Source organism: Gobius niger (genome assembly GCF_951799975.1).
Source record: "Gobius niger genome assembly, chromosome: 4".
NCBI lineage: Eukaryota > Metazoa > Chordata > Actinopteri > Gobiiformes > Gobiidae > Gobius > Gobius niger.
The window spans coordinates 23603765-23882318 of NC_136855.1; the positions used below are offsets into that span (position 1 = coordinate 23603765).

Consider the following 278554-nt stretch of genomic DNA (forward strand, 5'->3'; position numbering starts at 1 on the left):
TGTCTCTGAGCGTCTCCTTTGTTGCAGACCACACAGAGGGATGACATGTTGGAGGCACATCCCGGCTGGGTGGCCCGGCTGCAGGGCCCATGCACTGACAAGATCAGGCCTCAGCGCACTGTGGAGGTAATGCGTGTAGACAGTGTAGAACCAGTTTTAAGAAACCTGCACCGCACTGGCATTTCTGAATAAACGCATTCAGGAAGAAAAAATATAGAGCGATCTATGTTTCAGTTGAAGGTGCTGCTTTGAACAACAAAAATCTGAACCTCGAGGGACGGATGATCACTTTCTTGTACCTGATACTAAGAGTTGTTTTTATGTATAATGTAGGTTTATAATTTGGCTTGGTTGAATCATGAATGACCCCCAGATGAAATACATTACTGCCCTTTGAGTCACAAGACATTTGATGGCTCAAGAAATAAACCAACGTACTACAATGTTACTTTGAGTGTAGTCTTTCTTTTCATGCAATCCATTCAATACAATGACAAAAGTTTAAAAAAAATCCTCTGCACTGTCCTTATCAAAACAAGCTTTCATTTTTAGAACTTCTCTTAAATGTTTTTAGTTGTAGCGCTGTTTCGGGACAGTCATTGAAGTGGCACTTGTGTGGGTGTGAAGTTCAAGGACTTCTTGACAGTGAGGACTCCTGCAGAAAATGGAGATCACTTCTTTCCTGATAATCACCTTGTAGCATTTAGCACATACTTAACAAAACAAATGGCCTGAGGATGTGACCGAGTGTTTGAATGAGAGGTGGGGGTGATAGAGAGACTGCTGCTGCTGCTGCTGCTGCTGGAATTTGTCAGAGGTTGGAGACACAGAAAAATAGATCAAAAGTGTCATCAAGCTGGCCCCAAATCAGAGCAGCTCAACAGCTTCTACATTCTTCTTGTGGATAAAGGATGGCATGCAAATGTTTATTTTGTTTCTTTATCTCCTCTTAGCAACCACTTTTAATGACAATATCGAGTTACCTCTTCCCTTGTTAAGTTTTACTAACATAGACAAACTCGACTTTGCTACATAATTTTGAATGTTAAATTTGGTACAAAGCAAGAGTGTTTTTTGTCAAAGCTGTTGAGATAAGGTGAGTCATTGCTGTCCCGAGTGTAACAGAATCAACATGAAACTCCTACACCCTTCAAACTGTCAAAGAATATGGGCAGACAAAACATTTAACACGAGAGTGAAATATGAGGGGGATAGGCTTACACTTGATAATGGCACTCAAATAAAAGGCAGTCTATAATGTATAACAGCTTTATTGTTGACGTGCAACAAAGAGGGAGGTCTTTGGAGCTTGGACCAGGGAGTTTGGACATGTAGCAGCCTCATACACCGCGCTGCACCATACGAGGTTTAGTATGTCAGAGTGGAATAAAGCTTGTTAGTCGGCTCTATAGGAGAGGGGTGGCCATTAAACAGCATTCAAATGAATCTGCTGTCAACAGGCTGATAGAGACACAATCATGGACTGTTGGAGCGGCTGGGTCCCTGGGCACCAGTAGGCGGTCAGGTGGTCCCCCGCTAGCCACTGCAATGCCATTGTGGGATAGAGAAGCTGCATGACTGATGCAACAAAAGAGGAGACATTGATCTCCTAAGACAAGTTTTTCTCAAGGCACTGAGTGCATAACTGAAATGAGCAGACCGCAACTAAGCTCTGCCTTTAAAAAATAGTACCTCTTAATCCAAAGCTGCTGCAGCAGAGTGCTGGAGAACAACATACTTGTACTGTTAGATAAATGATAACACAAGTGCTTAATTGATACAAACCAAATATCCGAAAGTGGAGCTAAAAAGAAAGAAGTAGTATCGATTCTTTAAACTGCATTCATAAAGTGTCAGTGAGCCGAGCTCTGACAGATGTGGCATTTCTACTGGACCCTGGAGCTTGAGCTGCAGCTCACTTATCACAGCACAATACAAATGCACCAATAAAACAACCCAGCTGCATAAACATGTTACTGAATGTGTGAAATCTAAAACAGAGTGCATCTTTAATGCTCTCCGGATAACATGCTCCACAAAAGGGGCCAATAAATCATTTGAGAGGGGTGTAATGATTTAGGACCTCACTGTGTACCATTCTCATGTGGCACCAAGCTGGGCGGAGGTGTCGCGTTCTTACATGTTCATTACTGTAAAGCTCACTCTTCCAAATGGCAGAATGGGGGGCCCATTTGGGGTTGGGGCAAACGGTGACAGGGAAACCCGGCTCTGAGGCCTGGGCCTTACACCTGTGTATGACACTGGGAAGGACTGTGCTCCAAGTGGGAGAGTGACCAGCTGTGCTCCCTTGTGGTCGCTCCAGGGATAGCCTGGAACATGTCAAGCCCAAAAACTGGAGGCCACGAAAGCCACTCAGTAATTCTCTGAACTGATATAAAAACTCTTTACAACTTCCGGAACACAAATGTTGTGCTCTGATGACATCACTATGAAACATATTTGAGTTTGCCCCGGTGTGGACATTGGGAGCGTGGGATCCATGCAGGCTCACAGCAGTGGGAAGTAATTGCTGTCTAAATGAGAGTCTCTCAGGGGTGGCCGAGCTGCCAGTCAGTGCAGGTCTGCTCAGTGTCCCACTCGTACAGTGGCTGTGTCTCTCAGGACAACACTCATCAGCACTGATTACTGTGGACACCACAGTCATCACCTGACATTAGGCAGACAAGGCTGTCCACTCACAGAAACATGTCCCCACTGACCAGTCCTATAAACGTCCTTTTTCTGTTAGTAAAGCCCCCCTGACACTCGGGGCAGAGCACTCTCTCTCCTTACCTTTGTGTGTGGAGGTAGTTTAAATTCATATGAAAATTACATAATCATTTAAATATTATTTGTTTATGGTCTTACCAACGACACTTGAAAAGCTCCAAGCCCTGATCCATCTGTTTGCCATCGCAGCATAATGCTATCATCACCTGTTCCCATGGTCCCACTCACATCTGGGCCACATTATCTGGGAAAAACACTCACAAGGTGCATTTTCTCTCTTCTCTGTGGGAGGAAAAAGTAAGTACACCCTTTGGAATTTCTTACATTTCTGCCTAAATTGGTCATGAAATGTGATCTGATCTTTTTCTTTTTTACAAAGAATGAGTAAACATTGTGTGCTTTAACTAATACCACCTAAACAATACGAGCGATCTCTGTTATTGTTCACTTCTGCAATTTTTGCCGGATGTTTTGGTGAATGGTCGGCAACAGCTGATGCATCCAGGTCTCTAACTCGGTTTTATAAAATGATAGATCTGTTACAGCGCAAGAGAAGCAATGCCCTGTTCATGGACATTGTTTTTGCCGATCATAGGATTTTAATAAAATGTTTATCAAATATGAAAACGTAAAATGCAATGTGGATCTGACGACATCACGATCGCTCGTATTACATTTTATCAAATTTTCATTGGCCATAACATGTAAACATTCACAGAACAGGGAGGAATAAGTGAGTGAACCTCCTGGCTCCTCCAAGTGCTAATTAAACAAGTTAATTCAGACATTTAGAGTCAGTTGTGAGCTAACCTGAAGTCCAATCTCTGAGGGGATTGGTGAAATGGACAGACGAGTTAAGAATTGTCTCTTGTTGAGAAGCATTGTCTAATGTGCACCGTGCTTCGCTCAAAAGAGCTCTCTTAAGACCTACGATCAAGAATTAGCTGGAAGAGGTTACAAAACCATCTCTAAAAGTCTTGATGTTCATAAATTCCCGGTTAGAAAAATTATCTATAAATGGAGGAGGAGTGGGACGGCCACTCAAAGATGGCTCCAAGGCCACAGTGCAGAATACTTATTGAGATAAAAAATAACTCTACAGTGTCAGCTAAAGACAGAAATCACTGGTACAGGCCAACATCTCTGTTGACACATCTATGATACGTAAAACATTGGAAACAAAAAGGGTTCATGGGAGAGCGCCACGGCTCCACAGCGCTACTAGCAAAATATTCTGTGGACTGATGAACCCAAAGTTGAATAGTTTGAGAGGAAAACACAATGTCATGTGTGGAGGAAAAATGGAGGCACACCAACATCAAAACCTTATCCCCTTTGTGAAGTATGGTACAGGAGCATCATGGTGTGGGGCTGCTTTGTTTCCTCAGGGCCTGGACAACTTGCTATCATCAATGGTAAAATGAATTCACAAGTTCATCCAAAATATCTTGCAGAAAAACCTAAGGCCATCTGTCCAACAGTTGAAGCTCAAAAGAAGGTGGGCGCCATAAGAAGACGATGAACCAAAGCATAGAAGCAAATCAACTTAAGAATGGTTTTCAGAAGTATAAACTATGCGTTCTGGAACAGCCCAGTCAAAGTCCTGACCTAAACCTGATTGAGATGCAGCGACATAACCTCAAGAAAACCATTCACACCAAGACTCTCACTGAACTGCAACAGTTTTGTGAAGAGCAATGGTCCGAGATTCATCCTGATTGCTGTGAGCGTCTAATCTGCAACTACAGGAAACGTCTGGATGAAGTTATCGCTGCCAAAGGAGGGTCAACCAGCTATTGAATCTAAGGGTGTACTTACTTATTCCACGCTGTCCTGTGAATGTTTACATGCTATGGCCAATAAAAATATGATAGAATGTCATTGTTTGGGTGGTATTAGTTTATTTTTTACTCATTCTTGTGATTTTAATAATGATCAAACCACATTTTATAACTTTGTAACGGTGGACTATAAATATAAAGCCTATATTTCTGATTTAAAACATGGCTTGAAAGTGCCTTAACAAAACTTTTACAAAACAAATACAAAGATCATTGAACATTACAAATTAAATCATCCCATATGGAAAAGAAATAGAAAAAAGTTGATAAGAAAGTAGCATAAATAGGCGGTTTCTGATGTGTTTTTTTACACTGTGGCATAAGTTTTTCTCATTTGTTTGTTGTTTTTTAACCTTGTAATATTTAAGCTCATAAAAACGTGCCTAAATGTGCACTAGTGGTCCAGCCCATCCTCATTCATACGTACAATATGTGTCTCTGTGCAGCTGGTGGCCGCTGCAGACCAAAGCTTACAGTCAATATAGAATTTTAACACTGTTCTCCAAAGTGCATCAAAGGGTGCACTGTATTAATGCCATACAACTAGATCTGTGTTATCACTGTGTGAATCTGAGGGAGAAGGAAACCCAAAAGCGAAAAGACAAGGGTCAGCCGGACACACCAGTCTTTGATCTGCTAATTCAGGAATATTTCATGTCCTTGAAAGCAGTCTGTCCAAATTAAGTTTTTCTCGGCATATTCAGTTATTATTGGATTTATTTTAATGGAGCCATACTTATCATTTTGGGGTTAAATGTGGAGCCTTGGCTTTCACAGATGGCACTCCTTTGATAATATATGGAGGTGTAAAAAGGGTGGAATTGAGACCAAGAGGCAGATGGACAAACCAATAGGTCCAACGCATTAACATGTAATGAAAATTCAACACAGCAGAACATTATAGTGAAGGATCGCTGTGTGAGTCTCAAGAGTGTGGAGGCTTTAACATGTGAATTAGGAGATACTCTTTGATCACTGGAACATTTGTTTATCACTTATCTGAGAAAGGCAAGGTATGAATAACTGGTTAAATAGGTACTTTTACTTGGAAACAGTTATAAATATTGACTGATGTAGTTCTGAGTTTATATACAGTAGTTTAACACTTATTATTAATCTAATTTCTGCCAAATCTTGGATGCTGTTCTTTCACTCTGAAGTTGTTGTGATTTTGCAGCGTTGTTTAAATTGATCTGATCTATCTTTGGAGCAATGTATGCTGACGCACACACATATTTACATCCTACTTTGACAAATAGCGTGTCGTATGGACAGATGGAAACAATTTCAACATCTTTAGTGACTGTTATCACCATTACATGCTGACTTCATTCTGGGCACTGAGCTGTGGTTATTTTTGGATATCCTTTGTGAAGAAAGCATTCATCCAGTGTTCAGAAACTGCTGAGGTTTGATAGTAAAAACAAATATAACCAAAGAAATGTGTTGAACAAAAGTGTCACATCTCTAAAGCTTCAAAGTCAGCACATCTTTTAGGAAGATTGCTACAAATGAGCCACATTAGTTGCAGAATTGATTGAAACCTATAGATCATTTTGGTAATTTTGTGTTCAATCCCACTCTGTGAGCAACATAGGCAGCGCGTTAAAGTTGAATGGTTTGAAGCTATCGAGTGGATGTAGAGATAGCATGCAAATGGCTGCCATGAATCACTTTTCTGAGCATAGGGTAATAGCCGGTGAATAATACTTATCAAGCTCCATAAGTGCACCTTCCAATAAATACAGGGTGCGGGTCATTTGTATGGGACTGGACGGTTGATTGATACAGGATAACCACTTAACCTTGGAGTCATTCCAAGACACCTCCTCAATCATCTCAAACATAATGTCTCCCATAACGGCTTGACCAGGCTTTAAGGATAGCGCTTCTTAATGTATAATATGTTTTATGTGAAGGATCTAACTCAAGGTGTGAGTGGCATATCCGTCACATAGATGAACTCTTGACAACACATTCCTGCTCTTTATTTTCAAGGCTTCTTTCAATGTCTTGTTTTATGTACACACCTTACATATAATTGCCTCTATTTATAGTTTTTTATGGTGGAATGTATGCTGTATCCCTCTTTAACAAGCTGGTCACCGACATAAAACCAAATCAAATCTCATTGCAGAAAATGTAGCTCTTTGGGCCTAGAAACTACAGGCAAAGCATTATATATAATAATTTAGACTTAACTCTGCCCAGACACTGTTTTCATCCCTGGCCACCCAGTACAGTCCCGTCAGTAAAGAGAGGACATTCAGCAGAAATAGTCAACTGTTCGGTATCTGATTAGAAACCTCTGCTCTTAAAATGATAGTCTGGAAGTCTACATGTATGACACATTTCACTAAGTGTTAAAAATCTACAACCTGGTCTTGCATTTTGATGTAAAGTAAGTAATAATATATATGCATTATTTCATGTAAAGTCCCTCCTTCCCGGATCTCTGCTCCCATTTTGCAAACTAAGAAGAGCTTTATGGTTAAAGAGGGGAGTAACTTTCAAATTTCACGCTATCTCTCCCCACTTTGCAAACTTACAGAGTCCTTTTATTATGACATATATACATTATATTGAGAAACTTGCAACACCTTTCATGGTTGTACATTTAGAAAAGTCGTTCTTTGATTCTGATCATTCTTGTTGAAGTCTGACTCACATTTTACCAGACCCTGACCCTGCCGCGCACAATTACCCCTGAAAACATGCACTCCAAAACCTTTAGAGGTTCTCACATGAGATCTTTAGAGGGGGAGTGTTTTATTTATCAAATTTATGATTGATCTTTTCTGTGATGCCGTTTGTGTCAAAAACGAAAAATCTGCTGAAAAATCAAAGCAGACACTAAATGCTCTCTGGAGACTTAAAATCCTAGAGTTTATGTTCGTGTCAAGTGCATCTTTCAGCAGCAGTGCTTTATGGAGGAGTTCTTCTCTCACAAGCGCTCACTCACTTAATCTTTAAGTGGAATGAGAGGCATGTTCAGCGAGGCTTGCACAACATTTGTCTGAGAAATATCTGAGGGTTCTGGCCAGAGCTGCTTCCAGCCCGCCACTACTGTACCAGGCAACCAGCACCAACGAATGTGACGTAATCCTCAAACAGGAGCCATCTTTATTTGGCCAGATGAAAAACTCCATTGTAGTGATATTACAGAAATGTGTATACTGTAGGTTACTAGCACCACTGACCATAACACGCATAGTAGATAAAGAGCGCCGAGGAGTGGGCCTCTAAACTACCAACCCCATACTGTGTACCACTGAATATTGATCAAATAAAACATCTTATGACTAAAAAAATATATAACACAAAATCTCAAAGTTTAATTTTTATTTGTTTGAATCGACAGATAACTTAAGCTGGTTACCACATCTGCTTTCTTTCATTAGTGTAAGCCTCAGATCTGCGGTGGGAGTGTGTTAACTAAGATTTTTTTAGACCTCTTAACCCCCGAAACAAGTGCCTCTAGGCCAGAGTAATGCCTCATTTGAAAGCTAAGACCTACAAAACCGGAATCTAGGAAGATACTTTTTTTGTTTTTCATACATTTTGTTACATACATTTTGCATAACTTTTTTTGGTCACTTTTTCATAGTTATTGTTGCTTTTCTGTTTTTGTTTTTTGTTCAATCTTCAATGCTTTTTGTTTGGTTAAAGTCGACCTCGGTTCAGGTGGGGGTTAAGAGGTTCATGAGAACATTTATATTGTAAGTGTATAGTAGCTGTGCTGACTAAGACGACTCTGGAGTTTCTGGGGTTTAGGTCACAGCTCCTACAAATGGTCTGAGCACAGTTGTATGACAAAAGGGTATTTCAGACGTGTCCGAGATGTGCAGTGTATGCATTTAGAAATAGCACTTGAAACACACTCAACAGCACGGTGGCTCCGCGGTTAAGGTCATAGTTCTTCCTGTGCTTGAGAGGGTAGTGATCCGGGGCAGGGTGAATGAGTGTGGATGGAAAGTAGTGTCTTGTGTTCATGGACACGCATAATATCCACCAGATAAACATTAAAATAAATAAATGACGTATTAAAACTAAAAAGAAAGGACAACAGTGGTCATTTTGAAAACCTATAATTTTATGGCATATAATCATATAAACATAAACATAGTTGAATGTCAATGACAAATCAGTTACATAAAGATACTTCTACTCTTCTTTTAGCTTAGAGTAAAATGTCTTAAACAGAGGTTAAAAATCTTAACGAGTCAACATACAGTGTTAAGTCATACAAGCTAAAATATAAACAATAGACAATTAGGACTCAAAATTAATGCTTCACTCATATCTTTGACAGTGGTCTTGAATGAGCTGAGACAATTACATTTCTTACTATATTTTTAAAACTATCACAAACCGCACACTACAAGAACGTGGCTCCATGACAAGTTGCTAGTAAAGGGCTGATTGCAAGTGCGGCGACTGAGTCTTTGAGCTTCCAGCGTCGGTGGGGGTGGGCTGTGGCTGTATGCAGAGGGACCAGAGGTTTTTGAACTTCCCCCGGGATATCACAGTGAGTGCTTTAGCGTAGCAGTAGTTAGTGGTGGATTTATGTTGGCTGGCTCTCTGGATGTCAGTCTAAAAGGATTCAAGACAGGAAGTGGTCGGGTTTAGATGGAGAGTTGGTTTGAGAGGGCAGCATCGGGGTGGTTACAGCTACAGGTTGATAATGCAGCACCAGGTGATCACCAGTGACTTGGGTTGCATTGTGGATGCTACTTCTCACGAAACAAACGTTGACTTAAGAGTTCTTGGCCACCAGTTTCATTGTGATGGTCTTCACTTCTGAATACTCCTTTAGACCACACTCTCCTCTGCAATAAGGAAATATACACAGTGCATTATACAATATGAGTGCTATTGAATTGTATGTTGCTGTGTATCTTTGAAGAAAGTATTATACTCACAATTCACGTCCATTGCCAGACATTTTATAACCTCCAAATGGACACTGTGTGCTCAAAGCATTAAAGCAGTTTATCCTGAAAAGCAAACACAACATGGATGGTAATTCTCTTGACTCATCTGGTTTGTTGTACATACATGTACATGTACATGTACATGTTGGTCATCAGAGATTAGCATAAAGTTACAGTTGCAGCAAAACAGTGTTATGGTGCGTTTATAAGTACAAGGTGGTCACACGGTCATGAAACTCCAAAAACAAGAGTTTGTTGCTATTTGGTTTGGAGGTAAACAGTAAAATAAAGAAATACTGTCAAGGAGATTTGATAAGAAAGAATTTCTTGAGATGCAAAGCACTGACAGAAATGCAGTCAAGACTGAGTGCTAAAAATCTCTAGCAGATGCTGATTTTAAGCAGTAACTCTAACCATCTGCAGCTAATTACAAAAGAAACAAAACATTGTGGGTTAAACCTCAGTGTGCTGTTTTAGGGTCATTTTATTTACACAAATAACAGAATTATGGTGTTTGGTTACAGTTACTGTGTTTGTTCTGGATTGTTCTCTTTCATTGACCTCACAGTGTCATTAATATCGGTAATAAGGAAGTGTGTTATATAATGAAAGTCTATGGCATGTTGCCAGTTTATGCGTATTATGTTAGATAGTGGATATGACGAATATGATTGCTGTGCCTTAGACTCACCAGACAGTGCCAGCCTGTATGGCAGTAGATATGGTCATAGCTTTGTTGATGTTTGTGGTGAAGACAGCACCAACTAAACCGTAGTCTGTGTTGTTGGCTCGCTCTATGACCTCCTCGATGGTCTTGAACTTCATGATCTGCTGCACTGGTCCAAAAATCTACAAAAACGAGAACCATTACAATCTGCTACAACTCTCTGGTGTGAACATGTGCTCCATCTTTTACCTCTTCTTTTGCAATGCGCATGTCGTCCCTGACGTTAGAGAAAATGGTTGGTTCAATGAAGAATCCATTTCGACCCAGAGCTTTTCCTCCACACTCTAGTGTAGCACCTTCACTGATCCCGCTCTGAATGTACTCCAACACACGGTTCTGCTGTTCTCGACTGACCTATAACAATAACGCACAAAGTCAGTCTTGCAGGTATCCTTCTAAAGGTGCACCATGGCACATGCCCTGTACCTGAGGTCCTTGCTCAGTGGTCGGGTCAAATGGACTTCCTACTATCCTCCTCTTGGCCCTCTCCACGCTTCTGCGCACAAACTCTTCATATATGGGCTCTTCCACAAAGATGCGAGAGCCAGCCGTGCAGCACTGTCCTGCGTTGAAGAAGACTCCCTGGTGGGCTTGTTCTACAGCCAAATCCACTAAAACAGACATTTTCTGATCAATGACCATGTTATAGCAGCTTTTATTAAACAGCCTGGTGGGAATCATTACTTTTACTTATTAAAAAGCTCAGAGTATTTTGTTGTTGATTTGTTATTATAGTGAAGCAGAGCAAATATGATAGCTGACACATGGGAGACAGGACCCAGGGTTAACAGACCCATGTGATTTATAGGTCTCGAATGAAGCACCCGACTGGGACAGGGTCCATTCTGTTGATTTACAGGCCGTAGAGAGCCCCTCTCACGGCTGCTGAAAGCATTTGAAAGCCCCAGTTTGAGACACTCATACATCTACGGCCTACATAGGATTATAACACTTTTAACACTAATGTTTTGCCGTAATTTTCACAGTAACAGTAAAAAGACACATAAGTAAAGCAAACTGTTTGTGGCAGACCACCCAGTAATGCTGACTGAATGTGGTGCAAATGAATGGTAGGTGATTTTACTCACAATCAGCATCTGCAAATATGATGTTGGGATTCTTCCCTCCCAGCTCCAGCGTCACTCTCTTCAGGTTACTTTTCCCAGCTGCTTCTTGGATCAACTTGCCGACCTGGTGAAAAACAAAGCAGGGCTTTACTTAGAGCGATGCAGGCCTGTGGCCAGATCACTAAATCACTGCGGCCATTAAACAGTTTTAAGAGCTGGTTAGCTCCAAACATCTGAAACACGAGTTCTGCAAATACACGCACACCAATATCTGTTACCGCTGTGTGCAGATAGAACTGAAAAACACAATGGGCGTTTGAGTCTGAGGAGAGGGCAGGAAGAGCTGACCACAAGGTGTGTGGGCGCTGGGTTGTGATCTAACTCACAGATAATGACAAGAGTGTTCAGGAAAAAATGTTTGTCCTATTTCCACTTTATTATCTTATCAAGACTGACTTTACAGTGTAAACCAAGAACTAATGAATAAAGCATCTGAGACATTTGATCAGGTTTTACAAAAAACGTTTCATAGATAAGATGCCAATAGTTTCCAGCTTTTGCTCGACTCAGTCCCAAAACACCATAAGAAATGGTTTGCTTTTTTTTAACATGAAAAATGAAGCTCAGTAGATAACTGTAGTGTGGAAAATCCATGTGCCTCCCTTCATAACCCTACACCCAGTAAGTATCCATCTTCCTGTTACTCATACAGTCTGTTTTACTTTCCAAAGAGCAGACAAGATAAATGGAAAAGTCCCTCTCTTTGTACAAGCAGCTGAAACGGAAAGAGCTCATGTTGTGTCACTTTTCATTCTTAAGATAAAGAATGAAAAAGTATCCGAAAGTAGTATCTGAAGACAGTGACTAATACAACACGTACAAGATCAAATATTTCTAATTCCAAGGGCTACATCTGACCCTTTGTCCCTTTTATCTGAAACTCTGCATCACTTTAGGGTAACACAGCCGTTACAACACTTTCCGTTGATTATTAGTATAGTAGTATTATTAGTATATTCAACATTCACACCACAGTGACTTGTATAGTCTAATCTAGTCTTAAGGCAGGAGAGTGTTTGTGTCTTTGATCCGGCTCTCAATGTTATAGCGTGTGTAGAAGAAACTCAAGTCACGAGAGGTGGATGAGCAGTTGTCCCACAATGCACCTGTGTACTTGCCTGCACCACCTCCGCATCATACAGAGGGGCTTCAGCTACTACAGCCTCATTGTGACTCACTGTCTGGCCAGCAGCAGCCACACTAATTGACTCCAGATAACAGGAAACAACAGCTAAACTAGTAAAAGAAATGGGCCACTCACAAAAGGAAGCGTTCAATCAGAATGAGATGATAAAAGGAGGAAGAGGACTTTGTTAAAAAGAGCCAGGGAGTAGTTAACACTGGTGCAAAAAGTGCGAAAAGCTGCGGTATTTTAGTATTTTAGGGGAGTTAAAACACTTGAAATAAACTGCTGTCCAGTTCTTGTTGTGTTTGTTGGGCCTCGTGAATTAATTAAAGAAATAAAAATAGTTGTACAACAGGCAAAAACAATGTTCACAAACAGAGTAATTCTTCCCTTGCGCTGCAACAGATCGATCAAAACTTTCAAAAAAACTCTATGGTTTAGATAGCTAAACTGTTTGCCTACCGAACATCCGGTGAAAATCGCGGAAGTAACAACAGCGATCATTCCTATAGTGTGACATCTGTGTGTAACTTGTGTAATATCTAAAGGTTTGTATTTACAACGAGAGCAAAACTCAACACAGGAACAAATACTAACCCAATATCTTGAATTTGTTTGATAGAAATGTTTCAGAGAGTTCAATCATCACATTTCAACATCTCAAGTGAAAGGTGTTTCATTTGATCGTATGTTGCCCACATATAGGTCACTGTACCATGAATAACCTGGATGTCATCGGCAGTAACACAGCTGCAATGATATGGAAGAGTACCTCGGTCGATCCTGTGAAAGCCACTTTGTCTATGCCCATGTGTGAAGCGATCGCAGCTCCAGCGGTTGGCCCAAATCCTGGCAAAATATTGACGACTCCCGGAGGAAACCCAGCCTGTCAAAACAATATTAGAGGAAACAAGCTTTAGCGCAGATGACAACAGAGCCAAGTAAAACCAAAGGCAGACCCTTCCCAACCTCCCCACCAGCACAGAAGTAGGGGAACTTCAGAAAGTCGCATGCGGCAGACAGATAGTCTCCAACACACACACACACACAAAAAAAAGGTCAGAGAGGGCATTGTTGAGACCGGCCCAATGTGGACAATGGGATTTATAATGTGTTTAGGTTCGTAGACATGCAGTGCCACGGGACACAGCAGTGTTCCTATCGTGCTCAACTTACTCATGATATTAACTTGCAACAACAACAGGAACGCCGTGCCCAACAGCTATGTACCATTGTATTTGATGTCATCTGATCTGCGCTGGATCTGAAACTCGGCTGTTCACATTGTGCTGTTGGACTGAGCCAGTATAGTTTCATATGCGTTGTATTTGTGATCACATTTTCAGGTGAAAAATCTAACGTGAAACTGTCTTTTAACCCATGCATCTCGAAAAACACGCAAGACTTGTGTTTTCAGAGTGTTCAAAGACGTTTCAAGTTCCAGGTTTCCTCTACCGCGGGTTGAATGTAGAGAACAAATCAATCAAGTATTCCTTAAGTACTACTATTACTTCTAAGAAAATGTTCAAAGCAATAAAGACAGTGAATGATCTAATCTGAAATGGTGCATGAGTGCTTGATGGAAAGAGTCGCACCTCTTTGACCAGGGCTGCGATGTAGAGGCAGGTGAGTGGGGTTTGTTCAGCAGGTTTCAGGACCACAGTGTTCCCACAGGCCAGAGCTGGGCCCAGCTTCCAGGCCGTCATCATCAGAGGAAAGTTCCACTGAAAAAAAAAAGAGCAGAAAGTCAGGATGCAATTGAGGCACATTGGGTGGTCACAAGTTATTTTCTCTAAACAGACTGAAGAGAGAAAATGCAGTATTCTGGGCACTTCTGTATTTTTCTTCCCACAACATTGTTTTAAAATAGGAAAATTGCAACACTTGTGCAGTATGCTTGTATCAGTGAACATCACACAGCCCTGTGTTATTCTTGCCGTGCACAGAAGCCCATGGGGCTCTGAAACCAACCACACACTTTCTGCTCGTTTTGCACAATATCACCCTAAACTCCCTCTTCTTTCTGCACTCACTCACCAGTCTTTTTTTTTTTTTTGGTTGCTCCCTGTTAAATTCCTTTTTGTCTTCTGCTTCTCGCTTTTGGTTCTGTATGCTGCTAACCTTTGGCAGTGACATGTTCAGGGCTTACCAGGAGGATTTACTTCAATACACAAGGCATAAAATTACAGGAAAACGAGGTGTGTTTCTTCAGCAGACAGGCCACTCAAAATGTAACATCTCTATTTTGTTCTGACATCTGTATATGGGCCTTTGTGTAACTCGTATGATTTATACTCACTGGAATAATTTGTCCGCACACTCCAATGGGCTCATATCTGGTGAATGTAAGATATTCTCCATCTGCACACACAATAGAAAACATTTGTTTCAAATAGCAAAGTGTTGTTGAATGGACATGTTAATTTGCAAATGAAACTCGGTGCATTCCTGGTTTGTTTTTTTCTCTGGAGTGAGATTAGATTTCGATGGGAGCCTCCATGTGTGTAGCTGTTTTAGGTCAGAGATGGGTGTTATGCTGGAAAGGTTTGCTCATTCCTCTTACATTACTTGAGAAAGGATGTACTTACTAAGGGTGTGCCAGGCTTGTTCATTGTCCACAAAAATCATTGACATTGTGAAATGTGTGTTCATTTTCTATGGTCCTCTGTGGATTAAACATTACAGTATCGTGTTGAAGTGGATTAATCAGTGATGACAAAGAATACAATGACATTCACTGGATCATAGTAAATTAGTAACAGCTGAGATGCACTCATGTAATTTGGTGTTTTCTTTCGTTACCTTCAATTAAAACAGATAACAGGTGGGCACACAAGCTAACAAATGTGCAGCCGTGATTAGTTTTCATAAAAGGTCTACTAGAGAAACCAAGCTGAAAGCAAAGGCCTTGGGAAAAAGGCGAGCTGTGGTCCAGTTGGCAGCAGCTCACAAGAGAAGCTTTGAGATAGACAATACGCTGATATCAAAGGGGCTCCCCTGTGCACTCTCACTTTCATGTTCCTGTTTCCTTATTTGTACTTTCTACAAATAGACAGCCTACGTCTCCCTCTTATGTTATTTTATAAAAATAAAAAAAACAGTGATGACTGACACATGCATGGATTGGCAAGAAAAAGAAAGTATGTTTGTGTTTGGAGCTAGCTGTAATTTTGCTTGTAGATACAGTATCTTCTTACCCATTGGAATAGATGTTCCATGAATCTTGTCCGCGTAGCCTGCAAAGTACCGCAGTGTCTTTATCGTTCCTTGGAGATCAACAAACAGAGTGGGCAAGAAGGGCTTCCCACCGTTTAGAGACTCAATTGTCTGTGGAGGAAGACAATATGTTTTGTAAACAATTATTCAAACACCTCTTAATCATAAGTGTGAGGGTCTCGTGAACTTACGGCAAGATAGACGCTGTCTCTCTCCACCAGGTCGGCCAATTTGGCCAGAAGTCTGCCTCTCTCAGATGCGTCCATTTTCCTCCAAACTGAGCCCAAGGAGAATGCGAGACGTGCAGCCTGGACAGCTTTGTCAACATCCGCCTGAACAAAACAATCACAGTCAATTAAAATGGTTCCAATACCGTGCATTCAATCATCCAAACGCGCTGTCTAGAAGGTTCTATCACAACAACCATAGGAAGATTAGATTTTGTTTGCATAATATTATCAATGACAAAAAAGTTGCTTACCTTATCTGCTTCCTGGACCTCACAGACCTGCTCTCCTGTCGCTGGGTTGTATGTGGGAAACATTTTACCACTGACAGAGTCATGCCACTCGTTGTTTATGAATATCTGTCAGACAAATGGAAAAAAAATATGAGTAATCTGTGACATGTTAAATTAATTTATATTTCCGAAGTCCCTGACACATGAACCGTTATGATAAGCCAAGCCCGATTGTAAAGTATGCATCTAGTAAAAACAACATGATTTGGAAATTTTTAAATATTTACACGGAGTTAAGTAATCATGTTGGCTGCAGTAACTGGATTGTAGGATGTGAAAGACAAACAGCCCTGAGGCAGCTGTCCCGAACGTTTTTGTGTAAGGGATATGGGACAATCTCTGGAAATGTGCAGATTCCTGGCTGTCCAGCACAGCTCTCTGGGGAGTGCTCTGCTGTCCAGACAAAAGGGGTGCAGGGTTTGTGTGTGTGGCAGATAAATCCCTATCAGACACCAGCCCCCCACACCCCCCGCGCCCCCTCCTCAGAGAAAGACAGACACACGTTTCACAACATCGCTGCTCGTTTACGAGATCATAAAACACGTGCCGTGCTTGGTCTCTGTGATGCGTTAAAGCAAGTCTTCCGTTAAACAACCGCCTGGGATTCCAAACAGGACATATCTCACACTGTCCACATTTTCTTCTGCAGGAAAATAAATGTTTACAGAGCTGCAAAACCATGAAAGATGTTACCAAAGTATCCCTTGGCAGATGAGATGAAAAAGAAAACAGGCAAGGTGTGATTTGAAATAGTAAAAATATCTTTGGGAATGGTCTTTCCATGCTGACATGTTTAGGTCTCTCAGGCGGACTGCTCTCACTGTGTTTTTAATGGCTGTCAGTCTGCCTGATAGATAGAGTGCAAGTACAACATCTGTGGCGCATATTTAGTATATATAATAAGTAGACTTCAGAGCATGGGTTCATATGTCACAGGTGTTCACCTATAAAAAACTATTCTTTAAGTGCTTTTTAATTAGACAAACTGTTGGCTGTTTACATTTGAGATTTTAAAATGAAACTGTGGCGCTTTCTCTCGGGTCAGACCTCATCCTCCTCATTCCCACAGTCCAGATATAAAGACAGCTCTGTCTATGAAAAATCGCGGAGGAACTATTGAGGTGTTCAGCACTGGAATGCACTATAGCAGTGTTTCTGTCACAGGCTTTGCCAAAAGTGACTGTTGATAAATCATTTTGATTGTTTTTGATTGGCAGCCTTATGATCATCATCATTTGATTGGCAGCCTTATGATACTATAAACTGCAGAATGTTGTCATTGTAAGATTTCTTGGAGGGTGGGGGGTCGCGACTTGTCTTGATAGCTTGAAGGTGGATCCTGAAGCCAAACCAATTCAGAACCACAGCATTAAATTGTGCAAAATGTTGAGTAGAATCTGGCTCTTCTTACCCTTGCTTCAGACAGGCACATCTCAGGGTTTGTATTCTTACGCGGCTCCATCAGACAGCACCTTTAATCTGCTGCTCATTAAGAGCACTTCATAAAATTGTCAGTAACGATAAGAGCCGAGGGCAAGCTACAAAAACAGAAAGTCCCGTAGAGCACAGAATTAGTTTTTAAATTTATGGGGGCCACTGATGTGGGGCACCCTAAATCAGAGCAGCCCCTGACAGCCGCAACAGTCTGGGCAAGAATGTGGGCCGTGGGTAGCTTTATGTTTGGTGTAACCCCTCTCACGGGCTGCTGCGGAGGGAGAACAGTGGAGCAGGCGTCCACCTAAATCACAGCCAGAAAAGGACAAGTGTCAGCTGCCGTTTGGATCACCCTCTCTCTGCGCCAGGACCGGTATTACACTTTTGTTTTGTCCCATTGAGAGGCTTGATTAAGATGACAGGGCGAAGGCGTAAATCAATTCTTGAGGTTACTTAAAATTGCTTTTAGGATCATTTGGAAGAGTAGAGAAAAAAACAAGCGCAGGGAAAGATATTTTCAAATGACTATTAGTGTTCTTTTTCTCCATTCCCTGCGGAGTTTGACCAACACTTTATGGCGCTTTTATGTTAAATTCTCCACCGCTAAGAGGCCGGTGCCACGGGCTCCATAACATGTTTTTATCAGCCGCTTCCCTCACTTTCACTTACCATCCTGCTGTATGGCAAAGTGATTGTATTAGGTCATCAAATCTTGTTTGAATGAATTTTGGAACAAAAAATCTTATGACTGCACAAATAAAAAGTTCAAGTGACAAAAGTGTTGTGGTGAGGATGCCTGAGGAGGTCTGACGTGTGCGAGTTACACACTGCACTGAGTCTAGGTCAAAACTTTGCGCATTGCCAGAGCAGCTGAAAACATTTAGTGACTCCCATGGTTTTTACAAAACCTGTCAGTCTAAGATATTAAAAACACGATGTGCACATAATGCAATTTTACATCCGACCACATGATAACAGTCTGACGGCACTGTTCATAACAAAACAGTTCCCCTTATTAAAACTGATTAGTATATGTAAGTTAATTCCGTTTTGTCTTAAGAAATAAACTGTTAGTGTAGAAAGTCCCAAAAATACAAACATCTGCTTGGCTCAGAACTTTTCACAGCTCACAGGGCCCAGCTGAAGAATATGTAATGCATGTAGCCTCCTTTTTAAAGTGTGGGAATAGGCAGGAGGTGGAGTGGGGGAGGGGAAATTGGGGTGTGTGAATGTCACTCCTACATATTAAAAAAAAATGTAAATACTGTAGAGATAGAGATGATTCATTTAGACAACAAGACACCTGCAACTCTAGCCAGTGCAGGAAGTTTCACAACCCTCGAGCTATTGTAGGACCTTTCTTTGTTGATCTGGACATCATTCAACAGGCTCTCATAATTACTACAGTTAGCAGCTATTGGGGAGCATGTGAAAGTGGGGAGCCGCTCCACATGTCGCACACCACAAACTAACTATGTTTTTCACACACACTGTTCGAGACAATGCCACCCCGCGCTCGCAGCTTTGGCAGGGATGACCTCACTGTCACTGCCTGGCAAACATCTCTCTCCCAGCGGTGTGTGTGGCCCGCTGCCGAGATAGCATGACGGCAAAGTAATACGAGAGTAGAAATGCCACATAAGACTGATTAGAAAGGAGTTCTTATAAAACTCAGAAACATATGGTGAATACATCTTTTTTGGTAAGTTTTAACTGCTGGTGTCAAAACAGATTAAAAAAACCATGTCATAATGGTGCAGACACTGGTCGAGTGGTTTCCGCTGCTGCCATGTACATGCGACACTGTTCCAACCTCAGCGTCGTGGGATCAAGTCCAGACAATTTGCTGAATGTCTCTCCCTGCTCTTCAACCCCTTTCACCCAGAGCTCCCCTGTCTGAAAAAGTTTATGGGCTAAAGCAACTATTTTAATCAAACTTTTGTGAGTTTTACCAACAACAAAAAAAAGTCTCTCAGTATATTCACAGTACAATTTTAGAAAGTATGTTAGCTGAAAATGTGTATTTTTGTATGTTGTGTTGTAATGATTAATGTCTGTGTCATGCCTTGGATGCGGGGGTAATATTTGAGATATGATGCTTAAGTTACGAGGGTCTTATGTCTAAAAACGGAAAGAAAAAGAGTTTTTATCCCTGAACTACAAACTCATGGGTAAAAAGAATATTGCCCTTAAAACTTTTAATTAATGTAAACTAATGTGTTATTGTTTATTGACTTTTCCTTGAACATTCGATTAAAATTTGCACATGAATCTGTAAAATGTTTCTGATATGCTGAGATACAGTTAACAACGACAGCAAAGAATTTAAAAGACTGACAAATTGTCCAAAAGGTTAAAGACTGGGCTTTAGCCAAAGCCTTCTGTCATGAATCAACAAGACAACTGATGTCACCTCTCGTTTCCCCCCTTCTTTTAAACATTTAACGAGTTCCCTTTGTTCTTACCTATTCTTTAACTTTCAAAGAAAAGCTTAAGGAACATTTCCAAGTCGTTTTACTCCCGGGGTCAGCGCACAAAGAGGAAGAAGAGGTGCTTTAACAGAAATGCGATGCTTCAACACTTACAAATAAACATTAAAGGGGCCCAGCTAGTTTGGCTCCTCTGCTGCATTACATGCTCGACTGAGGAAGGAGCCTATTCTCCCAGATTTATGAAGCTGAGTGTTTTTCATAATGACACCATAAGGATTTACACGTTGCTTGTCAAGAGGGCTGCAGACGCTCGGTATGAGGAGTTAACTGGGTAACCTTCCTGTCACTTTCCTTCCTTACACAGTGATTAAGAGACAGGGGACACGATGTTGACATAGGGGCTAAGTCGATAATTTACATTCGCTGCACAAGAAGGCATTTCACACTGACGGACATATTAATGGCGCCGCACACTTACCCTGTCACATTCAAAGAGTTTTAGAGTCTATGCGCCCATCCAAGTGTGTGAACAGGGAAACTGTATAAGCAAAAGGGCACGGGGCGAGAAGGGGGGGGGGGCGGAGAGGAGAGTGGGGAGCTCTCGCGGCGCTTGTTGTGATAAATCATTTAGTTGCACAGTATCCCCTAACTTAAGCTCTGTTTGATCTCGATCGCAGAAAAATGGTGGTTTTGAAGTGAAGAAGTCCAGAACTGCAGGTCAGACTCTGGCGTCCCACACAGTGAGACAGGGCAATAATTTACACCCCGCTGGACAGCACCAAGCATCGGGGAGCCCCAAGCCTCCATCTGTACTATCTCAATCAGTGACAGATTGATGGAGCCCCTTTTTCATCCCAAACTGAGAAGATGTCTGTGTGAAGAGCATCTTAAGAATACACTACGCTCCAGTGGACAGGTCTAAGCACTCAGTCCTATGGTGAAAAGTGCATCTTACCCCAGGATCACAGCAGTATTTAAAATTTATTATCTAAACTTTAGATAATAACAGGTTAGATGTGTTCTTGGAAGTTGGTGGATGAAGTAAATATTATAACCTAATTCATATAGATGACACTCTAATCCTAATGATTTAGACTGAGTTTATTAAACAGTGTCAGTGAGGTGAGTTACAACCTACAAAGTCCTGCCTTTCTTTTACTTTCTTGTAAAATCTGTCCCACTAAGCGTCTGCTTTTACAACTCATTATCACTGCCCTGTGTGAAAACCCACAAATGCTGAAACTATTGCCACTTAAACAGTCTATAAAATCTTTGCAGACTGTTTTTATACATTTTCTCTAAAAGTTCAAAACTAAACTAATTACAATAATAATGATCAGTATGTGTTTTGCAAATCACAACTTCCTCTGAGATTCTTTTGTGTTGTAAGCCAGCCAGATGGGGATAGTTGGTGCAGCGACCCAGACAAAGGCTTGGAGATGGATTTGCATTGCATTCAAATGGTTGGTTCTTTATTAACAGAACTTTGGTACTTAACTTCTCTATCGACATGTGTCTGGTGGGGCAAGTTACTATGCAGAAAGTACAAGGGGCAAAGACTGATAGCGGCCTAATCATAATTTCACATGCTTCCAAGCTGCAATAGTGTATAGGGCTGCTTAAGGGAAAAAGAATAACTACTATAGTTTTAATGAGAATTTAAATTTGTCAAAGTAAGATAAAACAATGAAAAATGTACACAATTTTGACAAATACAACTGTGCAAATTATATCAAGTAGGTTAACTTTTGTAAGAATGCAGTGCCCCGAGATTGAACTACCATAGACACTAATGTCATAGAATCTGAACGCACGCTTTAAGAGGGGGTGGACCCTGTGAGGATGCACGTTAAACACATCGCAAAGTTAATTATCAACCTCTTTTTATCAGTTATGTCATTTTTAAAATGACGAAATATAAGAATTTTAAGTGTAATTGAATTTCGATTGCTCGCGCAGCCCTAATGGTGTTTTTGTTTTTGTTTTTTTAAAGCGACAATCCTAAACTATGTAGAAAATACAATTACAGTGCCGCCTGATTGTGCACACCCTGCAGGCAAGCGAGTGCACAGGCCTGCGCCCCTCGTAGCAGGGTGGAGAACAGGAACAGGGTGTGAGGAGAGCCCACGCTAGGGGTGCCCATAAATCAGGGCCCTTCTGCCCCCTATGTCCACAAAACCAACAGGAACTGGATGATCCAAATTCCTTGGGGTTAATTCACCAAGTCGCTTCCTAAATTTCCTTCTTTACCCCACAACAGATCTCGTCTTTAACTGCTGCATTACGCCTGAATGGGAAGCTTATACAATACAATGCAACACATCGTCGGCTCAATGACCTTTGCACCTAAAACACCGGTGTGTAGGTTATAGGCAATAGGAGCGATAGGATCGAATGAACTTAACACCATTATCACTATCATCTGTGCCCTATGACATGTGCACTTTCATCTCGTAATTGTAAAACACCTCTTGCCTAATACAACGTGGTTTAGTAACAACACGATATAGTCACTCGCTGGAGGTGTAAAGACTGAGATTATAAAAAGCTTGCTTTACATCAAAATGGGTCCAGTGTGAAACAAAACTACAATACGGACATTCCTGAGATGTTATCAAACAGGCCACAAAACTGTTAATCTCCAGATTATTTTCAGGGTGTGTGTGAGGACTTGCAGCGGGATGAGACCAATAAGGAAAAACTTCATCGTCTTTCAAGAGTTATGTTAGTGGAGTTCATTAGCTTGACCTTACATTGACAAAATGTTGGAGCAGTGTAAAATATAAAGCACGTATAACTAAGCCACATGGGAGCCCAGTCTGAACCAGAATAATAAGATTTGAGCAATGATTTGACTAAAGCTTTCTATTACAATCGAACCTTCTGCAGCTGTTTATGCAACCCCTGTCTCCCACCCACACGCACAAAACTGAAGAGGAGTCCGCAGCTAGGGGACATGAATACTCAAGTGACTCCAAAAAACGCATTCAAGCCATTAAATAACAATCACAATAGGAGAAATGACAAAATTATCTAACTTATCTGCTATGTGCAGACTTTCACTTCGATTAATTGGCGACACACACTGGATTTAGATTTTTGACGTGTGTTAGTTCAAAAAGAGCCTTTAAATTTAGTGAGCAATATTATGAATACAGCAAAACATACACTAAAAGTTTCATTTGTGTATGTGTGGATCTTAATAATTGCAATATGGCTTTAGTAGTTATCCATGAACTTAGAAAACCCAAACAAAAATTAATTGGCTATTTGAAAAAAATATGTAGGCCCTAAGCAAATATGGTTTACAGTTGTATGAGGATTATAACAACACATAATCAAAACGAGGACACTAATGAGTTACTAATTATGGGGAGATTGTAGTTTGTTTTATTGTTTTGTTTTTTAATCATCAATCCATGCGTAAAACAGGTAGCAATTAATCAGGTTTAACAATTATAATCTCGCCGCACACCGTTTCTAATTGACGATTAAAGAAAGTAATCCAACCATTACGCAAAGACATGTGCACACAACGGTGAAACAAATTTGAACGGCAATAATTGAATTTCACATCGATATGACTAACTTAAACTGTTTAGCGGGTAACCATGAAAATCATACATTCTCCGCTTTGAGCCCTGGCTAAACTTTGTTTCGGGGAGGAAACTTTATCGGCCCTGGCTCAGTATCACAGTACAGTAGAGCACACTGCCTTGCACTGTTCTAGAGTGGAGCCCTTGTGCTCAGACAATAACGCATTGTTCGCTCATTTTACCCTAATTTTAGAGGGGGAAAAAATAAGTAAAGTTCAAGTAATATGCGTAAAGTTAGCGTAAGCGAGTGCGCGTTGAGTGTGTGTGCAGACACAGACCTTGGTGTACTTGATCTCGGGGTTGAGCACCGGGGAGGGCATCAGCTGGAGGGATGCCATGAGAGCAGCGGGGTCGCTCTTCACCTCTCCGGGGATCTCGATCTTGCTGGAAGTCATTGCGCTGTGTGCCGTTGGTGCGCTTCTCGCGGGGCTTCTGTTTTTGACGAAGGGAAACAGATTCTGATAAAGGACTTGTTGGGCTCCTTCCTGGGTTTATAGCCAGGTGTCAGCCGCGGTTCATTTTCATTGGATAGAGGGAAAGGGCCGTCCTTTTGAAAATGAAATTCACGCATTTACATAAAACGACATCAGCAGCCATGCCTGTTAAGGAGGAGAAACACATCCACCCACCCACCTCTTCACAGCACTTTCCTGCATCAATGGCTAAAGTTTTGCAATAAATAAATTACAGCTTTACGTTCGTAGGCAGCCCCCAACTTAATTAGAAACAGAGTGTTGTTGCAAAACATCAACCTGAAATAGTAAAGTTGGCTTTTGGACTCAAACACAAAATAAATAAGTCAAATTTATTCTTTTCATTCTTACATCAAACCTGGATTCAGTCACGAGGTGTTATCAGGCCACTATAGCTTATTTGGCGAGAGACTAAGCACAAACACATGGAAATAAACAAGTGGGTTTCACTTGCAATACAATAGTGTTTTAAGATATATTTTACAACTCATCGCAAAACATAGCAAATATATCCTACTTACTTCCCAAACATATATCCTTTACATGTCAGCAGTGACGTGAAGGCGCTAAAGACTTATCTCACTTCAGTCTATTTGCCTAACAAGGTTCGCAATGGGCTATGATGTTATGGAAATGAAGGGGCTCAAATCGCGGAGTGGTTTTGTTGGCACAAATTTGTCCTGCAGGTGATAATTGCAAATAAATATAGGTTGCCAAATAAGCATCCACCGATTAACAATCACACCCAAAAGAAAGAAATGGAGAGCAAAGATAGTATTGCAACTTGCAAAATAAACCTGTGCGTAATACATCCCCTATTACGCATGGTCACGTCACATTTAATTTACTTTAGACATTTAACGATTCGGTTCTGACAGCACAAAGGAGTCAACAGACGGATCTATAGCCTACAGGTCCGTCATTTGCAAATCCCCAGAGAGGATGCTTTTCCTCCATCAGCACATAGGGGTCTTTTTCACAGCATGGGCGACACTCTCCCAAGTGTCTGGTGCACTTCAAAGAGACAGTGACAATGATGAATGCAGAAAAAACATCCAGCACCTTCTCACTAAACACTGAACGGCAGATAAGACCAACCTGGTGAGAAGACACGCTAACTTTAACTTCAAGTGATCTAAGTAAAATAATGCATTCATGTAGCGCCTCCTGTTGGAAGAAGCTAAAAGAGGAGCGTCACGGGCGTGCCAAATACTCTATTAAATAAAGGGTGATAAGCAAAACGACATGTTCACGTGTGCATTTTTGCAATTTGGCTCTTATTTATTTCAACATACAGAAACTAGGCAATAGGGTAAAGTTGATTGCGTCTATTTTTTATATCTATTATTACTTTGTCATAGCTATTAGTAGATTAGAACCAACTCCATATTTTGGATAAAATAGGCTAACTATCAAAAGTAGACGTGATATTTAATTTTGCAACGTCCATGTCAAAAGGCCATAGGCCGAGCTTTTGAATGTGCTGGTGTGGACTGACGTTTAGGCCTATATTATGTTTAGACCCAAGTAGATCATGTCCGCGCGGCTACTGAGCCACTGTAGACCTATGTTTAACCACTTATTCATTTTTGGGCTGGGAGTAGGCCTAAACGCGAATTAGAATTAAACAATACATCAAAATTGACGCTAGTTTGGTTTAATTTTGTATGACAGATCACGGTGATCTGTCATTAAAAAAAAGCCTATTTTCTAATTGCTGTAGATGTGTGTAGCACTCTGATATGTGCCACTCCGAGTCAAGAAGAACCTGGAGGCTCAGTGTCCTATTGTAATACAGTGGACACCTAGTGGGCGTTGGGGAGAACGCGCACTCTAACGTGGCGCACAGATCCACGGCCAAACGGAGGGGGCGGCAACCTGCGATCAGTCCCCAGCTACGCGCACCACTCCAGACACTGCTGTTCGGGACACGCACCAAACGTAAGCCCGCAGTGAAAAATAAATCATGGAAGAAGAGAACAAGAGAAGGATGAAGGAGAAATTTGGCCTGAGGCGGGATATCTTTAAAGAGTTCCTGGCGGAGTTTCTGGGAATATTTGTCTTGATAGTAAGTACCCCCATCTGCACCTGTCATAGCCAACTCAAAGACGCTCAAAAGCTGAAGCGGCGCACTATGCTAATAAGGTGTCACACAAGTCTCTCGGGGGAACAAAACTGCTGTCCTTCGCACCTCACGGTCCTATTTGGAAGTAGAATATTTCATTATATCTTTGATGTGACAGGCTGCCAACATAGACAATAACAAGGTGTGACTAATGTGACATGGGATGAAGTGCTGCAGCATCCCTTGATGTTTTCTGTGGGTTCCTGAAAATACTTTTTAAAACAATTGTACAAAATATTTTCTATGCTAATATGTGCCATGATCTTAACCTCTCCTTCTCTAGCTCCAGTGAGTCTTCTTTCAAAGCTACATGTCACTTCAGGGCGGATGCATGCAGCATCACCTAACCAAGGTTTAGTATTGGATGACTGCTCTGATCTCCCAAACTTTTAGTTTTAATTGCCTCTGCTTTTTACCTAATGAGCAAAGGATTAATTATTTTCCCATTCTTGGACAAATTGTCTATGGCAGTCCGAGGCTGTTGCTGGACAAGAGGGGTAGTGTTAATGGTGGGTATAATTGGAATATATAAAAACAATGAGTTGTTGTTGTCCTTGTCTATCTGTCCCCCAGCTCTTTGGATGTGGTTCAGTGGCCCAGACAGTGCTGAGTAAAGGGGCTCTGGGGGAGCCATTGACCATCCACATCGGCTTCACTCTGGGAGTCATGATGGCAGTGTACATAGCTGGAGGAGTGTCAGGTACAACCACCACCCTATTATGTGAGGAGAGGCACTTACTAACATACAGTACATGAGTGAGTTTACAATATTAAGCTGCGGTACACAAGATGTAAATAATAAAAATCCTCAAACGGCTCCACCAAAATTGTCTTCCACAGTAACGGTACATTACTTAAGTATCCTCCCCATCTCAAAGGTCACTTTTTGTTAGGCACCTGAGGAAGTCAAAGAGTGTAATATAGTGTGTGGATTTTGCCCAAATTTCAATGATGGGGTTTATCAAATGCATTCCTTGAGGATTAGAGGAAGAGGAGCCCACTGTGCTTTACCAGCAACGACAGGAAAAGAAGAACCCTAGTAAATGCCACAGGAGGCTACTTAGAACGAAAATGGGGTTGTTGAATTTTAAGCAGCATAGAATAGAGTCATTATGCCGAGGATCGCAATGTGTCCTAACGTTTGGGCAGGCTCCCAGGTGTCCAGGAATTTTCTATCATTGTAAAAATGTTCAAATATTGGAGACTGGACTGGATGGATTAAGTCCTTCAACCCAGTTCAATATGGACATTACGTCAATTTGTAGTAGCACCGAAACAAATATTGTTTAAATACATAAAGTGATGCAAATGCAAAGCCCTGCACTTTGCACACACTTTTTATGTGTTAGTTCCTCAGTGGGGATAGTTGTTCCTCAGACTTATCTATAGTGCACTTGTGCTACATGTTCAATGACCGAGGAAGGCTGTAGAGGAATGGTAGGGAAGCCCGGGGACACGGAGGTTAATATATGGAGAGCCTTTGCTGCATGAATGGGCCATTCAGCCCCAGGGTCCACAGCGCAGTGGGAAGCTTCTGTCCAACGACATCTCTGAAGATGATCATAGGTATTGGACTAATGAGCTTTACTGGGGCATGGATCTGTGCAGAGGAGGGGTCAGGTGTGACAAGCCTGGCCCTCCAAAGCGGCCTCTGAACAGATGAAAACACAATTGTTTTCACTTTGTTGTCAGAGACTTTGGATGACAGTGTACCATAAGTGTGACACAACATGGTCACTCTAATGACGTGCCGTTTACATGGGTCTTAAGCAGATTCAGCCAGATTATGTCAGATGCAATTCAGCCTGGCTGGCTGTCATGGACAATGTTTGTGAACTGGACGGGAGATTAACAATAGGCGCATGGCTGATACCCCCAATGGTGTTATCACAGCAAGGTCAAAGCCAAGATCCCCCAGTGTTAATTAAATGACCCCACACCCTGGTAACATTTAGCTGGAATGTGTTTAATCATGCTTTTTTTGGACATTGCGGGACATGGGAAAACAAGACGTCCTCTGAAGCACTGCTTTCCAAACATACTGTTGGAAAGAACAGCAGAGGCAGAATCTGTAGAATCGCAGCAGCCTTTAAATAAAACCAAAGGAAATGTGACAGATGTGCTGAATATTAATTTAATGTTTCTTAATCATTACCTTTTTAATGTTTCTTAATCATTACCTTTAGGAGGTCATGTAAACCCTGCTGTCTCTTTGGCCATGGTGATCCTGGGAAAGCTTCCTATCAAGAAGTTCCCGGTTTATGTCACCGCCCAGTTCCTTGGAGCATTTGCTGGATCCTGTGCTGTCTTTGGACTCTACTATGGCAAGTGCTTAAAACGAATTACCTTACAAATACATTTCCATATTATGCTTGTTATTGACAGATATATTCTCTAGATGCTCTGATGGAGTATACCAATGGAGAATTTCTGGTCACTGGTCCCAATGCCACAGCTAACATATTTGCGTCATACCCAGCAAAACATCTGTCAGTGCTCAATGGATTTGTTGATCAGGTATTAAGTCATTCACATTTTATTTACTCTTACTGAATTTATATTGTTATAATTGTATAATATTATATTTGCTTTTACAATGGGTTTTTTTTCAATAAAAGAAAAAGTATTTGAAATTCAATTATAAAGCAGATGTAGAAAAAAGCTTCATCAGTGCCTGTAACGATGCTCTGAAGTACGGCGCAATGTCAAAGCAGAGGAGTGAAGTGAGATTAAGATGAGCTTATGTTGGAGTGCATTTAATGCAGTCATGAATGAACAAACGGAGCAAGCGGAGCATAAATGGACGAGTGTTGTTGGTGAACTATAAATAATTCTGATCCGATGAGAATAACATCCATCTGCTCCAGATACTCTTTGCCATAAATGTCTCCATAAGTAGACACACTATAGCCAATAGAGCTGCCTCTATGAATGCATATTTTTACTGTTTTTTATTGTTTGTATTTTGTTGTTGTCCACTGTAAAGCACATTGAGACCTCTGAAAAGCGCTATATAAATACAGATTACTTACTTATTTACATATAGACTACACTATATTGTACACATAACCTGCAGCAGTTTAAATTGGCAGTTCTCTTTTAATGTTTTGACTACATTTTTATTGAACTAAATACACTAAATACTGCTGGAATTTTTTTAACTTTTGCTTCTCACCATATGATGTTGTATCTTGAAAGTGTCTTAAACAATAGAACCAGGGGAAAGGGGAAGCACTCATAATAAGCTTAGATAAAGTGGCATGGGTTAAAGGTCAGCCTGCAGTGATGACACCGAACAGATTATTAACATATGACATAGTTTTTCTCTAATTATGTTTATTCACGCAGGCCACCACAGCACTGACTACATCAGAAAATGGTGCTATTTCTGATGCTTGGGTTTTTGTAGGTGATTGGAACTGGAGCACTGATTCTCTGTATCCTGGCCATCACAGACAAGAGGAACATAGGAGCTCCTAAAGGCATGGAGCCACTGTGCATCGGGTTGGCCATTACAGCTATTGCAGTGTCTATGGGTCTGAACTGTGGGTATCCCATCAACCCAGCACGAGACCTAGGCCCACGCTTCTTCACTGCCGTGGCTGGATGGGGTCTAGATGTGTTCAGGTAAAATCAGACACTGGAGAGATTCATGAAAAGTTAAAGAGTGAACTTTAAGCAGAAAGCTGGTGTTCACACTGGCAGAGTGTGAGGGGGCTTTATCAAAGTGCTCTGTGGCCGTTTCCATGGAGCTCTATTTCTATTCCCTTCATAATATGAATGAATATTTCAGAGAGCATGCTTGTGTGCCTCTGCATTTTGAAAAATGGCTGTGAGATTGGAGTGAACAGTAAGATGTTCTACGCGCATAAATATCTAATATTTCTCTCAGACAGCTTGAATGCACACTTAACTATATTTATTCTTATCATTCATAGTATTTCTTAGTTACTTTAGTTTTGTATTGTTTTGGTGTAATGTACTGTGTCTATGTTAATCTACAACAATATTTTACACTAAATCCCTTACTTTAATATCCAACCACAAGGGGTCAGAAGTAGGTGCTCTTTCTTTCTGTCTTTGACGTCACGTCTGTCACGTTTTGGGAATATGCTCATGGGTTCACTTGGAGCCGTTATACCTTGTTGGCTCATGCCTAAAATTCATATTTATGTATTTCTATAACTACAGAGTAAATACTGTCTGCACGTTTCAAACACCAGAGGGAACAAGGTGCATTTGTGTCTGACCTTGCAGTGGACTTTGTCTAGTGTAAATACAGCCGTATACTAGCAACCACATTTAGGGACAGAGAATATAACATTAAAACAAACTTGAAACAATGCACGGTATTCATATCATCATAGAGCAGTGTGGCAGTTTATCACATTTTATCAAATTAAATGAGCTTTGTTCTTATTAGAATACTCTTCTTCACATATTTTTGGAGCTGGTTCACCTCATCGCTATTTTCACATATAATGTTTTCGGTCTGGTCAATGCTGGCACTGAAGCACAGGGTAATTACCAAAAAAAAAGATTTATATAACACACAAATTATCTTGAATACAAAATATCTGTTATGTACATGATCAACATAAGCGCACCTGTGTTGACTCATTTGGCTATACTCACTCACTAGGTCACACAGTGTGTGTTGTCTGTCTCCTGATTATCTTAGCCTTAGATTATGGCCCCTATAATCCCTGTGCCTACCTATTTGGCTGGTCTACTTCTTGAATGCCACCAAGAGGGAGACCTTGACAGACACTTGTTTGTGCTCAGGATGTCAAGGGCTTAGTTAAGCGAGACCTTTCACCTAAAGCCAACCATCTTTAGAGGATGCAGGCCAGACAGACTGGGGTCAGCCCCAGTGAGGATGAGCACAACAAACACAGCTACTTAGACAGCTATAATCTAGTAGAGTGACTCACTTCAGGAAGCCACATGCGACAGGCAGGTTCATACCATTTATTATTATGGCGAATGCTTGAAATAACTAAATAAACCTTTCGTAGATTTAAGTCAAAATGTTGGAACAACATATATTTTATTATTGTTATAGAAATTAAAACAATATTTTATATATAAATTATGATAAATACAATATTAGTTTATTTTTAGTCAGTATTCAGTCTTACTTCGTAATTAGCAATAGAAATATTGTATTTCTCAGAAATCCAAATAGCATATTCTAAAATGTTAACTGTATGTAAGTCGTGGGAAGATTAACACAGTATGGAGACTAATTTTGAATTCTGTGTATAATTGATGGTGCATGTTGTTACCACAGTGCGGGGGGGTGCTGGTGGTGGATCCCTGTGGCGGGGCCACTGGTGGGCGGAGCTGTAGGAGCTGGAGTTTACTTCCTGTGTGTGGAGCTGCACCATCCCGAGCCTGAGAAACAGGAGGAGAAAAACATCGCCGACAAGTATGAGATGGTCACCATGAGTTAGAGCTCCTGAGGCACAAAGGCACAAGTTCAGATGCAAACACAATGGGCTTACTTACAGCACAAGAGGCTAAGCCTGGGACAAAATACTACTTGAACCATGTTTTACAGTTGTTGCTAAATAATAATGAAGTTTTTATAAAGTAGTTTACAGATACAGTTATGTTATGGTTTTGAATATACATTTGAAAGGACTTCACTGCATCTCCATTTTCTATGTTTTTGTCTGGCTACATATTAACACATGGGTCAACATCTTAAACTATAATGTCCACATAAATAGTTTTTGTGTACGTTAGTCCCAAGTATATGTATACAGTATCTAGTAAAATACTGTAGTATATTTATTTTTTTATATATTGTTTTTGTATTCATTAAGTGAACACATTGTGGATGTGTCGCTCTTCCTCCAAAAGCAATAATTCAGCCTTAAATAATAGCCTCATTTAATATTTGTACTGAACACATTCATGTGCATGATTCTTTCAAGTATGATGCCCATTTACCCTGATACTATATGTTTACGATGACACTGATGACTATTGCACTATTCCACACTGTGATTTTGTTCAGTCCTTGTATTAACACAATCTTTGAAACACTTTGCATGTCTAAAATGTCAAATCCAATTGCGTCTTTGGGCAAAACATTTCCCCTGCCCTGCCTGTATGAATGAAGAGTGTGAGTGACTGGTTGGCGGGTGAGGGGCCGATGGCGCAAATAGTCAGCCTCTGTCTACCTCAGAGCACTTGTGGCTACAATTGTAGCTTACCACCAAGTATAGACTGAACAAATAATGACAATGGTGTAACACACTTGTCAGGACAGGCTTGTAAAGCACAATACAAGTGACCAAAGTATTTGGCATCAAGACAATCACCTTTTCTATCATGAAGAAGTAAACTCATTGCGGTTTGATCTAAATCTACCCATTGCATGACCCACACACCGTGTAACTGTATGATCCGCAAGATCTGAGTTGTATTCTGATGATATGTCCTCATTTCTCTACCCATGATTAATTTTTCTCCTAAAATCAGCAGTTTACATCATGTTTTAAGGAATAAAAAAGAGGTTCTACCTTACGGCTGCATTTTATTTCTGGGTGACAAGTATGCTTACTAAAGTAGTATGATATATTTCAATGTTTTCAATTATAATAAAAACAAGTACAAATCTGTGGTCTTGTTTAGAGAAAGTGTTTTGTTTTTAATTGAAATTTGAAAAATGTGAGCAATAACACAATTAAAGGATGACAATGTAACTCCTGTCAACAGTCTCCAATGCAGAGAGAAATCGCAGTGAAAAATGAGAGCAAGCTTACGTAATCTCCAGGAGACTACAACACTTGATTTCACTTCAGTGAGTTTTACGTCTCCTCTGTGCATCCTCTGTACAGCAAGTTACACAGTACAAGGTTCATGTGAAAAACTACATTCAAACCCCAACAGGGTTTCACAAAAAATATTAGAAGCTATTGATGCACACAGTGACCCTCACAGCAGGTACATTTTGTTAGCTTAACCACACACCAATGTTCACTCCACCTTTATGAGTTGGAGCAGTACAAACAGATAAGAGCAGTCGTCTCTGTCTGGCTGGTGATCAATAACATGAAAAAGCACAATGACTATGAATCACGTGTACAACTGAGACATGACATGAGCCGTGCAGATGAGCTCAGGGAGGACTTCATGTAGCTTTGCTCGGACAGTACAGTCCATACTGGCCAACGAGCTGCCAGGAAAGCAGATATACATTCACACTAATGTTATGTAACTGTGGGAATAAAGAAGATAAAAAAGACAAATGGACCCTCACATGAGTTTCTATGTGATATAACACTTGTACTCCAGAGAAAAGCAACACATTTCTCTAAAAGGTTTCTGTTTCCATAACTAAAGAAAAATAAATATGTAATATTTTAGTTTGACTACCATATACACAATAACAAACCAGTCTTCTGACATTAATGGTGGGAAACTTATAAAAAGTGTCAAATGTGAAGTCCTCCCCATTCATAGCTTTGCTCTTTCCCAATCTATAAACACACAGTACATTCCCAACCAATCAGGACAGGAGTCTGGATATCACTTTGCTCTCCTGCCTTTTCTGTTCATTTAACCACTGTTATTTTCAGCCCGAAGACAGTGGTGAAAAACTCAATTCACTATTGGAGGATCACTCTGTATACAACTTTGGACTTTATAGTTGTGTGTTGCTCTGCAGTCTCTGTGAAGGAAGAGTGTGTTAAAATGTCTATCTTCACAATCCTGGTCTGTCTGCTGCTCACTCTGCACTGTCTTGATGGTAAAATACCCAAAGAACACAGAGCAGGTGAGTCTCTTATTGTGATTTAAATGGACTAAAAATACAACTATTCTATTTCCGTATATCAAAAATTGGCTATAATGGTATAAATTTGAGTGTATTCTGACCATCTGATGACTCATCTTGCAGTTCAAACAAAGTACTTACGTAATTATTACTAGGGCCTCGTTTAACGTCTGCTCTAAAAACGTTTCTCAATTCCTTCCTAATTGAAACAGCAAAGAAAAAAACACTTTACAAGAAAAGAGTTTACAACTTACATTATCTATAATATTTAACCCATTGTTTGTAAAGTCAGCTGCCATCCACTCTGAGCAAAAAAATGAAAATGAAAAAATAGAATTAAAAGCATTTTAAGTATATATTCAGGGTTGAGACAGAGAAACAGCACTTATAGTTTGTAATAAGGCAGTACTTAGAAGAAGATCACTGTGGAGCACAGATTCTTACAAATGTGGCAGATCATTTATCGTGCGGCAGGCCAAAGGCTGACTTTGAAATGTACTTTAATTGCGGGTTTTAAAATCAACTAAAAGAGAAAAGTTGGAAAGGGCCTTAATATTTGTGTATCCAGAAAGTATTGTTTTGGGGTTTCTGGTACAAACCTATAAAAACAGCTGATCCTGGAGTGTCATAAAGGCCACTATAAGGGAAAGCAAAAGTGCCGTGCTGCATCCATGAAGCCACTGAGTCACTAAAAGGTCAAATATACACAAATATTAAGATTTTTTTGTTTTTTATTTCAAAAGTTACATAGTGCACCTTTAAGGAAGCAATGTTTTATGTAAAAGTGGGAGATTGCAATAATTTTAAACCCAGTATACTCTTTCAAATAATAAACATCTTTTCATCTGGATGCAAATAACCTCTCCTCTCACAGTAGAATTCTTACCCTCTGTCTGTCCAGTGAGCGCTGTAACCCGGAGTTTGGTGCCGAGCTTCAGAGAGCCGTACGTCCCCAGAGCTGTGTTCAGGCTCTTTCTCCAAGGTGAGGACACCTGCACCCTGGAGCCCGCGCAGCTGCACACTCTGACCTCCTGTGGCTTCAACAGCAGTAATCCCCTCATCATCATCACTCACGGGTGGTCGGTAGGTCACCCCTCAACTCTTCCACTTCACCGCGTCTGACCAGGGCATACAAAACACAGGCCTTAGCCAAAATGTACCACAACTGCAGCTGGCTCACATTCATGGGCAAATCATGCAATGTCGTCTAAAGATCAGAGGTTCCCAAACTTTTCTGGTCACACCCCCAAAATACAATGGGAACACCCGAGGACCCCTATCTTAAAAAGGAAATGCAATTTATAATCAATCACACCAAAAGCTTCATATTTATTTCAATACTTTAAATAGATATTTGACCCTAAATCAGTTACACATTGTTTTAAACTAAACAATTACATTAAAGACACTATACCTGATATTTTTTTTATTATAAACAATGACAGAGGAAGCCACTAAATTAAAAGAAATGTTAGAAAGTTCATGAAATTGATACAAATACTTTATAATTATGCACAGTTTTCCCTCTTATGTCTTGAGTTTGCAATATACTAAACAAGGACAAATCAAATTTAGTTCCAATACCGGAAAAATATCAGGCATAGGGCCTTTAAATACAATGTAAAATTGGAACCCTCAGCTCAGCGCTCTCGACTTTCTAAAAATATATTTCTACACAAACATAAAAAAAAACACATTGTGCCTTTAATGAATTGCATCTTTTTTTTTTGCATTTAGGTTGATGGCATGATGGAGAGTTGGGTTCTGAGGTTGGCCACAACAATGAAAAATAATGTGAAAGATGTGAATGTGGTGATCACAGACTGGCTGATACAGGCCCATCAGCACTACCCCATAGCAGTTCAGAGCACGCGCACCATCGGGAAGGATATTGCTTATTTTCTTACATCTCTTAAGGTTAGACGGCAAATTCATGGCACTTTGTTTGTGGCTGAACCCCAAACCCTCGTGGATTAACAATACAAACATTCCCAACAGAACTTTTTCCAGTTTTCAGCCAAAAAGACTCATCTGATTGGCTACAGCCTTGGAGCGCACATCTCAGGATTCGCTGGGAGTTATATGGATCCTACAGAAAAGATTGGGAGAATAACTGGTAACTACTGACACTTATACTGACACTTAATAAATAGATTTTGCCCAAATCTAAAAGCTTCTGGACTGGAGCTGACAGAGTAATGCCTGATTTGAAAGACCTACAAAACTGATCCTTTTTTGTTGCTTTTTGGTCATGTTTTGACTTTTTTTTATTTTATTGTTTGGTAATTTTTTTGTTGCTTTTTTCTAACATTTTTTTGTCGTTTTTTCTTTTGTCGAGCTTTCATTCTTGCTTACGTCTAGTTTTTGTCGCTATTTTGACACTTTTTTCCACCAAGCTTTCAGATTTGGGTAAAGCCGAACGAGAGGAAATGTGCTTGGTTCAGATGGGGGTTAAGAGGTTAACAATACAAACTGAATTAGTACATGGTATTGAATCTGCCCAGGGTTGGATCCAGCTGGACCTCTGTTCGAAGGCATGTCCCCCACAGACAGACTGTCTCCTGATGATGCCGAGTTTGTGGATGCTATTCACACTTTCACCCAAGAGCGAATGGGTCTCAGTGTGGGCATCAAACAAGCAGTGGCACATTTTGACTTTTATCCAAATGGAGGAGACTTCCAGCCTGGATGTGACCTGCACAACATCTACGACCACATCTCTGAATACGGCTTGCATGGTAGGACAAGGCTTATCTCAAACCTTTTGTTAAATAATGGGATGCAGTACCTTTAAACATGAAACGCATTTGTGTGGCATCACCAGAGCAAAATAGTCTACAAAGAAACAGCTATTTCTATAGGCATAGAGTAAAACCAATAGAATACCTATAGAAATGTGACAAAAAACTCATATATAGTAACCTTTAACCTCTGTAACAATGGAAAATTCCTGGGCAAAATTAGAGCTGACGCAAACATCTAATTTCTCAGGTTTTCAGCAGACAGTGAAGTGTGCCCATGAGAGGTCGGTCCATCTCTTCATAGACTCTGTGCTGAATAAGGAAAAGCAGAGCATGGCATACAGGTGCAGCGACAACAGAGCTTTTGATAAAGGGGTGTGTCTGGATTGTCGGAAGAACCGCTGCAACAAACTGGGCTATGACATCAAGAAGGTCCGTACCGGCTCCAGCAAGAAGCTCTACCTCAAGACACGCTCCAGGATGCCTTATAAACGTATGGCATTTACACAAACGACAACTTAATCATACTGTATCTTGAGTATCTCTACGATCAAACCAAAGAGAACATGTGCCCTAAATTGAACATGACAATCACTTTTCTGTTTGATATTCCTGTGATCTCTCCTTCTGTGCAGTCTTTCACTATCAGTTCAGGGTCCAGTTCATAAACCAAATGGACAAAATGGAGCCTTCTCTTATCATTTCTCTCACTGGAACCATAGAGGAGAGTGGAGACATCCCTATTACATTGTAAGTATTGTCTCAGAAAGCCTGGTTTATGCAGCATGTCAAACAAAACACAGCTGCGTTCTCATCTGTGTAATCACAGAGCGGGAAAACAACTGACCCATGTGGAACACGCAGAGCTGGAATAAACCCATAAATATCAAAGACTGCAGAATTAATAATTTAGGCATGTGCGTAGCATAAAGAGAGTTGTCCCCATTAAGAATAAAAATAGAAATTGTACAAGAGAGAATTTGAATGAGGACCATAACAGATAACGAGTCTTGTGTTTTTGTCTTACAAATTATACTTTTGTTATAAACATATAAAGGTAGCCCAATAGTTAAAAAGAGAGTGCTTTAAGAAGATTTAAAAGAAAAAATTACATTGCCTCTAAAAATGGAAACGATTATTCAATTCAAATAAGTATTGTCTGTGCCACTATAGACTCAGCTGCACTACTTTAATATTATGTATGTTTTTGTTCTCTTTTGGGAAGGGGCTGGTACGACCTCATTTAAAACTGATACGGCTCAGGTTTGACCTGATATAGTCATGATATAGACTTGGTTTGAATCTGTTGGTCTGGTGTGTTGCAGCCCTGAAGACATATCAGGAAACAAGACATTTACCTTTCTCATCACCCTGGACAAAGACTTGGGTGATCTGATGCTGCTGAGGATTCACTGGGAGGGCCCCGCGCTCTGGAAGAACATGTGGAATCGAATGAAGACTATCATGCCCTGGGGCGGCCAGGGAAACCAACCCAGACTCACACCGGGGAGGATTAGTGTCAAAGCAGGAGAAACACAAGACAGGTACATGTCTTATATGAGCATAAGTAAAAGGAAGCTAAAATGGCAACACAATAAATCTAGTCTATAAATGGATAAATCAGGCAAATTGTTTTCATCAGGGTTTAGCGTCATAGTTGTTGCATGCGAGCAGGGCTGAACAATAACCTTTTGCTGACTGGCCACAGGGGCATAGTTTCTTTCATTGTTATTATTTTACCAATATAGTTATAGTTTTGTAGGCAGCAATTTAAGTGTTTGCCTACTTTTATTAAAATTATTATGTAAACTGGATTAATCTATGAAATACAACAAAAACATATTGAGTCTTGTTTGCTATAAGTGAATACGACACAATTATATTTAATATTATGCTAAATATTGTACCCAGGTTTCTTTAGTTTGTCATTTTTTGTGATATTTATAGTTTCTCTTCCTTATTAGACACCGACAGGAAGTGACATGGATGAAGGAAAACAATTTTAAACTGTTGCCGTGCCAACCATGTTAAGTTAATGGGAAATGAGGAAAATACCTTTAAATTAAGTTTGGGAAATACCACAGTTACCATGGAGCTCCGCCATCTTTGCAGCTGTTAGCATACACTTCCATTGCCTAACATTTGCTAAAAACAGTATAAAAAGCGAAGAATAAAAGCCGTGGAACAACTCCGTTAGCTGCTGAGTTACTGCTGGTAAATACATCCAACGCACTGTGGTGTCCAAGTGTTTTAAGGTGAACAACAGTATTTTATCTTTTAAATTCTCCATTAGTTTACAATTGCTGCTAATCCCATAATGCTTAGCGACATGACATCACATTCCCGAACTCTTTAGTCACTTCCTGCCAGTGGCTTAAAAATTCAAATAAAAATAACTTTCTGCCCAACATTTCTTTGCTGCTTTACTGAAATAAAATGATGCAACTGATGAACTTGCAACTGATACTATCCCTCTAATAAACCTGTCATATGCAATTTAAATTTCCTGTTCTAGCAAATATATTGGAAAAAGTTAAAGAAATCATATCTGGACTATGTTGATTATGTTGCTAGTTGCTACACGTTGCTAGCCAAACGGAAATCTACAACCGTTTGGCCGAAACCATGGACAAAACATAAAACAAGTCCATGATAACGTCTTACATAATGAACAATGACCGCCCTCTAGTGGATCGTCGATTTTAGTCACTTGAACTCATACACACAATAAAAAAAAAAACCTTCTACCTTTCTTTTCTTCCAGGACTACTTTTTGTGCCTTGAACGACGACGGGCAGCACGTGGAAGTGTCTCAGGTCAAGGTGTTTGTGCGATGCAAAGAGGAAAGCGTCAAAATGCGCAGGAAAAAGCACAACGTGATGTGATTGGACGGGTCTGGCTGTTTCAGTGAAGGTGCAATGTGTAAAAAGAAAACTATGCTATTGTTTTGCATGTAATGTGTTAAAATGTATTATTTTTTACTCTTGTAAATTTAGAGGAACTGTTTGATTGTATGTTTCATAATTGTTTAAAAATAATGCTTGCTTAAAGCTGAGGTACCTGATTTTTCCTGTTCAAACAGTGACATTGTTTGTTTTGGCCCAAACTTGTTTCTAGCTCTCACAGTCCCTCCTGTGTATTCAAATTGTTCAAATAATTTAATTATATGCACATTTCACACCCATATACAGCATTGAGTGGTGACAAAGTGAAGCAGGGGCGGCCACCCCAAGATAAATTCCACTAATTTAAATTCAACTTATCATCCATTGCTCAATAGAACTATAGGACTAAGACAATACAACAAGGTCTGTGTTTTGTTCTGTGTTTACATCATACTTTGAGGTGGCAAAAATAAATGTATTCTACAACAAAAAAAAATCAGGTACCACAGCTTAGATTGGTCTGAACTGACAATATATTGAGCATTTCTTAAATTAACGTCAGTCAAAAACATTCAATGTCCTCAAGGTTATGGTTACTAATATACCTGGTGGGTGTGTTCATACAGTCTGCTTTCATGTATTTCCTGGGTGTTACACAGCAACAGTAACGATAACACCTGTGTACTTTAGATGAATTTTGGTTTATTAAGTCATTCAAGTAGTTCAAAATACATTTTTGTCTTGCAATTTGAGGGAATTTTAATAAAAGCAATCAATTATAATAAATGTACATAAAACCAACATGAACATTAAACAATGCAATAAGACAGCAGTGATAAAAAGACCCAAGCCGTTTTGGATTTGTGTATTACTATCATTAAACTTCAGTGCAATTTTGTAACACATAGAACCAACTCTAAAAAGCTAGAATGACCAATGTAACGCAACATCAGAAGAAACAGAAAACAATTTAAGAAAACGTCTCATACATTGAAAACCTTGCAATAAACTATTATCAATTTATTTTTTAAGCCCGCCCTTGATTAATATAACAAGTAGCACCAGGAGAACAAACTGAAGATAGGTAGAAACCGTTGCACGCAAAGATAGCTTAAATACAAAGGGAAAAGAAAAGAGTACAATTTCTCTCTGAGGCTCAAATACACACTGCTTCACTGTCTGCATAGAATACAATAGAATACAAATGTGCACAGAAAAAGCTGCACACGCCCACTGGCTTTGATTCCTTCAACCCAAATGCTCTTTCAGTGAAAACAAATCCAGTCTACGTGGGCACCTGTAACTAAAACTCTTCTGACAGACCTCAACAATTGTAGGTCGTCACATTCAGTGGTTCAAAAACAGTGTAAATTTCCAGTCACACTGCTTTTTATAGGCACGTTTAAAACAATAACAGTGTAGCATGGAGCATTCAGACAGTCCAGCACAAAAATCCAGTGTTTGATGGCTACTAGCTCATTGTGAACATAATCATAGTAAAAGATTAGAATGAAGCAGAAAGATCAAGAACTGCAAATAAAGCAATAAGACCCACTCAAATCAACAAGCTACACAACTTAAAAGGTATTTCCTACTTTTACTGTCAGTGGTCTGAAAGAGTTTTGTGATGAAAACTAATTTAGTTCCACTTCCAATAATTCTCATCCAACAAAAATAAAGAACGCCGTAAAATTTCATTTGTTAAAAGCCAAACTCTTCACTGTAAACAGAGCTGTTTTCTCTCATAAGTCAACATGCCCGCGTAATATACCCGTTGTCCAGTTCGACAAGTAATATGTCTGAACGGAGAAGCTGAATTATACATGCAGGTCTGTTTCTGTTTGCACACTCAATCGCAGGTGATTTGTTTATCCTGAGAAAGAGAAAATGCTACATAGAAAAGTTATTTTAGAATTGAAAGAAAAAAAAAAAATAGGTTGGCAGGAAGTCATCTTCCAGTATGGGTTTTAATGGGGTTTCTAAACTGCAGGACATCTAACCCACATTGGTTCTGATGATGGCAGCACAAAACTTACCATAAGTGCAAGATAGAAAGAAGGCAAATGTGAATAAAAAAAAAATCCCCCCTCATTCTCCTTCAATTGATAAACTAATTCATGGAAGAACGTTAAGACCACAAAGCAAAGATCGGCATACGCGTCTCCGTACTCCTATAAAAGTGTCTTTTCTGTAGCGGAGTGAACCGCTGTTCTGACTCAAGGAGCAAGCATGCTTATTTGACCCAAAAACAGTCTTGTCCATAAAAGGTCTTTGAATTTTAACAAAACTCTTTGGAGAGAGGTGCTCTCATTGTAGGCACATAGAAGATTCAAGGCAATGAGCAGAGCAGCCCCTCAGTGTCTCATCTGTCCCATCTGATAGTTCTCTCTGTATTGGCGATGACGCTGGCCTTGTGCAGCCTGCTGTTGTTGTCGCTTTCTCCTAAGTGTACCTACAACAACAGCAACAGCATGAGCAAGTACATACATACAGCATGCACACAGAGACGGTAGAGTGGTCTGACCAACATACTTACCCGGCAATGGCTTTGGTGGCGGCAGCTTGGGGTTACTGCTGGGCGTGTGCACACTGCATATTTTGATGAAGCCAGCCATAAGCATTATGAGAGCAATGCCCATTAACAGCACAGCCCACCAGTGATCCTACAGAACACAGCATAGAAGGTTTCTTTGAAATATTCAGCAAAGATGTAGAGCTGACTTAAACTCTTTGGTAAAGTATGTAACTCACCACAATCCACTCTGCAATACCCTCATAGAGTTCAGCATTGAAGATTGCTTTCTTAAGCCTTGCCAAAGGTCCGTCTGCATCAACTAGACGGCATCTCATGAACACATCACAATATCCTTTATAGTCATTGCAGGGTGAGCCAGGTTGCAGATTTCTGACGGTTTTGTTGAAAGACTTGGACCATCTGTCTGAGCCTGTACTTGCACAGGTGCTGGGGGTCGCTGGGCACAAGGCAAGAAAGGGAATCCAATATAAAACATAATTTTCACTAAATTCCAAGTGTTGAAATATAGCAGAACTATTTTCTTAATGTTACGCTCCTTTGTGGTCTCTTACCTTTCTCCATGCAGCAAACATGGCACAGTTCAGCAGCTTCATCCTTGCCATCCTGGATGGCACAAGTGCACATCTCCAGATGAAACTTTTCACAAATGGAGCCTGAACAAACCTGGTTCAAGAAAAGAAAAGCTGTATTGGTACCGTTTAGCCCACAAGCTGTAACCTCTGCATGAAAATGTGGAATAACCAGTTCTCACTCCTTTGATGCAGACTTGTGAACCTTTATTGCACAAAGTAAAGTTGGCCTTAGGCTCTGATGCAGGACACAGAGCTGTGGCTCCATTGCACATTCCCTCTCGGGCACACTCAGAATCCTTTCGACATCTGGCACTGGAATCCTTGAATGAACATTGCTCTGTGCAACAAGGGCCTTGACTGGGACTGAAAAATATGATAATTAGCCAGATTATAAAATGATAATAATAATCTCTCAAATTTAGTTTATAAAATAAAAAAGCCATTTACTACCTGCAGAGCATTCCTGTTCGCAATTTGCAGCGTTTGTCCGCCTCCTCATTTGCACTATGGCAGCAAGTGTCTTTACACTGATCACTGTAACCACAATCGCATTCTTCTCCAGCCTCCACAAGTCCGTTGCCACAGATTGGCTGACCAGAAACTGTAAGAAACAAAATAATCAAGATATTTTATATTAAAACCACTTATCAATGAACATTTGCCTTCTGAACAGTGTTAATTTCGTCGACTAAAATATTTAGTCTTAATTTTAGTCAAAGTGATATTTTTGACGACTAAAATTGGACTAAAACTAAATTAAAAGTTTTTCATGAGACTAAAACTATGACTAAAATGTCCAGATATTTCAGTCGACTAAAATAAGACTAAATAAAAATGAAAAGGAGAGACTAAAATCATCCAAGCTTCTATTGACCGTCTGAAAGAGCCTCAGATCATGTAAATTCTCTGCCAAAGGATCAGCTCTGAGCTTTGTTCATGTGGAGCAGCTCCATGAAGCAGAGGAACAAGATTAATTTATGATTATAATGAATATTATCAATGCAAAGTCGATTAAAATTCGTCTTAAATTTAGTCGACTAAATTTACTTTCAATTTTAGTCGACTAAAACTAGACTAAAATTGAATTACATTTTCGTCAAAAGACTAAGACTAAAACTAAATTAAAATATGTTGTCAAAATTAACACTGCTTCTGAACATTGATTATGTGCATTTACCAACAAAACAGGAGTCCTTCTTTTTCATCAGAACAGCACTGATATTGCGGATGCTGCAGATGGAGAACTTGTTGTTATTGAGCTTGTCCCCAGATGTGGCTCTGGCGTACATGATGTAGTTGCCTTTCTCCTTTAGTGTCGGCTCTTTAGATTCTCCAGGAGTGCATTCAGTTCCCGAGTCGTGCTGGAAAATATTTACATACGGACTACAGTGTTATAAGACAAAACAAAAAGCAGGTACAGAGTACTTACGGGTGAGCCAAAGTTGTGGCCGACTTCATGAGCAAATGTGATGTGTGACACTTTGGGAGGGACATGGGAAGCGTAGTTCTGCACAGTGATGATACCAGTGTTCAGAGATTTCCTTTTTCCATCAGAGTACAGCTTGCTTTTTTCACAAATTCCCCCTGAACTTCCTAGGAAAAAAACACAACTGAGTGTTACTTTATGGTATTCAATACAAAGAATGCAAAGGATAGCAAACATACATTAAGGTGAATACTGGCCTGTAATGATGTATATAAAAAAACAGTCTGCTTTTTGACCAAAGCATATGGCTGTATCCTACAAACTAAACAGGGTCATTCCAAAGACAACGCCCAGATCCAGAAACTTGAGACACATTGCCAGCAGCGGCAGCTCCCTACGTTGTATTTGCATTGACTAAACATCAAAGGAGTAAACCAAAAGAAATCTGGACCAAATCATAACTAATGTAGGTGTAACAACCAGGACATGCGCTATAAAAAGAGACTATAAACTAAAGGTTAACAAAACTGAACAAATTTGTTCCCTCTGATGTTTTTAGTGGAACATTAATGATATGCTACAGACATGCTCTATACAGAAATATATCATTATGCATTTAGATAATACATTGCAAGGTGATATTAAGACAATTCCTTTAAATTGCATGCAATATCACAATATGCAGTACTATATATTGATAATCAGATGTTCTATGTGAAAACAAAACTGCAGTCAAGATTGTTTTGGACTATATCACAGATAGTGACATAGTCCAAAACAAAACTATGTGTGACACAGTCTCCCCCCCCATAAAAAAAAAAGAAAAAAGAAATCGGTTGAAAAACTCCCCAAACTGGACTAACCTGAAGGGGCTCCAACCCAAGCCAGACCAAGCACTCCATCATCAAAGTCCCTGTCAGTGAAGACGTATGCCAAACAGTAGTCATCATGGTTCTGCTCAGAGTTAAGCTCCAAAAACTTCTCCACGCCAATGTTGGCGAAGCGGAAGGGATTGGTTTTGTCTCTTTCATCATCAGTTGTATTTATCTGAAATACGCAGTGAAAAAAACATGTAATATTACATAGTATAGGTGCATACCGTGCAGGGGTTTAGGTTTGATGGCTGGTCGAATTGTATCCTTTTCCAGAGTGGGTGAGTTGCCCAAAGTCAAACACCACAACGGCATATAAACCTAATGGGATTTGGAGGTCAGAACATTGGAATATTTTCCAATGTATTTGGAGAACTTTAATAGCAGCGTTGTTTTCTGTTGGCTGCAATCATATTTCTTACAATCATCTGAGGGGCCAGAGGAAATGTAAAAGGGCCAGATTTGTCCCCAGGCCCTACCGTTGCTTACCCCTGCCATACAGCATGCAGTTAGTTTATACACCATGGTTTAGAAACAGTCAGTGACTATCTAAACATTTTAATCGCTGTGAGATTACCATACCCCACACAGTTTTTATAGCAAGTGTTGACATTATACTAACCCTAATCCTTTTAACCATGAAGGCGATGTTTCTAATTCCCATGAAGTCTGTGACCTGGTAAATCGAATCAATAGCTTTGACATGGCTGGAGATCTGTAGACAAAACAAAAACAAACAATAGTGATGAATATTTGTTGCCTGTATCTATAGCAGTTAGTACAGTTACATTTATCCAATTTTTGAAGTAATTTTACATATAGTTTTTTTTTTAACCACATTGCACTTTTTACTTCTACTTGGGTAATATTATAATGAATTATCCTTACTCTTACTTGAGTAAAAAAAAGTTACTCATTCCACAGTGAGTACATCTTTAAGTGGCAAAAGCTTCAAGTAGACACAAAATAAATGTACTTTGTACATATTTTTTTGTATATTTTTCTGCATTTTCTTTGGAAATACACAGATTTTTACATAATTTCAGGTTTTGTTTCTCACAATCTGTCACTAATGAAATGTAAATCAGACTTTTATGGTCAGTTACTCAATTATTTTAGTCACTTTTTACTTCTTCAGAAGTAATTTCAAAGTTAAGTTGCTCTTACTTGAGTAAATGTTTCTCTACCCACCTCTGATCTATTGTAATGATCTACACAGTAGTATACAAGTATATGTGTAACCTGAGCAATGACAGCTTCTCTTGTGCCGTAGTATTTGTAGAATAAGTGGTCAGTTTGGATGAAGAGCTGGCAGGTGTTCTTGTCTTGACCCGTTGCCCTCTTTGTCCTTAAAACAACAGGGCCATAGCCGCTCTCTGCTTCCGAGTTCTCGTGAGTTCTTGGCGAGTTCTCGTTCTGTCAAAAAAATAAGAGAAAAGTCAGTAAAGTAAAATAAAGTTATTAAGAAGTTGTTGACATCGACTCTCTTATAACTTATGTCTCCTTTTGCATGGACTCTAATACCACAAAGAATGGTGAAAAGATACTAAACTATGACGAAAAGGAAGAATATGTCTAATTTTCTTCTTAAACATTTGGTGAAGAACTTGCACCAGCCTGGCAAATGACACACATACAGTCCCAAGAATTTGGAAGAAATTGGTCATTGTGCCAATCCCCATAAAACTATGCCCACAAAAGGTTAAGTCACTTGAGAGGCTTTTAAAAGACAAGCTTCACAGACGGGTAGAGCCTTTTTTGGATCAAATCTCATTTGCATATAGGAGCTAAGCAACAATGCACTTACCAAGCCACAGCCACACCTGGTTCATCTGTACCCAGACTCAGCCCTACACCCATTATCTTATCTCCGACAGTCTTTGAGACATTGCAGGGACGTCACAGAAACAGCTCTCAGGTTGACGTCAACGAATAGCGTTCGCAATGTTGCCACAACTGCTTCAGATCGCGTAGACCTCATGGAGACCTCTCGGTGACCATGTGGAGTTAAAATCAAACCTTTTGGTTTTCACCGAGACTACTTGCAGACTCGCTTTATCTCCAGGTGACATCTCCATAACCACCGGCAACTCGAGTCGCCAACTAGTCTCCTGGCAGGTGAGATAGGCCCTTTGTATGTGCGCAATCAATCGAGTTTCAGAGACATTGCACAGACTACGCAAGAACTCCACAACTCTCCTCCTGTGAGATTCAAGATTCATTTTATAGATTCTATAGATAGGCTCTAAAGACTCAATATGAACCCTTTGTGTGAGTTTGGGTTATGTTTAGTTGTATGACGTGCTGTTTGGCTAACACAGAAGCATTGTGAACAGATTCACAAAATGCTTTTTGTGGCATTTAATAAAAAGGTGGGTTTGAGCTACATACACAGTGGGTGGAAAATGCTTTTGCATATTATTATAACAATAATAATGGCTTACACTTGCATTGCGCCTTACAAGCCTGTATTACCAAGTTTCACAAAGCGCTACACTGTAGTCATTATTCTTAGCACGCCAATCTCGGTGGTGGCAAGCTACAGTTGTAGCCACAGCTGCCCTTTTGTCCACCAACCACTCACTCACTCGCTGCATTCACCCAGGCTTTCTGGTGATCCCAAATGGTCTCCCATCCAAGTACCAGCCAGGCCCTTCCCTCCTTAGCTTCCATGATCTGACGGGATTGGGCATAGCAAAGGCAGTATGGCCTCAAAAAAAGCTCCGTCTCTCTCCCGTGGGCCATCCGTAGATCATTAGTGAGGGGACTTCCGCGCCCGTGAGTGACACGATTTGCATATATGTAACTATATATTCTACCTCTGTCAAACAGTTTGGACTTGGAGAGTAGCTGGAGGACATGCTTAGGTGTTGTTGTTTTTTCTTTTTCATTCTTTTAATGCACTTAGGACGACGGTATTGTATAGTGATTGTGTTTGTGTAACTTTGAGCAGCTGCCCTGTTCCAAAACACATTTCTCCACCTTGAGACTAATAAATGAAACTAACAGGAAAACTATGATATATGATATGATATGGAGAGATAGAGAGATGAAGCAATCAATCACTAAACATCCGCAGAGTGGCTAAAGGTGAAAATGGCAGATAAATGGAAGGTTCTTAAGTGCACAAATATGGTTTCATGAAGGCTGTGTCTGATTAGTAAACCCCATCCTCTGTGTTTTGTTTTGTCATGTTAGGGGAAGGTGTTTGTTGTACATACTTTGAGAGGCTTCTCCATGGCAGATGCCTGATACTTCCTCATCCTCTCGAACACAGAGTGGTCTGCACAACCGCCCCCTGAGCCATACTTGTGCGGATAATCTGTCAGAAAGGCCAATCGATTAAATAGGTTGTATAAAAGCACAAGTAGAGTTTCTAAAACTTTTTAACCACATATTATTAATTCTGACAAACACAATATGACATAAAAAGCCCTTTTAGATACATGTTATTTGTTTCATAGTGTTTGTGTTCAAACCAAGAGCAGTTGGAGTGGAGCCTACATTAAGTATTGTTATCTGTGAAAAATCTTTATTGAATCATGGACAAGCCAACGGTTCATAACATGATTCATTTTATTTTCACTCCTAGCTACAGTATAGCCTTCACAATTATCAATTCAAAGTTAATGCAAGTCTTAGAAGAGCACCTCGCACTTCTGTTTGGAGTGAAAAAACACGTCATTTTTATTTGTTAAATTTTTAGAGAACTGGACAGATTTTAAACAAATTCAATGAATCCTCCTTTTGAGATTATATATATATATATATATATATATATATATATATATATATATATTTGTTCAAAATTACATAAAATGTTTGGTTGTCAACTCAGAATTACTTGTAAAATTGGTCAAGGGCACAGTCCTAAGCAGGTGTCGGTACATACAGAAGATTTTTGTGGATAGCCCTGCACATCAGTAATCTCACATTTACATCAACTGAAGCAACATTGAAGTTGGTTCTCAAACTGTGATAGTACCACAGTGGTAGTATTCACCTGCTAATTTTAAACCCCTGGTTTACCCCCATTTTACACAACACACATTGGCTCTCATTTATCAACATCGTGCACAGAATGGTGTATATTTTTGGAGTACTTTGATTATACGCTGGAGGGCGTGTGGCAGTTACCAACCTGTGTGTACTGCTCCCATGCTGCTGTACGCACGAGGAGCTGGTGATAAATGCGGCAGGGCGGAGGTTAGCTTGGCTAAGTCCCTCCCATCTATTAACCGCTACACTACGCCTGTGGATAAACAACCTTTGTTGTTCTAAGTCTCTACAACCCAACTCTCACTCAAAGAGACGAAAGTGGTGATTTTTTGTACAACTGGCATTGATAAATGAGAGCCATTAGGTCTATTTCAGACCGTTCTCAGACCAGGTTTAACCCTGATGTGATCTGGATGGTACTTGCCATGGTTTAAAAAAACAAACAAAAACAAAACACTGCTCTGATCCATTTTCTAAAACTCAAAACCGTTACAATAACAATTACTCATGTACTATCTGGTGATTTGTACAGGTAATGGTGATGCCAATCAGTATCATTTCACTGTTGAGGGTGATAATTACACTCACCGACGTCATCCTCGTGATAGATGATGGAGTGGAAGTTTACATTGGCATTCTTTAGGTAGCGCTCCGATGGTTCAACATAATATGTTCCTTGGTGAGTTTTAATAAAGCCTTCAAATCGTCCATTTACCAAAGATCCGTGGGTTAATGTATCTTTTTCACCTACAACACATAACCAAAAAGTAAGCAGAAGCACATAGATATCCTTCTCTCACAGAAACTTACAATTTAGTGATGGAGCTGTCAACAGCCATTCGTGGTGAAGCAGAGAAACTTACCATGTATATGTCCACTGTAGATATGGGAGGTATCGACTGGCACCTCAACTCCAGATATCTCCACTTTAAGGTCTGGAGAAAATACAGTCGTATCCCTTTTCATCCTCAGGTTAAATTGCCTAACAAACAAACAAACAAACAAAAAAAAACAAACACAAAACACAATATTCAGTAACTTAAAATGTTACTAACTATTCAAAATCTTGATTAAAGGGAGAGGAATATTTGTGTTGGATCGTTATCATGAACTTTCCTTCAGTTATGACATAATGCACCTTATTGCAATTCTCTGCAGTACGTTACAGTCAGCCTCTGTGACGCTCGCATCACATGAGGACGCTTTTGTGAAAGAAAAAGAATCTGAGGCATCACATGGTCTGGTATTTGAAGTGAGACCTCCCACATGACTCTTTACCAACGACACAAACACATGAGAGTTAAACCACTACAATGTGCCATTTGCAGAAAATTTGTCTAAAGAGCATGGAAAACACTTTAAGTCCTCTCTCGATTTACTTTTACACAAAAATGATGAGGTGTCAATAAGACCCATGTGGAACAAGAAAACTGCAGTGCACGCCTTTGTAGGGCAAATGGCGCGATGCCTTGACAAGACAGAAGTTAGTTAGCCCTGTTTCAACTTCCTGAAACCTTTTGGATGTTGTGGAGGGAACTCTGCCATTGCAGCAATACCACCCCCTAGTGGCCACATTTAACTCCAGAAAGAAGTCTATAATAAGGAATCTGATGCAGACTTTACATCTCCCAAAAACAACTTCAAAGCCTGGTTCCAAAGGAGGTCATTGGTTCTGTGACAACTAGGAGCCAGGATCATATTTTTCATCATCATGGACTCATCACTCGGATCTCGTATTTAAAGTTAATGAGGAGGAGTGAGTAATAGAGGTCTATTATATAAGATAAGATAATCCTTTATTGATCTCACATCGGAGAAATTCACTTGTTACAATCAGCATTGAATAAGATCACTCAGGTTGTGCAAAAACAGACAGGAAATATGCAACAGTTAAATAGAAGATTGTGACTGTATGGATGTGACTGTACTTGGACTTAGACTTGCCTAAGACTTAAACTTACCGTTTTTTGTGTTCGAAAAAGCAAACTTCAGGGCAGCGCCGAAACATTGCGTTGAAAATCGATCACAAGTTTGTACACCGATTTTACATATTTTACGTTTCATTTCTGAACCAAGAGAGATGTAGAGCCAGATCTTGTGGTTCATAGCGCAGGCTGTAGAGAAGACGAGTACACAGACGGGTGGCGCTCCTTGCAATCTTTGGTGTCATACCTGGCGCAAAAAGTGGGCAGGTCAGGAGGAGGGGACAGACTCTCATTGCAATGTTGTGGTGCTGCCCCCTCCCCATGCTTTCCCCAGACCTGCGGAAGGCGGTGGGTTGCGAGGGAGGCTTCTCCTGTAAACGCGTAACATGCGCGATGCAGCGCGCAATGTTTAATTAAGAAAATAAAGAAATAAAACTGTCCCTCCGCTGCTGCAGCCACTCGCTGCAGATCCAAGACGAGCGGGCGGGGACAGAGGCAGTAGCCTCGCGGAGGAGTTGCAGAGTTATGCAGCAGTTGCAAGAAAACTGTAGCGTATTGGAACATTTGGGCTACAGCTGCAGGATTCTTGGAGCGGCTGAATTGGGAAAAAAAAGTTGCTATGCGCCCTGTAAAATGCGCTACACAAGGAGCATCATCAGGAGGTAAACACTGACACACAATGGTAGCGATGTCACCTTAAAACACAGAATAGACGTGGTGTTGAGCCCTTGAAGGCATGTGTGGTTTATTTATGGAAAACTGTTGTTGTTTTGGTGTTAGGGGTGTGCGTGTTGATCTACTGTATCAAAGTAAGCCTGCGTGTAACTTACGCTCAAACAGACTTATCAAGGCAATTTCACTTTTGTTTTCAATTGGACGTCGATTCTAAGGACGAAGATAAGGCAGCGCGATTTAAAGAGGAAAATAATGTGAAGGTTGCCACAGAAGAGTAGCACGAGTACTGCTTTTAATGAACCACGCCTCAGTCGGCCTCTTTCTCCCTAGTGGCGCAGCCTTAAACGCAAAACCTGCGCCAGATGCAAGATCGCGCGTGTACCACTTTGCGTTTAGAGTTGCGCACGGACTGCGCCAGTCACAAGATCTGGCCCGTAGACTTACTTACTTGTTTTGGAAACAACGGATTTTTGTCTTTCAAACCAGCTCCATTCTATACATTTTTAGGATTAAAACCTTCACCACCTTTATAAGAAATGATTACCTATAGAGTATTTGAGAGATACAAAAAATAATACATCAAATTAAATTACTTACACTAATCGGCCTATATATATTGGCTAATTGTTTGTTCGAACTACATATCATCTCTTGTTGTAAACTGTTGCAAAACTCATCATGCGGTCAGTCACTAAGCACAAACACAGCCTACTGTGTTTGATACAGTTTCTATGTTTACATTGAGGTCTAGAATATTTAATTGGTGATACAGGTGCTCGTCATATAATTAGAATATCATGAAAAAGTGCATTTACTTCTGTTATTCAACTGTGAAATTACATGCAAAGTGACATATGTAGCCTTTATTTGTTATCATGGCTCAGCTTGTAAAATCTCAGAAAACTAGAATATTTTAAAAATTGCCTGTAAGCTATAATCATCAAAATGATAACAAAGGCTTGGCATGTGGCACTTTGTATTTAATTAGTCCATCATATATTAGTTTCACATTTTAAGTGGAATTACAAAAATGCACTTTTTTATGATATTCTAAATATATGATGAGCACCTGTATACTCCAAATACAACACTTCTTATTTGACCTCAATTCTTACTCTCAGTAATTGAAGATATATATTAGCTATAATATATATTGTAGCCAGTTACCATAATAATAATAATAATAATAATAATAATAATAATAATAATAGTAATAGACTACTAAGCACCTAAATTCTAAACTACAGGCTCTTTAGAATGTTGCGACATCACATTAACACAACCTAATGACTAAGCAACACAATCCGGAAAGTATTCGCCCTCCTTCACTTATTCCACACTTAGTCACAGCATAATTCCAAGATACAAAAAGTAGGGGTGGGTGGCCGAGTCAGGACCTCAGACTGGGGCGATGGTTCACCTTCCGGAGCACAAAGCCAATGTAATGAGGGAGTGGCTTCAGGAAATGTCTGTGAATGTCCTTGAGTGGCCAGACTTGAACCCGATTGAACATCTCTGGAAAGACCTGAAAAAAGCTGTGCAGTGACGCTCTTACCATTGACAGAGATCGAGAGGATCTGCTGAAAAGAAAGGGAAATACCCCAGATGCTGATGTGCCAAGCATCACGCCTAAGAAGACTTGAGGCTGTTTTAATTATGTTTTTCACTATGTCCTTATGGAGTATCGTGGAAGGATAGAAAAAAAAAAATTGATCCAAGGCTGTAACAAAACAAAATGTGGAGGAAGTAAAGGAGTGTGAGTACCTTACGGAGGCACTGTAACTGCCCAGATTACTTAATGTCTAAAACTACAACTTTATCCCCCTTTTTATACTATTTAACTGTTTGCACATTTCCTGTCTGTTTTGCACAACCCGAGTGACTTTGAATGCCGATGGTAACAAGTGAATTTCTCCATTGTGAGATCAATAAAGGATTATCTTATCTTATCTTACAGTGTTTTTAAAAATTCACAGGTCGGACTCAATGTATTTCTAGCAGCATCTAGTAAATTGTCTTTTGATATGTATGAACACTGGGAGAAGAAAAGACTAATAGTTTAATTCTAACAATTAACATAGCGACTGAGCATTGGCACAGGAAGTCAAACACAGGAAGCTGGCTTTGCATCACAGCTTCTTGAGGTTAGGGTATGAAACACAATCTCTGCCACGCACATAAAAAGGTACTGCTTCTCAAAATAAATAAAAATTCCTATACAAATTTGTCTACTGCATTTATGTCAGCCACCATATGCCACTTGGGCAACCATTAGGTCCAGGGTCCGGGACCTATTTCCAGATCAGGCCAAAAAGCACAACAACTAATTCCAATGCTGGTTTCATTTATTTATTTTCATTAAAGGAATAGGCCACCGTTTTTACATACTAAGATATGTTCCTAGCTCACTTTAGTCGAGTTAATATATCCCCGTCTGGTCTTTGTCCGTGCGCTCTGTCACGCAAACGGAGCACATACGCAGCCTCTCCCACATGTCATATAGCTCCGAAAAAGCTCACGATAGAAGCTACCAAGCTCTTCCACGTGTTCCCTATTTAAATAAAGTTACGTGAAGTGTTTTCATGCAAAGTATATTTACCCAGAAATGTAGCATGTCGATTTTATAAGCAAATAAAAAGGGGGACTATATTGTGAGGCGTAATGATACGAGGAGCACAGCGTCCGCGTAGTAACTCCTAAAGACTTCCCCCGCTCACTTCCGTCAATAACCTTTAGGAGTTACTGCGCGGACGTTTTACTCCTCGTATCATTACGCCTCACAATATAGTCCCCCTTTTTATTTGCTTATAAACTCGACATGCTACATTTCTGGGTAAATATACTTCGCATGAAAACACTTCACGTAACTTTATTTAAATAGGGAACACGTGGAAGAGCTTGGTAGCTTCTATCGTGAGCTTTTTTGGAGCTATGTGATATGTGGGAGAGGCTGCGTATGTGCTCCGTTTGCCTGGCAGAGCGCACGGACAAAGACCAGACGGGGATATATTAACTCGACTAAAGTGAGCTAGGAACATATCTTAGTATGTAAAAACGGTGGCCTATTCCTTTAAGTAGGAACCATTTCTATATTTCCTGAAATAGCGCTCCTGGATAAAACACACATGTAATTAACTCATGTTGAAAGGAACAGGACACCGTTTTTACTGAGATATGTTCTTACCTGAGCTTAGATGAGTTGATGCATAACTGTCTGGTCTTTGTGCGTGCGCTCAGTCAAGCAAAAAGACCAAAGACAAAATTAAACATGTGGATTTTCTAAGGGAATAAAAAGGGGCACTACATTGTAAGGCTTAATAATACCTTAGGGGCACTTCGACTTTACTGTGGGGACATCAAAGTGCTCCTTATTATGCCTAACTAGTCACTTCTCACCTAACTGTATTGAAATGGGGAAAACGTGGAAGAGCTTGGTAGCTTCAAACTTCACCCCAGTTTGGAGCTATACATGCCTTTCAGTCATGTGACTTTTGTTTTTATGGCGGCCATTTTGAAAACCGAAGTAGAATTATGCAGTACTACAACATGTAACGATATCTCTACAGGATATAAATGAAAGACAACTGACAGTGGCATTTTTATGTACTCATAATTGCTCAAGAAGATAATAAGATAAGATAAGATAAGATAAACCTTTATTGATCTCACAAAGGAGAAATTCACTTGTTACAGTACTTGTATACAGTAATAGTTAAACACGGCCCCAGAGACGCACGTTTATGTGAAGAAGCCAGTGAGTCTGTGTTTAAGCTGCTCAAGACGTTAGCATTTAGCCTGAACAGCTCAGCTCCGACCTCTCCAAGAGAAAGCCCTGAACCACACTGGATACAAGATGTGACAGAGGTCAGAGCTGAGCTGTCACTGTAGGAAAAACCTCAGTGTTCACAGATGTGAGCCGCACATGTGTTTATCGTGTTGAAGCCATTGACAGTTGGTTGACAGTTGCTAACCGGTAGCATGCTAACCGGTAGCATGCTAACGTCTTGAGCAGCTTAAACACTGACTCAGACTAAATTAACACATTAAAGAGGAAACTGAAAACCTTTTTCTGTAATTTTTATAGTTTGTCATGTCAGCATTCTCAGTCTGAGGAGTGAAGCAGATCTTTAGTAAATCCCGCTGTAGCTCGATAGACAGAGCTGCTACGTCTGTACATTTGTTGCTAATATCACATAAACATGCATCTCTGGGGCAGTGTTTTCATCCTGAGTAGAGATATTGTTACATGTTGTTCTGTAGTACTGCATAATTGGACTTCGGTGTTCAAAATGGCCTCCAGAACTGTGCGTGATGTCATTGGAAATGCATGTATAGGAATATGCTGAGAGAGGCTAAATGCTAACAATGTCTTTGCGTGACTGAGCGCATGCACAAAGACCAGACAGGTACAAATGAACTCGTCTAAGCTCAGGTAAGAACATACCTCAATATTTAAAAACAGTGGCCTGTTCCTTTAACAATCGGGAACATAGTATGATAATATAGTAAAGACACACATTTCCCAAATTTACAGCACAGGAAACACATTGACATGATCCTAGGAACTCAAAATGTTTGACACTGACCGTCCGTGAGCGTGGAAGTCCAGCTGGAGGATACGATCTTGCATTGACACTGCCCGTTTGGCTCTTTGGTGATTGCTATGAAGAGACTCTGTGTCATATGATAAGCCCTCATAATGGCGAATGTAACTGTTCAAGGGGTTGCGAAAATGCCCTAAAAAGACAGTGAAAACATTGAATCAAACACAAACACTGAGATAAAAAGACAACACAGTTCTAAAAAGGGGTCTTTGAGATATTTTCTACCTGCGTAATACCATAATGCATTGCGCCTGTTGCGAGCTGTCATCGAAGAGACTAATCTTCCAAATAGTTTAAAAAGTATATCAATTTTCACAAAGCCAAAACTTAAAAATATCTATACTTTTTCATCTAATGATTTTGAAAAGTCGATCGGGAAAAAAGCTCTCGTTAACCTTGTGGCAGTGCTTTGTAGTTCTGGATTACGTTTTCGATTGTTGGAGCAATTACGAGCACAGCAGAAGTTGTTTTTCATCATTGTTTGGCTGTAGCTTCACTCGCACTCAAAGGCCTCCAGCCTCCAGTCTACCCCCCAAGGCGCAAAGCATTATGGGTCATGTGCAAGTAGAGAATTGTAATACATTGTTTTTGGTAAAACTGGTTAAGATGAATCAATATTTTATGAAGAGTCATTTAACAGTACAAGTAATTATTTCAAATATATTATGACATATTTTATTCACATCTTTATCATCCTGCAATCCTAGTTCTTAAAAACAATTTATAGAGACACTGTTGGTGAACAGATGCTTTGAGCAGAAATGACTCCAGAGTAAATCCCACTGCATTGTGCCAGCCCTATTCTCTTTTGTTCACTGAACAAAGAAAAATATGTGTCTGAATTAAAACACAAGTTTGGGGCACATGATCCAAATCAGGTGACTGGAGCTCACTCCAACAGAACAGCCCAGTTTATGAACTGCCTGAGCTTCAGGGCAGGGGTGTAGCACAAAATTCTAGGCCATGGGTCAAACCATCTGGTGGGCCCATGATGCACCTTTTGTAACATGATTTTTAGGCAACGAGAAGGCTTTTTGAGGGCCCTTCCTGCTCTGGCTGGAGCACACACAAACATCCCTGCCTCAGGTTAAAACACAAATGTAGTGTTTGTTTGCTTGAGTATTAACATAAATGCAATAAACACCTCAAGGTATTTGGTTACATTTGAGTCATACATTTAAGTGAAGCTCCCCTATAGAGGGTATGCATATGGCAGATACAAAATGTTGAGGGTTCTGTTTAGAATGACAAGAACACATGTGCATAACCACTATTGCTAAACTGCTTTAGGTGGGGGTTAAAATCCCAGTGGGAGGCTGTACCAGGCAAGTAGCAACCTGTCCATGAATGCAGCGAGAAATATTTAAAAAGTGTCTTTGCTCTGTATACCGCTGGAATGAAAGAAAACAACATAGCAAAGAAATCATCACTCCAGACAGATAACCAGCTTTCCAAATGCCAGACTCCTCACAACAAGCAGGATACAATAGATTAATCACCATTATGTTAGTGGCTACAGTGTATTGTTGGACAAACCAATCACCACAAGGAGGTGACATTTTAGTAATACGATATTCAAGAATGAGTGAACGCCAATAAAAGGCTACCAAGTTTCTCGTAAACCACAATGTTAGTACAGCAAGCTGTCAACAGACAAAATAATAGGTTGTCACTAAAACTTCATTTTTTAAAACGCTTTTCAAACAAAAAATGCAACACAAAGTGCTTTAAAGATTAAAATATATCCTTTTATCCACCCAGCCATCAGAATGCCATGCATGGTGGTTATATAGTAAATAGGATGTTGATATTAAAGTTGGATCATCATTCATTTCAGCACTTGTTTAAGTTGAAATTAAAGTCTTATGTGTATGTGATCATTGTTCTTCCAGGTCAGTGTACTAGTGGGTATTTGGATTTCCTTTATGAAAATGAATGTTGAAAATCATTATGTAATTTTGGTTTGAAAATACAAAAAACACACACAAAAAAACACTTTAATTCTACATCTACTACCTGGTATGCCTAATAACTTATAATTTAGTAGTAGCAGCTTCTCTCACCAAGTAAACCCAGAGGCATTTTCTGGTTGGAGCACTGCAGGAGTCACCAGTTTCTACGTCCGGAGCCCCATTTGTCACCATTCACGTAAGAAGCATCATCTCCCTACAAGGTTCAGTTGAATAAGTGCCCATAGTGCACCACATGGGGGTGAATCCTGACTCACACAGGTGCAGACCATTGTGTCTTTGGGCAAGACACTTCACCCACAACATTTGTGTAGCAGTGCCATGTCGTGCCCACGGGTTCTTTACTCAAGCTGAATGACTTTCCTAGAGCTCTTAATAAAGTTTAAAACTGAATGCATCCATTGTCGAAATGTAGGATGCGACAACTGTTGCCAGGGCATGTTGAAAGGAACAGGCGTTAGCTAAGAGGCCCATTCACTTCTATACGTAGCTTTAATAGCTGCTCCCATTTGTTTACATACATGTATCAGTTACCATATTAGGCCATTAACACAATGAAATGTTATCAACGCCAAACGTAAAGTTAACTTACATATTCACAGTTTGTACTTGACTCATATTTGGTTTAGAGACATTTTAAAGGTAAATTCTGAACATTGGGGCTTTGAATGAATGCACTGTTATGCACCTAAATGCGACAGTGACCGTTTTCTGCTCATGAAGTGGTTTAACATGATTCAGTCAGTGCTGTTAAAAGTTTATATTGTAGGTTATATGTAGTAGTAGTTTATTCGGTCATTCCATTCCAAAAAGGTTTAGCTTGAAGTTAATTCTTATTATGCCTAACCCTGTTTACAGGCTTCCACAAGAAAAAAATACAAAGATTTACAATAAACAATTTCTAGTCTCCAACAGAAGAGAACTATGCATGCATTTAGAATTGTTATTTTAGCATTATTTATGTATTATTTCAATATTCCAATTACAAATTAAGAGTTTAAAAGCACAACGCCAGATAATCAGCAATGTGCAAACTAAGGAGTGGATATTTTACAAGATAGAAAACTCTTGATACTTGAAAATACGGCAAAATTATAGTTCATAACATTTTAGAAATCTTCAATTTAACCTGCTTTATGTCCATAAGTTAGCACATAGCTGATTAACCGGCGGCGTGCTTTTACTTATTATTTGATTTTTTTCAAAAGCTATATTTAATTTTTCTTTTTCTTTTCTCGATATCGAAATCAAGTTTGCAAGTTTAGTATCTAGACACCACTAGTCCAGGAGCGTTGTAGAGGACGTAGGGATGGAAAGTAAAAGGGCTATGCAACAACTACCCATATAGGGTCACTGAAAGGTCATATATGCAGAAAAAGTTGCATAATGCACCTTAAAATAGAAAATCTTAATCTTAATGGGACTTTCCTAGATAGATAAAAATAAATACATAATTTTCGAAATTCCTTTCCATAAAGAACACCCAAATACCCATTACATAGAGCCTTCATCTAGCAAATTTCATGTCTATTATTAATCCATTTTCTAGAGCAACGCCTTTTTAGGATTAAAGCAAAAGGTGATGGCCAAAAATAACACGCCACTACTTTAACAAACCCCTCTGTGAATCCTTTTCATTTGCATAAACATTGCCTTGTCTCAAAAGGTGTACTGTTGTTTGTATGGCAGGAGATACTGTTATCCCGGGTTAAATAAGGATAATGTTGCAACGTTTAAGTAAACAAATGCTGAAAAGGAAAGCAGGAAATGCCTTTATAGCGTCTTTCACAGACACAAAGCGCTTTACATGGGAAAATTCAATAAGGTGACAAGTGTATTCGGATTCCTGTTTACTTTTAATTCCACAATAATCTTATTTGTCCCATTAAAAAATAAAACTTATCTAACAATTTGATTCAATTTTGGTTAACGTTATCCTCTGTCATCCTTCGTCGTGTTTTCATCAAAGTCCAAAATATAAAGTCACAGAAGGATTGACATGTCCAGGCTCTAGCTAGTCAATGGCGTTTGGAAAACAGTTCACCGGGCGGGATTATCATATAACATACATACAAATAACTTTTGAAATGACAACTATATGTCATGTAAACCGTCCTGTAGCGGTCTTTAGAGCGGACGTAAATATTAGCAAGCTAGCTTGCAAGTTTGATCACCGGACTCGGAGAACAACTGCTGATCCGATTAGCGACGACCCTGTGGTGATCACTTGCTTCAGATGATCATTGACGAACATACCTGTAATGTCGTGTAGGAAGCAAATCAGCAAAAAGAGCCGAACAACTTTCATATCGGAACGCTGTGTGTCAATTAAGAATATCCAGGCGACACGACCAAGTGCTTCTTGTTTCGCTTTTTTCTTTCACTTAAAGGTATAGTCGCCCTTCCTCGTTAGCTTGACTCCGATAGACTCATCACAAACACCGGGCTGCCTGACGTCAGGCCTTCCGCCTTTTGCCAGGAGCTCGCTCAGACTGCTCAGACACACCCATGTAGGCCTGCACGCTGTGAGCCCAAAATAAGTTTACTACGAGGCTATTTTACATGTGGACTATGGGGGTTACTTGTATATTTCATAACATTACAACTTCCAGTACAAAATAATAAAAATAAATATGGGGCGAAAACATTTTCCACCCTCAAAAAAATATTGTTGAGTAAAGCCATACATATTTACGTATGTTTGAAATGTACATTTCTTTCACAAATGTCGTGGTGTTGTTTTTAGTCACGTTACGTCCGAAGACAGTGTGTGTTGTACAGGTAGTGTAAGCGAATATTTGCTGCCACACAGTGGCTGAGACGCACATTTCAATCCAGAACACAATCCCAGCACCAGCGGGTCTGCAGCTTTCCATTATTGGCACCGGCACGACGTTTGACTGAATCTGATTCTAACATTTATTTGGCCTCCCTTGAGAAAATGAATGTAAATAATAAAAAACTAATTAAATCCATTTTGTCTTATAGATTGTTTATTTGAACATGAACATGTTACATCTATGTGTAAGATGATTTTGATTGAAAATGAGCATATTGTAGTAAATTGTATACATTTTGAAAAAAAAAAAAAAAGCACGACGTTTGACGTACCCTGGCGGCTCCTACTCGCGCTCTGCGCGCAATGGAGCAGCGCACGTGGTGACGTCACTCATATAGAGTTGTCATGGCGTCTTCAGGACCGAAGCTTCTGCTGCAATTTAGCTAAAATCTGTCGACAGTCTTTTAGCAAAATGGAGAAAAATGTAAACCTGCACCGAGAGACCCAAGGTGGCGTTTTGCGTTCTTCTATTACAGGGGAAATGGGTGACGCTCCAGGTATCGGTGGATTGAAAAGATCAGATGAGAAATACAAGAATAGTGAGGCTCCTCTGACTAGTTTAGTGAACGATAGTTGCAACAACAGATCCACTAATGCATCTGCTCTTAGCATCGATGCTGTCGTCTCTGGTACAGGGAAAAGTGACGTACCAGATACGATTGTGATCACACCGGTGCTAGAGGATACAAAGACGGGGAGCGAGATGAGCGGACCGTTCTCTGGGTCTGGGGATCAAATCAGTAACGGGACAGGACACGACCTGGTGCTGGCTGCAGAAGATACGGAGGGTGGTGCCTCGAAGTTGGTAAATAACAAAACCGGCGAGCAGTTCTTACCTCCTTCTACTGAAGGTACGGAGTGTCAGGCTGAACTTGGTGTGACTGTTTCTAAAGATGGTGCAGGGACAAAACTTGCCAAACCAACCCATTTGTGTCCGAACAATGCAACTACAGTAAAGTCTGCAGATCACATTTCATCAGAAGCATTACCTAGTGGGAGTGATCCAGACCCTAGTCTCGGTGGGGAGTCCCGGAGCATTGATTCCTTGGAGTCTTTCTCTAATCTAAACTCATGTCCAAGTTCTGACCTGAACAGTGAAGGGCTGGAGGATAGGGGTCTGGCCCTGGCCCTCCAGAGCGAGTTGGGAGCTGAGGGAACTAAGCCTACGTGCACCAAGGATCGGACCGCCGGACAGTCCATATACCACATAAAATGGATCAAGTGGAGGGAAGAGAATACGCCGATCATCACACAGAATGAGAATGGACCCTGCCCATTACTCGCAATTATGAATGTCCTTCTGCTGGCGTGGAAGGTAGACGCCCAAATCAATTCTCTAATAAGTTTTATATCTGACATACAACAGTTTGAACACCATATTATTGAGTTTATTTCTTGTGTGAAATGTTTTCAATAAAAAATGAATATGTTTTGACTGTTGTGTTGCTTTGTATGCTTTTAAACACCTTGCTTTATATTTTCAGGTTAAGATGCCACCAATGATGGAAATTATAACAGCAGAGCAGTTGATGGAGTACTTAGGTGAGCACCCTAACTACAATCTATTTATCTATTGTCTAAATCCTGAAGTGCTGTCAATAATGTACAGTTGTGTTGTTTAACTTCACAAGGCTGATGAAATACTAGTATAGAACAAGTAACTAGCAAATAATGTGTCACAGGAAAGGAAGCAAGAGTCATCATCTTTGCCTTCCTCCTAGATGTCCTAACCTTTACTCTTTAAAAAAAAAATCGGTAACACTTTAGATTATAGCCCGCGAGTTCCATGTTTAGGTACAGGTAACAGGAAAGTAATTACACATGTAAGTACTGATGATTAAAAATGAAAGTACAAGGTTTGATAAAGATGTACAAAGTGTAATATAACAAAAGGTGTAATAAAGGTGTACTAAGTGTTCCACCTTTTTACTCTTTATTCTTCTTTGTTCCCTGTTGTTTCTTGTAGTTAAAGGCAATAGCGTCTCAGTTAAGATTGCAGCCTGCTCTTACGTGTAGTTTACACATTAGGTTCAGACTTGTGTATTTGCACTGTAGTTGTGCGGTAATTTCCCCTTATTCCACCTTGTTACTCTTTATTCTGCCCTGTTCCCTGTTGTTTACTTTAAATGTTGTCACTCTGCAATGTAATGTACACCTGTGGGTTATAGACAGGTATGAATATTAAGCCTTCCAATTTAATTTGTATTTACGTGCACTTGTTTCATCACTTTCTTCTCTGCACACATGGAACTCACCGGCTGTAATCTAATTTTAAGTCATAAGGGAATTTTTTTTTTTTACCACTTCACCCCCCTTGTCTTCAGAGTCTGTGTTTGCTCTTGGCTTTAGGGTAATAATTTTGCTTGGTTTTCAAACCCAAACTCAATATAAATTAAGTTTTAACTCAGATTGTTGTCTTGATTACTATGATGGTGTTCATACTGAGGTAATGGGAATCTGTCAAACAATAAAGTCTATGGTGTACAACCCCTACAGAAGGGTTTCAAGCTTGACTAAAGAGAGACAGTTGATGCACATCTATTGACCTTTCAGCTGTTCTATAGTTTAATACAGCGAGTAAACCTTTCTAAAAACCCGTGTCTTTTTGTGTGTTTTCCATATTTACAGGAGACTACATACTCGAAACAAAACCAAAGGAGATCTCTGAAGCTCAGCGACTAAACTATGAACAGGTAAAGCTTACTTATAATTATTATTGTATGCACACAATGAAGTCTCACAGTATACGGGTGAAGGTCACAGATCGGTGGTTAGTGCACGGAACCTTTAACTAGGCGTATTTTGCATTATTTGTTTACCAAAACACATACAAAAATATCCAGGATGAATGAGAGTGTGTTTGAGAGTGCGAGTGTGGGACAACGGATGCAAATTAGCCCATGGTTACAGTCTGGTGTGGTGTGTTCATTAACATGCACTGTCCCTACCAAATAAACCAATAAATACGTTTATACTGTGAACCTTAATGCAAGCTCTGTCTCATAACAAAATGTTACTTCATGAGGTTATGATTGTTCAGAGTCATGAAACTTGCAGTAAAAAGGACCATCTTTGGCGATGTGTGCCAATTTGGAAAGAGGCAAGCATGGCCCACCAAAAATTGGTCTCAGGGCCGCACTTTGGACATCGTGTTCTATTATAATATTCCTATGTATATATATCAGATTCCTGGGATATTGGAAAAAAATGCTGTGAGCGCCACCAGTGCAGCTTAGTGATGCCTTTTCCCTGTACTCTGTTGTTGCATAAAATAAAACTTGTGAAGCTCAAGGAACAACAAGGGTCAGGAATGTCAGATTATGATGTTCCACGTGGCTATAAATGCTTAGCGACGCATGGGTGGGTTCCGCTCCAGGCCCTGTATAAGTATATGGCTCACCACGAGAGGCACTGGAAGATAAGCTCCAGCTCTACCTCTCTGCATTCTCCCATCTTTGACTACAGTGTCCGTTGAGTCTTGATTAGCTGCTTGTTGGCAGCAAAAAAGAAAAAAAATTGGTTCCTTGTTTTTTGCGAAAACAAAAAAATATAATATGTGGTTTTCACAATGAAGAATACAGTGTCTGTTGAACTGTCACACTTTGTAGCGTGGCCTCATAAATGCAGTCAAAAAGGAGGAAGCTTTGTCCAGGCCAAAATAACTATGCAAGGAATTGGCCTTCTAGTTGTGGTTGTCAGACAGCAGCGATTGCTCCTTTACAGTTATAAGGAACACATCAGATGTTGGAATCAGTTCAGTGCATCTTGTAAGAGAGTGGTGTTATCTTCGTGTTTGAGTTAAAACATCATCTTAATGTTCTTCACAAAAGAAATCAAATATTGATATAATATAAGACGAGAAACTTAATAAGATCGTATATTGGGTTTGAGATCATTTGGATCTATCATACTATATTTAAATTGACAAACCATGTTGTTTAGACCTTTATAAATATGCTCTAAATCGCAGTTCAGATACAGTAGTATTAATCTCCACACAAGTGTTAATGCTTCTGATTGATTGTATCTGCTGTCATTTTCCATTCAAAAAGTGTTTTTTTCTTCATACTCTGTAGTGTGTACAATAAAAGAACATATAAAAGAAATAGTGTATTATAAATCATCTGATCTAGTAGTGATCATCTACTGCTGCAGCCCTCTGTCCTAAAATGAAGTGATATGATCCATTACATGGGGCTACTAATCCTTTCATGAGTGCTGCCCGTAAGCACTGTAATCCACAGTCTCATACATATGTGCTATCTGAGGGCTTTTCCTCTTGGCTAAGAAGAGGCTGCTGCTGCTGCTGCTGCTGCTGCTGCTGCTGCTGCTCATTGTATTGACAATATTTAGAATATTGGTACATAAAAGGTCAAATTCATTCCAACTTTGTAATACAGTTGACCAAAGTATTAAGGAAATGCATGTATAAGTAAAAATATTGCTTAATGCTAAAATCAATGGAAAAATGTGGAAATAGGTCTGAATGAGGAAAATAGCAAAGTGACAGCTTGCCTAAGGTGCAGGGGCTGCTGTACATTTCATAGTTTATTCCATCCACTCAAAAAAAGGAACTGTTTCTTTTCAGTTTGTTCTGTTTTGGTATGACTAAAGTGCAATCTTTAACCATTGAACAAGTGTGGCTGACGCAGCTTGGTCTGTTACAGTGTCTAGATTTAGTTTAAGACAAGGCTGTGTATATGTGGCATACACAGCCTTGTTCTCATCATCCTATTGTAGAACTGAAGCCTAAAATGGAGAAAAGGCAAGTGAATAGCAGCTAACACAGAAGTTTTTTGCTGATGCTTTTTTCCCCTAGAACATGAGTGATGCAATGGCAGTGTTGCACAAGCTGCAGACCGGCCTCGATGTGAATGTGAAGTTTACAGGAGTGCGGGTTTTTGAGTACACCCCAGAATGCATTGTGTTCGATCTGCTAGACATCCCTCTGTATCATGGCTGGCTGGTCGACCCCCAGGTAAGATAAAGTCCATAAAAATAATCCCTTCTCTCTATATACAAATGTGCTGTTGCTTTCCTCTGCTGTGATTCAAAAACACTATGATATATTATAAACCAATATTTTTTGCTGCTGCAATAATGAGTATTAAGACCACTTCTAATGAACGTTTTTATACTGCTTGTTTCTTCAGATGCAAGACATTGTCAAGGCAGTGGGCAACTGCAGCTATAACCAACTAGTTGAAAAGATTATTTCATGCAAACAGTCGGATAGTAGTGAACTAGCAGGGGAAGGTGAGACTTGCTTGTATGTCTTCAATGCTTGTTTTTGTTTTGTTTTTAACCTCTATTTCATCACGCTAGTTTCATGACACATGCACCCAAATCATAAAATGCTGTCCAGGTTGAACACATTCAGCAAAACCACATTAAGATCAGTACCTGCTTTCTGACCCGACATCTGTAGCTCATACATTTCTTACCAGCTGTCCATAACTATAATTTCCCTGCTAAATGTGTAATACTTCCAGAGGTGGTGCAAAAGCCTAGCACTATGTGATTTTTTTTTTCACTCTTGAGTGTAAAATTTCAGTGTAAATTATGCTAATAATTTCAATATATGGAATATTTTGATGCATTCTGATCTTGATTTCTGTCTTCAGGCATTGTAGCTGAGCAGTTCCTAAGCAGCACTGCCACACAGCTAACATACCATGGTTTATGTGAGCTCACATCTACTGTGCAAGAAGGGGAACTGTGTGTGTTCTTTAGAAATAATCATTTCAGCACTATGATCAAGTACAAGGTAAGTAACATCTGCTATTTAACTTCGATAGATTGGTTTCATTTTACAGTTAGATTTGTTAAGTTACAGGCACATAGTATATCACATAAACAGCTTCCTATGAACTCGTTTTAGTTTTTGCGTTTGTACCACCAGATAGCAACGGGCTTTTCTATCTCTGCCCCTGGGACAACAGACCTTTCCTGTTATCCGTGGGAGGAAGTGGAGGCTGCATATTTTAGTTCAGCGTACAGTAGTTTCAGTGCAAAGGTGCTGTTGCCAATGTAAACAATGCTGCCAATGTCACCTATAGCTTTCACAGGACTCTGTTAGAAGCACTCTTTACACTATAAGCATCTTCAGATAATGCACATCTCCAGGAGAAATAACTCCCAACAAAACATGTGATACGTGTTTTTTTTTCCCCAGGGCCAGCTTTACCTCCTTGTGACAGATCAAGGTTTCCTGACTGAAGAGAAAGTTGTTTGGGAGAGTTTGCACAATGTTGATGGAGATGGCAACTTCTGTGATTCAGAGTTTCGACTGAGGCCTCCTTCTGATCCAGAGACAGTATATCGTGGACAACAAGATCAGATTGACCAGGTCTGACCAACAGTGCTAGTCAAGATGACATTGGGTATCTATGAAATATTAGAAGAATTAGATTTTATGAAATCTGAATGTGTAAAAATCACAACTACTCACATTTTCTGTGTTCTGTTATGGGGTTTTTTGTTTAGTTCCTTCTAACTAAACATAGATAAAACATAGATGTAGAAGTGTGAACACAGTGTATGTTCACACTACCATAATAAGGATAGAAAAATCCTGATAATGTGTACTACTGCAATTGCATAGCCTGACGGCCAGCCTACGCTATTTTCCTTTTCTTTACAAAAACGTGTCCTGCTTTTGAACAGAAAGAAAAATCATGAGTGGCTGGCTGGAGAGACTAGCAACTGCATGTAATGGCACCATCAGCAAACATAGATCTGGGTTGTTATCACGTTATTTTACTATTATTGGTAATATCAGCCATGGTTTATGCCATAAACTACATCAAAAGATTGACAAATCTATCTAAAAAATGATGGCGGTCAGCTTGTTGAAACTAATAAAAACTAACTTTCTGAGTTTAACACACATAGTGTCTAAATATGTATGTAACAGTATTTTCATGATATTACCATACTTTTTAAATTCTCCACTGGTGTATTATTTTTTAAATGTGTGATTAATCCCAGAAAACCTGGCATGTTTCAGAACTCAAGTTTTTATTTGTGCTTTTTCATTTGTTAGGATTATTTGATGGCTCTGTCGCTGCAACAAGAACAACAAAGTCAAGATCTTCAATGGGAACAGCTGCCTGAAGGGATCAGTGATTTGGAGCTGGCTAAAAAGCTCCAGGAAGAAGAGGACAGACGGGCCTCCCAGTACTACCAGGAGCAAGAGCAGGAGCAGGCAGCAGCACAAGCACAGGTGATAAGCAGTTAAACACATTGTAGACTGTGGCGCTGATAGGTGGCGCTCTGAAATCTTCAGCTTCACATTGGATGCATTAAGTTTGTAGCTGTCTAGTCAGAGCTTAAAAGCCAAAATGCTGAATGAAGTAGGTTACAGCACACCACGCCTCAGTTGTTTTTCAGATATGCCCTCAGGCCACTGGTCGCAAGCACTGACGCAGCAGGTATGTGCGCGCAAGATACCGGGCTCGTCCTCACCAATGCTGTTGTTGCGCCAGACGGAAGATGGGGCCCAATGTTTTTCTTAAACAAAGGCTTACATTGGTGACCGTACCAATAAGAAATACATGAGTTACCCTTCTTTTACCATTCTCTAGTTTTACAAAATAAATAAAGCTCATAGAAGTGGTTTTGCAATGGATTAAACGTGCACCCAAGCGCTTCACAAAAACACTTTATAAATAAAGTTTGATTTATTTATTTTTGTCGAGATCCAATACGTATCACGATACTGACAATACGTAATTGCGATACAATATATACGATACAACATATTCCAATGCACACACTGCGATATTTTACCCCGAATTGAAAGCAGAAGATGCAAATTCAAAAAATCAGTCAAATGTTAGTCAGTCTGATATTGATTAAAACATTTTGAAAAGTGCAAATGGTAGAGGCATTTTAAAAGTCTGGCAGTTTTGTTTCAACCAATCAGCACTAAATCTGGTTTTAACAAAACTATGTTAAAAGCGTTCTATTATTCTAGTTATGATAGGATACACGTATCATTCACAGCAAAATAGTCTTGCTATTTATTGCAAAATGATATTTTGTCCCAGCCCTACATATGATAAATATTGTACACAGTAGCCCGGGAACAATAATGTTTAATAATTAAAAACAGATCTTTCCTACAGCACCTACAAATACTGCAGACACCAGAAATATGTATATGAACAAATGGCTTTTTTTCTCGTGGTCTTTTGCAGCAAGGCCAGCAGATGCCTGCAGAAGGAGATGAAGCAGACAGAGGTGCAGGGGCAACTGGTGCTGCAGCTAATGCTGGCACTGCGGCCACACCTGGGGCTACAGCAAGCCCTGGAAAACACTCCTCTTCTGGGGACCGCAAATCAAAGAAGGAAGCAAAAGATAAGGACAAATGTGTAATTTTGTAACATAAGACAGTCTCTGTGAGTGTGCAGTTCATTTGCGATTTTTGTTTTCCTGAAGGGGAATGTTTGTATTCCCCCACTGTCTGGACGCAAAAAAACAACCAACTTCCTAATAGAAATGGAAGAGGACAAATGAGGGGAAAGTGACAAGACTAAGAGGATTTGCTGTTTCCCAACCACTGGTGCCTGCAGTCCTCTATCCTGATGAAAACTGGACATCAGAGGAAAAGACACTACTACAACAACTACCCCTTAATTTTGTATAGTTGGCCAAAATTGACAGTGCACTACAACTTACAAAGTATTTATGATGACTCGATTTCTTGGGGTCATACTTTTCTTTTCTTTTTTTAATATAATCATAAAGAACTTACATTTTCCTTTTTTTGCCCAAATATTACATTTTTATTTCATCTTGTTCATCAAGCAGTTTATAAGCTAATTTATATTTATCCTCTTTAAACCTCACCAAACCATTTTTAAATTAAAGCAAACATTAGCTCTTGAAAAAGAAGAGTTTTATTCTAAGTTAAAAAGGGATATTTTGAATGACATGACAATACCCTCCAAAACGCAATATTTTATCATTTTATGGATTATTTGAAGGAGTTTTTATGTCACAGACCTGCCATGTACTGTAGGTGTTAAACAATGGTCATTGCAGCTTAGGTTCATATTTGCCTTACCAGGGTAGTCTGCTCCTTTTTAATGAGAAAGTATGTTTACTTTGTATATTTGTGTGCAGTAACTACAAAACTAGTTCATCTTTGATCTGTCCGCCATTAGGTTTGTCATTACTGATTTAAAAGGCTAAATACTGTAGTTGAAACAGCCAAATGCAACACATTCAGCATTGCAACTTTAGTGGACAATGCCACAGAGATGGTGTATCCATTGGAAATGGAAGATGAGACAAAAGAAGACAAGCTTCTTTCAGTTGTTGACATGAGGGAGAAATCTGCACACTGTCCCTTAATATCCTATCCTTTAAATAATTACTTCAACTGGCGCTTTTTCAACCATCTGCAAATCATGGCCTCCGTTAAGTGAGCCAGCAAGGCAGTGTGAGAAGTAGTACATTTTTGCATTTTTACAGCAAATAGCTTGTGAGAATAATTTTTATTTGGACCATTGGTCTACAATGGGATTGCCTCTTTTGAATAATTTATGTACATTCCATCTGGACGCCTTGACTGAAACCTTCAAATAGACTTTAATCCATTACAGTAGTATGGAGATAGCAGCTTGCTCCATTTTTATGGCAGAATCTTCATTTTGATCTGAGGCTTTCTTATGTGCTGTGTAAGGCCACAGTTCAAGACATTTTAAAAAACAAGCATACATTCTCAAAGTTAGACAATCCATTAACACCCAGACACATCAATGAATACTCAGGCCTTTTCTGTGCTGACGTTTTACAGACTTTTTTTTTTATTTACAAAGTTAGTGTTAATACTAGACTATTGGCCTATAGTCACTTTCAGAGCTGGGTATGCACATAAATCATTAGTATTTGAACATACTTCCAACCTCATAACTGAACTGAAAGGTGTCCATGTTGTTGGACAGGAACACTGTCAATATTCATTATTCCTCCAGATAACACCCCAGTGGATCTGCAGTTTTAAAACTTGTAAATTAATATATGTATAGAAAAGCAGTTGTTTATTTTCCTCACATTTCAGGGTTGTTTGAGCAACATGCAAATATTAAGAGCAATTTAATTTGTGTGAAGTGAAGAATGTGCCACTATTTATTACTTTATCAGGAGCTGATCACTTTTTTGGAGTTTCCCCCACCCCCCTCCATCTATCATATTATTGATCTGAAGGATATTTTATCCGTTTGTCATTGTGGAGTAATATGCTGTTAAGTGAGGTGGACAAGACGATTGTTGAAGATCGTGATCTTTTGGTTTATATTTCAGGTATGCAGTAAAATATTATTCAGAACCTTATGAGCTACAATAGAAGTTGGTACCTTTATAAAAGCATTAAAGCTGCCAAAATATTCATCAAAAGATTTGTAGAAGTTGTCACCGTCTGTTTAATATAAAAGGGAAAAGGGCTGTTGTGTGACTTATTTTGGTTAGACATTTGTAAACTTGCAACTTGAGCAGTTAAGTATTTTTTAACGGGCAGCAAACATGAGGAAACATGCATTGGACAAGATAAATTTCTGTCAGCCCTTTTCACTTAACCTGGTGCTTCTCAAACATTTTCTGGCACACTCCCCTTGAGCAATATCATAGGTTATAGCATTATATGGCATTTCAATAGGATACAGAAACATGTGTTTATTTCTACCCCCATGGGCAGGCTCCACACTTAGAAAAACACCGACATAACCCAAGACAGACCGGCATGATCGTCTTTCTAGACGCTGTAACATCTTTTTATGGTGCATGTACAACACTGACTGATTTAGAATAAACTTTCTATCAATATCCCAATATTTTAAATGCACAACCCATTGTTACATTTTTGCCAATTATTGGTTGTTCTTTTAGATAACTGACCAAATAATGTATGTAGCTTTTCACATGTTACAAAATATACATGCTGATCTATAACAAAATGCCTTATACACGAGGGTCATTCAACCTGATTGGATAATAAAAGTCTCAAATCTTATTTGTTCTTGTTTTCCCTTGACACCACCAAAAGCAAGACTATGTAAATTAAAAACCGACACAGGTGTGTATTTAGAACATAATAATTTATGTACATATATTTAGGCGAGGAGGGGGAAAAAAATGCCCAATGGTGCAATGACAGGTTGTGTTTCACTTAGCTTGTCCATGTCAGTTAAAACTAAACAAATACAGGTTTTTATCGGGCAGATTCAGTTTGTTGTGTTCCAATATTTTATACATGCAACTGATCTAACAAGCTTAACTACAGGCTGCCATGCTCATTTACCAGGTGAACATGAAATACAAAAATGTATCTACACATTTCTGAGAAAAGCAAGGAAGAACTTTAGCTCGTCAAAGCATCAAACTGAAGTTAGGTTGAATAAATGCAATCAACTCATTAACTTGCAAACGGTCCAGATACAAACTAAAGCAAAACAAACAGGTGACAGTCTGAAAAGATCCGAGTTGAAATGACCTACTAAAAATATACATACACAGAGTTGACAATACTCAAAAATCTTAACATTCACAGCTGTACAACATCACAAAAGTTAAAGTTATGTTGAGAGTTGGTTAACATTAACACTGCCCGAAAAACCCTACCACGAGGTAATCAAATTAGCAATGCCAACCAGCCAATGGCAAGAGGAATGCCCCTTAGAACAGTTGATAGAAAAATGACAACAGTCTTCCAAATATCAGTCTGGCATTAGTATCGTTGTGTTGTTTTAAATGGTTTAAATCCACCCAGGTTGACTCCACTTGAAAGGGAGTTGTTGGTGATCTGTACAATTCGATTCATTCCAGAAGAGTGACTAAAACAGAAAAAAAAGTTCTAAATTCTGGACAGGACAAAAAAAAAAGGTTTTGTCATAACTTAATACCTAGATGGGGGAGCCATCATGCTGCTACGGGTCTCTCCCATTCTCCGGTTGTCGGCAAACCCTGCACCTTGGGAACTTGCTCCGCCATGCCATTCTTTTCTCAGTCCCTGATCTCTGTTTTGACGTTCCACAACTACCTGACGGCCGGAGCTGAAAGGCTGACAGATAAACAACATTTTTATTATTGTAGTTAAAACCATGAGATATTAATATTGGGGAATAAATGTACTGACTGGCTTTGACAGAAATGTTGAATTGAGGCGAATTACCTGCTCACTCATCACCATTGGTCGCCCACGATCACTGAAGCTTCTCCCATGGGTGCCTGAAGAGCTCCCTCTTATTGCAGGTCCAGGACCATCTCTGACAGGACGATCGTCCCGCATACGCATAGCTCCACTAGGATTACAAAATAAACATTTAAATGTTTCGCCAAGGACAGTCAAACATACTTAAAAAATGTTTTTTACCGCAACTCTCCCTTGTTAGCACTTAAGCCACCATCATTCTTCCATCCGTGCACGCTATCCCTGGGTGAACGATTGTGTGACATGCCAGGCATTGGGGCTCTAGCTCCCATTGGACGATCATTCATGGGAACTGGCCGTCTTTCATCTCTATCTCTTCGGTCTTTGTCCCCGACGCGTGAGGGTTCACCTCTACCGACTGAACCAAAGTCCTTCGGATAACGATCAAACCCAGGGCGATTTTTCTTAACAGGTGGTTCACCATCAAATCGATTTCTCCTTTTTCAAACAAAGTTGATGAAAAAATATTTTAGTTGTTTAAAAGGACAATGATATTTACAACCATATACAAAAATAAGAAAAATAGGAAAAAAAATAGACCTTTCAAATGAATGTTGCTGCTCTGAAGCTTCTGGGAAGCGCCCCCTTTCTCTGGGATGGAAGTTGTTAAATCTGTTCTGCTGACGGTTGTAATTAGAAGCTTGGTTTAAACGTCCATCCTCTGATTGGATCTTCTTGTTTCCATTCCAGTACTGATCTTCTCTGCGACTGAAATGCAGTTTTCATTCAGAAGACAGGTATACACCTAACCTCTTACAAAATGGTACAACATTTACCCATGTTCCACCTCCCGTCCTCTTTTAAGGTTATTTCTCTTTTCTTGTTCATAGCGAAGTTGCTCCTGCTGCCTGCGTAGTTCTTCGCGTTCACGAGCCAAACGCTCTGCTTCTTTTCGACGTTCCTATGAACGAGTTTAAGAATTATATGACGAACAACAAAATACTGTACATTTCTCATGACTTACCTGCTCAATGCGGATTCTCTCCCTTTCAAGTCTCTCCCTTTCAAGACGTTCCCTTTCCAGTTTTTGCCTTTCCATCTCAAGTCGCTCCCGCTCCCGGAGCAGATTCTCTCGTTCCTGCCGCTCCCGTTCTCGATCTCTTCTTACTTGCTCCGCCATTTGACGCCGCCTAGATTTGTATTATTACCATTTTAGTAAACATTAACAACTCCCCATAACTGTTGCACATTTACCGTCTCAGCTCTTCGGCTCTACGGACACGCTCCATGCGTTCACGCATCCTTTGTTCCTTCATCTTTTCAAATGGGACAATTTCTTGATCATCTCTATCTGCAAAATCTGTTGGCTTGTTTTTCATCATTTCAAGCTGAAGTAAAAAGATTGGGAAAAATTACAGCACAGTACGGTAACACAAATTCATTAAATTAACATAAGATCTGCATTACCTCTTCAGGAGGAATCAACCACTTTGGCCAGCGTTGTATATTCATATTGTTAAAAGGCTGAAGAGAAACGATATAACAAAAAGAATAAATAAAGAGTAAAATACAATCAAATGTAAACTAGGACAGGCAATAGTATGAGCTCAGACCTTATCAAAATATCTTCCTTGTCGCATTGGCCTCATTTTGTTGTAATTAAAATCTTTGTGTGCAACACCAGTCATCTTTCCTGGACTTCTACCTCCTTAAAAAAAAAAAAAAGTATGATCAGGCAATTTGAAAGTAAGTTAATTAAAAAGTATATTCTGTAAAATGAATTACTGCTGTGTTTTCGATCGTCCTTCTTTGGAGATTGTTGATTAGAACTCAAGGCTTCTCCGTCTCCAGATTCTGGTTTCTTGGAAGCATCTTTGTCCTTGTCTTCTTTTTTGTATGACACTTGTGTTCTGGAAGAAAATGAACAGATTTGCTTTAATGCAACTTCCCATTAACTATTTATGTTTTGCAAGCCCAGAACCTACTTGTTAGCAGCTTTGGCACCAGTCGAGCTACGCTTATCAGCCGACTTGTTGGAACTGGTTTTGTCCTCTTCTTTTTTTGGCGGGTCTTTTTTAAAAGGATCATTTTGTGCCTAGGCCAGAAAAATCATGTTACAGTGCATTGTTCAACAGTACTGTTGAGAAGTCAATACTGCAATTCCATCTCACCCGCTCAACATAAATCTGCTGTCCATGGAGCTCTGTGCAATCAAGATGAGAGATGCATCGTGTCACTTCGGTGCTTGATGACATTGTTACCAAGCCATAGCATTTTGATCCTGGACTCCGAGCATTTGTAACCACTTTGGCACTTAAAACCTATGGAGGCAAATATCTGTCATGACTTCTGTAATTTAATGCAAAATGTATATACTATTAATTTATCAAATATTACCTTGCCATATTTTCCGAACAAATTTTTAAGATCTGCCGCTTTGGTGTTGGATGACAGACCACTGACCCACAGATTACGTGTAGAACTGCTGACCACACCTAAATGGCATTGGAATTATTTAACGTCACGCTGTATCAATTTTCTAAAAATATTTAACATTAAAAAGGTTCTTACCCTTCTCATCCTTTGAATTTTTTCCATCGCCATCTCTTGAAGAGCTACAAAATGATAGGTTGGGACAATACCGACAAATTAATAGGAGTACATGAAAATAATTTTTGCAGACAACTTAAACAGTACAACAAAAACGCTTCAAAGTTGATGGCAGATAAGAACAAATGTCTTGATTTTCCAGTGTTGAGATGAGTCATGTCAGCCAATTGACCAATGATATCTTCAGAAGTTACTTCAACTCCTCAGTAAAAAACGTTTGATAAAGGCACAAAACAAAAATCATCTCATGGTCTAGAGTTGTCAGCTCCTGGCCACAATTTAACCATGTTCAGTAAAATACACAATGCTGCAAATGGCAGGACTAGGTAGATCAGTGAACATTCCCCTTAAGGAACAAAAAATCTTGAGGCTAACCCACAAAGTTGTGTTCTTAGTGAGGTGGACTTGGTAGTAGAATCAAAGAACTGACATAGAAAGACAAACCTCTTTGCTTGACCTGCCCCAGTAGAAGAGAGGCCTTTCTTCCCAGAATCCTTTTCTTTGTCTCCGGTTTCAGCTTTCTTCGCAGCTTCACCCTTGGATGCGTCATCTTTCTTACCATCTTTCTGGCCTTCCATCTTTTCTTCATTGGCATCATCATCTGGGCCCATCTCAGCCGAAGGCCCAGGCTCATCAGTGCTCTTCTCTGCCTCAGAATCTGGAAGTTTCACATGTTTACCTGTGTCCAGGAGATCATCCCCATCAACATCTAAGGTAATGGCATCTTCATTCTGCATTGAGACGGACAAGTGATCATCCTCTGCTTCATTGGAGGATGGCACAGTGTCCGCTTCCATCTCAGCCAGATTCGTCTCATCTGGCTCTACTTCTCCCTCTGGGTCAGCGTCCTCATCTAGATCTGGCTCGTCTGCGTCTGCATCCGCATCTGCATCCAGCTCAGGTACTGGCTCGATCTCAGGCATCGTCTCATCTGGGTCTGCCTGGAGTTCAGCCAAGGCATCACTCTCAGACGTATGGTCATCCTCATGGTTGTCCTCAAGCTCTTCCTCATGGTCATCATCGGGAACAGTCACCCCCATGGAGTCAGGCTCTCGTTCAGGATTGGATTCACCCTCCGAATCTGCTATGGACTCTGGCTGGGCCTCACCGTGGACCTCAGCTTCAGGTTGAGTGAAGGCGTCCTCAGAAGGTGCAGGCTTAGAATTGTCACGAGTACCATCATCTGTATCAGTTACATCTGAGGGATTTAATAAGGATAAACATGGCAAAAACAACTTTTAGCATACATGCCATCATTTTACCTAAAAGTAGAATAAAAAGCACATTTAGAATTAAAGGTCATCGAGGGCGTGGACATCACGGACACAAACACACAGTCTTCACTGAATAAGATGCCTTCGTCAGTCCAAAACACATTTAGAGAATCTTGTCACATTTTACACAAAATGTGCCATTACAGGTGCTTCTTCAAGGGCTTTTCATACAGTCATCAAAGTCTACTCAGGACATCTTGTGGTGAGCAATCCATGAACGTTTATATTTGCGAGTTTTTAGAAAAGACACAAGCAATCTTCTTTAGTGCAGTGTGCAAATATATGGCCATGTGTTGCAGTTTTCTTGAGGTTCATCTGAAAAGGATCATCAAGCAACTTGAAGCTTCTTAAAGGGTATTTGCGAGCGTCCAAGGAGGTCCATTGGGTGCACAGTCTCATTAGACTAACCCTGATTTAGAATTCAAAACTTGTGTGTCCATAGGAACTTGTCCTGCCCTATGCAGTATTCTCTCCATCTTGACCACGTCAACCTTACCATAGCAGAAAAAACATGCTGGAGTTGATTCAAATCTTCAAAAATAATAAAAAATAAAAAAAGGTTTAAAAGGTTGACATGTTGCAGTTGAATCTTTTCCTTAAGAATCACTCAATGAAGCGGTGGCTGTTGTGGTTACCGACAAAATCTGATAATGTCATCCAGGTTGAAGAAAACTACTTTTTTGTCAATGGTTAAGAGATTTCAGTTCACAAAATATAGTCTATAAATAATAAAAGATAGCTTTAAGGTATACTCAAAGCTATCTGGAAGATAGGAAACTGTTCAGGGATTATTGTATGTGTGGTGCAAGCATGCCATTAGCATACCAATATACATACCTTTTTCTGACCCACACTCCTCTAGTTCCTGAAAGAACAATGAAGGTCACCAAAATTATGTCTACAATACCAAAACACAAAAAACATCGCCATTGTGGAGGCAAATCAGGTGATATCAGCCCATCAGCAAAGGCTATTGATACCACGCTGTATCAATCGTGTGTATTGACAGGCTGATGTCGGAGTCACATGACTTGTCTCCGCAATGGCGACGTGTTTCCTTTTTGATCAATTATTCATTTATTTATATTTTTTAAACGCAGTTTGCATCCTTTCACCTTAAAAGAAGCATCATCTTCATTTGTAACATCAGCATCGGATTCAATCTTTTTGCCTATAAAAATAAAACAGTCCAATTAGAACAAGATTGGGTACATTTTAATACTAACCACTAAGACAACTTACCTTTAGCCTTTCCACCTTTACGAGTCGGTGTGTCTGCAGCCAGCTGGATTTCAATGTTGTCTGGGTCGCCCCCTTCATCTTCAATAGCCTTAAAAATACCTTACATTATAAACGGTGCATCCAACATGATGGCATTAAAGCAGATTGCAAATCTCTGGGTGGGCATCATAGATCATGCATGTAAAGATGTTGTTAGCTGACCTGACAACGTGCGACTCATTTAACCAAAATGTCCAACGGCGCACAGTATTAAAGTAGGACAAAGGTCTGCGTTAAACATAAATAGTCTATATACTAATGCTACAAACGCGTATCGAATCAATTACTTCATGTTGGTTTAATAGATGGATAGTTAGTCAGCTAGCTAGCTTACTGGTTAGATAGCGAGCTGCATCGCTAGCTAGCACAGCTATTGTGTGCTAGCGTGATTTACAAGCTTACCTCTTTAAGTCGGACAAGGAGCACGCTCTTAATGCCCGATGTGTCTAAATTCCTTCGCTTCAACTCAGACTTCAGATCAACAACTCTTAATTCAGATATTTTCTTCAATTCCGTGGAAATGGCTCCCGACGCCATTTTACTCACATTTGCGAGCTCAAATATGAACATGCGCACGGCGTTCAGAGGCTTTCTTCGTCGTATTTATTTACTGAGTGTGTTGCTCCTGCGCCACCCACTGATTGCTGGCACTGACAAGACTGTAGCATGTAGCCAACGGTCGGTGCCACAGTATTGCAACAATGTATGTATAATATTAACTGCAAATAACATAGCTTCTCCAAATGACTGCGCATGTAACGTTATATATTGCTCTGTCTGCTCCAGGTAGAGGAAGAAAGTGCGTGCTCACTAGCGCCCCGTGTGGCTGTCGTAGGTACCGTCAGTGTTGAGCAGTGCTCGGGCTTCTGCTCTGGGTAAACAACAGCGGATACCTCCAGCAGGAATGGGAACTTCGTCGAGGGATAATGGTGAGGCAGTTCTTTTTATTCGAGAAAATGCAGCAATGATCTAGTTTCACATTCGCAATTGGTTAAAGCCACAAAAAGGCTAAATGATTTGCTGTAATCGAGTGTTTGTCTTGTGAAGTGAGCTAGCCCAGCATTAGCCTAGCCCATAGCCCGTACAGGGCCCAGCCACTGCTTAGCTATGCTCTACTCGGGACTGTGTTGTCAGTTTCACAATTTGTCAGTTTCACAAGCCCGAGCAGTCAGCTCTGGCGTCGGATCGTAGCCTCTCTTTGGGCCTTTCCTGTGTAATTATTTGTTAGCACGCTTGCATTTTCGTGTTTAAAGCACTTAATGCGGGTTCAACGTTGTTTGTTACAGAGAGGACGGTGACATACATTACAAAAAGGACTTAAAGTCAGGTACGTGCATTCTTTGTTGTCCTCGGCTCGGCTAGTGGGTTTGTCGGGTTAAGCTGTCTGTTTAGTTTGTGCTCGTCAGTAAAGCTTAAAGTCCTGAGTCTGACATTGTAAATGGGTGTGAGTTTGTTCTCTGCGATTTTGATTTCAAAGGCCCGAGCCGCTTCATTGGTCATGGGAAATATTCAAGCAATCGTGAAAGAAGCGAGAGCTCCCGTTTCCTCTGAATGTGCTGCGTATTGTCTGTCATTTCTATGTGTTTTATGGTCTATTTAAAAACACACACACATTTGTAACTATCGCACTATCTTTAGTGATTTAGTATTTTAAATACTGCTTTGCGATTCGATCTTTCTCATAATGTTCAGATTTATGTAGATATCAATAATACTAGTAATAATAATACTACTAATAATAATACTACTAATAATAAAAGTATATTATGTAGCCTACATTAGGGTTTAGGGTGGTGTCACTAAGCAGGTTTCTGGTAAAAAGCGTAGGCCTATCAATTAGTTAAACACAAGCTAAGGATACTTGTGCATGAGCAATATAACCAGAAGGCAAGCTCTTTTTGAAATGGCTCTTCTTACTTCAACTGACTCTCATATAAAGCACACAAGAATGATGGAAACAGAGAAAAACATTGCAATATCTTTAACTTCCTGTTTACAGTCTACATTTTTTTTTCTAACCATTAATGTTTTTTCCCCGCCTTCTAGCTGAAGTAATGCAGTGAACGGACACTGGGATTTAACGTTAGGTGTTTGGCCCCAACGGACATACGTGTCACCATGAAGAGTGAGGTGCCATCAGATGCTCACAGTAGGCAAGAGCAGCTGAAGGAGCCCCTGACGAACCCAGAACCTATAGAGGCTGCTAAGAACTTTCCTAATAACTTGGAAATGATTGGAAAGACAGCCAGTGAGTACGCAACTCTGTGCTCAGATTCCAAACATAGACCCTTGAGAGAAAGTGGGGCCCACAGGGACTCGGAGCGCCTTCTTGGGCGTAGGAAAAGAAAAGGACAACAACCAGGGCCTTCAGACGGTTCACTCAAGGAGTCTAATATTAGTGAGAACTCACTGGCTCCACAGCGGGCCAGGGTTGAACTTTTACCACAGCCCAGTGAAGATGACCATGATCATGAGTCATCTTTCAGTGACTGTGCCTCTTCGCCCTCCTCCAGCCTGAGATTTGGAGACTCAGACACACTCAGCTCTGAAGATGAGGCAGAAGCTAGGGCGACAGGAAGCCAGCAAAAGCCCTTGACATCTGGTGGAACGTCTGAAGTTGGTCTGCGCCCGATACTTGGTCGAACTCGAGCTAGTCGCTCACATAAATGGATGCGTCCAGAACCAGAGCCTGTGCTGTTGAAGCGGCAGTGTCTTGGCAACCGGCGGCCTGTACATAAAAAACGTTATGTCAAAACTATTCCCGGAGGTGCCCCACGAACTCAAAAACAAAAGGAGAGATTGCTACTGCAGAGAAAAAAGCGTGAAGTTATTGCACGCAGGAAGTATGCTCTCCTCCACAGCACTAGCAGCTCCAGCGAAGAGCTAAGCAGTGACTCCTCTTCCCCGTCTTCAACTGAAGTAGATGACGAACTATACGTAGATGTGAGCAGCACAAGTAGCCAGCCCAACAATTCTTCTGTAGCTGCAGGTGAGACATGAGATTAAATGTAATAGTATTACAGTGACTGCAATGATACCTGAAACCAATCAATCAACCTGTTACCTTTGTGTAAGAGCACTGTTGTTGATGGTGTTGCTGGTTGTAAGACACACTGAAGTGAACTGAAGAGCAGTTTGTTTGATGTATATTCATTGTCAGTGTTTTCCAGCTGAAATTTAAAAGTGTCTGTAGCTGTGAAAAGCTAAAATGGGTTGATGCAGGTTGAACAGTATCTTCTGCTTTGAAACCGATGGTAACATCATTTTAGAAGTTTGTTTACATTTCAGACAATTTTACAGATGTAAGAAAAGTCCATGTGATTTTTATTATATTATTTACCATCTCACCAGTCACCATAGTGCCTAAACACAAATGTGCCGTGGGTGCTAGGCAGCAGTTCTCAAGAGAAACATTGAAATAGAAATCACTCTGGGAAATTTAGATTCGCAGCGTTGAGCACACAGCAGCCGTAGTCCTACCTGTAAAACACAGGTTATCAGTTATCCAACACATCATAGCAGTCTCTAACAGAACCTGGTTTCAGTGTTTTTAGAAAGATGAACCGTAAAGATATAGTTCTCAGGATCTTGCTTTTATGATGATGTTTATTGATATTATTATTATTATTTTAAGGAAGCACTTCTTGCTTTGCTTGTTTTGCGTTGATACGTGGGGTGATGACTTGCTTTTGTGTTGAGGTGTCCTTGATGAAGATGTGGTGGTTATCGAGGCTACTCCTGCTCCCACTCCTGCTGTTCCTGCCAGTGAGGAGATCAACGTCACTTCTACAGACAGCGAGGTTGAGATAGTCACGGTTGGAGATGGCTTCAGGTTTGTCTAAGAAGGATCATTATCCGTTTATAAGATATGAAAATGTTTTGTCTGCCATATATATGTATGGTGTACATACTGGAGCAATCTGAATCTGAATTATATTTAAGTTGGTGTTGATAATTGGTTACTTTTATTCACACTGAGGTGGGAAACGTATTCCTTTTGCAGGTGTTAGTTTTTTCTCCACAATGATGGACATGCACAATTTTTCAGTAAAATCATATTTAGAATTTGAGATTTAGTTTAGAATGTAAGTGTGATACAAATAAAATTAATTCTTGTTATGAATATTATTAAACCGCACGTGTTTGAGCTCAGGGTGGGGTGCTTTGAGTGCAACAGTGAATTTGCTTTGCTCATGAATTCCACAGCTCTGGTTGCATTGCATAGAGAAAACGTGCTTGCTTCACTGGCATACCTAAATGTGAAACCACCGATTACAAACACTGTCCAAACACCTGCTTTTCATGAGAAAAGTTGTCCTCCATAATTAGCTTTATTTTTATTATTATTATTATTATTTTTATTTTTATTTTTTATTTTGTTATTTTTAAAAAACAATTTTTTTTTATTTATTTTATTTTATTTTATTTTATTTTATTTTATTTTATTTTATTTTATTTTATTTTATTTTATTTTATTTTATTTTATTTTATTTTATTTTATTTTATTTTATTTTATTTTATTTTATTTTATTTTATTTTATTTTATTTTATTTTATTTTATTTTTTACAGTTCACCACTTTGCTTTGCCCACAATCCCCATTATCTCAGGGGTAAAGATTCACTTGACATTGCATAAGCTGAGGTGGATTTTGTCAATCCACCCACCCATTTCGTCAGGTGCATGTTTACAGTGTACTCTTTCACTTCTTATTCTCACAACCACAGGGGATTATGATGATAAACAGATATTTACAAAATAATACCAGGTCTGTTTAATTAGGACCCCTCCCCTGGTGTATAGCCTTTCTCCAGGGCTCATCCCAGAGCGAGGGAGGCTGGCCCATTAGATCTCAAAACAACCGCAAATTGTGTACTCTGTTTATCAGCCATCTGTTTGTAATCCCTTTGAAAGCTTTGAAAATATGTATTTGAAGTACATTATGTGTTTACTCTAGGATACGTTGCTTCTATCTCACAACATTTATCTATTATATAGTAATACTGGTTCTAATTCTTTTGAGCTGCAGACATACAATTATATTTTGTTCCCTTAATTCCTTTTAAAGCAGAAACATACATTAAATCCCAAATCAAATACACACTGCTCAAAACAATGCAAGAGACAAACAAACCACATCAGCAAAAAAAGGAACGTTAGAAGCCAAAGAAATATTCAGAATTTCACACCAAAAACCCTGTAAATCATTCCATAAAGGTTTTGCTGTAACTCATTCTTTGTTGTGTCTCTGTGGATACAACGGTGAACCCGCTCCCCTGCTCTGCAAAGCTCCATGGTATTCTTGTAGTCATTGGTCCCGTGGGCAGCTTCTTGCTTGCCCTGATCACTTACTTTAGCACTGTTGAGGGAAAAGCAACTATTCCCCAACCTCTCACTCCAGAGCAAAGCACGGCGCAAATGCAACCTGAAGGGGAAAATTAAAAGGAAAAAAAAATGCCCACAAACAGGCAAAATGCTGTTGTGGTGTAATCGTGCTTCGTTGTGTGGATTTTTGCAGGTCGCGTTCAGTGGGGGGTTTGAGCAGGATCTGGAGCAGCAGTTGTTCTCAGAGCCGTCTTCAGGAGCCGCGTGGACGACACAGACTTTCCACAGTCATACAACCTCTGCGTCAGAGTCCTGGAGAGGTGGTTGACCTAACTGTTGATGAAGATGGTAAGAGTTGGATTGAAGTTGGTTAATTTTAGTGCCAGACACATCATGAGTGGCACCATCAGTCGGCTCTGGAACAAATGCTGGCCCCCCAGCACTCATTATGTGGCCCCCTACAGGAAATATTGTCAATTCCTTAAATTTTGTTCTGGGAGGAGCCTCGCAGACCACTCAGATCTATATCAGTGGTTCTCAACTGGTGGGTCAGGACCCAGAGGTGGGTCGTGGAACCACTTTCAGTGGGACGCAAGCCTTTCTCAGAAAGCATTGCTTTTGATATTTATAATGTACAGAAAAAGTATAAAATCACTACTTCAGTCTGTTCAAATGACAGTTATTGGGTTGTTTTAATCATAATTACATCTTGTTTTGGCTTATTTAATGCTTATTCAACAACAATTTCTGAGGAAAATATTTTGCATTATATGTTACAAGTCTAAGTTGTATTTGGGTCGCTGCTTGTCATCCAAGGATGATTGTCTGTCCCGGTGCCATTCCAGTTGAGAACCACAGTTGTATATGATGTATAACAGTACTATTCACTAGGGGTGGGCCATATCGTATTGCTTATTGTTATTGCGATATAATCTTTTGATATTGTTGTGGACACGATATAATTAATGTTATGCTCAGCTCCATCAGAGCAGCATAAACAATGTGTAGGACCCAGGGGCTGGTGCTTTTAAAGATCATATTTGTGAGGAAATTAGTATGGCGCTAAAAAAAGGATGAAATATCTTTGCATTAATCTTCCCAATAGGTGTATGGCTGGAATTTATATTCTATCGATTATATCATGAAATATATTGTTGTGGTGATATTTCTTTTTTATATTGTGATAGAGATTTTAGGCCATATCGCCCTGCCCTACTATTCACAATTGAGTGGTGCTTGAGTTCGAGTCATCTTTTGACTGTGACCAAATGACACATCTGTTCAAATCTATTAGAATGAGAGAGGTAGTAGGTGTGTCCTCAAACACTGAATCATGGAATGTTTTTGAGCTTCTGAGCTTTTAATGAAAATATATAATTTATCAAGACGGCTGAAAAATATATTGTGATTTGTGGGCACATTGCTATTACCATTTGAAGTTGCTTGTATTACAGGTTTAGGGCCCCAAATCTGATATGTAAATGAGAGAATGTTCACTGCGTGATTAAACCGTGTATAAATGACTGATCCACTTTGGCACGTGCGACTCGTTTTGCACATGTGCAATGTAAATGACCCCCTGGACTGCCCTTGGTTTTGTATACTACTTTGTATAAAGTAACTTGGTCATTTTTCATGCATTTGCAGACCTATCTGTTGTGCCTGCAACCTCTGGCAGTGCTCAGCGGTCGTCCTCCTCTTCATCATCAAATCTTGCGTCTACCTCGGAGCTCAATGAAGCCCCAGGCACTTCCACCAGCTGTCCCGGATCAATACTGGACACACAAAGTTCCAGTGGTCCCGCACACTTGGCTGCAGAGGGTAAGAGCTCTAAGCAGATGCTGATGGTGCGCCCCCAAACTATTTGCATCTGAGATTTATTGTACTCTCATCCTTATTTATTATGAGTTTCTATGATAAAATTCTGACATTATCTGTGTGTTTTACTTAGATGAAAGCAGACCAGGTTTGTCTGGAACAGCCGGACAAAGTGGAGCCACAGCCCTGCCCAGACTACCCTCCTGCTGTCAGCAGCATTCACCCTGTGCAGGGCCCTCTCCTGGTCACCTGTCCCTAAATCACTCCCACTCCAGCTGCTTACAGGCGGCGTCACAGCAGACAAGCAGTAGTCAACATGGGCATGGCAATGCTCACCATTTTCTCCATCATTTGCATCACCCAGCACCTCAACACCCCGGCACACTACCCTTTCAAGAGCCCAGCTGTCCTATAGAGCGACCCACTGCCCTGCCTGGCCAATGCGCTGGAGTCAACAGCAGCAACAATGCGAATAGCAGCAGCACATCTCACTACCATGACCAGGTACTGAATTCAAAGTATTTTTGTGTGTTATCATTGTTGTCTACAAGTCTATCAAGTCTTGAATCTTCACTCATTTTCAAATTGTGCTTTTCCTCCACAGCAAACCCTTCCAGTTGATCTGAGCAACAGTGGTGTTCGAAGCAGTGGTAACGGTGGTAGTTTCCATGGCAGTACATCGGCCTTTGACCCATGTTGCCCAGGCTCCACTTCTCGGCCCCCTGCTTTCGTGTCCCAGGCAACTGCTGGCCCCAGTCAGCCTGCTGTGGTAGATTCTTTCAGTTCCCAAATGGTGTCTCAAAGTGGACCCCAGACTCAACCACAGCAGCCATGCAGACATTACATGCACGCACCCTGTGAGTCCATTACTGTATGTTTATGATGAAATGCAGTTCTGTTCCAGTTACTTGATACAGTACTTTAAAGATGGAAAAAAAAAACTGATGAGACAGCTCTATAAAGTTTTGTGAAAAAATAAAGCAAATCTTTTCTTTTTGCCTTGTTTAGATGGCTCCCTGGCCCGCTCACTGCACCATCAGTCTTCCTCTACCTGCCCTCATTCCCATGGTAACCCCCAGCTGACACAGGCCCCTCCTCAAGGAGATTATGTCATCCCCCACACAGTCCACACCTTTCACGCACCACTGCCATCCCACCCCTCCAGCCACACTGTGCCCCCTGCCCCTCCTCCTCCACTGCCCGGTCATCACCTCCCCTCTTCAAATGCCCCACTGGCTCAACACTTGCCTTCAGAACATCAGCCCCTGCCTCACCACATTCCCCCCCTCGGAGCATCTGTACAGAGGCTGCATGCCCATGAAATGCTACTAGAAGTTCAGAGGCGGCGTATGATGCAGCACCCCACGTAAGTATTAGCCTTCATTATAACTGACCCTGTGAACCTGTTTTGGACATGTGCTTTTGTTTAGGCGTGCGCATGAGCGTCCACCGCCACACCCCCACAGAATGCACCCAAACTACGGCCATGGACATCATATCCATGTCCCACAAACTATGTCTTCCCATCCTCGCCAGCCCGAGCAGAGAACAGCATGGTGAGTGTCCAGAGACATACATCCGCATGCTTGTGAAAGTCCTCAGGGGGTTTCTCTTTAATGTTGACTTGTTTTTTATGTTTCTGTCACCAGGGAGCTCGGCATTGAGGCCGGCGTGACTATGGCACCGTATCCTTCAGGGCACCTGCACTCCCACCTGCCCCACTACCACCATCCCCCCAGACTCCACCACTTCCCTATCCCCTTCATGGTGAGAGAAGGCATACTATTATACAATACACAGGAAAATGAAGCTAATATGGCGTTTCTGGCTTAGAGGAATGGTGTCAGTCCATTATTTAGATCTTAAGTTAAAAAAAAAAAAAACGGGATGACTGGTTGACTTGGCAAAAAGCTAAACGTTTAATGCATTTGTCTGTCTACATTATAGCACACTGAAGTGACCTACCCACACATTCGGTACATCTCGTCGAGAATGACTGGTTTTGGAAGAACGTATGAGGTAAAGCCTGTACTCCAACAAATCAAATGCATGACTGCACCAGAATAAAACCTGCATGCAAAGTGTGTTATCGCGGTTTATTCAACTGCACTTGATGTTTACCTCTTAAAAGGACTTGCTGCATTTAGAGGAAAGACTGGGGACTGTGAACAGAGGGGCCTCTCAGGGGACTATAGAGAGGTGCACATACCCACACAAGTATAAAAAGGTAAGTCGATCACACAGAGATCCTTGTGTTTAATGTGCCTGTATTTATTGTGTATAATTGTGCATGTCTGTTACAGTTTTTCTGGGACAGAGTGCATAGTGGTCTTTTGGTGTTTGCTTTTTAAACTGTTTAATGCTATTTAGTTTGAATCACTGTAGTGTCTTTCACCAGAGATTGCAGACATTCTTGGGAAACATCTTAGAAATTTCAATATGTATTCAATTAAGAAATCTAATGCCCTGCCACCCAATACAGAAGGTGTTGGAGAGAGACAGTGACCAACAGTTAACCTCTGAAGCTTGGGCCTCTATTGGGAATAAAAAGCACGCAACCCCAGAATCGGTGAGAAATAAATGAACAAATCAATTTGGCACATGTCTCTGCTCATATTGTACAGTAGATGTTAGTCCTAGTGCTGGGGGTCAGGGAATTTGGCTTTTGAAGTTGTGTTGTAAATCACCACATGGATACATTAAGAACTTTTTGTATTCAAGACAAAATGACCATTCTCTCTGTCCCCAAATTAAAGCATAGCTGCCTATCACAGTAGAATAAATACTTTATCACATTTTTACACCTGTGATAATTAAGATTGTAGTAGCTGTAGTTTTGGTATATTTAAAATATCACCAAGTGCCTTTACTGTATTTTTGTTAAGCCATTCTGCAATCAAGGTTAAATATTGTTCCCAAACGCTTATTTTTCTAAACAGAGAAAGCTGCTTGGTAAGCAAGAAGAGGATGAGGGCGCAGACGAAGACACAGAAGAAAAGTGCACCATCTGCCTGTCAATTCTGGAGGAGGGGGAGGATGTCAGGTAAATGCAACCCCAAGTGTTTCCCCAAAGTGCTCAATTATAGTGTGTGGTTACGCCCCTGAGCCCACAACGGCATACAGGTGGGATGCCACCTGCAGTTGTTATATTTTATATCCCTCCCCAGAGATGTATTTTCTTGGAAAGCCCAGAGGCATTGTAATAGGTTTCAAAGTGGCCTGAAATTACAGGTCACGTGGAGTTGGTTTTGGCACTTCCTGATGTGTCCTTAACCTGTTAACCCCCGCCTGAACCGAGTGCGTTTTCTCCTGTTCAGCTTTATTCAAATCTAAAAGCGTCTCGACTGGAGAGTAATACCTCATTTGAGATCGTAATTTTTTTGTCACATTTTTGAAGCGTTTTTGTCATGTTTTCTTCTCTTTTTTGTCATGTTTTCACCATGTTTTTGTCACTTTTTGTTGCATTTATTTTTTGTATTTATTTTTTTGGTCATGGTTTTGTGCTCCTTTTTTGCGTTTTCATCCTCGTTTTTATCGTTTTAGCTTTTAGATTTGGGCAAAGCCATACTGGAGAAAATGTGCTCGGTTCTCGTGGGGGTTAAGACTCTGCCATCTATTGGTATATCTGGGAAGCGTATTCTAAAACTGTTTTTGATGTTATTTGTAGTATTTTAAATATTGTCGACTGGTCTGGGTGGTTTGAGTTGAGGACATTTCGCGTCTGTCTTCAGAAGCTTCTTCTTGCTCTTGTAGTCTCTTCTGTTTAGTGAAGGTGTAGCTTCGTCATGTTAAAATCACACTCAGCACTACTGCTTCCGAAGCAAGATGGCTCCTGTGCCTGGCCGTGCTTCTACTACCATATTCAGGATTTTTCTTTTGGTTTATATATATTTAGCCATGTCAGCCTTGTGGTATGTCTCTCAGTATATCCAGAACTTCATCCAGAATTTTTGCATTGATTTTAGAATTTTAGGTGTTCTTTCTGGGTGTTGCATGGCCAGCATATTATGAACTTGTTGTGCCCCTACTCCTAAACACTCAATCAAACTGTGCCCCCCAAACTCAAGGCACCACTTAGGAAAGCTTTTTAAATTTTGTTTAGCGTAATTTCCAGACTATAAGTCGCACTTTTTTTCATAGCTTGCCTGGGGTTGCGACTTATACTCAGGTGCGAACTATATATATCCAATTTTATGATCCCACTATGTTTGTTATTTTCACACTGACAGCCGCTAGAGGGCGCTCTCGGCTTGTGCACCAGTATCTGCTACTCCTGCACCACAGAAGCTTTAAAAAGAACGGTCTTACTGCAATGAAGAACAAAAAAAAAGCTAATCACGGGCTAAAAGCTAGATGGCCACAGCTAGAGGAACGAGTTTGTAAATGAGTAATATATGATAAAATACGGTCATTGTTTTAACATTTTATCTGCATTCAAAGTTTACTTGCTTTAAGAGCTTCCGAAAAACATCCTCAGCTCAAACAACCTGGTCCAGTCAACAACATTTAAAAGAGAATGGTTCATTTCTGGATGACTGAGATAAATATACTTAATAACTTCATGTCTGTTTGTCGTCTGCAGGCGTCTACCCTGTATGCACCTGTTCCATCAGCTGTGTGTGGATCAATGGCTCCTCACTAATAAGAAGTGCCCCATCTGCAGAGTGGACATTGAGGCGCAACTGTCAGCTGAAAGTTGATGTTGTTTTTTCTACCAACCCCTTTTGTTGAATTCTATTTTGACATCATGTTAATTTTCTCCTCAGTACTGCAGTCAACCAAAGATGGCATGAGTTACCTGCGCAGCTCTGAGAAAATAAAAAACAAAAACACCCGTTAAAAACATTGAGCCTAGAGTGCCAGCTATAACATATATATTATGGCTAGACTTCTCCACAAGATTTTATTGTATTTATAAAGCTTTTATGTAGCTTTGATTTTACTCAAGTGTCATTTTTGTTGTTGTTTCTGCATGTCTCCTTGCAATGCATTTCTTTGCACATTTAACATGGGCTGAACTTGGCCTAACAACTTGCAGGCGAGGATAGCTGCTCTAGTAAAGATGCATTTCTCTCAAACTAATGCCACGCTTTACTTGAATAGAATGTCAGCCTACGGTCTAAAATATAAAATTGCAGGAATCCTTTTCTACCAATCATTGTATTGATTAGTTTATGTTTAGAAGGTGTGGATTGTTAGTGATAACGTTTTTAATTCTATCAAGACATTCCTATCACGGGAAATATGTTTAAAACAGTTCAGCTGCTGTATTAGTGCACATTAAACCAGTATTTCTAGAGTGGACATAGACTCCGAGACTCACCTTTCACCCCGCCTTTGCACCACTGTCACATCCCTCTAGTTCTTCTTCATCTCATGTATTTTAGCAAACAAGAAAAGGAATGTTGCAAACCTCTCTTGACTGTTCTTTATGAAATGAGCAATTATTAGCTTCTGCTGTGAATATTTTCTTCACACGTGTCAGGGTTTTGTTCCTATAGACAGGGCTTTTTAAGATGGATTAGTGCCGAGATCTCAGGCCAATGTTCAGAGTTGTCACATGATGAGCCTGCAAAATCCTGGGTTTCTTTTGATGCTGGCGGCGGCTTCATTTCCGGTTGTTGTATACAGACTGAAACACCCTGCCTTCTGTCTCTGTAGTTGAACAGCAGCTTATGTCGATGCTGCCAAAAGAAAAACACTAATAACTGTTGGACTAACTCATTTGCATAGACTTGCACAACAGAGAAAAGGGTTGGAGAATTGTAGTCACTCAGTGTGCTGAGACCAGGTATTTCCACTCGAATGATGAATATTGAAACAAAAAAACTAATGCTATGAATGAGTGTTGAAATGCATTACTTAAAGCAGGTATCCATGCATTCATTGATTTAAAGGAACCAGGAGCATATTCTGTGGGATTTATATTAGTTTTAAAATAATAAACTTGGCTAACTCGTAAACGAGTCAGTGTCCTTTGTTTTTAATTTATTCAATTATTTACGAAATTATAATTTACAAGTTCATACATTTAAATTTGTTTTAAAGCGCTGCTTCATGACTGATGTATCTTAGCTTTAATCATATTTTATTCTTTTTGTATGTTTTACAAGGGCATATGAACGATACACCCTGGACAATGAATTTGAGATGCTTGTCATTTATAAGATTCACCACTATCACCTTAACTGTTTTATGAAGTAGATGCTTTTGCAGGATCATTTCCAGACAACTCCAGCTTCTGTCTTCCAAAGATCTGCATGTTAGTTGGTGAGAGTGACATGCATGTCCTTAGACTCTGGTCACTCTCCAGTGTGTATCTTGCCCGAGGCCCCAGTCATTCAAACAGAAAAGCTCAAAAAGCAGAAAGTTTGGACACACTATTTTATGGAAATGTGTAAAGACTGGGTCACTCAAATGTGAAACAATCCATGATTTATTAAACAGACCGTTCTGATGTTTATTATTGCACAATTGGGTTAATTCATCCAAGATCAATGTATGTGGAAAAATCCCAGTATCTAATGATGGGCATTAAAGTGGATAATAAATTATAGAGCTCTTGTAAGAAATTGCATGATTAAAGATCCAAGCAAAATGTCCTAGGTTGCAGTCCTTACAAGAGAGAATCTTGCTTCCAACAGTTGATTAGAACAAGCATTTGTTTATCCTTGATGTAACGGATGAACAAACACAAGGTACAAAAACAAATGGAGAATCCTTCAGAGAACAAGCAAAGTTGCATTATCACATATACAAAATATAACTTTTAAAATGTCTGTTCACAACTCCATGTAAACAAAGTTCCAAGACCAAATGTTATCTTGGCCATCTTTATAGACCGGCGTGATAAAAACACAGACCTGTACCAGTAAAGTGCTAATGATGCCACAGAATGTAGGCCCAGATAACAGGTGACATGACCTTTAGATTTTATTAAAAAACAAACAAACCTTGGACTAAATTGCTTAACTATTTGTTGGACAAACATTACAAAACAATACCTCCTACAGTACTTAAAAACACAGCACAACAGCAGTCGACTGTGTGACCGAGATAGATTTAACCTTCCTTTAAAATGATTGCTTCAAAACAGCTCCAAACGTCAGCAAGAAGAAAACAGCAGTAAGAAAAAGACAGATAAGCTATAAATATAATAAATTAATACAAGTTTTGTTCAAAACCTTATCAGAAACTGTCCCAGAGTCAAACAGTCTATGAGAGAGCTTCAAGTCTGCTGGTCTTTGGTCTGACACATGGCAGTAGTTGGAGAACTTGTTTCTGAATGAAACCAAGCAGTATAATCTTATCCCTGTTGGACCAAGCGAAAGCCCCATTTTTACTCAGGAGCTTCTAGATCTTTGTCACATAGTTATTAGGAAAAAGTCCCTGCTTCCCACGAAGTTTTCCAGTCCACCACCCAGAGGCATCTGCAGAACCAGAGCAGCATAATTACAAAGCAAGATAGTGTCCAACTTAAACTCAAAAATGCTTAAAAAATGAATCAATACATGAGATGTTTGAGGTGGCTCACCTTCTTTTATGATTTCAATGATGTCATTGGCGTTGAAGCTCAGCTCGTCTGTGTCCTGAGCATCATAGGCGTACAGGGCTTTACACTGGGGCACCTGAGGTTTGGGTTTGGGTGCAGGCTTCGGTCGTCCTGCTCCTGGTGGGGGTCTGTTTGCAGATGGCCTGTGTGCTCTGAGGGAGACAAAATAACATGGCTTTTATTTCTGTAAGTTCAAACATATGCCACAAGATGGCACTGTAACAGCACCTTTCAAAACATGGAATGCGTTACAAAATGTTTTGACTGAATATTGAAGTATTTCTGGTGTAGTAAAGGTTCCTACATAAAAAAAAAGAACAGCTAAACTTTGTGATAACCAGTGAAGCAGAGAGAAGTGAATTGAGGTCGTGACATCAGTATTTTATTATAATAGTGTAAAATATTAAACAGTATAAATGTATTACCCCGCAGCTCCTTTCTCAGGCACTCCTAGAAAGCGGTTGTCTGGTGGTTGGCTGTGGCCGCTCGTCTCTCTGCGGGGGTTGTGGTTGGTTGGGAGATGCGGTCGCTCTGTGTTGCTTGAATTTCGCCGCTGGCGACTACTGTGGTGCTCCCCGTTCCTCTGATTGGCCTCATAGTTAGTATTTTTCAGTCTACCGTTCTGCTGACCCACTGCAACACACATTATTACAGGTCAAGTATATTTTCAATTTGAATAATGTGTTGTAGTTGTGACATACAGTATGTTGTACCTGGAGGTCCTGGTGCAGTTCTGGAGGGCTGTGTTCGGCTGCCATTAGAGCGACTCTGAGCAAAGGTTTTCTTAGAGGGACCTAAGATGAAACCAAGAAGAAATCAGCAACAAGTTCATCTACAACATCACTGTATTCAATTATCTTATATTACTGATTCTGTAATTTTCATTTTGAAGATCTCAGACTTACGTGTGTTTTTGGGAAGTCCAGGTCCAATGCTGACCTGTAGAGATTTACTTGTAGGTTTTAAAACAAGCACATCTCCTTGACCCTGTACAAAAACGACTTGTCTGGAACCGCCTCCGCTCAAAAAGCCCCAGTTTTCCTTTTTTAGCTTCATTTCCAGTCTAAGCAGGAAATACAAATGCGATTGCAGTTCAGTATTTAAATCCCAAGTCTTTGTGATATTTTCTTTGTTTACTCACGTGTTGCTAAATTTGAGTGGTAGCTTGCGCTGTGTCTTTTCCTCAAAGCGACGAGCCAGTAAGCTAATAAACTCAGTCTTAAACACACAATCGAGTAGACTGTCGTATTCCTGCTCGTGCAGAATAATAAAATCATCCTGCAGTGTACTGAAAAACAAACAAAACAGGGAGAGCCTCACATTAGATTAAACATACTCAGTCTTTCTCCTTTTATTTTCTAGGTCTGTGTTAGACTTAAGGTGAAGCACTGGTGTCCCATTTCACATTTACATAGAGACACAGAGCAACATAAAGAAGCTTTCATCTAAAAAGAGAAGGTAGCATTTGTCTGTTGTAAGACAAACAAGGATACTTTGTCATCACACAATCCCCACTTCTTTGGGAAAAAACAGTCACCACCTGTTCCATAGTGTCCCACAAACTCATGAGCTCCATTCTACCATTAAGAGCAAGCTTTATCAAAAGAAAGTGTTTCAAAGTATCGGAGTTGTGTGCCCTGCCCTCTGACCTATACTGTATAGGTTTAAACAGAAACTCTTCATGCAATGTTGGCCCTTATGTGTCATTACAAAACATAGCAACAAATCCAGATAGCAGTTTTAAAGAGAGGTCATGACTTTCTTTAGTGCCTGTAGTTAACCACATATTAGAAGGGCTTGTGCTGGACAAACATAATTATTGTTTTGACAACAGCTGAATTCTGGTGTGACCAACCACTGAGCAAATTATGTTTTCCCATTAACAACAATATACATAACAAACCGGTATTTAATATGCTTGTAAAATGGCATACCTTAGAGAAACTGCTAAAATCTTCTCTACTTCGATCCGTCTTTTGAGCACTTCTGTCACCTGTCCTTTTTCCGGCCCCTGTTTCACCTTTTCTCTCCCAATCAGGTACACAGACTTTGGGGTTAGGATCAAATCTCTCTTGATTCCCTTCACAAAAAAAAAAAAAAACATTACCATGAATGTGTTAAATATGAGACCACTGAAGAATAGTAGCGGCCGACTCACTTTGAATCGACGGTCGTATTTGGTCACTTTATCCGCAAAGTCTATCTTTTCCCTCTTGCCCAGGAATTGCCGCAGCTCGGGCCTGTCGTCCATGCCCAAGTAGTCGCCAATGAAGTTCCTGTTGAGGCTGTGTCTCCGCCTCTCTTTTCGATTCAACAACAGGTCAGACGCTTTGAAAATAAAAAACAATGAGATTAGTAGTAGACGCAGAATAAAACGACCCAAAAGACTCACTTTCCACAACTCACCTTCCTCTCTCATTTGGACATACTTCTTACGAGCCACATACTTCCTCCAGGCTTTCTGAATAGTTCTTGCATAGCCGTCAAACTTTCGTTCCCTTGTCTCTTCCAGTAAAAAGAGCTGTGAACGCAAACAAAGGCCTGAGCATACCTTGGCAGCGCTTAACCTTAAACATAGGCACGCCTAAATGCAACAAAATGAAGGAATGGTGCGCAGCCTGTTTGATCCCGACTACAAATGCATTCTCTGCGCTTCCACCATTGTTTCCACTCAGTGCCACCCTGTCAGCAACAGCGAGCAACCACTGATCCGATCTGTAGCGTGAAATATGCAAGGACTGTAGGATAATGCATGTTTTAAGTTGATGTGGTTTTTTTTTGCAGTTTCCGTGCGCAGTTCTTGACACAGACTTGCGCAGACTAAACATCCTGGCCACTACTTCAAGCCATTCACCAACACAGTGTGACCGCAGGCTGTAGTACGGCGAAACACAACAAAGCCATGAGTAAAACAACCGTCTTAACTAGGAAGAGGACAAATGAGTCATCAATTAACAAAGTGGAGCTGCAAAATCAGCCAGGCCTGTTTGTACTGGTTTGAACATTACATTTACTGGGTAAAGGATTCTGACACAGACGGCAGCTGGTGTAATTAATCTTCGTCTGCTCTGAAAATGCACAACTTCAGCATATTTTAATAAACGTGCGAATGATGACAGAGCCGGAGCCGAAATAAAGAGCCCCCTTTTTACAATTACGGTCTCATCTTTCACCATGTTTGGGTCTCGAAACATCTGGTGGTGTCAGAACAACTTACTTCAACAGGTCCATAAAACTAATTAACTCTTGTCAGTTTAGAAGGCTGGCAGTTCATTTTAGTGCAGCGCCCTGTGTGATATGTGCGTCTCAGTCTCATAAACATTTATTGTGGAAGATGGGGGTGGGGGGTGGGGGGGGGGGTAGTTGGCACTTGTTCGCTTTGGTGAATAAGGAAAGTCTTTCAGGGTCAGCTGTAAAGACTGCATTTAGACTGGGTGCCTGTGCTGTGGGGGAGACAGGAGTGTGAGTGTGAGTGTGTGTGTGCCGGGACTCTTGTGTACGAATGTTAGGGGGAGTACACTCGCACAAACACTTCTTTTATTAAAAACATGACGAGAAAAAAAAAAGTTATGTGGAAAAAGACAACCCTTCAGTCTGCGTCCACAGCCTCTGCCTGTGCTTTAGTGCGAGCGTAATGTTGACTCTGCTGACGTGGTGCATGGGTCGGGTTGAGTCTCCACCCATGCAACAAGGACTCAGGCGTAATTTAGTACCCTGATGCCCTTATATGGAGCTCGGGGTGAGCATGGCAACGTCTCCATGGAAATGCGACTAATGCGAGCAAGCAAAAGGCAACACATACCGATTCTGGGGCCTTGACGAAGATCTTGGTGCGACCCAGTTGAAACTGATCCTGGTCCATGTTGACGGACCGGAGGAGATGAAGGACTCCCTGTTTCTCGTCCCCTCGCCACGTTGGCCAGGACTCCTTGGTCAGGATAGCATATCTAAAGATCAAAGCATCGTCAATAAACAGAATAAAAGCTTCTGTTAAAAACGTGTAGAATATGTAAGGTTTAAACGAGGAGTGGTGTTCCTCTGCGAAGTGCATTAAAACTGTATAATGCACGGCTCCGAATTGTTTAATCCGCTTATACCATGGTCCCACAACTGAAACTGTTCACTGTGGCCTGTTTGCTTTTTTTAAGTCCGGGGCAGGAGTTATTTTATGTTTTAAGCTGTTTTACCTGAAACTAGTTCCAGCTCAAATGTTTGCCGTTACTATGGAATCAGCTGTGGTGCGTTCATGGGGTCCTCAGAAACTCGGATGAACAACTTCCTCAGTTGGGGAATGCACGTGAACGCTCCTTCAACTGGGGAAAACAACTGGGGAACTCGGGTCCCGACTTCCGCACCTGACGCGGAAATCAGCTGATTTGTTCTTTTATCGTCTAACGTGAGCGTTTTAGTTCAACGCTGCTACTTTTTTGAGTTTAGTGTTAGCTGTCGTCATCCTCGTAGTAACACAATTGCGAGTGAAATGCCCGACATCAATGCCAGGAAAACGTGAATTTACTAACGTTAAGCTTAAGAGACACTAACTACACATTTTAATGATTAGCTCAGCTAAGCGCTAATCAATGATTTATTTGATGACATCAAAATCCCCACTTTCCCATTAAAAAACCACATGAACACAAACCAAGTGGGGACAATGACGTCACATCTCGGGAAAACAAGCACCCCAGTCCACATGAACGCACCACAACGGTTCGTAATATAGCTTTAACGCACACCAGTAAGCCAATCAGAATTGAATATTCACTCTAGTTACATTGTGTTATTACTAATTAATTTACTTATATGCGCTGTAGAAAGCCTGATTACACTCAGCTTGTTGGGTGTTTTTGTCATTACACTATTAGGAGTTTAAATATGTGAAAACAAACACAATAAAAAGAGAGAGCGATTCTTTTAGAATAAACTGCATCACATGTAATAATAATAACCCTCGTAATAACTGAGCACATTTTCTCCAGTTCAGCTTTACCCAAACCTGAAAGCTTCTTGACTGGAGTTGGCAGCCTATAGGCCAGTGTAGCACCTCATTTGAAGAGCCACAAAACTCATCTAAATAGATCTTTTTTTCTACATTGTCATCACTTTTTGCCACCTTTATGTTGCTCTTTTGTCGCGTTTTCATCCTTGTTTTTGTCTCATTTTTGTCACTGTTTTGACACTTTTTTCAAGAAGCTTTTAGCTTTTGGGTAAAGCCAAACTGGAGAAAAAGTGCTCAGTTCAGGTTGAAAAGGTTAAAAAAAGAAAAAAAACATATTGGCTTCCCTGTTACTTTGCAATTAATAAAGCTATGATTGGTGTGTCGTCTTCAAAAAGGATTTGGTGTGTATTACCTGTTGAGGAACTTCTTGAAGATTCTACGGTAGGCGTAGCCAGCGCGCCTAACCCGGATATTTTCTTTAAGACCAAGGTACTCTACTTGATGTTTCACCCTGAAATTATATAACAAAATAAAAATATTCATTATTCTGTTCAATGCATTGATGCTGTATGACCAAAATCTGTGTTTTGGTCATTATAACCCATATAGCTTTCCCAATTGAAGCAGCAGCACACATAAAACTCACAGCTGACTTTTGTTGTCCTGAGTGTGGCTGAACATCTGCCTCCACGAGTGGGAGTTATAACTGCAGGTTATTGTATGCAAAGTAACTAAATTTTGTTGCTGTTCTGTTAAACAAAGGCCTAATGGAGCACTTAGCAGACACGACTTCCTTTGTGAACAGTTATTCCGTTGCTCATTAAAGACACCGCTCACAACAGGATGGTGGTCACAGCTCGGAACAATATTCTCTATCTGAAACACAGGGGTGCGACTCACCGGCTCTCCTCCCAGTCCCGCGGCTTCTTAGTCTCATTTGGTTTGATGCAGCGGATGTAATGGGGAGTACACTTCATTAATGTGCTCACCAAATCATTGGCTTGTTTCTATAAAGACACAAGAACCACAGACTGTGATGAGCGGTTTCTCCAAATGGATTAACCAGTCCAATGAATAAAAAAAGATGTTCATCCATACCTTAATTTTGCTTCCTGCTGTGGATGGTCGACCTTTTTTATCGGCGTTGAGGTTTTCCGGAAACAGCTTTCGGATGAATCCACTGGTAAATGACAAATCAAGGTAGAAATATTATTCAAGTGTGCTTTACCTTGGCCACTACAAATATTTGTGGTAGTGACGACATGTTTACTTTCCCTGCTAGTTAGAGTTAAGGATTAAAGGCAATAGATAAACACAAGGTCTGCTCATTCATTGACACCAGTGGGAAAACTGTCCAGCAATCAGCAGATATCTCGGTTGGTCTTATATTTTGCGCAGTGTTGGCTGTTTTTGCTTTGTTTGCTCATTTTAAACAACCTCCCTGTAGACAGTGGACACACACAAGTTCAATGCGAGCTGAATAAAACTGTTTGAACTGTTTGTTAATGTCAACTTCCCTTTCTACCCTGTTTGAACTTCTGGTTGTAGACCATGGACACAGAACAAAGAGGGATCAGCAGGCTGTATGAGAAAAGTATGTTCCTGCTGCTCAAATATAATGCTGTGATTCTTTCTTCTCTGTTTAGATCTAGCTCAAAGGAATAAGGCTCTTCCTTCCTCCTTGCGCTTCCTCCAAGTGTTTTTGTGCCAAACGGTCTTTATGATCTAAAATTACATCATTATGCCTGAATTCAACCAAAAACAAAACATTAAGCGTTCTGAAAGATTACGAAGTGCTCTGATGTCCCATACAACATGTGACACAATGCGACACAATGCAGTCTTTGCACAGATGGCCACTTTGACACAAAGAAAAGCTCAAAAGGCTAAACACAGGCGCCACAGAAAGCAGCTCTGCGGGGGGAAACTACACTTGTACGATCCGACCAGGGAGACCCCAAAGCCCCACATTTGGACGGCAGCCAGACGTGCTTCAAGGGCAAAGGGCACGATGAGGCCCGAGCTCCACACTTCTGTTACATCCCACTCATTTCCAGATGTTCGATTAAAACCACATGCGTCACAATAGAAGTTTTAGCCTGATAGAGATATTTACTACCGGTTACTCACATTTCACTGCTTTGCATCAGCTCTATGAGGTCAGTAAAAAGCACGTCCCGGTTCCTCTCGCAAAATCCCTCGGCGTCATAGGACACCTGCAGCAACACAAGCAACAATGATTGAGAGATGAACCAGTGATTTGCTACAAAAATGGGTCTTAAATGTCCATAAGGTCAGTGATCTAAACTTTATGGGGAGAGAAAATGACCGGTTACAGACGGCAATTTTACACGTGCTAGGATTAGCTAACCAATAAAGCTACAGTGTTATAGAGCAGGCAAATAAAATGACTTTTCCCCTGCAGCACTATATAGCCTTAAAGGGTAATTTTATTCACAGCTGGTCATGGGAGCCCCAGAAAAGTTCTATGGCATCATGGCTAATTTAGTTTGTGGCATTCAGTACCCAGGTTGACGACATCCTGTAAAACGACCAGTCCTAATGTCTGCTTAAAAGTTATGGACATTTGTGACATCATTACACACTGTTATTTAAGTAAAGTAAGGTTAGCCACAGACCTGCCTGGGAGGAGAGAAGTTGTGAAATGAGACATAAGAATAACAGATTAACTGGCTGCTTTGACCAATAACAGGATAAACAAAATCATAAAGCCATTTTCACAGTCAGTATTCAGAGTTCTACCTTTCCAGCGTAGTGATGAATAATAAATCCTTGGTTCCAGCTGTTGAAATGTTCATGAGTGTTGATCTGCATTCGGAGCTTCTGCAGCATTGTCTGGTCGGCCCCTTCCCCCACAGCGTGCATCGTGGCACAGACATCATCCACGATGCTCATGATGCCAGGTGGATTCTGGGAAAGACCAACAGGGATTGGATTATGAAAAATAGTGCTGTTTTCTCGCCTTCACCAAGTGCGTTTTCTTCAGTTCAGCTTTACCCAAATCCGTAAGGTAAATAACGCCTCTTTCGAAAGCCGACCTATAAAACTCATCTAAACTTTTACCTGGTGTTGTTTTAACTTTTTTGACATTTTTTCCCCCACATTCTCATTGGTTTTTCGTCACTTTTCTGTGACTCTTTTGATGCTTTTTTGTTGCGTTTTCTGTCACTTTTCTGATACTCTTTTGAGGCATTTTTGTCACTTTTTAATCACATTTTTGTCACTTTTCCGTTATTCTTTTGTGGCTTTTTTAACGCATTTTTGGTCACGTTTTTGTTGCTCTTTGGTTGCATTTTCATCCTCGTTTTTGTCTCCTTTTTGTCTTTATTTTGACACTTTTTTTCAAGAAGCTTAAATTTGGGTAAAGCCAAACTGGAGAAAATGTGCTCAGTTCAGGCGGGGGTTAAGAGGTTAAAGAAGTCATGTGAAAATACTGTAACTATTGTGAAAATTAAGAATTGCTGAAAGATTTTCTAGACTTTTTGTTAAGTTTATAATTTTACTCCATCATCGGAAATAGTCTCAAGATGTGACATGAGAAGAGGGAAACGTTTCAAAACAGTCACCCTGCAACCATACTGTACTTAAAGTGCATATGACAGGTTTTAATGCTTTTGAAAATATGACTAATTTAGAAGAATAATATTAGTTGCATGATTATCTTTTTTTTTTACAATGAAGCAGCAATTTTAATGAAGAAATGTTGGGCAGAAAAGTGATCTTTATTTGAATTTTTAAGCTGCTGACAGGAAGTGACATAGATAGAGGTAAAGTTCCACAGCAGTTCGACTCATTTCACATTGACATAACATGGTTGTCACGGCAACAACTGCTTGCCTTCATCTATGTCACTTCCTGTCAGTGTCCAATAAGGAAGTGAAACTATAAACATCACAAAAATGGCCAAACTAAAGAAAGCTGGGTACAATCTTTAGCAAAATCTTAAATATAACTGTGTTAACTATGTTTGGAATTTGGTATCCACCTTTTCCTGTAACAAATATTTTAGGAGATAAAAAATGTAAACTTCTTCTTCATAAAACCGGCACTTTGCTGGTGTAAAACTATGATTGATGGTTGGACATTATCCCATCAAATTATGTACAGAACTAATTAGGAAAACAAGAAAAGCTGGTCTTCAAAGTTAAAGCCCCAGAAATCTTATAAACATAAACATTATTATTTATCATTTTGACCCACAGGCTGCGGGTCCCAGTGGCTTATCAAAGTGAGACAAAAGCCACTGAACACTTTTGTAAATACGAATGAATGAATTTTAAGGCTATTTTATGGAGTGTACATTTTTTGACATTAGGGTCTTGAAAGGGTGCAAAATTGAAGGATCACACACACCATTGTTACAAAGTTGAAGCATATCCGCAGAATCATTCTTGCGCTTGCTGAATTAGAGCGCGGTAGAAACAACAAGCCTTTATAGTGTGCACACATGTTGACTTGTTTGTGGATTAACTAAAGGAAGTCTGGTGCAAAGAGCGGGCTTGAGCCTGGTACAGATCCCCCGGTCCCCTCAGAGGAAAACTTGTCCTGAAGCCCTTGTTATGGATTTGATGGATTAGCTTTCTCAGTGGGGAACGTGAATCAAATGGACATGAGGCACCTTGCAGCCCCCCTTGGAGAACATTTGACACATAACGGCTATGACATATTGTTAATTTATGAAGAGGACCCTGCCTTTATCACTGTTTTAATATTCAGTATGGAAAAGTTTACCTTGCTCTCAATGAGGTCACAGACGATCTTGTTATTGAAGTACTCAATTGGTGACCACTTGATGCCCTCTTGCACATACTCTTCCTACAACAGAGGTCAGTCAGGGTCCACATAAAACTCATAATCAGTGCCAGAATACAGCGTTATTACCTGTTCTGCCTTCAAGGTGAGCTCAATGAATATCTGCTGGAGCTTCTCATTCACAAAGTTGATGCAGAACTGTTCAAATCCATTTTTCTGGAGGAAATAGAGCATGTTAGCTTGAGTCAGTGGGGGCATGTTTCCTCTGAGGTCATAACGCTTTGTTTTAAGTGTTGGCTCCTCATTATATTGAAGGAAGAACAACATTGTGCAATTTGTTACACATACAATAGACCTCTGGCCTGAACCTTGCGTCAGGGTGGTCTGCAACTTCCTGTCTAATGAGCTCTGGTTTGTACAAGGCAGCAGCTCCATTTATGAGAAACTAGTTTTAATTTACTTTAAATTAGCCACTTATCATTCATTATTTTTATAAATAAAAGCACATTGGACTGGGAAGTTGCTCCATTAGGGAATGTCCCCAAATGAGTCTTATTGTCTGGGGCCAATCTGTTTAAATGCTCACTGTTTATCCCTTAATCTCATTTATTAGTTAAATCTAAGTACATTTCTACAGACCATATGTCGCAATAGGCTTACCGGGAAGATTTCAAATCCATAAATGTCTAAGACGCCAACGTTTATCTCCTGGTGATCTTTAACCATGGCCTTGTTGATAGACTGAAATAACAATTCGTATTACAGCAAATGTGCATAAAAAGTCGCATGTTTACAGATAAATTGAAAATACTAAGTAAAAAGTATACCTCAACCAAGTAGTCGAACACTCGTGAATGCAGGGCTTTGGAAAGGGCATCGCGGGTGTAACATGCCTGCTCCACGTTCAGCGTCACGTCAATGGTTTCTACTTTACTTCCCCATTTGCTGTCCATCTTTCTGCTGGTGAGTTTCTCCTTCAGCCGTTCCTGGTCAATTCCGAGAAGGAACGCTGGGAAAGCCAAGACTACAGAACAATGAGAATACAGTATTAGAGGTCAAATTGAAATACATTTGTGTTTGCAGATATTCAGGCATTTGAACCAATCTGTTATTACTATACTACTCAGGAATAGATATGGGCTATGTTATACATCAGAATAACACGTATATACAATATAAATACTGTGTGGGTTGTGATGATGATGATTTTATAATAACAGTAATACTAACATGCTGATATACTGGATGTAGGAATGAATAATTATACACTTGTTATAAAGTGTAGCATTTTGTGAATGTTGTTGTTGTTGCATCTCATAGTTTAGCATGTAACTAACTTCATTGTTTCATTACTACAAGCTACCAAGGGATAAACTAAGTTAGTTTAGCAACCACATTATTTAAATTACTTAGAATATATGAATGGGGGTGGGAGTAAATAAGCTGGTCTTCTTCACACTCCTTTTCGAGCTAAAATGTTTTTTATTTTATTCTGTTGGCCAATTATAGGGGCAAAGGAAGTGTGTTGTATGCAAAGGTAAAGATCTTGGACAGATTAGGCATGTACCCTTGTCTCTGTATTTGTTCTTTTTATTTATTTATTTTTTTATCAAATACTTTTTGCATTATTCCTGTTACCATTGGTCTCAATTAAATTGGAAACTTAAAACCAAATAGTCTTTCTGTCCACTGTCGACCACAGAAACCAGGAAAGAAAGGAAACAAGAAAGACTAACACACAACACGAGAAACTCATCTTAAAAAACAGCATAAGATAAAATAAATGTATTTGTTCTTGAACACTGTATAGTTTTGCTTATGGCTCGAAATAAAATGTTCAATGCAATTCAATATTGAACTATTACAAGTAATTTATCGTTACTTGAGCCCCCTTGATTAAAGGTAGGATGTTTTTAGTGGTTTAAAAAACTACAACTCTACTACAAGAAACACGTTTGACGAGATGCAAACATGCTATTCCTCATTTGAAAGCTAAGAACCTCCAGAGTTCAGTCTCTGAGCTCTAACTCCTGGAGGCCAGAACCAGAACTAGTTGGGACTCGATTTGGGACAAGTGCTGGGATTGTTGACGAAGGAGAGAGTTCCTTCATGTTAATTTAAAATTTAAAAGTTTTAGTCAATAGGACCTGGCAGCACTAAGCAGATTTAATCACATTTTTTTGTAACTGTCAAAAGTCTGACATACCCAACCTATAATATAAAAAGAACATAACTTCGATACATATTGATTGAACAGTCTTATTTAAACAAACTTGACAAAGAATCGGTATGACTAAACATCATTGTTAAATAATTTAATTAAAGGTCCACTATGCAACTTTCTATATTAAAGTGTATATTCGTGTATACAGGTGAAACTCGGAAAATTAGAATATCGTTCAAAAGTCAAAATGTGAAAATAATATATGATATAAACTCATTACATGCAAACTTCATATATGGATGTATCATATGTATAGTTTTTTTTTAAATTTTGATGATTATGGCTTATCAGTCAATTTTCAAAGTATTCTATTCGATAATGTGGGGGTTTCACAAGCCGAGCCATAATAATCAAAATTATAACTAATAAAGGCTATACATAACATATCTCACTTTGCATGTGAGTCCATCATATATTAGTTTCACAGTTTAAGTTGAATACTTTTTAATTATATTCTAATTTCAACTGTATTTGACCTTTCAGTGAGCTCGAGGCTGCTTAGGTTACCTTAGCCCCGTTACTTAACATCCCGGTGGCCCCAAGACGCACCGTGATCAATTGTTTTTAGGATTTTGTGGTAGGTTTTCACTGCTGATTGAACCATATCCATGGTTACGCATACATTTCATTCCGAAAACCGACCAGAAATCCTAAAAAATTGATCCTGAAACATCATAGGAGCCACCAGGATGAAAAGTCAAGGCGCTATCCTAAGGTTTTTTAACATAAAATTGCACCTGTAAGAATTGAATTACATTATTTAACCAGGAAATTTGTGAAACCAACTATTTGTCAATGAACAACTCACATCTTACTAAACAAGTGCTAGTGATCAAATCAAGAAATCCAATGCGTCACGTATCCTGTTACTCTCCAGGTACTATACGGTGAGCAACAGCCTTCATGCACTGAAGTGAAGAAGTGAATGAATCTGAATGAATGGCTGCACGGCGCAGACCTGGACCTGCAGTTGATATTATCCCTTGAGAGCCCCTCCCAGCCTTATTACAGTGAGTCACTTCCCCTAAAAGGAAATGGTTCTCGGGGCACTGCCGACTTGCTATGTCTGGAGCTGCCTCTGAGAGCTGCAGTAGCCCTCATCTGGGACTCCTGGGTGTAACGGGCCATGACCCCGTTTAGATCATGACTCATTCTTTTTACGCAAGGAAGGTAAAGACTAGTAACAGCTAAAGACGGTGTGCTTCACTCTTCCTACAGGTTAATTTGTTAGTCAAAAGAGAACATGGCCTCTAACTGGAAGAGTCTCTCCATATTTCTGTAAATCTATCCAGGTTGGGACTGGCACAAGCTGTCCCCTATGACATTGTTCATACCATGCAAAAATGAGAGCTATAAATAGATTATTGCAAAAATGAGCCATGGGTCAGTAAAGCTCAGGCTGCAGTTGGAGAGCACAGGAAGTGGGGCTGGAAAGGGGACAGAGAAAGCAGAGGCTATGACGACCTGCTATTGCCTTGTCGCAGAAAAGAGTAGAGCTTTGTGCACTGGCCCCTCGTCTCATTCATGTGAACCACATTATTTTGGGACAACATAAAAGGGTAAGAAGAAACAGACCTTTAGTGCGGTAGAACCCACTAAAGGGGGTCCCCACAGCTTTGTCAGGTCATAAAAATACAATCTGCAAAATTATATAGTAAGACGTCAACACATGTGATTGGAAAATGATGTGCAAAAAATGCATCAAAAATGTATGTTTGATGTGAAATCATGTTTTGATGAATCTAGGGGCACATGGGGGTCAACAACCACAGCCATAGAGGGAAGAATGAATGAGAATGGGAAGAATTCTCTAAAATATGGATCGCATTATAGCACTGTACCGCCATTGTGCTGCACTTAATAGAGGCACTTACACTCCTCGCTCTCCACAGCAGCGTAGTTCCCAGACTCCCTGAAGTTGATGTTTCCCAGGTGCAGGACTCCAGCCACTATCTGCAGCACCATGGAGCGGTCCTCCGCGCCAATGCCGATCACATCCATGGCATGCTGAGAAAAAGGCAAAGCAAAAAGGAGGGATGTGGTTTGTTGCCAATGAAGGTCTAATTAGTCCTGTTGCGGTTCAATGAGTAAACAAAACAAGAGAACAGTGCAAGGGAAAACAATAGGAGGCTCGGCTGAGAGACGCAGAAATGTCATGAAGAGACACTTTTACATAAACAACACAAAGGACAAAACAGACCAAATGTAGTAGTGAATGTCTTTGGGGATTTTACCATTGTCTCCTTAAACTCAGCCTTGTCATCAATGTCGTCGACTTTGTAGGAACCAGACTGATTGAGGTAACTATAGTAGTCCAGGCTGGTGATTCCCAAGCTGCTCTTCTGTTCCCCACTGGCTCCTTCTATCAGCTGTGAACGACAGTGCATTTATTGCATTGTGGCTAGACTTTTCAAAGATGAATCAATTTCCTTTGTTTGACCTCATAAAAGGTAATTTCATAGGTCCTAAATCATATCACATATGCCTTTGAAAGTCAAATATATCCAGTTTACTCTTCATCTCTGGAACAAAAACATCAGTGAAGCCTCACCTGGTAGAATATGTGGAAACTTCTCTCTCCAGGATTTCGCATCACGACGCGTGACTTCTCCAAAAGGAAGTTGGAGATTTTTCCTCCGTCTGGTTCTCCGCCGGAGCTGAACTGGATCTCAAAGTACTTTCCCTGATGGATTAAAGCATGGATTTTATTATTTAATGGGATATACTGGGAAGCCTGACACATAAGATCTTAAAGGCTGGCACCTGCTCACACTGCAGTGTGTCTAATAACAGTAAAACCTGACCCATGTCTTTGTTTGACTTTCTCTTCTAGACAAAGCTGTAATGTAATATGTGTCACAGCCCAAGTCCAACACATAACTGAACCTTATACTAAAACTGGGGTGGTTTGGACCCAGAGAGCAGAAGCCTGGATTTTTGTTTTATTATAACCATTTAAAGGTTAAAGAGCAAATGTGTTCTGTGCTGATTTTCCTCGTTTTTCATGAAGGGAACACTCTACAATAATATTTGACGCCATACTTTTTAAAGCTGCAAATGTCTCCACATTGAAATTGAAAACTTACAAATCTGCTGGAGTTGTTGTTCCTCAGAGTTTTGGCATTTCCAAATGCTTCAAGCAGTGGGTTGGATTGCAGGATGATGTCTTTGACGTGCTGCAGAGAGAAACAATGAGCTGTGAGCAGCGTCACACATGGACCATATGAACAGTAGCTTCAGTGCCAGCTTACAGCGTCTGTGGAACTTTCCACTCAGACACAAATACACTGTCTGGAGGACATTATCTGCCCTGTGAGCCATCTGAAAGTCAGCCACACATGATTTCTGAAATATTTTCCCTTCCACTATAAACAGAAGTCCTTTATGGAAAGTGGGAACTTGCCTCCAATATACAGAATAATTATACTTCAATAATAATACTTTTTGACAGAACAAAATACAGCTTGTTCTTGATGCTTGAGCTAAACAACAAACACGAAGACACGTTAAATACCAGACAATTACATAATACATTACACAACAGTTATTTAGAACAATTCATCACCACCTGTCATGCACACTCACCTGCACTTTGCCTCCACCTCCGGACACTCTGGAGATGTAGCTCATGATGTACTTGGCTGCCACAGTCTTCCCAGCCCCACTCTCTCCACTGAGGAAAACAAAAACATGTAATCTGTACTCTTCAAAGCCATGGATAAAGCAGGAGTTTCTGCTACAAAGAGGTCAATTTCTGTGACAAACATGTATTGTTTTTATCATTACTTTAAAAGACCTTTTCACTTTTTACTTTAATCAGGCTTCTTTCTGCTCTGTGCTGTTCACTTCACCAGGGCCGTACTTATTTTGACACATGTGGTTTGGCAGTGGGTAACAGTGAGGCAAGTTTTTTTTCTTCAGAAGCTTCGAGTAGAGTCAGGTTGGTAATGCCTTTGTGAGAAATACAGCTGCACACTGTTAAAGCTGCCAGTACAGTCATGGGAGCTGCTTGAAAACACATTCATTTTTATATGCTGCTGCCTTTTAAACATTTACTCTTTGCTACATGACAGTTTCTCGGAATTGTTTTGGACACTCAGTTTCATTTGAAAGAAAATGAAACAAGTTTTTAATTTAAATTCACAGGGCTACGGTGTTTGGGTTCGGTGTTCAGGACATTAGTGGCACAATGTGCTATTTTCAGTTACACTCCCACTTTAGGCGGGCCTTGTTCCTTTTGTTTGAATGACTAAGAAATGCCCAAATAAGGATCTTAGTTCAAGAATACATTGCAGAGAACACTCAATATAAAAAGAACATTAACCTCTGTTAAGACATCTTTGATCAAAACTTTTTTTTTTTTGGTAGAAATCATTTTGAGAAACAAATAAAGCTTTACATTGTTGGAACCACAATCTAACAGGCCACATAAATCACATTCAAGTAATTTATCTACATATGTCTCTTTGAAGAGCATTGAAAACAAAAACATTACTTTTAAAGAAACTGTGCTCATTCATGTCACTGCGCAATCACTGCCTTTCACCCACGCCCATAAAACCGACGACTGCAATGAAAGGATAAGACGTAAACTCCTAAATCCTAATTAAAGTTTCTTCTAAGAAACTGCAAATCCGTTGATGACGATGAGTATAATATCAAGGCCGACATGTTGAAACTAAGACAAGAGGTTGCTACACTTGGGACTAATGTGGTCTGTATTTCCAAAATTCAACATTATTTGACAGCTTGGCCAAAAGCATGAATGTAAGTGCATGTGCCGTTCATGAGTGATGATCTGTAAAACCTTTTTTTCATCATTGAAGAAAAATCTACATATTATAATATACTGTTAAAACTGTAATTCTGTTAAGCGTCTGATAGGACGGGGAAATAAAGACAAGATCTGGAAAATGTTCAGCATAAATATAAGCTTTAGTCAGATGCTCAGCAGATGAACCATAAAACACAGCTTTACTGAGGTCATAGGGAAAATCCAAAGTCAAGGTTTGGGAATAGTCTTTCAAACTACATGTTGCTGAATACACTAAATTTCTCTGCTTGATCATGGAAACCACTTCCACCTGTTGGTTTGCTGATGAAGTTGATGATTCAAATCCAAGTCAGCACCTTTACCGTTAAACAAACTGTTGGACGCCTCTTGGACAAACAGCTGTCTGAAGCGCTGAGTTGCTTCATCATGACATAAGCACTAAAACCACCACAATGTTCAGGCTACTGCAACACAAACTATGACTTAGCACTTCCTCGCTTGTCATTTTCACCTGCAGAAACTCTAGACAGACATTTTACCGGTTCAAACAGCCATTCAGCCATTGTCTAAAACCAGGAAGTAGCAACATCATGAGCTGCTAATATTTTATCAAGAATTCGGTTTGTTCTTTTACTTTGTCAACACATGTCAGTCGTCATTTTACTTTGATGATTGACTCAGCTTCCCCGGAGTATGCTGTTGAACAGGTTAGGCGTGTCTCCGTGTTTGACTTTCTGTTATATCACCAGCGACTCTTAACCTGCGTCTGTCTGCGCTCGAAATGTGGCCTGGAACAAGGACGACTTGATCACAACGTACCTAATGATGACACACTGGTTTTCTCGTTCGATCATCATATTCCGGTACATGTTATCAGCCAACGCGTAGATGTGAGGTGGGTTTTCATATTGAGCCTGAAAGATAATAGAAAGACAGTTCATTTGTGTCATTTTTTCAGTTTAAAAGTAATATGTAAGGATTAAACAACGAGGAGCCGTGCATTAGTGAACAATTAATCACCACTTTTAAAATATATCACAGACTGCAATTATTTCTTGGCAGAAGGTGATTAGGCCACACAGTAGTAGGCAAGTTACGGTAGGAGGCAAAGTCCAAGCAACACAACCACATGGAAAATGACTGTACTTACTGCTCCCTGATACATTTCCACTTCCTTGTCACCGAAATATGGCATCTGTTTGAACGGGTTGACTGAGATTAGCACAGGACCAATATAGGTCTGGGGGGATGGTTAAGGCAATAAGTGAACTTTTGAATTAAAGAGGAAGTCATGGTCGGTCAATACCATTAATGACAGAACAGTGTTGAGTGAAAAGCTATATTCTAAGGGATCATATCGAACTTATTGCTTGGAAGGTTTGCAAACGTGATAGTCAAGTAATATTTCTGCATCGCAAGTTAAAAGGGATATTTCAGGATTTTTGACATAGGACCTCATTTCCTAGTTATCCAGAGTTCATATGTTTTTTTTCATTCATGCAGTCCTTTAGTGGTGCTAAGCTAGTGCTATTCTAGCGCATGTCTGTGGTAACTAGTAGCCTGCATTAAAAACAGTCCGACACAAGCACAGAGCACCTGAGGCAAATCACTTACAACACCAGACCACCCATATAAATGTCTGTGTCGATAGAATGTTTTTGACTGACCTTGCATCAAATGAATTACCGCATTTTGAGGGACTATTTTCTAGCAGATCACTCCGCCGCTGCGTAGCTTACAACCACGAAGCTGATGCTGATCAAATATAAGTTCTTTAAAATGCTAAATGGTTATAATTATTCTATCAACACAGACATAGTATAGTAGTAGTTATAGTTTTTGTTTTTGTTTTCTCTCGTGGAAGTCTGTAAACTGGGTTAGGCGTTATAAGTTTTCACTTCAGCCTAAACCCTTTCGGTCGTGTTGTCCACAAAGAATTGGAAATGTATTTACGTTTAAAGGAATGAACAGACCGAATAAACTACTACTACTACTACTATAAGTGATTTGCCTCAGGTGCACTGTGGAGCAAGTGGACTGTTTTTAATGCAGGCTACTAGTTACCATAGACATGCACTAGCCTAGCACTAGCCTAGCACTAGCCTAGCACCTCTAAACTCTTCAAATATAAGGACTGCATGAAATTAAGAAATATATATATCTCCAGAAATCAACAAAACTCCAAAACTGGGAAATGAGGCCCTATGTCAAAAACCTTGAAATATCGCTTTAATTTAAAGCACTTTTTTTTGGAGCAACACATTAACCTGTTTACATAGACATTTTAGGATATTTCTGACAGTTTGCATAAAATAGTTTGATAGCAGTATGTTCTATGGTTCTGCTGTATAGTGAGGAATTATGGCATGAGTCCAAAACACAGCTCAAGGCAAATAAAGCAGCTATTGTGGGTGGCCTACAGTGACCTACACAGTGCTGACCGGGCCACCTCACAGCAGCAGCTCTGTACTAACTAAAATCAAAGGCCTCGCTCCAGAGATGTCAAACCCAGTTAGATGAAACTTAAACACCCTGTGCAGTGACCACAGATGAAGTAAGTTACAACAGCTATAAGAATGGTAAATTTGTCACAGCTAAATCAATCTTTCTTTTATCGCGGTTTGTTTAATACATACAATACTTACAGTGCCTCAAATAACTTGTTCCCTTGCACAACTTTGGGCTTTTGACACTACTGTGTGAGTAAATATGAGTCATGTCGTTGCCAAGTTTGGAGTGTTGGCCGTGTGAGGAGGCTTAGTCCACAGTTTGGGGGACAGGCGGTACCTGGTTTTCATGTGACCTATTACTCACTCCTCCATAGAGACTGTGTGAAAGAGATTCTGGGAAAAGTGCACTCTGACATTCCCCTTATTTCCCCATCCACAGAAAATGTACCATTCATGCACAAAAAACCCACAATGTTGAGGCAGGAAGCTAAACGATAATATTGCAGGACATTATTTGACACTGAAACTGTAAATCTCATGAAAATCACAGTACCACTACGCCTTGTTCTAAATGTACTGAACCAACTCATATTTTAAATTAACATTTGAGCTGAAATAAATATGAAGCACTATTTATGTTAAAACATGTATCACCTTATTATGTTTTAAATATTAAGATAAGATAATCCTTTATTATTATTATTATTGAGACACAAACAACTGTTGATCCATCAATTAATGAATGAAGAGGTGATATAGTAATTATTGTGTGATGGACTTTATAAGTTTTGTTAAGGAGTCCACAAATTTACCACATTAATGTTCTTCTGGTTTTGAAATTGATTAATACAGTTTAATAGTTAAACCTCTTACCACCCGCCTTCACCAAGCGCATTTTTCAGCTTTACCCAAATCTAAAAGCTTCTTGACTGGGGCTTTTTTTTTTTCATTCAAACCTTTATTTAACACGGGAAAAAATCTCATTAAGATCAAATAGAGTGGCCAAGCTCACAGACTATAGGCCAGTGTGACGTCCCATTTGAAAGCTAAGACCTACAAAACTGATTGCAACTTTTTTGACACGTTGTCGCCCCTGTGTTGTCACATTTTTGAAGCAGCATTTTTTTCCCGTCGTTCTTTTGTTGCATTTTTGTCATTTTTTTGTTGTGTTTTTGTCGCTCTTTTGTCGCTTTTATGTTGCATTTTTGTCACTCTCTTGTCGTTTTTTGTCAAGTTGCGTTTTTGACACTACATTGTGGCTTTTTTGTGTTTTTTCCCGGCACTTTTTGTCATGTGTTTTTGTCACGCATTTAAATGTGTTATTGTTGCACATTTTTGTCTCTCCTTTGTCGCTCTTTTGTTGGGCTTTCATTCTTATTTTTGTCGCTATTTTGACACTTTTTCCAAGAAGCTTTTAGATTTGGGTAATGCCAAACTCGGGGGTTAAGAGGTTAATAGTGTATGTAATAATATTAATCGATGCTCGCTTTTATTTCATGTGGTAAGGCCCAGTTACTACAGAGATTTTAACCTTTAACCAGGTAGACCCATCTGCAGTTTGACTAGTAAAACACTAATTCACTCAAACAATTCTGGCGTATCCTCCACCTCAATATTGAACTCGTGGCTCGGCCCAGAATGTTGCACTGTCGCTCGGATGCAACTTATTGGGGTGTGACTTTGCCTGGAAAGGATACAAAGATGTAGTCGTCCATGTATCTTTTCTTGAGGTTGTCCACGATGGCGTCTTCATTGATTTTACTGAGCAGCACCATGTCATCCACTCCGCTGTGCTTGACATTGTGGCTCTGCCAGTGGTACCGGTAGTGGCCCCGGCTCCCCTGCAACAATAAGTACCATTGTAAATTCACTGCATCACACACTCTATCGCACAATGGAAATAATCGAGAATCGCACATCTACAGTTACATGGACTGCATGTTTCGTGGGTGACTAAGCACAATGAGGTCATGTGGGTTTGTCATAGTGCTGAGATAATAACCCAAAATAAAAAAGACAAGCAGAAACGTCTGCCAAAACCCCATCCATTTTACAGTCACATCATTTACTTTGGAACAAAAAAAAAACCCCTCTTGTGCTTTTGTGTTAGCAAATGTCTGAGCTCCTCATCCTGACATAGGCTTCCTGCTCCTTGTCTGTTTTTGTTGCGGCACTAGTGTGTCTCAGAGGAGTGTAGGTCATTCATCATGCGCTGTGAGTCAGTGCAGTCTGGCTACTGTGGATCAGGGTCACACCGTGCTGTTAGAAGAAACTGTCCTTAAGCCTGATTCACTAGAGACTAGAAACATTAGAACAATTACTAGTTAGAAGAGAAGATTTCATATTTTTCTAATCATTCCTTATTGCTGGAATAATGCACATGGAAAGTAATAAGTTTCACACCCAGGAAGTGGCAATTTTAAGGAGGTTGACATTTTTATGTTCTGAAACATAAGTGACACAGGAACTGGGAGAATTCCATATTCCAGGATAGAATTGAGACTTGCTCGTGGCCCATTGGAACAGTATGACTGCACGGTAATAGTTATGGAATATTTACCTCTTTGTATGTCCATTCCACTGAGGAAGCAACATAATATATGGGTTTCCCAAAGACATCACACATACCTCCGGCGGCCATGTTGAATACCGAAGTAGCATTATGCAGTACTACAACCAGGGATGGGACAATAATGAAATTTGGGGTCACGATTATCTTGGCCAAAATAATTGCGACGATATCATCACAATGTTTGCCTATCACTGAAACTGGAGAAATTATGGGGATTGGGCAATTATTAAGTATTCCTCTTCATTGTCTGTCACATTGAGTGAGATAAAGTAAGTATTTAAAGGTACACTGTGTAACATTTTGGACTAAACTGTTACAAAACATGCAGCTCATGAGCAGCTTGACACAGAAGATGCTATTGAGTGAGTAATCAAAGACTGGATTTGGATAGTCACATCATATTTAGTCATATCTCCATGGAGACGTACCCACTCCCGGTAAAGTTACCGGCATTGGTTGTCTGATGGATTTAGCGATTATCTTCTAGCGCGATAATCACGATAATTAAAAAATGTGGCGATTAAAGCAGTACTAAGTAACTCTTCCCCTAGAGGCCATAAGCGCAACTGCAGGTGTAGTAGCAAGTTACGATTTTTTTATGTATTAATTGTCTTGGAGAGTAAATACTACGCTGACAGGAAAGGCGAAGGGACAGAGGGTTACTGTGCAACCAATTATACAATTGAAATTTTTTTTTCACTCAAACTGTTTAAAGTGACGTTAGCCCGCAGTTAGCTTTGCCCGTTAGCATGTTAGCTTCTTCTTCGTGATTACATTAGTGTGTATTGCTTTCTCCGCACCGGGGGCAGTCAAGTTGCAAACATGGTTTTCTGGCCAGAGACACCAGGGGGAGATGAAAGACCCTCCAATCATCCCATAAACACTTGTATCACCCCCACAGGGACTACGAAAAGGATTTATTAAGGTAAATAAGTTACTTAGTACTGCTTTAATTGCTGCATTTTTTATCAAGATTAACAATATTATTGTTTATCGTTCCATCCCTAACTACAACATGTAACAATATCTCTACTCAGGATGAAAATGAAAGACAACTGACAGTGGCATTTTTATGTACTAGTAATCATTGCTCAAGAAGATAACAGTTAAAACACGGCCCCAGAGACACACGTTTATGTGATAAAACCAGCAAATGTGGCACAGACAGTATCTGTATCTGTATCAGCTCTGTCTGTCAAGCTACAGCAGGATTTACTAAAGATCTGCTTCACTCCTCAAACTAAATTAACACATCAAAGAGGAAACAGAAAACCTTTCTCTGTGATTTTTACAGTTTGTCATGTCAACAGAGTCTCAGACTGAGTCAGTGTTTAAGCTGCTCAAAACGTTAGCATGCTACCGGTTAACACGTGTGTGGCTCACATCTATGAACACTGAGGAAAGACCACAGTAACAGCTCACCCCTGACCTCTGTCACATGTTGTATCCAAGGTTTGGAGTGTGGTTCAGGTAGCATGCTAACATCTTAAACACTGACTCACTGTTTTTTTTTCACATAAACGTGGGCTCTCCGCCGTGTTTTTACTGTTATCTTCTTGAGCAGTGATTACGAGTACATAAAAATGTTGCTGTCAGTTGTCTCTCTTTTATATCCTGAGAAGAGATATATGTTTGACATCACACACAATAACCAGCTGCCTCTGGGTCCAAACTGCTAAGAACTCCTTAAACACAGCAAAAACCGCAACTTCATCTGAATCTCCTGCTGAAATGACCAACAACTGTTTTACACCTAATTCGAACAATATAGCTCACCATTTCTCCAGGCAAAATTAAGATATTTTTGTATTTGAAATAAGCCTTCCTTGTGTGTGGGAAAAAATAATTTGATAATTAATGCCAGAAAAGCATTGCTAATGAAAATCCAGAGTAGATGTAATATTTCTGTTAAAAAGATCCTTGTAGTCGGCTCTACAGCAGGTTTAAGTCAGCTAAATCCCATCATAGTGAATAGGGCTAAAGTTCCGTTGGACCCGGAAGCAGAGCAATTACATCATTACTTAACAAACGTATCGTTACATGGTGTAGTACTGCATGATGCTACTTCAGAATTCAAAATGACTGCCATAACAACAAAAGTCACATGACTGAAAGGCATGTAGATTCACACAAAAGGTAAAACCAAGGAAACACTTTTAGCTAAATGTACTCTTTTGCAATGGTATCGATACTCTGCTGTCCTTTATAAATGAGTTCTTACATGAATAGATTAAGCAGAAGTACTATGAGAAGGCATTCATTTAAAAATTGCATTATACTGTAAAATAATCTTTACTAATATATATTATATTTCTTCATGTTTAAACTGAGTATGACATTTTAGAATTATTTGAGACAACTTTAAATTATAGATTAATATAGCATAATCCAATACATCAAGAAGATAAATATAAACGAAATATAAACCAGGAGTGTGGTCGTATGCATCGCTTCATAAACTCCAAATTACTACTAAACTTAAAGAGCCAGTGGGTTTTTAGTATCCGCCTGGTGACTGTGGTCGTTAAAGCTACAAAATAAAAACAGTTTAAAGACTTGTAGTGTGAAGTGAGTGAAGAGAGCTACGTGAAGTCGGGTAAGGCAGAAACAGGAGGTGTCACTGAGAATGTTTGTTTGTTTTTACACAAAGTTGTATCTCTGCCATAAGTCATCATGGCATAGATACTATATTAATTCACATTACCTCCAGTGCCCGTTGAGAAAAGGTCAATGAGCATTCCTTAAGATTTCCAGTTTGCCTCAACCATGGAGAAAACCATTTAACAAGCTATATTTAACCTTAGTGCGTGCTATGTGTGGAATGAAGAGTGTAGCCAAATGGAAAGACAAACATTTGGATCCTTCATGTGTTTTGTCTAGAGCCAAGTTAATGAGGCAAATCTCATGTATTCTTGTTGGAAAGAGGGAGGCCTTAAAAGAGTTTGACAGCAGCTACACTGAATCATTACTGCACATCTAAAAAGGTCCACGGCGGAGTGGTTAGTACTCCCGCGCCACAACAAGAAGGTCCTGTGTTCAATCCCCAGACTAAGTGGGGCCTAGAGGGGTGTATAGTTTATGTTTTCTCTGTGTCTTCAGCCTCCTACAACATGTTTATCCATTTCTCTAGCAACGTACTCATGGCTAAACCTAGCACAAGATCTGGAGATGGGTTCTTGTGCACAGCAGTTACTGCTCCTGATAAGTTGCCAAAGCACTGTTGAATAATAGGCCTATTGGATAAATCTGCCAGTGACAGGTACAATAAAGTCTTGATTTTAGACAACCAGTGTGTCATGGCACTCTAATGTTGTGATTGTCTGATGAGCCTTGGAAAAAAATACAAATAAATAACTTGGCAGTGGCACAGACACAGGATATTTTTTCTACATGGTGTCATTCAGTGGTGTTTCACAACATTTATTTTATTTATTTATTTTATTTATTTATTGGTTTATTTGGTTGGGACAGTGCATGTTAATGAACATACATAGGTCTCATGCATGTAAACATGCCACACTGGATTGTATCCTTGGGCTAATTTCCATCCATCCCACTCGCACTCTCAGACACACTGTCATTCATCCTGACCTATTGTACACGTTTTTAGTGGTAGGGGAAACCGGAGTACCTGGAGGAAACCTACACAGCTACAGGGAGAACATGCAAACTCCACACAGAAAGGCCCAGGTGGGAATCGAACACAGGACCTTCTAGCTGTGAAGCACGAGCACTAACCGCTGCACTACTGTGCCGCCCAACATCTTTTCATCTTAATCAGAAGAGGTGGCAAATGTAAACCTTTAGCTTCGAAGTAAACTGCTTATACCTGTATTACTCTGTTGGTAGCAATCAGACTTAACACAGACTCCAGGGGCTTTGCAAACAACTTGACTCTACCACAGTGGCCATGACAACACCATCACCACAGGCACAAGCTGAGCACAGCTAAGCCCCATTCCTTAAACAAGTTAGATTTTAACATGGTCGCTCTCATGGTGACCTCAATGGCTTATATCTTAGAACAAAAAGCAGTGCCACCAAATCTTTTTCTAGACTTTAATCTTCAACAAGAGTCTGAATCCCGTAGCCCATGCTTATGGACTTATGTAAATACCATTACCATATATAGAGCGCTGAGTGCAGGAAATGGCTGGATTCAGGATCATAAGCAGCACTTTCCTACTTTTATTCAGTTTCCCCCTTTCCCTTCTTGAGCTACAAACAGTGCTCCAAGGAAATATTTTCAATTCAGTGGAGGACAGATACGAACTCACAACAGATTAACAAAATGGATGATTACTACTAAAGGGCTTTGGGGGCACATACTTTGCTTTAATACAGGATGTAAGTAGTCAAATGCAAATAAATATGCCAAAACAGGCTATGGGGTAAATAGATCAAACTTTTTCCATGACACACAGATAATTTCCATTTTATAGCACCTAGGTGATTGTATAACTAGAAATTTTACTATACCATAAATAGATTACGGGACATAATAATATTAAGTAAACAACGAGCATTAAGAGTGGTAGTACACCAACATGCCAATATACTTATAGCTCAGTGTAGAACTCATACATTTCTCTCTTCTATTTTCATGGCGGTGGTGGTGGTGTACTATATTTGCTTTATTGCCCCCTTAGGGAAATCTGTCCTCTACATTTGACCCATCCTTCGATGCTGCTGGGGCAACCCGTGGAGCAGTGGGCGACTGCAGTGCATCTCCAGATGTGCAGCCAGGCTAATGGCCAGAATCACCTGGCTGGAAGATTCACATTTTGAGCAATGGGCATGTTTTTGAGGTGATGGGGGAAACCAAAGCAACCAGTGGAAACCCATCCAGACACAGGGAGACAGAAAGGCCCGCGCAGTCCGGGAATCAAACCTTCTTACTACGAGGCAAGAGCGCTAAACACTCAGTCACCGTGGCTAACTATGTGACATGTTGTGGTGGTTTTACTTTCCAGGCAGCATGTCCACCCACAGTTTCTTTGCTTAGATGTGCAGTTTGCCGATGCTCGCTCACTGTGCTCTAAGTGCTGACTGAGACATTTATCCCATCCAGGCAAAGAGGGAAAAACAAACAATGATGTGATACAACTCATCAAATAACAGAGGCATCAGTCTTAAAACTTACACACAGTCTTTACCTCAGTGAAATGGGTGCGAGGACTTACTGTAAGTTATCAGTAATTCTAACACCGCATTTCAACGTTATCTTCTGAAGCAAAAGGTTAAGACTGAACAAAATAAAATATCCCACAGACAATGGAATATCTAGCTTGACTAGGTTAATTGCAAAACTGACTGTCATGGTTCCATGCAATCAGTCCTAACCTTTCCAGCTGCTGCTCCAAGAACTACTTGGTTGTTGTAGGTTATACTGAACACACAACGTCACATGTGGAGGAAAAAGGGAACAGCACATCAACATCAAAACCCTATCCCCACTGTGAAGGCTGGAGCAGGAGAATCATGAAGTGGGGGTGTTTTGTTGCCTCAGGGCCTGGACAACCTGCTATCATCAATGGACGAATGAATTCACAAGTTTAACTAGATATTTTGCAGAAAGACCTGAAACATTCACAACAGTGTGGAATAAGTAAGTGAACCCTTGTATTTAATAGCTGGCTGATCCTTCTTTTGTAGCAATAACTGCTTTTCTGTAGTTGCAGATTAGACGTGCACAACGATCAGGATGAATCTTAGACCTCTTGGTGTACTTACTTATTCCTCCCTCTCCTGTGAATGTTTACATGTTATGGCCGATAAAATGTAATTGTTTGGGTGGTATTAGTTTAAGAAGACACTGTTTACTCATTCTTATGATTTTAATAAAGATCCGACCACCTTCAATGACCAATTTAGGCAGAAATGTGAGAAATTCCAAACGGTTTAATAATTTTTCCTCCCACTGTTTATTGGTATTGTTGAGGTGTAAGTGTAATCTCCTATTCAAAAAGTGCCTTATACACCTCTGGCAAACTGTTGCGCCTTAGGGCCTGCTGTACAGATTGAGCTGGCCCTGTGTTATCAGGCCTCACACATGATTGACAGCCAGCATGATTGACAGGATTATGAGCCAATCAAAATTCTATGTACAATGACAGTGCCCAGGCCCTGCTGTGTCTTAGCAGATAACCCTTGGTCTTCATAGCCTGGGAAAAATGCTAATCTAACTGCGCATGAACAAGATGTTCCAATCAGAAGTGCAGGCTCGCCTAAATCGGATAAACAAATATTCCTCTTGGCACCAGCCAAGTTGGCACCAGCCCACTATCCTTAAGGTTTGTGGCTTGGGCAGGGTCAGGGTAAAGCTGATTGGTTGATATATGTATGATGTTTCACTCTCATGATTTGTGACTAGTTGATCTACCAACTATCCAAGGAAAAATATTTTCGTGTTCACGTGTTCAGCCGCTAACGGGGGCCGGGGTTCCTGACAGATCCGCCCCTGTATAAAAAAATAGAAAGGGGAATCATTCTGGTCACGCCAGGACAGACTGAAACCCCACGGCACGCCACTTGGTAGTAGCCTAGTAGTAATAGTAGCCGTAGCAGTAGTATCAGTAGCAGTATCAGCAGTAGTAGTAGTCATAGTAGTACTAGAAGCAGTAGCAGTAGTAATAGTAGCTGCAGCAGTAGTATCAGTATCAGTATCAGCAGTAGTAGTAGTAGTCGTAGTAGTAGTAGTAGAAGTAGTAGCAGTAGTAATAGTAGCAGTAGCAGTAGTATCAGTAGCAGTATCAGCAGTAGTAGTAGTCGTAGTAGTACTAGAAGTAGTAGCAGTAGTAATAGTAGCAGTAGCAGTAGTATCAGTAGCAGTATCAGCAGTAGTAGTAGTCGTAGTAGCAGTCGAAGTAGTAGCAGTAGTAATAGTAGCCGTAGCAGTAGTATCAGTAGCAGTATCAGCAGTAGTAGTAGTAGTCGTAGTAGTAGTAGAAGTAGTAGCAGTAGTAATAGTAGCAGTAGCAGTAGTATCAGTAGCAGTAGCAGTATCAGCAGTAGTAGTAGTCGTAGTAGTAGTAGAAGTAGTAGCAGTAGTAATAGTAGCAGTAGCAGTAGTATCAGTAGCAGTATCAGCAGTAGTAGTAGTCATAGTAGTAGTAGAAGTAGTAGCAGTAGTAATAGTAGCAGTAGCAGTAGTATCAGTAGCAGTATCAGCAGTAGTAATAGTCATAGTAGTAGTAGAAGCAGTAGCAGTAGTAATAGTAGCAGTAGTATCAGTATATCAGCAGCAGTGCTACTTAGTGTTTTGTGCCACTGTTTTGTTTCATGTTAAAAGCAGCAGAAGTTGATCTTCCCGGGCTCTGTGCTCCAATTGGTCCATTCGTTACCACAGCAACAGTGTCCCACTTCAGCCCCTCCCCCTGCTCTGGAGCAAGGAATGTCTCAAAAGTGTTGAATGTGTAATTTATAGAGTTGTACCTGTAAATTACAGATTTTAAATAGATATAAAAGTTGTACTTGTAAAATAGTATTTGAACGTGAACAGCTTTGAAACTTTTTACCTTCATATAGGTCAAGGTCACCCTGACACTAAACATCCAGGAATCTTCCATTCCTTTGGTACTACCTAAAACACATTTCAATTTCACCCCTGGGTCCCAATATTCAACTGTAAGAATCAAATAGACTGAAGAGACTGACAATATCCAGCAGCAACTAGAGGCAACAAACCAAATGTTACTGACGTATGATGGAAAACTGTATGAACAATATTTTGTGAATGATTCACCAACGCCAGATTAGACAAAGTCAACAGTAAAACTCCAAAAGGGGAAACCTCCTAACATGGGAAAAAGAAAGATATTTTGCATTAACAATAGAATTTTTTCATTAGTTATTTTAATTTTATGTTCGTTTAATCCTTTGTAAAAAGTTAAAAAGTTTCATAAAAAAAAACAAAAAAAACAAACAAAGCCAAAAAAACAGAAATATTCATTGCACTTCTCTTCTTGATCATGTTACACCAAATCAGTGACATTCTTGTGTGACACTCTGGTTATATGAGAACGTGACCGTGATCATATTGTTGCCATAAGGCAGGGCTGAGCACCATCCCTCCCATTTAAAAAGCACATAATAATCTCATGAAAACAAAAGGTGTTCAACCATCGGGTCACCACAACTACCCACTCCTAATGACAAAAACTATGGTGCATCACATCCTCCCATAGTGCTAATTTAAGAAACACAGCAAAATCTACAAAACTTCAGCAGTCTCAGTTTCAGTGTAAAGTGTAGGTGAAATAACAAAGAGATGCCAGACAATGTAACAGCAAGCCTCAGGGCTGGAGTCTTGTGTCTTGGATTTCACCTAGCGTAATATAAACCAGCAGCTGGTACAGATATATTTTGGAATCTTGTTTTTAAAGGATTGACCATATCAATGTGCTGGAATCATAGTTTTCAGGCATTTTCTTCAATAAAGATTGCCAACAAATACACAACATGTTGTTGGATTATTGCTGAAGTTAATTTACAAAGTATTTGTTTTTAATCCATCCTGGGAGCTGTGTTTCTACAGAATAAAATGGCAAATGGATAAATCAAAGTTTAGCCACTAGGAATAGGAACATAGGAGAATAATTTTTTGGGTCTCTAGAGCTGTGTTTCCCAACCAGAGTACAGAGTAGTATTTCATTTATTTTCAAAGGAAAGACCATTTTAGCTTCATTGCGAATACAACCCTAAATACTGGATAATGTAGGTTTAGATCCACTAAACTCACACGATCCAAGTAAATATTAGCTTAATATTCAAGGTAGGGAGGACTTGAAGAGTAAATGAACAACTCAAGGGTACTTGAGACAAATGGGGTTGGGAACCACTATTCTAGAGCATTTGTGGGTAAGCTATTCAAAGCCTAACTCTAGTCTCCACAATAGACAAGCTTATCGATAGCTTGTCAATATGTGTTAGATCATTTCAATCTCATATAATCAATTCAAACAAATAATCCCCAAATCTACTCCTGTCAGTATAATGTGACACTTTTTGTGCAAATATCTCCGGAGAAAGATTAAATTATGCACTCTATAAACATAGGTCTTTATTAATGACAAAACAATGTACAGGAATGAAAGGTGTTTTTTCTTTTCTATTTGCTAAATGCCAGAAGAATGAGAGAGAAGAGATTGTTTGTTACAAAGTCAGAAATTTACATACACTAAGATTTAGACCTTTAGACAATTTGGGAAAGCTAAAATGACGATGTCATGTCCTTGGACACAAGTCTTGTTCATCCTTGGGTGTAATTTCAAAACACCTGAAGGTTCAGGTTCATTGGTTCAAACAATGATGGAAATGACCAGCCGTCATACAGATCAGAAAGAAGGCGGGTTCTGTGTCTGAAATATGAATAATCCAAGAACAAATGCAAAAGACCTGGTGAAGATGCTGAACCTGGTAAGAGTTTGTCATTATCCAGAGTGACACAAGTCCTGTCCCGACATGGGCTCAGAGGGAACTCTGCCAGGAAGAAGCTCTTACTCCAAAAGAAACATAAAAAGGCCAGATTTGAGTTTGCAAATGCGCTCAAGGAAGTATATTTTAATTGTTTGGCCGTAATGACCATCGTCACGTTTGGAGGAAAAGGGGGAATCTTGAGAACACCTATCCAACTTATTCAAATATGGGGGTGGCAGCATCATGCTGTGGGGTTGTTTTGCTGGTGCACTTCACAAAATAGATGACATCATGAAGAAAGAACAAGATGTGGAAATATTGGAGCAAGATCTCAAGACATCACCAGAAAGTTAAAGCTCGGGTGCAGATGGGTCTTCCAAATGGACAATGACCCAAAAGCAAACGGCCAAACTGGTTACAAAGTGGCTTAAGGATAGCAAAGTCAATGCTTTGAAAAGGTCATCACAAAGTCCTGATCTAAATCTAGTTGAAAATGTATGGGCAGAGCTGAAAAGGCATGTGGAAGCAAGGTGGCTACACATGTGGCTCAGTTACACCAGTTCTGTTTGGACGAATGGACCAAAATTCCTGCTAAATATTGTGAGAAGCTTGTGGAAGGAAATCCAAAAGTTTGACCCAAGTTATACAGTTTAAAGACAATGCTACCAAATATTAATGAAACCAATGTAAACTTTTGGCTTTGTAAAAATTAAAATAAAACTGTAGAAAATTCTGTCTCTCATTCTTCTGGCATTTAGCAAATAGAAATAATCTTGAAAATTCTAATTGACCAATAAAGTTAATTCTGGTTTCATGTCAGACAGTGAGACAAAAATGCAAATGCGTCTTTTTATATAGTGTTGGGGTAACGTATTACAAAAGTAAAGAGTTACAAAAATATATTGCTATTTCAGTAACTACAGAATATATTACTTACACAATGTAAGTAATACATTGAATATGTATAATATGAATATGTTCGTCATTACAATTCAAGTAAGTAGAGTTACAAGAGCATTTGATAGTATGAATGAAAAAAAGCCAAACTCCCTCCAAATAATGAATACTGGTGTATAAAATGTGCAGTTGTGCGTAGCAAACGTCGCCAAAACAAAACAGAGAGAATGGGGGAAAGAGAAGGAAAAGGAAATCTTTTGCTGCAGTTTTGCTCGGTGGCATTACTGCTATTTTCGGTTTATATTTTACCAGAAAGTAACTCAAAGTAACTCAAAGTAGTGTAACTCAGCTACATTCTTGAAACAGTATTGTGTAATACATACATGCTACATTTTTATAACTCTAACTACTAATACAGAATATATTAGTTTTGAAGTATTCACAAACACGAAGCATCACACAGGCATCAAACTGTGCCACTTCCTGATATAGAGCCTCAAGTTTCACCTTTACCAACATCCCAGAGGCTGAACAAGCAATTAATGCCATGCCTTTTATTTAAAAAATATATTAAAAAATCTGCTTGTTTCACAATCTTTATACTGTGCTACGAAACAACAGTAATCTACCTTCTGTTGCCTCGGACAAAATCATAATTTACAAAACTGCTGACCTCCATAATGGCTTCATATTGGCTTTGTAATAATTTGGAATGATTGTTTCTGTACTGCAATATCTTTGTGTCAGTGGATTCTTTGTATTACTTCTAAATACTAGACTAAAAACACTAGTATCTGAATTCAAAACTCATGACATATTCCCAACAACAGCAAAAGAAAATGGAGTGGACAACACTGTGCGCAGAGTGAACCAGTGACAAGCCTAACGAGTTCCCCAGGTCTCCTGTTAAAAGAGACGACTTGAATTCCTGAGCACAAATCTGCAGCAGTGATAGGTCTGAAGTGAGGGAGAGAAGGGGGTTACTCAGTACGCACCTCCCAAACAGGAGAAGCCCTAATGCAAACCATCTGCTGTCATACACAGCATCTGGCAGAGAGGAAACCACTCTCTGGTGCCGGCGTCTGGTCTAACACTCCAGACAATGACAATATCAGAAGTTTCGATCTAATGGCAATAATAACTGAGACTTCATCAACTGTGAATGTAGTACAACTTCTTTTGTTCTCTTTACCTTTTTATGGCATTCCCTTTACAAATGTTGTGTTATAATAAAGTCATTTTAGGGCATTAACTTGCCTGTGTGCCTATCACAACTCATTTTTTTATAGTGCAACCTTTGACCATCAAATTCAGCACATGCAGCTGGTCAACAATAGGCCAGTAGAGATAAGCTCCAAACTAATACTCCTAAACAGTGGGACAGACAGTGAGTGATTCAGTGACCTGTTGCTGCCAAAAAACTATTTTGAATAAGTTAATACTTTGTGACATAGGTCTAGGTGTGTCTGCTCCTGCTGGAGGGTGGCATTCTGCGCGTGACCAGGAAAAACCTGTCTCTGAAACACAAATAAACACTACTGACACATGTTCTCTGCCATGTCCCAAGACAAACCGGTTTTAACACAGGCCTTTGAAATAACAGAGCATCTAATTTTACAGTAGGCTACAGCTGGGAGGTAGGCATTTAAATACAAGACTTGGTGCCACGGCTGCTTTTATGATGTAGATTTGAATGAAATGGATTCGTGATATGAATGTCATCACAGCCTCGTACTGTTCTGATGATAGACTATCTGAACACTATAAGAGGCTAATGATGAAACATTTATCTGTTGGCAATGGTTCTCACATCAAAATGACCAAACAACACTGAAAAGTCCCAAACTATAAAGGCGCATACGCAGGAGAGTAGTGGGCCGGGTGATACTTACCATCCTCTCCCTTGTTCCCTGTGTTTACCGTAGTCCAGTATTAACCCAAACTTCAATTAAAGCTCGGCGGTGGAAGCTCTTCTCGTACAACAAGCCCAGTGGTTTTAATCCGCGTGTCCGAAGTATATCCACACAGTCTCAGAGTAGTCCTGCGTCCATCCCGCAGACACAACTCCACTGACAGCCCCACGGCGGTAAGTGGCGTGCAGACTGGTTACTGTCGCTGCTCCGTCCGCGGCTCAAAAACATTACACAGGAAACTGCGCCAGAGAGTCCAATCAAAATCCTGCAAGCCCATAGGAGATTTAAATATTCATTAGTTTGCCTACAGTGCGGGGACTGCATGAGCATGCGCAGTTACTGACCCTCCAACCTTTCACTTGGCCCGAGTTTACCTTATCATATACATTTATAAACCTGAAAAAAACTTAAAAGAGTATTGAGGGAGGCCTATATTTAATTCACTCCTGCCCTAGCCGATGCAGATACAGGGGTAACCTTGCCCTCTAATGAATGATGCATGCAGGTGTGGAGCATGAAGTGGAGCCTGTTTAACAGGTTGCCCTCTAATCTCTGGTGTAGGCTATGTTATGGCTTAATTGGTTATATTTTAAAGTGATTAATCAAAGCATATATACATTGAAAAAGTACCAATTCTACCAGTTGGAATCTTGAGGTTTAGGTTAGTAATTAGTTATTCATTATCATTACACCTTATTGGTTAAAATCCGGTCTGATTACAGGAAGAAAAGTCTATCCCAGGCCTTTACCGCACCGTTAGTTGTATTTTGTCGCCATCTAGTGGACATCCTTGGCCATAGTTCTATTTTGTTCTTTTTTTTTTTTTTTTTTTGCGGTTTCACGTTCACAAACCGGATTCAAAGTTTGTTCCTTACCCAAAGCCATTCACTAAGTAATTGTTTGTGTGTCTGAATACTTGGTATGTTTATCAAATAGCTTTAATAAGAGGTAGTCCATCACCGTTTAATCAATTGTGTGAGGATGTTTTGGAGATAATAATAGTAACAACACATTTTATTTGCAACGCACTTTTCATTCAGTGACTCAGAGTGCTACAAGAAAACACACACATTTATATAGATATTTAAAAAAAACAAAAAAACAACTACAAGCTTTCTTTAAAAGGAATGTTTTCATTATAGCTTTTAAAGAGTCCAGGTTCTGTATTTCTGTATTTCTCTCAGCTCCAGAGGGAGGCTGTTCCAGAGTCTTAGCATAAAAAATACACATCTTATTAAAATTGGTTGTTTAGTGTACGCCAGGGTCCGTCTGGTACGAGGGGGACAGGGCAGGGACCTATGGCAGGGACACAGGACAGGGACATGGGGTGTAAGAGCAACAGTTGAGCCCGGAAGAAGGGCGGGACCTCGGTTCTGTATAAACATGGCGTTAAATCCTTTACTGCGTCAAGTACTGCGTTTGGCTGAAGAAGAGGAACTATAAGGAAGTAACTTTACAGAACTTCTCAGTTACCCAACAGGTGGAATTAAAATGACGACCAGACACAGATCGACTCCAAAAGTGAATAGTTTTTTTGTGTAACTGAGTGGCAGGCTTTCATTAATCCCTAGCTTGTTAGCTAACAGGCTAACGCTGACGTCTTGTCGTTAACTTTTGACAACTTTCCTGCCCAGTTTACCAGTTGATCACTCAATGAAATGAAGGACTACCGACACCCAATCAACCTGTCCAGATGAGGATTACTGAGGACATACTGCAGTGTCAAAGCTGAGGACTGGCAAACTTTACTGGAGCTATTTTAATGTTTTCCTCTGGCAGCAGCGAAGCACCCGTTTAGGATCAACACCAAGAGGGCGGAAATAAACAATGTTTTCTGCAAAACCCACAAAACCTACTTTCAAGTCCTATCTCCCTCCGGCGCAGGTATGCTCTGCTGAATGTTCATTTATTATGCAATGTAAACAGATTCATGTCAACTACACTTTGCATCCAGCTGAGTGTGTTATTGAAGAGCTGAGGATTATGATGATTCTCTTATTAGATAATTTGTTACTGATGTCACGAGTCTGAGGTTTATCAGCAAAGTTGTGTGATTCATTAACAAGTTGACCCACGTTGAGCTCTACACGCTGGTAAATTAATAACTTGTTTTGTTTTTTAATAAAGAGAGTCCTTTGTTTTTCAATTTCTTTCCAGACAGAGAAGCCCATTGACCCGCCCATTAAAAAGGTAGAGGCCAAGTTGCTTTTGGGTAAGTGTCCTGCATTTGCGCTGTGTTTGTGTGCAAACAGGTCAAACAAGCTTTACCAGAGCTTTCCTGACAGCTCGTCTTAGATTTTTTTTATTTTCCTCCAGTGAATGTTGCATCAATTTTTAATAGGCAAACATTTCGATGTACATATTTCCAGTTCAGTTCTGGATTTGTAAATGTTCTTGTTCTAATAAGAGTTAATGACTAATTCATTTTGGTAAGCGCCAAAAATACTATACCTGTGCTGATGTCAATTTATCAGAATAGAAGAGCATTTTAGAAAATACATTAAAGTGCTCATTGAATTGGTCAGCTTTATCCCATCACATTTAAACATTTCAGGACAATAAAAGCTTTGAAGAAGTTTTGACTGAGCACAGATTTTTCCTTACTAGAGCAGATGTACAAATGTTTTTCATCCACATTTAGAAGTGCAGTGTGGACTAGGTCTAAACCGTGCCCCACACCTTTATCTACGCTTTGAACCGTAGTGAGACTTTAATTGTGTGGAATAATGAAACTTGACGTACAGAATACTATCTCTGGAGATGTGTGCCCATTCAACAAGAAGCCCGAGGGCCGCATTTGACCCCCGGGCCGCACTTCGGGCACCCATAGAGAGTCTGTCATTGGCTGTGCTGTGTGACTTTGAAGTGAGGGCATGAGGGACTCCACCCAAGCCACCCCACCAGCTCTCTGGGAAAGCTTTTACAGCTGTGCCTTTACTGTCTTGTTAGGAGCAAAGATCGCTGAAGTTGACTAACGCTAAATCCTTGCCATCAGTGCAGCTGTCGTCGTGTCGAACCATTATTATTTACCCAGTACTTTTTATCTTGAACAGAAATATTATTATACATTTGTGATTGCCAATAAATTATGTGAAGTGATATTATATGCAACATGTTGTGTTTCCAGGGGAGATAGTTGTTAATGAAGTGAACTTTGTGAGAAAGTGCATCAACAATGAAAATGGGCACGATGATCTGTGGGGGAAGTTGATATGCACCAACTTTAAGGTGTCATTTATTCCTCAAGAAGACCCACCAAAACAGGTATTTTCTCAAAGATTTCTGTGAACTTTGTAGGACGTGATTTTTGTCAGATGGAGTACGGTTACAGTACTTGCCAACCTTTTGTATGGGACTTTTGAATAAATCTACTCATTAGGAACAAAAGCAACAGTGCTGTGAGGCCCTGAAAGTGTGTAGAGCATCGGCTGCAGAGGAAGGAAATATTGCACTTCCGTGTGCTGCATCGTCAGAGATACCACACAAGACGTTTTAGTTTTTATTTCGGTATCACTTTATGTTGCACTACCTTGATACATTGTACCTAACTAAATTTAGTACAATGTAATGTGCTCTGTAACAATCTGTAATAACTTGCACCTATGTAATACGTACACAATGGAAAAACTTGTATTACTACTTTGTACATAGAACATACAAGTACATAATGTAGAAGGGTTAGGACTTAAGTTTAGGGTTAGAGTTAGAATTATGTCTTATTACATTATGTACCTACAAACTACAAACACATGTTATTACATTGTGTATCTAACCCATAGGTACAACTTATTACACATTGTAACAAAGCCCATTACATTGTACTAAATAAAGGTACAATGTATCAAGGGTAGTGTAAAGTAAAGTGTTACCTTTAGTTTTTTTGAGCAGTTGAAATTCTGCTCAAAAGGAGTGGGCCAAAGCAAAAGCTTATAAACGCACACCCCCGAAATCATGACAGTAAGAAATTATATCACAAAAATAGTACAAAAGAACATATTACAAAGTACAGGAGCATAGGAACACAGCACACATACACACGCGCGTACCCGTTTGTGATTTAACTTTACACATTAGCGATGAGACATTTAGCAACATCATATTTTGCCTCGTTAGCAAAAGAGAACCTGTTACACTTCAAAGCAGCTGTTTTAACACAGACCACACTTACAAAGCACTGTTTGAAATGTTCATATAATTAACAGAAACAAACAGAAACAGAAGTGAAGCACAAACTACAACAACAGTCTCGTTACATGTACGATGTCTGGTACAAAGCAAAATTATGTGTTATGTAAGCCCTGCATAGTGTAGTGCATTAAAAAGCCAGGGTTTAAAGCAAGGCCAGTTGGGTGAGAAAATCCGTCATTTCCCACCATGCAGGACAGGTGCCAGGAGAATAAAGAGCATTTGATCATCATTATGAGTTCAGGAATAAGATTCAAGCTACTAATCACACCATTATAAGAAATGTTATACTGAAGTGAAGTTGAACATGGCCATTCAGAAACCTTGTTCTGCTTTTCTGATTACAGAACGCTCATCTCTCTCACCTATTGCTTGCGGAACATGACGTCCCACTGACTTGTTTGGATCAAGTTGTAACAGGTACATTTTAGATTATTGTTGTTCATCTTCATTTTTAACATATGCTGCTGTGCAAGGAAGTGCTCTTGAACAGAATTTAGTTGTGATTAATTTTGCAATGACAATAAAGACCATTCATATCTATATTCTCATGCAACACAGTATAATATACATTCATTGTTATGATCTATTTTGCTCATGCTCTGCTTTCAAGGCTGTTTAATCAGTCATAGCGTCACACTTTTGTTAAGATGGATTACTCGATTCAAGTGTTCTGTCTTATGAGAAAAAGTGAGCGATATTGCAGGTAGACCGCAATGAGCTACACGCAGGGGCAGGCAACGTCAGCCCAGCATAGAACTCTGGCCCCAAGATTATTTTGAGAAATATTCAAACAATGCGGGAAATGCTCAGTATTTTTTACATTTCCTGGCAGGAAATCCACTTGGTCTGGCCTAAAACAGCCTAAAACATTGGCATTTGCAGAAAATGGTTTACTTTGGGCTACAATGGTGAGCTTTGGTCCATGGTGATTTGGAAATGATGAAAACCATGCCTACCCCAGTATGTAGTACATTAGGAAACAAGTACAGCTCCTTTTAAATAGAGAGAATATGACAAAGACACAACAAATGGACAATCTGTATTAGTGCCGCCTTATTACTACTACTTACTAAGGCTGTGATTACAATAATAACAACACATCTGTCATTCCAGTTTCTGTCTTTGCACTGTTCAGTGTTATTCCATAGTTTCTAAGGCCGCTATCCTTTACCAGTTGAGAATATAGCATGAGCTCCATGTTTGGTGGTTTTTCTGGTCTGTCTTGGATTTGTCACAGATTTTGATACGTAATCTGTTGAATTCTTGCAGTGAATGACGCCAAGGGGAAAAAGAAAGTGTTGGGGTCAAACCAAAAGCTGAAGTTTAATCCTGCTGAGCTCATCTTGTATTGCAAAGACCTGAGGATAATTAGGTTTTGTTTTGACGAGGCTGGTCCAGAAAGTGCGAGAAAGGTGCGTGCATTTGTACATGTTCTATGGTTTTATTTGTTAACCAACTTATGCTCCCTCTTCTCTCTAGACTAAAGAGCTGTTCACTTTATTATTAATCTAAAACAATTGGTTTCTTTAGCAGTTCTCACTTCGCCCTTTTCCAACAAGCTGGTGCTGGTTCTGGGCTTCAGAACCGGTTCTTTCGTTTTCCACTGGGAAAATGCTGGCTCTTGATTCTAAAAACTGGTGCCAAATGGGAACATAGGCGACCCTGTGCTGTGCTCACATTAGCTTGTGCACGAAAACGATGACCGTTCACTGCACCAATAGGCCATTTCAGCGCCACAATAGATCTGTTCAGCCCTGGCCCGCTCTGACTGCACCTCCTGAGCCGCTCCGACACCCCCCTGCACCGCGAGGGAACAGTACTGGGCCATTGAAGTTCATTGTTTTGTTTTTCGGATCAACGCACGGGTCAGCGTTGTAGTGCTGTGTTTTGCGCCGTATATTCCAATATGCCACTGCAAAAAGTATTTAACTAGATCAGTATAAGCATCTCAATTTGAGCATAATAATCCAAATTTTAGTTGTTTTGACTAGTTAAGAAGTTCTTGGGCATTTGTCCTAGATTATTTCACTTGTTCTGAGATGTTTCTGACTCGTTTCGATACATTTCGTCCTTATTTCAGGTAATTTTCTTTGCCAATGGGGTAAGAAAATTGGTCTTATCTCATTGGCAATTTTACTTTCTTATTTCAAGAGAGATTTACCCTAGAACTGGTCTGAAATGTCATCAAACAAGCAAAGTAAACTTGGTCCGATCAGGAAGTGTCTAAATGAGTGAAAACCGCTCAAAATAAGATACATTTCCTCAATTCAAGTCATTTAAGCCAATGCTTGATATTTACTTTTTGTAGTGTGCTCGCTCTGTTTCGATTTTATTCAGACTGTTAGCGCCTAAAGCAAAACAACTTTCGACTAGGGTTCGTAATGTAAGGATGAGATACAGCTAAAACTAGAGGGAGCAGCAAAGACGGGCATCTGTAAAACGCCAAATTGGCCAGGGCCGGCCCTGAGCAAGGACCAGGCAAGTCTTTAAAGAAATCCAACGAGAAATGTTAAGAGCTGGCTATGAAAGGAGCGTAGACCAACTGATTAACCAAAAAACAACCTATTTTTGTGTATAAAACCATAAGCAGTAGCAGTAAGATTACTATCCATTTTTTAAATGTGCCAACTGACTTCCCAATGCATTTCTATGGAAAAAGGGGTGTGTGTGTAAACATGTAGCAAGGCGCTAGGTCTTACTTCAGTGGAAAACCAAGTCAGCGCGGCACCAAACCAGCACCAGCTCTGAACCAGCACCTTGTTGGAAAAGCCATAACTGTGCTCTAATTAAACTGCCACTGAGAGTTGTTTTTATATCTCTTTGAATGTTTTATTTCCATTTAAAAAGCATAGACCTTTTGACTGAATATATTTGTACAACCTTATTTTCCTTCTAACAAAGATGCCCTAAAAATAGAACTGTGGTTGGGATTGCAAAGGCACATTGCTCGTAATTACAAACTCAACTCAACTTAACAACTCAAACCTTTCCTTTAGTAACATATAGAATGAGACTGCCCAGAGTAAAATTACAGAGTAGGGAGCAGTCTTTCCTCAACACACTCATTGACCCACTGTTTGTCTGCTCTCAGTCAGTTTTACTGAATGGACACTGGCTACGTTTACATGGTCAGAAAAATCAGATAACCCAGTATGATACGTTTATATTCACTTCAGAAATCTGACCTCTTACATTCATCTCTTAAAGGGACTATACGGAGTTAAAACATGTTGAATTATGTATTTTCCTCCCCCTTCATGTTCCAGCAATGTCCTAAGGTGTAGAATGAGCCTAGACCAATTCTGCACTGTCACTCAAAGTTGTTACTTAGGTCCGATTTGCAGTCATGCACGAGCTTATTATAGAAGATGCAGTTACACGTATTACCTGAGGTGGCAGTAGTGAGTATAACAAATGGCCAACTTGCATCTAGGTCCTTTAATGTCCCAGACGTATGGTAGTCTACTGGACACAGCACAGATGTAGAATATGAAATGTCCTGGGTTCTCACACAGCTAAATATAGAGGAAGAAGAACAACAACTTTATTTATATAGCGTCTTTCCCTGAGATGGTCACAAAGCGCAGTTGTACATTAACTCCATACTCGGTGGTGTTCAGTGTCTCCAGGAGTAGACTGACAGAAACGCTGTCGCAACTGCACACATCTACGCCAACCACCATCATGCAATCACACACATCATTCATCCTGGCCTAATGTACATGTTTTTAGTGGTAGGGGAAACCGGAGGACTCGGAGGAAACCTCATATAATGGAGTTTTATTCGTACTGTGCTAATGTTCATATTAATCATGAAACAAAACAAAAATATGTGGTTCTCACCGCTCAACAGACGGTGTCTTTATGAAAAGCTTGAGACTGAAATGTAAACACAATTACATTATATAAATTCTTGTTTTACCAGGTTTGCCTTGCCATTGCCCACTATGCACACCCGGCCGATCTTCACCTGCTGTTTGGCTTTGAATATCAAGGCAGACGATATCATGAACGTAAAGGTTTGGCTGAAATTTTGATCTTTTTTGAGAGAAACCATAGTAAAATACAAATGAATAAAATGGTTAGAACTGCACAGCTTGAGAACTCCCAAAATGTTTTATATTGCTGGCGCCACAAAATACGGTTTTGGGCGTGTTAGCCTTTCATCACACGAGTGGCTGCACACCATATGCCATACCATGATTAATTTAAGTCTCAACAAAGGTCTCAAATCTCACAATCTTTGTGAGTGTGACCAAGGTGGGCACTTCTACTCCAGTGCTTGTGGTGTCCTCTCGTACATCACTGCCGTGTTGTGGTTCAATATGGTTCTATTCCTCGTTTTGTACATATCCTGATCTTCAATGAAGGTTTTTGAGTCATCTTCTGTAGTTAAAGTGTTGAACGTTTCGCCTCTAATCCATCGTCAGTGACACTTTAGTTTCAGCTCAGCCCACAGACCAGATAAAGACCACAGGGAGGAGTTCGGCTCAGTAACTCCCCTCTGTTTACAGCTACTCTCACCATATTTGTAGTTCTTAGTCCTAACAACCCAACTCACACCTGTGTTTCAGTCTGAACGGGCCTACTCTCAGCTGATCACTGCTAATTACCTGCTTATTGATCTGTCCTGGGCTGAGTCTCAGCCTCATTAGCATGACAGAGCCCTCCATGCCTGGGCCGGAGGACGTTACTGTACAGCGGAGACGGGTGAAATCTAAGTCCGCCATTCCTGTTCACAGAGGGGAGGAACTGAGCCAAGCTAAACTCCTCCCTGCGGGCTGAGCTGAAACTAAAGTGTCGCTGACAAAGCCTTTTGGATGAGAGGCAAAACTACAGAGTACAGAAGATGACTCAAGAGCCTTCATTGAAGATTTACTAATATGGGTTTGTTATTCTGTATCATAGAATTACATGGAGGACTACACCTGAGGCATTTTGTGTATTCTCATTGTGTAGACATTTATTGTGTCAAAAAATAAAATTTGTCACCTAATCAATCATGGTACATTCAGGTGTGTAGCCACTTGTGTAGAGTTACTATAACTGTTTCATTTGTAACTTCTAACTCTTGCACGCTACTTAGTGATTTTGGATGGGCTCATACTCATAGAAAGATACAGTAATATAATTTCTATTGACAACAGCTGCAACTGAAATCAATGGATCGATGCCACGAATGAGTCCACAGACTCCTGTTTATGACCGTCCCTCTGACTGGGACCGAGAGATCAAAAGAACAGGAGCGACTGAATGGAGAGTGTGCTCAATCAACGTACGATACGGTGTCTGTCAAAGGTTGGTTCCAGGAATGTGGCCTGACAAATAGTACTATGAATTCATTATACATTGTGGTTAAAAAAAAAAAACTTTTAGGAATTACCCATTTATAAATGGGTAATTCCCTAAAATGTTTTTTCTTGAATGTTTGGGTTGACTGTACTGTATTTCTGGTGTTTTTTTCATATAGTCTTCCGGAGTATGTTGTGGTACCAGCTTCTCTTGCTGATCAGGATCTCAGACAGTTTGCAATGTTTTACTCTGACAACCGAATCCCAGTAAGTAGAAAAGTCTTAAATCGTCAACATTTTAAACCCAGATAACTTTGATTACTGCCTTAACTTTTTAGCTCTGGTGTTGGAATCATCCCAATGGTAGTGCTCTTGTCCGCATGTCTAATGTTGCTGATCCAATACAACAGAAAAAGTCAGAGCAACGGTGAGTGAAATGAGAGCTAGACTGTAATGAAAAATTGCTTGTAAATATCTATCTTGCTGCTACAGTCGACATGGCCTGTTTTGTGTCTTTCATGATAGGATCTTTAATGCCATCACAAAAAGCCACCCCCAGTGCGGTGAGGTCATAAGATTAGATCTGGACAAGAGCCTGCCAAACATCCAGGATATTCAGAGTGCCTTCTGTAAACTCCGGCAGTCCTGTGTTATTGGTAAGCGGGATGTCAACTTTCATTAACATTTGCTATAATTATAATACTAGAGAAAGTGTGGTTTCTGAGATATACTGTACATGTGAATTACAAAAAGTAACTACTTGCAGATCCTTTTGAAGAGTCAGAGGAGAGATGGCTTTCATGCATTGAGAATTCTCGATGGCTTGAATATGTGAGGTAGGTCCATAACTTCTTCACAAATGTTCCTAGTATATAAATGTGTAATGTGATTTACATTTGAATTCTAAACAAGGGCCTTTCTGAAGCAGTCTGCTGAGATTGTGTTTCTCATGGAAGGAAAGAGTGCATCAGTCGTGATCACAGGTACATTTTACTTTGTTGTCCACTTTTACTTTACTCTATCCTCACTGATCATTTCAAAGTGAACCATGACAAAGTTTTTGTTATTTGTTTATTTTCTATTTTATTTTTAAAGAGGAAGAAGACAGAGACTTGAATTGTGCTGTGTCCTCTCTGGTGCAGCTAATGCTGGACCCTCATTATCGCAGCCTTTCAGGCTTTCAAAGCTTGGTGCAAAAAGAATGGGTGATGGCTGGCCATCGGTTTTTGGACCGATGCAACCACTTGAAGAGGAATGACAAGGAAGAGGTATGCTTTAAATATAAATATTTTGGCCAATGTTGGTTTTGTTCATGCGTGTTTTTTAGGCTTAGTTTTTGTCTAATATGTCATTACTGGGACAATCCACATAAAACAAGGATGGTCTCAAAGTAAAGTATCTTCTTTGTCAGCACACATAATGTGAGGTCCATTATGTTCTTTGGAATATGTCCAAGAGCGATGGCAGAATTCAAAAACATGTGCTTGATGTTGGTCAGTAGAAAGGACTTTTTTGCCATAAAAATAATAAGTTTGTGAATCCAGTCACTACCAAATAATGATCATGAGCAACATGTTCTTTCAAAAACTGTATTGGTTCCTGCCCTCCAGCTGAGATTATGATATCAAATTCTAGAACATGAACGAACCTATTCAATGTAAAATGTAATCTTATGTTCTCTGTTCTCTTTCCAGTGCCCACTGTTCCTGCTTTTCTTGGACTGCGTATGGCAAATGCTTAACCAATATCCAGCTGCATTTGAGTTTACAGAGACTTACCTGACTGTGTTAAGTGATAGCATGTGGATTCCAGTCCACAGTACGTTCCTCTTTAACTCATGTCTGCAGCGTACTCAGCACTTAACGGTAAGGATCATATTAAGTGGATTCAACATTAAGTGCTACAATTGTCAATTTTGTCAATTTTCTTCTAGGAATTTGCCAAGACAAAAGCCATCCCTGCAGGGGAAGAGCAGAGTGTTTTTTTCCCACCAGTTTGGGAATGGTCACAACAATTCTCTGCCAAAGAACAAACCCTTTTTAACAACCCCATGTATGTAGGCAAAAGCGTTGCTCGTGTTCAGAATGGGGAAGTCAAAACTTTCAGGCGCACAAAGGTTTGTAAAGTCTTGTTGGGTTTCTTTCATTTTAGAAAGTGATGCTTCAAAATTAACAGATTTTTTTTATATTATTATGACAATACTGTATGCAGATAATTATGAGAATAATTTCTGTCTTTCTTTCTGTCTTATTTTTTTCTTTATTTTTGCAGAAAGCCTACAGTGCCTCTGTAAAAGGAAGTCCAGCTTCAGTGGTCAATGGACTCAGAGAAGGGGAGGGAACACTGGCTCGCCGTGTGTCTTTTATGGCTGAACTGAAGCCTGAGTTCTCATCAGTGAAAGATGTCGTTGAAACACCGTCAGAGCGATTTTTCAGAGACTGGTTTTCTCGACCTTTTGACCAACAGGGTCTGTTACTTCCCTTGTTTTTGCCTTCACACATTGCCCTCTGGAAGCTCTTTTTTTTACGATGGGTTCCTGAAGCCTGCATTCCAAAAGGGGGCACTGTAGCAACATACCACAACCTCTGTCAATTGGTTGATGAGATTGAAATGCTACAGTGTCAGCTTAAGCACTATAAGGGACCAGAGCCGAGTCCCTATAAGCCACATTCAGTGCAAAGGCGCATGTATTTTAATGCACGTTCTGCAGATGAGTCCACTTCGCTCCCAGATTTCCTCACCTCATCTTTTCCCTTTACCCCAATGGGAAACTTGTGCCGCCGCAGCACTCTCGGGACTCCCATTACAAAGTTTCTGAACGGAGCAAAGATATGGCTCTCCACAGAAACACTTAATGATACAGTCTAATAAAACAGTTGCTTTTACGTAATCATACATAACCTATATAATCTTGTGAGGAAATGTATTGACAAAAGGTTCATTATTGGTGCCGTATTCATATAATTAATTGCAAGAATTGTATGTGATCTACAAAATCCTAAATTGCAATTGGCGGATTGCAATGGGTTAAATGTTTTGCTGTGTCTATTTTTCACCCATAGAATTTTCATAAAACAAAACAAAAAAAGAATTTGTTAGATATTTCCTCTCTTCTTCTGAGAGGGTTCAGTAAAGGCCTTCTGAGAAGGCACTAAGGGAATTCTAAAAAACGTCCTCAAAAACACTTTGACAGATCATGTCAGCAGGGCTTGACATTAACTCTTCTGCTCACTGGCCACTGGGGCTCGTGCGTTTTTTACTTGTATCCATAATTTAATTATGCTTTTGAATGTGTGGTATGTTGTTATCTTAATAATGTTTACTGTGTTTTATTACAGTTTTCATAACATTTTTAACATCCGATAAAGATCCACTCAAAAATGACATAATTTGGAATAATTTTAGGCTAAAGTAAATATTTGTTGACAAAAATGAAACATAATTTAGGTAGAGTAAATATCAAGCCCTGTCTGTAAGCAGTTATGTATGTGTTTTAGTTTTTAAATAATTTTAAAATATTTTAATTTCATAGACATTTAGAATGGAGTTGGAGTGTTGTATTCAATGAATATTAAGGGACTAGAAAGTGATTTTGATTTGGCGGTTAGTAGGATACTACTTACTAATTTAAGATTATTTTTATGTACCTTAAATGTCAGTTATTACAAATGAATAAATATGAACATTTTATGCAATTATTACAACATCAAGTCTTGAAATGCTCCAATTCCTGTCGTTCATTCGTTATTGATAACTTAAAATTTAATTTGACCAAATGTTTGCCTACAAGGTACTAATCACTGCTCTTCCTCTCTATTTGTGGCGCTGTCGTCAACGGTGATTGTTTGTTCACATGATTTGTATTTATTCCGTTTTATGTGATGTTTCAGTTTCAACTGTACAGTTCAAGTGCCTTTTGGGAAGATATACCTTTTTTCTCTATTTTTTCATACTAGAGTTTTTGAACTAATGAATTTAAGGTAGTGCACTGATTATGCTTACTGCTGAAAACAGATTGACAATAAATGTTCTAATAACCAGGCTCATTTATTATTTATTATTTTGTGTTTTTGAATCTATGTTTGCACAGTTGCACAACCGAGACGAGGCCTTTAAAGTACTTATGACTCATTAGACACATTTTTTGCTAAAACACAGGTAACACAATTACATTTAAGATTTTGATGAAAAAAATTACCACGCTTTTTTTAGTTTTGCCCATAGATGTAAAGTAGAAGAGATAACAGGTTCCATTCAGCCCCATTCAAGATCCCGACTGGTCTTTGAATAAACATGGCTGCTTAATCTCCTCCTACAAAGTCTGTTCCAGGATAGAAAGGTGGGGGCGGACCGGCTACGAGCCTCCTTACTGCTCCAGAGCCTGTCAATCATGGATTTAGGCTTCAGCTTTTTATTTCTAATTTACAAAAAGCAGATATGCTCCCAAACTTTAAAATAGGCTGGTTTTATTCCCTAACACCGAGTGAGTGAGTGGTTGGTGGTGGTCGGAGGGGCCGATGGCACAGACTGGTTGCCTTGCTTCTGTCAGTCTACCCCAGGGCAGCTGTGACTACAACAGTAGCTTACCACCGAGTATGGCATGAATGAATGATGACGACAGTGTAGGGCTTTGAGAAACTTGGTAACACAGGCTTGTAAATCACAATGCAAGTGTAAGGCATTATTATTTCTATCAAACGCGAGACGATGCGTGATCTGAGGCTCCTGTCTGGTCTCGTGGCCCCTGCGGTGCCTTTCTCCGCCTTCGGCCGCCACCAACTTAATCTTAAACGCACCTATTTCAAACGGTTTCTGTGCAACCATGTTATGTCAATAGGAAATTAGTGAGTCAAACCATAGTCAGGCTGCTGTGGAAATTTACCTCTACCTATGTCACTTCCGGTCAGTTAAAATTCTGGCCAACATTTATTTGCTGCATCACGGAAATAAATGGATATTTATTACTTACACAGATGTTATCCGTCTAAATAAGTTTCAAAAGCATTTTAAACCATCTTTGATATTTGACATAGAGATTCCAATACCGTTCACTATGTAGTTCTGTTCATTTAAAAAAAAAAATATATATAGCCTATATATATATATATTATTATTATTATTTATTGACCTATTTAGAATGTCGTTCACACATGGATAAAGAAGGAGGAGAAGGAGGAGAAGCGATACAGTGAATGGATGAAGTGCGTTGGTTGTTGTTGGTTGATGTATGGAGTGAAAACAGGAAATTGAATAAGGGTGATGACGTCATTGAAGGGCGCCTCTCTTGGCCTCCCAAATGGGCTCGACTTCTTAGCCTTGATTTGTTCATTTGTTCTGCAGTAGATTGAGAAATATTTACTCCAAAGCCATTCGCGATGACATTTAGAGGTAAGTTTCCGGAGAAAATTACTTAAGCGGATATTGTGCTCCCTGTGATTACATTTTAGCCTGAAGATCCTATGCCGAGAGGGAGTTGCAGCTACTCTAGCTAAAGTAGCTAACTAGCACTGGGCTCTGGTAGCTGGTATAACATTTATATAAAACGGTAGAGGAAACTGTGTGTAATTCTACTCCTATGAAAAGAGTTTATTCTTCTGCTTTATTGTGCGCACGTGTCACGCTGTGGTCCCTCTGATCTAATTTAATCAGAAGTGCACCAAGTTGGCCAACAGCTAAGGACAGACACGCTGAAGTTAATTCTGCAATAAATAATTGTCGTTTGCCTATTACAAAGGATATATTTTTTGTTTACGTGTAAGAGAGTAAAAGTGCGACCTTTTTGTGTGTTCTTAGGTAATTTGGCAGCCGACAACCAGGAGATATTGCAGCACATCTCTGTGCAAGCTTGGCTTGCAAGTGTCTGCTATTCAGCTGCACAATAACTCAGTTTCTACTCGCAACTCGTTTGTGGAGGAGCGCAATGAAACCAGCTCAGGAGCGCAACCAGGAGAGCCTGCCTCCAAAGAAGAGGGATCTGCTCGTTACCAACAGCGGGGCAGGAGTGACTGGTGGAGGGGCAAGTGGGAGTGCTGTTGGAGAGGATGAAGTTGTTTCATTTCAGAATTCAGCTGCAAACACTGAAGCTCAGGGAGGAGCCAAATCTGGAGAATGGTTGCGAGCTCAGCCAGCTTTACATTTCAGTGCAGAGAGCTCTGATAGTTTACCAGCAGTGCCCATTGACCAGTACAGTATGCTCTACAAAGTAGCGCTTCCATCTGTCACATACTCGCAGTCCAGTCTTCATCCAGTGTTAAGCCACATTTCTCCAGCTTATACTGTACACTCACCTCTCCTGCAACATCCTGGTCTCCCCTATCCCCATCCCCTTGGCTATGCCCAAATTCCTCATTCCTCACTTCAGTTTGTTAGTTCCCCATATGCTTTACCATATGCGTTGCCTCCTGGTTTTGTTCCAGGCTCATTAGTGTCTCCCACAGGCTCTCTTCCTCAGCCTCATGCTGTGTCCCATTTGGTACCATACCCTTCAGTTGTGCAGGAAGGTGTTGTTTCTCCCCCTCCTCAGCCACAGGTAGCTGCTCATACTTTTGCTAAAGTTCCAGCATCTGGTGTTTCGCTTATGCTGCAGTCAGAGCAAGGTCCTCAGCAACATCTTGGCTCCATTCTGCCTGGAGCAGAGCTTGGATCTCGGGGAGCTCCTGTCTTTTATCATCCTCAGGATGTGCGGGCTTCTACTGTCTCCGGTGTCCATCAGACGATCGAACGAGAAATTAATGGAGGGGATAAAGGTCACAGATCCAGGGAAGTACATCTCCAACAATTAACATCCAGCTCCTCGGCACAAGAGCACAGCCAGACAAAACCACTCCAGGCGTGTCGGCCTGGAGACTGGGGATCACAGAGCCAGCGGAGCACGCCAGACAGTGACTTGGAGGTTAGAATATTTTTTTCTGCAACTTATACTTCTGCTTTAACCATAAATATTGAAATATTTTACACATGATCCTAATGTAAACAACATATTTGTAAACTGTTTTAACTTTATTTGTGAATAATCAAATCCATTTGTATCAACTTTTCAGGTGCAACAAGTGGTCAGCCGTTTTGTGTCTAACGTTAGTCGGAAGGAGGTCTCATTTGCTCCTTTGAATCTCTCTCAGAGCACACCAAGAAGTAAAGATGTCCATGTTGAGAGCACTGAAGGTGTTTGTGGACGTGGACTCCATCCAGCTCAAGCTGTGAGTGACTCAAGAATGTGCAGTGTCCAACAGCAGCCTGTGCCATCGGGACATGCTGTTGTGATAGCCAATGGTCAGCCAGTGCTCATTCCTCTTGAGTACACTGCTCAGCATCTATCGAACACACCTCAACAGCATTACCCAGCACAAGTGAATAATGACATGCCCAACCACTGCTTTAAAGCCTCAGATTCTTCTGCCAAAGTGTGCCTCCCTGAAAGATCTGCAGGGGAATCTAACACAACCCATAAGCCCCCCCATGTGAATAAAGCCTTGGCTCCCGCCACACCCTCCACTCCATCACACTTTATGAAGGGGGCTATTATACAGCTAGCTACAGGGGAACTTAAACGAGTAGAGGACCTGCAGACACAGGATTTTGTACGAAGTGCAGAGCTGAGCGGAGGCTTGAAGATCGACTCCAGCATGGTGGTGAACATCCATGCAAGTCAGCAGAGACCAGGTCTTGTTTCACTTCACTTTACAGTCGGAGAACAGCAGAGCAAAGTGACCATAGATGTCCCTCCTGAGCACCCTTTCTTTGTTTTCGGCCAGGGCTGGTCTTCATGTAGCCCTGAACGCACAGCTCAGCTGTATGGTTTACCCTGCCATCATCTACAAGTAGGAGATGTCTGTGTGTCCATCACTCTTCAGCAGCAGGAACAGCAGAAAAAACTGCAACAACTTCACCCGCAACAACAACAGGTCACTACTCTGAGTAAAAGTCAAGATAAACCTGGACCTGCTCATCAGCTCATGGGACCTCCAGCTGTTCAACAAGCCCGACCCCATTCTCATTTTAGGATGGATCGTATCCACAGAGATAGTCCGAAAGAGGGAGATAAAGATGCGCTTGATAGAGAGGATGGTGTACAGTTTGTTGGACACATTGAACCATCCGTTAGAGCATGCAAAGTTTCTGCTGAGCATTCAAGGAGCCACAGCAGCTATTACTTGCACACAGAGGGGACAGCAGCGGGCCAGACAGGAGCAAGTCTGAGACGCTGGTCCTCTCCCAGTCTCCAAAGATTCAGTGTGAAGGGAGATGATAACCCACAACCTCCAATGAACACTGCACGGCCCTCTTTCATCCCTCAGGAGGTCAAACTGTCTATTGAGGGGCGCTCTAATGCAGGGAAGTAGCATCTATCACCACAAAGGTGTATGTGACACGGAGCAAAAGGAAAAAGAGAGCAGATGTAGCCTCAGAATGTTTGATGTTTTGCACGACTATAAAACAAAATGTTTTATGTTTCCCTGGTGGTAGGATTTGATGGAAACCTGTGGATGTCCATCCACCTAAGGTTTCACACATTAGTATGTAGCCATTATAGTGCTTGACATGGCATTAATCTTCTGTCCTCTTTCTTGACACCACTGCTTTACATATTACAATATTGCATTAACTGTAAGGTGAATCTGTTTTTGGAAAACCGTTATGGACCAAACAGCGATTTCTATTTTTTTTAATGCTGAAATTTCATTTGGATATCATCACCAATATTTCTTCCTCTGCAGCAATGTTGCCGATTTTGAGTCTTTGTGTTTGACATTCTGGTGTCAGCAGAAATGCTATAATACTGTTTATCCATTTTAAATAGTAATTATTGTCTTCTCTTTGTTCTACAATCAATATTGATTTTAGTTTGAAAAAGCCACTCAGTACTTATTGATAAAGTCCTATACACGGTCTACATTCCATTGAATGTTTTGATTTTGGCACTTACGGTTGAGTGTTTGTCAATTGGGTTTGAGTAAGTCAATGTGTGATTAGTTATAAAACAGTGGCTTCTTTACCAAATGCTCCATGTATAAACTGGCCATAGAAGTGTCAAAGCAGGGACGTTGCGTTCACTCTGGGATTGAGGCTGGTGTTACTGTTGCCAAAAGGTTTCAGAGCAAAGAAATGCCCGGGAGGGACACTTATAGCAATAGACCACAGTAGTCCTTGTCTTAGTTTGTTGCTTTACATATTACCTTCTGGGACCGGGCAGATTAGGATCATTCAGCAACCATTATGTTGAATCTAGTTGATCATTTTTTAACATCTTTCCTAATTATGTTGTTGAATAACATCTACTTTTTAAATGTGATCCTTGCTCCTACAACATAATAATGGTGAACTGGAGGCACTAATGATTGTCTTATGTTGCACATAGATAATGTTGCTCATTGATTTCACACTGACCTTGTAAATCACACTTGAGATGTTTTTCATTTAAATGAAGGGAAATGTGTGGTAAGAGAAACTTTACTTGCTTAAAAGCTGTTTACAATTTGCAAAGCAGAATGCTGCATTTTCTGCAGCTTGACAGTCATGTCATAAAAATCCAAAAAAGATAAGTGCAATTAGATCATTCAAATCAGACTGCATTCCACATGCAAACATTCCCATTTCATTCATTTTCGCAATATTAATGTGCTGTGGTCGCATGTGTAATGGTGCCAGATACGCTCTATGCTTGTGTGATGACTGCCTGTTTGAACTCAGGTCACTCTCACTGCTACATGTGTACTCGTGTAAAGTGTTGGCCATTTTCACCACAATATCATAAAGGTTCTACTTCCATAATTCACTCAAACTGCCCATTTTACAAAATACGAATTTCACTCTTTCAGGAAACACACTTGGAAGTTTGCCATAAGTCGTAATGCTGTAAGCAATGCACAGATGAAAAAAAACAGAACTGTCTGCTATTTCTATGCAGTAAACTCAGTATTGATATCTTCAATATCTGAAGAAAAGACAGAAAGACTGCTATATGCAGTCTTCCTAACACTGATGTCTGGTAATAGGATTCTTAGCTTTTTTTTATTGAAATGCAAATGTTTTTGTTTTGCTGTTTTGAAGGTGGTCTAATATTCATAATGGCTTGGTATTTACTGGTAAAGCAGTAAGCTGTTGGAACCAAATGTAATTCAATTTGCTCGTTTGGCTTTGAGCCGCTTCACTGGTGTGTTGTTGGTCAATATGCATTTTTAGGGATAGAATTGGTGCAGGAAGTGCCACTAGTGACTATACCTCTTAATACGTCTGAAACGAACACATTTGCTAAGACTAGCCTTTTCAATTGCTCAGTTGTCACAGCTCTTAAAATGGGTTCTATTTTAAACACTGACAGTATCCTACTGTAATAATTGCACTAATGGCCCCTTTTTAGTGTCGGTAAATTGAAGTCTCAATGTAAAGCACACGAAGAAAATCACAAGTGTGTGTGTGTGTGTAGATACATGTATTTTTTGTATAGTTGTAGTTGGCTTTGCTAATGCTGTTGATAATGCCTTAAATTTCTGCTTTGTACAACGTGTGATGGTGGAAAAATGTGTTCCCTTTTTCAGAAGAGCCAGATTGTTCACTGCGTTTTTCTTAGCACTTTCAGGTGCACCAACAGAAGCCAGTGCCCAAATGCAGACTCAGTAGTTTTCTTGCACAATATGCAGTTTGCCATACATAAACCTAATGCTTTCATGTCCATTATACGTTTTTTAAACAGATGGGGCTTAAGTAGAAAGTTCTCTGTTGGTGGTTATGTAGTTGTGATGTTAGTTTGGGAATTATTCTGTCCTGCAAAGGTAAATCTAATACACTCATTTTCAGCTAAATCAGGCAATTGGTAATGCCTGAAGTTTTAATGAAATCTGTCATTTCAGATTGAACAGTTTTTGGCACAAGGTGACACTGCTTTTGGGTGATGTGACTATCAATAAAGAATAATAAAGAAAGAAAAAAAAGCCTAAAATATTTATGCAAGGAAATACATGTAACAGTCAATCCTCAAGTATAACCCAGGTTGTATGAATTTTGTATGTGACTTTATTGTACTGTTGTACCAATAGGTATTGATCTTAATCTCAAGCCTTAGAGTTGTCTACCCAAAGTGCTCCCTTAGCAAATCCCACACCTTTTAACAAAGCATTAATATCTCTATTTTGTTGCTTTTTTATTTGTACCCTTTTAAATAGATTTGTACTGTATATTTGTACCTCTGTGAACTACTTAGGGTGGTTTTGTTTTGCTGTTTTAATTCTATGTACTTTAAGGACACAAAGATATTGTATTTTTATTGTTACTGCTAACTTGGAGACATTACATTTATCATGTTTGTTAAGTAAACACAACATAATATATATATATATACATATAAATATATACAAAATAAATATAAACAATTTCATGTGAGTTGTCATTCATCTAATGTGTGGCGTAAGTGAGAACAGTGACTTTTAGGGAAATGAATCAATGTTTATTTCCACATTCACCTCTACGTCTATGTAATCGAGCTTTAATCTTGTAGGTTTAAAACAATACAACTGGACTTAGTTTGAAGTTTTATTGAACTTCAAATTAACACGTTCATTTGGCCTTAGGATCTTTCTGTAAACATTTAAAAACTCCTGAATTTTTAAGGCCAGTGTTGAAACATGTTTTATTATAAAAGTAGACAGGCATATAAACAGTAAAACATACCCATACTGAGCCTTTGAGAAATGTAGTTTTACATCATGCAGCGTTTACATATAGTTTGTTACAGCTTTAAACAAAAAAGCTAGAACCTTTTATTTTTTTTAGACCCCAAAGCTTCATGTTCTCTAATTGTCATAGAGAAGAGCAAAAAGGTAATTCTCTCATGTGTCGGGCAAATAATCAAAACGTTAAGGACCCAAAATTGTAGAACAAAAAGTGTCACTGCAACCATGAAATAAAATCAAGCTCAAAGAATACCCAGTATTCGTAGTGTGGACAAATGCCATGCTGTTGAATGCTGCCTTGATTTTAGTATGTTATGAAGAGATTGGCAGTGAGACCCTGTGTATTTGTGTGAAATAAGGAGTAAATATACACCCTACTGCCCTCAACTGTCCATAGCACGAGGAAAATGATTTGGTTCTATGGACCAAAATGTCAAAAGTTCATAGCCTTCTTAATTGAGGTACATTGCCTGAGAATTTCAACTTTTGACAGTATTTTACAAATTTGTATCCTGCATAGTTCTCTGGTGGTACTATTTGATAATAAATAATTTATATCTTGTATGTTGCATAGTGGTTGACGCTCTGACGAAAAGCATGCGTGTGGATTTGCAAACAACTGGATCATCAACACAGGAGTGACTTAAAAACCAGTGCTTGGCTGTCGAGTTCTAGAAGAACAGGTGAGGTAACGAGAACCACAATGGTAATTTGAAGAGTGATATGATGAGAAGAGAGAAATATCAGTAACAAAACAACGTCTTCACATAAACATGTGCTGCAATAAGACAAATGAGACCGACTAAAATGCCCTCATGTTCATGTGCAGCTTCTTACACAACTATGGTCCCAGAGGTAAACAATGTACGTACATGAGTAAATGTAAGGCCCTCATACAACAAACTTCTCCTGGTTGAATACAGCAGATCTGCAGGACATGAGATGCTACAAAATTGCATACAATAACATGTTAACAATATGATATTTCCACGTGGAGGAAAAAACGTTTTTCACAACTACACCTGTTTTCAAATACTTGTGCCCCGTGACCACACTGTTCCAAAGACATGAGGTAATAGACAGATTGTTCAGTAAAACAACAGTTAAAGCAGCACATATTGAGTTTTCATGAATGCTCCAATGAAAGCTCTGTAAAACAAATTAAATAGAATATTGGCAAATGCTCAGATAAGAGTGTAACTAAAAATAACTCAGGTTTTAATCAATTTTAACAATGACAGTGCATGTGATAGACCATAAATAAACCTGGATAGTGGATTTTTGAGAAAAGAACACCTTTGTACAAAAAAGTGCCTTGTAACAAGTGTAACAACCTGCATCATTGTACAATTGTACAGTACTGAGAGAAGCCTGGAGTTGTAACAGTAAGCCACAGGACTGGGGGCACTCTCATGGTGCCAGCTGAGGTAGGTAGTCTTTCATGTTGAATCCAAGTTGGCAGCTTAAAAAGAGGTATAGTAAGCTACCAGTAAACCCAAACCATTGGGCAAACCGAGCTCACCAGAGTAATGAGACCAGTCCCATCACAGATGTGCAAAATATTTGTTTCCCCAAAAGACCAATAGTTGTTCAACAAGTACCTGTCTTCTTTTTCTTGCTCAGCGGAAAAATCTCTTTACAACATGCTAATATGCCATTCAACATAAAACATTCAACCTAGTGCCCTAGGTTTTAACTGTAATAAATAATTAGAAAGTCATTTGCTCTGAAGAACAAAGCAGTTTGTGCATCCAGCTGGGAATGGTTTAGTGATCAGGATGACGTGCTGGAGGGCAGACTTTAGTCATGATGAAATGGCCTGATCAGGGCAACTTCATGAACAGACCATTATCCATGGATGGAACGGGCATGGCGCAGGGAAACTGGAAGAGACTCATGTCTGCTGTGAGCGCAGCCATCGCCGCTGGATCATGCTCTATCTGTGTTCTCAGAGCTGGGTCAATCTTCTCCAGTCGCCGTTTCACCCTCTTCGCCTCTCGCTCACGGATCAATCGAGCCTGTCTTTTTTCAGGGGTCTCATTTGCTCTCTTGTTCCTCATGGCCTCCCTGTCTCTCTGCAGTCTCCGTGCACGCTGCTCTTCTGTCTCTTGCATTCGTTGCATGCGTTTAGCTTCACGATCCCTAAGCCTCCGTATCTCCCTCTCCTCCTCTGACTCACACGCCCGTTTGTTCTTCTTGGCTGTCCTTTCTCGCTCCAGGCGCTGCATTCGAGCTTCCACAGGTTCGTTCTTTCTTCGTAACGCCCACTTTCTCATTGGCGACTGAGATTCTACCAACTGTTGATAGGCCACGCAGCTGTTGCACACCAGCAGCACTCCCGCCGGATAAACGGGCATTGGACTGAGAATATCTGGGATAGGGGGGAGGCCAGAGGAAGAGGAGTTTAGAACTTCAGGGATCGATGCCAGCGATGGCCCTTCAGAGAGCAGACTGTCGGACAGTGAGGGGTAGGGCTGGTCCGAGCCTGCACATGACCTGGGATCTTGGCACTGGCTGGAGATGTGGCCTGCACCCTGACACAGACTGGGGTCCTGATCCCGGGAAGCCTGAGGAAGTGGACACGAAGCAGGACTCAGGCCATGACAGGATCGTCCCACCGGGCTGGGGCTGGCCAGGGGACTGCCGCAGAGAGACAGAGAGCACACTCCACTCACTTCCAGCCTGCTTGTGTCAAGAACATCTCTCAGCTTCTCCCTGTAAAAGTAGGATTGTAAAATGATGTTACGCGATGAGATGAGTTATACAGGTGAAACTTGGAAAATTAGAATATCGTTAAAAAGTGCATTCATTTCTGTTATTCAACTTAAACTGTGAAACTAATATATGATAGACTCACTACATGCAAATTGAGATATGTATAGCCTTTATTGGTTAGCATTTTGATTATTATGGCTCAGCTTGTAAAAACCCCAAATTAAAAATCTCATAAAATTTGAATATTTTGGACTGCCATAATCATCAAAGTTATAACAAAGGCTTGACATATGTCACTTTGCATGTAATGAGTCTATATCTTATATTGTGTCACATTTTAAGTTGAATTACAGAAATAAATGAACTGATGAACGATATTTCTAATTTTCCAAGTTTCACCTATATATCCACATGCATGTACTGTACATCTAACATGTTTTCAGTGTGTCTTTGAATGTTTGCAGATTGCACTAGGCCTTTTTATTTCTGTATTTAAGTAAATAATTCATTCAGTTAATTCCAATAATTGTGTTTTTGTTACAATGCTCCACAACTTTTCTAATCCCTGACTAAGAGCACACCATATTTGTCAACATCAAAAACAACAAATGCAATACATCTGTCTTGCTATACTTGTGTTTACAGGTTTTTTGGGGGGGGGGAAATGTGCCACACCTGTTGAAGTTGTTGGTGTCAGTGAAGCGTGCGCCGCAGACGGCACAGTTGGACAGCCGATCCTCTGAGTGGATGAGAAGGTGCCTCCCCAAAGAACCAGGCGAACTCAGGGCCCGCCCACACACGGGACAAACATAACTCTTATTGTTGCTCATCATGCTTGTATGCTGTTTGAGATAAACCAGATGAAAAGATTACCAGTTTGAACTACGGCATAACAAAAGCACACCTGCACATGAAGCTTTAGAGGCTTTCGATGACTGCATTCACTCCGTTAAGGCCGTGCTCGGACCCCGCTGATCTCACCTGGTAGACATGAGAGATGAGTTTCTCGGGACTGTTGAAGTCCAGTGAGCAGAGTGGACAGTTGAAGTTGCTTTGGTCTCCCCCTTCCTCGTTCTCCTAAAAAAAACAAAAAGCACATTATACTTTTACATTATATAAACACCCACCTTCTACAGCGGGACAAACAGGACCACCACAACTGATTTACAAAGTAGTTCGCCCCCTTTGTTGAATGGATATTGCTCATGATTTACACCCACAGCTGATTAACTTTTGTCGGCTCAATTTTGCCCCAAGATAAATGTGTACAGTGTAGGCAGTCTGACCTCTTTGACTCCTGCTCCTTGCAGGCGACACTGGGTTCTCTGGGTGCTCATAGAGTCGTCAGCCGAGGTGTTGGAGGACAAATCTTCCCCGTGGTTGTCTGGCTCACTATCACTGTCTTCTATGGAGGCAAACACAGACCTATCAATACAGACACACAACAGAGCACAGAGCAGGGCTTACTCTCACCAACGCCCCTCAGTCCCAGGATGCCCCGTGAGTGTGTCCCGCGGATGGGTTCAGTACCTGAGAGGCTGTCCTGACCCTGGAGCTCCTGGGAGTTGGTGCTGCAGCTTTCACTCTCTTCAGTGAAGTCCTCCCTGCTGTCCATACTGATGCTGTGGTGGAGACCCGTCATGCCTGTTGGGTGAAATGGCCCTAGAGTCAAGCACACAGAGCATTAATGAAGCATTTTGAAATACTTTTGGGCACTTAACATTGTTTAATAACTTAATATAAGACAATATATATAAGACAAATCTATTGTCAGTATCAATCAGTGACATTGTGCTTTGTAATCGACAGTCCTGTGTCAGCAACAGTTTATTTATTTTTTTGTTTGTTTGTGTAGTTTATTTGAGCAATTAACATTTTCTCTTTCTCCAGAGTTTCAGGATCATACAGCTAATGGAAGCTCAAAGGGAGTAGACTGAGGCAAAAGCTTATAAGTGCCGACCCCTTGTTCATGTACATTACATTTGCAATTCATGATGCTACAGTTATACATTACTTTTACATTTACATTAAATAAACACAATACAATCCTTTTTGAGTAAACTATATCAGTTTCAGAACACAAATATATACCTATATGTATTTGTGAGTTAAGTTTTATCCTACTGTTGTTACAATTGTCAACATACAATCAACAGACTTTTGCAGCACTGGCAAACAAGCAGTGTTAATTTTGACAACATATTTTAGTTTAGTTTTAGTCTTAGTCTTTTGACGAAAATGTAATTCGATTTTAGTCTAGTTTTAGTCAAAAAAATATCTTCAATTTTAGTCTAGTTTTAGTCGACTAAAATTTCAAGTAAATTTAGTCGACTAAATTTAAGACGAATTTAGTCGACTTTGCATTTATAATATTCATTATAATCATGTTTAATCTTGTTCCTCTGCTTCATGGAGCTGCTCCACATGAACAAAGCTCAGAGCTGATCCTTTGGCAGAGAATTTACATGATCTGAGGCTCTTTCAGACGGTCAATAGAACTTTGGATGATTTTAGTCTCTCCTTTTCATTTTTATTTAGTCTTATTTTAGTCGACTAAAATATCTGGACATTTTAGTCATAGTTTTATTCTCATGAAAATCTTTTAGTTTAGTTTTAGTCGTCAAAAATATAACTTTGACTAAAATTAAGACTAAATATTTTAGTCGATGAAATTAACACTGCAAACAAGGAGGTTTTACCATTTCATATCATTAACACAGCATGCCAATCTAAAATAGTAATAAATGTAATTAGTAGTTATTGTTATTTATCATAACAATTGTCATTCTTGTCATTATCAGTGGATGAATGTCCGATTTCATATTATAGTCATATTATAATATTCTGCCATCTTGCCACTTCCTTGTTGTCATTACTATCCACTATTTGTTATCAATATTAGATCAATGACATGTCCAATTTGTATACCCTATCTAGTGAGGTGGTGTTAAAAAGCCAGAGTGTATAGTGGCCCGTTGAGAGTGGGTGGAAGCCCCCAATCAACAAGTCCCCACCCAGCTGCCCTGACTAGTTGACTTGGTAGAGTTTGAACTTTAAATTGTACTAAAGAGGAAAGAAATATTTTGAAACACCCGCTCCATGAAATACAGTAGTAAAAGAAATTATTATTTTAAATTGTATAAAAAAACTCATCACATCTCTATGAGTAATAAAATTGCTCTTTGCCATATTGCCCAGCCATACAACGACTCAAGGGAAACGCTGAAATGATAAGGTTTATGTGTTTGGCCACAATATGGAGGTTAGGCTGTCACGATAATTACTATATCAACTTATAGTTCAATAAATAACAGATAAACAATATATTTTTGGGCTCGATATTTATCATCTATACATTAATTAGCATTTCACCCTATTTTTTCTTTGTAAAACTTTGATTTCTAACTGATGCAAATTGAGTTACATTATATTTCATGTTTATCGCAGCTTGTGTGTATTTAAGGATATGATGATGCACTTTTAGAACAAACGTTTACAGTCATTGATACGCCTGAGAATTTGTCATCGTGACAAGCCTATATAGAGGTGCACCACCTCATGACCTCAGCTGGTGAAACAGCGTTGAGAGCTCTTCAGGAGACGAAGTGAATGGGCAAATTTCTCAAACATGCACAAAACAAAACACAACCTTATAACATGCTTAAAATATCACGCGTTGATTCAGCATTATAGATGCCAATCTCTTTCCCATATATGTCCTTTTTGGTCTTAGTCGAACTTTCTCTTTAATTTGCAAAGTATAAACACTATCCCTCCCCCTCTAACATGTCCAAACCAAAACAGCTTCTCTGATTTAATCTCAAAAACAGCCAACACATGCTGTCCTGTCCTTCACCGATCCATCCTTGTCACTACACAAAGAGACACCTCATCTCTGCTGCTACTAATGCACAACATTTTCTGCATTAAGAGAAAAGTGGATGGTAAGCTTCATCATCCCAGCCCCCTCTGCTCCCAGATACTACATGTGTTTGACAGCCATACTGCAGTCCCACAGGAGAAGCCTGCACTTTCTTTGCACAAGCAAACTGCCTCTCTCCTCACTCTCTCAGAACCACCCACACAGAGAAACAGCCTGGCTCACCCTCTGTCCTCCCTGCTCAAGCACAGAACTGATACTGCCATATCATACCCCCATCTCTGGGGAGGATAAAGCTTCACACAGTGACAGCCCATATGTGGCTCATTTACCTCTGTACGATTATTATAACATTTAATCCAGTCTAAGAAGGACATTCAACGGCTTTCAAAAAACACATTGCTGTATGAATGTGTTCATACTTTATGTTAAGTTATAAGGACCAGTATAAGTTACTTCATATACAAATGCACATAAAATAATCATGAGAAATTACTCAAATACAGAATTCATAGTCAATCATACATGTGTTCATGACTGTTTAATGACTGAAATAGACACCTTTCTAAACAATGTAGTAGCTGTACAACTGTTTATTTTATTCATAAAACAAATATTCACTTTAATCCTGTAGAAGCCGAAACAGAATTTACAGAGTGACTTTTCTTGTGGAAAATTCAAGACAAAAATATATAATATATATATATATAATATATAATAGACTTGCTACCTGTGTAGCTACCCAGAATTAAATTATAAACAATGAATCATGAGGAGAGACATAAAGTAATGCTGGCAAGGACAACTAAACCAGTTTAATAGTAAGCTCACTGGTTCAGTACTTTCAATTTCAACTACATAATAGCATATCTGAACAGCTGCACTGCCATGATTATTTTTTCTTTGCTCTATTTCACCAGGAAAGTCTGTTTTTCATTGGACTCCAGAAAACTGTAATTTGTCAATGCACAGGAGTTTGTGTGTGAATCCAGTGTGTTTCTCACTCACTTGCTCACATTGGGAGAGCAACAATTGAACTATGAACTACCCCAACATGGCTTCACGACGCCCGGCCAATGATTGATGTGAGCGCTCCCCATCCCCCCAGTAAGTGTCTGTACATCTGTCCCTCCTCGCTCCTCCCCAGTCTCTGCCACTGTGATGTTATCTGTCTGTGGTCTGAGTGAGAGTCTGTAGGCAGGAGGTGACGCAGTGTCTGACTGGATCTAGACAAAGAAAGAAACTCATCAGCCACAAGAAGGAGTGGGGAGGGAACGTATATGGGGGGCACAATACAAAACACACAAAAGATAGACTGCACAAACTCGGCTCAAACACCACGCAATGGGGTTCCCTCCTCCTGCTCACAGCCACCATCCCTTTCAAAAACACACACGCAGCAGACAGACAGACAGACAACAGTGTCTGAATCTGCAGGAAGCACTGGGGCCCCTCCATCAACACACAGCGACAGGCCAGACACCAGATCAATCTCACTCGGATTAACTGGGCACCCAACAATGCTAAATGAGCTGGAGCAGCGGTTCACTAACATATGGCACAGATAGCACTCGGGCGTCTTCAGGTGGTACTCAAGGTTACCTGCACTTCTTGAATGTTTATGCGTTTAGCCTTTATTCTTGTTAAGACCAGATATAATTTAGTCCAATTTAATCTTGATCAGGGCCTGGTGGTACTTCGAATGTCAAGTATTTTAAGTGATGGTACTTGGTATGAAAAGTTTGAGAATTTCACCTGTCTCTCCTACTTTGTAAAGTGCTTCATTTGCATATTTGACATGTTTATCATTTCTACTAGAAATTAAAAAATGTTGATGTTTTGGGGAATATAAGATTTTGTTCGTGACAGAACTTGAATACTGACGATTAACATGAAAAGTGGCTAAAGAAGAAATGACAAATGTTTATTTAAAGGAATAGCTCACTGTTTTTCTGATCTTAGACGAGTTGGTGCTTACCTGTCTGGTCATTGTGCGTGTCCTCAGTCCCGCAAAAAGAGCAAAGATGTTGTTAGCATTGGGCTCCTCCCAATGTATTCCTATAGCTCCAAACGGGGTGAAGTTAGAAGCTACCACGCTCTTCCACGGGCACCCACAAAGACCAGACAGGTACGTATCAACTCTTCTAAGCTCAGGTAAGAACATATCACAGTATGGAAGAACTGTGTGCCCTCAGTCACGCAAAAAAACAAAGATGTTGTTAGCATTGGCCTCTCCTAGTATATTCCTATAGCTCCAAACGGGGTGAAGTTGGAAGCTACCACGCTCTTCCACGGGCACCCACAAAGACCAGACAGGTACGTATCAACTCTTCTAAGCTCAGGTAAGAACATATCACAGTATGGAAGAACTGTGTGCCCTCAGTCACGCAAAAAAACAAAGATGTTGTTAGCATTGGCCTCTCCTAGTATATTCCTATAGCTCCAAACGGGGTGAAGTTAGAAGCTACCACGCTCTTCCACGGGCACCCCAAAGACCAGACAGGTACGTATCAACTCTTCTAAGCTCAGGTAAGAACATATCACAGTATGGAAGCACGGTGAACTATTTCTTTAAATCAATAAAAGTATGGATTAATATTTTGCAGGTATGAATGAATAGAGTGTACTGCTGGTACAGATCCCTGCACTGTGTTTGCAATAGAGGTTATGCGTGTGATGTCATAACATACCGACAGCATAGCAGTTAGAATTCCATCATGGCAACAGCAGTGGATTGAGTGGAAAGTCCACATAATTTGCTGCTGTTCTGTGTAGATTTAACATGAGCATACCCTCTATGAGTGAACTTTAGGACCTAAATACATTTCAGCACAAATTACTACTGAAAAAACGCCCCTCAAGTTGTAATAAAGTACTGTATGTAAATGTATTGTGCAGACCAACTCGTCAGCACTTGGTTTTTCGATTAATCAAGTGATTTGTTTTTATTTATTATGAAAGAGATCAGAAAAAGTAGAAAAGTAATAACAGAAACTTTTAAAGCAAATTTACAGATACATAAATAGATTATGAGACCTATTTGTTTATTTGGTCGGGACATGTTAATGAACATAGAACGCATGCATGGAAACACACCACAGCCGATTGTCATTTCCATCTGTTGACTCGTCCCCCAAACGTACCCTGAAACTCAATCATCCTGCACTATTGTACACGTTTTTAGTAGTAGGGGAAACCGGAGTACCTGGAGGAAACCTACACAGAACATGCACACAGACAGGCCTGTCCGGGGATCGAACCCGGGACCTTCTAGCTGTGAAGCACAATCCTTGTTTGTCATATTGTGTTAGAGCTTGTATAGTCCAGATGAAGATTGTTACACAACTAATTCCTCTAATTTAGTAATTAGGTAAATTCAATAATATTGAATCTGTAGCAGCCCTAAACTATTACGTCACCGACAATAATCCGTTGTATGGTGTTTACACAACAAAGTTAATTATTAAGTTAAAAAAAGTATTTCTTCTGTTTCAAAGTTTTTTCCTCATTTCCCGCAGTCCCACTACTAAGTTTCTGGAGCGTTTCTACAATTAGGCAGACAGTGCTGTTGTGGCACTGTCTGGAATGCCTTGGGAGTTTTTTTGTGTGAGTGTCAAGCCTGTCTGGACTGTCCCGCTGTCTGTCTGGTTTGACCCCAACTGAGGGAGCAGGAAGGGAACAGAAGAGACAACACAAACATAGCACCTTATCCTGAAATTAGAATTGCATCTCAAAGAATATTGTCTCAAGTTGTAAAATGCATAAAAACTGGCTGCCAACACTACTTTGTGGGACGTCCCGTGGATTTTCCCTTCACTTTGAGTAATCTAGTGTGAAGCGCAGTGGTAAATGAGCTCATTAGCCTGTGGGGATTACCGCATTTGTAAGACCAAGATGTATATCCACACCATTTAAAACTAACTATGTTTAGAATACAGAGTCCCAGCAAACAGACATTTAGAGAAGATTAGACATGGGCAATTCCTTTAAGAGTGCTCAGTGTCATAGAGCTCAGAAGTGCACTTACACTCAGGGGGGAAGTCAGAGGTCTCAAGCACTGCTCAGTGCAACTTCTACAACACAGTGGGAAACATCTCCATAGAGAAAATAAACTGTGACGTTTGACATTGTATTGGCTACATGTTAAGCTGGCCCATTTCTGTGTAGCAATGTGGAGAATTGACCAGGCTCACACCTAAACTCAGATTTAGATCCCTCTCACGGCAAGTATATTAATTGCTAATAATTACAGGCATTCCTTGATCCAGGCTATAACAAACACTACTGACATTGAACAATACAACTGGAATACCTACAGTTTACTTTGAATGGGTTGGTTTGTTTTCGTCTGGACATAGTACGGTCCACTGCCGGTGAAAAGTGAAAGCACCCACAAAATGTGCTCGTTCTGAGTCCAATCCAGGTGTATTCCGCACGGAGAGATGGAGCACAACAACAACGCGGCTCACCATCAACAACACAATTTAAGAGCCCGGAGCTCCGCCTGGACCTCGATGGACTCAAATAAAAAGAAAACCTGCACAAAAACAGGCGTTCACATGGCTGCAGCATTGAACATCCTCGTTCCGCAGCCGACCATGCCGCGAACCCAAAAGCAGCCGTGGCGCTCCGTGCGCGCGCTGAGACGCACGAGCCCAGCTGACATCAAGGGGGAGCGACGAACTGAATTGTGGGAAACAAACGCGCTGATCTTTACCGAGAACATGGGGCCAAGTAGCGTCTTTTGTCATAATATTGAATGGAAATTATTTTAATCAAATATTAAATGAATTAAGGTGAAGTGGGACATCAGGAGACATGGGACGAGGCAGTTACGCATTTTTTTTAAATGTAAAACGACCATTCTTTAAATGATCTTGTAGCTTCAGACATGCTACAAAACAATATTTTCTTCTATTGATCTCACAGTTTCACAGTGACGGAAAGTTAAGCCTTTAAAATGAGCAACATTTTGATTGGGAGTATGAAGTAAACTATCAATTGTGTTGTTTAAAATGGCCATTTATATTGCATTACTCTGTCAATGTCAAACTGCTGGTGAAGAAACTAGTTGACTAGTGCTCTCTAGTGGGCAAAGTCCGACATTAAAATTACCATATCTTTCCAGACATATCATTATATCAAATATGCCTATTATTGTGCTATCTTCAAACATTTGAGTAGTCCAACTCGCCCCAGATAACATAACATTAACATGCTCACTGTCTCAGACATGAGGTGCTGGAGGTTCCGTCATGGGAGGACAAGCCCCTACATGGGATGTACCACCGAAACATAACTAAAGTGGCAGATATGAAGAAATCCTACCAATGGCTAGAAAGAGCAAGACTGAAGGACAGCACAAAGGCACTCACAGGAGCAGGCCTCGAGGCCCAGAGCAATAGAGCCCCGATCTATCACACCAGACAAGACCTCAGGTGTAGTTAACATAACTGCAGGGCTGTCACAGTGTACAGGAACATCTGTGCAGAGTATGGGCTGGAAACCCCAAGGTCAAAGTGGGAAACACTTCCAAAGGTGGTAGAGAATGACCGAGCCAAGACCCTGTGGGACTTCCACAATGGTAAAGGCAAACCAACCGGACATTGTAGTGGTGGACCAAGAGCAGAGGAAAGCTGTTGTGGTTGACATAGCAATACCAAGTGATTGCAATATCAGGAAAAAATGAACACGAGAAACTCGAGACGAGCTGCTGAAGACCTGGAGGGTAAAGGTATCAGTGGTGCCCATGGTCATTGGAGCACTTGGGGCAATAACTCAAACTGGAGAAGTGGCTACAGCACATCCCAGGAAATACATCAGACATCCCAGACCAGAAAAATGCAGTTCTGGGTAAAGCAAAGATACAGAAGAAGAAGAAGAAGAAGAAGAAGAAGAAGATCTTTATTTATATAGCGCCTTTCACAGACATGGTCACAAAGCGCTTTACATGAGACTACTCTGTGGTAGTAAGCTACGTTTGTAGCTTCAGTTCCCCTGGGGGAGACTGTCAGAAGCGCTTTCGCGACTACACACGTCTGCGCCAACGGACCCTCTGACCACCACCATACAATCACTCACACACATCATTCATCCTGGCCTATTGTACAGCGCAGAACCCCCAAGCTCCCAGGCCTCTGGTAGAGGACCTGGGCTTGGAGGAAAAAGAGACCACACGGGGAATATATATGAATGCTGAGAGCAAATATCTGATAAGAACAGGTGTGAACTATGTCAATACACAAAAGGGAGTGGAACTGGCAAAGTCCGATCTGTTTCATATTAAAGAAGAAGAAGAAGAAAAATCATTTTAAAATTAAATCTGAAAAATATTGGGAACAGAGCTAAAATATGACAAATTAGAACAAATTATTATTAATATTAATAATAACAACAAAATGATTATGCTTATTATTATTATTACAATATAATAATATAAAAAACCCTGATTGTATACTTTTCCCAAACATATCTTCAAAAGAAAACGTTACTATATTTGTTATGTATTTCAAAGTCACATTCTTACAGTCGCCTGTAGGTGACGCTCTAATCTATCTAAAGTCATTTCATTGGATTCGTCATCACTGCCACGAGTGAACCGGACCGCATCACGACTAGGTAAAACATATTCATCCGCAGGGTTAAGAGAAAATATACCGCCTTAACATTGCGCTTATGGTGACATATGTCATGTCCTGACTGGACACACCGTTATCGGGTAATATGCGCCAAATAGACTCTGGACGGATTTTCTGAGAAACAAACAATTCGATGAAAGACTGTCAAACGCATTCACCAGCTATCCGTATCACATCGTTGGGTTCCACTGACAAACCCTTCGTTAGCCCAAGACTAGACATATAACCACCTGATTAGCCAGGCGTCGCAATCAGATGTACACACACACAACATGATTGAGCTCTTACCCATGTTGTCCAGGGTGCACCGATGCCAACCTGTCCAGTCACCGGGGAAGGTTTTGCACGCAGAAGGATGCCAATAACAGGCTGGTTACTGGACATCGATGACAAACTTCAGCTCCGCAGCAGCGAGTCCGCACAAACCTCTGGGATCTGTCAGTGTAACCTTCCGCCTGCGGTAGATGTGCTGAGGCTGGAGTAGCCACCATTTTGCATGTCTAGTGTGTCCCTCCTTCCCTTGCTAATAGAGACGATTCCTGGTATTATCGGGCATCATTCCGGCTTGTAAGTAGGTCTGAGTACTAACATTTTGTCGGAATTACCCTGTTGCTTAAATAACGTACGATAGGCAGTGCAGTGGACGCATATTTACGCTGACAACACAGACTAGGGCGCTGCATAGGAAGTCGCAGTTCTGAGTGAACCGGGGTTGTGGCTGACAGCGGCTAATTTAGCTTAGCATTACAGCTGTAGTCTTGCGGCTAAGTACCTGCTGTGCTAGGGATGTGAAGCCTTGTGGAGACATCCCTGTAGAGTATCCTTAACCACTGTGACAACATCAAGTTCAGAGCATATATATCATTTAACTTCACTGTGTTATCACGCTTACTCGTAATGCGGCGATAGATCTGCGTTTACCCAACTAAAATCACAGGTTAGCATTGGGAAACGCTAGCTTGTAATCCCAATGCCGAAAGGAGGCCGAAACTGCATCATGTCTTGAGCAGGTTCAGGTGTCATGTCCACTCTGCAAGTGTTTTTTGTTTAATTTCTATTTCAACACTTAATCTGCTGATGGTGAGTAGTTATTGGGAGGAGTTTTACCAACTGTTATGACATTTACTTGTGCTGGTGTTTTTTTTGTACGAACACATTTAGCTCAATAGTGAACTTGAATGTGTTGTTTTGTTTAACCTTTGGCCGTAATGTAGGGTTATTTTGTTGTTCACAAGACGTAAAAGCAACACCGCTACTGTAACTCTGCAGACATATGACAGTTTGCAGTCGTACGTCAGCATTCAAACACTTGAAGCTAACTAGCTAGCTTTGAGCCGGGACATGGACTCCTTTCTCATTACATTTCCATTATTGTTTTCTAATTTGTTTTATTATCATGTGTTTTTCTGATGTTGTGTTGATTTCAGTACGGGCACAACACTCACCTGGGCCTTTTAACGCCAGTAAAATCAAGCAATTTTCCTAGAAATAAAGGTGTAACAGGTTAAGGAAGTCAGCTGATATTCAGGAGGGAGTCAATGTTTGACCCCTGTTGGAGCAAGTATTTGACAACTTAACAGTCGGTTGTTGGTGGTTTGGATTAGTTCTTATTAGCAAGAATTGTAGATGCAGAAAAGCACACTTTATCCTTTTACTTTCCCAAATCCCATTCCTAAACTATAATAATTGATTGAAAGGACTTGAATCAGTCTTTAAATTAATCCATGTTGTATGTGCTCTTCAAAACATGAGTCCACACATTATGCTTTGAGTTGAGATAAAATATCTTGACACAATATTTTTGGCCACATTGGCAAACACACCCTGCACTTGGATATCCACCATGTTATGTGACATTATGCAAAGTTGTACCTACTGTGTAAGTAACACAATGTTTATGGACTGACTTGAGGCAATTACTGTTGGAAATGCCTAATTCGTTTGATTTCTCCCTGTGGTACAAAGGTGTTGTTTGTTGCTGGTTGTCAAGCCTAACTAAATGCAGGGTGGCTGCCCAAACCTCAAGAGAGACAAGGCCTATAATGAATATAAAGGAATATGCTCATGAGCTATGGGTAAATTAGTGATGAACGTTTAAAGATTAGTCCCTTTACATTAAGAATTTTCTTGATTATGTTGAAGTAATGTTAAGTCCTCTTCGTGATGGGCAAAAGGCCAGTGAATTTTTCTTGCATTTCATTTAGTTATTCATTTGAACGGGACAATGCATATCAGTTAATGGACAGACAGCTGGTGCTGTAAACATGTCGGGTTTAGCTCAGAGCTTATTTCCATCTGTGTAGGAGGGCTATCCTAATGACATTTATCAATATAGTTTTGTTGTGGTACGGCTATTGTTTTGGAAACTATATATTGCAATACATTAATTGCATCTAGTATATAAGGCTGCTGTGCTGTGCTGCTTTCACAGTCAATAGTGAACATGAGTGCTGCCAGGACAGGAGAGAGCAGCAGCTCTGTAAATCTACTTGATTTGCCAAACACTATGACGCATTAAAATATCTAAAATTCAATGATATTCAATTTCATGTTAATTTATGCCACAAGCACATATGCGTTTGGTGACTAAGTTACAGATAATGTGTGTCTTTGAAGACTTGCTATCAGTAATGTTAACACCGGCTGATGGATGATAAAAGGGAAAAAGCTTGTAATGTGCCTTAGCACCTAAACTTCACTTGTGCTTTCTATTTAAATTCATACAGGGTAAAGTATAGCAACTGTTCTGAATTGTGGGGGGTAGTACTTGGTTACATGTATTATCTAATTAACTTTTGGAAGCAACTTAGACTAGGAAAATCACTTTGAACCTCAAACACACCAATTCGTTTTGCTAGTTGCCTCTCCATTCCATTGCAAAGTTTTATGAAATAGATTCCTCAGTCACTGAATTCAGAGCAAAGCAAATAAGTGATTTTAGTGTTGCATAATTTTCCTAACCTTTCAAATTCAGTGAGGCTCTTACTTAGTTGACATCAACTATTTATTTGCAAATAATCACATTTCTTTGGCTGGGCAATAATAGACAATGAATGTAGCTGAAAATCATGAAGCTGCACAAAGAAACATCCCGAATGCAACACCTATTGTTGAAGATGTAAAATGATGCTTAAAGGCCTTATACCAGGGTCACTTTCACAGAAATGCGAGCAACTGGACTTAAAGTATTTTGACAAATGTATGAGCTTACTATTTATTAAATGATGATAAAACAAATTTCATTTCACCTCTAGAAAAAAAATGAGGTATAGGGCCTTTAATACAGGACTTCTACGTAAAAAAAACAACAACATTTTGGTGTATTTGAATTAAGACACCTCCCACAACTGAAGCTGCAAAAGCTGCGTTTTTCATTAGAATTTACATTATTTACCAGTCCTTTACTTAGATTCTTGGACATTATGTATTTCAGAGAATGCCAGCTCCGATCAGACTGCGGGAGCTGATCCGGACGATCCGGACGGCAAGGACCCAGGCAGAGGAGCGGGAGATGATCCAGAAAGAGTGTGCTGCTATCCGCTCATCTTTCCGAGAGGAAGATAATACCTATCGCTGCAGAAATGTGGCAAAGCTCCTGTATATGCACATGTTGGGCTACCCAGCACATTTTGGACAGGTGTGTGCGCACAAATGCACTGTTTGCTATCTATCCTTTACCTGTATATGTTGACATAATGTGATATAATGTCTCTTCTTTTAGCTGGAGTGCCTGAAGCTGATTGCGTCCCAAAAGTTCACAGATAAACGAATAGGTTATTTAGGAGCTATGCTGCTGTTGGACGAGAGACAGGACGTCCATCTACTAATGACAAATTGCATAAAAAAGTGGGTGCATCAGAACATTCATAGATATGTTTTTTACTGTATATTCTACTTATTATCTCTTTTCTCCTCAGCGACTTAAATCACAGCACACAGTACGTCCAGGGTCTGGCCTTGTGTACATTGGGCTGTATGGGTTCATCAGAGATGTGTCGTGACTTGGCTGGTGAAGTGGAGAAGCTGCTAAAAACATCTAACTCATACTTGAGAAAAAAGGTAGGTGTCACCGCTGTCACAACCGCAACATCATTTTTCTGCTTTTGGTGGCTGACATTTATTTGTTTGCAGGCGGCATTGTGTGCAGTTCATGTTATAAGAAAAGTTCCAGAACTTATGGAAATGTTCCTTCCAGCTACAAAAAACCTGCTCAGCGAGAAGAACCATGGTAAGAGCAAATGTTTTGTCAGGAGATGCCCCCTGGCTCATAAAACGGACATTTTCCACTGTTTGTCACCTCTCAGACCAGCTGGGAAGTCGAGGTCTGTTTGCAGTGTCCTTTGCAAAGATAAACTTAGGTTGTCATCAGCTTATAATAAACACAAAACAGCATGTTTCTCTATTGAAACATGTGCTCTCCATAGGTGAAGATCGTCCTGGTGGTTGTGTTGGCCCTGCCCATCCCGACCACGCCCTTTTTAATGTTTTATACAAAGACATGTAGCCTGGCACCCGACATTACCTCGGTTACATCCGATGGGCATGACTGACAGGCGTTTTAATCAGAGAAATGCATCGCCAGTCATTGAAACTAACATGCTGACTTATGAGAGTTGCAGAAAATTAAAAAATAACTACTAAAAATCAGATGGAAGACTGAGAAACGGCTCCATCTAAAGCGAAGTCCATAGGTGAAGCATAGTCTTTGCACATGTATTTTCTATAATAGGCTCGTGGTTAAATGGACATATCATGCAAAATCCACTTTTTGAGCTTTAAACCGCGTAAAGTGAAAGACATATCCGGAGTAGTATTTTACCACATTCACGCAGTTTTGAGTCGTCCTCAGGAAAGCTGTTAAATTAAGCTGTTTCTTCTACGCGGTCAGCACTTCGTTCTGTACTTCCTGGATACAGTGTGTGTTAAAACCCCAAAGACTGTCCTTCTCTTCTTTAAAGCCCATAATCCAATATTATATGAGCCGTTTTGTGCTCAAAGTGTGTTTATCACGCTGTGCTGAAGTAGCTAGCCAAGTCCAAACTGGATGTTTTTTTAGTTATTCCTACAGCTGCCAGCAGGAGGAGCCGCAGTCAAGATCTTCAACAGCTCTTCCTGTATTTAATGGTTACTATTTAAATTTTACAGAGACACACTTTCAAATTATAAAACATAAAATATCAATGCAGAGGCACCAAAAATAAGGTTTTTAAGTCTATTTTTAAGCTCCTTATGCATGATATATCCACTTTCTCGCTATACATATGGAGCACTTAGCCTAAGTGTTTTGTATTTGAACAATTCTTTGAGTGTTGCTTTCACAGGAAACTGTAGTCTTTGGAGTAAAGAAGCGCTTATTCCTCCCATTGTTTTGAATCAGTGTTTTATGTAATGGCTTTATTATCTCTCTTGCTTAGGTGTTCTTCATACGTCAGTTGTTCTTCTTACTGAGATGTGTGAAAGAAGTCCTGACATGCTGGCCCACTTCAGAAAGGTACAGAGATGTTTTCTGAGAGGAAAAAGTACTGCTTTTGTCTGACGCTCACACATTACATCTCATTTCCCTTTGCACATTCTACATTATCTTATCGCTAATTAAACACACAGCTCTACATGCTGCACTAAACTGTCTACTTTCTGTATACTGCTTTGGCTGTTCTGCTGCTACCTTTTCTTCTTAGGTGTAACAGAGCGCTCAGGAGTGCCACTCTCATGGTCATGATCTGAACATGTTTAAGCTTTCTGAAAGTGAATGACTTCCCCTCCTTAACATCTCCCTCATATTTTTTCTGTCATTTGTCTTTGTTACAATTCCTGCATTGTGTTAGAATGAGAAGGTAAGAGTACATTCTGATCTCATAGCTGGTGCATGCTGTAAATAGTAAATCCTCACAATCACCTCATGTTTGTCATAATGTTTTACTTTATTTTTCTTCAGTGATCATCACTGTCAGTGCAGTCAATTGTCAGACACATTCCCCACACTTGTTTTCTGTGCTCATTTATTCACTGTTTTTTGGAGCAGATGGGCGTGTTTATGTTCACTAAATATGTTGGTACCAATAAGTCTTTCAGCGTAATTAGTCTATAGCATTGCTTCAGAATTTAGAACTCACATCTAGAAATCATTTGTCACTTTTGTTTTCTTGTATACACTGCCTCAGCACTTGTCATGCACTGTGAGCTATTTTAACAACACGGTTAAAACGGTGTGAGTACTAAGCAGATTCTGAATTAGATTCCAAGTGGTTGGGCTCGGTGACATGGCAAAAAATAACACTATCTTTTCTCAATCTAATTCGATTTTGATTCAGATTATTTTCTGAGCTTTTACTATTTAGATGCATTACCTTTGACTAGATGATCTTTCACGTTGAATTTTCAACACAAAAAAACCCTCCCGTTGCACTCTTTCAAACTCCTAACATAAAGAGCCCGCCAGGGACATCACGAGAATGTGAATTATTGCGTGATTTACAATTTTACAATGATAACACAATCATATTTTGTACAGAGAGAGGAGATGCTGTACACTCTACACTATCATCATCCACACACAGTGGAGCATGAATGGAATTTAATTGACCTTTATTTCGAATTGGGTTTAAAGAATTAAGATTAGTGCTGGCTAACAGACTTTCGCTGCAAAGGGGCCTCTCAAGGCACAAGGAATCCTCCGACCTGGCGGTTGTGGTTGAATTCATCAGCACACAACTAAACGGTTCTGGACAGCTTCACGGATACCGGTGGATGTTGCCAAGTGCAGAGAAAATGGTTTGCGTGTGAGAAATGAAGACTCAGGGAATTGGATTCAAACGGCGTCCAAACGTCCAAAAGGCAAGCCAAGAGACTTCAAAGAACAAACTTTTCCAGAGGACCTAACTATATATGGTATCGTGACTCTTGCGACAAGTTGAAGAATCCTTAAGTTCAGCATTTACGATAGACTCGAGCACTGGTAATCCCGAGAGAGCGCACAATGATCCAGGGGCAAAGGTGTGCGCTGGGAGTTGGGAGATGGTTGTTTTCAAACTTTTAATTTAAGAGTAGCCAACGCTTCTGAATGGGATGGGTGGAAGTGTTTCGGGACGAACCTGGTGCCTTTCCGCGCTCTGGTGCCTACGACACTTAGCTCTGATGCAGAGGGGTAGATGTGTAAAGGCGGTGCCCCGGGTTTGGTGGATAGTTGATTGTAAATTCAGGCCAGTTTTATGCAGAGACTGACTGAAAGTTGTAGGTGCTGAATCTGTAGACTATTATGTGTGAAGTCCATGGGCTGGGCAACGCAGCAATCTGGGGCTGACACCACAGCTCCACAGCTAGACAGTGGGAGGGGAGTGCCCCTCTCTCCTGGAGCAGTGCTCTGATCTCGGGGCCTGGCTGTGCTAAGCTGAAATCCTCTAACATAACCTCTATACCAAGATCACCTCTGACTCCATGACTCTAGGACACCCTCCAAGACCATGTACAGCTTCTATGTAATATGCAATAGGATTAATACCATGTCTGTTTGCCAGCATTAATCTTAATTTTCTGTATTGCAATTCAATTGAAAAGTTAAATTAAATTCCCCCATTCATGCTCCACTGTGTGTGGATGATGTTAGCAATAGAGTTTACGCCGTGGAGTCTACGCTATGTACGGCCTCGTTCTCTCCGCTCTACCCAAAATATGATTTGCGTTATTTCACAATAAGGTGCAAAAAAAGTGTGTTATTTCGCACAAATAATGTGTGTTATTTGCATTGCATTGCGAAATAACGCAATAATTCATATTCTTGTGATGTCCCCTAGCGGGCTCTGTACTTACCAGCTGTTACTGCCACAGAATTATCAAAACAGAACTGTGACGATTGACATACAGCAAAGTTGTGATATGAATATTACATTTCAATGAATTGTCCAGCCCTACCAATCAATTTCTGTGATTTAAATTTTTTTTTTCTTCCTGGTATGCATGTCCTGCACCTGGGGATGGGTATTGTGAAGGGTTTAGTAATATTAAATCTCTTTTGTTGATATAATTCTATTTCTGACATAATAAAACAATATTTTTTTCAAAGAAAGGGAGAGAGAAAGAAAAGCAAAACCCATATCAAAGTTCAATTGAGAGGTTGGATTTAGCAGATTAATTATAGGCGTGGGCAGTAAGGTGCTGTGTTTCTTATTAATCAAACTGACTGTATGTTCAGTGCAGATCGTGAGCCACGGGGTCTCTCCCATCAGCCCCTTGCCTCCACTTCATGCTGTGACCTGGCCCTGAAAACCTAGGTTCATTGCTAGAATTGTATTAAAGTATGGCCCCACCAAAATGGTTTGTACCCAGACACAGGGCATTTTTGCAAGCAGTTCCTGTGTAACCTTCGGCCCCTCTTCAGTCACAGGACTCCCCCTCTGCCCGTGTGTGTGGCAGGACAGGGTCTCAATGGTGCTGTACTGGCCAGTGTGCACACTAACTCTACGCGACTGTCGCAAAACAAACCTTGTAGCATGTTTTCTGAAGGCATTCAGACTGCGTTTTTCACCGTAGTAAATTCCCAATTAGACTAGAGAGGGAATAAAAAAGGATGTGATTAAAGTCCATGGATGGTCATGAAGAGAGAGGTAGGATCATACACGAGCGGCTCATTTTCTGCACTGTTTTGGACACTGACACATTCTGATATTAAATGTGGTTTAAGCCTAAACACGGAGAATCTGAAGTTAATGTTTTAGAAGCTGAAATGCCAAACAACTTATTTGTATAGTAGGGAGCACAGATGTTACATTACGTGTCTTTTATTGCAAGCAAGTGCTCTAAAATGCTCTAAAAAGCATGTCATTTTAAGTTTTTTGTCAGGTATAAAATGAACAGCCCCCCCTAACCTCCGCCGGTCCCAAGCTCTCTCTGGCTGCATGCTTGGTGACGGCACCTGTGAATTACACCTGTGCTTTATGCACAAATCTGGCCTGTGACGTCCGCACGACTCCTTAGTATCGAGAAGAGCTCCGTTTGGACTGCAGTCTCATTTGTCCACTCATCCCCACAAAACCCCAACTGTTTATTAATTTCTGTGCTTTTAATTTAGAAACTGAATAATACATTTCTATATTTATGTTATATGCAAAAGCCAAGAGTCTATTCTTAAATTAAAACCGGGCTTGTACATGTGTAGCTATAGCATATTCTAATGTTTGTGAGAGTTTGTGTTACATCCATAAAACTACCAATGCTGCATATCTCACTCACAGAAACTCAACACTGCTGACGGTGGTTTATCACTCTCTTGTGTTATATCGTTATCAGCTGGTTCCACAGTTGGTGAGGATCCTGAAGAACCTGATCATGTCCGGGTACTCTCCTGAGCATGATGTGTCTGGGATTAGTGATCCTTTTCTTCAGGTAAAGCGTCGCTGATGCTCAAACTCGAGCATCTGCCACAGTTGAACGTGGCATGAGACACCAGATATACCACTACTGAGTGTTTTGAATCTCTATGTATAGGTGCGGATATTGAGACTTTTGCGAATTTTGGGAAAAAGCGATGATGACTCAAGTGAAGCGATGAACGACATTCTTGCACAGGTAAGGTTTGAAAAGGAAAAAGTTAGCTATGTGCTTTGATTTCAAATTGTGTTTTTTCTTACAGGTCGCAACAAACACAGAGACAAGTAAAAATGTAGGCAATGCAATCCTGTATGAGACAGTACTGACCATAATGGACATCAAGTCTGAAAGTGGACTACGAGTGAGTTTATTTGAAACGCATATCTCCAAATCGTATCCGCTATGATTTTAATGTTATGCATTTACAGGTCTTGGCCATTAACATTTTAGGTCGTTTCCTGTTAAACAATGACAAAAATATAAGGTGAGACATTACGAATGAAAATTAAATGCATTTACATTTTCTCCAAAAGATGTATTGAAATGGACTCAATATTTTTTAGATATGTGGCGCTGACATCACTTCTTAAGACGGTGCAGACAGACCATAATGCAGTGCAGAGACATCGGAGCACCATTGTGGATTGTTTGAAAGACCTAGATGTTTCAATTAAGAGGTAAATTGTTAGTTGGTCAGAATTGAAACATGTATTGAATGCATTTGTACTGTCCTCATTCTATTATCATTCATTAGACGCGCAATGGAACTGAGCTTTGCTCTAGTCAATGGTAACAACATCCGAGGAATGATGAAGGAACTACTGTACTTCCTGGACTCCTGTGACCCAGAATTCAAAGCTGACTGCGCATCAGGAGTCTTTCTATCAGCAGAGAAGTACGACTCCTACCCCTCCTATAGCAACTTAGTCATTCAGTACTTAAATAATTTAGCTCTACATTTGTGTAGCTGTATACACGTGTGTGTTAGTAGTAGATTCTTTTTATTGTTTACATGAATATCCCTTGGGATCAGTAAAGTATTTATCTATATTTTGTTTAAACAATCTTGCGTACAAATGCTGTATGATGATAAAAAGAGTGATCCATCGTCTTAGACACAGTGCTGACTCTATAATTGTCTGACAGCATTTTTAGCAAAGACAGACGTGTTTAAATGTACATATTTCTATTTCTAAAGATTTATGTTCATTTGTTTCAGATATGCTCCCTCCAAAAGATGGCACATAGACACAATTATGAGGGTTTTGACCACAGTAAGTGCTCCAAAATGTAGTGTATGGATATGAAAATGGATCCGCTCCTCAGAGGTTTTCACATTTTACTGTGAATTTAGGCAGGGAGCTACGTCCGTGACGACTCCGTTCCCAACCTCATCCAGCTGATTACGAACAGTGTGGAGATGCATGCCTACACAGTGCAGAGACTCTATAAGGCTCTGTTGGATGACATTTCACAGGTGATCAGGCAAATTGTTGCTGGGATATATTTAGAACAGTCACATATTATACAACCATATGTCTGAGAGTGCTTCAGACGTCAACTGTACTATTTTGTGTCCTGCAGCAACCTCTAGTGCAGGTGGCATCTTGGTGCATCGGTGAATATGGTGACCTGCTCGTATCTGGACAATGTGAGGAAGAGGAACCTATACAGGTATTGTTGTATTTTCATTTGGAGAACACTGCCCTTTACTTTCTTTCTCTGTGTGATTGTGGATACATCAATCCGAAATCAAAACGTAGACCAATGTTCATTTTCCATTCATAATTTGAGGTAGAATTCAAAGGTGATATTTTGCATTTGAATGAAGGTGACTGAAGATGAAGTCCTGGATGTGCTGGAAGGACTTCTTGTGTCTAATCTATCAACTCCTGTAACTCGGGGCTACTCTCTTACGGCCATCATGAAGCTGTCTACGCGCTTCAGCAGTGTAAAGTAGGTCAACATTTTCCAAAAATAAACGTTTCTTTCGTTCACTAAACCCATTTAATGTGTTCTTTCAGCCGAATCAAGAAGGTGGTTTCAATATATGGGAGTAGCATTGATGTGGAGCTACAGCAGCGAGCAGTGGAATACAATGCACTTTTCAAAAAATATGACCACATGAGGTAAATGACCTTTTATCATCAGTCTGTAAATTCTTTAGCCACAAAATCCCTGGGTTTTATGTCAATTTCATCTTCTCGTAAAGGCCAGCTTTATTGGAGCGAATGCCCATAATGGAGAAAACGTCCACAAATGGCCCAACAGAGATTGTTCAAACTAATGGAGAGACAGAGCCCTCTGTTGTAGAGACCAAACATCTACCCCCAGTCACCCAGTCGACCAACCAGGTAGATCAAACAACTTTGAATAATGTTAAAGAAAAACCTTTGTAGATAATGTATAACAGAAACTGTATCTTCCATTTAAGGCCAATGATTTATTAGATTTGCTTGGTGGAAATGATGTCCCAGTTATTCAAACAACGCTACCCACTAAACCAGCCTCAGCAGGTGGAGAACTTCTCGATCTTCTGGGTGATCTCTCACTAAGTGGTAAGATTTATTCTGCAAGTGAGTTTACCATATTGTTGTTTTTATTTACATTTTACCACTCCAAACTGTAAAATTGAGAGCCAGTTGGAGTGAAGCATTTTAGGTGATGAGTTTCAGTGTGTTGGGAGGGTAATGTGGCCGAAGTAGGGTCCACAGTCTATAGTGGGTGTGCAGAATTACAGTACTATGCACTATTTTTTTGTCTGCTGAAGTGGGCAAGAAACAAAATATAACACTGAAAAATGTTAAAGCATGTAAAAAGCTTGTCAGAGGAATACAACATACTTGAAGGTACAAGAGGGGTTCAGTGCTCCAAACCATTGCCAATATTTGAAAGGCTGAACACCCGTCCACCAATAAACGCTACACAAACATAGACTGGGCCAAAAAACATCTCAAGATAGATTGGTGCAAATAATGGGTTGATGAGATGACTATAACTCTGGAAGGACCAGGAGGAGGGTTCTGTGGCTGGGTCACTATTGGGTATAAAGCTCCAACCCAGACTGCACCAAGATGCAAGTGAGGTACAGGTGTGAGCTGGTATTATTAAAGAGGGGATAGCGGGACTATTTCGGTTTGAGGATGGACTGAAAGTCAACTCCCAAACCTACAGCCAGATTTTTGAAGGCGCTCTTCGGGCAGTGGTATTTGATACAAGTCTGCATCTTAAAAAAAAAAAAAAAAAAAAGACGATGTTCCATCTTCTACATCAAAGAACAGTACAGCAAGGCCAGACAGACAGCTTTGAAGATGTAATGATAATGACCTCACCCTCATTCCCTGACCTAAACCCAGAGATCTGCTGGGCTCTGGTCAAGTGATAGATTTGCAGTGCAGCAAAACAAATGATCTGAATTGAAAAGTGTCCGGAAGCTGTGTTTGCTGTGGCACAAAAACTTGATTCCATGGATGGAAGGTTTGAAACAGTTTTCAAAAAGAAGAGTGAGTGAATTAGTCAATGTATTCTTTCAGGAAGTATTATTACATATAATACACAAGTATTATTTTCCTACAAAAGCTTTATTTAGATATGAGGTTTATTGATATTTTGCATTGACTGTATCACCGTAGTTCATAAACAATATGAATCCGAAAAAAATTAGCCTAATATTTGCCACTTGCCAAATAAACGTGGATTTTTTTCCTTGCCCTAAACCCTTTTGTTTGTCCTTTACTAGGCAATCCAGCTCCTGCTCCCACTGTTCCCGTTTCCCAGCCCGCTTTCCTCCTCGATGGCCTTTCCTCACCACCTGTTTTTAATGATATTGCCTCTGCAGGTGAGGGTTTAAATTTGCCTGTGATAAACTATAAACTCAACCTTGTTTGATGTACTCACGATTATAATGTTGTAAAGGTATCCCTCCTATGACGGCGTACAACAAGAATGGCTTGAAGATAGACTTCACATTTGAGAGGGCTAACCCCAATCCAAACGTCGCTGTCATCACCATTCATGCTTCAAACACAACAGAAGCAGATATGACAGACTTTGTTTTTCAGGCTGCAGTACCAAAGGTAGGCTGTGGTCTAATAAATACACAGTATAATCATTTTCATGTACTAAAATGGGCCTTGTCCACACAAAATGGTCCATCTAATGAGAGCGTTCTACTTATTTGTCAGACGTTCCAGCTGCAGCTCTTGTCTCCTAGTAGTAATGTTGTCCCGGCACTAAACCAGGGGACAGTTACGCAGGTCATCAGAGTCCTCAATCCACAGAAGGTGCGTGTTATCCCTTTTTTAAGTGGTTGGTTAGAGTAATTTTGGTTCCTCTTTCTAAACACGATCATCCTCGCCATATTTCAGCAACAACTACGAATGAGGATCAAGTTAACCTACACCCTTAAAGGCTCACCTGTGCAAGACCTGGCTGAGGTGAACAACTTCCCACCTCAGTCGTGGCAGTGATTACTTGCCCCGTGGCTCTTAAAAGCCCCGTAAAGGGAACTTTGAACACAGTTCTTTTCACCTCCCTCCTTCTTCCAACGGATCCCCCTGTGACACACGCAGACAGCTGCCCTCAAGTTGCATGGGAAGCAGCAGAGCACCTAGCACAGGAGAAAAATGTGGATGTTACAAAGACCTTATTGAGGATAATTTGGAAAACATATCAATGTACTATTCTTGTGTTGTTTTTCTTTGTATTTCACCCTATACCTTCACATCAGTGATCACAGATCATATTTGCACCTATCTCACTTTTAAAGAAAAAGTTATCCAATATTATCAGTTCAGTGAATGTTATTCTTGATTCTATTGAATATACTACACTGTCAACATATATGAATATTTATGTTTCCAATCAGATTTTGACCTGAAGACACATGTCTCTGGCGGCTAAACTTCCACATGATGTCATAAACCTGTAGGTTTTAGCCTCTTAGTAATCAGTGATTATATTGATTTTATTATACATATAAGCAACAAAAGTGGCAGTTTCAGAACTCATAAGCCGTGTCCTGAGGGTTACAAACAGAATTGTTCTGGTGGTTGGTTTGTGCTTGGATCTCACACAGCTATCTTTAGCTGTGGGGTTCTGTATAAACTTTAAAGTTGCAAATATCTCAATTAGGTCCTCACATCCACAGCTTGCAATTTAGATGACAAATTGAGATTGCAAATAGTTTAACTTTGTTCATCTTGGTCACCATGCACATACATGGTAGTTTTGAATGTAGTTGCCATGCACTGAATGCTTTTCTTCTGTTATATTTTCCTAAAAGTCTCTCTTGGGGACTCTCACCTATTGGCACTATTATTGTGAATTTCGTTGACTTGACTTAATTATTTATGCCTGATATCAAAGTGATGTGCCTTTCTGACTTGGGTGGATAAAATCTTTTGAGTATAAGCGCTTTGTTTGTACGTCTCCTTGAATGCTGTTGTTCAAATCTGAGGTTCGTTGTGCAAGGTTATCCTTTCTTTTTGATTTGCGTGTATTGACGCTTTGACCATTGTCCTGAGACTTTTTTTTTTTTTAGAGGCCAAAAAATGCATTGGTAATTCTATACAAATTTAGGAGTAAAAACTTGAGGAAATCAAATTGTCTGGATGAAATAAGAATTATGGCAGCTAATGCATGTAATAATCGGTAATACACCCCCTTCTGTCTCTGAGTCTTGACTTTGAAACATGAACTGAGGTTATGGTACTGGCTGAGGTGACTGTGCATTATGAAGACTTCAGATTATAACTCTGGCCCTGCTGTCTGGGACAGTAGACTTAATACCTCTGTATGTTGTGCTATGGAAATGGAATGAGCTTTGACATTGAAACAGGAGCATTCGCATGAAAGAATTAATGAGATATTGTACTCATCACTTGACACGCTTAGCAGTGCTATGATGGTGACGGGGGATCTACAGATGTTTAATTGGGGTGTTTACTTTTCACTATGCTTAACTTAATCTAACTTGTGACCAAATCATTAAGACTTTTTAGTTATGGAAACTTTTTGAGCTATATGTATATGGAGTAATTCACTTTTTTGTTGCTGAATAATACTTTGGCTTTTCTGTACATACTCAGATCTTTTACAATTTTGTCTCTTGTACTATCTTCCATCCTTTTTTTAGATGCTAATTTCTAAAGAATGAAATTATTGACATTGTATTATATTGCTAAGTAAGCGCTGGTCTGCAAAGACTTCCGTGTCTCATCACTCATTGTAAAAGATATGATCTGCTGCCTGTATATTGTATATAGTTACAAACAAAAGCTGATCAAATTAATGAAACATTAAAGTTTAGAAAAGGAATATAACTGTATGCATTTATGTACAAATTTTAATCTTAAAAGGATACAATTAGATTAACTATTCTCCATTCTACATTTGTGACTGGATGTGTCATCTTTATTTCTTTTACAGAGATGGTTTTGTCAATTGGCTTCGAATGGGGCTTTTAGATGTTGAAATAGAAAAATCTGTCAACAGAGGATGTCTGAATAATGCTCTATACTACTGAGAAACTCGAGCACAGAGCTGCACAGCTGCGGAAGTGGCACTTGGTGTCTGTCCATGTTTTTCTTTGCTTGTGTTATCTTTAAGAAAACATTTTTTTGGCTTTGTTGTATTTACCATCTTCCCACTTTTAATTTAATGCTATAATAGGCTATTTAATATTAATGTAACATGAGTTTTATAACTTGCTGCTGAGGCCTTTTCAGAGAACGCTTTAGAAAACATCTTATATGCCACTCTTTAGTGGGTGGTTTGCCCTTTTTTCAACCAGAAAGTTGCTGTTCATAAAGTCTCTTGGTTGAACCTTGCTGTTTTTACATGTACTGTTGTGACGCTTTGACGTGGCAGCATAGTAGGAGTGTGTACCAGGATTATTTTCTGTTAATGTTAGGAGCTTCATAGTGTTGAAGGGCTACATCACCAGCAACAAGTGTACCCAGGAAGAAGCCTGTGCTACTCGCTGTAAGCCACAAGGGGGAGCTGTGCAAAAGTCTGACAGGATGGTGGAGAAAGATGGCATGTTTTTATTTTAATGTTTTTGTTGACTTTGCTTGTTTTGTCTTAGTCAAATTATTTGCTGATCATCACAGATCAGACTACCATGAATGATGTATAATGATTTCAGACAAAAGAGCATTGGACATGGTAATAACTGAAATGAAACCAATAGCTGTGGTGTGCACAGAGTTGAAGTGTACCGTCTGTGTGTGTGCGTGTGTGTGCTGGACGAGGACACTGAGGACAGGTATATTGTGGGACATGTCTTTATAGGATATTACCGTAATTTAAATTTTCAGCTTCTGAGCTGCATGTGAAATCCAGTGTAAATACTCATTTCTACTCAGACTTTTTGAAGTGCAAGAAAAGTTCGAAATCGCCTTCATGGGACTAACTCACGTGGTCAGTTAGTGCTCAGTGTCATGTTTGTAAGAAAGTCCATCAGTCAATCAAGATGAATTGGGTGTTTTTATATAATTGTAGTAAATTCCACATGCAATCAAAGGGCTTGTAAAAGCATCAAAATTATGACCTGGGTCCCAGTTAAAAACGCATCCATTGTATTTTAAAATCAATCCTCTTTGTAACTCCCCAGCCCTTCCTGACTGTACGATATTTGGTTTCTAATTGTTTAATAATTTGTGGAAGGTCAACCCAGGTTGAACTTTCCAGTCAGATTTGAACTGAGTCTCGGTTCCATGACTTTCAACGTGAGTGTGAATGTCAGACTGAATATTATGATCTCAGAAGAAAAGCTGTAAACTATTAAAGGGGATATTTTCGATTCATGCTGTGTATTGTCTTTTGGGGTGGAGAAAATTGAGCAAAAACCTAAATAAAAATCTATCAAATAAAACTTCGTTTTCATTGAGTTGTTGGGTGATGCATGCAGCTCCTCAGCTCACAGGAGAAACATGAATATAATCTCCAATGCCTACATGTTTTATAATGGTTTTTTATTATTATTATTATTATTTATATTTTAGGGGTATAGTATAAACAAAAGTATAAAAGATGTGTAGTCATTGTATATAAGATACCTCTATTAACTATTGAACTGTTGGCACGGTAATTCACCGTCTATTTTGTTCACCTTGAGTGTTTACTTGAGAGCTGAATGTAAGAAGTGATTTCTCCATTACTGTAACCAATAACATTTTCACTAGTTCAGTTTGACCCAAACTTTAAAGCTTTTTGACCTGGAAACTACAGCCTACAGGCCAGTGTAACGCTTCATTTGAAAGCTAAGACCTACAAAACTCATCTAAGCTTCTTCCTTGTTTTGTTTTAATCGATTTTGTTTGTTTTGTTTTGCATTTTTTTTGTCACGTTCTCGTTCCTTTTTTGTAGCGCTTTGGCCGCATGTAACTTTTTAGTGTAAAGCCATGAAAACGCGATGAAAACTCCACGAACAATGACATAAAATGTGACAAGGAAAGAGCTTCAGGGATTAGCTTTCAAATGAGGCGTACACAATAGGCCGTAAACTCCCAGGTGAAGAAGCCTTAGGTTTGGGTAAAGCCGAACGGGGAGAAAATGGGCTTGGTAAAGCGGGTGGTAAGAGGTTAGAAAGCACGCTTCACCTCGTAATACTAGGCCAACTCAAAAAAATATACAAGTATATGATGTTTTACCTACTAACCTGCTCCCATTTCATCAGTTAGCCCTTTACTAAAACCGCCTCGGTAACGTAGGCAACACGCGGGAACCGTTGGCCCAGTCTGCTAAGGGAAAAATCAATGGGAGCTGTTTTATGATGTCAGCGATTAACCTTCGCTTCCGTAAAAAAAAGAAAAGAAAAAGGGGGGTGTTGTCCGCTGAATAAAACGCCTCCACCATGCTCCACCCGCCCATGTGATGTTTATTGATCAGTTCCTCGCGCAGGCCTGCCTCCTCTGACAGCGCCGCGCGCGGCCAGTCTGGGTTCTGGATATGGCGTCGTCGCACCGACACATGATGCGTGTTTGCCTCCGTGGGAATTTAGTTGTCGGGTGGCTGGACGATGCTTTTCCCTGTCCTCTGTGGCTGTTGATAGGAAATGGACACTGACATGGCGATGAAGGACGAGGATCATAATTCAGACGCGGCTGTGGCATCGATTAACCAAGTGGGCACGGAGCGCGTAGGTGATGTCGGAGATAGCGGGGCTTGCTTTGACAGGCAGCCGAATAAGGTGGTCCGTCAGATCGGGCTCGGTCAGACGGCGGGTCGTGGCAGCCGCAGTGGACCGGGCACTCGCAATGCCTCTGGAATACGAGTGCTAAAGGCAGGTCATGATCATTACTGTAGTTTTGATGGTGCATTGGCCGACGCAGCAAGGGCAAAGTGATTTAACTGTAGCCTGTAGTCTTATAAACAAGCTACGTTTTGATTGTTTATCATTGTACCATGTTGAAATAGCCTATGAGAACTGAATTGTAGGCCTAGTTTATTATGTAACACAGCTAAGATATGGCCTACTGTGATTTACGTGCTCTTGATGATTGATCTGTTGGGGGGTTTAAATTCAGCAATAAATGTGTGCTATAGGTCAAGATGATACTTGTCAGAGACAATCAAAAGGCTTGCAGCATTACCATCAAATACACAGCCTAATGAGCCTGCATGATTTTCTTGGACCTATGATAAATATAAATCAGATTTCCCTTCTATAGTATAGGGTACGTATCACATTTCAACATACCATGTAGTGAGTGACAGTGAAACTTTATCTAACAGCCATCTCTTTATTAAAGACTGGAAATCAAAAAGACAAAAATAAATATTTACCTTTGTAGATTTGCATAATCTCTACTTGATTAGTGTAATGGTGCAGTCAGTCAGTATTTGAGCTGATCACACTTGCATTTGTGTTCTGATGGCAGTGAGGGAAAGCTTGCTATGTAAATTGAGAATACTGACTTTGTGACTGACTGGGTTTTTCACCCAGATAAAACTGCCACTCGGTTTCAGACCCTGTTATTGGGCAATTGGACGATATGTTTCGCCTTATATAGAGGATGTGATATTCTTACTGTGCTACTGTTGCTATGTAGTTTGTTGTACACAGTGCATTTTCAATTTATTTACCCAATAATATCACATTTTTATGACCTGATTAAGCGATCTCAGAGTTCAGAATTCCAGTCCAGATGGATATAAAACATTTTTATTATGTAGGCTTACTGATAAGTCATCAAGTATTTGTGAAGCAGTTGTAGGACCATATCCAAAGTACAGTTAACACGTGTAATATTTATACACTGATTTGTGGTTTGCAGCCCAATGTGATAAGAAATGGGAGTCGTAGCTGTGTAACAAAAAAGAGCAGGTTTGGATCTCGTGAGCGGGAGTGGCTCAAAGGGGACACACAGCGGGGCTGTGTGTGTTTGTATGGAGGATCAGTGGACACACAGCCATCTGCCTCCGGAGCACAGAGCTCATCCACACCTCAAAACGACCTGCAGTTGGTGCTCTGTACCACCAACACCACTGTCCAGGAGCTGTGCACACAACGCGGAGGAAAGGCACTTTATGTTCAGCTACATGGAGATTTAGTCAGGTAAGAGCGGCTTTTAATACTCTAACAATGATCCTTTGATCATAGGTGAAAAATAAAGTGTTTTCAGTACTGTTATCAGAAAGATTAGACATGAGAGTGGACTAAGCTCAGGTTTGAGTCGGGCAAACTTTCTCTCTCTTTTCAGGGATGTATTGACTGAGTAATCTGTATGGTGTTAGTCGAGTCTTATTCTCTGTCTCTGAGTCAATTCATGGTTTGTGAAGCATGAAAGTGCTGTGATTGTTTCATCTTGTTGTACCTGCAAGGGCAACTTTTGAAAAATGTGAATAGCCAATATTATCACTATTTTCATATTTTAATACTGTGTTTCCTCAACCCTGCTCCCTTAAAAATATTTAAAATCTATGTTGTGTAGAAGTGTTTCAACTTGTGTAATTATTGGTATCTTAATTTTGTGACCAGGAGGCTGGACTCCTCCGAACGGCCTCTCCAGATGGTTTATGAATACTTGACAGCTATGGGATACTCAGACCCGGCACGGATACAACAGGAAGCTGCCAACTCAGATCTCAGCTGTTTGATTCGTTTTTACAGTGGTGAGTCCTGTTCACAGCTTTCCTTTCCATCATTACATCCATCACCTTGTCTTGGGTCACCTTGATGTGTTTTGATTTTTGATCATTTGCTATTATTGGTACTAGTTTATGGTGTTAATCACAAAACATTTGTAAGTGAGTTTTGAATAAGCCACTATTAAACCTTTATTATCATGTCGATGCACGTTTTCGCATAAAACAAACTAGTTTCTGCCTTTATGCCTCGAGGACAAAGATTCTGTTTGTCTGTGTGCCGTCCAAAAATATGGAATAATTTGAAAGAGATGGTGCTCAGGCCCGTTCACTCACTCTGTTCAGGAGGTAAACATCCTGTTCATTTTTGTCAATGATTTCAAAAGTAATAATATTAAGAGTTTAAAGGCATGAAAGAGGGTAACCAGCTATGTGGTAATTACAGACAAAACGCACAATTTGAATTACAAGATTTACGTGAAATGTATAAAAAAAGTAGTTAGCACATACGTAGCTGATTAAAATCCCACTGGGACCCTTCAGGACTGTTGATCTCCATGTCATTGGATTCAAGGTATAGGTAAAAAAGAGGACTCGGTGTGCTTAAGCTTGCTGTAATTAGTTTGATTAAAACATAGCAGGTTTGTTCGGTTGGGAGGCAGTTGTATGGTACTTTTGGGTATGGTGTACACTGTTGGGCGCTTGCGTTTAGAGCACAGTAATTAAACAAGTCATTTTTGGAGTTGAACGAGATGCTGTGGGCTAAAGCTACCCTCAGCTATACTCCTGGAATTTATTTATGTCAGTAGGTGTCAGTAGTGAATCTCGCTTTATGATTACATGGTGCAGGGGCAGGTGAGAGTGAGGGCTGTGTTGGGGGGTGCACTGTGAGGCGAGGTGCCGCACTTGTCTGGTTCGGCGGGACAAAATTTGCTCGCTGTTTCGAAGGTGGCACAATGTGGGAATGCAACCATTCCAGTCCGGCAAAATGAAATAGCTGAGGGTAGCTTTAAGATCAGTTTGGTTTTATTGTCACAAATGTTTTTATTTTACTTTGTATGGTTTGTATTGTGCATGTGATGTGTATTTTTTTATATTGCATTGTATCTTTACTGACCACTGTCTTTGTGCCACTGTGCACTGTGTGAGTTAGGTCTCTCGGGCAGTTTTATGGCCTTATTCTTTTTGTAGCCACTGAACTGTTTCAAAGTGCAATGCGGTAGGTGATTTATTAAACTGCACCACATGCTTATTTGTTCTGTAAACTCATCTCCAACTTTCATTACCCACCAGCCCACACAGACACACTCCCTTTTGCTGACAGCAAAGAGTAATACAGGGGGTAGACATCTCAAATACTGATGCCATTAATGTACCGTATTTCTTATTAAGTTGTACGAAAGAGACAGGAGTTCACTGTTTATGTGAATGTAGTCATTGTTTACCGTGGTCTTGAAATTGAGGTTTTTCTTGTTTTTCGAGTTTGGTGTATTAGTATCAACATTTGCTCAGACTACTTGTATAGGCACTTTGAAACATCCACTGGGAAGCCCCACACTGCCCAGGAATTGAACCAATGACCTTTTTGTAGTGAGTTAAGTGCACATACCAGTGGTGTCGAGACATTGCATCGCCAAAATGACGGTTGTAAAAACTGTTTGCTGAGGCATAGTGTTTCTGTGGTACATTTTAATGCAGCTGTAAAGTAGAGAAAGAAGCCCTCAGGTTCTGGCTTTGCTCCATCTGGCATAACGTTTTCGTCTGGAAATGTCCCACCTGCTGCTTATATCACAATAAGACAGGAACCGCCCCAGCCTCATTTTCTGTATTAACTCAATTGTCTGTCTTTCTAATTTAACAGAGCGGCGTCACAATCTATTAAGGGAACCTTTAATACTCAAAGAAAGAGTTTGCAATTCTTCCAGAAATTATTATAAAATAAATGAATAAATTATAACCTGTTGCTACCAGCGTTTTGCTATCTTTCAAAAAAAAAAAGAAAAGCACTGTGGATGCTGGGTTTATTGTAATCAAATGTAACAAGATGGATGTAATCTGGTTCATGAATATGTGAACATAAAGCAGCACCATGGGTAGCGAAGCCTGTGAAGAATCAAGAAAATACTGTGTTGTGTGTTTTGTAATGTTGGACAATAGTCAGTATTTTTTTTTAGCACTAAGGACAAATACAATGCACCTCTACCATAACGTGGCAATTTGAATGTCATTTGTGAAATATAACTGAAGCGCCAAACATTTTCCCAAAGCAGTGCGTTGAATGTGAATGCGAAGTGAAGTTTGTGATCGTAAACATGTTTCCCTGGCAACTAACTGGCCGACAAGTGAAATACTGACTATTGGTTAAATAGACAATATATTGTCTATGTTGTAGTTCTGTAGAAATTCACCCATTTTAGTTCGGCTCTTACTAGTGCGATCTTAAACTTCCCTTAAGACTGTAAATTCTACTGGTTCCTCAGCGGTTCATGCATTCCCAGCTTGAGAAATCCATGTTACTTGTACACAGAAGTCTACAAGCGACATAGTGAGATAAGCCGTGGACTCTGATACTCGAGGTTTTTTATTTCAAATCCTTTTCAGTCATTTCAACATTTCAAAAAAAAAACACTTGTCGTAAGTGATTATTGTCTATGGTCATGAGTCAGTGCGTAGGGTTATACTACTGAACCTGGATTTGTTGCTCTAACCGGGATGACAAACCCAGACATGGAGCTTTTGGATAAATGGTTCTACAAAGTGCTTTATCAGTCGGTTTAGTGAACCTTTCTCTGTGCACATTCATATGAAACAGAAGTCAGCGCTAAGAGGCCAATCACGACAGAGACACTGACACAGTTCATCTGAATATCACAATCTATCACTAAACTCATGACGGATATATTAGGTTGTGGTACAAAAAGAGCTTGTGAAAATGGAACAGACTCATTCCATGTTTGTATCCATCTTGCATATATTCATCAACTGTGTGCAGTATTTTGAAACCCTGTTTTATGATATCAAGAAATTAATTGAGGCCCTTGCCAGGACAGTCAATCGAATTGTCAGTCAATCAATCAATTGTTTTGTATAGCCCAATATCACAACAGGAGTTCCCTCACAGGGTTGCATCAAGACAATAAAACAAAAAAACAAACAAAGTAATGTAATGTTCAGGCAAATGTGTCACGGCAACATAATAATGTGCAACAGAGTTTATGTCCAAATAAGTGTCAGCAGCAGATGGTGGCGAGCCTCAGGGACGTCCCCCGTCTTTAAACCCTCCTACACAGCAAAGAACAACTCAAAACCCCAGTAGGAGAAAAGAGAAACCTCAGGGAGAACCGCAGAAAGAGAGATCCACTCCCATGGACAGACAGCCTATAGACAGACCCAGGGCACATGGGAGTCCCTCTGCAGACAGGGCCCACACCATGGAAGAACGTCCAGTCAAAAACCCACAGCCTAAAGCAAGGCTGTGGGTTAGAGCGTTACCTATCTGGCTTGACCATTATCTTATTCTTGAGCCTAGCTTGGTAGCTAAAGGCTCTACATCCTACAGTGATTTTGGAGGCTGAGCAATCACTAGTAGCCCTGCTTTTTGAGCCAAGTGCTCTGTTTGGCTGATAAGAAACTATAGCGTCATGGAGATAGATAAAAAAAAGTTCAAAGATTTTATTTGTCAGTTCATTTCACAATTAATCGAAATAGTTCCTTCTCTCGTCCTTGTTGTGGAGAGGAGAGGTTAGGTGTTAGAGTCACATCTGAGGAGTGTCACCATGTTCAGAAATGAGGAGACACAGGTTCTGCACAAGGACAAGGACGACTACAGGCTCTGTCGGCGGGCGAGAGAAGGTCTGCGGATGTAACACGAGATGGTCTTCAGGAAAGAAGAGAGAGGACAGGAGTGGAGAGAGGGGAGGACAGAGAGAGACAGAAGAGAGACAGGGGGAAAAGGGAGAAAAAAATAAATAAGGGAGGAAAAGAGGAAAGGGAGACAGTAGAAAGACAAGGTAAAACAGAGAAAGAGAAATGGTAAATGGTCACATTTATGTCGCGCTTTTCTACCTGCTTTAGGCACTCAAAGCACTTTTCATCAAGGAACCACTCACCCATTCACTCTTTCCGTTGCTTAAGGTGCTTCCTCCTCTTCCCTCTCTGCTCCTCACCACCCTCCGAACACCACAGAGTTTTGGTGACAAAGCAGAGGATTCTCTCTTCATATCTAAGCTGGAAACTAAACCTGGTCCAGAGCAGGTCATGTGCTAAGGTCATGTTTCCATGGAGATCGTTAACGCTAAATTTACTTTAATATTCAGTCATTGCAGACGCATGCAATGGCCTCAGGCATTGCAGAATTTCTAGTTTGTTTTTTTCTACTTTTTTGAAGGTAGAAATGCACGGGTGGAAAGGAGGAAACAAATGAATACATTTATTGGTTTATTTGGTTGGGACAGTGCGGGAACATGCATACATGTAAACACGCCGGATTCTAACCTTGAGCTAATTTCCATTCGTTGTCCACCAAAGGCGCACTCTCAAACACACTCTCATTCATCCTGGCCTATTGTACATGTTTTTAGCGGTAGGGGAAACCGGAGTACCCGGAGGAAACCTACGCAGACACGGGGAGAACATGCAAACTCCACACAGAAAGGCCCCGTCCAACCCGGGACCTTCTTGCTGTGAAGCACAAGCTCTAACAGTTCACCGTGCTGTGATTTGTTGTTTATTTTTCGACTACATACATTTGTAGTTTTTGATATGATTAATAGGGCTATGTTGTGCAAAGTTTACTTTTCTTTAACTTTAATTGAGTAATGTTAAACTTTAGTACAATTTGATGCTCTTTGAAATGGTTAGATTTTGTTTATTTTCATTGTCTTAAGCTCTTACTTTTGGTGTTGCCTGGTGGTGTGTCATAGCAACACGGTCACAGAGTGTCATATACGCACTAAATTAATTGGATATTAATGATGTGGAATTCCTACAGTACTCAATGTAAATATATATATATATGTTTTGGGGACACAATACTGTGTTGTAGTTGCAAGTTAGTTGAAATGTACCTCATTTATACTGAGATCATTGGTGAGTGGTGATCCAAAGTGTTGTTTTAAGATTAGTTTCTGGAAAAGTGTTCATCTCTGTTCTTTGGATAGTAACTCTGGAAAGTTGTCTATAAATCTTCTATTCTGTTTTTCTTCAGAGTGTCCAGTGAATGCAGACCAACAAGAGCGCTCCCTGCTCAAAGGTGTGTTCAGTGTGAGGAAGGGAAAGACGCAGTTGCACAAATGGGCAGAGAGACAAGTCATTCTGTGTGGCACGTGTTTGATTGTGGCCTCAGTGAAGGACTGTCTGACGGGGAAGATGCACATTATGCCTCTGATCGGGGGAAAGGTGAGAGAATTAGAACTGTATTAAAATGACACATTAATAGTTAAAACATTGTATTATTCTCTATGCTATCAAGACTCTCTGTGAACTTTGCAGCTGCAGATCTCTTTTGAAGCATAAACATATCTTACACATGAGCTGCTGAACATTAACATGTATTGGAATGAGTATCTTTACTTTTGAAAAATCTGTCTGCAAAAACTCTGTCCAGTTGTATTTTTCCAATGTATATGAATGGAGAACTTAATAAGGTTAACCACAGAAATAATGAAGTGCTCTGGGATTTGTTTGTTTATAGGTGGAGGAGGTGAAGAGAAGGTCCCATTGTCTGATGTTTAGCTCTGCTGGCTCACAGGCACAGACATACTATGTTAACTTTGACACACTGGCAGACTACCAGCGCTGGCATCGAAAGGCATCAAAGGTGAGTAAATGCAGTCATTTTAGTTCCTGTATTGCATATATAATTGTATTTGTTGCACACACAATACATTTAATAACAGTAATTAACAGTAACAAATTGTTCTTGCAATATTTTTTCTTTTACCGTGTTGGTAACGCTTTATAATAAGGGTACATAATTAATGCATAGTTCTTAATGAGTCCATAAAAATACTTATAAATGAACAGTTAATTAAAGCAATCAACTCATTAATGATCATGAATAACAACTTTTTGACAACGCTTGGGTCACCAGGAGTGATCAATATTCAACATTTTCTGAAGGTCTGATTCATTTTCAGCCTATAACACCAGCAGAATACATAGTTTCAAACCACCCACATTAATGAAATTATGCAAATATGATGCTTTGAAAGCAAAACTATGCAGCATACTTTTCTTTTCTTTTTAAAAAGTCTTGAATGTTAGTTTTAGCTCTCGTTTGTTTGTAATTGCTCTCTTAACATGTAGCTTTATATTTAGTAAGTTATCAAACGCTTTAGTTAAGTTTATTATTGATATATTTGAAACAGGTCTCTTGCAAATGAGACATTGGGCCAGATCTTGTGCTGGTGCACAGAGGGGCGCAGGCTCTTGGCGAATTATTTTCTGAGTGGCGGAGCTATGTGCTTTGCTGTTTCGCCACTTGTGAGGGGGCGTCACAAGAGGAGGTGACTGCTCTGATGGGAGCACCACTGACATTTATTTCCTCGTTTACATTGTGCTGCCTGTTCTTGCTTAAGCATGATAGGCTCTCACAGGTCAAACGAAAAACTTTGTGAGCTAAACGATGTTAATGTCTTGAGAGAGAAAGAGCAACAGCGTCCGCTGTGGTGCGGATCGTCCCGCTTGGCGTGAACACGAAACAAAACATATGCACATGTTCACCCCCCACAACCCCTCTCCCAATCACGGAGTCTGGTTGGAGGATAAAGGTGTCTCCACCCCACTACTTCTCCCTTAAAAAGTCTGAGTGGCAAGATCATAAAGCGCGCTCCTCCTTAGTGCAAAATGTTACGCTATAGTCTGCATTTTGACACACAATCAGGCCCATTGAGTCTCAAAGGACAAACCTGTGCAGGATACATTTTAATATATGAAGGGGCACATTTCACGATGAGCTAATGATGAATTTGATTTTGCAGGTTTGTACAAAGCTTGGTCCTTGTCCCCATTTGTTTGTTCTTTACACAGAATTCATCATGATCATGATTAATTACATGATCATTAATGAGTTAATTATCTTAATTAATTGTGTTAATTCATGAGTATTCATGAATACTCATGAACTCATGTTAGTACATGATGAAGTCACGCATGAAGTCATGATTAATTCATCTAATTTATTTATGTACCGGGTACATTGTACCCTTATTGTAAAGCGTTACCATTGTTTTTAATAAAAAGGATTGAAAAAACAGATATTCTTCAGAACATTGGTAGATTAGAAATTAAATGATGTCAGTCCTTTGTCAGTCACACTTACTGTATGTGCATGTCTGTTTTAATGTTAAGGTGGTCTCCCAGACAGTGAGTCTGGTGGACCTATCCTGCTACAGCCTGGAGACGGTATCTGAATACCTCTTTTACAGCCAGGACATTACCCACCTTAACCTCCGACACAACTTCATGAGCCTCGAAGGGCCTGGCAGCCTGATTAATCTTCCCAGGTAATTCTACTCCATCAAACTCATACTCTAAGCCTACTAACAATTTATTTATTTCATTCATGCTAAAATATTTATTTTCCATCTACGCTGGACTGATGTTTGAACTATTGTTAACATAAGATTTCTCTATCTTTAGATTTTCGCAGCTGAAAACTTTGAACTTGTCTCACAACCGTCTCGGCGTGTTTCCTGAATGTGTGTGTGACGTCCTCACTCTAAACGAGCTCAACCTCTCCTGCAACAATCTTCAAATTATTCCTTCACAGATAGGCAATCTCTCAAGGTGTGATCAACTGACATTCACTTAGCCAGTCATATAAAAGAAAACATCTAGTAATGGTTAAAAGAGTTTGTACGGCACGATGGTGCAGTGGCTAGCACTCTCGTCTCACATTAACAAGGGCCGGGGTCAAGTGGGGCTTTTCTGTATTGAGCTTGCATGCTCTTCCCGTGTGTAAGTTTCCCCCGGGTGCTTCTGTTTCCCCTGCCACTAAAAACATACAATGTACTACACAACTTTTAAAACATATATATCACTGAGCATATCAAAAGGCAGTATTATCAATATATATTTGTATTTTTTCTTTGTTATTGGACAGCCTACAGACGCTGCTTTTGGATGGAAATCATCTGGACTCTCTGCCTGAGGAGATGGGTGGCCTATCCCAGCTCAACTGCCTGGGACTCTCCTTTAACAGTTTCTCTCAAATTCCTGCTGTGTTGGAAAGACTGAGTGGTGTTGACAAACTGGCCATGGCTGGTAACAGAGTGGAGAGTCTGGAACTGTGTACATTGATCAGAATAAATCATCTGAAAAACATAGATCTCCGGTAAGAGGACACTGTATGCCATTACAAAAAGTATAGTTTGTCAATTTATCTTTCTTAAAGTATCTAAGCAGCAAGTTAAATGTATTATGCATGAGGAACTGCATCATCTAAAACGGATGTTATAGATGGCACATTAGCTGAGCAGTGTTTTTAAAGGCAAACCACTGTTGTCATGGTAGATATGTCAAATGGGGGCCTGTTTCTTGAGCACTGTTTCTTCTTTGATACAGTTTGAATGGATTACGCTGTGTGAAAAGTGATAACCTAGAGGCTGTGAGCCAAGTAACTCAGTTGGACTTCAGGGACAATCTTTTGACCTCCTTAGACCTGAGTTCTGTGTCCAACCTGGAGATCTTGCACTGCCAGCGCAATCAGCTGGGGATGCTCACCCTCAGTGGGTTTACATTGCGAACGCTAAATGCTAACAGCAACCGTAAGTCAATTTTATGTAAATATTTTTATTTTACAAATGGAAGATGTTTTTTATCCTTGTTATTTATTGGCAGGCCTTACATCAGTAAGCATTTACCCTGTCCCTAATCTGCTAACACACTTGGACCTATCACAGTGAGTTCCAGTGTACAAATAATTATCTAAATATTACATTGGGATTATGATTATATGATTGTTTCTGTCTCTGTGTGTTGAGGAACCTTTTGGAGTACCTTCCTGACTGGGTGTGTGACTGCAGGAAAATTGAAATGGTGGATGTAGCGGATAACCTCCTGTCTGAGCTTCCTACTAGGTGAAATGACCTTTGTCAGTCTATTATGGATTTATATAAAGAATTCCGTACTGTACCAGACATTCATTACTCTTAGTGCCTGTGTAATCATATTTTACAATAATGGAGTACTTTTTTTTTTTTCTGTCTTTATGATTTATTTTATTTCTTTGTCTCCAACAGGCTGCTGAGCAGTTTAAGTTTGAGGAAATTGCTGGTGGGAAATAATCACTTGCAGAGAGTGCCTGACCTACTAGATCACGTCCCTCTGGAAGCTCTGGATCTTCAGCACAACAAGCTCAGCATGCTCCCAGAGACTCTCTTCTGTAAAGCCTTAAAGTAAGCATAGTTCATCCGCTTCAAGACCAAGTTTTATTCATGTAAACTGCTATGTAAATGCTGAGCTAAGAAACAGACGGTTCTATTGTCTCAGTCACTGGATGGTTCGGAGCTGTAACTGGAGCTGAAGCTGCTTCCTATTTCCTGTGGTATATCACTTAACACCCATTAGTATTTCAAGCACTCTAATGGACATTACTGCCTGTCATGTTGAGTTGAACCAGTGGTTTTTGCTTTACGAGAATTAATGATTTAATAGTATCTTAATTGTTAAAGAATTGTCGAAGTCGATGAGCCAGGTTATCCAATGCATTAACATAGCTTTTCTTGTCAGATATCAATGCCTACAAAATTAATCACACTGACTAATTTTAATATATTCTATCTTTCTTGAAAGTCTCAAATACCTGAATCTATCAGCCAATGCCTTGGAAAGTCTTCCTCCCTGTAGCCAATCAGAAGAGAGCCTCAGCACTCTCCAGGAGTTGTACCTAACAGGGAACAATCTAAACGAGGACTGTGGTGCCGCATTAGTGGGTCACCAGAACCTGCGGGTGCTTCATATCGCATACAATCAGCTCCTGTCCTTCCCAGCCAGGTTTGTAGTTGATAGTCGGGATATTTGAGTGCAAAGTAAATACAGTATTTACTGAATTGTTTTTTTTTTCTTCAATGTAGTAAGTTAAGCAAGCTGGAGTTGTTGGAGGAGCTAAACCTAAGTGGCAACAAACTGAAGATGATTCCATCGACTGTATCCAGTTCTAAGAAACTACATACCCTTATAGCACACTCCAACCATATTAATGTCTTCCCGGAAATACTCAGCCTACCAGAGATAAAGGTTAGACTGATGAAATGCAGTGATCTAATTGAACATATGACTGGGTTGTATGACCCTACGTGTCTTGTGTTTTGCGCTCATACAGCTTGTTGACTTGAGTTGTAATGAACTGACTGAGATTCAGCTGCCCGAGTCTTTGCCCCCCACACTACAAGAACTCGACCTAACGGGCAACAGCAGCCTGACGCTTGAGCACAAAACCCTCAACCTCTTCAGGTCAGCCACAGAACGTTTTTGTATATTTAATTAAGGTGACTTCTTTGTAGTTAGCACATTTTCTTGCAACAAACAATGTCTTCCCTTTTAGCCATATTACAACTCTACAAATAGACCATAAGAGTACCACAACAGCAGAATCACAGAGCACCACTTCCTTGTGGAATCATGGATTTTCAGAAACTCGTGGGCAAAGGAACAAGTAAGCATTGCATGGTATTAAATGATTTAAATACATTATTTGGCCACTACTACATCTTTATAAGGATTGTAGCGTCAAAAATGAGACCAGGAAGCATCATCTTCAAATTAACTGAGCAGTTACATGAACTATTCTGACAGAAAGCAATGTTGTTGTTTTTCTTTCACAGGTTGTGTGTGTCTGTCCTGGCATTATATCAACTTGGAGACAGTGTAGATGCATGTTATGGTGTCTTTGATGGAGACCGTAATGAGGAAGTGCCTCGCTTGCTGCAGTGCACTATGGGAGATGTGCTCTGTGAAGAACTGCAACACTCGAATGTTGACACTGTGTATATGTCCAACACATTTGTTACATCTCACAGGTAAAAATAAACATCACAAAAAATTGCATTATTAACTTGCTTCTTCTTATTTAAACAATTGGTTTGTGTTGTACGAGACAGAAAACTCGGCATGGCTGGTCAGAAGCTTGGCGCCTCTGCCTTGTTATGTTACATCCACCATGAACCTGCCGATCCAGGGGGCTACTTCAGCCTCACTGTGGCCAATGTTGGGACCTGCCAGGCTGTACTTTGCCGCAATGGGCGACCTGTAATACTATCCAAGGTCTACAGCTTGGAGAACTGCACTGAGGAAATGGAGAGAATTAAAAAAAGTAAAGCCATTATTACGGAGGTAATGGACATGTAAAGTTTAATTTTTTAATACAAAATCAACTTACTACAATGGCACTAAAATGAATGGATGTACCATTTCTGTCTTTCTGCAGGACAACAAAGTAAGCGGTGTGACATGCTGCTCTCGCTTGCTTGGCTGCTCGTATTTGTCTCCTTGGGTTCTGCCTAAGCCCTATGTGCGCACAGTACCACTTTGTTCCCAGGATGAGTTTTTGATCCTGGGGAATCGTGCTCTCTTTGAACGGGTCTCTTACCAGGAGGCTGTCTGTACTGTGCAAGCTGTAAGAGATCCATGTGCTGCTGCTAAGAAACTTTGCTCCCTTGCTCAGAGTTATGGTTGCAAAGACAATATTGGTGCTTTGGTGGTATCTCTACACATCACCGAGGACAGCTGTACGTGTGATCCCCCCATCTCCATTACTGAACCACAGCAAGGACCTCCGCCAAAGTCCCCATCTGTGCCTGTACCGCCAGGACCCTCAGAGCCACTCACTTTGTGCAGCAGTGTTGTGTCAGAGTCAAACTGTGAGATGTCATCTTCAGAGGTGGGCAGCGAGACAGGGCCTGCTACATCTGATGAGCATGCATCCTTGTCAGCCCTACGCTCTGAGAGGAGGTGCAGTATTCACCCTGCCACTGTTCTGTGTGGAATCATGGTGCCAGGATCAACTAACCAGCTCCCTGCTATCTTGCAGAGGCAGCCATCATGCACTGCTTTCTCTAATCATCAGTCAGTCAACAACTTAGATAGTGATGACGAGACTCCAGTTCAGGGTGTAATCTCAAACGGCAGCAAGTTGGAAGTTGAAGTAGACATTCACTGTTGTGCTTTCCAGTTACGTTCTGGTGCTCCAGACAGCTTCGAGCATTTAGAGAAGAATGATAAAATGTGTAATCAGAACAGTGTTGTAGTATCCGCGACAAACGGCTGCCTAATGGCTGTTTGTGGGAGAGAAATTGCAGACCTCAAAAGGTCCCCTTCCACATCCTGCTTTTTTGGAAAGAAACTGTGTAATGGTTCCGTTGTTGCACCCGAGGATAGTCATAACATCATTGAAGTGGCACTGGAGGCCCCCAAGAAGAAGTCTGGTTACTTTACAGCCCCGGCACAGCAGGACCCAGAGGACCAGCTTATAGTACCACCTTGTCTGGAACAGGAGGTCCGAGAGCAGCTAAAAGGACAGACCCCCGTAGTGTCATGCCTTTCAACGGCATCTATAACTTCTTCACTTAATAACTCTGTGTGGCACCAGCCGCACGCCTCTGCATTCATACCACCCCTGGTTCCGGCTCCTGGCCCCACCCCTTTAATACAGCAGGAAGTGTTTGACACAGCCCTGTAGTAAGCCATTCAAGGGCTGAGCGCTGCACCTGACTGAACTGTCTTGAATCATTTTTTTATTCAAGCAGGTATTGTGCCAATGAAATGAAAACTGCTACTGCTCAACTAAAATGTAGGATTTTACAATTAAAAACATGAAGCTGCTTTGCGAAACCAATGGAGGACCGTCTTCAAGAATTGAATGCAGAGAAAAGCAAGTAAGAAGAACTGAGTTTTCATTTAATGACATACAGTAGTAAAGGAAAATGGTCTGGTGTTCAGACTTGAACGGGCCTTGAAATTAGATGTTGTACATGTTTAGCGTCTGCACTGATTCCCTTTAAGACCCTCTCACAATTTCAAAGCTTCTGTAAGAGATTTCTTCCGAATGGACCCAGGTCCCAAAGAGTAGCACTTTATCTAAAAACTCACACTGAAAAGTGCCTATGATTTAAAACCCCATCTAAGGGATATAATTGGGTGAGTGTATTACGGATGCAGTTGAAAGGGAAGACAACATTACTGCTTCTTTGAAAATAAAGACGTCATTGTCTTTACAATTTATGATTAACATTTTTTTTTTCCAACATTAAATTATCTTTCCTATATGGCCAAGACTACATTTGAAATTGTAGAAAGGGGTTGTTTTATTTTTTTTACAATGTTCACTTTATCTCCTCCACTGTAATCTCCCCATTTGCATATTTCGATATTATTTTAATTATTTAATAATATTTTAATTCATCTATTGATGCCTTGTTTTATCTTTTCCTCAAAACATTGCTTTGTGCCAAAAGGTAAACAACCTCTTACAGTGAAGCCAGTGATGATTAATATAAACACTAGTTGAGCATAAACGTATGGTGAATGGAGTTCTGTTCAGCCTTAATACTTTACACTTAGTTCCGCTTACTTGTGACTCGATCAAGTCCAGTTCAGAATTGCTTGTCCTTATCAGTCCTCCACACTAATGTGTGGTAATCCAGAGTGATGCCTTAATATACAGTGTGTGTCTCAATGAGTTTCTCTATTATATAGATTAGAAAATGTGTGTATTTAAAATGTAGTAAGAGAGGGTGAATAGACCACTAGCCTCCGATGCGCTAACATAATCACCTATTGCCTATGAATACCAAGCCAATAGAACGAGAGATATGGTTAAACTGTTGAAACCTTTTTCATACATAAATCTATTTAGATGTAAAGCTTCACATACTTCATCTTTTCCATGTTACATTTTACACATACAGTAAATTTGAAAATTGTTAAATGTCATTTTTATTCTCTTCAACATTGTGTAAAGAAGTGTTCAATTTAAGTGTCTATATAAGACAAACAATAAATTTATTGATTTCAGAAAAAAATAGCAAATGTTTTGCCTTTATAAAAGGCACAATGACATATATAAAGGCACAATGACATATTTCTACAAATATGCAAATTGACAACCATATTATTTGTGTGTAAGCAATTGTGTAACAAAATTGTGTTTGCAAGATTTGCTATTTTACGTTGAGACTGAGTAAATTACTGTCTTGCCTTATTGATCTTCATGAAGTGATACTATGCAGTCACTTGGTTTTGAAAATGTATTTCTGTCCATAGATAGCATATTTCCATAGCAGGACACATGTCGGTTGATCAGTGTCTATCCTACTTATTGGGTTGCAGGTCAACAAAGGAAAAGTGCTATACACCGAGAACATGTTGCCATCAATTATCAAGTGGAGTTGGTTTATCACGGGTTATCTGTGCCATATGGGGCTTGTGCATTTGAATACACCATGTACTGCGCTTTTAAAAGAGCTCAAAATAGTCAATCACTGTCATGTGTATGCACGCTCTGGAGTAATGGACTGAGTGTAATCCTAAGAATTTGGATGGCTCATTGATAATGCTTCACGTGACCACTTTGACCACTAGTTGTTGATGACACCGATACTTTTTTTGCACCATTTTGTAGAAATGCTTGTTTCTTTAGTTGACAATAAACCGTTTATTTTTTGTACTTCATGACAATTTCTATTTCCCTCTTTTCTCTATTTAAAAATGCGTTTATCACACCGAGAACTTTTGAAGTACAAATGCAGTAAACAGTAAAACATACCCTTAAAATCAATCATCATTGTGTATTACTGACATTTTAGAGGGTATAAGCATGAATTATTTGAATTTAAAGTTCTTAAACAAAATTAGTAGGATTTAAAAAATGCTGCTGTTATAAAGTCTGAGAAATCAGTATGTTTTAAAACAAAGCCAAGTAGCAATAAAAACACTTTTTACAGTTCTTTTTCCTACTTTCAGTTCCTTTAATGTGGTAGGGGTCAGCTATATAATAAACATATTAAAATGGTATAAAATACATCTGTACAATATTACAGTCCACCAGTTCAAATGTAGACTCGATGCAAATGCATGATCTGCAAAATCAAAACAAAAGGTATAAATGTGTAAACGGTAAGAAAAACATAAATCACAGGATGAAAGGATATTAAAAGTAAATAATAATAATAATAATAATGCACTAGTCTTATATTGCGCTTTTTCAGACGCTCAAAGTTGCTTTACAATTTTGTGCATTGTTTATTGACTCTGGTAATGAGCGACGTATATAGCCACAGCTCCCCTGGGGTAGACTGTTGGAACCAAGGCGGCTAATCTGCACCATCCGTCCTTCCGACCACCATCAACCACTCATTCACACACACACACAAACACACACACACACAAACACACACTACAGCCACCTGGTGTTCCATGGCGGCCTCCCATTCAAGTACCAAACAGACCCTACCCTGCATATTTTCCAGGATCTGACGGGATCAGGTGTAGCAAAGGCGGTATGATCTGTTGATTGCTCAGCGTACTAGATATTGTTCTCATTTCTTTGATGGCTCTTTAGCTCCCTCACTTTCCTAAAAGCCCTGACAGCCAGCACAGCACCAAAGATGAAGACAAAAACCGCAACCACCGCGAAGAGACCTCCTGCAATATCTGCACCATGAAATTGGCATTCAAATCCTTTGTGACCTTTACTTTTGTACATTTGTTCTCTGTCTTTGCAAATTGAATTATTGTAGGTCTCCTGCAGTTTAATAAAATAAAAGGCTAGAGCTGGGATATAACCTAAACCAATGAGAAAGTTAAGTAGAGCCTCAACAAGCAGCACAGGAGGCAAGCGGTACGGTACTCTGAAAACTCCCAAACCTAGCATCACAGAGGCATACACCATCACGCATCCTGCACAGGCCATAGTGAAGATGTATGGAGGCCTTTTCAGCTGATGAAACAACCGGTCCAGCTCTTTCACCCTGTCGGCATCTGCTCCAGTGAACGCATTAGCTCCACCAAAGTGATAGGCGTAGACCCCTCCTAGACTGGCCAGATCACGGTAGCCACCATTGTTGCTATATGGTATACCAGCACAGATAATTATGAGGAGATTCACAAAAATTTCCATGAGTTGGCACAACCCTGCAAAGTGAAGATTGAAATACACATTAAGTTTGAATGGTAAAACAAACTAAATTTGAGTAGCATACTAGCTTACAGCAGTGGTTCTCAAACGTGGGCTTCTTCAAGTGATACACGGTCAACTGCAATTTAAGTAAGGTGTTTTTATTATTTAGACATTATTTTTGACATGATATTTTATGGTGTGAAAGGTTTGAGAACCACTGGCTTACTGTTGAATATAAATTAATAAATATATATATACATACATATATATATATATATATATATATATATATATACACATATATATACATATCCACTTAAAGGTGGTGAATCTGAATCTAGGTTATTGCATTACTCAACTTACCTCGAGACGTTGGGATGTACCTGATATTGAAGAGGGCTGGTCTGTGGCGTGATTCATTATAAACCTCTCCAGACTGATTCATTGACATTTCTCTGGGTCTAAAAACATACATGTGGTCAAGAAAACACACAAGAACCAAAAACATAATATATATATTGAAATTAATGTAACCTATTCACTTAAAGAAAACTGTAAAGAATTGCTTCCATAAAATGATGTAGACCTATTGGCAGCAGGCTCTTACAGTGTTGAGGGGGCTTGATGGTGCTCTATGAAAGCAGGTGTCTCCTTGTATCTGTCAGGTTTGGGGCGCCTGTCACCAGCAGAACCTCTCCCTCTTTCCTCATGACTCCTGCCTGTGCTTCTGGACCTCTCATAATGGTCTCTAGTGTTGTGTCGGTCTCTGTAATTGTCCTGAGCAGACAGAGCATCGTCCCCATGGTGTTGCCTTCCTCTTTCTGGCATCTTATATTCGTTGTATAAAGAATAAAAAAGACTAGGCAAGTAAAGAATACAAAGTGAAGGTCTATATATCCTAACCACACTAGTGTAGCACCCGCTTGCACTAGTTTGCACCAAGAATGCACACGGTGGTGGGTTTTAACGCTAAAATACCGACCGTGCTTTGCTTCCTGCTTTGAAATCACCTGTGGAGGTTAAAAAAAACAAAACAAAAAATCACCTGTGTGACCACGCCCACAGGCTACTGGCAACTGTGGCGGGGGTGTCACATGGGGTGTCACTAAGACCCACAGACCACTGTGGGCAACCTTTATCTTTAACATAACTTATAGGCCACAAATTATCTACAATCAATTTGCTGTTAATAGTTTGACACATTGCTCCATGCAAAGCGGAAATGTTAAGGCGACACAAATAAATTACGTGTTTTCTTTTACTTTGAAAACCCACTGGATATAGGCTCAAATGGATTATAAACAATTTGCAAATTCACACAGCTAAGAACCACGTACGTTACGGTAATATACTATAAGCTAATGGCTCTGAGTCTGCAACCTGCTGCTCTTTGCGAAAGGAGCTTTTACTGTGAAACTACTGCCAGTCCTCTCGGAAGTGTTGCTACCTCGTTCCGAGCTAACGCTGCTCTCCAGCCGACCGCGCTGCTTGTAGCAGGCGAGGGAAATGCCAGACAGAAATGGCGCTGATGGGATTGCGAGCAGCATGAAATGCTGATGCATTGCATGGCTCATCGTCTGCAACTGCCAGGACATCATTGGGAAATGATAATGGCGTCGAAATAGACCTCCTGTATTTAACAACACAGACCCACAGCTTCCTCCCGGGAGAGTTTTCGTCTTGTCAGTGGAGAAGAGAAAATCACACCGGGAGCATGGCTTCTCACAGCAACCAGGTAGCTATGCTAACTGGCTAATATTAGCTTGCAAAACAAGAGCCGTGTTCTGCCTTGTAACGTTAAGGGTAAGCCCTAGACACCATGTATGCCTTGCAACATCACGTCATTTGATGATACAAGACAACACTACAAATGTAGCCCCAATCGCTGCGTGTTTGGAAACATCAGGTTAGTCGTGTCATTGAAATGTTAAGTACAGAAAAGTGCTGGCTAATGCCCCCCTAAGCTTAAGTGCACCAAGCAGTGTGGAGCTAACAGGCCCCGCGTCCCTTCATTCAAATCGGTCTGATGCACTATTTGGGATTGTTAGGAAATGTATGACACTTCCGTTCAGCGAAATGAATCAAAGTACCACGACACGTAAGTGTAAAATCTTAAGACTGTCGAGTGTTTTTTCCTCCGATGTATAATCGTTAAGTGACACTGAAAAGTGCTGCGTGTGTGCATGGCCCACCTGCTCGGGCCCTGGCCCAGCGCATATGTCACAAATGGCACTGTCCATATTACAAGGAACTATAATAAAAGTAGCGGTGTTGTGATACAGCGCTCTGGCATTTATGGTAATTGCTACCACTTAATAGATTACACAAACACTTATTTTGGTCGTGGCTGGGCTGGTCGTTACATACAGGTGTGTGGTTATACTTTAGTCATCCTGCTAGCGAGTTGGCTAAATATTAAATGCGACATTTTGGGCCTTCATGTAACACAAAACAATATCAATCATACCGTTATAAGTGTTTTACATGTAGCTCTCGTTCTGGTAAATGACATTCTTCTGCAGCATATGTTTGCCTTGTGACTTAAGCGGCTAATTTGCTGTAATTTCACAGGAAGTTAGGTGTCATGTGGGATGGCTCATCTCTGAAATTAATTATACAGAAGGAGTCTATAAAGTTAACCAGAAGTGTTATGATGCAGAATGTTTTATTTATTCAGGTAATTTGAATGAACGGGTTCAGGAAGGAAAAGCTCAATGGCCCACATGCTTTCACACACTGATGGCTGCAATGCCGACTTTCTATTGGCTTACTCTCCAAAGATAGAGCGACAAGCTACACACGCCCCAACGGGCATAACGGCTGGTAATACTAAAACATCAGTCAATGATTACACAAATAAACAAATCGCACCAATAGCTAGATTTTTAAATGGGTCGCATGGTGGCTCAGAGGTTAGCACAGTTGCTTCACAGCAAGAAGGTTCCGGGCTCTGTCCTGGGTGGGGTCTTTCTGTTTGCAAGTTCACCCCATGTTCACCCCATGTGCTCTGCTTTCCCCGACCAATAAAGATATGTACAATGGTTTAAACCTCCAGTCCAGGGGATGACGACCTTTAGCCTCTACGTCACTACTTGAATCACAAAAGAAATGTCCCTACGGGGACAGTTTATGTTTCAATATAACCAAAATTATCACAGCACCAATAAGACTAACAATGCAAACTCTAAATTAGGAGTGTGACAGGACGATACATACCAATACTTTTTGTTCCAAAATCGATACTTATAATGACATGAATATTAATGAGGTGGCAGTGCTCCACAATTTTCAATGAAGAGAGGCCAATGATGATCAAGTAGTGATGCCAATAGAGGGCACTACAGATTTAAGCACTTGAACACTGTCACACAAATATTACTTTTTATGATAGTTTTTATAAGTATAAATATGATAAATTAGGGGTTGATTTATTCCTTTTGAAATAAGACAATGGTTTCTTCTTTATTAAAATGTAAATGAAGTCACTGACAGATCAGTAGATCAATTTTCAGTAAATTGTGCATAATTTATTAATTTATTTTAGAATAGGGGTACAAAGCACATGGAGCAAATGTATATGATGAATAATATGTAGTACGTTAAAATAAATGTTAAAAATGGCATGTTCCAAAAAATCTTGATGTATCGTAGATTATTTTTGTGCAATATATATATATATGGATTATCGCAGTATCGTGAGCCATGTATAGCATCGAATCATGAGGTACCCAGAGATTCCCACCTCTAAATAGCCAAAGGCAAAATGGAGCACAGTAACAATTTACATTAACACGGTATGTAACAGATTGAAAACATATTTCTTAATGTCTTTTCAATCTGTGTAGGTGTTTTCATGAAGAAAAGAGTCTTAACTTATTGTTTTGTGGGCTTATAAAGTGGGATATGAGGTCACACATTGTGTGAAATAACCTGGAAAAGATGTGTGTCTAACTTTTCTCAGCTCCCTGCCTGAAGGATGGTTCTAAAGTTATTTGGGTCTTGGTATCAGGAAGTCTTCATTAAGAACAACCAGTCATCACTCTCATCTCCACTGTTTATTTTGAGTTGCCAGAAGGAACCCCCTACTCAACCAAATTCAAACTAAAGTGATTGCTCAAAAATTGGAGAAATTAGATGGGTGTTGTGGTCAGCGAAAAACAGACAGTTTTGATGAAAGACATATAGTCATATGGCAATCGTGATATGGGAAAGAACCCAATTTAACTCTTACCCAGTTTTTTTGGTGGTGGGACTGGGATGGTTGAGGGTTGTTTTGATTCCCTTGTCCCTGTGCAAAAACTACTTGTCTAAATGGGTGCCAATAATTGTGACACAGGAAATGTTCATTTTTTATTTATTCATAATATAGCTTAGCTTTCAAAACAATTTTAGTTGTAGTGAATAGAACATTTACAATATTGTGTGTGTGTTTTATTTTATTAAGTGCAATGTTAAAAAAAAAAAAAAAAAGCCCCAGCATACTTTTCTCATATTTATCAGAGTGCCGGTATGCCTTGAGCACACTCGCCCTAAATTGCAACGTTAGGATTTTTTGCTGCTCCTTGCCATGTTTCCCACGTTTATCCATTCACAAATTCCAAATGTTTGAATTTTTAAATTTATTTTTCAATATCTAATTCCTAGTCCTATTTATTGAGTTTTGAAACTCAAAATTCAAAGCGAGCTTATTTAAAAACAAAACAAGATATGAAATATCCCCTCAGACTTAACTTAATAAAACTATAAAATGTAGACCTATCGTCATTCATTATACAGATTTTATCCTGAAAAATTAAGCAATTAAGGCAATTTCATGCATAGCATGACACATTTTTTATATGAAAATGTGCAGTACATTTATTGTATTTGTAATCTACAGCAAAACTTTCAAACAAATGTCTCTGAGTTTTTTTCCCTATTCAGCTGTAGTGTTCGTCTTAAATAAAGTGGTTTTATTGTTTTGTTCTTTCTACGGCCCTGCACGTAGTGCTAACACTAAGGTGACGCCCTCATATTGTACTATTTTATTATACGATTAACACAATTTTATTGCACTATTACTACACCACACATCTTTGTGCAGGCGCAGGCTTGCCTTTTCATTCATTCTCGTCTGACCTTATTTACAGTGATAGATGGATTTTTTCTTTTGTACCTCTGCCCTTGCTCATGTTGCCCATTTTTAACCCTGCGCTCCAATTTAGTAAACGGGCACAATTGTGCTGGCCTTATCCCAAGTTTTATTTTATGATATTTTCTGCATTTAATTAACATACCACCTTAAATTCAAGTATGGTGCATGTGGCATTGCTGCAGAAAACAGCCAAAGGGACATTCTTTCTGTTGTGATTGTATTAGCCATCCTGTGGTCATTGGATTAGAGCTGGCTGTTTGTCGCCTTTAGTGCCGTTTCAGCATTGTGGACCTTCATGAGGCCTTGTTTGCAAAGAGTTACATATGCTTGAGTTGCACTTTCCTTTTTTACCTTTCACGTTTCACTGTTGATTTTACAGGGATTAACAAAGTGCCCATTGAGCCCAGGTCTAATATTCTTGATGGGTTTTGTATTTTTAATATGTTGTCACTCAGGTGGTTGGTCTTTATTGTGTTAAATAAACCCCCAAAACAATGTGTTTTCTGCACACAAAACTTTGCTCTGCTCAGTTGGGATGGATGGATACTTAATACGTTTTGCTGTCTTTCTTGCAGTACATCTTTGGGGAATTCAGCCCGGATGAAATAAACCAATTTTTTGTTTCTCCACGATGCTTTGTAGAGGTAAGATATTTGTCATATATATATATATAACATTCTTAACTCAGGAGGAGCGGTGTGTCTTTCGGCCCCTGTCAATAGCATTTTTCTTTGTCTCTACAGCTTCCTCCATTCAATGACAAAGTCTCCTGTGTTAGTCAGTCTTCAGGTATGTACATTGCACATAAAATGTAACAATACTTTTTGTTTGACTGCTTCATCATAGTTCCAGCTCCATTTCAGAAAGCCAGCAATTTTGGGGGATTCTTTGCTAAAACATTTCCTCCAATCAATTGAAAGCCACCGAATTTGTTATAACACGTATTAATCACAGTAGGGCTTTCTGTAATTGTAATTTAATGAAGTGCACACTTGGTTTATGTGATGGTTCTCTTTTGCAGAGAACGAAATATTCAAACTCTATGTAAAATAATCTGCCCTAACCAGTAGTTTAGAGCTCTACAATCCTGCTCTGAATACATGAGTTTCCTGCTAATCGTTAGTGTGTAGTCAGTTTATAGTTCTTGTTTTTAGTTAAAGCAACCTAATGTGTAAAATGTGCACTGTGTTCTGAAAAAAATATTACAATACCAATACATATATTTTTCTAAAATCATTCAGCCCTATTATACACGCATGGGTATATTGCAGAGCACATTCATGTGCCGTTAATACTTTAACATGGTTTGTATTGATTATTTAGGAAGTTACTGCACTCCTGCTGTACCTTTTATTATGGAGTCAATGGGACTGCAGGTTTGTGGTGAGTTGAGGAGTTCGACATGCTGTGGCTTGACAACCTGTTTGCTATAATCTAAAATTTCAGGTTTCAAAAACTGGTGGCTTTCTAAACCTTGCTATATTTTCTAGCTTTTTGTTTAGATCTGTAGCTTTGCATGCTATTATTAGGTTCTTCTTTGCATACAGTACTTTACAAATTATAGAAAATACAATAATATTCAATATTTGTATTGTAGACATGATAGTTAACAGATGGATAACTTATAAAATTGATCAGAACATTTCCAAATAAAGTGTGTATTAAGTGAAATGAGGCTAATGGCCATAATACTAACTATCTAATCGCTGGAGAGGTTGTGACTGTGCTGTCTATTTCTTGAACCTTGCTGCTCATCAGGGTTTTCTAGTGGCTTTACCAATCGGCTCGATCCTCTATAAAGTCACTTGATTTTTTTTGTTTGTTTTGCACTACTAATGCCTTGTTTTTCTGTTCACATTCTCAAATTGCACCTCATTGCAAAATAACATTGTGCTTTAACAACTGAATCAAAAGTTCAATGACTGTCCATTTTTTCATTCTGTGACATTGTTTTAGATTTACTTTGAAATGATGGAAATCCATGACTAAGAAAGACTGATTTTATTATATTGAATTGTCTTGCCATGTTCATTAATTGAATGTAAATGTGCATTTCTCTCCAGAGAAATTAGTCTTATAGGAAGAGATAATAACTTGAATTTCTTTTAACAAACATGGCAAGGTTTAGAGTTGTACCTAGAGCCTTATTGAAACATATAATCTTCTGTGTCTAATTGTTCATAATGTTGTTTGCAGCAGAAGACTATCAGCACATTGAGTTTGGTGTTGATGAGGTAATTGATTCCAAGCCGCTCGGGATCAATGATCCTTTGTACAAGGTGTCCAGCAACCTCAACCCTCAGGCTCCAGAGTTCATCCTGGGCTCTCAAACCACCCCAAAGCTTCCCCTGACTACTCCACACACAGCCGATGTCCCAGATGGGGGACACTTCAACTCGCTCGATGGTCAGGACTCTGACATCTCGAGCCTCGGTAATCACCAGGTCTGCCAAGACATGGACGGTGTCTCGGGTGCCCTTGGACAGCGAGAGAGAAAGAAAAAGAAAAAGCGTCCGCCTGGATACTACAGCTATTTGGACTCCTCTGGTAGTAGTGGACCAGATGGAGCCCCTATGTCAGTAATGGTGAATGGACATGCACTTGGCCTCCTGCATGACAGTGCTGAGGACGTGGACAGTAAAGCACTGTCAGGAGAAGAACTTTCTGGTCCTGATGCTGTGTCCACAGGATCTTCAGTGGCTGCAGTAGCCCCAGAATCAACTTCCTGTCAGAGGACTTGTGATAGCCCTGATGACTCTTCTTTGGACTTAGTGAGTGGAGCAGGCTCTTCATCAGAGTCTAATGTTGCAACTTCTTCCTCTTCGTCATCCTCTCAAAGCAGAGGGACGATAGAGGCACAAAGGACTGTTGATCCGCAGCAGGACTATTTGGATCCACAGGGCTCAGAACTTGCAGATGGACAAAAAAGCCCCCTCTCCAAATCACCACTTTCTTCATTGGCTACTCAGCCCAGTCCTCCCCCCTTTAACCCATCTGCCGCTACTGAACCAGAGGAGCACAGACTTGTGAACAGTGGCATGGCCAACGGGCTTCCAGGGCCCGATACCCCTGTGGGAACAGAGGGACAGAAATTGGACTGTGAGAATAGTGAGGAGGTGCGGCCTGCTGCGTTAGACTCTGCTCTGCCCGCAGTGACAGATCAGGGCCATGTGGCCGCGGCTCCTACTGCACCTACTACCAGTCGCCCAAAATCCTGGGCAAGCCTCTTCCATAACTCCAAACCTCTGCCTGGTGGACCTCAGGCTTTTGTGGAGGTTAAAAATGTGATGGAGGTAGTTGTCCCTTCTTCTCCCACTGCACCGGAGCAGCAAGAGAAAGTAGGGGAAGTCAAGGAAACGCCTGTTCATGTATCTGAAGATCCAATGGCCCCCAAACTTGCAGGTATACGGAACTTAACCTCTTAACCCCCACCTTAACCGAGCACATTTTTTCCAGTTCAACTTTACGCAAATCTAAAAGCTCCTCAACTGGAGCTTACAGCCTGTAGGCCAGGATGACGCCTCATTTGAAGGCTCAGACCTACAAAACTGATCCAAGACTTTCTCTTGTCTCGTTTTATTTATTTATTTATTTAGCCTTTTTTGCTTGCTTTGTACAAGTTTTGCTCACCTGTTTTGTTCTTTCATCACTTTTTGTTTTTTTTTCACGTTTTTATTGCCTGTTTTTCAAGAAGCTTTTTTCAAGAAGCTTTTCGATTTGGGTAAAGTCAAACTGGAGCAAACTCGCTTGGTTCAGGTGGGGGCTAAAAGACGAGTGTTATGACTTTGTTTTGCCGCGTTGTAGTGATTGAGATTGTTGATGAATGTTGCAGTCTTGGCTTGACAATTACAAGAGCGTGCTAAATGTACTGCAAAACACAAATAAGATCATCAGTCACCCGATGATTTGACTTTGCACCTGTGTTAAAGAATGCAGTCACTAGGTGGCAGTGCTGTATCTGAAATGTTTTTACAGAACTAGTAAAAACCTCCACTAGATTACTGTTTGCCACTAAAGCATTTTACCCACATCAAAACTGTTTTTATTTTTATTAGGTCGTTATTTACACAGGAAAGTTCAACAGAGATTCAGAAACATTTTTACTGGGGAGTGCTGAGGTTCAAATGATGGGTTCATGTATATATATATTTTTTTACATATTATTGCTTTATGTTAAATCTTAAATCCACGTTACCATGGGAACTGTGTAATTCAATGACTGGCTCCCTTCCTAGGCGTGGTAAATAAACTTCCTCTTTTATTCAGATAGTCACACATGGTCTTCTCTTGAGTGGCTGAATGGAAGAAGAAACAGTACTGTAAAACATGTTTTAGAAGTTTTATTTTAGAATCACGGATGTAAAGGTTAAACTGATTGCTGCACCTGTACTTTATCTTAATGCGTGTTTGAGATGATTTGTTTTGAATCCCCAGAACTTATTGAGAATGTGAAGTTGATACATAAACCAGTATCTTTGCAGCCAAGAGGACTGATCAACAAGGGAAACTGGTGCTATATCAATGCTGTATCCTTAAACAAAACTCTACACTGTGATTAATTGATGTTTGTATAAAAACATTGTTATGTTGGTGTTCCTGACTCCAAATGCCCAGACTCTACAGGCCCTAATTGCCTGCCCACCCATGTACCACCTTATGAAGTCCATTCCTTTGCATAATGAAACACAGAGACCATGTACCTCCACACCTATGATGGACAACTTGTAAGTTCACCTATATTCGTATATTTGTTTAAATGTTCCAGTATTGACAGACTTGCATGTTTCTCTTGTAGTGTAAGGCTTGTGAACGAGTTCAACAACATGCCTGTGCCATCGAAGACCAAGCAACAAGGTAACCAATTAAACAACTTAATTAACCTTGAGAATTATTAGATCTGATCTGATGTTTCTTGTGTTTATGGGACAGCTGGTGACAAAGTTGTGAAAGACATCCGCCCCGGTGCACCCTTTGAGCCAACATACATTTACAGACTTCTTACGCTCATCAAGTCAAGTCTTTCTGAGAAGGTAATTTTGTTTTGTTTTTTCTTCTTTTTTTTTTTTTAAAGGTAAATAGTAACCTCTGTTTTTGGAACATGTGTTCTTTAAACCTGCCCTCTGCTGTACTAGATTTTTTTAATTTATTTTTTATTTACGACAATAGGGGAGTAATGAACCCTGCTCTGCCCCCTTGTACGCCTTATACTCTTCCCCTGGCGTTCTTTATAAAAGATAAATAAATAAAAAGACCTCAATAGCTCACTGTAGATGTTGGATATTTCATGAGGCTTTCTGCTGCATCAGAACAGGTCGGTCAGATGTTAGCTTCTGTCGTAAGGCTAAACTCTGTTGGCCGTTAACTGTTGCTGCGTCTGCTGCTTCAAACATTTGACATCCCTGCATATGTTTGTATTAACATGGTGCAAGGGCAGGACAAAGTTAACTTGCTTTTTCGGTGCATCGAGTGATGCTTAGAATGCAACCATTCCAGTTCGGCAAAATGGAATAGCTGAGGGCAGCTTTAAGAAAGTTTTAATGAATTACATGACTATGAATAAATGTCTATGATTGATATCAGGCCTGTATCTGCTGTTCTCTCAGTTGTACACGATGTTTGGCACAAAATAGTTTTGAAAGAGTAGACATTCTTAAATTCTTTACAGGGACGGCAAGAAGATGCAGAGGAGTATCTTGGCTTCACTCTCAATGGTCTACATGAAGAGATGCTTGCTCTGAAAAAGCTTATCTCACCTCAGGAAAACGGTAAGCTATATAGTGTATAACTTGTATATGTCATTATTAAAATGTTGGTAAATAAAAAAACTTAAATTTAACTTCCTTTGGTGGCTGACATCTTGTTTTTGCTCAGCAGAAGATCCCGCGCCCAATGGGCCAGACACTCAAACAGGTGTAGAGGAAGATGATATTGATAAGGAGGAAGATGGGAGTGAAGATGAGTGGGAACAGGTTGGCCCTAGAAACAAGACTTCAATCACTCGACAAGCTGACTTTGTCCGTACACCGATCACTAACATATTTGGTGGACACATCAGGTATGTTTTTTTATTTTTTTATTTTATTTAAACCTCTGTAACTTGATGATGAGGATGATTAGGATGGTGATGGTGGTGATGGAACATGTACGACAAGTGGAGTTTGTTAATGTATGTTTGAGGGGATGCGAGTGCTTCGATTTAAAGAACCCCACCAGCCCTGATGGCGCTCAGCCTAGTAATGGCTTACACTTGTATTGTGCTTTACAAGCATGTGTTACTATAAATCATTATTCATTCACACCCATAGATGTAAGAGACAGATAACCGATGTTCCATTCAGCCCCGTTCATTGTGATGATCCCGAGTGGTCTGGGAAGTTAACATGGCTGCTCAATCTCCTCCTACGAAACCTGTTCGTTTAAAAGGACAAAAAGGACTGGCTATGAGCCTGTTTTTGAGAATGCAGGACAATGGATGGCTTGTTTACATGCACGAGTCCCATGTTCATTAACGTGCACTGTCCTGAATAAGTAAATAATGTGTTCATTATTTAAAGCAGTACTAAGTAAGTTGTTTACCTTAATAAATCCTTTCTGTAGTCCCTCTGGGGGTAATAGGAGTGTTAATGGGATGATCGAGGGGTTTTTCATCTCCCCCTGGTGTGTCTGGCCAGAAAACCACAATTGCAACTTGGCTGTCTCCAGGTCAGAGCCACCAATACACACTAATAGAATCCCGAAGAAGAAGCTCACAGGCTAACTGGCAAAGCTAACTGTGGGCTAGCACCACTTAAACAGTATTTACAGCCAAGTTTGAGTGAAAATAAATATCTCCATTGTGTAATTGGATGCACAATATCCCTCTCTCTCTTTGTCTTTTCTGTCAGCGTAGTATTTACTCTCACAGACAATTAACGAGTAAAAAAACTGCAACATGCTACGACACCTGCTATGGCGCTTATGGACTCAAGGGGCATGAGTTACTTAGTACTGCTTTAATAATTTGGTGCACATCGAGAAAATGCATATACATTTTATTTGGAAAACCATAATTTGGTGTCCTCGATCAAGCTGAGATAGATATATGGCACCTGTTAGATATTAACAGGTGTGACAGACGCCTCTCAATTGAGGATCAGCTTGCAAATGTGAGCATATTTTATATAATTTTTACTTTTGTAATTAATATTGTTAGATTAATAGAGACTTTGTTTAAAGGCAACAAATAGTCATAAGGATTTAGGCCATCGTCCAGCTCTCCAGCTTGTGGATCCTTTGGGATCTTTCAACAGCTATTGTTGTACAATAGTAACTGTAACTTTTTTTTTGCAATATGGCGGCTTCAGTGTCAACAGATTTCCCACTAAAAATAACATTAATGGAAGTCATAATTGTTGTTGAATTCGTTTTTTCTATGTATATTTTTTTACATGTTTCTGTCATTGTTTTTTTTTTTTAGGTCGGTTGTTTATCAACAAAACTCAAAGGAGTCGGCCACGCTTCAGCCTTTCTTCACTCTGCAGTTAGACATTCAGTCAGAAAAGATACGCACTGTCCAGGAGGCTTTGGAAACATTGGTGGCCCGAGAATCTGTCCAAGGATACACTTCAAAAACAAAGCAAGAGGTATTGCATTATGTTTTCTAATTCAGTCGAGAATATAACAATGCTCAGTGTTGTAGCATTGGTTTGTATTGCACCCTGAGATCACATACCGATGTGAGCAGGTCATTAGCTCATTTTTGTTTCTTTAGATCGAGATCAGCCGGAGGGTAACATTGGAAGAGCTGCCACCTGTCTTGGTGCTTCACCTTAAAAGATTTGTCTTTGAAAAGACTGGAGGTTGTCAGAAACTAACAAAGATTATCGATTACCCCGTTGACCTGGAAATTAGCAAAGGTAAATAATATTATACTAATCAATAATCAATAATATATATTTTATAATTTAATTTCTTTTTTTTCTTCCAGATTTGTTGTCTTCTGGAGTGCGCAGTAAAGTTTTGAAAGGCCAAAGAACTTACAGGCTCTTTGCTGGTGGGTATAAGAACTACTATAATTTCTGGACTTTTCACCTTATTCCGGAAGTTCGTGTTTGTGCCGCCATGAATTGTGCCCGCCCCTTTTCTCCTATTGGATAACATAGGACTGGAGAAGTCAAGATTAATATCAGTTACTAAACGAACACAAAGCCGATTTTAGGCCACACAGAGAAACGGTGCAGTGTTGGCATGTTGGTGCATGTGAACATTGGACATTTTAAACTAAACTAAACATCAGATTTAAGCTGCAAATATTTTCCCTCGTTCTCATTTTAAATGAATGGGCTTTGCGCTCTACTAGAAGAGACGAGGGAAAAAGAGGCAAAAGTGGGCGGGGCGGAATAACCACGCCGGTCTCACTAAACACACGTTATCATATTTATAAATTCTTAAAGTTTTTATATAAGTAAATGTACCTGTAGGCAACTGTTCTCTTGGAAAAGTGGTCCGCGCACGGTGAGAAAAGTCCTGTATTTTCAGTGTGCTGATGACGCATGTTACAGCCTGCAGCTTTTAGACTAGTGAAGCCTATAATGTTACATTTAGTTTTTCTTATTAAATTTAGTTGGTGCGGCTTACATTCAGGTGTATTGAGCACGCCTACAGTCCATTACAGTATACTAGAAAATACCAGTTTGGATAATGGAAATTGCAATTTTATTTCTGTTTTTACTAGTGGTCTATCACCACGGAAACAGTGCGACGGGCGGTCACTACACCACGGATGTCTTCCACATTGGTCTTAATGGCTGGCTGCGCATCGATGACCAGGCTGTGAAGGTCATCAACCAGTATCAAGTGGTGAAGCAGACTACAGAGCGCACTGCCTACCTGCTGTACTACCGCCGCGTCGACCTGCTGTAGACACTTAAACACCTGCAAGAAACAGTACGCAACAATACGCCAATATAATGCACACCACACGCAATCAAAATGCAGAAGATCTACATAACACACACCAATCTAATGAACAGGAACACTGCCCTACTTGTTTTCATGCATATTTCCTCCTTCCCGCCTGCTTTTTTAACAACCAGGTTTTGCAACACTTTTTTTGTTGAAGAGAATCGAGCTGCATTCACACAAAGCTCCTGGTGACTGCTTTTCTCTGTACTCCACTGCTGTTTATCTTTTTTCAATTTGATTCATTGCAGCGTGAAAGGACCGTTGACCAGAGCGAGGTGAGGTTAGAGTTTTATGTTCGCACCTGAGACTTTATTCTGACCAAGCACAGCGCTTGGGCAGTGGACTTGTATACATGAAGATCTATCTACCACAGGCTGCCAATAAACGGTTGGGGAGAACCTTTTTTTTTTATGGATGTGAGGTATCAATGTTTGCCTTTACACAAGGAAACTGTTGTCTTGATGAATTTGCAGCAGTTTTAAAGCCTGTTTGCTTTGAAATGGCCCAGCACCAGCATTATCATGAGTCACTTCTTCAAAAGGCCAGATTGTGTTCTCTGCCATCCCCCACTTATCCATCTCCGATTTTCTGATGTAGGTACAACTTGAGCCATTAAAAGCAGGGAGCAAGATGGGGGGAATAAAACTGAGCAGCTTTCTTGTTTGAGAGATTTGTGTATGCTTCCTGGTTTAGATTTAGAAAGACCATCTTAAAAAAGCGCTTTAGATGTCAGGTAATAATTAAAACTTTTCTGCAAGTGTACATTTGAAGATGTGACTGTCAAATGCATATTTTGCAAATGCGTAGAAGTATATCAAATGAGGATAAAAATGTAAAATTCTAGTTGACTAAAAGCGTATTTGTGTCCTAAGGACTGCGCAAGGTTTGAGACTCAGTTCTTGCACTGGAGAGAAAGCAATGGATTAGAACTCCCAAGTCAACTGCATACCTGCTCTCGTTTACTATGTACATTTTCCATTGTGTTTTTCACTTAGGGTTCTTCTGTGTGGACATGGCCTGTCAGTTTAGTCCTCAGCCATGCCACTTTTCCACTCAGTGGTGAGGGCTAGATGAAACTCAAGGAGAATGTACCTGAAATTACATTACTGCATTTATTCTTGACTCGTGGTTTTCTCTCAAAAGTAACTAAAAGTTGGACTACAAACTGTGGTATTCTCTGCATAAGATCTGGGACATGCGCACAAGAGGACATAGTGTTTGCTTTTGTTTAATATATTCATTTATTTTCCATGGATTGTGATTATTTTTTGTTTGAATTACTAAAACGATTTTCATTTTTTCATTGATGTTACCATGCTCTTTATTCAATCACAAATATGCTTGCATTTGAATTAGTATCGGAAAGAAGTGACATTGGCTAAAGCACAACACTCAATAAAATTAGTTTTTTTTTGCTTGAAATTTATTTCTTTGTTTTACGTTTACATTGCTTCAATCCTAATTCCATCCAGTGTCTAGAGATCAGTATTAACACAAAGATGTCAAATTAAGTATTTGTAACTAAGATTGTTACATCTATATCTTAAACTTCAATTGAAAGTTTTCAAAAGTTGGTCCCTGTAAATGTGGAGTTTCTACACTTTTAATATAATCAAGTTTTAATTTCCAGATGCATGGGAATCATTGTTATATTGCACTAAATTATTTGCGTTTGTTTTGGTAGTAGTTCTTAATTGACTTCTGCAGGAAAACCAAAGGAAAACAATTTGAGCCTGTCCACCTTTCACTACGTTAAACATTAATTCATGATCTTTATTATTGTCATTATTCCATCACACTCCCCATAGTCAGCAATTGCATGCCATTTAAACATCTACCTTTATTGAAAATACAGTTGGCTTTGTCACTTCTGCACAAATTGTGACATTGACCATTTGCATTTTATGCTCAGCTTTTCAAAAAAGAACTGCAAGTAAGAATTTAACAATGGACTTCTGTTGTGCACTTGATCTCAATCTTTTATGGCTGGTTGGGTAAATTACTGGTGAAGTGCTTCAATAATGTCATTTCAGTATGCGCTAACAATTGTCTGCGGGGATTTGTTGACATCTGAAGAATATATATTGTCTTTAATTTTCAGCCTCAAGCATTCTATTTTGTTTATTGTTCAAAATAAAAGATTGTGCAAAAAGCATTTTGCCAATGAGGAGTTGTGAGCAAACTGTTTCTCTGCTTATTTAAACTCAACAATAATAAAAAAATAAAAGCTTACGTTTTTATGCTAGAGCTAGCCCTCACAATATGCACAATAAACCCAAACTACAAAAGATTACACAACCTCTTGGTCTCAAGCTGTTATCAGTCAATTATTGTTCACATATTACTGAACTGTTCATATTTATAAAGAGAAAAGAAGGGAAAAATGTATGTGTGTGTGTGTATATATAATGTGTTCTGTCTCAGTCTCCTGACCTCAATATCACTGAACCACTGTGGGGCGAGCTCAAATGTGCACTTCATGCAAAAACCTAGAAGAATGAGCTGCTTTTCCATTTGATTATAGATTCCAAGCTGTCACTGATGCTATGGGGGCAATACACGGTATTGGGAACTAATTTTGGTATTTTATTTTATGGTGATTTTAAATGAGTTCACCCTTTTTTCCCACTAAAAATGGCTTAACATCACTGACCATGGGTGAAAACAGATTTTGTGTTTTCATTCATATTCTTTGAGAAATGGGCAAAATAATGAAAAAAATATACCATGGTGTATACATTTATCAGCACAGCAGCGTGTGTCCGTGTATACACGTTCACATACGTGTGTTATTAATATTACATTTCCGGAGACATCCTGTGGTCTAACAAGAAAAAAAGTAATTGTTTGGAGGGAAAAGGGGGACTTTTTTGTTAACCTTTATTTAACCCACTGAGATCATGGGAGTCCTGACCCCCAGAGGAGAACCTATTTTACGTGTGCTAATGGTAGGGGAAACCCACAGACACAGGGAGAACATGCAAACTCCACACAGAAAGGCCCTGTCCAGGTGAGAATCAAACCTAGGACCATCTAGCTGTGAAGCAGGAGCACTAACCACTGGACTATCTTAACCAATCTTGCAAGCCTGAGAACACCATCACAGCTGTGAAATATGGGAGTGGCAGCATCATGCTGTGGGAGGAACTGATGCACTTCACAAAATAGTGTTGCCATCTATGTGGAAATATTGGAGCATCATCTAATTACATCAGCCAGGAAGTTGAAGCTTGGGCACAGATGTGTCTTCCAAATGGACAATGACCCAAAAGCACATGGCCAATACTGGTTACAAAGTAGCTTAAGGATAAAAAGTCAATGTTTTTCAATGATCATCACAAAGTCCTGATCTTAATCTAGTTGAAAATGTGTGGGCAGAGCTGAAAAGGCACGTGCACGCCACAAGGTGATCTACAAATGTGGCTCAGTTACACCAGTTCTGTTTGGACGAATGGGCCAAAATTCCTGACAACTATTGTGAGAAGCTTGTGGAAGCTTGTTTTAAATAATTGTTTTAAACAATTTTAAAGGATTAAATAAACCTTGTCCAGCTGTGACTTCCACCTTGAGGTTGGACATTTAAAAACGTCCTCAGCATTTTAATTTAATTTAATTTAATTTAATTTAATTTAATTTAATTTAATTTAATTTAAATATACCCCGAACACAGATGACTCATCCTTTATAATCAAAACATTTGTTTTTCTTTCCTTCAGATTATCCACTTGTCCTGAAAGTAACGCAACTAATGTGGGACCGTCCCTTTTATTCTTATTTCGTATTCTTATTCAAATACTGTCCTTAACTGTCCTACCTGCTCCTTAAAGCAAAATGCAACACACACACTAACAAAGTTTGAATATTGGAATGCGGCCTAATGTGCAAGTTTGCTTGGCTCGTATTTTCCTTTAGTTCAACAGTGACCAAATCTCAAGGACCACTTCCACTAATAGTATTATAGAGTACACAATACAGACCTTAAAGGTGCACTATTCAACTTTTTATGTTAAAAAAAAGTTAACATTCGTGCATATTTGACCTTTCACTAACCCAGCGGCGGTATGGGAGGTCAGCTTGGCGTCTTTTCTTTCCATCCAGGTGATTTTATGATGCTTCAGGATCAATTTTATTTAAGGTTTTTTATGATTTCTGGTAGATTATAGTAATCGAATGTATAAGGAACCATGTGGTTCAATCAGCAGTGAAATCATAAAAGAAACACTATGCACTATCAACTTATTTTTTTTACATGAAAAGTTGAATGGAGCATCTTTAAGGGAGATGGGGATGACCTAGGCGGCTGAAGAGCGTTGCAGGGCCACATTTCATCTTAAAAACACAGAGGCTCATCAATACGTTGCCCAGGATCTACATTGATTGTACACACTTGAAGTCAAGGTTGTGAATCACTGTGGGGATTTCACATAATTTTACATAGAAAATGTATAAAAGTACTGTATTGGCACACACAGTCTCTCTAATTTAATCATCAAATATGAGCAATGAGTAATTGTGCAATGCTATAAGCCTGTATAGTTCCCTGTGCTGGGCAAGTTACTGAAATTGTAATGACTAATAGGCTATTCCCGTATTTTGTGTTGCTAAGTAATAGGCCTATGTTATATTTCTTAGACTACTGAATTTTTTTTATTTTTTATTAACTCATTACTTTTGTAATATGTTAACTCACATCAATTTATAATTTTTAATACATAATGTTGATGGGTTAGGGCAGGCTTTATAGTCTATTATAATGGGTGAGATCTCCACAGAGGTGGTTATGTTAATATTAGAGCCAAAATATTTACTCAAGTAAGAGTAACGTTACTTTGAAATAATTTTAAGTAAAAAGTATGACCTAAACAATTAGCCTACTCAAGTAAGAGTAAAAAGGTATTTGGAGAAAAATGTAGGCTACTTGAGTACTGAGTAGCTAACTGAGCGAAAAGGTCTGATTTATTTTCAATAACGCCATAAATTGTGTGAAACAAAACATAAATTCATATGGAAATCGTGATATTTACAAAGAAAATTCCCAGAAAATGGTATGAAAATGCAGAAAAACTAAAATAATTCTACTGAACAGGTGCACGAGACGTCATCTCTTTTTAAGAGGCATTTGCCTCAAATGTAATGTGAGTAAATGTAACGACCCGCCTCTGGATCCAGTCCCAATATAATTCAAACAAACAAGTTCGTGCTTGAACCAGTTTCAAGTCTACAGAACTAACTACAGAACATGCCCCGGTGCTAATTTAGTCCTTTAAAATCACGCACAAACCCAAAGCCCAATTCTCTAAATTGATTTTTATCCTTATCTTGACGCACATTGATTTAGTGATGCACTTTCCTCCCCGACAGTAAGCGGCTCGTTATTGTGCGGCCGGACCAGCCTGTACATACAGCTGTCTCGGAGAGCGAGCTGCAGCTTGTGGGGGGAGCGTGGAGGAGACGTGGTAAGAGGTGTCTCCCTCTCTATATAAGGCTCAGTGCGCGCTCGGAGTTTGCAGTTTTTATTTGGCTTGAGGGACAGCGCCAACAAGCTGCAGCCGAGGATCTGCTGCTCCAACCGGGAAAGTTCTGCGAAACTGTCAAGTTTTGGATATTAGCATCCTGAGGTGAGCCTCTCTTGTCTACAAGTGAACGTGTTAAATAGCATTTTGAATTAAACTATTATAAGTGATTTAATCTACAATTACAGTTAGGGTAAACTTGTCCGCTGTAAACTGTTACTAATGATCTTTTACTTAAAATTAGGTTGGTCCCTATTATCTCAGGACATACTCATATTGAGCCATAGTCAAAGAATATGCCTAATACAGCAAGAGATACTGTATTTACTGTGCCCTGAGGCAAAAGGTCAGGTTCTTTTTTATCAGATTGCTGTGTCTGGATTCCCATCAATACATGTATGGCTCATGCTGAGTTTGTCACTCTGGTATAAAATTCATGAGAGCAATGAGAAGGGCGCACATGAGAGGTTGGTCGAGATTCAGTGTGAAAAAGGGGCTAAAGGGAGAGTTTGAAGGGTGTGGTTGCACCGGCTGCCCACTTGTGGTCCAAGGGCCTAGAGCTGGCACAGCATGTTGACACAACACCACTGCCAGACCTCAGACCCTGCCTGCCCAGCCTGCGAGTAAGAGAGAAGCAACAGGATTCAAGTGAAAGAAAAACACTACACAATGCTTAAATTTGTTCAATTGTCCTGGTTTTCTTCTTGTGACTGTTGAGGCTTTCTAGACTTTTCCCTCCAAATATTTCCATGCATAGAAGTGCTGGTTGCAGCGACCCAGTCTCCCAATATTGCTTTTGGATGTGTCTGTCAGCAGAGCAGTACTTTACTCAGAGAGGGTTCAACTAAGGGAGCACTGTCAACCTGATCTGAACTCGTGCATTTCTCCATTCAAACAAAAATTAGTGACGTTGACTAGAAAGGGAGACAATGATACTCATTATCCAAGCCAGCCATGATATTTTATTACTGTAGTATGATATGGACACACAACATAATTTACATAAAAACTGATGTCATGACAAGTGTTCTGAGCTTTAAAGTTTTGGTTTAGGAAGTTGCTTGATATACAAGAGTTACTGTATTTTGGCTGTAACAGCACACAAACTATTTCATACTTTTCTTTTCTGCCAATAGGAACAACATTCAAAAGAGCTACCATATTCTCAATCCCAGTGTCACACTGACCTCCAGAGGTATGGCACTTGTTGTCCTTATCTCGCTGCTCATGTTGTCTGTTGAGGAGTGTGCCTCCGTCTTCCTGCCTGACTCGAAGGAGCTGAGAGCCCTGTTGAGTCGCTATGAGGAGGAGGCACAGCATCAAGGTAGCAGCATCAACCACGCATCTGGTAACCGGACAAGACGAGCCATCCGCTGGTCTGACCGGGAAGAGATCATCCAGCTCCACAACAAGCTGAGGAGCGGCGTCTACCCCACAGCATCCAACATGGAGTACATGGTGAGACAAACCAGCACCTCACACACCTCACCTCACTCCCATGATTGACCGTTTAAGAAAAATAATACAAATAAATCTCCAAATAGATTTTCTTCCAAACAAACATTAAGGCCTTTCATTTGACAGCTATCATACCCATGTGTTTGAATAACCACCAGCTTACTAAGTAATTTCCCTTTGTAGTTGATTCCTGCTGACAGAAGAAATACGCATAGACCCAGAAATCACAAAGATATTATCATAAATGCAGTATTCTCATCATTATTAAACGTGTGGCTTTAGAACGTGTACAGTAGATGTAACATAAAGTAATTGTAGCTTTTTCCCTTAAAGCACAAAAAGGTTTGTGTGTCAGCAACATTAAGCTGAAAATTGAGGGTGATGATTAAAATTCAAGGTTTATTTGGCTTACAAGAGGCAGGCTTTTAAAGGCCTTTCTCTCGCCTGGAAACATGTAGTCACTTTGGTAAACTACTGGCAGCCCACTGTGCAGCTCTTTTACAACGTGGATGAAAATGCTGACTCTGTTCAACCTGCAAACAGTGCTAGGAGCCAAAAGTATAAAGCCAGACGTATAAGAAGAGGGGTCAAGGGGAAAAAAGTTGTGGCATATTAGTGTTCATTTGGTCATACTAATTGTTGGGGAATGCCAGTATATATTTTTCACTCTTCTACCCATCTCTGCAGTGTGATCCAAGGGTTTCCTTAGTGCTGGTTTCAGATTCCACATTTCTGAGAACAGCCCGTGTGTGTATTTGCGGTGTTGTCTAGGGCTTGTAACTAGCCACCAAAACGGCTGGAAATTTACCGAGGTGGATGTTCGGCTAGAGTGGGAGTCAGGTGTCTTCTCTGCCTTCCCAGCTCCTCACCACTGCACTAAAAAAAGCAGGAAATGTGGATAATTTAGCAGTGATTGCTGGAGATTTGTTGTGGAATAAGGCCAGGGACCAGCTATCCTGCTTGGATGTCGGCGTTGAAAGTTAATGTGATACTCATTCGTTTAAAGCCAGTGTTGCCTCGCTGTGAGGGAAGGAAATGTAAAACAAGCACCTGAGCAGGTTGTGGTTAGAATTTGCAATTTTTGTAAACCAATACAAAGAATAATAACCAGTTAAAAGCCTACAATGGAGACATGATGAAATACTGCTGTTAATGTTGCAGGTGTGGGATGAGGAGTTGGAACGCTCAGCCACACATTGGGCAGAACAGTGTCAGTGGGACCATGGACCTCACGACCTGCTCAAATCTATTGGACAAAACCTCGGGGTCCACTGGGGCCGGTAAGATGGATGGATTTTACTCCATGTAATGGCTTTAGTTTTGTTTGCAACAAACATAGGGATGAAGGTGTATCGAATACAAATGTTAGAACATTTATATTTATATTCAATCAAAATATCACCACAAATTGTTCAATGACTTAATGAGATGAGTAAAAAATAATGTGGGATTTAGTCTGTCGTTTATGAGAGCATGTAACTGCTACATTGTACTTCGATACTACTTGTGTTTCTAGCCTTGTTTCTTGCTCGCAGACCCTATTTTTTACTCCTCTGCCAACAAGCATGATGCGAAGACATTTCCCCACTCTTGTGCTCTCTATCTAACCACTCAGCTCTGTTCAGCACCGTATAAAGATATGTTTATACGAATGGCTCCAACAGCTCTCTAACAGGTTTACATTTCCTAGTACAATTTCATTTTTGATTTCTTCTGCAGACATTGGAGACAATGCCTGGCTTACTTACTTTAATACTAGGTTGTGGTGATAAACAATGTCTGATAACAGACTAAAGCTTGAGTTTGTCGACAGATATCGGCCTCCAGCCTTCCATGTTCAGGCCTGGTATGATGAAGTAAAGGATTACACCTATCCGTACCCTCATGAATGCAACCCCTGGTGTCCAGATCGCTGCTCTGGTCCCATGTGCACCCACTACACTCAGGTGAGCAATATATTACCATAATACCTTACTTCAGCTCGAGTTATATTGTTCATTGGAGAAGGCTGAAACCAAAGTTATAAAAGCATTTTGCCTCAATTTGTATTGTTGTAAAATCTTAAATAACATTACTATGGATAGTATAGGTGAATGGCCTCCATCGTGCTTTAAACTCTTGATTGCTGAGTCTATAATTGAATTAATATGATAAAAAAATGTGTAGATGTTATGTGTCATTCTGTTGTTACTTGATCTTCCAAACAGCAGTTGGCACTGGGACGACTGTTGTAGACCTGCTGTAGTGGATCTGCTGTTGGCAGATACATAATGTTAGGATATTAGGACATTGTTTTTGCTGAACTAGAAACTATGTGACAGTGCTGACTTACTGTTGAAAACTACTTGAAAAGAAACACATTTAGGTAAATTGTTGGTAACTAATAATTATCTATCTCTGGTTACTCATTGTAATACTTTGGAGGGGAAAGGGTTCATGGTCGAGCTTGATACAGGTGAATGGGAGAGTAAAAAGATAATATAGCAACATAGAAATTAGGATTGAATATTGTTCTACATGAAAAGAGAAATGACTTCCTTTGTAAATCTTGGATGGATTTACCTAAACACTGAGTCTCCTCTTTTTGCCCGTCAACCTGTAATCCGATCACTGCCATCTGGCAGTCATTTTCAGACGCACCACCAGTCTTGCTGCTGACCTGGATTCTTTTAAAGTCGGTGCAAAGACGTCTCTATGCCAGAACTAAGCAATGTTTTCCTGTTACATAAAAAATCAAAAGGCACCCAATAATTTCCAACATTGCCATTGACCATCAGATATCACTGCACGTATCTGCTTGTGTGCTGACTCAAGACTTCCAGCAACATTACACCATAAAATTCCTCACAAGGGAGGCTGCAGTTCTCAGTTTGGATAAAAAAGCAAAAAACAAGTATTAGAACAAGTGGCACTGGTTTTTAGTTGTATGAATTTTACTGAACTCTAGACAGCTGTGGGGGAAAAAGTGCATCTCTTATGGGAGGGATCCCAAGTTGTTCCCCTCCAGTTTGTTATAGGTCATTCCTGGGGCTTCATCCCATTGGAACATACTCAAAACATCATGATGCACCAGAACATCAGAAACTGTTCATATTATTAAGTTTGTGCTGTAGCCTTTTAGCGTTTATAAGGAACACAAATCTGTAGCTGCTTTTTGTACCACTATTTGCATGTTTGCAAACGCTTTGTAAATCAAGTTTTAGTTGAGCTTGTCTTGCCTTAATTGTTTTTTTGGTAACATACCATTGTTTCTTTTTACAGTTGGTCTGGGGAACCACCAGTCGTGTGGGCTGTGCTGTTCACGTGTGTCCACAAATGAACGTGTGGGGAGAAATCTGGGAGAATGCGGTTTATCTTGTGTGCAACTATTCCCCAAAGTAAGATTAATACCCTTTTTCATTTCGTTTTTATAAATATAAACTGGCAATACTTTACATTGTTCTCTATTTGAAATTGTGTTTTTTCGTGTATGTGGTCTACAAATCTGCGGTCACATTTGTTAAATATATCGGGCCCACTAAAATTCCTGAAGAAGTCAAAATAGAAATATAATGATAAACCAAAATCAAAATAATATTTACATAAGTGTATGGTACAAGGAGTCAACAAGGCCTACTTTTGTTCGTTTGTGAGTCTAATGGCTGTTATAACCACTGACCCTGGACATAAGCGTACTGAAGTAATTACAAGTCCTTGAGGCCAACCATGCCTGACTCATGATTCATTTCCACTATGTCAAACCGTCCATTGTTTAACTCTAATAGAGGCAACTGGATCGGAGAGGCACCCTACAAACACGGGCGCCCGTGCTCTCAGTGTCCCCCCAGCTACGGAGGGGGATGTCGGAACAACCTGTGCTACAAAGGTGAGCAAACACACGTGGTTGTCATGAGTCATCCTACATGTTAATGTTTCCACGCAGTTAACATCAGTGTCTTTGTGCTGCAAAGATTCAAAAATTTCTGAAACAGAAGATATGAATGAAGTAGAGAAGCCAGAGGTTCCTCTTCCTCCTCGAACAACACCTAAACCCACTGTAAAACCCAAACCTCCAGTGAAGAAACCTGCATCTGGGTCCTCCCATCCCAAGACACCAGTATCTACGACTCCCGGCAACAACTTCCTGGGTATAAGAGCACTTACATACAGAACATACAGCATCCGCAATGCTATGGTAGTCATTATTCGTGTGTTTCTCTTGCAGCGCACAATATCAAATGTGAGACTAAACTACGAGACAAGTGCAGAGGAGTCACCTGTAATAGGTAAGGTATTTCTCTTCAGCATCAGCAATGTCCAAATATTTATACCTGGTTATAGCAGCTAATGTATAAAACTTCATTTTACTATGCAGATTCAAATGCCCAGCTAACTGCCTCAATAAAAAGGGAAAGGTTTATGGCACTCTTTTTTATGATGTGGTGAGTCTGATAAACAATATCCTGTAAAAACCTTTTACAGGCTTTACTGTGGCTGCTGTTGTATATTAATAAACCTTCTTAATGTCTTAGCAATCAAGCATCTGCAGAGCGGCTCTTAATTTTGGTGTCATTGACAACAATGGAGGCTTAATTGACGTAACAAGAATGGACAAATTTCCATTCTTTGTAAAATCAACAAAAAATGGTGTAGAGACATTCAGGTACATCTTACAATGATTTACAATAATTTACAGTATTTCTATTGAATGCTTTTTTTTTTTATCAATTATTTTGTTCTGGATATTTTACAGTAAATATAAACCTGGTAATGCATTTGTGGTGGCTAAAGTACAAGGTGAAACAACATAACATGTTTCAATCATTCAAAGCCTCAGATATCGTAAATTCTAAAAAAAAATATGTTTCCTTTTTATTTGTCAGAACTGTCTGCAGACTGTTATACAACTGTGGCTGAAATCTGCCCTTACAAAAAGCCAAACTCTCATTGTCCAAGGTGAGTTCTTAAATTGATTTTCTCTGGATCAGTCGTTACCAATGAGCTACAAAAATATGTTACTTTTTTCAGTAACTAAGGAATATAACACATTACTTCAACTAAATACGGTAAATAATATTATTCATTACAATTTAAGTAACTCAAGTTACAAGTGCATTTAAATGGTTTGTACTGATGTATGAACAGAACAAATGCCCAACTCAACCCAAATAAAGCAAATCAAGTTGGATGCTGGTGTATAAGATCTGCAGTTGCGTGTCCTTCACCAAGTGTGTTTTCTCCAGTTCAGCTTTACTCAAAACTAAAAGGTTACAAACTGTAGGCCAGTGGAACGCCTCATTTGAAAGCTAAGACCTACAAAACTCAACTAAACTGATCTTTTCCTGTTACTTTTTGTAAATTTTCTCCCATTGCTTTTTGTTGTGTTTTCGTCACAATCTTTTTTTTTTGCCACATTTTCATCACTTTTTGTCCCTTTTCTGTCCCTTTTTTGTGGCTTTTTTGTTGCATTTGCATCACTTTTTAGTCATGTTTTTGTCACGTTTTTGTCTCTTTTCTATTGCTCTCATGTGGCATTTTCGTCGCTCTTTTGTTGCATTTTCATCCTTGTTTTCGTCTCATTTTTGTTGCTATTTTAACACTTTTTTCGAGAAAATTTTAGATTTGGGTAAAGCCAGACTGGAGTTGGTTGAGGAGAGAGAGAATGGGGGAAAGAGAAGGAAAAGGAAATCTTTAACTGCAGTTTTGCTCTGTGGCTTTATTACTATTTTCAGTTGATATTTTGTCAAAAGTAAGCTACATTTTTTAACACTGTAGCTACTGATATAGAATATAATAAAATTTTAAAGTAACTTGCTGATCGTTACAATAATTACTTGCAAATGCAAATGTCTTCCATTAGAATTTCCTGTCCGGCTGAATGCAAGAACCAGCCTTCCTACTGGTCACCGGTGATTGGGAACACTATTTATGCAGATGTAAGTAGAGTTTCAAAGTGAGTTTGTTGTCCTATCAAATTAAATTATCCTTGCAGACAGTGGCCTGACAGTTATGGAAAGTCACTGAGTAATGAATTTACTCCATGGAGAGTGGGAGTCATCATAAAGTAAAACAGGGACAACCAGGAATGTGTTTCCTTAAGTTTACTGTTAGGCTCTTGGAAAGTGGTGAGTCTCATCCGTCTCAGAGGGACCACATAAGGATGTTCTCCAAGAATAGGTTGTGCATCATTAGTTTTGTGAGACTCAATTATTTAAGGTAATAGCCATCACGGTTGTCTTCTATTTTGACGTTTTGTATGTTGGATAATGTAATTAACACATCCATGTAAACACATTCTTGCTCATGGACCCAACAACAGCATGCACCAGTCTGTCTGAGGAGGGATTAAACTGGCAATCTTTGGATAAATGGACCTTGATGAATCTAAAAACATTCTCACATGAACTTATAGAGAAGACTCCTCTGTCCTGAAATGCTCTGGTAGAAACTCCGACAGAAAGCCAATCTAATCTTTGATATAGCATGTTTCTTTATTCTGCCTGTGCATATCCTGTCTGATTAGCTTTTGTTGGAAGAGGAATGGACAGTGTGATGTCTGTATGCATGAAAAATGTCTGACTACTCCAGCCTGTCGATAAGACATAATGGTCTGAGCTGAAGACAGACTATTGGCTCAAACAATGGAACAACTGCCTGTGTATAGACATGTGTGAACACACACTTACTCCTATAAACAAGTATCTCAAAAGTGTCTCATCTTTATTTCTTTTCTCTCCCCAGAACTCAAGTATTTGTAAGGCAGCCATTCACGCAGGGGTGATCCGGCCAGATGGGGGTTTGGTAGACATCCTGCCACTAGATAAAAGAAAGAATTATATTGGCGTTTTGAAAAACGGCATCCAGTCTGAAAGGTACTGCTTGGGCTTCATTATCTTTTCCTTAAGAGGACATTTGCACCTCAGCCATTCTCATTTGTGGGTTTTATGTTTCAGTCACCTTCAGGTCAACTACTTGGCAGGTTTAAAACTGACTGCTTAGAATGTGTAGAAATAATGTAAGCTATAAATAGAAAACAAGAACATATTTGTTTTATTGGTCCAAGAGAAATCTCCTTATTTTCTGGCATATGAAAAAGTGTTAAAAAAGAAAAACACGCACAAACAATCTTAATAGTGTGCAGGACCAAAGTAGACTATGAAGATGAGAGCTACTTAGTTGTGCGGACTTTTTCTCATCTTCATATGAAAAAGTGTTGCCATGTGGTCTGGAGGATGTTGATAAGCATCACACACTATATACAGTCATACAATGAAGCCAGTTTTTGTACAAAAGGCTGGTGAAATATGGCTCTAGCGGTTTGAATATGTCAGAGCTGATATAGAGCATACCTGGCCAGAGGCTGCAGAGAGATGCCAGTGTAATCAGACCTGATAATGGAGAACACCTGTGGGCCCTGGCAGCCACACACACAGCTGTTTGTGTTGTGCTGATTAAAGGCCTTCATAGACACTGCACTGGGCTGTCAGGAAAACACACCTGCTGCAGCCTTTGTTACAGTATCTGGAGAGACACACATGAGTCAATATTCGGCTTGTTTTCTCAGTTTAGTTTGTGTCAGGAATTGTCTTAAAATTGTTGTGTGCCTCTGTAAAAGCTACTTCTTTTCACTCTACCTTGAAGAACATGTCATGCGATTCTGAATGTGGAGCTTGTATGCACAGTAGCACCGGCTCCAGAGCAAACTGACTGATGGGGCAAATGTTTTTCAAAAGGGTGCAAATGTTTCTCACCATTAAAATACATTGTGATTGTGATGCCATTAAAACTGAGGGTGGAAACATTTCAAAATGAGTTTGCAATGCACCCTCTTGCACCCCCAAAGATCCGGGCCTGATGCGCAGTTGGTCATGAATTACCAGTTGGTTAATTCAACCAAAGCCTCATCACATCCTGGTTACATCCAGCCCACTAGGACGCCGTACTGGGTCACAATATAGGACCACAACCACACCTTCAGAAATGCCACTAATCACATGTCAGAAGACCAATACAGGGTTCAGAAAAATAAGCCTTTGTGGTAATACTGCTGTGTGAGCTGTTGGGAATAATGGTGTAGCTTATCTTTTGCCACATGTGATCTTTTTCTTACTTTAACCAGGCCTTAAAACTGAGTATGCAGAGTGCTGATAACGCAAAAGAGACTGACTTCTATGAAATTCTATGCCGACCTGAGAAGCCTGAACTCAGACCACTCGAATGGCAGAAACTCTCTGAGTCATGCCTGTGGCAACCTCGGGGCAGTTTGGCCAGGCCCCTGTTGCTGGGGAAGTAATCATGACCTATCCAATTGCTCAGTAATGGAACTACTGTCACCCACTTAGTGCTGTCCTCTGTGGAACACTATGTGTGAGCTGCACCAAGTGCACTGGCTCTAATCAGTATTGACCATGGCAGGAGTTTCGAACGGACTAATTACTCTAAGCTAATTTAAGTGCTATTTTCAAATCTTATTACTGACACATTAATAAATCATTGTGCATATTTTCTTCATGTGCAACCATGACAACACACTTTTCCAAATTACAATTATGGCCTACATTTGCAAATGTATTTTTGCTAAAGTTAGTGTAGAGGTGTAATGTATCTGACACGTGTTTTGCAGCAAAAGCACCACAGAGGGAGGGTCCTTCCGTGTGTTCACCGTGAGGCAGTGAGACCCCTCTGCAGTTTGGAATCATGGGCCAATACAAGACAACGTTTTTGTTTTTTTTGTTTTTTTGAAGAGGCCCATACAGTTTCATCTAGTGCACCTTATGAAACTACATTTCTAGTGAATTACTTGGGGGTGCAGATGTTGTAAATTGGTATGTGTTAACAGCTAATGTTTTAAGTATATGTTTACATGTCTGATGATCAAATTTACATCATTTAAAGGAATGTATACCGGTTACACTGTATTTAACCATTGTACAGATATTATAAATACTTTTAGTATTAATTTGTTTTGATGGTTGTTTGTGTTTGTGCTTGCCCAAATCCTTTTGCTATTCCCATTTTTAAAAGTATTTATAATTCAGGATAAATGTTATTGAAGGTGCATGAAGGCAGCGGGCTGCTGTAAGATAATGTAGATGGTGTTTAATGTGAAGATGTGGTGGATAAATGTTTAATACAACTACAGATCACCAATGGTACATAATTGTCTATTTTTTGTTGTCATGTTTTTGCTTTTCTTTTTTTTGTCCTCTATTGTTTAACATTTTGACAGTTTTGCACTTAAAATACATTTTACAAATCCATAGCGGCTGTTCATACATTTTGTCATTTTGTGGAAGAACTTTATTTACTGTATATATGGTATATGCAAAGTATCAAAATATATCAAGCATTACACAACATTTAAAACACCAGAGCTACAACCAGTTATTGACTTTTTATCCTATTACTACATGTCACATGTATTAACTTGTGTGTCTTTTTTTTCATCCTACCTCAGTCCTGCAGCTAATGCTAACCAATGGGTCTTGTAAGGGAAACCGTTTTGTACAAGTTCTGGAAACTGTAAATTGATTGATTTTTAAAAAGGGGATTCTTTATATTAAAAGTGGTGTGCAATTTGTTTTGATTGATTTTATGACAGAGTTTGTATGTTTTGCACAATTTCACATTAAAAGGTATAACTGACCCAAGTGTATTTGTGGATTTACTCAGAGTGCTCAAGGCTAAGTGCAGTTGCTGTGGAATCAGATATGACTATTCTGTTATAAACCATCAGCATATTGGGTATTATGAATGAAATGTAGCTGAAGCCCACCCAGGCGTGTTGTATTTTTATTGGAGAAACCTGACTGACCGTTCTCCTTCTCTGGACCCACTTAGGGAAGTACACTGAAACATTTCTCTTCAAGGCCGAAGTCCATTCTCCATTGTCAGCCAAAACGCATTTACAATAAACAGTGAGTGTAGAAACTTGGCTCCAAATTGATAACCATTTTAGCCTCGCATTCTAACACTAATGAACAGCTGCGGGCGGTGCCACAATTCACTTTTCTGTTTAATGCATAACCAACTAAATTATTTGTTTCTGAGAAAAACATCTCATGTATCACTGTGTGCTCCGACAGCACTGATGTTAGTTGTGGCGTTCATTCAAGACAGATGTTGAGTTTCACTTAAGCTCTCATGACAGGACCCTGGCCATGTCAGACAGCAGAAGCTAGCTTTTGTGGTGAGTGTTTTACTCCCATTGTCAGTGGAGGCAGAAAGCAATCCTCGCCATTCCATCCATCACAGATATTGGTGAACTCCACTCTTTTCTATGGATTTATGAACACAGTTTCTTTTAATGCCAATTCTGTTAAAAGTATTAAGAGTAAGAACTGTGCTTTGTCCATATCAAACTGTACTTGATAAATCTTCTTTTGTGCATACTCATTACTCATTACTGGTGAGTGGGCTGGATGCCAGGGCTCAGGGTTCCCCAGATATAGAGGCATAGACATTACAGACCATTTAACCTCACGCTAGAAGTGGTTACATTTGCATACAAACAGTATATGAATGTCTCTGGACCTTGACAGAGCCCAAACATAAAGGGAACATTGGTTAACTTCGGAAAAAGCCCACAACCTCCTTGTTGAAAAGAGCACCAGCTGACCCTTGTACTCTCTGATATAGAGAGATATAAACTGTATTGATCCTGAAAAAACAAAAACAAAGCAGCAAGCTCTACTTCAAGAGATCTAATATTTTACAAAACAATCATTTCCAAATATCATATTGGAGCTGCACAATTTCATTTCATGGAAAATACAATGGAAATGGGAGGAAAGCTTGATTTAGTGGATTTGGAGACACCCTCACTCCAATAAGAAAAGAAAATCAGGCCTTTTATGTATTTTCACATTTTACTTTCTTTTGGTCATAAATCTTTCATTGTGTGCACTTGAATTTGTGATCTAAAACACTGTCCAAAAACATCTCTATGCACTACCTGACAAGGTATTGAACGTAAAAGTGCAACCAACAGGAAAGTACTCAGTTTTAAAATTGTGTTTAATGAAATAGTGTTAACAGTCTTTGTTTGATACCACTTTGCAGTAGAATGTGTTTTCCTATATCTTTGACTTACCACAGAATGATTGGGCATCTCCCCCCAAGAGCAGGTTTACAAAGCTGCCAGGGGAAAGACAACCCCATGTAACCAGAGAATAAAGACTGATTGTCAAAGCGATGGGCCTGACCATGTGGTGGGGTGCACTGAGCAGTCATCCAGTGTATTCTAAAGTGATCTGACAAGGCTTTGCTGCCAGAGTTCATCCATAGGCTCCAGGAATTAGTCTGCAAAGACAGAATCTCCCAATGTTGACAGTCAGTGCATTTTCCTAGCCCTCCACTGACGCACATCCATTCTGGGAAGAGTGCGCCTAAAGATTCACAGCCCACTGATCAAACACAAGACTGCAGCGTGCACATGTGTCCTATTACACTGTCTGCAGCTTGTGGCTCAGACTTCAATCTGGGTTGTCATTTGGAACTTAAATTGAATCATATTTTGATATGCATTGTGATTAAATGGAGTCTCCTTTGTCCATTTGCAAAAATAATAAAAAGAAGAAACATACATGTAACAAAGGTGCATTATAGAATGTTAGGGAGCAGATTAACCTCAATAAAACAATAGTATGGTGTAAAATGAAGATCAGATCGAAGCACTGTTTACCTAGAGCAGGGGTCTGCAACCTTCTTTATCAACCCTCGCCAAAGAAGAAGAGTTTGGAGTTTGAAAATATAACACAGCGTTTAACACAGTTAAAAAATGTTGTCCAATTAAACAGTGCACTATGCAGGCCTATTTGAGTAACATTTTTAATTAAAACGAGCCGACTATAATATAAATAATCTACTGCAGCTTAGCAGCTTTTAAAAAGTAAACATAAAACTAAGAACGTTTGTGACAAGTCCATACAACACAAGTATGTAGTGGACACAAAAAATGTTTTAGTTTTACCTTTGTGTAATAACTTTAACAAATCTTAATTCACTTCCATTGCAAGATAGGATCAAAATCTGTGATCTGTGCCTTGCATGGAAGATGGTAAATAAAAGCTTGGAGTTGTGCAGTGGACATTTACAATCTACAAGTTGGAGTGCAAATCTAAATACTCACAGCTCCATGTTGCTATAATGATTAATTATGTGAGAGACTATGCTCTACTGATTTCTCGCAGCTTGAATTAAGCTTCAAAGCTTCACAGAAGCTGTGGTTATAATTGTATTAGACACCAAAACAAAGCATGCACTCATAACCTACTTTTATTTCGCCGCATCACAAACCAGGCCGATGCAGAACAATAACAGCCCAGTGTTTCTTCCTGTTTGCGCTTATTGGACATCTGACTGTAATGAGCTACAGAGTCAGCTGTTCTATCCAGAGATTTGAGGCTTTAGCGGGAAATAAACAAGAACATCTTTTAAATGTTGTCCAATACAAGCAAAGACCCTAAGTAGAAACACAGGCATTTTTCCCTGTTAGATTGCCCTTGGCCTTGTATGGTCACATCATTCGCACAGTTTGTCTGAAGTCCTGACAGCAATGAGCAACATTTACCTCACGATATGCACAGTAAAGTGGCACATGAGGGACACAAGCTGACCCCAAACCATTTGTTGATGTGTGCCATTTTAGTGAGCATGAAACAGTATAAAGGATTACATACTGTATATTTTTTGTATATTCAGATGAATCAAAAACACGTAACCAATTCTTCTTAACATTTACATACGTATACTGAGTGAAGATAGGACAGTGTGTTTGCAAAGATATTGGTTATGTCATTTTTCTCATCCGAAAGGCTTCATCAGCAACACTAAAGTTTCAGCTCAGCTATATAAAAACCACAGGGAGGAGTTTCGCTTGGCTCAGTCCCTCACCTCTGTTAACAGCTTCACTCATCTGTAGGTAAACATCTTTGTAGTTATGAGTCTTTGTAGTTCTAAGTCCTAACAACCTAGCTCACACCTGAGATTCAGTCTGAAAGGGCCTACTACTTCACTAAGGTGAAATCGAAGTCTGCGTTCGACACTTGAACTACAGAGTACAGACGATGACTCAAGAACCTTCATTTAAGAATCACCTTTACCCATTGTACAACAATCTCCTCCGCGCCAGACCTGGAGGGCTCTGTCATGTTTATGAGGCTGAAATTCAGCCCAGGACAGATCAATAGGCAGGTAATTAGCAGTGATCAGCTGACAGTAGGGCCATTCAGACTGAAACTCAGGTGTGAGGTAGGTCGTTAGGACTTAGAACTACAAAGACAAAGAACTACAAAGATGTTCACCTACAGGTGAGAGAAGCTGTTAACAAAGGGGAGGGACTGAGCCAAGCTAAACTCCTCCCTGTGGTCTATATATAGTCTGCGGGCTGAGCTGGAACTTTAGTGTTGCTAATGAAGCCTTTTGGATGAGAGAGGAAACGTTCAACACTTCAACTAAAGAGTACAGAAGATGACTCAAGAACCTTCATTGAAGATGAACAACTCCCGTACGACTGAGAGCCTACACAGACACTTTCTTTCAAAGTCATTGTTGTGAAGTGAATGTCCCCCTCTTCTTGCCCCTCACTGACAGAAACAGATGACCTGCTGATGTAGAGCAGTTAATACTATGGAGCAGATGTGGTGGATCCAGGGTGTGTGCACGGCAGGGCTCACAACACAGTGGATTGGTTCACAAAAAGGACAGTTGTTTTTCCACATTGTTACTAAAGTACAATCACAATATGTAACATTAAAGCACTTTACACTGGACAGAAATTAAATGTCTATTTGCAACTTTGCACTTTATAAATACAATATTTTATTGTTTCTCTTAGTTAACATTCATTTAAAATTTTCAAACTATTTTGATTCAGATTTTCGCACTTAAAGCTGCCCTGATGAATCTCACAGAATCAGTAAAATTATTAAAAATCGTTCAAAATGGATATTATATATTTTTTAAAATCTATATCATTTTAATTTGACTTGTAACTTGTAAATGTGTACATTCCCATTTCCCCATTTTTGTATATGCACTACCTATTATTATATTTTTACTATGTTTTCATTTCTGTTTTGTTTCTAAGGTTCAGTGAGCTAAAATGCACTTTCCCTGTCTATCTAAAACATATAAAGGATCAGGTCTGTAATTCATTTCTGTGTAATTGTACTTGATAAAAGTGGGTCTCCAGTGCCACCTATTGTATTTCACTGCACAAATAAAAGTGATGGTCCATGTCCTTCACAAAATCTCAGCATCCGGCTTTAAAGTAGACTCTATATACTATACCTAGTCAGGAGAGATGTATTTAGTCCATTATAATACAATTTTAAGTCAGCCGTATCTGTATTAAGTCCTGCGTCCAGTCCTGTGTAATTAATCTGTGGAGACAAGTGCATTTAGCCTCTGAGCTTAGTGTCCCAGACCATTTTCCCATGTTACTGATGTCAGAAGTATATCTGTAGGGCGTAGACACTGTCTCCTCATGCCAAGCCAAATATCAGACTTGACCCATGTGTCCAAGCAAGGGCATAGTCGTGATAGTAAAAAGTATTTTTCCCAGTCTAAGTATAGTCTGTCACAGAGTTTGTGATGTGTGTTGTTCCTGCCTTGATTAGTGAGTGGATGAAAAACAACTTCCTCCCGTAAAATACAGAAAAAAAATGGAGATCATTGTCTTTGGCTCACAAAAACACAAAGAGGTTGTCATTGGTCATCTTGAGGCTCTTTCACTAGAACCAAAAAATAAAGTTAGAAATCTAGGGGTAATCATGGACTCAGACTTGAAAATCAACAGTCATATTAAGTCCATTACATCAGCGGCCTATTACCCTCTAAAAAACATTGCTAAAATAAAAAACATCATTTATCAAGGCAGGTGTTAACACTTGGTAAATGACCCCCATAGTGTCTAAGCCAGACTTGGAGAGATTCATTCATGCATATGTCTCGAGTCCTGACCAGAACCAGGAAATACGACCATATTAGTCCAGTGCTCCGGCCTCTGCACTGGTTTCCTGTCACTCAGAGAAAGCTTTAAAACAGCTCTGCTTGTGTACAAGTCTCTTCATGGTCGGGCACCATAGTATATAGCTGACATGTTATAGGGAGGGGTCTCCTGGTGGTTCCTAGAGTCACCACTAAACATGGCGAGGCTGCGTTTCAGTTTCAAGCAGCTAAAGTGTGGAACAGCCTCAACTCTATGTTTAAGTCCAGGCTGAAAACATGCTTATTTACTGCTGCCTATGACAAATGAATGTATTTCAACAGATTTTTTTGTTTATATTTCCCTTATTTGGTAATGTAATTGTATTGATTGATTTATCGTTTTATTGTATTTTTGTTTGGTGATGCTGTAAGGCACATTGAGTTGTCTTTGACATGAAATGTGCTGCACAAATAAACTTGCCTTGCCTGCCTTACTTTTTAGTTTGCAGCTGAGGACAGTTTGCAGAAGGTTTGGGTAATGTATGGTTATGGAATTTGGTTCTTTCTTCATGTATAAGAATGTATGAGCTGTTCGTAGCTTGCCGAGTCGTATCTCCTATTAAGCAAGAAGAACAGGCCCAACTGGCTCTACACGACTCACTTTTTCTGTCCTGTAATCAGTTATCATAGGGTAAAACATGAAACCAAACCAAAGTGAGTTTTTCATATGAAATCAAATCAAACTATATTTATGAAGCGCTTTTTCTTACTCTATAGTTAAAACAGACCTTTACGGAGTACAACAATTTAGGTTTGAGGTCAGATACATTGTAGATCTAGACTGAGTGGGAGGAGAAAGAAGGCCATTTCTTTTTTGCCTCTCAAAGAACCATAAATTACATTTGGGAGTGGTGGTTGGATGTTGACGTCTGACTAACCACTGCTCTACTTTTGTGGCACTGTCTCTTTGGTGTCTTTTTCCAACAGCAACACAAGATGTTACTGCTGACACCAGCCTGACACGCTCCTCACCATCGCCTGACGCACTTCACAGCAATAAGGTCTCATTTGACATCACTTGTAAAATTATTTGATTTTCCACAATGCCTTCAGGTTATAAATTTGACTCACTGAGATGATGACACTTGGCCAAATGAGAATAATATGTGAATTGATCATTTTCAAACCAAGGTTTACATGGGAAAGCACTCATTTGAATGTTGGCAGTTTCTATATGTTAAAAGCTGCTTCAAAAATAAAGTTAAAAAGACAGAACCATGTGTTCAGCATTACTACTACAGTATTACTAGTATATTGTAAAAAAAAAATTGCAATGTCTTTGAATGTGGCCGAACTTGCAGTGCACTTGAATATACTGCACAACTTCAATTGTCAAGGAAAGTATTATGAAGCGTTAGGCTTTCAATTACTCTGGAATTTGTATACATTACCAGCCGTCCTGTTCTCCAAATGAGTGCCGGATTACGATCAGTAGATGTAAATGTAAAATTACAACATATTCCATTGACTTTTAATTCAATATACAAAACCATTGGACAGTGTTATTCACTTTATGACACAATAATTGATTTGGGATTTAAAAAATGAATAAATATATCTATGCACATTGCTATTTCTGAGCTGTATGTTCTCATTCTATAGAGTCTCATACAGTTGCAGTGCATCTGGAAAGTATTCACACTCCTTCACTTCCACATTGTGTTCCAGCCTTATTCTAAAATAAAATGGATAACATTTTTCCCCCCGCATCAATCTACACTCAAATATCCCATGATAAAAAGGTGGGGGAAAAAAAACTTTTTTTTTTTGCAAATGTATTACAAATAAATAAACTGAAATATTGCATGTACATCAGTATTCACACCCTTTATTCTGTGCTTCGTGGAGCAAGTGCACACCTGCATTTGGGGTATTTTTCCAATTCTTCTCTGCAGGTCCTCTCAATCTCTGTCAGGTCCAGAGATGTTCAATCGCGTTTCAGTCTGGGTTCTGGTTGGTCCACTCAAAGACATTCACAAACTTGCCCTGAAGCCACTTCTTTCTTATCTTGGCTGTTCGCTCCGGGTTTTTGTCCTGTTTGAAGGCGCTCTGGAGCAGGTTTTCATCGAGGATGTCTCTGCACATTGCTAGATTCATCTTTCCCAGAATCCTGACTCGTCTCCCAGTTCCTGCCGCTGAAAAACACCTCCACAGCATGATGCTGCCACCACGGTGCCTGGTTTCCTCCAGACGTGATGCTTGGCATTCAGACCAAATAGTCCTATCTTTCATCAGACCAGAGAATCGTGTTTCAAGGTCAAGGTCAAGGTAAAATGTATTTACAAAGCACATTTACAACAACTATTACTGCCCAAAGTACTGTACACAGACAATACAAAATATCAACAAAGTTAAAACACATTGTTACATTACAAATAATAGCAATAACAAGAACTACCAAAGAAAACCTGGCTCAGCTTGTGTTGAAGGCCCGTGTTCTTCAAAAGAGATTTAAAAACATTCTATTCAAAGACTGAGCTGTTTTAACACTCAAGGGAAGACTGTTCCAAAGAGTGGGCGCCAGCAAAAGCATGGTCACCCCTAGTTTTCATCCATGATCTCGGAACAACTAGCAATATTTGATCTGCCGACCTCGTCATAAACAGACAGAAGCTCTGACAGGTAAGACGGGGCCATCCCATTTAAACACTTAAAACCATCAATTATACTGGATCCTGTAGCTCCCTGGGAGCCAGTGCAAAGAGGCCAGAACTGGAGTTATATGCTCATATTTCCGTGAGCCAGTGAGCAAGCGTGCTGCAGCGTTTTGGACCAGCTGCAGGCGATGGATGGAGGCCTGGTCTAATCCGGAGTATAAAGACTTACAATAGTCCAACCGGCACGAGATAAGGGCATGGACTACACGCTCTTGATCAGCGTGTGGTAGGTAGGGCTTGACTTTACTGACTTTTCTGTACTTTACTGTTTCTCATGGTCTGAGAGTCGTTGAGGTGCCTTTTGGCAAACTCCAAGTGAGCATGTCATGTGCCTTTTACTAGGGAAGAATGGCTTCTATCTGGCCACTCTGCCATAAAGGCCGGATTGGTGGAGTGCTGCAGAGATGGTTGTTCGTCTGTAAGGTCCCTCAGAATAACCCTGGAGCTCTGTCAGAGTGACCATCGGGTTCTTGGTCACCTCCCTGATTAAGGCCTTTCTCCTCCGATTGCTCCATTTGGACGCCGCAGCCAGATCTAGTAAAAGCCTTCAGTACTTTCAATGCAGCAACTATTTTTCTGTATCTGTGCCTCAATACAAACTGTCTGTGGAGGTTCCTTTGACTTCTTGGCTTAGTTTCTGCCTTACTGTATATAGATAGACAAGTGTGTGTCTTTCTAAATCAAGTCCAATGACTTGAATTTAGCACAGGTGGACTCCATTTAAGTTATAGAAACATCTCAATGACAATCAGTGAAAATGGGATGCACCAGAGCTCAGTTTTGAGTATCTTAGCAATGAGTGAGATATTTTTAATAAATGTGAAAATATTTCTAGATTATTATTATTATTTTTTGTCATTATGGAGGATGTGTGTGTAGATTGATGAGGATTTATTTTTCCATTTTGTAAAAGAGCTGTCACATAACAAAATGTGGAAAAGTGAAGGAGTGTGAATACTTTCCTGAGTGCATTTGACATTTGCGGTGGAAATATTATGCTATGTGTTAAAGTTACACATGTCCTGTGTTCAATATGATAGACATCAAGCCCCTGCAGCTCACAACAGATCATTCATTCACTTCTATTACTTACACATTTCCCTCTTTCTTTCCATTGCTGCGCTGATCCAGGGCACCGAGGTGAACTGATGAGCTGAAGGCTGTGTGTTTTTGCGGTTTCTACTGTCAGGGACGCGATCCACTAGTTCCATCCATCGAGACTTCAAAACACCAAGACACATACAAGTTTCTCAAGACTGAGGGTATGTAACACTGATCGGTGGAGGGCTGCAGAGATGGCTGTCCATCTTGAACCTTGGGGCGAACACTAAGCTATCATAAACCAAACTGTTTCTTTATTTTGATGGTTAGAAATGACAGTATGTTTCATCTTACTTACCTATCTTAAATTAGTTGAACCTTCAGACACAGTTGTAGCCTTGCCTTAACTGACCCCAGACATATGACTGCTAGAGTGTTTGCAGAGTTGTTTCCTCCTTGTTGAGCGTCCAGTAATCTCCCCCTGGCCCATCCATGCAGCAAGCAGGTGGGCTGTCAGTTCACAGCCTTATTCCCTAAAGTCACATTTGTTTATTAGTGCAAGAGCCAAAGACAGGACACAAAATGTAATTACAAAGCCGGTTCCACATGAGTGGGCTGCAAAAATTATGTTCTGTTGATCAAATTGTGCGCGTGCGTGTGTGTGTGTGTGTGTGTGTGTGTGTGTGTGTGCGTGCGTGCGTGTGTGCGTGCGTGTGTGTGTGTGCGTGTGTGCGTGCGTGTGTGCGTGTGTGTGTGTGTGTGTGTGTGTGTGTGCGTGCGTGCGTGTGTGCGTGCGTGTGTGTGTGTGTATGGGGGGGTGGGGGTATGGGGCTGGATATATAAAAAGGTATTAAAAAATAGTTGAATTTGCTGACACAACATGTGTGGAAATACATTTTCAAAGTAAAATCTCAATTGCTTTTAAAGGGACTATACGGAGTTGTATTTTCCTTCCCCTACACGTTCCAGTAATGTCCTAATGTGTAGAATGAGCTCAGACCTATTCGCCACAACTGCATCTAAAATCCTGCACTGTCACTCACAAACGTGTTAATTCGGGTCCGAAGTGCAGTCAAGCACGAGCTCAATATAGAAGGTGCAGTTATGCATAAGGCCTGAGATAGCAGTAGTGAGCATAAAATCACAACTTGCATCTAGCCCCATCTAATATTTTTTTAAATAAAAAGTGGAACAAGGCAACACTTGATGACATTGTGTTGCCAAAATGCCAATTAACCTGTTACCTAACACATTAGGGTTAGGGTTAGCAAAGCAAAGCCAAGACCTTCTAGTTTCTAAGATCTGTGTGAATGAAACACAACTTACATCGTACTTGCTATACCTAACCCTAATCATAACCCTAACCCTAACCCCAAACCTAACCCTAACCCTAACCCTAACCCTAACCCTAACCCTAACCATAACCATAACCATAACTCTAACCCCTGACCCTAAACCTAATCCTAAATCCCTGATCAGGGGGACGGCAAGTAACAGGTCAAGATACTATTTGTTTTATTCATAGTGCCTCTCTTTTAAAACCTATACTATGTTCTATCATTAATAGCATGCTATTATTTGTCTTCATGTGGTTACGAAAGTGATCCTCATCATCTGCTTCCATGTCTGTTTTCCAGTTGCACAGCATTCCTGACCACAGAATCTAAATACCCTCTGTCATATCTGACAATGAACACACAGCGCCTATAAACCGACTGGAAAGAGTTTAAAGTTGTGGCATAAATTCATTTGATTTGTTGTCGTCGAAATGTTGGGAGGTTGGATTCAGCATTTGGCTACTTTCTTTAATTGGCTCTTTGATCCTATTTCAGAAATTCTTTGAAAGAGGGAGATATTGGTTCAATCAATCAAATATTATTTTCTATAGCACATTTAAAAGAACTGCTGTTTTTACCAAAGTGCTGAACAGAGTGATTAAAAATATAAAATGCATTGAATATAAAGGCACTGATATATATTAAACATTAAAACAGCTATAAACCAGCCTTTTATCCCGCCCTTCTGACGCACCACCTCAGAATGAGAGTGGTCAGAGCACGAAAAGAGACTCATCACATCTCTCCATCGCTCCTGCAAACACAGCTGTTGTAGCATACCCAGGTTTCCTGCTGTGTCTGAACCCTTTGCTCAAAGTTTCACTCAAAGGCTAAACAAAGTATTGTGGTTGGAGCCATGGTGGCTGGTTTCACCTCAGCTGCTCTACACACGGGACAGATTTGACCTCACTATGTTCTCTGGAAAGCAAGAGGACAACATGCTTTTTACAATAAATACTAAAGGAGAAGAGTATTCATTTTGCTTGTTGATATTATCTAACAAAACACCCCAGCGTATGAAGTGGAGGCTAAACGTTTAGAGTTAGGTGCCCTGGGACTTACTGACCTTTTGCAACTTGAGTTATTTTTGGAAAGGGCAGTTGTGATGTCTGTCTTCCAAAGCTTTTAAAGCATTTTAAAAAACAAACATAACAAACTAGTCTAGATCCAGACAACTCACTGAAAACTCAATGTTGACCACACTGACAAAGCATATTACATCATCTAAAATGATTCACTGTGAGCTTGTACAGTGGGAGGCAGATGTTTACATACACTTTATAAAAAGACACAAACGCATATTTTTCCCTCAGTGTCTGACATGAAACCAGAATTAACTTTATGTAAATTAGAACTTTAAAAGATAATTCTATTTGCTAAATGCCAGAAGGATACCAGATAGATTTGATAGTTTTGTTGGTGTTACTCTTTACAAAGTCAGATGTTTACATACACAAAAATTATGATGATTATATATTTGGAAAAGCCCAGATGACAAAGTCATGTCCTTGGTTTATCATTGCAATTTCAAGACAGTTGAAGATGCCAGGTTCATTGGTTTAAACAATTATATGCAAGCATAAAAAAGATGGAAAAATGTCCAGCCATCATACAAGTCAGAAAGAAGGCGGGTTCAGTGTCCAAGAGGTGAACTTGCTGTGTCTGAAATTTGAATATCAACCCAAGAACAAATGCAAAAGATCTGGTGAAGATGCTGAACCTGGTAAGAGTTTGTCATTATCCAGAGTGAAACAAGTCCTGTACCAACATGGGCTGAGAGGGAACTCTGCCAGGAAGAAGCTCTTACTCCAAAAGAAACATAAAAAAGCCAGATTGGAGTTTGCAAATGCGCTCAAGGATAAAGACTTTAATTTTTGTAGATGCATCCTGTGGTCTGACGGAAAAAAAAACAAATTGTTTGGCCATAATGACCATCGTTAAGTTTGGAGGAAATAGGGGGAATCTTGCAAGCCTGAGAACACCAATCCAACTGTGAAATATGGGGGTGGCAGCATCATGCTGTGGGGTTGTTTTGCTGCGGGAGGGACTGGTGCACTTCACAAAATAGATGACATCATGAGGAAAGAACACTATGTGGAAATATTGGAGCAACATCTGAAGACATCAGGCAGAAAGTTAAAGCTTGGCACAGATGGGTCTTTGAAATGGACAATGTCCCAAAAGCACATGGCCAATACTGGTTTCAAAGTGGCTTAAGGATAACAAAGTCAGTGTTTTGAAAAGGTCATCACAAAGTCCTGATCTCAATCCAGTTGAAAATGTATGGGCAGAGCTGAAAAGGCATGTGCGCGCAAGGTGCCCTACAAATGTGTCTCAGTTCTGGATGAAGGAATGGATCAAAAGTATTGTGAGGAGCTTGTGGAAGGAAAACCAAAACGTTTGACCCAAGTTATACAGTTTAAAGGTAATGGTAAAAAATATTAATGAAATCTATGTGAACTTTTGGCTTTGTAAAAAAGTTGAAAAAAATCTGGCATTAAGCTAATAAAAATATATATTTTTTAAAATTCTAATTGACCTTAAAAAGCAGAAGTTAATTCTAGTTTTGTGTCAGACAGTGAGAAAAAAAAAATGCAAATGTTTCTTTTTAATAAAAGTCTTGTTGTATATAAACATCTGGTTCCCTGTATATTTTGTGTGTTCGGCGTCACTGTAAAAGCACCATAGACTGGCTACATACAGTATCTTGTGAAACCGTCAGCTCGTGAAACCATCAGCCCGTAAAACGCTGCACACAGTTAACAGTGTATTTGAGATGGCCTCTGAGATGATTGTGGAGCATGTTTATCCTGAGTGACTTTGTGGCCCCACTTTGCAGTTGTTTGATGTGACCATTGGATGTGACTCACACAAGACAAACCCGATGCTGTAACAAAACACATCTCTTGTCTCCGTCTCCAAAGTGCTATGCAATTTATTGGTCAGAAAAGGGCACTTAAGTTTCCATCAGGACTTAATGCATACAACATTCCTTTTGTTCAGCGACTGCAATCAACATGAGGCTGAGACATTACTTTCTTTTGTCTCCAAGAATATACCACACAAGTATTTTCAGATGATATGCAGTTCAGTGACATATCTGATTTTATATATCAGTAGTGAGAGCTTACAGAAGAGAGGCTGTTTATACAATCTTAATGGATTTCTGATTAAAATTCAGAGTGTGGCGAGAGGAACTTTTTGGGGAGTTATATTTAGGTCTGACTCTTTCCAGTCATAAATCCCGCGCACAAAGAGGAGTGCTGTCTGTCTGCTGTACCTGAGAGGGGAGTCCAGAACGGAGAGATGGACCTCACTGGCCTCTCTGGGCAGGAAGTGCAATGTTTGGTTTACGCCTAATATGTCCACAATGATCAATAGAAAGACTTGTTTAATGAAAAATAATGGAGAAACAGTGTCAGAGGAGCACTATCTATCATACAATAAGCCATAATCCTTTTAAATATAGTCTACGTCATGTGTAGTGCTTTGGAAACGGTTTTAGGTTTATACAGCACCAGCATGGTTTTACCTTTTAAAACAAGGATGACAACCTTTCGTTCAAGGCATCTAAAATCATTATATGAATCTGCATGCATGAACAGATAAAGAAGATTCAACTCAAAAGTAACATGGAAAGAAAATATCTACAATCACCATTACATTCAACAATTCATATTCTTTAGATGTCTTTGAATGCACAGGGAACTCAAGGTGAGTTGCAACATTTCATGGCCTACAAATCAAACAGAAATTGCAGACTTGGCTACTCTCCTCCATTGAAACCATATTCACATGATGACTCAGACAGTCATTGTTTGCACAAACTCATTACAACCGGCTACAACACAACCACAATATACTTTGATTCTATTTTTATGTTGTTTATGCTTTAACTTTGGTAAACTGTATCGTCTCATGTGGTAAAACATAATGTTAAGTTCTGACAGTTCATTTCACAATTCCATACACACAATCTTATTAGATGATTTCCCCACACAACATGTTTGCCTTGATGGATAATTGTACGGTGTAAAAGGCCTCTTTCAACATGCACGACAGCGCACAAGTCAACATGTGCTTAGAGCCACAACAGGCGGCTTTGTAGAGAGGAAACCGCACTTGCCATGATGCTGCGGGTGACACTGGCTGTTGCAGAGTGAGCAGTCAGACTGAGACAGATCAATAGTCACAGCGGCACAGCACACCAGGAACACCTGTACAATGTCACCGGAGCCTCAGTGATGACCACAAGCTGTTCAGCCCTTTGATGTGCAACATTTAAAGTTCACTCCCAGTAATGTGTGTGTGAGAATAAAGTAAGTAGTAAGCGCACAATAGGTGATATCAAATTGTTATTGTAATGTCCATATAATAATTTATAATACAACAAAAAACAACAAGAAGAGTATAGTAGATAGTAATAACATTTTCCTCATTCAACATGTCATAAAAGTTCTTGGAAAAGAATCTGAGCCAAAACCTCAAACGCCAAAGCAAGATGTTTTGAAAGAGATTTTACGGTGTGTACATTTTGTATTCAGAAGGAATTCTTATTACGAACACTTTCCGATGACATCTAACGTTTCCTTTCCATTGGACACAGCGTTTGTATCTGTTTTGTTACTGATAAACACCGTAAAGAGATTATGATGCATTGGAGACGCTTCACTTCACACAAGATGATTTGGGGATGTTTGCATCAAGACAGAGAAGGACACAAGTTCAGTGAGAAATGTGTTCAGCGTAAAAGCAAAATTAAGAGGAAAAACATTGCACAAAACATAAAATACAAACAACAATATCAAAATAGTAATTTAGGTCTTCTCTTGCAGACAATTAGCTCAACTCTGAGTCATATTTAAAACATTGTACTGCAGTGAAGATACATTCCCATAGCACTGCCTTCAATCCACATTACTACGGTAATATAAAAGCATCTATATCAGAACAGAGGGTACACTGTTTCTGCTTACATAGGCCCAGTTGTGATTGCAGTGTTACATAATTGCTTACATTTAGGATTCTTTAGGCGTCTGGTCATAGAGTAATCAAACCTCTAAAGTAACATGATTCTGCATTGTGTGAGCAGTAAAATTAAGATTGTCGACCCCAGAATAAAGATATTAACAACAGCACATTGTAGATTATTCAGAACAATTTCAATAAGTTGTGGAGAGGAATGGTTTGATATGGAATTCTTCCTTCCTAATAAGAAAATGTAACTTTTCTCAGCTGTTTGTAGAAATGGTCAAAAGTCAGCAGAGGAAATAAACAAATATAAGAATCATCTCAGTGGTAAAGAATGATTAGTGACCTGTTCATTATTCTGTGTATTGATATGATAAGAAAACGATCTTGGATTGGCGGAAAATAGAGTTTATTTTGTGGTTAGGGTGAGTGAGTATTAAAGTAGAATTACTCTGCCCTCTAGAGGCCACAAAGGCCGTTACACCTGCCTTTTCAGTTCACGTGGTTATTCCTATTCCTTTAGTTTGGGAGGACTCTCTGATCCAGACTATATTTGAGACACTTGATCTCTATGATCCACGCACTTACAACAATCTATTGGAATACCAAACAGGCAAAAGGGCGTTGATTAAATGATTCAATAATGAAAACTATTTGTAGAATATATCCACTTTTACACAGTCCTTTTGTGTACATTATAGTATTTAAATTTGACTATGTTATAATAATATGATAAAAAATAATACATTTTATTTGTATTGCGCTTTTCAAGACACTCAAAGACGCTTCACAGAAATACAGTAATTTGTCACTAAGCTTTGCTCTCCATTACAAACACCAGATTGTTCTTATCCTGTTTCACCAGCAGGGGGAGTTGTTGCATCGTTGAGTCCAGACTTGGCAAATAACACGTTTTATTAGTTGAGTTTTATAAAAGCATTGATTGTAAATTGATACTTTTTTGTCGTAAATGGTTTACACAGTTATTTGAGTCGTAATACAAATATTTAGTGACGATATTTGAAAGTACAGTCAGAGCTTAAATGTAAACTATTTCACTATTTTACTGTGCCCTCAGAAATATGAGGTAATCATGTTGGAAAAATCAAATATTGATTTTACTAACACAAGTTGTATAAAACAACTACAAGAAATATTCACCTGATAAAGCTATAAATATTCATGGCTAATGGCTGAGTGCAAGTTGTGAAATGTGCCTATAAACATGTCCCTGTAAAGAATTTGGATGCTACAAATAAATTTGTGAAATGGGTTTGGACCACAACTAACATCTTAATTTAGTGGATTCCTCTTTTATTGTTTGCAATATAAAAAAAATAAATTAAAAAAACAGGTATAGGCCTTAAGCTGAGTATCCAATGAGGAGGCCAAATGAGCCCCATTATTTGGGCTGCCAGATCCTTTTGGCTAAAACATATTAATCAGAGTCCAACAATATTAGGACAAATGACTTGTTCCTTGTACTTCCATGTGTCGGACCTTAAAATTTAAATATATAACAAAGTATATTATTACTATATATGTATACAGATACAATAAATAAATAAAAAATGGTATAAGGACTGTCTGATCTAAATGCTCAAAATCAAAATCCCTGTATTGTCACAAATATAATCTGAAGATTAGACATTGAATTAAGTCGGTACTGTAAATCTTAATGTTGCGTCCTCATACAGTTTAAAGCAGTCCAGGGGTGTGATTGTGCTGCCTTTTAAGAGCAAATGCTACAAAACAAAACATGATAGTTTTGGGTGATCGGAAGAAGCCATACAGAGAAGTGACAGAAATGCCAGTGGTTGAACCAAGAACCTCCAGTGTAGGATTAATATTGCATGGAATTGTGCATGGCTGCTAAACTCGTGAGGGCAAGAATTAAATGTCAATTCTCAGAGGTGAGACCAGGCTGAGACCAGCAGAAGATAATGTGTTTGCATTGGGCTCAGCTGACACTGTAATGTGGGAATGAGTGTGTGACCAGGTGAGTGGGAGGTAAACGCCTGATGCTTTGGCACAAAGAAGGTTAAAGTCAAGACAAGACCAGACAAACTGAATGGCTCCTAACATGGCTGAGACATGCGAGTGTCATACTAACAACATCTTTTAACCAGCAGCTGATAGTTGGACTTGTGCGTCTCAGCTGACGGATGTGACCGTAAGTGGGTTTTAATGCTGGGAGACTGTGATACAGTTATTATACCGTGTATGTATTATTGAATGAGCACGATAATTTATTTTGTATCCAGGGATTACGGTTGAAAACTCGCTATTTCGCTATAATCTGGTGCAGTACATCCATGTCTCTATGATCTTAATGTCTCTGTACACAATGAAGAGGAAAGTAAAGTAATGGGCGGCATGGTAGCACAGTGATTAGCTCTCGTCCTTCACAGATGGAAGGTCCTGGGTTCGATCCCCGGTTCGATTGGGCCTTTCTCTGTGGAGTTTGCATGTTTTCTTGTGTCTGCGTAGGTTTCCTTCAGGTACTGTTTTTTCCTACCACTAAAAACATGTACATTATGGTGTATGTGAGAATGAGTGTTTGGTGGTGGTTGAAAGGACCGATGGTGCAGATTAGCAGCTGTGCTTCCATCAGTCAACTCCAGGGCAGCTATGGCTACTAAGGTAGCTTACTACCACTGAGTTTTATCTCCCGATGTGGTCCAAATGTTCACAGTGTGTAAAGTATAAAAGATATAAAAAGATAAAAGTCGATCCTGCTAGAAATTCCACTTCTATAATGAACTTCATATTGATACTGTAAATCAACAAAGTATAGTGGTTTAAATGTTTTTAAAAAACATTTTAAACTAGTTAATTTATTAAAAAAGTTTGAAAGGTGACACCTCTTGGTGCTTTGAAAGATACAAGTAAGAGCTTGATGTGATACATCTTGATTTATATTCTGATGCTGTCAATAGTTTAATAAGTGTGACACATGGGAACAGATGATAGACTGCTTCTTGCTATGAATTATTTTCAATACGGAGATGTCATTCTAGGTTGATGACCCTTTTGTGAGAGTTATTAGAAAGAGAGCAGCATGGACGGCCTCAGCCTGATTCCAATATCGCTCGACAAAGTCAGACAACAAGGCGGCGTGTCACAGTAATCAGTCATCAGCTGTCCTCTCAACAACCAATCAGTGCAGTATTAATCAAACCAGAGGGTGCTGTGCTCTGAGGAACACCGCTGTGGTACTGCATGACAATATCAGCCATATTCTGTGGCCCAACAGCACTTAGGCTGCAGTAAACACTTCCACTGAGCACGCACAGAGGTCAAACACAACCAATAGCACCGGGAGTTCAGTATAAAGTGGCAAGAAACTGCAGGTGAACATGGTGGAAGGAAGTTTACAGAAACAATAGTGGCAGCAAATGGTCATGTAAAGAGAGGGAGTTAAAGTTTAAACAGCAAATATGACTAAACTTTCCTAAGTCCAAATTGAATGAGTATTGTGACTATTTAAAGCCAAGTACTACAATTTTTCACCAGTAAAAACATCAGTAATGAAATAAAAGGTTGTATTCTATTCATAGGGTGAATTGTTACACAGTGTGGCTTTAACTATTTTATTGCACCTGAGATATCGAGAGACAGTCTGGCTCAATATCTTTAAATTGACCCGATGAATTACAGAATACACAGAGTCCAAACAATTAATTCTAGCATATTATTACAACCAGTCAGATTGGTGAAATAATAACAATTTGCAGTTATTTACTTGCCCTTCCAAGTAAATGACAGCATATGCTCAGTCACGTTCCTTATTCACATACAGAGACAATTCAAAACCTGAGTTTGTGCATCTCTCTCACACAGACAGGATCATTGACTGACTATGCTGCACCACACGGCATTTTATGCAGTAAGTACTCCCTCATGGTTCCTCATATTTCAGATCTGCATAATATAAAATAACACAGCCTTGCACATTGAGACGGAAGTAATACGTTCAAAGACAGCAGTATAAAATCTTTTGACCTTGCCTCATCCATTCTATACCAAGCGCTTTTATAGCCTTCTCTAAAGACACGGGTCTCTTTTGTCTGTCAGCATAAAAGATTCCCTTTGCCGTTAAACCAACCAAAGCATTGCATATTAACACTATGAGCGGTACTTTGTAATGATATACAATCTTCTTTTCATGGCCGTATATAATGCCTCTTATCAGTAGAAGTGAAGGCCTGCAGTGCACAATCATCAGCCTACAGCAAAAATAAAACCACTCTTCACCTTCTTCTCACCATCGATTTGGCCTTTTCTGTCATCATCATGTTACATTTACATGCCTGAACAAGTCGTGCCTACTGCGACCCAGAGTCGACAATTCCAATGTGAGGGTGATGCTTCTTTAATGATACATCTCGCCCTATACAAGGTGATAACTTAACACCACAGAATTGCTTCACACCTTCACATGAATGCTATATTCTCAGATGCCACTCTGGTTTGTATATGTGGAAGTGCAATATGGTGCAGGAAAGGTATTGTTTTTTTTATTTTTCAGATTAGCTGAAATACAGTACTAACCATAGAGCACAGGTGTCAAACTCTGGCCCGCGAGGCTATACCAAATGACTACTCGAGCTGGCCCACCGGTATTATACATTTTTTTTTTCAGATTTTGCATATCTGGCCTATTAAGTTATATATTGTATAGTAATAAGTGTTGCTTGTTCCATATTCAATGTTAAAGCAAATCTTGTTTTGGTCCATATTAAAAGGTTCATTTGTTCAATGGTGGCCCGCGACTTTGTTCAAGTTTGACATTTTGGCCCACTGTGTATTTGAGTTTGACACCCCTGCCATAGAGTATCTTATGAGTCTCCATCTTATGAACACACAGGTCCAGTCTTTGTAGCATCCCTGAAAGTCTTCAAGGGGGCACTGTGGTGATGCAATACAAAACATGCACCATGTTGCAAGCCTACGAATGGAGTCACTCATTCACCCAAGGATAGACCTTAGCAGTGGTTTTACGATCCTCTGTTTCAAAGATACTACATTATCCATTATGTAGCAGAGCATTTTGATTGCCTCCTGATTAACCGTATATACTGTATCTATCTGTTTTTGTATTGAAGTTTCAACTACATTTTTGACTGCTTGGGCCTACTGACTTGAGCAATCAGAAGTTGGACAGACATTACATACAGTAGAACGCAGTTGTGATCCGCAGTTCCTCAGACCCCAGAGCCTATGGTAAGGCAAAGAAAGAACTATGTCGAAGGTTTTGTGCTTGATGCGTGTTAGTTACATTTAATAAAATTCATGGCAAAGCAATTTTAAGGATCATTAATTGGCAAGATCATCAACAAGGAGAATTGAGAGAGAGAGGATAAAGAAATCACTGGGTTCAGATAAAAACAAACTATTGACACCAGGTGGACGGTGCATCAGACAACCCTTTTCTAGATGAAAAGGTCAAACGATGTGAAAGAAAACAATATTTAAGAAACACCGCAAGTTCCCCACCACGACCAGAGGACCTTGGGGCATTGGAGAAAGAGCACCCAGGAGAACATTTCTCATTTAAAGACAATATCTCAACATCTCTTAAAGGGTCATTTTATGCTCACTACTGCCACCTCAGGTCTTATGCATAACTGCAGCTTCTATATTAAAGAGGGGCTATTATGCTTTTTTCAATCATATAGCACCAGTCTATATCACACTACAATGATGACCAAACCTTCTGTTGGTCTGTAAATGCAGTAAATTAGAATAACTGCCTTGTATAAATTGCTCTCTCAAAATGGCGGTAGCAAATGACTTGAAATAGGCCTCTGTCTCTTTAAGAACCTCTGACCCTTTCCGACACGCCCCCTCCACACGCTGTCTGTGGCATCAGTGGGGAGGGGGTTCTGCTGAGGAGCAGTGATTGGTTACTCGGCTGGTGACGAAAGCTCGGAGGCGTCTCCGGGAGGTGGGGGCGTTCCTAGGAGGACACAGGCAAACCTATCCCTAAAATGGCCGCCATCAGAGTTTTTACAGATACTCAAAAATACGTGAATGTGCCAAGGCAACACTTCAGGCATGTTTTTAATGAGGGAATGACACAATAACATGATGTAACGCTTGAAAAAGTCGATTTTGCATCATACCCCCCCTTTAAGCTCGTGCATGACGGCACTTTGGACCGAATTAACACCTTTTTGAGTGACAGTGCAGGATTTTAGAGGCAGTTGTGGTGAACAGGTCTGAGCTCATTCTACACATTAGGACATGGCTGGAACATGTAGGGGGATGAAAATACTTAGTTTTAACATTTTTAAACTCTGTATAGTCTAAAAGTTACATAAATGAAATAGGTATTCAACCTACGGGAGCGCAACATATTTGTTCTCTGACTGCTGAATGTCAGTGTCCAGTACATTGTCTATAGTCGGCTGTGTGTGATGCTCTGTACCTGTGGTTCATATGATCCACACAAATGTGCTTCTATCAGGCTGTCACAGTGATGAACCGAGCTCTGACAACATCTGTCAAACAAAGCACACGCACACATTCAAGTCAGAACCAATCCAATATACAGCGTAAAAAAGGGGAATACGAAATAAATGATAGGCATTAGCATTGTGGTTGAAAGGGAATTTATTTTGCTGCTAATGAATAAATAAACATCTCTGAGCCTAATTTAACAAGCCCCATAAGCATCACAGGCTGTGCGCATCACTGTGTGTCCATCAGGCGCCTTGGCAGAGACAATCACTCACAACACTTTTCATCAACAAGGACATATAATGACTCTGATTCCACCTTTGTGAACAAAAATAACCTTGTAAAGAAGAAACTTGGCTGCAGCAGGTGATGATTGTGGAGCCCATTGAGATGACCTGTTCCATGGGTCGCCCACGAGCAGCATTGTTCTTAATGAGGCTTGGTTTTTACAGCTGTAGGTGGGTATAGCTGCCAGGGCTTTGTCAGTGACACTGGCTTTTAGGAGCCCTGAAAGAGGAGAAAAATAAACACTTTATTAAACCATTGACAAATTGGAACATACTGTAAGCCTACATTACTTTTGAGAATTGTGCACGTGTTATATTCTGTATTCGTGTCCATACATGACACACAGACACAGGCTGCTGTTGTGGCCAATACTATATTATTGAAGAATCTGTATTTGATGTTGATTTTGAAGTGTTACGGGCACATAGTACACAAAGCTATGTTTGCGAAAGGGCACAAAGCCATGAATCATTATGTTATTTCAAATTGCATTTAAAACACACAAACCACATGCATTTGCACCATATGAGTCGCTTTGTTGTATAAGTGCTTGTGTAAAAATCAATAAATTTAAATGTTATTTAAAAAGAATCCAATAGAACAAAGTGAAAAGCCACTTGTGATAAAAGCGTATGGACAGCTCTTTCAGTTTTGCTGCTCCTGTCATGTGTCACAGCATGAGATATGGCTGACATTTGCCTAAAGACTGTGTCCACAGAAGTGACAATATATATCAGGGTGCAGACAGACTTTTGTTCTGCCTTAGTTGGCCCAAGAGTGCCATCAGTTAAAGGCCATCGATTTGGGCCAAAAAGCCATGTAAGTGAGTTTGCTATCATTCTTTTATATTAATATTTATCAGCAATACAGTCGCACTTTCTCAAAACTTGGTGTTTAAAATATTAATGCATCATCTGATCAATGTTCCATGTCAAAAACTGTCAAAACAAAAACCATACATCTCAGGTAGAGCTACACCATCTAGTCTGTGCAGAGGGACTTTTGAAAAAAAGTGAATGACAGGAATAAAGGTGAACATGGTCATGCCATTTCTCACAAATTATTACAAATTATATGTCAGACCACATATGAGCTTTAGCCGTTGTGATATCCATCATACTTCGGTATAATGGGATTTCCTGGGTGAGTAGCACTCCTTCCTTGAATGTCACGCTGGGCCCCAGGTCAGACCTCCCCTGGCAGTGGCTCACACAGCAGCTGTATTTAGGTGACGGATAGGTCATAAACCTCAACTCTGCAGCACAGGTCTCTGCACCATGAGACTGGGTAAAGAAAGAGGGCAGGTTTTGGTGAATCATGTTGGCTTTAGTGATGGTATTTTCATCTCTTTTTGGTGAACCGGATCATTTGGATCGGCTCACCATTTGGCTTCCAAATGGCTTTTCTTGTTTTCTATCCATACAGTTCCAGTTTTAGACCCATTTTGCAGAGAACCATTCTACTGCTCCCTCCACAACAACCACTATAATTAAGCTTAGAAATGAAAAAATAAGAAATAACATTTTGACAAAACTTGGCTTATAGTCGTCTGTGTTGTTGTTTTCAGATGTTAAAGTTGACACTAGGAGGAAGTGGAACCATTGTTTATTATTCCAGCACCCACACTTTTAAAGCAGTAAATACTTTTTTGTTTACATTCAAAATCCTGTATTACTGTTTCCCGGTGGGGCCCCCTGATCCCTCTGCTGTGGGGCCCCTGGTCCTCTACTGCCTGTGTCAGCTCCGCTCCTGTGCCTGCTCATGTCTGAGCTGCAGCCTCGCGCTGAGAATGGAGAAGACAGAGACACCAGTCCAAACATATAACTGAAGTAAAATCTTCAGTCGAGTCTCCTGTAGACCTCCTGCTGCTTTTGTAATGGGCCTCTGTGTGTAAAAGGCCGACATTGCGACGTATCGACCCCATACGTGACCTGGCTATTGTTTACTTTTCTGACTCAATCGAACAACAAAACCGAAAATATGAGGCCGATTGTTGTCAAATAAAACTGAAAGCTAGAGAATTTGTGGATTAGATTCTCAAGTTGAGTTAATTTCTCTCATCGACGTTCAAGAGCCGGATCTTTGTACCGATTCTTTGGCGACCGACCCATCTCTCTGGAAAGTTCAACATGGTAATGAAAGAAAATGCACATATTACAAATTGCGCTCACTGTTATCATTTTTAATCGCTTAGGCTACTTGACCTATCTTACTCATGTCCAGTGTAAAAATCTCGCTTTTATTTTGCTGTCCAGTAGGAGGCGACATAGTTCACAATTTCTATCTTTACAACATCAATATAAAAGTAGCCTATAAAATACTTACAGCTCTCCTTGATTTTTAAGATGTTCCCACTGCTAAGTTTACATTTCCCCTTTTAAGATTTAACGAAGACTGAATTGGTCCGACTCTTTTCTTCTTTCTCTTTTAAATATGCTTAAAAAAATAAAAAAATAAAAAATAAATACATTTAAATAAAAATAAATCGGAAAGAATATCGGCGAGCTCTGTGCTGTCGACGTGTTTTTGACCTCACGTGGTGGTGGCGGCAAACAAAAACTAACGCGCCAATTTAAAAAGGAAAAACTTAAACAAAGCGCCAACATGGTAACAGGTCATGACAAAGATAAAGTAAGCAAACTGGCCGATCGCTCAAAAAAAATAATTAAAAAAAAAAAAAAAAGGAGAGGAGGGAGGGGGCCATTACCTGCTCCAACTCTGACGTGCCCCTGACGGTCTTCCGTGTTTTGTATGGCACTAAATTTGCAAAGTGCTGATCATCTGATTTGGATCCTAAAGGTGAGGATGAGATGTCTTATTTGTTCCTCATCAGATAAGGGGAAAGGTAATAGAGGGAAATCTGTAGTTTCTGGTTAACATCTGTAACATAGCCCAGATGCTACATTCATGTATTGGCTTCATTCACAAGAAAACAAATGACACAGTGTCTTTCAGTGTGTTTTGGTCTGTTAAGTGAACAAGCAGTGAAAACCGTTTACATACGAAGTAATTCATAGATCCTTATTGAAATAAATGTCTGCAGGTTATGCTTCCATGCAAGGTGTGGAGTCAGAGTATGAAGGGATAACATTTAGAGTTCCTGGTGAATAAGAAAGTAAAATGGGTTGAAGGCATTTCTACAAACTTCATAAGTAGCTTGAGTGTGCAGCATTTTTCTTGTCAGAATTAATAAAACATTGCTTTGCATGGCTGTCTTGGGAATGCTTCATATGGCTCCCATCTGTTAGAAATACATCTTCCTACCTTTTGTAACTTAAACAGGAAACTCAATATTCTTTAAGTCAGGACTTAGTTTCATAGCTGACATTGTCACACATTATCAAAAGTATTAGAGAGAAAAAAAAGAGTCCTCAAGTAGGCTTTGAAAAACCAAGATGTTGTCAGTGTATTTTGTCTTTTGCTTTAAACATGTCCAAACTCCATGAACTAGCATATAGAAGAAATACAGGGTGCCATAAAGAAATATTATGGTTTTCTGTAAAGCAGCATTTAATTAAAACCACTTGAACATAAACGTGGACTTAATGTTCCCCATTAGTCATATTTGAAGGATTACAGACAGCAGTGAATTTCAATGTTTCAATGGGAAATGCAGATGTTCAGAAAAAATGCAGTGATTTTTACACATGTCTATTTTGGTTTATGTTAAATGAAATAAAAAACAAAATATTGAACGGTTTCTTAAAAAAAACACTCAAAGATGTACATTTCTTAACAAAAACATTTCACTTATTGAAGGTCAGCAAGTCGTAGGTATTTTGTAACTCCAGACAAGATAGCATAGTTCATGGAAATGATGGAAATGATTGTGCTTCATGTTCAAACCAGAAATAAGAGGCATCAACAAAGGTCATCGGAAGGAACTGTAGGAACATTTAGTAGCTGCATGTCCCCTGTGATTCTGATGTTATGCCATACACGGCAAGACTATGAATTGTATAGTTGATAAAATACAAATTTACGTTGTCATTGTAACATTGAACGAGGCTTCAAACCTTGGATTCAAAGATAACTTCTCCTGCCATTCAAGTCTCAGAAAAATGTCTTTTGACAAACACAAATGCAATTTTCTTTTTATAGTTTTACCTTTACCCTTTCTCATATTCCCGTGGCCTCAGATGAAAATGATATTGTACATTGTAAAATCTCTGCCAGTTTCAGATGTGACTCTGTTTTTTGGTACAATATGAAGTTGTGGCTTTCAGACATAGCGCTAAAAAATCGTGCGTTTGAATTTGGATTTGTAAGAGAACAGAGAAGCTATGACACAGCACACGTTAATAAGGCTTGGATGAAGTAAGGAATGGAGCCGCAGTTCATTTTATCTCACACAGGAGCAAATGACTGCTTAGTGATGAATTTGGCTTTGTCCCGGGACGATTTTATGAATGACTCCTGATAACAACAGGCAGTGTGAATTATATCATGGCGCTTGCATTTTTAATCACACCATTGCTCTTTTCCCCTTTTCTGTTTGCGAATTAGCACCCTGTCAGCTTTCCAGCCAAAGAAGAAAAAAGAGGAGAAATGGATGTGCAAAGGTTTCTCAAGCAGGTATAAAAGGACAGTATTTTAGTTTTGCTTTTCAAGAAGTAAGCATATTTATGGGGCATTGTTGTAGCGGCGGGCCATTAACTTCCACAGCACATAATGTTCACTTAAGGTGTATACAAAAGACCAGGCATTACAGATGCCATCTTGACCTTACTGCAGCTCAAGGGCCACAGAGCACAAAGCAAAGGGGATTTACAATTTATATGTGCTGCAAACTATTAATAATAGACTGTGGTGGTGAGTGAGCAGACAAATGTTGGAACACTGCAGGTCCTGAAGCTTTGTATTGTACAGCCCAGAGCTCCGGTACATGCTGAAAGGTGTGATATGATGCAACAGCTTAGTCTGACAAAACAGTACTCGGTGTGGAGAAAGAGAACAGGCCTGATGGATCTGAAGGAACCATCGCAATGTTAACACTGACAGCTGCCTGGCTTTGTGCAGATGTTTTATGCATGCGTGTGACTGCAGTATTGCCTGACTAATCACAATATTTTACACCTACACTAAAAACACATGTTTTCAAAAGCTTTAGGGGTAAACAAGTTGGATTATTTTATAGTAGACTTTAAATGTTGAATGTGTAGCCTAAAACATTAGTCAACATGCAGTTTCTGTAACACACGAGACATCATTCGGTATGTGCTGAGTATTCTATAAAAATCTTAACTTGAACTAGTTTACAGGGTAGTGTGTAAAGCTGTTCGAGGTGTCTATTGAAGAAAGAATGGTCTCAGAAGCTCAGTAATAGGGCAGAGCGATATGGCCTAAAATCTATTTCAAGATCTAAAAAATAAATATCACAATACTGATATATTTGACGATATAATTGACAATGGACAAATTACTTCAAAATCTCAGCCTTACGCCTATTGGGAAGATTCAAGCAGTTCTAAGTAACTTGTTTACCATAATGAATTCTTTTTGTAGTCCCTTTGGGGGTAATACAAGTGTTGGATGATTGGGGGGTCTTTCATCTCCCCCTGGTGTCTTTGGCCAGTAAACCACACTTGCAGCTTTGCCTGCACCGGGTCGAAGGCACAATGCACACTAATGGAATCACAGAGAAGAAGCTAACAGGCTAACGGGCAAAGCTAACTGCGAGCTAGCACCACTTAAACAATTTTTACAGCCATGTTTGAGTGAAAAAAATCATCTCCATTGTGTAATTTGATGTGCAATATCCCTCTCTCCCTTTGTCTTTTCTGTCAGCGCAGTATTTACTCTCACGGACAATTAATGAATAAAAAAATGCAACATGCTACGACACCTGCAGTGGTGCTTAGTTGCTTGGTTCTGCTTTAATTCAGTGATATTTTTTTATTATTATTATTATTATTTTTTTTTATGGCATACTAATTTCCCCACAAATATGATCTACTCAAGCAGTTTACATCCTTCATTTCACTTTACTTTTTAAGCACCTGACCCCATGTTCTACAGTCAGTGTTTATGTTGCTCTGATGAGCTGAGCTTAACATAAATTATATCGTGTCCACAACGATGTCAAAAATTACAACGATATCAAAAAATTATATTGCGATATGGCCCACCCCTACTCGGTAAGGTAGAGCCTGTTCGTACCAGGATGGGAGACAGGGTGGGAATACCAGATAGCTCGGGTTTCCACACATTACTGCTTCACTGATGCCTCTCTTTTCTATTGGTTACATTAATGATTTTCTAGTTCAGAATTAATAGCTTGTTCCACTCCACTACAGAACCCTTAGCACAATGAAGCATTCAACAAACTGTTTCTGTACATTTGACCTCTTTGGACAGTAGTTCCTCAAAAATGTCGAACCCTTTAAATCACTCTTGAATTAAATCAGTGTTTTGAGTTTAGTGTTTATACATTCTTTCGTATTATGCCTTAATATAAAGTGTTAAAAATCTTATATTGAAAACGTTGATTCACAGCACTATCTAATATCCCATGCTGCGGGCCTGTCGGGGCTCAGTCAGATGAAAACGTACTGTTCTTTTACTGTCCAAATGTGGAAGGAAACGGACTGCTCTTGTGGCCGTACCCTTGGTCTTAGCTCTTTGTTAAAACCATATCTCTGCTGCTCCATTGCCCCGCAGCTACATTAAATCCCATTAAATTCAAGTTCATTAAAGTGGTCCTCTCCTCTGCTGCAGCTGAGCGGGTGTGGGCCTCTCAAGGACACAGCTGTAATGAGGCCCAACTACATTTAACCTTGAACACTACAGGTTTTCATTTCCAAATCAATAACTTATGATTCAAACCTGCCACAAAACCTAGGCTATAATTTTCCAGCATTAATTTGTGGATTATGTTTCTGCAGCACTGAGCAGGTATTTAACTTTAAACTCGACTGTATAACATTTATGCTTTTTACTCTATAATAGGGATTGACAACTTTGGCATTTCTCTATCAGTCTGTGTGTGCTCTGCTGCAATGATGGAAGAACTTCTGGGCAGATTATATTTCAAAGAGGGAGTAGTCTAGTAAATAGGCCGCCACTGCAATTTCTGTGGAGCAGACCAAGCAGCGGGCACTAGTCTGAAGTCTGTACATCCGTGGTATTGCAGCAAGATGTCATCATTCTGTTAAAAATGGTCAAAATGTAAAACCCAACTCCTTTACAACTGTACAAGGCAAGTTTTGGCAGTCACCTGCTGTCAGACGAAATCTAAAATATGAATTATAAATGAAATGTTAAGATGTGAATGACAGGCAGAACAATGGGAGGCTGGAGTGACTGACCTAGCGGAGTGACATCGTTTCAAGTTCTGTCATTTTTCAGATTTTAGTGGGACACCCTCCACTGTGGGCTGGGCTGTCACTGCCATGTAATTCAGACAGCGCGAACTTGTCCTGCGGTGATCATTTCTGCCTAACGTGTTCATAAATGAATATGGGATTTTCTTTTTTTTAATGGGGAAGGTTGGGGCTAGGGTGATCACTGGGGCCTAATTTTTTAATCAACTTCTCCCTTAAATTAAGTTTTATTAAATTACAAATTACAAAGCTCACACGGTGGGAGTAGGACCCAGTCAGAGATGGCCTATAGTGTAAAAAGAGCTTTGTGGAATAATTAAATCAAATTACACAAAAAAAAAAAAGAAGAAATCTGCCAGCAGCAAGACCATGCACGGAAACGACAAGGTCAATTCATCATTGGCATTAATTTACCTTATTAAAACAATACAAATGTGAAAAGTCATTGTGTGAAAGATTGAACTACGATTGTGTAAAATTGTCCCATAAAACAGCGATTCTGGAAGAAAACACAGCACTTTGATTTAAACATTAAGTTAAGTTCCAAAGGCATTTTTTTCAGAATTTTGAGCTCCTTTTAGAGTATAGCTTGTTGTAAACGACCAGATAGAAAGACAGTGGCCGGTGGCAGGAGCAGAGGGAACAGCTGACTTGAGACGTGCATAAACATGGACATCTAACATCAATCAGCAACGTTTCAAATGAAGAAAGAAGAAGCTACTGAATCTGTCTGATGCTGGACTGTGGCTCTTGCCGGTGGTGCGAGCTCAAAACTGCAGCTGTTAATGCTCACATGATTACTTCTATTCAGTTGATATTAACTTTGAGTAAAATCCCTACACTCTGGTGTCGTGTGAAAATGTAATTTATGTTTTTATGTTGTGTTATTATTAGTTTTGTTAACTTCAGTAGGGATTAAACTTGACTGTTTCAAATTGAAAACGGAGAAGACACAGTGTGTATTTTTTGGCCGTGCTGGCAGTGCTGCTGTAAAGGCATTAGTGGAAATGATAGTTGTTTTTACACACTGGAATGTTCCCTGTTCAGTCTCCGTGTGCCGTCCATTAACTCACTATTGGCACACCGGCCTTGCGGAGTGCCGGTCAGCAAGTGCAGTTTATGAGAAAAGCCTGTTTGTTTTGGCAATACAACACTGTCAGATTACGATATTAATATTTTATTGTTATTTCATACACACAAGTGATTTTTACTGCAGTCTCCCCCTGAATGTGTGTCCAAAGCGTCCAAAAAACGTTTCTTTTTTTTTTTTCAATAGGTTGCGTTCATGTGACATCACAACATTCTAAAGGGCCCATAGTTTGAAATTGAGATGGAGAGGCAACTGAAAATATCATGGCGGTGGTTTTTTGTCTTCGTTTTTTGTTAATATCTTCGCCATTACTGGAATAATCCACATGAAACAAAAACTGTCTCAAAGTTCATTGTCTCCTCTGTCAGCACATATGAACTAACTTCTCTGAAAGGCGTGAGAAAGTGGTGACTGTATTCAAAAACATGAGTGATGAGGAAAAAACACTTCTTACAAAAACTGCATTTCTCCCATAGAGTTGTATTGGCCCCTGCCCTCAGCCTGACATTATGACATCATCACATTCGAAATCGTGAATGCAACCTATAGATCAGTCTCAATTTTTGATTGAGACACAGCTAAGCGTAATTCTGTCAAAGAAATGGCTGTAGAAATACTGCTTGAAAAAAATAGTAAGATCCTGCTAGTGCCTTCAGTGTTTTTTGTATTTTATCATTTGTATGTTTGGCAAATGTAGTTTGTACAGTTTGTAATGAATGTTGCATAAAGAGCCCAAGAGTCCTTAAACGATTCCTAGCGAGGGAATATAGTCCATATATATTTTTTCACATCTTCCTCCTCCTCTTAGCTCAAATGAACTATTCACTTTTCTTACCTGGCCTTGCATTATCACATTTAGAGTAGAGAACATTGAGTGATGGAATATGCAGTATATGGACGTTTGCTTACAAAGATGTTGGCCGATTTAGGACATCTCTTAGAATATTCCTAAGACTCAGTAGCATGCACAGCTTTTGGCCTGTACTTATTTTGTGTGAAGTTTGACTGTGTCCATGTCTTTCCTTCAGATTTGCATGCACCGTGCAGGATCAAAGCAGCGGCTAAAGAAGCTTCTTCTACTGTGAGTACAGACACAACACACTGGCTCTCGCTCTCCTCTCTCTTATGTTGTGTATTCCTGTTCATGTTGAGGCGAGGCCAGATGTGTCAGATAAGATGAACATATGCATTCAGCCAACTCATGCCCTGTGGAGTTTTCGCTGGACAATTTTATATTATTTAGCTTTACTCAATCTGTTTTATATGCAGCAGCAGTCTGGATGGTGAAACGGTCAAATATCCATTTAAAGGAGTGATGTGCTCTGACCGGGGGGAAGTTGGACCAGGTTGAAACCTTCTTTTACCTGAGGTTAGCCAGGATCATTAGTTTTAGTTTTTGAAGTGTTTGGCCTTTTGATGTTCCTGTGTCCTCTTTAGCCAGTCTGGCCTGAAGGATATTTAATATCACTGCTACAAATTTCCAGTTTGGTGTAATTTGAACTGAGCATCTGTCAAAGAAACAGCCATTTAAATACATTGGTCACGGTTAAAGCATAAAATGAGACCAGATTAGACGGAGCTCCTTTCTCTGAAGGCCAGGTCTAGAGCCGACCAGGAGCGGTCCTCTGTAAAATTCTGCTACTTGAAGTGTGTCTGAGGGACAAACTCAGCACAACCTCACCCAAGACCAACAAATGCTGCGACTTTGAGCGTTGTCTTCATTTGAAACAAGTTAAAATAATAATACATTATTATTAGTAATTTTCTGGACATTTAAAATGCTGCAGCAAATTTTCACCAAAGTTTCCTGAGTATTTACAGCAGCAGCAGGGAACGATACAGTTGATTTCTAATACAGCATGTTCCGCATATGAGCGTGAGGTACCCATGTGAATCTTTTTCCTGTGACATGGTTGCCCTTATTCTATCACTTATTAGTACCGGTGCAATTAACCCTTAGGAATCTCATTTTAAAAATTAGGCTCAAACATGTAATTGTCTAAAAATAGTTCCCCCGACCGTAAATAGATTGCCTTAGGACTGAACTAATCACTAATGAACCGTGTGTTAACTGTCTTGTTCTGAAATAATTTAAAGTCATGCATTCTCTCCATTTAGGGAAGTTAGATTGGATGAATAAGTTTCTAACATTCAAATTAAATTAAATGTATTCACTTTTTAATTGCATTCTCCAGTCCACAGCTAAATCCCCAAATGGTCACAAAAATACAGTTTGGGATCATGTGCTGTACTGTATATCTGACCTTCGCATTGTTAATGTTTGAACCATTGTCTGTTATAATTAAACTGGTTGTTAGCATTTATAAGCAACATAAATATTGTTTTGTTGCTTTACCTTGTCCAATGTAAAAAAAATTCAGAATGTTTCTCTGAAGTAATAGCAACCCTCAAGTTGTACTTTGTGTTAAATAACTAGCTAACAGGTAGTAGTTAATGTGTGTAACGCTGAGCGTGGTGCCATGGTGTGTCCGGGCCGAGGAAGGAGATGTGCTGGAGGTGAATGCGTTGTAAGCGAGGAACTGCTGTGGAATAGGCTGTCAGGGTTCATTAACCTGGGCCATCTCTATCTCAAGAGCAATGTGGCCACTGGTTTAAAACCAATTTCTATTACCTGCCTTCATTTGATTAACTTCCGTACCATTACCAGAGAGCTTCCTTTGACAGTTGTTGCTTCTCACTTTCTTGTTCTTCTAAGAGATCCCACCGAGAGCAAGGTGATGAGACCTCACTTATCCTCCACTCTGTGCCCTTTAATCGCCGAGTACTGGGCTTTATCCAGGCTTTGTCTTTTGTCAGTGTGACATGGGATTTGTTGGCCCTGACGTGACCCCTGGCTTGGTTAGAGGTGGGCGATTTGCCCCCCAAAAAAATGATTTCACAATTTTCTAAGAGTGTACTTGACAATTTAAATTTATTACAATTCATGCACACTTAGTAGCTTTATATTGTCTTAATGTGGTAAGTGAAGCCATGACCTCACCCCAAGTGCTTATCCAATGAAAATGTAAACGGAAAATCACACTTTTAGGATCTTGTGCAATAGGTGGCCTACTGGTAACAAAATCTTGTGTGGCTGTGAAATATGGAATAAAGTTTGATATCAATCTATTCCGTGACCCCTGTCCTGCTCCCCTGATGAGATCTGCAGGGAGCGTTTGTCGCCTATAAGGTGTATATAAGGTAAAAAGCTGTTTGTGTCTCCTGTTGAAGCACAGAAGTATGAGGCGTGTCATGGGGATGCCTCGTGGGAGAGGAGCCAAATGGAGGAGGAGGTGAAAGGCCAGGTGTCTGCCACTGAATTTAATTAGAAAGACTCTGTGCTTTGTCCTCTGTGAAGTTGCTCCAGGCATTCTTTAATTGCCCTATTCCCCATTTCTTCCAGCGGTCCCTTTTTAAGTTCATTAGCATTCATCTTGAGCATGCATTTGAATGGTTATTTCAAGGATATTGTACTCACCTTCTACTCCTACGGCAGATATCTATGCTGACCTACAACGGAACTTGAAACCTTTTAAACTGTATGACTCTACTGGCACTTCTGAGTTGTTGAGTTAGCATTTACAATACAGAGTGATTAACCAACCTTGGTACAACCACACTGGCCATCTTTGATCATTCTCAAAGGTGTTATCATTAGGGCTAGAAAGCAGGTTCTGAAAAGAAATACAAAAACTTTATATTCAAGTTTTGATGCTGTTGGTCATCAACATTAAAAGAAAAAAAAAGTTGAAAAAAATATTTAAAAAGTGGAAAAAATTGGAAAACAAGTGGAAAAATTGGGGTAAATTTGGGAAAAAAATAAAAAAATGGGGAAAAAAGTGGAGAAAAAAAAAGAAAAAAAGAAAATTAGGCAAAATTCGGAAAAAATAATTAATTGGGGTAAAATGGGAAAAAACACATAGATTTTTTTGGGGGGAAAAAAACCTGTAAACATTTGTTAAAATTGGGGGAATATATAAAAAAACAAAAGGGCATCTTTTGTAGTTAAAGGAAGTTTCTTGGTTGTTTCACTTCAAACAAATGATACAAATGCAAAAGAAATGAAATGGAAGGAAGGAAAAGGAATAAATTAACATTATTCATTTGCTTTGTGGTTGTAAATGACAAATCATTTCGTATAGGTATCGAAAAAGTATCCTTCAGGTATCGGTATCGAAAACCAAGTATCGTTAAAGTACTGGTATCGGAAAAAAACAATGGTACCCAGCCCTAGTTATCATGTGTTTAGTTAAGGAAATGAAAAGGGGATGTAATGTTACTCTGCATCATATTAGCATACAGTAATTGTCCGAAAGTGAATTCACAAGCTTTTTCAAATTGAGTTTTTGTGACATTCCCTGGGGCAAATTACAAATTGCACAAGTCAAACGGATCATCACGTCTTTTCACAGGAGATGGGGTTATGGCCTCTCGTTCTTATTCACACGCACCTCAGTCTTAACTGCTCTAACACTGCAACACGCAGCCTCTGCAGGATCACAGCCTGTTTGTCGAGTCGCTGGGAATGGTTAAATCCTTCGTGGAGGAGTTTCTGTTGGCAGGGCTTTCACAGCATTTGCCCACTTCGCTCCAATTATTAGCAGCATCCTCTCGTCTCAAAAAGGAACGCTTACGTCTAGTGTTTTAGATTACCGTACTGAGGTGTGCTTCTTCACAGTCACTAAAACAGTCAAGCCACAACCATGGTTTATGAAGTCAATTCAAAGCTTTAGTGAGGAATGTTTTTACTTTCAAAGGCGAGGTCTCCGTCATAAATTCAGAATATTTTGTGGTTGGCTCTTTTAAACCTTTCTGCTATACGTGTTTTTTTATTCTCGTCCAAATCTCTGCGGTTTTGGATTATTGCCTTGTTGGCACAGTATGGATCTTCCCTGTATGGTACATATGCTGAAGAGTGGACACTGTTACCCGCTGCTTTAAAGCATGCTTTTCAAACTCGCAGAGTCTGACACCTGAGAAACTCTGTCTTTGATTGATCGTTGAGTCCAGTGATCTAATTTTACACCCTTTCAATTCCTCCGCCGCGTCCTTCCTCTTTTTGTACCATGTGAAGTAAACCTAATTTCCGTGTACCTCATGCAGGGCTGAACGCTCTAAGAGGTAGAAAAACAGAGTGGATAAATAAATAGATAAAGCCAAGGAGCTGGTTCCTCACAGCAGCACAGAGATTTTTATAGACTAGATCAATTAAATTTGTCTTATTTGGGACGATGGGGCTCCTTAACTCAATAAGAAGTAATGCAGTTGAAAATGTATCTCGCTGTGTGGCCATTAGGTGTGGGACTATTACCATTGGAGTATTAACATATAGAGATTACGGAGGAATTTGAGCCCATTAGAATCGAGAAAATCCTGGGCCACAGGTCCCGCTACCACATCAGAGGGTAGCCTGGCCAGCCACCTACTTTCTCTACAAAAGTAGGAGTGTCTGAATCTCCAAGCTAATTTTTTTTATTGATCCAATCACAAGCAAATGTGTAACGCACCACAAATTTACAGACTCTCTAAAATTCTGTTTCATCCATTCTGTAATTAACAGTTTATTGGTTTGATTTGGTAGATGATGTGAGTTTCATTGGTTATTTGTCATGTTTTCATATTTGGGTATTTGGGTACAGACCATGCGTTTCCCTCACTGGATAATCCTCCTATCAATCATGTCTATCGGCACTTGTGGAGATAACAGCGGGTCCTAGACGACATCACTGTAAATAATTGGGAGTGTGTAGTCTGGCTGACAAGACCAAGAGACAACCTTTCACCGGCAACAGCATACATTTGGTGGCTGCAAATTGATCATTACATCGCACAATATTTAGCTTTACTTAAAGGTGCACTATGTAACTTTACATGTGAATCAAAACTCTTGATTTTTATGCATATTTTACCTCTAGAGACTCAGTGGCATTACGAGTGGAGCATGGCACCTTTGATTTCCCAGTGGCCACTATGATGCTCCAGAATCAATTGTTTTGGAGTTTCTGGCCAGTTTCTGGTATGAACCCCGAAAAACAATTGATCCTGTAGCGTCATAAAGGCCACTGTGAGGGAAAACAAAGGTACCATGCTGCACTCATAATGCCACTGAGTCACTAAAAGGTCAAATATGCACAAATATTTTTTTTTTTCACATAAAAAGTTGCATAGTGCGCCTTTAAAACCATCACATAAATGAAAGACACACACTTCATTAGGAAAGTGTGTGTGTTGGGCAAAAGTTTCTTAGCTATATCTAACAGAGTAGCCTCATTGTATCAATGCAGGTCGACGTGTCACTCTCTGCGCTGGAGAATGAAAACACAGAGTGCCTCGGGACATTGTATCAGTCCTCGGTGCCACCAGCCCCCCCGACACAATTACCCACTCATGTCTAATTGGCATTTTAGGCTTTCCTGCTTGATTGACCATGGCCACATCAGCATGAAGTGGCAAGGCAGTGCTTGCCAAGCTGTGACTTAACTGGTATCACGCTTTGTTACTCTTCTAGCTGCTTACATAATTTGCTGATGTAAATTTACTCTGCCTAATTAACATCGTCAGCCTCTCCTTTAATGTGAGCCGACAGCGGATGCGCCCAGTCTCTGGTGCCGCTGTCCATTCTGCTGACATCTCCGCTGAGTGGAGTGTGGAATACACTGGTGTTCTGTTCCCAAATCAAGCCCAAAGAAGTTTTGACAAAACAATGACAAAGAAGAGTGTTGTAGGTAACAAAAAGGAAATAGAAGTCTTCACTTTTACTTTGTTTTGTGGAATGCAACAAATCGGGTCTCAAAGTATATTTGACTGTCCAAGCCTCTGATGATATATATGTTATCTGTGTTATCTCTGTATTGGAGAAATACTTTGTCACCGTTTATTATGTTCTAACTTTAAACTAGCGTCACTTGTATTGATTTCCTTGTAACGGCAGAGTGCTAATTTAATCATCATGAATTACTAATAGAAAAGAGTGTTGTTCCATGGCCTGCTATGGTTGTCCTGGCATGTACTGTCTCCAGCCTCTTGCTCATTAGACTGTCAGGAGGATATTAGATCGGACGGGTGGTTTGTGATGGGAGCAGGGTCAGTGAGCATCTCAGTCATTGCACTTGCTTATCCTCGACTCATTTAATTCTGTGCTCTGCAGGCTAATCAGGACAGTGATCCTAAATGAGAGGAAGTGTTTATGCACAAAGTTCCCACAAGTTCCCTCATCATTTACTCAACTTCAAAGAGTGCTCAGGTACATTCACGATATTGTTGTTCAGAATAAGCATTTCTTGAATAGGTTCTCAATTAAAACAGATATTTTGTATGTATGCAGTATTTGCAACTTGTGGTGTACATTAAAAGTATGGATGGAGTAGAATAAAATATATTTTTAAAGGTGTTTTAAAGGTTTTTATTTTCTATTTGTTGGTGAAGGCTGAAGAAGAAAGCCATTGCAATTACTTGCTTAATAATGAAGAAGAAAAAAAAGAGCAAAATATAATGTTGATTGATGCGACAAATAGATGCATATCACAGTAAGGTATATGAATCTGTATAATATAATATAATATGTTCTGAAATAAAATGTTTGGGCTTTTATTTGGGCCAACTTTTTCTGTGGGCAGATGTTATTACATGTTTACCCGGTGAAGCAGTGGTTGTTTGAACATCTGCATGGAGCTTGAGCCGACTTTGGTCTGTAATAAAGTGGGACTCCCTGGGGGTATAGCTCATAGGTGCTGTTGACCAATTGTACTGCATCCTGCAAAATGGAAAAGTACTACTGGTGGGATTGCAGCAGGTGAGTTCACTGGGCTTCAAAGACCTACGCGTAATCTGCCCAAAAGACTAAAGCCGGCCTCTGAAATGTGCTGAACATTTGAGAGCCTCTTCTCACAAAGACACCAGGCTCATCATGTGGTTCCAGCCAGCCCTGGAATGCTTTGATGCTGTTGATCCCCCAACTTTTGTTAGTTTATTTGACTGAGTTTTTATGTATATGTATTCCAAATGCAGGTCCATCTTTAAAGAACTTAGAGGAAATCTCAGAGAAATAACCCTGGAGTGGAGGGGCTTGCGGTAAACCTTTGGTTGATTCAAAGGATCAGCTGCAAAATCTTTCATAACACAAAGAAAGAAGTGCCAGGTCAATCTGGAAGTAGGAAGAAAAGAGAGAATACAGAGAGAGAAATTGTAAATTCTTATGTATCCACGTTTCAGAATATGCATTGAGAGTTTGATTCTTTAGTAACTTCTGCTTTTGCTTCTTGAGAATCTGAGAGAAGATATTCATTTTTATACTGGTGTCATTTGAAATCAATTCTCTAAACACAATTCACTTGCGCACGGTGACTGTAGAGTGTGATGGTGCTGAGTTTTCCTGCAGAGGGGGATGTTGCTCTGGACATGAGCTCATCGCATGCGGTTTAAAGCTGGCGTATGACTAGGACTCTTAGCTAAAGCATTGTTTGTATAAAACAATATGCACCTAAGTATTCTAATGTAAATAATGGATTCATTTTTATTGTGGATACTCTCTTTCTTGTTCACCCACACAAATTCACAGATTACATGTTCTTTTGGGCTTTAATCTCTTAGGCAGTTTGTATAATATGGTCTGTAGTCACCAAAACAAATAGAGAAAGTTTGAAATCATTTTCTAATTTACCAGAACATTAAACCTAACAGTAAAGCACAATTTAAGAGAATTAATTTAGTGTTATAATGTGCTTGTAAAAGCCACTCAGTGAAGTGTTGAACCAAAGTGCTCCATAAATATGAGAAATAGTTGGGCAGCCTGCGGAGGTGGCAGATAAGATAGCGGCCGTTCAGAAAGCCCCCTTCCTGGCACCGGCCGTCACAAGGAACCAAGTAGCCATTTTGTGGCGCGTGCGGTGGCGCAGTAGAGATGAGATGGTTAACACCCCTCTGCAGAACGGTCAGCCTCTAATTTCCTACCTCTCCTGGCTTTCTCTTGTTCGCTCAGTGGACTATGAAGACACTTCATCTTCTCTGACAGTGTGACCACTGCTGCATGTTCTGATGTGTTCAGCATACCTTCAGTGCATCATAAATAAATCAGAGAAATTACTTTTTCTTTCTTTCTCTTTCACGTGTTCCTTTATCGCACCCTCCTCTGTTGCTCTTATCTGGAAGGAGTCACAGAAAAACCTGCAAATAGTGTCCAACTGCCAGCGACTGATCATTGTGCTTCAATCCCCACTCGAATTATCTCAAACAAGAATAATATTTGCTCCACAATGATATTCCGCTCTACCACAACATTATCTAATTTCATTTTCATTCTAATGTCAGGCAGTGTGAGATTGCTCTAATTAATGTGCACAGTAAATGGAAAATACAAACCTATATAATGGAAACAAAGTACTGTCACCATTTTTCTTTTCTTTTTTTCCCGCTCAGTGCTCGGGGGCTGCTGTGTGACATAGTGGCTGTACAAATAAACTTGACATGCTTTGTTATTTGCTTTGGAGCCTAAAAAGCCCAGCCCGGCGCATGTGCAGATTACATGAGCGGACGGGGTAGGGATGGGTTGTGCAGAAATATTGTCAGGAACCCCCCATCTCTTCTGACTCGTGTTCCCCACTCCCCCACCTCTCCCTGTAATCTCCACTCCTCCACGGGTAGTCTCAAACCTTGTGTTCGTCCACCACCAACCAATTACCTGGCAACCCTGCCCTTATCCCCAGCACAGGCGTGATGCTGCTGCATGATGGGGTTTTTGTATATTGAATTCCATCTCCTGGTGAGATAAAGGGTGTAGGAACAGGGCTCTGCCGCTGTGCTAGATAAGTGTTTCTCACAAACCGTTCCTCGCCGCTTCTTCTGACACTGATTGTGGAGAAAAGAGACATTGGGGATGGCAGGGGGGAAGGCACAGCAATGAAGGGTTGTTGCCATGAGATGGGACCCTATTTCAGTATGATTTCTCTTTGTTTTTTAATTTCTGTAGCTGCTTGAGCATCCCCAGGTTCTGTTTTAAACATGTTCTTGTCTTATGTTCTAAGCCCTTATTAAGATCGATAGTCAAAGAGCATTTCTTCCTGTGCATGTTTTTGCGGGCCGCTCGACTTACCAAACAGCAGATATTACTGCGTGGATCAATACTTTATCTTCATTTAGGAAGGCTGTTGAAGCTGCAGGGATGACAGTTATGGGTTGGGCAGCTCTATGGAGCATCAGCTTTTATTCAGCTTCATCCCTTCCCTCTCACTCCTATTTGTAAGCTGTCCTGAGAAGTGTCCCTAGGTACCTATGGCTTGAGCCGGGTCTATCTATCTGTCTTTGTCGGCCTCACTGCAGGGTACCAGACACTCATTGGTCGTCCTAGGGAACAATGTAAGTGATGGACCACTGTTCATACATCAAACCTGCAAGGCATTTGACAGTCCAGGACAGAAACATTGAAAATAATGACCACAGCAATATGTAGCAGAGGATAAAAATAGAGCCCTGCCGCAAAGTTACTATAGAGTTGAGGCTAACCCCCCCCCCCCCCAAACCTCAGTCCTCCCACTGTTCAGAAGGTTAATTGTGGGCACTTTAAGCGCGCCACCAAGATGTTTCCAGTTAGGCACAATGACTGATATTTCACTATACTTGGACGCTAATATGCTCCAATTGAAATTCAGCTGCTGTCAGAGAGGAGTCAGTCATGCCACAGACCCTCCCTCGCAGCTGTGCTTTCCCTGTGCAGTCGGCATAGAGTCAACCTCCAGAGGTCAAGTGTGAGGGGTCAAGTTTAACCTGAAACCAGACGGAGCATAGAGACACCAGGGGGAAGGGCCTGAGTCAGCCACACTCTGTCTTGCCGCACTGGACATTTACAATTCATTTTATTTCATGGTTTCGCCAGATACACATAAATCAAAAGTCCTTATTTCCACATTATTACTATTTTAACTATTCTATACCTTAGTTGAGTGTGATTTTCATTGTCGAGTCGATACATGTGGATGGCGTGTTCACATCTGGGCCTGTCTTTGTCTCCGAAACACTTTGGCAGCGTAAGTCGGTCCACACCTGGAACAGATAAAGTGCCTTTCATGTTGGCAGGGCGATCCTGAGGTCAGCTGCTGTTCAGAGCCACTTTTACTGGGAGCTAGTTGAGCTGCAGAAATGAAAAGAAGCTATATAAATGCAGGTATCGCGGAGTCTGCAGTCCTGTAATCATAGTTTATTCATCAATGGTTCATTCAGCTATTCAATGTGCTTGTTTTCTAAGGTAATATTTTATTCTATGCTGCGATAATGGATGACCTCATATTGCGTTTAGATTATGGCTGTGTGTGTGTGTTTGTGGACTGGATGATCCTCCATTCTGAAGCGCTCAGCCTGTGGAAGTACATGAGTGGTCTGTGACACCCGTTTCCCTGTAAAGTTTCCGGTGCAGGTGTAATTTGCTGTAAAACGCCCTATAATTTGCTGCCCTTTGGGAGTGCACTGTCTCGGGGCGTGAAAATCAATAGGCTGGTGCAGAAGGATTGGGCATGGTGTCGATGCTTGGTTACGCTATAGCAGCAGTTAGGGTAATTCAGTAATGGCAGGGGATGAGGTTCAGCCCGTCTAAAGCTCTATCTGAAGCAGATAAATGTTTTACAACACTATCGTTTAACCTGTTCCGCGCGCTCCACCCTGCCCCCAGTGTCTCCTAACGTAGATCCAAGGACGGCCCCTAGAGCTGAGGTCTAGACCGCGGTACAGCATGCAGGGTTCAGCTCCCCGGATGCACATTGGGCTCGTAATGCTCTGTAACCTTGTAAAGATAGCCTGAGGCATTTTAGCATATAGCTGATGTTCAAAACCCCCCAGTTGTTTCAGAGGGAAGCCATGTGGAAAACATGCATTGAATCTTACAAGATACTGCATGTATAATGTAGCACATCATATATTTCTGCATTATATTAGTCGAACGGCATGCGAGCTTGGTCATAATGGGATTAAGAGGAAAGATATGTAACAGTGGGCACCAATGAGGAAGCAGTGTTAACGGACCGCCACTGAATTAGACCATTTTGGACTTTTATTATATATATATTATTATTTATAGCTGAAGCACTGTATGTGTGCTGGTCAAGGATGCACTTTAGACGGAGATCTTACGTCGTCATAAGCACCACTCTGATACCACACTTCATGGTGTATGTCAAAAGAATACTGGACGATATCACTGTGCAAGTCTGGATAGACACTAGCAGCAATCATTTGGTACTGATTTAATGGATAGACAAGGAAATTAATTTGGTTTCATAATGCATAGACGGAAATGAGATGGTGAAAGTGTGTGAAAGAATCAGTGATTGTTTTTCCCCACTGCTCTCCCTCCGGAGGTACTGATAACTGCTGATCTGTGTGACACCATTAATGAAAAACTTCACAATCAGGAAAGAAAACTGTCCAGCGCCTTGTAATTAATGTGGCTATCACTCCGGCCTTCACATGATGGAATAGGGGCCGAGTGCTCGGACGTAGAATAACATCTGACCTGTCAAACTTCTGCCGTACAGGTGAATGCAAGAGCTGTTATTATTATGTAAATTATTCAAATATTACAAACAAGCTAATGATAAATATTTACCTACATCAATGTAATAAAAAATATGAATAATAACACGATGTTTAATTGAATAGTTATTATAATTTGTATAATCTATTGCTCTAGATAGTTTCTTGTAACAAAAAGAGAATGTAGTAGAGATTTTTGTTGTCGACTTGGTTGAGTTGAGGACATTTTGCTTCTGTCTTCAGAGGCTTCTTCTTGCACTTGTAGTCAAAATGCAAGACAGGAAAACACACAAGCAGTGGTTTATTTAAACTCTGGCCACTCCTGGGAGCAGTGGACAGGACTGCCATAACCACACCTACTTCACTACTATGTGTATGATGTACGTTAAATGTTCAGAATATTTAAATACACAAATAATTTTCATCAATCAAATGCTTGATGTTATAAAAATGGTTAATGTTTCTAACAACTGTCCATCCTCATCCTCCCGCCTTTTACACCAAGGCTCCGCCACCATTTTCTCCAGGCTGAATGCAAATTGGTTAAATCAGTGATCAGAACTTATTACAAAATGGAGCCTTGCATAGAGAAAGAAATGGTGCATCAGTTTGAGAGCGGCGGTGGGAGGGGCCGGGGCAGCCTGGATGTGGGCCGTGAGCGCCTGTGGGTGGGGCTATTGTGTGCCTGTGTGGAAGGGGGAATTCTGTGGCAGGGATGGGAAAATTAGATTTATTTTTTTCATGTGCTGAAGAGAGGAGTGGGGGTTGCTGGTGGTGGGGTCTAGTAATGGCACCTCGCTGTATTTTATGTATGGGAGAAAATGAAAATGTGTTTTGAATAGGTTGTGTCCGTCCTGTTGTTGTTATGTCTGTGTTTCCATCTTGTCTGACTGTCTGTCTGCATTAATCCACCCGGAGACCCCCCCCCCCCCCACCCACCCACTACCTCCACCACCCCCACCCTTTCACCCCTCCCTTTCGCCTGGCAGATCCCCAAGGTTATGCCATGTCTGGACATCTAATCAGGCCAAGATTTGATGCTGAATTTGTTTTGTTGTTGTGGCCATCTACCTCGCACTATATACTCTTTTTTTTCTCTATAGCTGCCATTACATATTCAAGCCTTTGTTCGGCCTGTGTGGCTCCCCTGCTGTGAAAAATGAACTTGACCTTGGATAATACGGAGGTTGCAGAACAATGATCAACTATTTTATGATTTTTTTTTTTTTCATTGTGTTGGGGAAGTGCAAGGGTAAGGAACGCCACATTCCTACCCCAGTGAAATAAACGTTGGCCATTGTAAATGTATTGAAGCCAAATTGAGATACTGGCTGCATATGTGAGCCATTATGGGTAATTTAGGCAGTTATGTCTCTTGTCCCTTTGACCTAAAGGGATTACTTTTGCACCTTGTCAGTAATAATAAAAGCTAATGCTTTTTTGTGTGAAAACCACAGGATATGTTCTTGAACTTTTTTCTCTATAGTTATACTTTCTTATAACCATTCCAGTTATTATTCTGTGCAATAAGCGTTTTATTTACTGTAGAAAAAAAGTATGGTAGGTGTAGTGATTCAAAACTTCCAGCACTCATTTAAATTGGACTTAGAAACACTCTGTCTGTATACGGTCATTGTTGTGGCGTCTTTTAGGGCACTTAGATAAAAATCTTGTGGCCAAACCAGGAAATGCAGTACTTCAGAATCGCCAGTAGGTGGTATGTCTTGTTCAGGTTTTTGTCACTGAGGGTTTTTCGCTCACTGAATCTTGCCCATTCACCCGTGACTTGTAAAAGCGCTCTGGGGTAGGCCTCCCTAACCTATCATCCCACTCCCCCTCAGCACCCCTCCGAGCACCCCTTCCATCTCTGCCATCTCCCCTCGTACCCCCCCTCCCACCCCCCCTCTCCTCCATCCAGGGGGCAGAGTCACCGAGGTGGCAGTTCTAACAAGCTGCCGGGGACCGAGCTGCTCAAATGAGCCAAATCAAAGAGAAAGGAGGGTGTGGGATAGGTACCGCCATAAACCTCCTGCAGAGAACAACCATTTTGGTGAATATGAAATGAATTTGTGTTGCTTGACATGATAAGCCTATGGACAACTCTGGGCTCGGTCACTCCTGCTGCCCATATGTTTTTTAAACTTTAACACATGTCCACAAATCTTTGGATACTTGGACACAGCAGCTCTTGAGATATTATTTGCTGATTTTGAAAGAGTTTAAATTATGTTGATTCTACTATTAAAGAAAAGAAAAGAAATGATGTTGTTGAAAGTGGACATGCAAGCTGCGGTGACTTTAATTTAAAACTCGTATCATTTTTATTCTGTCCCTTCACTCCGCACACTCCTGTCTCAGCTCCTCATTCTCTCTACACCTCTGATTTCTCATTTCTTTTCTTGGGGCAGTTGCCATCCTTTAACATTTTACATTTCTCTTGGGCTGCCGCACTCCCGGCCCTGTGATGAAATGGCGTCAGGTCATCTCACAAAAAAAATATAGAGCACCATGGAAAAAAAAATAAAAAAAAAAAATGACACATTGCGTCCATCCTACCACATCAGGAAGCTTCAGTCATCCTTTTTGCAGGCAGATGGATTCGGAAGTGTGAGTCAGCCTCCCCGTGCGTGTCAATACACAGCAAGTCTGCAGGCTCACGTGCACGCTCTCATACAATCAGACTGGAGCTACACACTTCATTTAACACATACAGATGCAGGCTTTATGGTTTTCTTAAAGCCAGAAAACAAGGAAGTGCACAAAGATTGTAAAAAGCTCCTGTTATCATTTATGTTCACAAATGCTCCTGGCGTGGAAGAAGAACCATTGAAATTGCTCATCCAAGAGAAGGAAATGTGAAGCCTTGTGTATAATAACTTCAATAGTAATGCCTGTTTTGTCTGTATAGCTTGAATCTAAAACCTTCAACCTAGATTTCAAAATGGTTCCACAATTTATGAAATGTAGTATATTCAAAAAGAATAATAGCAGAAAAGTTTTCCCTTTTGAAAATATTTTATTGGTTTAAGGTTTTCTCAGATTAAAGAATTAGACCTGCCTGTTTCTGCCCCTTATTTTTTAACACTAAAGGAAACATTCACAGAATCACTCTTACATGATTTTCGATGCCACTTGCATTAAATCTCAATGAGTTTTAAGAAATGCTTTAGCACGAGTTGAGTTTGAAAAAAAGAAAAAAAGCTTTAGTTTGATTTTGTGGATCTTTATAACATATACGTGTTTTCCCTAGTCTGAACACTGCTGCGGGCCTTGTGTATTTTAGCAGGTTACTCCAGGCGTCACCTGTTCCCCCTCTCCAAACAGGAGGTCAGGAAGGCACTGAGCGATTGTGCTGCCGTGTAGTTTATCGTCGTGCACTTTCACTTTATTACCTTGGGCTGTGCAGTTGCCAGCCTCCAGATCACACTAGAACTGCACCTACTTCTCCTATGACACCTCTTGAAATATTTTTTCCAAACTCTTCCTTTTGTCAGGCTGAAGCGAAACTAGATAGTATGTATCTTTGATTTTTGAAACACCTGTGCTGGTGTTTGCTAACAGTACAATGTCATTTTGAGCACTCTGAAAATGATGTTGCCGGTGTGTTGGTCGTGGCTGGGAAGTTATTTCTCTCAACGCTTTTGTGAGCATTGTCCTCAGACAAGCTTTTTTTTTGTGTGGCTTTCCTCAGTGGACGCAAAAATAATTTCTGGACAAATCCACTGAAACATGAAGTGAACACATAGAAGGGAAGGGGGAGAATGTGGGCCAGCGAAGAATCCAGTCTGGCCCTCTCCTCCGCACCTCCTCAAATAAACATGCAGCCGTTTCCTGGGTCTGTCTCGAGTCCCCAGCATTCAGGTGTGTGGCACTTGAAAGGAGCATTGTTTTCATATTGATATTTAACTGTACCTGTAGCATTTACAACAATTTAATTTAAATTCACACTTAATGATTTGTTCAAATAGCTAATGACATCGTATTTTAATATTTAAAATAATTTATTCCTTTTGTGAATTTATTTTCTATTAGAAATCTCTTTTGTATGAAAAAAGTGAAGGCCTTTAAGTGCGTTTGGCACAACTTGCTACTTTCAGGTGCATCTGTTTGGAATCAGTGGCCTGTGTTCTGAGCAGGACGTGAAGAACGATGTTGTGCTTTAGAATCTGTATGTAATACGTGCAGCCGATTGCCTAATGCTGCACATATGATCACATGATATAGTCACACATATATATATACAGTATATATATACTGTATATATATTATATTTTTGATCCTTTAAGATTAAGATTTACAATATGTTTGTTTCAAAGATTTTTTGTCCCTCTTTATGTTGTGCTATTCTGTATTTTTTTTTTAGATGCTTAAATTGATATTATTATTTTATATATTAATACAATTGACGCATACTCATATTCTAGAAACGAAATAAACATTATTACATTTTTTCAGATGGCAGAACTGTTTCACAACAAGATATACTATATTGTAACATAAATGTAATCCAGAAATGGAAGAATATTTAGCTTTTTGCGTGCACAATAAAAGGTCAGTAGTTTTCCCTTTGACTTATGGCAGGGGCGTTCTGCGGGTTATTAATGGGGGGAAGGGGGTCCACTGTGGTTATTTATTTTTGATTCCCGTCTCTGTCTCCTGACATATCTGTTTTCTCATCTTCAGCTTTCTCTTTGAATGAAAATAAAAAAGGAACGAACGGTCCATTTTTCGAATCTTCCCCCTCGCCTTTACCAGTTTCATCAGGCGCACACAAGCCATGAATCTTGTCACTCATGTTTTTCATCAACTCATGTCTATGGAGCGTGCAGCGACTCTGCGAAATGGCCGCTGAAGCGAACGCAATGGTCAGAAACACAGTCACAGTGAGAAAATGGCATAAGCTCACTCGGTGGCTTTCTGCAACGCAGTCAAGGACGTGAAAACTGAACCAACATCAGTCGTTGTAGTAAACGTCTGTTTGCACATGCATCTTTTAGAGCGGACTCTTACATGAAACCAGATGTACACATGACCGAAACACACTTTTGGATTTGGCTTCTGAGTGGTACCCGTACTTCTGGTGAACACTGGTTGGAAAAGGCAGGATACACGAGTACACTGTGTGTACTCTTATGTTTTCTTGTGGTTGAGCTCTCAGATGGCAGCAGCCAGTTACCATCAGCCGCGCTCCCCTCTGCATCTGTTGTGCCGCTTGTCAGCTCTGCTAGTTGTTTTCATATGTGAGCTCTGGTTCTTTTGGTGCAGTTCTTGTGCTTTTTGGAGACTTTGTTCTTTCAACTTGAACTTGACACTGTTTTTTTTCTATTTATGTTCAAGGCTGGAGTGATTGACTGTGACACAGGGGCGATCTTCCTCCATCCTCAGAAAGAGTGATGGCCTCTCAGGCAGCTGTCATTTACCATTAGTCCTGGCCCAGCCTCCCAAATCATTTTACTCATTTTTCCCCCCTGTATTTGTCTTTTTCTTGATAACACAGAACCCGTGTATAGTCTCGTGCCACTGTCAGCCCCATAATCACATCTTTGGGTGTTAATTGCCGTTTAATTGCCCTAATTACCTCATTATCGCGTACATGATTAAGATAATGAGCTGGTGTTAAATACTGTGACTTTCTGGGTAAGACAGGAAGAAATCCCCTTGATTAGCTAATGAAATTAATTACACTCAATGATACATCAGGTATAATTGTGAAAATTCCCACCTGCAATCCCACTTTAATGAAAACGGCTGTAAATGAAGACGTGCTTGTGTCTTTATCAGATAATTAATTAGAAATCCGATCTCACGCTGTTCAAATATGGAATATGGATAATTTCACACTGATATCTGCGGTGGGAAGGTGTTTCTTTGCTCTGCCCTGTTATTCCACTTTGTGAAAATTTCTGATTTAAGATTTAATGTGATGAGACTTTTATACCCCGGCTGTCATTTAAAAAAAAAAACTTTCCTCGCAGAACTTCGCTTGCCTATACTGGATTTGCTTAATTTGTAATTACTTATTAGGCGCAGAAATTTTAGTTTCTGATGGCAAATGGATCGGTTTCAACCAATTTTCATTTAAATACGCCATCATGTATTGAATAAAACTAGATCAATCAGTGTGCTCCACCTTTTGGGGAGTTTAACTGTTGCGTTTAATATTCATCGCAGGTGGAAAAATCTCGGAAGAATCACAAGATGGCGGCCCACCCTCGTCTGTCTTTTCTCTCATATCTGCATCTTTTTCTCCAGCCTTGGTGCCTCCTCTCTCCCGCTGTTTGTCGGCAGTCAGAGGCTGAAGTCGGTTTTTACTGTCACTACCTGTGAAATTGTATTCCACCAAGATGGATGCTTTCTCTTATATTCATGACATCCTGGGAAGCACAGTCACCTCCAAAACTGTTTAATATGGATGTTGTGGAGGCGGACGCGAAAGACACACAAACATCGCTCCTGGATGGTCATAAATGCACACCGCCAAAACACACACACACACACACACGCGCACACACACACACAGTTTTGCCCCAAAGACAATGCGCGGCTGGTGTTTTGCTCCGACTGATGAAGAGTGGTAGTGACAGTACGGCTCTCTACTGGGTTTGATGCATCACAACAACCGCGGCCATGTTGCTTAAAGTCTCTGTCCTCAATGACAATATGGAGGCTTCTAATTTTCTCCCTTTACGACTGTAGTTTTGAACTTCCCTGAAGAAATGACCTCTGAAATAGGCCTGTCACGATCACAAATTTTAAGTTCGATATATTGAAGCAGGAAAGTATCGCGATAAATGATATTATTGACTCTAACGAT

At 39.9% G+C, this 278554-nt stretch overlaps 16 protein-coding genes across 27 annotated transcripts; 10 read left to right on the forward strand and 6 right to left on the reverse strand.

The window, feature by feature from the left end:
* Positions 1 to 8713: 8713 nt before the first annotated feature.
* On the reverse strand, positions 8714 to 24220 carry aldh1a2 (aldehyde dehydrogenase 1 family, member A2). The gene is made up of 13 exons (XM_079554547.1): positions 23962 to 24220; positions 16183 to 16287; positions 15893 to 16033; positions 15683 to 15812; positions 14785 to 14846; positions 14081 to 14209; positions 13258 to 13371; positions 11321 to 11423; positions 10659 to 10843; positions 10422 to 10586; positions 10197 to 10354; positions 9494 to 9568; positions 8714 to 9400 (listed from the first exon to the last, which is right to left on the reverse strand). The coding sequence occupies exons 1-13, from the start codon at positions 24076 to 24078 to the stop codon at positions 9328 to 9330; spliced, it is 1557 nt and encodes a 518-aa protein (XP_079410673.1). The 5' UTR covers positions 24079 to 24220; the 3' UTR covers positions 8714 to 9327.
* A 1722-nt stretch (positions 24221 to 25942) lies between these two features.
* Positions 25943 to 31930, forward strand: aqp9b (aquaporin 9b). Its single transcript, XM_079554633.1, has 6 exons — positions 25943 to 26224; positions 26855 to 26981; positions 28468 to 28605; positions 28680 to 28798; positions 29691 to 29908; positions 31575 to 31930. The coding sequence occupies exons 1-6, from the start codon at positions 26123 to 26125 to the stop codon at positions 31735 to 31737; spliced, it is 867 nt and encodes a 288-aa protein (XP_079410759.1). The 5' UTR covers positions 25943 to 26122; the 3' UTR covers positions 31738 to 31930.
* A 2019-nt stretch (positions 31931 to 33949) lies between these two features.
* Positions 33950 to 39696, forward strand: lipca (lipase, hepatic a; the record flags this gene model as incomplete). Its single annotated transcript, XM_079554507.1, has 9 exons — positions 33950 to 34070; positions 34972 to 35153; positions 35808 to 35987; positions 36069 to 36186; positions 36575 to 36808; positions 37062 to 37304; positions 37447 to 37561; positions 38137 to 38355; positions 39576 to 39696. The coding sequence occupies exons 1-9, from the start codon at positions 33989 to 33991 to the stop codon at positions 39694 to 39696; spliced, it is 1494 nt and encodes a 497-aa protein (XP_079410633.1). The 5' UTR covers positions 33950 to 33988.
* A 1665-nt stretch (positions 39697 to 41361) lies between these two features.
* adam10a (ADAM metallopeptidase domain 10a) lies at positions 41362 to 60750 on the reverse strand. The gene is made up of 16 exons (XM_079555081.1): positions 60532 to 60750; positions 56288 to 56438; positions 49965 to 50083; positions 49690 to 49848; positions 48324 to 48424; positions 46345 to 46518; positions 45725 to 45817; positions 45094 to 45277; positions 44234 to 44397; positions 43982 to 44165; positions 43255 to 43405; positions 42984 to 43167; positions 42784 to 42895; positions 42448 to 42668; positions 42233 to 42359; positions 41362 to 42148 (listed from the first exon to the last, which is right to left on the reverse strand). The coding sequence occupies exons 1-16, from the start codon at positions 60581 to 60583 to the stop codon at positions 42051 to 42053; spliced, it is 2274 nt and encodes a 757-aa protein (XP_079411207.1). The 5' UTR covers positions 60584 to 60750; the 3' UTR covers positions 41362 to 42050.
* Positions 60751 to 61418: 668 nt separating this feature from the next.
* Positions 61419 to 70403, forward strand: mindy2 (MINDY lysine 48 deubiquitinase 2). Its single transcript, XM_079555602.1, has 9 exons — positions 61419 to 62429; positions 62599 to 62656; positions 63743 to 63807; positions 65934 to 66092; positions 66268 to 66370; positions 66739 to 66881; positions 67290 to 67463; positions 68160 to 68339; positions 69316 to 70403. Exons 1-9 carry the CDS (start codon positions 61527 to 61529, stop codon positions 69499 to 69501), a joined length of 1971 nt encoding a protein of 656 aa, XP_079411728.1. The 5' UTR covers positions 61419 to 61526; the 3' UTR covers positions 69502 to 70403.
* An 894-nt stretch (positions 70404 to 71297) lies between these two features.
* Positions 71298 to 79101, reverse strand: sltm (SAFB-like, transcription modulator). The gene is made up of 20 exons (XM_079554543.1): positions 78836 to 79101; positions 78395 to 78482; positions 78268 to 78323; positions 77990 to 78017; positions 76323 to 77076; positions 75840 to 75883; positions 75666 to 75763; positions 75440 to 75589; positions 75254 to 75363; positions 75054 to 75178; positions 74882 to 74976; positions 74736 to 74792; positions 74523 to 74656; positions 74293 to 74458; positions 74105 to 74229; positions 73869 to 74036; positions 73491 to 73766; positions 73290 to 73419; positions 73021 to 73178; positions 71298 to 72951 (listed from the first exon to the last, which is right to left on the reverse strand). Exons 1-20 carry the CDS (start codon positions 79001 to 79003, stop codon positions 72846 to 72848), a joined length of 3036 nt encoding a protein of 1011 aa, XP_079410669.1. The 5' UTR covers positions 79004 to 79101; the 3' UTR covers positions 71298 to 72845.
* Positions 79102 to 79211: 110 nt separating this feature from the next.
* rnf111 (ring finger protein 111) lies at positions 79212 to 91528 on the forward strand. Of its 3 annotated transcripts, XM_079554544.1 has the most exons (16): positions 79212 to 79362; positions 79720 to 79760; positions 80480 to 81422; positions 82133 to 82265; positions 83951 to 84105; positions 85405 to 85578; positions 85709 to 86079; positions 86180 to 86432; positions 86584 to 86941; positions 87006 to 87131; positions 87225 to 87342; positions 87523 to 87594; positions 87707 to 87802; positions 88058 to 88144; positions 88515 to 88618; positions 90158 to 91528. In XM_079554544.1, the coding sequence occupies exons 3-16, from the start codon at positions 80552 to 80554 to the stop codon at positions 90273 to 90275; spliced, it is 3036 nt and encodes a 1011-aa protein (XP_079410670.1). In that variant the 5' UTR covers positions 79212 to 79362; positions 79720 to 79760; positions 80480 to 80551; the 3' UTR covers positions 90276 to 91528. The 3 variants fall into 3 exon arrangements, with proteins under 3 accessions (XP_079410670.1, XP_079410672.1, XP_079410671.1); XM_079554546.1 differs by lacking the exon at positions 88058 to 88144; XM_079554545.1 differs by lacking the exon at positions 79720 to 79760 and having other exon boundaries at positions 79233 to 79362.
* A 558-nt stretch (positions 91529 to 92086) lies between these two features.
* Positions 92087 to 127296, reverse strand: myo1ea (myosin IEa). The gene is made up of 28 exons (XM_079554542.1): positions 127066 to 127296; positions 113985 to 114128; positions 110988 to 111077; positions 110657 to 110751; positions 108649 to 108736; positions 108150 to 108239; positions 107615 to 107746; positions 107298 to 107432; positions 106938 to 107070; positions 103667 to 103863; positions 103500 to 103580; positions 102969 to 103055; positions 102819 to 102902; positions 100830 to 100997; positions 100197 to 100282; positions 99165 to 99246; positions 98967 to 99073; positions 98479 to 98577; positions 96930 to 97074; positions 95534 to 95648; positions 95286 to 95455; positions 95062 to 95207; positions 94269 to 94415; positions 94033 to 94190; positions 93841 to 93921; positions 93553 to 93760; positions 93110 to 93279; positions 92087 to 93005 (listed from the first exon to the last, which is right to left on the reverse strand). Exons 1-28 carry the CDS (start codon positions 127066 to 127068, stop codon positions 92929 to 92931), a joined length of 3318 nt encoding a protein of 1105 aa, XP_079410668.1. The 5' UTR covers positions 127069 to 127296; the 3' UTR covers positions 92087 to 92928.
* Positions 127297 to 128436: 1140 nt separating this feature from the next.
* On the forward strand, positions 128437 to 139639 carry mtmr10 (myotubularin related protein 10). Its single transcript, XM_079555601.1, has 16 exons — positions 128437 to 128970; positions 129244 to 129298; positions 130214 to 130350; positions 131619 to 131691; positions 132544 to 132686; positions 135200 to 135287; positions 136422 to 136572; positions 136745 to 136832; positions 136904 to 136992; positions 137091 to 137221; positions 137332 to 137401; positions 137478 to 137548; positions 137661 to 137833; positions 138260 to 138430; positions 138499 to 138681; positions 138837 to 139639. The coding sequence occupies exons 1-16, from the start codon at positions 128914 to 128916 to the stop codon at positions 139431 to 139433; spliced, it is 2277 nt and encodes a 758-aa protein (XP_079411727.1). The 5' UTR covers positions 128437 to 128913; the 3' UTR covers positions 139434 to 139639.
* A 2181-nt stretch (positions 139640 to 141820) lies between these two features.
* Positions 141821 to 145223, forward strand: atxn1l (ataxin 1-like). The gene is made up of 3 exons (XM_079554880.1): positions 141821 to 141953; positions 142359 to 143457; positions 143606 to 145223. Exons 2-3 carry the CDS (start codon positions 142486 to 142488, stop codon positions 144902 to 144904), a joined length of 2271 nt encoding a protein of 756 aa, XP_079411006.1. The 5' UTR covers positions 141821 to 141953; positions 142359 to 142485; the 3' UTR covers positions 144905 to 145223.
* Positions 145224 to 148969: 3746 nt separating this feature from the next.
* znf821 (zinc finger protein 821) lies at positions 148970 to 161901 on the reverse strand. Of its 3 annotated transcripts, none has more exons than XM_079555693.1 (6): positions 161753 to 161901; positions 152477 to 152608; positions 152233 to 152351; positions 151928 to 152023; positions 151622 to 151788; positions 148970 to 150946 (listed from the first exon to the last, which is right to left on the reverse strand). In XM_079555693.1, the coding sequence occupies exons 1-6, from the start codon at positions 161754 to 161756 to the stop codon at positions 150055 to 150057; spliced, it is 1410 nt and encodes a 469-aa protein (XP_079411819.1). In that variant the 5' UTR covers positions 161757 to 161901; the 3' UTR covers positions 148970 to 150054. The 3 variants fall into 3 exon arrangements, with proteins under 3 accessions (XP_079411819.1, XP_079411818.1, XP_079411820.1); XM_079555692.1 differs by lacking the exon at positions 161753 to 161901 and adding an exon at positions 159143 to 159438; XM_079555694.1 differs by lacking the exon at positions 161753 to 161901 and adding an exon at positions 159143 to 159436 and having other exon boundaries at positions 152233 to 152371.
* Positions 161902 to 161928: 27 nt separating this feature from the next.
* On the forward strand, positions 161929 to 178689 carry ap1g1 (adaptor related protein complex 1 subunit gamma 1). 2 transcript variants are annotated; one of them, XM_079555689.1, is made up of 23 exons: positions 161929 to 162031; positions 164898 to 165101; positions 165186 to 165310; positions 165382 to 165523; positions 165596 to 165692; positions 166879 to 166955; positions 170747 to 170842; positions 170945 to 171025; positions 171090 to 171188; positions 171256 to 171311; positions 171391 to 171504; positions 171582 to 171722; positions 172047 to 172101; positions 172182 to 172304; positions 172412 to 172501; positions 172659 to 172783; positions 172852 to 172956; positions 173040 to 173181; positions 173262 to 173385; positions 174567 to 174665; positions 174743 to 174903; positions 175012 to 175110; positions 175195 to 178689. In XM_079555689.1, the coding sequence occupies exons 2-23, from the start codon at positions 164901 to 164903 to the stop codon at positions 175294 to 175296; spliced, it is 2454 nt and encodes an 817-aa protein (XP_079411815.1). In that variant the 5' UTR covers positions 161929 to 162031; positions 164898 to 164900; the 3' UTR covers positions 175297 to 178689. The 2 variants fall into 2 exon arrangements, with proteins under 2 accessions (XP_079411815.1, XP_079411816.1); XM_079555690.1 differs by having other exon boundaries at positions 161949 to 162035.
* Positions 178690 to 179690: 1001 nt separating this feature from the next.
* Positions 179691 to 195866, forward strand: phlpp2 (PH domain and leucine rich repeat protein phosphatase 2). Its single transcript, XM_079554560.1, has 19 exons — positions 179691 to 180113; positions 181108 to 181388; positions 181812 to 181945; positions 187125 to 187315; positions 187611 to 187736; positions 189269 to 189423; positions 189560 to 189706; positions 190023 to 190253; positions 190484 to 190686; positions 190760 to 190820; positions 190903 to 190998; positions 191161 to 191316; positions 191714 to 191914; positions 191995 to 192157; positions 192243 to 192373; positions 192465 to 192575; positions 192745 to 192939; positions 193021 to 193252; positions 193347 to 195866. Exons 1-19 carry the CDS (start codon positions 179886 to 179888, stop codon positions 194595 to 194597), a joined length of 4293 nt encoding a protein of 1430 aa, XP_079410686.1. The 5' UTR covers positions 179691 to 179885; the 3' UTR covers positions 194598 to 195866.
* Positions 195867 to 197296: 1430 nt separating this feature from the next.
* marveld3 (MARVEL domain containing 3) lies at positions 197297 to 198863 on the reverse strand (the record flags this gene model as incomplete). Its single annotated transcript, XM_079554508.1, has 3 exons — positions 197297 to 198049; positions 198399 to 198496; positions 198643 to 198863. The coding sequence occupies 3 exons, from the start codon at positions 198861 to 198863 to the stop codon at positions 197442 to 197444; spliced, it is 927 nt and encodes a 308-aa protein (XP_079410634.1). The 3' UTR covers positions 197297 to 197441.
* Positions 198864 to 199487: 624 nt separating this feature from the next.
* Positions 199488 to 214410, forward strand: usp10 (ubiquitin specific peptidase 10). Of its 7 annotated transcripts, none has more exons than XM_079555421.1 (15): positions 199488 to 199770; positions 203745 to 203813; positions 203913 to 203958; positions 204493 to 204552; positions 205366 to 206571; positions 207604 to 207695; positions 207784 to 207893; positions 207965 to 208023; positions 208099 to 208199; positions 208835 to 208934; positions 209041 to 209224; positions 210626 to 210791; positions 210920 to 211064; positions 211136 to 211201; positions 211883 to 214410. In XM_079555421.1, exons 1-15 carry the CDS (start codon positions 199750 to 199752, stop codon positions 212068 to 212070), a joined length of 2613 nt encoding a protein of 870 aa, XP_079411547.1. In that variant the 5' UTR covers positions 199488 to 199749; the 3' UTR covers positions 212071 to 214410. The 7 variants fall into 7 exon arrangements, with proteins under 7 accessions (XP_079411547.1, XP_079411549.1, XP_079411548.1 ...); XM_079555423.1 differs by having other exon boundaries at positions 205369 to 206571; XM_079555422.1 differs by having other exon boundaries at positions 199489 to 199770; positions 209044 to 209224.
* A 4355-nt stretch (positions 214411 to 218765) lies between these two features.
* crispld2 (cysteine-rich secretory protein LCCL domain containing 2) lies at positions 218766 to 227753 on the forward strand. Its single transcript, XM_079555175.1, has 14 exons — positions 218766 to 219083; positions 220245 to 220363; positions 220897 to 221029; positions 222345 to 222460; positions 222848 to 222948; positions 223034 to 223210; positions 223288 to 223348; positions 223438 to 223504; positions 223595 to 223725; positions 223816 to 223859; positions 223946 to 224018; positions 224923 to 224998; positions 225804 to 225934; positions 227686 to 227753. The coding sequence occupies exons 1-14, from the start codon at positions 218823 to 218825 to the stop codon at positions 227735 to 227737; spliced, it is 1542 nt and encodes a 513-aa protein (XP_079411301.1). The 5' UTR covers positions 218766 to 218822; the 3' UTR covers positions 227738 to 227753.
* The last annotated feature ends 50801 nt before the right edge of the window (positions 227754 to 278554 follow it).

Coding starts and splice junctions, on each gene's coding strand:
- aldh1a2 (XM_079554547.1), bottom strand. CDS start 24,078: ATGACTTCCAGCAAGATCGAGATCCCCGGAGAGGTGAAGAGCGACCCC. Junction 16,034..16,182: donor AGGTCCAGGAAGCAGATAAG/GTAAGCAACTTT, acceptor TGTTTTGTTCAG/GCGGATGTTGACAAAGCTGT. Junction 10,355..10,421: donor TGCGCATTGCAAAAGAAGAG/GTAAAAGATGGA, acceptor TCGTTTTTGTAG/ATTTTTGGACCAGTGCAGCA.
- aqp9b (XM_079554633.1), top strand. CDS start 26,123: ATGGAAGAAGAGAACAAGAGAAGGATGAAGGAGAAATTTGGCCTGAGG. Junction 26,225..26,854: donor TGGGAATATTTGTCTTGATA/GTAAGTACCCCC, acceptor TCTGTCCCCCAG/CTCTTTGGATGTGGTTCAGT. Junction 26,982..28,467: donor CATAGCTGGAGGAGTGTCAG/GTACAACCACCA, acceptor CATTACCTTTAG/GAGGTCATGTAAACCCTGCT.
- adam10a (XM_079555081.1), bottom strand. CDS start 60,583: ATGAAAGTTGTTCGGCTCTTTTTGCTGATTTGCTTCCTACACGACATT. Junction 56,439..60,531: donor CTTCCTACACGACATTACAG/GTATGTTCGTCA, acceptor CTGTCTTTTTAG/GGCATTTTCGCAACCCCTTG. Junction 45,818..46,344: donor GAGAAGCTGTCATTGCTCAG/GTTACACATATA, acceptor TTTTGTCTACAG/ATCTCCAGCCATGTCAAAGC.
- mindy2 (XM_079555602.1), top strand. CDS start 61,527: ATGGAGAAAAATGTAAACCTGCACCGAGAGACCCAAGGTGGCGTTTTG. Junction 62,657..63,742: donor GCAGTTGATGGAGTACTTAG/GTGAGCACCCTA, acceptor CCATATTTACAG/GAGACTACATACTCGAAACA. Junction 67,464..68,159: donor AACAAGATCAGATTGACCAG/GTCTGACCAACA, acceptor TTCATTTGTTAG/GATTATTTGATGGCTCTGTC.
- sltm (XM_079554543.1), bottom strand. CDS start 79,003: ATGTTCATATTTGAGCTCGCAAATGTGAGTAAAATGGCGTCGGGAGCC. Junction 75,364..75,439: donor AGCAGATTTATGTTGAGCGG/GTGAGATGGAAT, acceptor TTTCTGGCCTAG/GCACAAAATGATCCTTTTAA. Junction 74,459..74,522: donor AGAGCCGAAGAGCTGAGACG/GTAAATGTGCAA, acceptor ATACAAATCTAG/GCGGCGTCAAATGGCGGAGC.
- rnf111 (XM_079554544.1), top strand. CDS start 80,552: ATGAAGAGTGAGGTGCCATCAGATGCTCACAGTAGGCAAGAGCAGCTG. Junction 84,106..85,404: donor CCTAACTGTTGATGAAGATG/GTAAGAGTTGGA, acceptor ATGCATTTGCAG/ACCTATCTGTTGTGCCTGCA. Junction 86,080..86,179: donor CATCTCACTACCATGACCAG/GTACTGAATTCA, acceptor TTTCCTCCACAG/CAAACCCTTCCAGTTGATCT.
- myo1ea (XM_079554542.1), bottom strand. Junction 107,747..108,149: donor ACAACAACTCCAGCAGATTT/GTAAGTTTTCAA, acceptor TTAATCCATCAG/GGAAAGTACTTTGAGATCCA. Junction 99,074..99,164: donor CAGCAGGAAGCAAAATTAAG/GTATGGATGAAC, acceptor GTGTCTTTATAG/AAACAAGCCAATGATTTGGT.
- mtmr10 (XM_079555601.1), top strand. CDS start 128,914: ATGTTTTCTGCAAAACCCACAAAACCTACTTTCAAGTCCTATCTCCCT. Junction 130,351..131,618: donor AAGAAGACCCACCAAAACAG/GTATTTTCTCAA, acceptor TTCTGATTACAG/AACGCTCATCTCTCTCACCT. Junction 137,549..137,660: donor TGCATCAGTCGTGATCACAG/GTACATTTTACT, acceptor TTATTTTTAAAG/AGGAAGAAGACAGAGACTTG.
- atxn1l (XM_079554880.1), top strand. CDS start 142,486: ATGAAACCAGCTCAGGAGCGCAACCAGGAGAGCCTGCCTCCAAAGAAG. Junction 143,458..143,605: donor CGCCAGACAGTGACTTGGAG/GTTAGAATATTT, acceptor TCAACTTTTCAG/GTGCAACAAGTGGTCAGCCG.
- znf821 (XM_079555692.1), bottom strand. CDS start 159,398: ATGCTGCAGCCATGTGAACGCCTGTTTTTGTGCAGGTTTTCTTTTTAT. Junction 152,024..152,232: donor AAGGAGCAGGAGTCAAAGAG/GTCAGACTGCCT, acceptor TGTTTTTTTTAG/GAGAACGAGGAAGGGGGAGA. Junction 150,947..151,621: donor GACACCAACAACTTCAACAG/GTGTGGCACATT, acceptor CTACTTTTACAG/GGAGAAGCTGAGAGATGTTC.
- ap1g1 (XM_079555689.1), top strand. CDS start 164,901: ATGCCAGCTCCGATCAGACTGCGGGAGCTGATCCGGACGATCCGGACG. Junction 171,026..171,089: donor TGAACGACATTCTTGCACAG/GTAAGGTTTGAA, acceptor TTTTTCTTACAG/GTCGCAACAAACACAGAGAC. Junction 171,312..171,390: donor AACAATGACAAAAATATAAG/GTGAGACATTAC, acceptor AATATTTTTTAG/ATATGTGGCGCTGACATCAC.
- phlpp2 (XM_079554560.1), top strand. CDS start 179,886: ATGGACACTGACATGGCGATGAAGGACGAGGATCATAATTCAGACGCG. Junction 191,915..191,994: donor CTCCTGTCCTTCCCAGCCAG/GTTTGTAGTTGA, acceptor TCTTCAATGTAG/TAAGTTAAGCAAGCTGGAGT. Junction 193,253..193,346: donor GTAAAGCCATTATTACGGAG/GTAATGGACATG, acceptor GTCTTTCTGCAG/GACAACAAAGTAAGCGGTGT.
- usp10 (XM_079555421.1), top strand. CDS start 199,750: ATGGCTTCTCACAGCAACCAG. Junction 209,225..210,625: donor ATATTTGGTGGACACATCAG/GTATGTTTTTTT, acceptor TTTTTTTTTTAG/GTCGGTTGTTTATCAACAAA. Junction 211,065..211,135: donor TGACCTGGAAATTAGCAAAG/GTAAATAATATT, acceptor TTTTTCTTCCAG/ATTTGTTGTCTTCTGGAGTG.
- crispld2 (XM_079555175.1), top strand. CDS start 218,823: ATGGCACTTGTTGTCCTTATCTCGCTGCTCATGTTGTCTGTTGAGGAG. Junction 223,211..223,287: donor TCCCGGCAACAACTTCCTGG/GTATAAGAGCAC, acceptor TTTCTCTTGCAG/CGCACAATATCAAATGTGAG. Junction 224,999..225,803: donor GGAACACTATTTATGCAGAT/GTAAGTAGAGTT, acceptor TTCTCTCCCCAG/AACTCAAGTATTTGTAAGGC.